The following is a 271,229-nucleotide window of genomic DNA, read 5'->3' as shown; positions in this document are numbered from 1 at the left end:
TGGCAAAATGAGACCAATATTCCAGTTCTAACCTATGTGAAAATTTCTAATTTATCGTATTTGTAAGTAAGTGGAAGAGATTTGTTTTCAATTAAAAAGAAAAAGACATTTAGAGGTTTAATGTGATCTTAATTAAGGGTGGTCTTTTTAGTATTCAAAAATGATTCTGAGAACAAACAGGAGCCTGTTTTGGGGAAAAAAAAAATAAAAGGAGTTTTCTTTTCTTTCTGAAGTACATATATACAGAAAGTACACATATGTAGCTCTCCAACCTAAATGTAGCTTCAAGTGATAGGAAAAGGTAAACACTGTATCATTGTGTATGAAATATATTATTTAAATATTCCTATTTGTGCTATTTTTCTTGTTACCCCAAGTCCATACATTTAAGCAGAACATTCATTTTACTGTAACATGAGCTTACATTTTGAGAAACACCAATAGTTTTGATATATTAATGTATTCTATTACTATAAATAGATAAAAATATAAAATTTAGAGCTTTCAAAAATAGCCAATATCGTGTTAATTTTTAAAAGCATTTGTCGTAGGTGTTCTTTAAAGCAACTTCATCTATCAGAGAGACCTCAGCCATCCAGACATGCTATTTAGTGCTCTGTTAAAAAATGTCACATATCTGCTAGTAAATGCAGACTCAGATTCATCAGTGAATGTAAGTCCTGCATTTTATCACAGCTGAGAAATCTGCTGAGATCTGTGACGCAATTTGGGGTATACCAGAAAAAGGATATTCCTAATAACTTAAGGCAGCAGCAGCTAACGCTGAACTTGTATTTCAGCTGGAATTTGCGCTCTGTGCAGCTTTAAACACTTCAATCCTCTTAAGCGTATGTTAAAGACCTTCGTGCACAGGCTGAAGTTTACTTTTATTTTCCCATTCTAGGTTGGCTTTTCTTTGAAGGTATACGTTCTACTTCCAATGCACAGAATCTTTTAGTGAATAATTATTGGCAATTCCTTCTGTTTAATTCTATTACAATTTTCCTCCATTGAATTGCTTATAGAAAGCTGTGTCAGTTGTGTTGCAGTATTCATCTTTTGCCACAAGTATGTGCAATCTGTTTGCTTTTCTGGTTCTATTTTTTGCTGCTTTTTGAATATGAGAGCTCATTTGTTTAAATAGTGTGAAAAGCCTGCTCGTGGTAAATTGTTGATGACATAGATACTTCAAGAGATGTTGAGCTGGAAGCTCAAAGAAGCTTCATTAGATGAGGTTTCTGAAGATGTGTAGACTGAGCCACCGTTTGGGCACATTCCAAGCAGTGGGTGAACAGCTTATACGTGGAATCAGAGAAAGAATCTGTAAACTGTATTCTTGCAGACTAACTACCTTTTAAAATGTAATACAATCCTAATTTAAATTTAGCTGTTAACTAGTAGGCAAAACCTGTATCAGTATGAAATTTTGCACTTCTTCAAGTGACCTCACTATATATCAGCAGCTAGTGAATCCCCATTACTTACAGCAGCATATAACGTAGGTCAAGCTATACATGCATTTAGGGGCTTCAAAATGATTTAACTGGGGACAGCTAAGAAACAATGTTTTGTGAAATAAACATTTTTTAATTCTTTCAGTCTTGTAGACAATATGCTTTTGGTAAGTCAGTTTTGAGTAGGTTAAAATTAAAATCCTTTTACAGGGCTGAGAGGTGGAATCCAGTTCTGTAACTGTTCATCAGTTAACTGTAATCTAGAAATTCGTAATGGAGCATTTATCATTGTGAGTAATCAGCTTTCTACAGCAGCTGTTTGAAGTTGGCAGCGGGTAATCAAACACCACCCCACCAAAGACACCACCATAATATTCAAGAAAACATCATGAACATGTATGTTCAGGATGAGCATACACTAGTAAAAAGACACTAGTTACAGGATTACTAGAGAGGTTGCAATTTCTATTCACAATTCCATTTGTGACATTGCAGTGTCATGGTTAAAGCCCAGCTGGTAACTCAGAACCATGCAGAAAACCTTGAATTAAAATGATAGCTTTGTATTGTCCCAGAGGGTGCACTTTTTACTTCATATTCTGAATGTTGGAATGTAAATCCATATATCTGAATAAACATGAGTAGTTTAGTGGAGTTTCATTTCACTTTTTCAAAAATAAAATAAATGCACAATGACTTGGAGACTCTCTGCTTTGATTTCTCAGTGTTTCAGTGGCTGTGTCTCATGGCGGTGTTTCCTTGGCTTAAATTAAAATAATGTATAAGAACTAAGTCTCATTTACACCTTACACCACTCAAAAGATACAAAAGGACCGTTGCATGAAAATAAGTAATTTATACGCCAGATTAAGGGCCTTTCAAACTTTTAAAGGCCCTTCAAACTTAAATGTGAAGCTTCATCTGTTATGCCTTGAGAGAATTATCGTGAAGGTCCCACCTCTAGTCAATACCTGAAAACTTTGTCCTTAGAAGTATGGATGGGAAAGTGACAGTTTAAGGTCACCACAACTATCTGGCAGTTTTGGCCATATGGCTGGCAGGGTTGTGAAATCTTGGCCAAATGAACTGAAACACTCTTGTTTGCATAAGAAGCATTTTAATTACACAAATAGCATATTATTTAGTTAAATATAGAGGACAGTCTATGTATAATAAGATAATTCTTCACAGTGCAAACCAAGGTTGGGAGAAGAGGGTCTAATGTTGTGGGCAGATAATTGGGACATAGTAACCCTTGATTTTTAATTCCTCTTCCAACATCAAATACTTCTGTGCATTTAAGTAATTTAAACTTTGTCCCTCCTGTAAAGTCATAATCATGATGATAATCAACCTTAACTATGTTAAAGGGGTGTTCAGATTAGCTAGAGTGTTTTTGTGAAAATGCTTTGAAGATGAAAAGCACTGTATCCAGGTAAAAGGTTTTATTTTTTTTGTTACAACAGAAATTGCCGTAAAGAAGTAACGGTGCTCTGTACACATAGCTGAGCTTTGAATTGCTTTGAATTGCTTTTACTAATGCTACTTCAAAGAAACAACATTCACATCGAAGAGAGGGGAGAATAAAGACTCAGTCAAGTTTACCTTCTGCATTCATTCATGCAGACCTCAATGTCAAGAGTTCCCATTGTGCTGTACTGCTTATGGACTTTGTTGTTTCTGTCCTACATATTCACAAAATTTATTTCAATAAATAGTGATGGAATATGGCACATATGTTAAGAACATTTGTGTCTTTCTAATCAGCCAAGACTTGACTCAAGGAGGAAGCCCATATTTACAATATGCTCTTACTATGAAACTACCTTTCTCTTACATGTTCCACGGAAATTTCATGTTTTCTTTTGTATACTGGAAAAAATTTGTTGGACCTCGTCCCAAAACTAATAATTTGAGATTTCAACTGACTTCAAAGAAAAATTAATGTCTGTGTATTGTATTTGGACAAATAATTTTTAAGCATAAATAAATGTCAAGGCTACTGTACGGAAGCCTCCAAACATCACATTCAGGAATATTAGAAAACCTAATGTTCCAGCTGATTATTACAATCCATACCTAGAGTTTGTTGTTTCTATAGCTTTTGTGGAGCACAAACGTCTCTGAACTCTCTAAAGCAAAAGGCTAGCCAAGGAAATTTAAGTGACCTTTATCAGTAGCTGAAGTGAAGATGGCTGTCTCTAGATTGACTGTGCTATGGGACTGTTACACTTTACATTGGTCCATCCATTTGCAAAATGAACAGTTAGCTTTTTACTAATTTGCAACAAGTGGAAGTATGTGCAAGGGATCCTTTTACCAGCACAGAAGCACCAGAAAATCCCTTTCCTAACATGACTTTTTCCTGGGGAGGAACTATCAAGAAGCTGACCTCATCAGCTTCAAAGCCATGATGTGCTCCTTTGAGCACTGAATAACCTTAATGAGGTGAAGATCGCACAGTCCACGGCAGATCAACTCTGCCAATTGCAGGTTAAAGGAGAAATTTTCAGCTTACAGGTAATTTACTGATGTAGGATTTCGGAAAGCTTCCATGCAAAGAAATGCGCACTGTATGAGGTCAGGTGTATAAAATCTTCTATGAGATAAAATAGTCAGCTCTAGAACCTTAACATTTGATGTTACCGACACAAATTACTTCAGAAAATAAAACCCATACTGCAATTAACCAGTCATACTCATCTTCCCAATTGTGGTGTACAGCCTCAAAGTCCCCATTATCTTCAACAATGCCAAAGAGAAAACGGAACCCCAGATCATGTAGGAAATTATTACAGAAGAGGAACAGTATTTCAGTTAATAGCTTCACTGGTCTGCTAGAATTAGAGGTGTGTGCTTCTCTCTAATATTGCCTCATACCAGATAGGGGTTTTCTGTATGAAATACATCTGTATCACCTGTGTATGGCAGTGCGTATAAAGTTAATCTGGGTAGGTATAGTATAAGCTGCCTTTGCATGTGGGTCTGCTGGAACTTGCTCATCTACCACATGCTGCTACTTCCAGCATGTTTTTTTTACATACACTTCAGCTTAGCTCTACGTCCATCACACAAGTATTAGAATGGGAAGCATGAAAATGTCTGGCATAAATTTTCTGTTGGTTTATGCAGAGGTATAGTTATTCAAACCCTGACTGGATTTTATTTACCCATAAATCCACTTTGACTGCGTCTTGACCTCAGGTGCCTTCCTTGGCTCTGCTCAGGCATTGCTTCTGTGTGATTTTGATGACTAAAAGTTAGGTCCTGGCGATTGTAAGCTGCACCCCAGGGCACTGGCCCAGGAGGCATGGTGACTCAGCCCTCTGACGCAGGCTGCCTCCACACTTCCTCCTCGCTGCAGGCGTGCAGGTACTCACAGCTGGCCTAATGCTTCCTTCAGTTATTACGTGCCCGACCCACACAGCCTTCCTGTGGATGGTGAGTGGCAGGAGTGGGGCCATTCACCTTGTTCATGCCTCTGCCTGCTCCCATTAACTGGGACTGTACCGTTTCTCTACCATTAGACCCCTGGTCCAGCATGTCTTCTGTGGAGATGAATAGGTACGTGGGCATTTAATACTTTGTTCTGAGGTTTGCTGGTGCTTCTAGCCAACACTTGGCTATGCTGTGCCAAAGAAAACCCACATCGCTCTTCCATGTGAATCCTTTGCAGGTTCAGCAATGCAATTTAACTCTAGCAGTGGAATAGCGCCTTTTCCTTGTGTGAGCAGCTTCTTTGCTAATGTAGTCTGTGTGGCAACACTGGTTAAGCCCTGATATGTATGTCATCTTCTAGCTCATCATCCAGCTTTAAATAGCAATTAAAAAATACGTCCATGCATGTTACTTGAAAAAGAGGAGTTTGCCATGTCTTCTTTATTTGTCTTTTTTATATTGCCATTTTCCAAAATAATAGAAAAGGCTTGAGCTACAAGGTGACAACTTAAAAAAGAGTTTAATTCAGTAACTATTTCAAAATATTTGGAATGAACCTAAAGAGTTATTTAAGCATTTATAATAGCTAAATTATAAATAAATACCTAACACTTCAGCATGTCTCATTATAGGGTGACTGACACAATGTAGTAAAAGTGGTAAAATATATCCTCTGAATAAAAGGACATAGTACTTTCCAGCTTAGCAAAGTGACAATGGTTTGAACACTGTCTACTGCTAATATGTATGGCATTCATTCTTACTGTAGTTGAGGAACATGCAATACTGTAAAAGTATTTCTCCTAAAAACACCTAAATGAGATGGGAAAGTACTTACAGATGATAGAATAAAGGCTTGATAAAGAAAGAGGTCAGGGTCTTGAAATACTGAAGACCTCAGCTGGTGCTCAGATCTCTGTGTAAGTAATCAGTTAATGGGGAGAGTTGCACATCTTGTAATGAGATCAAAGTATCCCAAATGCCGGGAGAGACATCACTGAGACCTTGTGGAGTAACTTCTGTGTTGTCTCTCCTACAAACCCGAGCAGGAGGGTAGTGCAATCACAACAAGTAGTTCTGCCGTGGTCACATGTGCACAGAGAAGAGAGAGAATTTCCCAAGACTCCTTTTCCAAGAGAATTCTCTGGGTCTCACGTGAACACAGAAATGCGTCCTGAGGCTTCACTGCATAGGCATCTGAGTCTCACCTAGACGCAGACACTAGGAACACAAGTCCTTGATTGTGATGGGGAATTACCATCAGATGCTCACATGGCAGAAAGAGCTTTCAGAAGTTGAAATTTGTCTATGAAGAAAAGTATATCTAATTTCCATTATTAGCTTTTGAGCAAGATTTAAGAGATGGCTATAAGGTAAAAATCACCATTCTTGGGATCAACATCATTTGTTCCTGGTTTTTAGCTGCTGTAATAAGGAGAATATGATTAACAAGAGTGTAACTTTGCAGGGTGTCCCTCTTCTGAAACTATGCCTTGCTGTACACTCCAGTGTACATTTGCAAGGAAAAATCTTTAATATAGATAGGCAAAAGTGCTATTAATTGTGAGGGCAGTGCTTTGCAACTGTGTAGTGTGTATTGAGATGGTCTCTGCTTCAAAAACTTACGCTTTACACAGATCCAAACAGGCAGAGAGAACACAAGACAGAAATAAGCAACTGAATTTAACTGAGCAATGAAGAAAATAAAGAAGCAGAATCCAGGTCTCTTGACTTCCAGTCTCATACTTTCGCTGAGCCAGAGTAAGTTACAGCCACCAAGCTTCCACAAGCAATGACAAGTTTTAGTGATTTAAATACTAGTTTTGAACTCATTTACAGTAAGAATTCATCTTGATGGTGCTGTGCACTCATTGTCCCTCCACCCTCCTAATAGCTCAACCATCTGCACCCCTCCCTGCTTAAGAAATGGACTTTGCCAAGGCTTCCCCAACTTTCCTCATGACAATGCATAATAACAGATTTCAGTTTTAATGATTTCAGAGAATTCTCAGACAACTGTGTAAAGCAGAAGGAAAGAAGAAGACCATTGAGTGTCTCTAGAGTTAATCATCTTGAATTAAATGAAATGGGAATAGTTTTAAGAGCCTAAAAAACACATGGAAGAGAATGAACTGTTTTACAGGTTTATGAGCCCTTTGGAATAACTTCTAAAAATGTCTTTTTCCCTGTTTTCCAGTTGAATAAGAGGAGATTTATTTAACAAGGTCATCTTCCTTTTCTAAGGAATTAATATAAATCTTTAGATGAAGAAAGGGAAGGGTTATGCTGTGGTAATTGATTTGTCCTGTTACTATAATGCATTATCAAAATTATTTGAGTTTAACAAGTTTTAGCAAAATGTTAAAAGCTGTTAGCAGTGTAAAACCCTGCAGCCATAAAGAAGCTTCTGTGTTGATACTACTGCCATAAAGAAAAACCAGAATGCTAGAGGAAACAAAGCATAGACATACTGTGGGCCCCTGTAGGGATGTTCACAGCAGGCTTGTGATTAGGATTTGTATAAAATAAAGAACTTGTGGTGCATTGAGCTTGGCTGGACGTTGGGTGTCCACCAAGCTGGTCTATCCACAGCAGGTCAGGGTGTGTTGTGGGGAGAAAATGAGGTGGAAAAAATCTCATGGGTCAAAATAAAGACTGTTTAATAAACCTAAAGTAAAGGCCGCAAGTGGAAACAAAAGAAAACAAAAGATTTATTCTCTACTTCCCACAGGCAGGACATGTGCAGCCACTTCCCAGGAAGCAGAACTTCGATATGCGTAGCAGTTGCTCTGGAAGACAAATGTAATGAATGAATGCCTCCTTTCCCCTCCTTTCACTTAGGTTTTATTACTGAGCAGACATCATATGGTCTGGAATATCCCTTTGGGCCAGCTGTCCTGGCTGTATCACCTTCTAAGATCTTTCCCACCTCCCAGCCTACTGGTGAGGGGGAATGTTGGAGAGACAGCCTTGGTGCTATGCAAGCACTGCTCAGCAGTAGCCAAAACCCTGGTGTGTTAGCAACAGCATTCTAGCTATAAATACAAAGCACAGTGCTATAAGGGCTGCTGTGGGGAAAACTAACTCCACCTCAGCCAGACCCAATACAGAACTGTACATTTTGAGACCACATGTTTGAAGAGCATGTCTTGGCACACCTGAAACAAAATGTACCACATCTTATGGATTTAGGTAGGAGCTACAAGACAAAAATATTTCTGGAGGATGAATTATGGGGTGAGGTACTTCAGCTGTTAAATGAAGAGACATCTAAAGAGGTAATTCTCAATGCCATATTTAGAAAGTACTTACAGTCACTGCCTTTGGGTGGGGCTCTAAGGAAATAATTTTCAACAAGTATGTAGGAAAACTGCTTACACTACAACAGATTGCATGATCCCATGACCTGTTTGAATTGTGGAAAGGAAGGTTGACTGGGAGAATAAAGAAAGATTGGCAGAATAACAAAATAGGTATAAATTGATGTGCGATCAGGCAGGACACAGTGCTCTCCTGTGTGGGTGTACATACTGATGGTCTGAATGTGCTGCTTACTATTGTTGTGAAAAAGGTGCTAGTTCAAAAAAATGTCAGGAAAGAAGGCGGGGATTTCAAAAGCTTTTGGCAAAGAGCTACTCAGTGGGAACAGAATAACTTCAAACCCTTTAAAAGCCAGCAGAAAGTGCTCCTTTATCTGTGCTATTATTAGCAGCTGTGTCATAGACTTTTGAGTGAAGTTAGCCTCATGATAATAGCTGTCTTTACAAGAAAATAAAGGCTAGGAAAGTTAAAAAACCCCCAAGCAACGAACTAGAATACACAACTAATATGTCTAGTTACTTTGGCCTGATTATCTAATGTATTTTTCAGCTGATACTCTTATTAGGGGAAATTCCTATTTAGTTATCTCTCTAAGTTAATAAGGAAGTGAAGAGAATGCAAACAAAGTATTCTTGTCATGGGTTAATGCTCTGCATTGTATGTGTTCAGGTGTCCTGAACCACAATAGGAGATGACAAGGCTGATGAAAACTGGTTTCCTCTGAAAGGATCTTTGCGCCATGCATAGAGGGAGAAATGAAAGAAAGAAGCTTGTGATCCTTATAGATAAATATAGCCATTTTATAGCTTTTGGCCTTTACATTTCTCTACAAAGAAGAACAAGGAGGGAGGTGAGGAGAGAAAAAATCATGTAGTGCTTCACATAGTTATTTTAGAGGATTTTTCTAGGGAGACTTTGACATACTCAACCATTTTGCCTCTGTGTGAATGTGCACCCTCTTTTCTCACCTCCTCCCATTAACTTTTGACATTACTGTTCATGTCAATCCAATTCAAGAGGGAGAGGAGTCTCAAACATATTGGTTCCTTTAAGATATGTAAAAACATGTTGGCTGGGAAGAAGAGGGAGAACCAGTTAATAATCCCCTTTTTCCAACTTCTTTTTCCAAAGGAAAAGGGTAAAACCCCATCCTTTTATTGTCAAATAGAAAATCCTCTGAAATGTACTGGAAAACAGCCTTCAATGTTTCTGCTACTTAGATGGCCACTCTTATTTTTCAGTTAGTTATATTCTGGCCAAAGAAGCAACTGGGTACCAAGACATATTTTAAAAATTCACCTATAATTGTGCGAGTGAGTTGAAGCACACTAAGCTGAAGTCAGCAGCAGTACATGCATGCTTATCGTTAAGAATAAGGATAACAGCTCTGAGAGAATGGACCTGTTGGGTCAGGTTCAGTTTTAAAGAGATGCTTCCAGTCTGTATTCATTTTGCCCTGCTCAACAGTGGTACTCTTTTTCATCTCTGCAGGATGTAATAACTGGACAACATGAAAGGAAATAGAAAGTCTGGAAATCTCATTTCTTATTGATTTAAACCAAAAGCTAAGAGACACTTGGAGAAAGATTGTGTCCTTGGGCACAAGGAATACAGATTTAACACATTTTTATTTATTTTTAACTTATTTATTTATTTAATAGCACATTTTATTCTTTTTTCGTACTTCTTTCCTTCTCTTTCATCATAAAGCTTAGATCATATATTCCTATATTCTTCTCATTCTCCTTTGTTTCCGGGCTTCTGTTTTGCCCATTTTGTTCTGTCTTCTCAGTTTGTCTGATGAATTTGAAGTTTCTGGGAAAAAAAAAAAGCGAAAAAAATTGAAAAAAAAAAGAAAAAAAGAAAGTAAAGCCCAAGAAAGTCAGAAAAAACCAAGTCTTCTTGTAACTAAGTCACTTTGCCTTATTCTACTTCTAATACAGTGGCAAATACATATGTGCAGCAAGATTTCTCCAAGAAACTATGGTACTGGATTAAGTTTTAGTCTGGATTGTTCATTGGAACAGTTTCCTGTGACTTCAACACTCAGTGTTAATGCTGTGTTGATATTTGGTCATACTGAGTCTAAACAGCTCTCTGCCTGACAGGCTTTCAGCAAACTTCCCTGGCAACATTTGACTGGCCCTTCCAGCCTGGGAAATGCTTCTTGTTATTCCAGCACGCCTTTTCTGACTAGCCTGAAGAAATGGGGTTGGCATCCCATTTAAATATGCTGCCTGTGCCTCCAGTCAGCTGTCAGTTGTACTTCAATATTCAAAACACCATTCTAAACAGAATGAGTAGCTGTCATTTGGCTAATTAATTAGTATTTGCTGATAAAAGTTTGTAAAATGTAAGAAATTATTATTACACATGAATGTGATAACATGTTGCTTTGTCATGGGCAGAAAAACTCTTCTGAAGGAAAAGTTTTTAAGGAAAACTGTACCTTGAAAGGAAATTTACTCATATATTACATTTTGTGCTTTCAGTGGGTTTTTTCTTTCACCCAAGCCTTAAAAAAATAAAAATTAGAACATCCAAGGGATAAGGTCTTGCTTAACACTTAAAAATGAGTCTTTCTGTAGTCAAGATATTTGTTGCAGAGATAGGTATAAAAGAGTCAAATGCCTCTTTTATTATAACTAGTAAACTCAATCTATTTTATAAAATTTATGTTATTTTGCTATACTAAAGCAGCTCTTCTAAAGAAGGGCTCATATTAAACATGGAAGATAACAAAATTCCAGGCAAATTTGAAGGCAACAGTTGGGCAAAATGGCTGGTTATAACATCAACCGATATTAACCTAAGCAGTTAATTGGCTCACACCTTACCTTTTTGCTGAATCTAAGATTTTTAAAGTTAAGTGGGTGCCTAACACTCATATCTAGCTAGTGGATAATTGTGGAGAAGTTAGACATGTTTGGGGTTTTGCAAACTGAATCATAAAACCATCCAGTACTAGCAGACCATAAATGAATTTAACAGGTAACTTAAATACTGAGTAGTAATGCCAACCTGACTGTATTCCTTATACTAGAATAATAGTTTATCAAACAGGCACAAACCCGAAATCCTCCAAATAAATGTAAATAGTTTCTCGTCTATTCAAACAAATACAGCACATAACTGCCATTTGTTTATGAAGCATGATTAGACTCCTAACATCTGCAGCTCAATTCACACATGCAAGGAATGAAATGATGCATTAAGGGAAATAGATGGTGTAAAGAAGTTAAAGCATGCTTCTGTCCATATAAATACTGAATAAGTGCTGCAATAGGGACTCGGTGGGAAGAGGCTTCATACTATTTCTTTAGTACATAATTTGGTCTCAAATTATAATGGAGATAGAGAGACTATTCTTAATAATAGACTAGCTTCGTGTGGGCAAAGAGCAACAATATCATGTGAAGCCTTTTGAACAAAGTCCGTCAGCTGCTTGTAGAAGGGAAAGCTGGTGTAAAGAAAAACCACACTTTTTCGCCTATGAACTGAAGTTACCGAACATTCAAGAAAAACTTATTACAACAGGAGTGATTAGCAAAATCATTCAGGATCTGCTTCTCCAAACCTTCATAATTTCTCTAAGTTGGAAGTACTTTGGTCCAAAGAATCTGCCGTGTTCAAAGTAGAAAACAAAGACAGATTTGGCTTAAGTTTTATTACACGTACACAATGCCAGAGGGCTGGCATTGATGGCATCAGGTCATGAGCATCAGCTGCTATGGTGGCCATCCTCTTTTCCAGATCACCCTGACCACATGTGACACCTTGAGGCCCCTTACCATCAATGTGAATGCTCAAGGAGAAATGTGGGCTCTTGCAGACCTTGTAGCACCTGAAGAATCCAGGGATTTGGGACCAGCCGTCATAACCATAGCAGTGTAGTGTTAACTCTTCCATGACTTCATGCTGCTAAGCTTGTTGTAGCTATCCACCGCCATCATCATAGTTATCCCATAGTTATCTTACGGTTGAATGCTGCTAAACCATAACTGTAACCACTATTGTGGTTAATTAATTGCTTGCATTAATAATTTACATATTTACATATTACAGTTATATAAACTATGACACTGGATATGCTATTAAACACCATTACATATACCTGACATAGTCACAGACTCTTTTCCTGCTGGGTAAATACTTCTGCATGCTCCTGCTGTACTGCCACCAGAGCTCCTCTTGCTACCCCTGCAACACGGTTAATTTCCAGGACAAGCTGTTAAAAACTTCTGCTTGTGCCTCTTTTACCCACCCCTAGAGGCACCTGTAAATTATATCAAATTATATCCCCGTTACTGTGTCAGTGACATTTCAGCATGCCAGAGTGGGCAAATGGTTTGTAAACAAGGTCTGCCTTTCCAGAATGCCCCAGGTGGTCTGAAAAGGGAGGTGTAAATCCATCAAACTAAAAAGAAAAAAACCAAACCAAAGCAAAAAGAGTAATAGAAGAAGGTGTGCTGTGAATACCAGGGGTGGGCCTAATGTTTTGTTTCATGGCATATTAAATTTACCGAATAATTCTAAGTAACTACAGAAAACTGTTTTGATGGAGGAGTTGCAAATACTGATATGAACACAACACACAAATGCCTTTTTTCTGCACAGATGTGTTGCTTGTTCTAATCTCTCGAAGAGAGCTCTTGATGCGTAAAGATAACTTGAAAATTTACAATAATATGCAAAATTTTCTCTGTGCCAGGTAGAAATTTTAACAGTCCCAGTGGCTTGACCAAATGACTCTTAATCCAACTATCTTCTGGGATACTTATTTGGGGGCTAATATACTGGCCTTGTAGCATAGCTCACTGAGTAACAGGCTGAGACTTTTTTACACCAATGGCTGGCAACAAAATCGTCTTTGCTGAGTTTTCCACTTGCCTGTGAGACCTTAAAACCCAAGGACAGCTGGATGAAACCAATTCCATTCCAGTACTGCACAGATCAGAAGGGAAGGGATAAGTAAAACTAACTACGAACTGCTTCATAGAACAATGCCAACATTTGAATTATTCCACAACCAAATCTCTGATCAAAATGGAGGCATGCAATTCTGGCTCCATTTTCAACACAATAATGGAGTAGCAAGGTACTGAATAACCCCTCATTCTCTGCCTTTCATAGAGAAGAGACAATTTGACATTTGGGGATGCTCTCCTCTCCTCTTCAATGATATAGGAAGGGATCACAATTTCCTGACAGTTTTGATTGCTCATGGAAAGTCTATCTCATTGCAGATATGGAAAACCCTTGACTTAGCAAGTGCAAATTTGTACTTCTCCTGGATACATAAGATGTCCTATTAACAGTTAAGTAAGTAGTCTTGACACTTCTTCAGAGAATGCTGAAGGACTCAGTGAAGCTTCATTTAGGATTCCCTGCATTCTCTTCTTGTAAACAAAACAAAAATTAAGACAAAATAATCATGCACCAGATGCTGCAGTTGTAGAAATTCCTGCCTGAAGAAATCTCACTGAGAGATAGAGGAAGCCAAAAATTAATACAAAGGATTCTAGAAAGTATGAAACAGAACATCACTCTGCCTACAGAAGGAAAAAAAAACCAAACAAGGGGTTAAGGGGGAGGGAGAAAGATTCTGAGCCTTCTGGTGCTGGATATGGTGTTTATTCCTGCCAGACAGATTAAAAAATTGAATCAAACCACAAACGTTTTAGGTATAATTACTTCCTGCAATAATTTAATCTTGCAAATATGTTTGCATGCTCAGAACTCATTTAGTCTTCCTCATGAACGCCACAACCCTTAAGAAAAGGCCTGGATCCTCACCCATGTCCAAGCTGTGTCAGCTACGGTAAGGGAAAGAAGGCTGTGCATTTCAATCATCAGCTGAAAAACAGAGGGGAACTCGATCTCTTTGTGTCTGTCTTTCCAAGGGATATCCTAGTCACCCAACCAAACACTGCCATGGCACAGCGATACCATGGCCGTATCTGCCTCATTCCAACAAACCATCAACCTCAGGGGTGTTAGGCACTGCCAGAGTAGCAAAAATGTCTAGGGCATGCTGTAAAGAGAAACTAAGCCAAAGCATTTAAAAGCAGCAGTAAGGACCTTTTGATTTGTAAGAAGGTTATTTTCAAATTGAAATGGATGAAGGTCATAAATTGAAAGCATCAGTAGTTGTATGGATCAGCTGGGTTAGAGTTAGTAACTGGAATTGAGTTAAGTGCTATATCCTGCTTATCCTGGAGATATATGTATTTCCAGTTCAGAGGGAATACAGGGCTACTTTGGAGTAAGTGATACTGATAGCATGATGACTACAGATAAATAGGGTGGGTTACAGGAGCAGAGCCCAAAATATAGACCTTCACTGGTTCAGGAAGTTTGTTCCGTAGTCCTCCTGAGAGTACCTGATGGTTGTCTGTACACACATCAATATATATGTATGTCTGTGTCAATGCATGAAGACCAAAACAACCATCTGTACACAGGGGATTATCTCTGTATGTATGGGTTCAAAAATCATGTTGTGATCAGTTGGTTTGCGCTATCATACATGACACATCCGTAGCTACTTTCTCCCTCTAAACCACCCATTCCCCAGTAACTGTGTCTCTCGTGACATTAGCTTAACAGAGAGAAGCGGCTAGAAACACTTCTGAGAGTTGTACACACTACAGTGGTGCAGCTCGTGGTTTGCTGTCTGCTGAAAGCTCCAAAGCCACTAATGTCCTCTGGCTTCTTAAAGCCTGTGGCGTATTCCATCTCTACCTTGCTGCCTGCCAGTATTTACTGGCTTTCTTGGAAGAAAGTCCTCCAGGGAGAAGTAAGATGAGTATTAGGTTTTCTGTTCTGAAGAACAGCTACAGCACTTCACCTTCACAACAAGTTCATGCACGTGCTCAGGTTGCTTCCACCTCTGTTTGCTTACCCAGCTCTCTCATCACCAGGTGCATATCCACAGTGTATAATGCTTCTGTGTGTCTGCTGGGAAACAGGTACAACATGTAGCTCTGTGAGTGCGCAAAGGGGCATGGCTTTGAGGAGGGAGGCTGGAGGTAGCCCTGACCTCTCAAATCTGTGTGAGTTTGATCTATAATGATTAAAATTAAAAAAAATGGTAGTTGTTTTTCCATGGCTTTATGTGCAGGGAAGAGTGCTAAATTCTCCAAATGGAGAGGGGAGAGGAGAGCAGGAGCTAGAAGCAGACACCACCTCTTGAACTAGGCAAGTGGCAGGCAGTATTGAGGTTGGTTCAGCCCTCTGAGGCAGTCACTCCTGTGTATCTGATGTCAGTAATCTAGATACATTGGATCTTCCAAAGCCACAAGCATCTGTGATGTCAGCACAGCTGCTGTGTACAGAAAAAATGTGAGGCAATAATGGGCTGAAAATTTCCTCTTTTCTATCCTGTGTTTATAAGCCATCTGGGTGCATGTCTGGCTGTAAAACTTATTTTGAACAGAAATTTGTTTGCACATTTCACTAGGTGCCTCCAGAAGTGTGGTTTCAGCATTATGCTGATTGCAGATAAGAGAAGCTGATGACAGGAATCAGGTCTGGGACAGAGATGTGTATCTGTTTAAAGAGGGAATACTTGGCAGTACATGAAAGGTGGAGAGGGTGAATGATGGGAAGACTTATGACTGTAAGAAAACTGTTTCTCTTCTTCCAGAAGCCCTTAGATGCCATGCTTTATGGGCTATTTAGTTCTCCAGATAGCTAACTGAAGACCCCACACACGGCCACTGCACCAGTCATATCAGCCATGAAACAGAGTCCAAGCCCCCTGGGGATCATCACCCTTGCTATAAAACTGCTGCTTTGGAGTAGTTGCCCTGTGAGCAGGACAGCTAATCAAGGGATGGTGTGGGATGCTATATCCCCTTTGCCCGTTCCTCACAACCCATCCTCTCCCAGGAGGAGAGACCCTTGGTTCTGATGGGAGTCCCATTTCCGTCCCTGGGCAGAGAAGAGTGCATGGCCGGGAGGCCCTAGTGCATTATTTGCACAGCTGCAAGTGGTGGCTGGCATCTGCAATCCAGTTTTGCTTCCAGTAGCATTCAGGTTAATCTTTCCCTCGTTAAAACACCACTGAGCATCTTCCACTTGTCATCACTGGGTTCCTGTATTGGGTTACTTCACACATATGTCCTCAAACGAGTGATTGGATGCTGTGTCTGATTAGGACCGCCTGAACAGATAGTAGTTTGTAGAATTTTATTTTATTTTATTTTATTTTATTTTATTTTATTTTATTTTATTTTATTTTATTGAGATATTCCTATTTAAACCTCAAGGTTACACAAAGACAAGACTATGCGAGGGAGACAGGGCAACCACAGACTACTGCAGGCCAGTTTCATTCTCAAAATTGAAGTCTTGTCCTGTCTCTCTCACATCTCTTTCTGTATGAGTGGCTGTTGGCGCAAGTTCAACAAGGTTTGGAGCCATCCCTCTGTCTTGGCAGGCTTTCCTCATTTTGCTTTCTTAAAGCTTACCTGCCACACAGACTCTCAGTCTATAATATTAAATTGACAGTCTCAGCATCTGGTCTTACAAATTTTGGTCACTTGTGCTGTGCAATTTCTCTTTCTCAAGGGTACAACCATTTTAGATGACGCTTTTCATTTCTTCCATTCTCCAAATTCCACACCTTCATCACAACATTGTCACCCCTGACTTTGGCAAGCAGGGGCTTAGATCAACCCTTCTAATTCCTTTTTGCTGTTGCAAAAGATCACTTTCTTAGGTATAGCAGCTTAGACAACCTCAGTCTTTGTACCACAACACTGCTTCCCTCTTCTTTTTTCTCACCAAATGCAAGTGACCTCTTGTCACTGTCAAGATTCTTCATGTTCCAGTCTCGACCTTTCTCTCTCTCTATTTGTATTGATAAGGTGATTGATACTGCAGAGTAGTTCACAGTGCCAGAGTTTGCTCCATTTTAATTTCAGGTGAACCTCTTTAGACTTTCTCTCTTGTTACCCTTTACACTCAGAGGAAATCAGCAAATCACATCAGTAACATTTACTATCACGTGTCTCACACTTGTAGCATGGTAGCTGCTTCTGCGTAATTGCCCTGCTGTGCTTTATCAGCTCTGAAAAAGGCTGTTACTGCATTTCATATTTGCACAGGGTACAGCACAACCAAGCTCTCTTAGGCTCCCTGACAATACAAACATAACTCAGAAGAGAAGGAACTCAGATCTCCTGAAGCTTTAGTCATTGGTGCTCACAACCACTGGTGCTCCTGTATTTACTGTGTAAGAAACAAAACTGAGCATTTTCACTTCTGGGCATGAGTTACTATCTTATGAATTCAGGTCTGCACCGAGACGACACATTACTCACACCATTAACCTTTAACTCCTAAGGCACTTTTCACAAGCTTAAAGCTGAGCGTGTTCTTGAAAGGTTTCAGGAATGTGCCTGTAATCTTTAAAATTGCCGTTGTAGTTTAGTTTTCATGAAACTTGTTCATAGGGAACAAATTCACATTTCCTAGACTTAATTCCAACAGTGGATGAGTTCATTTAAAATATCACTACAAAGTTTTTACATAAAAGGGTCCTTAGGACCAGTGCAAATTGAACCAAGAGAATATGTAAAAGGAAGCAAGTTACTTTTGCCATCAAGAGAAAAAAAAAAAAAAAGGCTTTTTTTCTTCTGAGTTTCAGATCTGTTTTAATAAAAGCCCTTATGTGCACATGTTGTCTCTTCATTGTGAAAAAAAGGCATGGAGGCTCCATGTGATGTAAGGCAGGAGTGAGCTGAGAACAAAAAGACTGAATCTGTCCTGTATGAATTTGGGCAAGTAATTTTACTTCCCAGCCTCTCCTTCCAGAAAATGTCAATGCTTGCAGGGCACTGTGGCCTAGAGAGAATGAATTGCTACAGAAACACCAATTAGTGCTACATTTAGTAAGTTCCTGATAAATCAGAACACCTAAGAAGACAAATAAAAATCCTGCCTATGCAGAAAAATCCTGAAGGCTATGACTTCTGTGAAGGAGCGAAGAAACACTATGGGATAAATGTCAAAAGGGTAAAGAAAATAAGTAAAAACAAGGCATGTGACCTTTTTCACATGCTGCTGTTGAAACACTTAGGAACAAACTCCAATGAACCTGTCAGATGTTTCAAAAACATTATGTCAGCCTTTTTGTGTCCCCACACACAATGCCTTGCACTCCTATGTGGTCTCTGTCCACCTCCATAATGCATCAGAAATAGCTAATCACCATTGTTACCATCTTTTGTCAACTATGACATTAGATGAGTTCAGTTCGATGCAAACAGTGAGGTCAGCATAAAGCATTCAAATGATGACAGAAGCAGCTTGCTATGCATAAAGGAGTTGGTTATTATATTGCATTTAAATTTATAGGTTTGGTTCATCTTTAGCTAAATATCTAGTTATTTAACAGCTGTAATGAGTCAGCCAGAGAGAGGATTAGTTAAAAAAAAAAAAAAAAAAAAAAAAAGTGGTGGTTAAAAATGCTTTAATCTTGAGCTACAATGGATGTGCAAGTCTGGTCAGGCCATGTCTAATAAAGGCGGTTCTCCAGTAGTACTTAGGAGTTTATCGCTGTTCATACAAAACAGGAGATGGTTTGATATAGTTAATCCTGCCATCTTCATATTAACCCTAGCAATTTCAGAGATAGTTGGGAGAGATTTTTTTCAGGGCATGGTACCATGCTTCAACATTTTCAGATAAGATAATTTTGCAAATGGGTACTGAAGTGGTTTGTCTTATGCACAGCCTTGTATACTCATCATTCTGTCATGACTCAAGGTTCTTGGGATTTTCCATGACGGCGATACCTTAATGACTTCTTTCTAGCATGTCTTCATGTCACCTCTCTTGTAAAGATAATGGAGACATTGGGGCATGAAGTCAGTGTTCCAGTTTTTGTCCATGTCCTTTACCTCTAGCTAAGAAGCATAAAGAGAAGGCAAAGCTGTAAAGCTGTCAAAATGGCTATTGGAAGATATCCCAGTTTTGTGGCTTTCCAGTTTAATGTCTCCACACCATGCTCAATTCAGTTCAGCAGCCACAGGTTTAGGCATGGAGGAGAGGCATATCCAGGCACTGCTAACACATTACTCACTGCCTTCATGTGGTCACCAATGCCACTGAGACATGTTAGAGCAGCCAGGTAACAGCAGCCCCAATTGCAATACAGAAACACAGATATGAAAATGCTGACTTTACTTCTATCCAGATTAGAGAAATAGGGTTAATAACTCTGGCCTGCCATAGTTATGATGGGTAGGTGCTAAAAGTCTCTGAGTTGTGGGGCAGGGTATGAAAATCAAGACAGCACCCAAAAAGCTGTAATGCTGAGGATCTGTGAGCCTTGAACCCCTGCAGCCCATAGTAGTATTGCCTCTGAAAAACAACTTTGAAAACTGGAAAGTCTGCAGAACTGCCCTCACACAGAATTGAAATTCCATTGTTTGTAAAAGGTTAACTCACTGAAGTACCCACAGAAAATGTGGGCTCTTAAGCATTTCAAGATTTTACTGTAGACCCTGTTTGTTTGTTTGTTTAATTTAAATTACATAATAACCCATAAAAAATAAGCCAACTTTTCTTCACAAGTATTTATAAAAATAAAGGCTGCTTAGCCAATGTTCAAGGACTTACCGAGAAGCACACTACCAACTGGAAGCTAAATAAATACAACTGAATTGCCAGTCACATTTCTGAGAAGGTGTTAAACTCAACCTGTGGCTACCCAGGCAATTTCTGAAAACCCAGAGTGTACAAGGAGTCAGTCATAAATCAGACAAAGGAACTACAAAGACAAAGCACTAAAGCAAAGAGAATATTTCTGGGAAAATACAGAAACTGCACAGTCTCTGTGCCACTTGTTATTAGCTTTTCCATTTGCTGACTAAGAAACAGGATGGTAGGAACCACCAGACAGCAAACTGGTTTGCATGTGGACATGTAAAAAAATTTTTGTAATAAAAATTGAACTTTAGTTCAAATGTGAGCCTCACTGACATTTTTTCTCTTCTGGTTAACACCACAGTGGTGTCATAAAAGGTGTCACATAAGATGTCTCAGAATTATTTATTTTCTGTAATGATAATAATCCTAGAAAACTGCAAAAAAAAAAAAAAAGAAAATTGAAACAGTCAAACAGAAAAGCAATGAATTAAACCCTGGAAACTTATGCAGCTCAAGCAAGAATTACAACTCTGTTCTTAAGTAAACTAGAAAGCCTGAGGGAAACACCTTAAAAATGGTTCTAAAAATAGGTTTATGTGGGGTTTTTTTCCACAGGAATGTATGTTTCCAGTTTACAGTTTTCCTTATTATTAAGAATTATGCACTACACTCAGCCTGATTTACAGCCTTGAATACTTTAGAAGAAGTTTTGGGATTGGTTCTTATCATGTGGTCATCCCCCACGTGGAAATCATGTGTATGTATAGTGCATATACATGATATCCATGTATACTATATATATATACACACATATATATAGTATACTATCTGGAAATTCAGGAGAGTGCTGGAAGCTGATTTAAAATTAAATATTTTCCAAAGACAAATTCTATATTTGTAACTGAAAAGATGTTTAATATATTCAACATTTTTTAACCTGTCTAACCTTTTGATGATGGAGCTTCTCAAAGACAGTAGCCATCTCCATTCACACCAGCACCCAATATGAAATAATTTTTCATTCCAACATGGTTGCAGAAATTATCTGCATCAGGAAGGAACAAGGAGAAAGTCTATCCTTAGTTTCTGCTAATTTTTAAGGCATTAATTTTGCACCTATAAATAAGGAAGGAAGAAGAGGGAAAAAAAAAAAAAAAAGTTTTGCAAAATTACATAAATACGTCCTTCAAGTAGAATATGTGCTTCTGTCATTTGATGAATGGGGGCAGAAAGAAGGGTGCACTAAAGTGCTTTGGTGTACTTTACCTAAAGATCAGCTTGCTCCTCAGAGATGCTCACAAATGCATAACCTCAAGCACACCCAATTTCAGTATATTCCAAATTAAAAGCCTTTCCTGGTTTGAGTTCATTTCTTTTTACAACTGTAAAGAAAAAGATGTTATCAACATCTTAACTGAAAAGACAGTTAAAAAAGTAATGAAAAGAAGGTACATCCTCAATTCTCATGGAAATTTCCATGATTTCTTAGAGAAGAGAACAACACTGAGCAGTTACATGCCTGAAACATTGATTCAGATCTCATGATTTAATTAGCAAATTACACCTTTGTAGAACTTTTCACAGAATGATAGAGAAAAAGAAAGTGGGTCTTTAATTAGTCATTCTAAATTATCTCGGTATCAGAATTGTTATTTAATGAACACCTCTGATTAAGTTTCTTTCATTAAATTATGGGATCTGAATCATACTATGAGACCTGTATAGACTTATGAATTTTAAGGGGTAAGGAAGTTAGTCCAATATGTGTCATCTTGACATCTAAATTATTCATCTTTTTGCTGATGTGCTTTTTAGCTGTTGGATTTTTTTATTTTAATAATAACTATTCCACTGTATGGCTACACTCCTGTTGTATTTGTCTTTAGTCTGGCTTCATAATAACAGTTAATACATAGGACCATAACTTTTAATCCCTTGGATTAACAAATTTTAAGACTAAGTGATTTTCACAGAAAAGGTTTTAAAATACTTACTTTGTTTTGGTTCACATGGTGGTTTTTTTACTGATTGTATCTGTTTTTGTTAAAGCTGCAAGTTATAGAAAAACAGAAAAATAAATTAAAATAGTTAGACAGTAAGAGCTTTTACTGTGGTGACAATTATAATGAGATAAAGATGGAGTCTGCCATAAACAAAGTAGCTGTGGCAATCTAAGCCACTTATTTCAGTGGAATTCTGGTCACAGTCACAATGCTTTATCTTTTCTGTTAAGTATTTAGACATCTTAAAAGATCTTTAAAGATCAATATTAGGCAACTTATGTCCCAGGAATTAAATGAGAAATGTTGCTACGTGGAAAATGCAGGATCTATTGCATAGCACTCTAAGGCTAAATATTAGTCATAAAGCTGAGGCATTCATAATAAATATGCATCTTGAAAAACAATTAAAAAAAAGGTCCTTGATTCATTCCTTTATTCACGCTGAGTAACTGTTTGTCAAACTGCTTTCAACTCAGATACTTTCATAATAATGCAATATACAAAAAAAACAAAGGTAAGGGAAAGAGTTCTTACTGATGAAGTTATTTAGAGAAATCAACAGGTTTTTCCTTTTTTTGGAAAGATTTAAAATTTAGCTTACATATTGTTCTCTTACTGCAACAAACGTTTCTTAGAATTACTAGAATTTACACTATTGTGTCATTAGAGTTACTAGAATAACTAGGATTTACTAGGATTCCTGAATTAAATTTACTAGAATTTACTGAATTATCTGTAGAAGATGCTCCAATGAGAGGTCAAAGAACCTCTTAATTTACAAAATAAAATGCCTACAGTATTCCAAATTCCTTTCAAGAAGCGCAAAAAATTTCCTTTATAAAGAAAAATATTTCTTCTTTAATTCGAAAATATTTTTTTTTACAAAAATAAATTGCTAATAAGCAAAGCAGTTGATTCTCCATTTATAACAACACGCTGAATGGGTTTGATCATAAGGTGAGTTTATTGCCAGTGTCGTCACTGTCACCTAGTGCCAGAACAATATCCCAGATTTTCTGTCAAGTTTGGTCCTGTATGGCCAATTAGAGCTGTGTTCTTCTAAATGCCTTTGAGTCATTCGCATGCAACGTTTAATAAGGCCAGCTTTAGGGGTAGACAAAGGAGTTACAGTGACAAGCAATTTCTTAAACCCAAGTTACTCAAGGAAACATAAATAGTTCCTGTTGAAACTATTAGCTTGATTCATCTAGTACTTTTACAGAGAAATTTGAATGGGTGGAAAGACGGAATATGTCCTATCCCCCTTGAAAACAGGCTGTTTCTGGCCTAAATTATATTCACAAAAGTTTTCCTAATGTATTGTCTATTATTTGGATTTTCTCTTTCACCATTCACAGCAGTTGCATGTTTTCACCTCTTCCTGAACATTTTTATTTGAAAGAAAAAAAGGATTTTTTGTCTAGTTCTACACAGACTATATAATAAAATATAAAAATAAAATCTATTTATTTTAATATAAAATATAATAATATAAAAATATTATAATAATATTATAATAGAAAAATATAAATTAAATTAATAAAATAGGAAATTATTCAAGTTTAATATCCATCCTATTCAAGATTAATCCATAAGAAGTTTACAATATTATAACAGAAAACCTGAAACTAAACATTACTTCAGGATTGTATCGCACCACACGTATGGTTTACTAGAGTTCACTGTATCTCCTGAGACACAAACTCTGCAGTTTGCAGCAGTGAACTGCTACACCAAACACTCAGCATTGGTTTTATCCCTCGATTAAGGCACAATGTAAGTAGAATTAGCTGCAGCACCTCAACACCTCTGTAAAAACCAAAAGCTTCCCACTTCCAGGCACAGCCCCATATGCTGGAGAGGGCACCACACCAGCCTCTGCAGATCAGGGCCACACAATACACTGCAATATGGAGCAGCAAAAAAGCAGTTTCATTATCCCGGTTTACATAAAAGAAACCAAAGACCCAGGAAAATAATGTGAGGAGTCTTTGGCAAAGAGGATCTGAGCTGGAAACACCCGAATTTGGCTAGCTTTCGGATACAACTGTCCTCACCTCCCTTTAATTACTGAAAATAAGCAACTGCCTTTTTATAACAGTGAGCAGCTGTCATCTGTACTGAACCATAGGGCAGCACCGGATCCAAACACAAGCTGCCACAATCCAACATGCAGTCAAAGTTTTCCTTCCGCTAATGGAAATTTGAAACGTCTGGGAAATGCCACCCAGACCAATCAGTACAGGCTTAAAATGGAAATTTCCCCCCGTTTTCAGTATGGAGTTAATACTGTAGCTCCACAACATGGAGCTAAATGACCCAAAAGCATGTTAGTGGTGCCATAGGACACATTAAAGTCATAAAATATCATTTTCCCTGAGTGGGTGTATTCAGCTCATTTAATAAAGATCATGAGTGACTGCACCCCTTTTTTGGCTATGACACAACTCAGGGATAGAGAAGTTTAACAGCATATTAGTCATCTGCCCAGAGGTGAAGTATTTCATAATGAACTGAAAAGCCATAAAATTGTGTATATATGTGTGTTTTAATATTACTCTGCTCCTACTAATGAGATTTATGCAAAACACCACAAAAACTGATGAGTATACGTCCATAATGTGACTGAAAGAATTGCAGGTTGTGTTAGGATGAAATGTTAAATTATTTATTAGTTGTCAAGTTTGGGTTTTTTTCTTTTAATTGCTTTCCTCGTATTTTGAAATTATTCCTGCTGGTTAGTATGAAGCTATTATCATAAAGGTCAAGAAAAGCATCACATGTTTTTGTTTCTGCTCTACTGTGTGCTTTGCCAAAATAAGAAGGCAAAGGCAGGGTTATACAAGAAAACCCCTAAAACGTCTGTAGGCAGCTAACTTTGATATTTTTTTATCTTTTAAAAAACCATCATGCAAGCTAGGTGTGCATACAAGTGAGGGGAAAGCGAGGAAGAACACAGTGATTCAGAGGACTGGCAGTGGAATAAAGAATACACGGAAAATGAGTTTTACTTGCAGGCATAAGGATGAGTGATGGCATGACTGAACTGCCTGCTCACCTTTTGAGCCCTGCCTGATACACCCGCGGCCCTGCGGTTTGCGCCATGTACGTCTCAAGCATTGGGATAGGCTGTGGGTGATGTGGAGGCAGCATGACCACTGCTGACCCTGCTGTCCACCTTGCCAACGGACCACTAAGGTGACATAGCTGGTGAGCACCATGTCATAGTTTAACCTATAAGGCAGCTAAGTACCATGCAGCCACTTACTCACTGCCCTCCTGGTGGGACGCGGAGGAGAATTGGGAAAAAGCAAACAACCCTGGGATAAGAACAGTTTAATAATTGAAATATAGTGAAATATACTACTAAATATAATACATACTACTAATATTTTACTTCTAAAAATAATAATGAAAAGGCAAATAGCAAAAAGAGAGATATAAAACTAAAAAAAAATCCCAACAAACAGCAGTGATGCACAACACAGTTGCTCACCACCCACTCCTGATAACCAGCTCATCCCCAAGCAGCGATCAGTAGCTCCCGCTCAACTCTCCCCAGTATATATACTAGGCATGATGCCATATGGTATGGAATATCCTTTTGGGTAGTATAGGTCAGGATTTTTCTGCTCCCTCCCGGCTTCTCGTGCCCCTCCAGTGGCAGAGCATGAGAGGCTGAAATGTCCTTGATCAGGGTGAGCACTTCTGAGCAACAACTAAAACATCAGTGTGCTACCAGCACTGTTCTCAGACTGAAACCAAAACACAGCTCTGAACCAGCAACTAAGAAAAAAATTAACTCTATCCCAGCCAAAACCAAGATGCACCAGAAAGCTGATTTTCCCACCATCCTGGACTTAGCATAGCTGTTTACACTTCTGTGCTGTTGACCTGATGCTGAAGAGGAATGGGAACATGCCTTTTACACCCAGCTGAGAGTTGAAATCAGCTGAGGGTCTAACAAGTCAAGAGCAGCCACCAGATCCACAGTCCTGGTTCCTTATCCTGACCTGAGAGGAATTCCTCCCATCCTATCTAAGCGTATATGGCACCACTGCTCCTCAAAAACCTCCAGAAGAACTGGTCTTGAGAGCACCACATGCCCTGATTCTTCCCATGGAAACAGCTGCTCAGTTTGGGTTTTGCTCAGGGCCCAAGGGACAAGAGATGGTACTGTTCAGCTGGAATGTGTCCCCCACCAGAGGATTACTCACAGCACCTGGGTGCCAGGCAGGAGCTGGATGGCAGGGTGCTGCCTTCAGGTCTAGTGCTCCTCCTGCAAGTACAGATCTGTGAAAGCTGCCATGTTCCCTGCTGCGGCAAACAGCAATCCCCAAGTTGGGTTGCCAGGCATGCTGGACACAAAATGTGTCCACCGCTTCACTGGGCCTTTAGCTGCATGCATATGATGCACCGACAGGGACAGGCTAACAGGATGTCTCTTGTGGCCATCAGTTCCCTGTGATCTGGGAGAGAGAAAAATGGGGAAAAGAAAAATAAGTCTTCCATTTTTGGCTAAAAGTTTTTTTAAACTCATTATAAGCACCTAAATCGCTGTCTTTCAATTTCACTTGTGTGGATTTTTATTAAATAGATCTTAGCAGGATTTTTTAACAGTAGATGTATTGTTGCCTCAGAAGCTAGTGAGGCAACCTACAGTGATTATCAAGTTTTCCTCCAACTATATGATGACAAAGTTTGTTTTTGTTGGTAGTGTTCAAATAAGAAGAGGCTAAGTCTTAGCCTGGAATAGCCTCTTGTCCATATTGGTGCACAATGTTTTGTGATGTGCAGCAGCAAATTGTTTTAAGGAAAGAACAGTAAAAGCTACAGATCTAAATGAATGTGCAAGTATGTACTGCATGCACCTCTGCACATGCTAAGAGCAAGGATGTGCTTAAATGCATTAGTGGTCTCAGATACGATGGTACAAATTACATCCTTTGTACCAAATTTGAAATCCTTAAATCAGCTCAAGTTATATATTTGATGTTTTAAGCAAAATACTATAATAATTTATTAAAATGTGTCATATACAAACAAAAAATACCCTTGCTCTCAAATCATCTCCACAAGATACCCATCTATTCTTTAATTGTTCAGAATGCACCTTTTGGCAGAACCAGGCTTGGTAAACCCTGAAAACTTTTTTTAGTTCATTTTGTAGTTTTTCAAAACCAGCTCTTCCTATCTTTGTATGCTTTTGAGTCATGCTTAACACTAATGATCTTGTAAGGCTGAATGCAAACTTTTTGCTTTTTTTCAGGTTTCGAGGTTTACATAAAACCTCTTTCAAAGCTGATAGTCTTGGTCCTGAAAAGTCTCATATATGAAATTTCAGAGTATTTGAAGTTTTGCTGTCCCTAGTGAGGGCAAAGCAAATACACACGTGAAGGAGAAAAGAGAATTCTTTGGTGTGTTGAAAATCCCTTTCTTAGTGAATATTTGTGCAGAGGTATGCTCTACACTGCTCTTTCCAGTGGAAAAATCTGTAACAGTGTAAGAAGAAATTACTTCCTTTTCATGTTAGCATGGTATTTATAGAATTCTAACCCACCTGTTGCTGTTTTAGAACAAGTACATACAGTACATGTTACCTAGTTGGAGGGAAGTTTGCTGTTCTGACTTTCAGTTATTGTTATGTAAAAACAATCTTGAAGACAACTCTGTGCAGCATCAAAGCACCGTGCTACAAAGGGTCCGATCCTGCTATCTATTGACTAACATCAGAGGTAAATCTCACTGACTTCAAGCATGACCGATACTAGCCTGTGCTTCTCTAACTACTGCTTATTAATAAGGCATTGTTTATAAGTTATGCACTCCTACTCACATAAACTTCTTTCATGTTACTGATACTTTGCAAATCTCTCAGTTGAAGCCAGCAGGGAAGTTGGCTGCCAAGATACTAGTCAGAAGGTCAGAGATAAAGTACAAGCCTCTAAATATTTTCTTTCAGAAATTAAAGTTATTTTCCTTGCATTCCCTGAAACAAAATTGTGGTTCCTGGGGCTTACACTTTGCATCTCAAAGCTCAGCTTTCTGTAATATTCATCCTGATTTATGATTTTGGGACTGATTGATTGAAATAAGCCTAGTTTTGGTTTGTTCTTTTTCTTTTTTTTTTTTTTCCCAAGCAGACATGCAATATGTGGTTCACATTTTTTTCAGTCATCTTGTGTTTTTCAATTTGTATTGTGTTGTTTTTGTTCTGTCCCAAAATAGGTCATTATATTAAGGCAGTCAAAGTATCCTTCCTTTTTTTAAAAGTTATTTCAATGCCTAAGAAAAATGTAATAATGGAGAAAGTAGAACTAATCCATTGGCATAGAAGTCTTCAGAAGGCACACAAGATAACAATCACACATGATAAAAATAATTTATTTTTAAAAAGCATATTTCAATTTCAAGTTTCCATAGAATTTCACTGAAAAATGAAATATGATGTCACAGAGGGCTATGTAAACACCATTATATGCATAGGTCCCATTATATTCATGCACAAAGAGTAATGAGAAAGCGTGAACAAGCTTCCCAAGATAGGCCAAAGATTTTACAGCAACTTTTGTGTCTTACCCCACCAACATTAACAGGAGGGAAGAAAAAGGCTTGAGCAAGCTGTCTAACTGAGATGTCGGACAGGCCCAGACATTACATACTGTGACTTCTTTTCTAACTGAAGTTACTTCTGGAATTTCTGTTAATATTTCTTAAAATTTAGGTTAAATTTAATGTTTTTTAAGCATTAGTAAGCTTTCTAGAGTCATTTTTACTCATCCAAGCAACCTGGTTTTAGTGTAGATGAGTGTTACACTCATGCACTGCAATTGTACCTTTTTTTTTTTAATAAAATGACTAGCTCATTTATCAGGTACCTTCTGGTTAAGGGAGAGGGAATATGCCTTAAAATGTTATAAATTAGAGTGGGAATATGAAGTTCATGGTATTGCATAGCCTTGCGGACAATTATGGGAGATCTGTCAAACCAAACAATACCCAGTGACTACCTTTACTCCTACACAGGAGCACTCTCTTTCACTACAACAAAGGATCTAAAATAATAAATGCTGTACTTCCTATAATATCAGAAAACAGGGAAATAAGGGAGACCTAGTGTGCAAATGAAAAAAAAAAATGCTAAGGATGTCAGGAAAGAAGAGGATGCAACTATTTTTACAAAAACATTTGTCCTCCCCTATAAGCGCATTCACATGTCTGCATTGCTGTGCGTAAGTCTGAATAATCTATACAGACAAAGAAAGCCTGTAATAAATAAAGAAAAAAATCCAACAAACCCACCATCTAAATAAAGCTCTTACAGAATCCAGTGTGCTGAATTCAGGATAAGAAGGAGGAAGAACAGAATCATATTCTCCAAATTTATAAGGACATCGGCTTACATGGAAGAAGCAAAAGAGGATCAGCCGTGGCACTTCAGAGAAAACAGCCAAAAAATCCACACCACAACCTGTTATTGGTCAAACATCACAGGCCTCATCCTACAGCTCTTAGGGACACAAAAGGTGGACCAGAACCACAAAATAATCTGGGAGCAGAACTAGACTGCCAAAGACAGGCGGGAACTATTTAATCTTGGATATGACTCTCCAAACCTGGCAGCCTGCAATGGCTCTGAGGCATACTGAGCTGTAACTTTACACACGCAGCTGAAGGCAATGTGTTCAAGCTGGGAATGGTCATTTCTGTACCAGACACTTCAAGAAGGCTCCGATGGAGTCATAGCCTGCCTGTGAAAAACAGCCTACAGCACTCTGCTTATGCTGTGGTTCCCTTTGCCACTTTAAACTCTATCCATCTGTTTGAGGCTTTAAATGCTCCGTTTTATTTTGCAAAGTGCCTCTGAGCAGCACGTAAGGCCAGAGAAGCAATAGGGAAAAAAAAGACGTTAAAAGAATCTTTCAGAGCTTCGGACACTACTACATGGGAGGACTCCAAAATGACAAGAAGTGGTTTTGTAGCCCACAAAGTCTGTAAGTCTGTCCTACTTCATGGAAAAGACACATTTGTTTTTCATAGTCATATAACATTTTATTGAGCTTTATAGGCCAGCCTTCGCTTTTGCTATTTTATATATGTTTATATATAAATCTATATGTTTGCGTGCACATATTTCTGTGCTTGTTACATACACAGAAGCTCAGACACATATAGGCCCTCCCTTTCTCCTTTCCCTATTCACACAAATGCTGATAAAATAGCTTATAAGGAAGCATCTTACCATAAACCTATTTTTATTTTATTTAAATTGGTATCTAGAAATAAGGTTGGGCAGCCAGTACCATATATATACTCTAAGAAACCTCTGCAGGGACCTCTTCCCTAAAATCAATTCAGTTCCCTCTAAATTATTTAGAGGGAATATACATATGCATGTGTGTATACATGTGTATATATACAGTCATGCATGCATGCGTGCGTGTGCTTATATGCAAAGGAGAGGGATCATTCTCATCCTCGTGATTCCCTGCTCAAGAGGAAATTCAACCCAGGAGCAATGGCCAGCACACCCACTCTACATATTTCCAAAACACTAATATTCATTTTGATGACTTACATGGGTCTTGGATAATCACATATTTTTACTGCACTTCTGTCCACCATAACCAACAAGCAAAGTGAATTTCCCATGAATCACTCTGACACTGCACATGGGCAAGGCAGCACTGGCTACCCCTGTCAGTTTACACCCTTCCAATTTCCTTCTCAGTGTGGACAGGATGTGCAATGATGCCCGGTTTCAAAATAAGCTTGTCAGACCAGTGCCCATTCTTTTGAAAGCAAATTGCCTTTGGCAATGTTACATGTTCAGATTTAGCTCTGGAGTTGAAAAAGAACATGAGAAGTGCAGCTATTTTCCCATACACTAAACAATTAATATAATCAAATGGACTCTTTCAATTCATAACAAAAAAAGAAAAAAAAAAAAAAAAGAGATTCTATTGATCTTTGGCTGATTTCTTACCTGCCAGTATTTAGGGAAAAGCTTTAATTTTCTACAACATAGCTCATCAAAAACCAAATAAATATCCTGTTATAATTCAAAAGTTAAGCCATGAATAGAACAACTGTTCACCTTTTGTCTACTCTGGTGTATTTTATAAACACTGTAAATACAAATATTGCAGCTATATACAGCATTTGCACATGCTAATATTTACAGTTTGAATTTTTCATATTTATCTTATTATAGTTTCTTTGAATTATAAGCACAGCATCAAATTGGTAGGAGGGGGAAAGGAAGAAGAGTACAGGCAACAAGAATCAGCAGTTAATTTATATCAAGCCTAAACAACTAAACTGACATTATTGCAGTAGTTGACTTCTGCTTACTTCATAGTCTTTTTTGCTAATAACAGTTGAATTATCTCTACTCTTTTGGAAGTACTGAGCTCTGCAGACTGAAGTTCTCTATCCAAACATGTCCCTCCCAGGCAACAGAATAAAACTCTTCTCAGCAGCATGCCAAGTGCGTGGGTAACCTTGGAGTTAAAGGGGATCATTGTAACAGTAGTGAGAACATTGTTGGTCTCCCTGCTAAGTTTGTTGCCCTCCTCAGGCAAAGAAGTTTCAGCAGACTGAACTATTCTCTTCATATTATAGAAGAGTTTTCATACAGTAAACATAGCTTTGGGGATGAGTAAGGAATGGTGTATGTTAACTATTTCTGTACAAACTTTGTAAAAACATGGCCAATGTAAATTCAGGTGGTAAAAGATGTCCAGATGTTTTCCAGGAATGAGTATGGTGAAGTGAGGGTAAAGGAAGAGAATTTTTTGCAACCTTTTTCTTTGTCCTGCAGTGTACAGTAACTAACACTTCCCAGAAAGCACATCTAAATGCTCATTTCAATAATTCATGTAATCCCCCCAAACCTTTTGTTTTTTGAGACTATGTTCTTTGAAGTGCAAATTGTGCTTAGGAAGAGGACATAAACCACCAGGCAGTCCAGTAGTGTAACTGAAGGAAATCATATAGGGATTACTGTGGATGACAATCTGAAAATTAGCCAGCAGGTCAAAGCTTTAGACAACAAACAAACCAAGCAACCAACCAACCCACAAGCAAAACAAATAAAACCAAACAAAAATCCCCTCCAAATTGCCATCAGTGGTGGCACTAATGAAATGTGAAAATGCATTTATTCTCTTCCAAGCCAACAGCTGCAGCTAATCCCTCCCAAGTTTCATCTCCTCCCCCAAAATATTTGCAGTATACCTCTGTGTTTTTCAAATACCCCTCTTTGTGCTCCCTTTTCTCCCTTGCGTGCCTGGGCAAGAGGAAGACAGATGTGAACTATAATGACAGAGTGGACAGGACATACATGGCAACCCCCCAGCCAGTCACGTATTTCTAGAAGGCTGGCTAAGCTCTCTGTTACCTGCCCAGCCATTGATTTTCACAAAATTGTAAAAACTATTGATCTTCATGCATTATCCTGTTAAATTTTGTTGAAACAGACCGATATATTAAGTATTTGTTCAGGAAAAATGACAAATACAGAATGGGATAGGGCACAGCATAAGCTACTTAGAAAGTATCAGGAAAAGGAACTTATCCTGTGATGTTATTCAGAGGAGTGGTATATAGCAGACTTGGTAGCTAATTATTTTAACATTCATTGCAGTTCAAGTGCTGTATCCTTTCTGGACTCTGACCTTTTAAGACAGATTAATTGCAAAGCCCTCAGAAAACAAGAATGATAACAAACTGGGGAAACACAATGTACAGAGTAGAAAGTAAGACAAGTGGATATGTTTAACTTGGATATAAAAAGACAGAGATAGGATGTTTTGTTAAGATTTTAATGAAGTGATCAGTTGTTCTCCATGTACAGGAAACAAGAGACTGACTTAATTAGCAAAACAAAAAGATCTCAATGAAATGTTAGGAAAAGAAGAAGTGCTGGTGGGAACAGTCCAACAGGCTTTCCAAGGCAGTGCACAGTCACCTGCCACAGAGGATTTTAATAGCAGTTTACACAAGCACAGTCACTTGTTGCGACTTTCAGCTTTCCATTTCTGCCACTGTATCTTAAACCTTTTTCTTTGCGGAGATTCTGGGGACGCGCTGAGGACCACGACAGTTAGAGCAGTACAGCTTAGGTTCTCCTAGATTTCTGGCATAATTTGCTAGATTTCTAAAAACCAAATCTGTGCACCAGTGATAAATCTGAGAAAATCCAGTCAAGAAAATGTGAGTCTTTCCATAGGCTTCAGATAATTTAGGTTGAGGATCTGAATGCATGAAGACCAGTATACTGTTTTCACGCATTCAGCATACGTATGTAAGTATACATATACATCTAACAGGGATAAATGCTTTTTCTTCATCCTCTTTGTTTTACCAAACCAGTGAGGCAAAATAAATCCAAACTAAGTAAAAAGGAAGTATTTCTAAAGCTTTTTCTTTCTAAGGATTCCAGTCGAAGCATTAAGCAATGAAATTTAAGCTGTGGATCCAAAGTAATGTAATCATTTCACAATAAAGATTAATAATAAGCTTTGCTTTGTGGTTATTTCCATCTTCACCTTCTCCCAAAATTTTAAAAACCTTGTTAATGACCGTAGAGACACCTCTTCATTTACAGAGAAGTGATTTTAGTCAGTCCTTCCATACTGGTCTCAAACAGTTTCTTTTTCTTCTAGTAAAATTTTGGTTCTACAAATCTGTACATTTGTGGAAAATCCTCAGTCGCCTAAGGGCTTACTGATGTCAAGTGGGACTTTCGCATGAGTAAAAATCCATGAGCAAACATTTTCAAAGATTGGGACCTAGAACTACATTCTGAATATAAGAATTGAAAGGCATATTTTTTCTTGCTGTTATACCACAGAGGTACTCATTATACTACAAAGTACTGTATAAGATTTAAGAAATGCAGAAGCTAGAATACAGCTGACATTATTTTTACAAATTGGATTGCAATACAAGTTGTGTATAATTAGTTTATAAATTCTTTATTTAATTCATGCTGATTCATCCATTCATTTTGTTACATAAATCTGTATGAAACTTTTTACTTTTAGGTTTTGGAAAAAAGAAAATACCAGAATTATGACTCCTCTGAAATATGCACTTCATATATAAATAACACATCACTTTCTTGTCCTTAATATATTAGGACTGACAATAAGTAATTTGTGACTACAGTCCCACAAACCAAGCTACAAAATGAATAATCATTCCAAACTTTGACTCAGGAGGAACTGATATGCAGGAGAAAAACATATGCACTTGCTGAAACAGCAAAGGAATAGATATGAGATCTCACATGTTTGTATTCAATATAAATTTTATTTAACATGGTACTTGAAGGGTGGATCAAAGGATCAACCAGAAGGTATAATATCCCTATTGTCTACTGAAGTCTGTCCGCGTTATTCTCTTAATACTCTTTTTAATTTTTAGGGAAGAAATCTATCTAAATCCAGTGCTTTGTAAATCCCAACTAGTAGTATATCAGTCATGTTGCTTGGCAGCTTTTGAAATTGTTCTGGTTGGGCATGTAATGTAGCTATCTTTGTACAAGGATTTCAGGTCTCAGGCACTGAAAGCCCTTACCACATGCATTTCTCTAAGCATGTGAGTAGTCCAACGGGAGTAAATACAATAACACCCATGCAAAATGTGTGGCTGGATCTGAGGCCAAGAATTACATCTATAGGAGAGGAAGAGAGGAAATTCCACAATAATGACTGAAACACAGTCAGAAGAAGCATAGGGGTGCCAAGACAGCAGCCGCTTCCTGAACCACAGCCCTGAGTTGCACCATTCAGTAATCATATTTGGTCCCAAGTCCATTACACAGAGGATCAAGGGCTGAAGAAAAACACCTCCAAAAAGACATTGCCCAATCACAGCCTTAACTTCATGTGAAGGTGCAAATGCTTGTCCCTCTTTCCCCCTCAATTAATGCATAGCTTTCATGTTCAAAAGATTTGAAAACTGGCAAATGTACGTCTGCTAAAAATTCCAGTGCCAGAAGCCATACAACTGACGCAAAGCAAAAAGCATTTCAAGTGAATCATACATCCAGGCAAGCCCAGACAGGACACTTGAGTATCAATTTGCCATCATAATGTTTATCTCTCTTTAGGAACTTCAGTGTCAACAAAACCCCTGGCAAACACAGACCAATTTCACATGCCGGGCCCAGACCTGTACTTTTTCCCGTGGTAAAATTCCCACAGGTAGCAGTGGAAATTTTACCTTAAGACCTGTGCAGCTCTGCTGTTCGTGTGAAGGTCAGAGCTGAGGCTTCCATGGAGAACAAATAGCTACACACATCTTCATACTGCTCCATGTTGTGTCCTCACTAGATAGCCTCCAATGGAGTATCTGCGGAACAGAGGGTGAAGGAAGAGTAAAAGCATTGTCTCCCTCCCCTGACGCAGTTTATATACCAGTTTATCAACCCTCCTTCCTAACCACCCCTCTACATCCACGACCAAATCATACAACAGAAATCTTGTCCAATGCTCAAAATCTATTTTCTGCCATTCTTAAATGCCAAGTGGGTAGTTTACAAACACACATGAAAAATCCACTGCTCAGCAATTAGAGTTGGAGGCAATGGTTCTATGGCCAACACGGTGAGGATAAGTTCCCTCATCTACAATAAACCAAAACTGGCAGACTGCTCCTATAGCTAAGCATCAGCAATTCAGGCTTACAGGAACATGTCAGATGGCTGCGCCTCTCCAGTCATTAGCTAAATCTGTATGCAGTTCTCCAATGAGTCAGGCTTTTCCAATAAATTCAGCTATAGGCTGAAAATGGAAGTCAGCCGATGATGAGGTGGTTTCAGGAGCACTAGTAGAAAGACTTAATTGGTAACTGCAGTGCGGAAAACATCTAAAGTTAGATGAAGCTGAGGAGGAGGAATTTCATCTGTTTGCATGCATGTTTTTCTGTATTTCTCACCACTGGATTTGTAATATCATATTCAATGGAGAAAGCTAGGTAGCCTCCACCTGCAGGATTGTCACACTGCTTCAACCAGAACTGAGCTATTTCTCTTCTAGCTCTTTTTAACTGCACATTTGGAGGCAGTTGTCCTCACTGAAGGCAGGTGTATGTGGTGGGACAGTGTTTTGAGCAGCTATAAACTGTGTAGCATGAGTTATAAGACTTACCCATAAAAACTTTGAAAATCCTCAGGTGGAATATAAAGGCAAAACCTTGCTTACAAGTAATCATTAACAGCCTTTCAGCTTTTTTCCAAAGAGGAGGCATGTCTCTGTTATTTCACTGGCCAAACTATCCTTCATTTATTATCAAAGTAAAATCTTGATTTGTATTCCTCCTAAAAGCTACCATAAAATTGTTTTGGTATCAAAACCCTCCCATTTTCCACCCCCCAAACAGTGGCAGAAAATTGATGCAGCAATGGCAAAATGTTGCCTTCCTTCTGTGAAATTATTTGGATAACGGGATTGTTTGACATGAAGCTCTTTAGGACATTCATTGCAGAAGCTGCTACCAAAATCAACAGAAGGAACTCGGACTGTTATTGAAGGTGATCCAATGTAATCAGCACATAACCTCTATTTTAATATTTATTAACATTTAAATTCAGTCATAAAAATAAAATGCATGCTTGGATTTTAAATTAAGAAATAATTGATAACTAAAATACAGTATCTTCTAGGAGAGAGTAGATACAGTAGAGTTTTAGGATGAAATAGCCATGGCACCGCAAGCAAGAACAAAGCCAGAACCAGGCACAGTGGCTCATTAAACTATCAGAAGAACTCTCACTATGATCAAGTAATGATGATGTTTCATTTTGGGCTTCAGTAATTAGGCAATATGATGGATTTTGTAGTGTTACTTCAGTTAGGAAGATGAGCTGATAATAAGAACACTTTTCAGTTTTCTGGATATTTATTTTAAAATATATATTTATATACAAAGTTTTTTCCCTGGAATCTAATGGAAATGAGCAATAGCAGTAAATTTCAGTCAACAGTGTGCTCAGAGGGCTTTGCATCGAGAGGACCATACCTACAATTGCTTCCTTTGCTGGTTTAGCTGACAAACAATTCCCTCCCTCCTGTGTTTTCACAACTAGTACCAGTTAAATCCCTAAAACTACACAATTCAGCCCTGCTGTAACTTTCCAGCCACCGCTACTCAAGTCTGCATTTAATTACTCCTTTCTCTCAGGCTGGCAGAAAGGATGCCAGGCATAGCTATTGGCTTAAACCAACTCTCCAGCTGTCTCTAGCTCACCTTCTGATGGCTGGCAGGCATTGACACTCTCCAAAGTAATAATTCCATCCCTGCAACTGCCTTTTTTTCTACTGGCAAAACACCACTAGGTCTAACGCAAGAAGTGTAGACATTCAAAATAGGTTCAGGCAGCTACATTTTATAGACTGGGATGAAAAGAAAAACAATCAGTAGGTATGACATAATTACAGGGTAACAAAACTATAAACATTGTTAAGACATTAATGTCTGGCTTTCTCATCTGGGTGTACAAATCCACAGATGTCCGACTGTTTCCATTTTAGGTTGGAAAAAACAATTTTTTTGACTGATGCCCATTAGCAGACACATATTTTTTTCATCAGTGACACAGAATAAAATATATCAGGAACATTACCAAGGGAAGCTCATCTCCCCACAGAGTAAGGAAAAAGTATAAAATAAAAATTCCCATCATAATATAAATATTTAATTTGTCTGGGTGTGAAAAGCCTCTACTGGAAGAAAAATGTTTATATGAAGTAGGAAGGGCAAAATGTTACTTCTACAATAAAATATGTCCCTGACATCCAACTTTCTGATTACTTTCTAAACTGTCAACTTTTGTTGAAAGCAAGGTCTCCATAGACAAGAGACGGAAGATCATTGTAGCTTTAATTTCCAGAGGGGCAAGAAAGTCAGCTGGTCACAGTGTGGCTAGTGAGAAGAGATTTGCTTTCATCTCTCCTGAAGAGATGATGCTTGCCCGAAGGGACCGCGTGACACAGAAGATCTGTAACTCATGGCAGGAACGGTTGGGTGAGAGGGAACTGAGCTGAAGGGATAGAACTGGGTGGGATGCAGAATTTGTTCCAGGGAAGGACTGAAGATGAGAACAAGAGAGAGAGTGCAGGAAGCAAGGATGGTTACATAATTTGGGGAGTCATCAGGTGATCATTTGCCAGATGCAGAGCTGGACCAAACCGTACCGCCAATAGAAAACTCGAAATGGTTTGCCAGTTGCTGGTTTGACTAAAGTGAGAGAACATAACCCTCTGAGAATACCAGGCATTTTATATCTGGAATGAGTCTGTGAAACTTGTTTCGATTTGCTTAATTTAAGCTTCCTCTCCAAAGAAGCAGCTCTTACACTCCTTGGAAACAGGACACAATTTTGTTCTTCGTTTACTTTTTTTCTGTACTTGAAAAAGTACAAGAAAGAAAAGCTTTGAATGAAGAAAGAAATACCAATAGCATGTAAATGGGTGGTGTCAAAGAGAGAGCTTATGTGTCTTTTTCTTGTTACAACAAATGCAAAACTGCCACAAAGCACTCCACCCCTTATTTAAAGTGAGAGTTTTTGAATATGAAAATCGCCACACCAAAAGCTGTTATGCCGCCTACAGAAGACAGACATGTTCCAAGTATGCTCCGTATCACTTATCAACAACAATTTGCCTGCAATTAACTCATGATTTTCCTGAAGTTTGAAAAGACTGTTGCATTTTTCTTTTTTTTTTTTTTGGGGGGTGGGGTGGGGATGGGAATAATCCCCAACGAAAAAACCTCCTGCAAAGTGATATTAAAACAATTGCATATATACACAGAATTGTAGGGGTCTCCACATATGCCTATTACAAATAATTTTTAATCACTCCAATAGGGAGGACAGAAGCCTCTGAATGACGGCAAGTAAGGTAAAACCAAGATGAAAAAAGCTAGCCAATAAAGCAACTATGTTTGTGGATTACCCTGTGAGGTTTAGGGAGATAATCCCATTTGGGATTCATGTGGGATGGAATGAATGTGTCTGACTGTGGAACTGTGTCCTCTGGAGTCTTCATGTTGCTTTTCTGCATAATTGCTGCTGTTGTAAAAGTTGAGAACAAAGCACTATATTTTTCAGATAATCAAATGCCCGTTTGCAGATTATCACTTTGAAAACTCATTATTTAAGAATGAGTCTGACCAGAGGACACATCCTAAATCCCTTCAATGAAGGCAGTGATCTTCTCACAAGCCATTTTACTTCAGATTTTCTTTGAAGGGGACACAGTGCTTGCTTATTTTCTAACAACAGTAAAATGACAGTTTTGGGCAATATTTGAAAAGAATATGAAAAAGTGAAAGAGTTGAAAAATTGCAATTTCCTAGGTAATGGCTAAAAAAGTCTATCTTGTCAGCTATGCACTCCTAAGTGTTACTATGAACAGGATTATAGTGCCCTTTGCTAAATTAATTCTTTGAAAAAAGAACGTCACAGTTACTTAAAAGACTCAGAACACTTTCATACCATCCCACCTTAGCAAGAAAAAGTAAACTAATTTTAAAAAATTCTACAGAGAACTCAACAACATATTTTAATAGAAATTTCTCTCTGTATATATATAAAATTATATATACAAATAGATACATAAAATTATATATAGAAAAAATAAACCTTACCTACAGTGAAAATCTTGCAGTCATATAAGAATGAAATGAGATGAAGCCCTTACTCATAATGAGAATCAGATCACAAGAGGAAAGAAGGTGAAATCTGGAAGCTAGTTCCTACTCGAAAAACCACGACTGTGAGGAAGGCTGTAAGTTTCTCTATGAATCAGCCAAACATCTGATCTCTGGGGATAATTAACTGCCTGAAAATAAATGCATCTGGAATCTTTTTGTGGAATAGGTGGTAGGAAAGAAATAGTTATCTAACAAAAGCTCAGGAACTTTTGTTAGATAACTGCTGTAAATGAGTTCACAACTCCTTAGTAAAAATCAGTGTCTACTGAACACAAAGCAAAAGTAAAAATCTTAGCAGCAGCCAGTACTTTTTGATTTACACAAATAAAAGGAAAAGAAATTGCAGAATTACTGAAATAGTAGTATCACATTTTTTTAAACAAAAGTGCTGCAAATTAAACATTTATATGCTTTTTTAGCACAGATGTAATGACCAGCTGGAGCGCAGGCTTCCTGCAATTCACAGATAATACGGATGTTTCTTCACAAACTGACAAACAACAGGAAACGCAAATCAAAGCTGAGTTCCTAACTTGTGCAATTCCTAACTTGCGCAAGTGCAGCAAAAATATAAGCGCAGTCAAATTCCCCTGGTCAAATTCCGCCAGGCAAATTTAGTGATCTAGGCTGTAAATACAGCCTAAATGATGATGATTGTAGCACTTTAATGCAAAAGCAATAGGAAATATGATGTGCATGAGACACACTACTATGTATACTGCAATACATGTTTATGTATTATAGCTTCTATAGAGTATTTAAAATTGCTTTAATTAACTCAAAATATAAGAAATGCTTAGAGATGTTTAGAAACTTAAACATCTTTCTGACACACATTGCAAGCAGAAGTTAAAAATACTCATAGAAAGAAATAGCCCTTTTATTGCAAGTTATTTAATTACTTCAAATTAAATACAAGGGCTACAGCTGCACTATGCTAATGATATGCTTTCCTCTAAAACCAAAGGCTTGAGCAACTGGGCTGTTTTATTTACCCCCTCTAGTCTACAACATAGATTTGGAATTTGAAAGCTACTCTCAAATTGATACAACATTTGCATCCTTTAGAAAAATCAGATTCCTGGCTTTGACTTTGAAACATTCAGTGTTGTCTTAAGATACCGAAACCAACTTATAGCTGCAATTGCCATATTATTTTTCCTTTAATCAGCAAGTCCCTTTAAAAAGTGTTAGGGAAATAAAAAAAAGGATTACAAAGTACTGAACTGTAAACTGTACGTTACACAATTGTATAAAAAGAAAATTAAAATAAATTCTGACCTGCCGAGAATGTAAATGCTGTGTTCTGGGGTTTGGTCCTGCTGCTAATTGATTTAAAGGAAAAGGCAACGCCTTTTTCTTGGGGTGCAACTTCAACCTATTTTCAATTCCCAGCCACAGGACATCAGTAGAAGAAGCTCTGCAAATAGACATTTTGGTACAGCACCCCTGAGGGCTGGAAATCTTTCTGAAGTACACTGAGTGCAGAGTAGTTATGGGATGCCACAACGGGTTGCTGCAATGCAGGGCTGCCTGCACCACCACTAGGACAGAGATCTGTTACCATGTCCTGTGGGACAAGGAGGATTGAATTCTACAACCTAGCACCTTCACAACAGCATGGAAGAAGGACAGGACACTACAAAGCTCTGCAGAGGGAAATACTATTTCAACAGGAACAGGATGAAAGCTAGGGCTAAGGTTTTACTGCACCAGAAAGTGTTGAAATTGAACTGCAGGACTTCAGTCTGAACATGCAGAGATCCACACTCAACTGGATGAAAATAAACTCAGTATAACATTAACTTTTTGCATTCAGAGTCCCCAGATAGAGCCATCAGTTGGAAGGGACAATCCTTAAGGGATAAGAGTGGGGAATAAAGCTTCCCTGCCACAAATGATTAAAATTAAGACAATCTATCAGAGCAGAGGTGCCAACCATAGCCCTTTCCATGTACATTTCCATTCAAAAGTACAGAGCATAAGTGCTGGGTACCGAGGAAACATTTTTCTGTGTTTCAGTCCATTAACAGCACACAACCGGAGAAAAGTCTCCCATGGCTCTCCCTACTGTGTACTTGTTCTTCAGGTGCCCCATCTGTGTTACTGCCAACTTGGACAGTCACAGGTCCTGCATCAGTTAGGGGGTTTGCTCTAACCACACCCTTTTTCAATTACAGCTAGATTGTGGTTTTATTCCTCATCAGAATGATTGTATGTAAGTGGATTTTGAAAGGCCCTGTGTTTCTCTCTGCTTTGAACAAGCTCTACTGCTGTACATAGGTGCTCAGAAGTGCTCCTGGAACCGATCATGAACCCAAAGCCGGTGTGCAGTAATGGGGCCCTTTACAGATGTCCCTGGCAGAAGAGCTGGGTTTTATTTGTGCTGTATCAGTAACTTATTGTACATCTTCTCTCCCCTCCCTTTTTGGCTGTTTATTTATTCTATGGGCTGGGATTCCTTTCTATGATGTCTGCATAGATCCTGGGAGAACCAACTGGGGCTTCCATGCATTTCTACAAAGGAGAGTAATGTACATTTTTCTGATTGATTTTTTAGAGCTAACTTACCATTTTTGTACTTACTGTCTCCTAATCTACAAACCATTATACCCATTTGCTATAACAGATGCAAATATCATTGGCAGCAAAAAGTCTGCATGTGGATCATAATTTCATCTAATTTATGAATTATCTCTCTTATGGTCCCTTCAATCCTTAGTACAATGATGAATTCCTTTTCTCCCTTTAAAAAATGAAGAAACAAAAATGCTGTCATTCCAGTAGCAGGGAAAACCAGGTATCTGTTCCACTGAGCTTCTTTTAATGTCCCTAAAAATTGCATGGTCTTTGCTGCCTCATATTGCCTCTGCTTTTTGTTTGTTTCTTTCTTAGTTTTTTCCGTAATGGCCAGCCATTGTTCAATGATAGCAGGAATCCAAGTCTAAATATTTGTTATATTAATTTTCATTCCCTTCATCTAATTAGCAGCTGTTCTGGGAAGAAAGCAAGGAGGAAATTTTACACATGCTGGAATTTTCAGAAGTGTATCTACTGTAAGAAATGACTTTTGGAGATTTCTGATTTAACTGAAGAAAAAAATTATCTCCTTTCATCCAGGAGCACTGGAAATAATGCCTCTCTGATCATCTGCTGTTTAAAAAGAAGAACATGTTATTTATATATACGTATATATATGTATATACACACACAAAGCCACAGATGGAGTATATTTCACTTCAAAAGACTCACGATTCAACCCAAAGAACAACACTGCATGTACCCATCATTCCAGAAGTGCTACCATGCACCTGAAGCCACATATCTTGTAAAGAGACAAGCACAGAGTTGACACTAGGTGTTTCATAGGGTCATAGAATCAGGAATTCCTTATGCCACCAACACTCCCCAACCTACTCTTTCTGAGCTGTGAGTACCAAAATCAGCCACACGTAGCTCCCCAAGAGCAGCACAAATCCTGATTTGGCCTTGGTGAATATGTATGGGTTGTCTCCTTAAGAGTGCTCCAAGGCCATGCTCAGAGCCAGATCAGCTATGTACTCAGCAAACCTGTCAGTGCAACCCCAAATCCAGCCAAGAACTGCTTTCCTTGAGTCTGTCTGATATGTGACAGATGGTCTTGTGTTGTCTGGAGGCCATCAGGTTTACTTAGGTAGACTGTCCATAAGTTGCCTTCAAACTGCTATGTGGAAAGGAAGACCTGGAAGACTTGCTTGTTCCCAGGCCTCTCTCAATCACCTGAGAGCATTATAATGGCAAAAACTTGACTTTGGCTGCTGAATCTCTCTTGTAGCCAAGATATTCTGTACAGTCCTTGTTCTCAGCCACGACAGTCAGACAGCTATATTGGTAAAAAACCTAGCAAGCCAGAAATAGGGCCCTGACATCCCTTAAACATCTCTATCAACATCCATTAGCAAACAACATTTAACAAATGCTGAGGCCTTCTGTAAGATTACTTCTGTTACTCTAAGCTTTCTGTTTAATACTTTCAGTCTGTCACATAACTTATTCGTTATAAAATGTTCTGGTTTTCCTACGACATGCCAGTACAACTCAACTGATACCTAAATGCTAGCTAGAGACAGAAATGTTCTGGACATGACTTACTCTTCAATGGCATGGAATTAACAAACCCATTACCTTTCCACCACTGATATGCAACTGATAGGGCAGTTACTGACTGTCAACATGTAATGTATCAACTGCTCCAGTGCAATTGCATGTGCCCTCTGACAATCTCAGAAATGAGATATTATGTAAAAAGAAACAACCCCCTCTCACCTGCGATTACTAGGAATAGACAAATGAGCTTGTCCAAAATGAGATAACCAGCATGATTACTGGTCTGAAATCTAAATCTAAAGAGATGGGTGTGCTTCAAGCCTTCTCCATCTGTCCCAGGCCACATACTTATTGCTGACAAGTCACAGATGCAGTCATTGCAAGGTTTCCTGGTATAAGTAATATCCATGAAAATTCCTGGCACACAGAATCTAATGAGTAAATCCTCAAATGAGTTTGGTTATGGTGTTGGCAAGAGGGAAAGCTGAGTGTCCTGCAGAAAGGTGTGTCAAGAAGGTCATAGGTAGCAGCATATGGACATGGGAAAGTAGGTAAGATTTTTCTCAATTTCTTCTATAGGACATAGGAAAAGCTATGACTTTTCTCAGTTTTGTTAGCTAGACCAGCTGTGAAAGGAAAAACAGTCTGGTGGGAAGCCAGAACCGTGTTGGAGGGTGGTTAGGAAAACAGCACCTTCACAGAAGTGGGGGAGGCCTATAGAAATGGCCCAGGTATGATAAGCAGCAGACTTATAAGGTGTTATGGGATGGGATGATATCATGATATCTCCAGGGGAGAAGTGTCACGATATGGATGCAATAGCTGAATGGCTATCGACTGTAGGGAAGAGAATCTGGAATTCTAGGTGATTAAAGGACGGCTTCAGAAGACAGGTTGACCTGGAAGGGACCAAGCTGGGAATTTTTCAAGATGCTTTTTTTTTTTTTATCAGAATATAGTAGTTCATTGAAAACAAATATTTTTGAGGAAAAGGACAAGTTTAAGGACTGTCAGTTCACACAATTTTCACCCAGCTTTCCAAAATATTTGGTTTAAAAGTGACTAAAAATATTTTGTTTAATTTGGAGAAAAGACTATATTGTGAGTAAAACTAAACTGAATTTCCTTAATTTCTTTAGATTTAAAATTCTTTTTTGTATAAGTGGTGAAAACCTGTATGAAGAGTTTCAGTGCTATCAAAATATCACAAATGATACAAAACATTATTAGTTTTCAACGTTAGTAAAGTAAATCTATATGTCATTCCAAGTGACACTATCAGGTTGAAGATCTTCTAAAAGAGAAGCCAGGCCCAAGTATTTTAATTTCATCACTACACGTCCACACCACTGCGCACCCAACATGCCTTTAGACTTCTGCACAGCAAAAAAATACAAATAAACCCAAATGGGAGGAAGTGGAGCCTGAAATGGCCCAATGCAGACAGGTAGGGCTTGGTAAATAAATAAAGCTATGGAGCACAATTTTTTTCAGTGGGATGAGGGGTGGGAGAAGGAGAAAAAGCCTAACTTCGAGAAGCATTATCTGAGTCATCATGCAATTAAAGTCTGTGGGCAGAGCTTGGGTCTGTTCCACCTGTTTTGCACCAGTTCCAGTGGTATTATGCAGTTCAAAACCTATCATCTCAGCTGCTCATCATACCATGCCTTTGGCGTAAGGAAATCCCCAGGAGTCAACCTTCAAACATTCCCTCCTGGGCTTTTGTGTAAGGGGCAGGGCCACTGAAAGGGAATGTGGTTTGGGATATCCACAGGGTCCAATTAGTCTTTCACTTCTGGGGTGGTCCCTTAGGGCCATAGGCAGTGGCCATTAAATTCAGTATCTCATGGCTACTTTAATTTACACTGGTTACTGTTGTCAGGTAGCACCAAAATACGGCACATAAGTATTTTGAACCAGAGACCAATCACAGGGAGAAAGCAAGCTGTACTTTGTGCCTTCAGGTAAGATAAGTTCACTGTTCATGAATGCAAAACTAATAGACTGATTCTTTTAAAACAAGCCTCTTCCTTAGATTGTAAGGAGATACGCAAAAGGAGATGTGTTTTGACTGAATCCACTTAACTCATGCCGAGTTATACAAGTGCAACACTCGGGGAAGGGATGTGAAAGACCAGAGGACACAGAAAACAAAAAGGATGAAGCTGATTTGAAAGAGTCTTGCTTAAAAACAAAGTGATGTTACACAAAGGCTGGGATGGGTCTTGTTTCAGTAAAAAGTTTGCAACAGCATCAGTGAGCGATAAAAGGAGAGGAAACAAGGAGGGCAGTTCTGTCTGGCCACCTTGAGGACTTCCTTGCAAACCCAGATTAACATCCTATCAAAAGCCTTGAAAGATAGAAGAGAGCACAATAGCATATGGTATTGTGAAGGTACCACAAAAACCAAAAGTCGGCAGGACATCTTAGAAAGGTTGCCAGTAAGCCAGAATGCTCCCTTAAGCCTAAATTTTGCCTAAAGAAAGACCTTCCATTGGCCTCCCTCACCCCCCAACAGATACTGCACAAAACAGAGTGCAAAAATTCCCCAAACCCCACACTCCACTGTTCTATAATTAGAGTTGTATTTCAGGTTTTTTTGCTGGTAGTATAACACACAGGAGCCTGCAACTTAGCGATCATGACTGCAATCAGTTAATTTTGCCCATTTCTCACCAGATATCCCAATTAACTGACAATTCATCATTCAAAAATGTTAGTCACAACATAAACTGCTTGAAAGGTATCAGTAATCATTCTGAAACTGCATGCTTTGTCCAACTGCTCAATCTACCCTGACAGTGGAGTGAATATCTGCACCAGTTAACTTAGACAAGGAAATACTAAAACTCTTAACATATTGGAAGGATAAATTTGTGTGCATGTATGTGTATATGTAATATTTATATGTATATATTCATACATGCACAGACACATAACTGAAAATACTTCACTGAAGTGTAGTGAGTTTTGAAGAGAACTTGGCACTACCAAAAGAGTCATATAAACTAACCTGAAAACTGGTTGTCAAATAATGCAAACCAAGGCAAAGAACATCATATATTATATTAAATACTTTGAGCTTACTGAGTTACTTGCTTGGACTTGCAATAGAAACCTGAAAACTGAGATATACAGTCAGTATGAAACAGCACTTAGGAGTATGTGCTTTGCCTCCTACTCCTGCATATTTTATCATTTATGTTAATTACTACTTTTAATGATGTGTAATCTTCAAAGAGGTATAACATGATCTCTGGGAGGGAGGTTGAATACAAGGAATAGACTGGGTATAGTCACAAATCAAGGGGTGGAGTAAGGAAACAACCTTGGATCTGTGGGACAAACACTCGACGTCATGAGGGGGCTAAACATGGCAGTGAGTCAGAGACAAGGCAGATTTTCTCCTAGGGGAAAGGGAGAGGAAGGTCAAGGACTGCGGTGCAGGGAGGCAATCTGGAAAGAAGAGTTTGTCTGACATGGAGAAGAAGAAAGATTTAGGAGATCTATGGATGACAGAGCAGGGACATAAGATCATTGTTGAAATGACTGAAAATTCAGATTTTGTAACCTGCAAAGTCATCCTCTGGAAGATTTTATCCCTCCCTGTCAATTGTAGGTAGCGTCTTACAGAGCACCTACTTCAAAGCTTCAGTTTGGAGCCCAAAGACAACTTGAAAGAAAATAAGTTTCCAGTATAAAACATATTCCAGAGAAATGGAGAAATCCTCCTGGATTTCATTGGTACCATGTCTCCCAGACCTATTGCTGTCTTAAAAGGAACGAAAAGGAAAATATCATCATAAGTTATTAAATGAAGACAAAGCTCTGACATTATATATTCTTATACTCTCCATAACTAGTGTAAGCACTGTCCTCTCCTAGTTTCTGAACAGATGAGAATAAACTGGAAAAGTAACTATGATCTTGTAATCAAAAGCAAAAGCCATTGGCTTTTTACTTCCACTATAATTTGGTTAAAGAGCAGGACAGCACTGGACCCTATTAAAGAACAGATTGCAACTGGCTGTATGTAGAAATACAAGAGACTACAAAGCAAACTCCTTGTCTGAACATGTTTCAGTCTTCTGAATTTATCATGGTGTGTGACGACTATGGCACAGCCTTGCTGCACTAGCTGGTGAAGTTGCATTGCAACAGGAGGACAGAGAAAGAAAGTGGATCCTCTGCATCTCCTTTGATCTTAGAAATGCTGCTTATAGCCTGATCCTGCAGGAGTTCTTGTTAGGTATCACCTCCCGCTTCTCCTGCTAAATGTATGAATACTAAGGCAGATGGATGTGAACCAGAAACACTAGGCAAATTCCCTTCTCACACTTTGGAATGACAATCTGAGATAATCCCATCTTGCTTTACAGACCCCAACTCAGAGCTGAATTTTATTGAATACTTATATTTGAATATTCTTCATCTGTTAAAATGAGGTATCTTACTGGTTTTAATTTATGTATTCAAGTGCTGTTAGATGACTCATTTGATGAATAATAGCATCAAATAATTCACTTGATGTTTAGTTGTTCCTGACTTTCAATGCTTTTGTCATTTTCCATCAATATCAGAAAACCTTATATCGTGTGGAAATGCTATCTTTAAATATTCAGGAAATCTGGGGTTCAGAGTGAGAGATATAATAAACCATCACTTTGCTTCCTGAAGAACATGCACAATAAAAAAGAAATCACACATTAACAGCCCTTGAAGGGCCTTCATACGCTCATTTACCTCATGGAAATGTATTGATGCTACTATAACTAAAATAAAACGGCTGAAGAGGACTAGGGAATTGAAGTCACATGCATAGATCCATAGCTTTCCTCGATCAGATTAGATAGCATTTGGCACCAGGGATCTCTTTTATGATAAGGAATACTACTAGTACATTTACTTGTCAAGAGCATGCAGCAAAATAGCATTGAAAAAATTTCTGTCTGGTCACAAAAATTTGGCTTTCTACAAAATAAGAAATAATTCTGCTGAAAAATGAGAATAATTGAGATAGGGCTCAGTGAAAGCAATTGCTTCAACCCCTTTGAATTTAAGAAATCTTTTAATTATACATTCACTTCTGAGCTGTTGTGTTTTCTTGGCACAAATATTCAAGAAAAGCAAATATTCAACTCCAGTGCTGAAATACTAACTATGAGTAAAATACAAGCCTGATCAGGGTCCAGCATTTCATTTATGCAATATTTGCACTCTCACATATGCCTTCAACAAGCAGGGTAACATATTAAGTAGGCCCGCTCTGCACAAGGGCAAACTTCAGAAATGCTGAATTCTGTAATCCATATGAATATTGTTACCTCAATGTCCAACTCTTTCCCTCCTTTTGTAATTTGTACAACAGCAGTTTATCACATAAGTCTTTGAGTCAGAAAGGAGGAGAAACAACATCATAGCAAGACAGTGCCCATTCTGTCTGCAGGCTGCTTGTATGGAAAAAAAAATAAAAATTTGCCTATATTTTAGTAGAGAACACAAATGTTCTGCAAACCAGATCAGCAAATCCTCCATAAGAGATAATAGTCCGCATAGGAAAAGCAGCTTGCTTTAGGTGTTAGACTGACTAGTTTATATTTTTTAAGTCTTAGCATAGCATGGGATGACTAGAAACTGCTCTCAAGCAGTGGATATCTTGGCACTAGGTGCCAAGTACCCATTTTTATGGGAAGAGAACAGTCACAAGATGGCTTTATTGTCTTCAAGTTACTAACATTATTAGGTAAGGATAGGTGACACTAATCAACAAAATCACAAGTAAACTCAAACTTACTTGTATTTTTGGAAAGCATACTGCACAACACACAGACGAAAGCTTCGTATGTGCATCTGAGTTTAAGCATAAAGGCCATATTATTGAGATTGGTTTACAGCATTAGTTTCAGTGAATTTGCCATATGCTTAAAGTGAAGGGGAAACATCAATCTGTGGGTTCTCTGTGACAACCCAGTAATTTTTCACCCTAGAGACTAATTCCTAGACAATGTTTCCCTATGTTGGTGAAGCCCTGAGTCCAGTTAAGCAAGCAACAATTTTGTCCTTGACTTTGTTAAAGTCATAGTTTGTTACATGAGCTCAAGATTTAGGGCATGAATGTAAAAACATATACTGGCTTTCACTGTAAACGTATATTTGTACCTCACATGAATTATTTTCACAAACTCTACCAAGTTATCCTTTTTATATATATTTCACATGCATTTCAGTAGAAATTTCTCCCTTCTAATCTGTTAAAAATTTTTTCTTACATTCTTGGTTTGTTTTTTTTCCTTTGAGGGAGCAAAGAAACCCCAAAGAAACAACCCAACAGCAACCAGCCCCTGTTTCTGTGATCCTTGAACTAGGACAATTTGTTAAGACTTTGTGTAAAACTGACAGCTAATGAACACAAATTTCGCAATGCCTAAGACAAGTAAAAATTTGTTTGTGGTTTAAAGCAGAATCTGATTTAAAAGCAAATATTCTTTCAGAGCATTTACATAATACAATTCAAATATTGCCACAAATACATAAAAAACCAACGAAGTCAACAATCTAGAAACTGTATATAAAAATTTAGACTTGGTGTCTAGGTAGTTAATATCCAAAATCAGAGAAGCAGAAAATAATTAACTGCAAGCAGTTTTATTATTTTTAATATTTGGAAAGGAACATTTCCAACAAAGGCAGGGTGTGTGTGTGGGGTGTGGGGTGTGGGGTGTGGAGAAATTCCAAATCCAGGAACAGAAATATTCATACAAGAGGATTAATAAAAAAGAGAAAGAGAAATCACTTAGGTCTAAGATTGCTACAGCATATTTTTGTCTTCAGGGATGAGGAACAGCTTTCTGTATTCATGCTAAGAAATAACATTTTATTTCTACATTGAATGGAAAAGTGAACATGTGTAAGAAGTAAGACAAGATATAGACTGCCATCTAGAAAAGAGTACAGCCTACTCCAAAAAGTTCATGACTGTGGTGTGGCTTATGTAACATAACCACAGCAGAGCTATTTTTGATACACAGCATTATAAACATTAGAGGGTTGAGAGCTGAAAGAACTGAAAATGATTCTAAAATTAGGTCCTGATGCAGCAGAGCACTTAAATGTGTGGGTCAGTACTCCAGAGGCAGTAGCAGTCCTATTTGCCAAAGCAGCAATATGCAGAGTTATGGACATGCTTAAAGACTTTGTTGGACAGATTTCAGTCACACACCGAAAAACTTACACCCATAAAGATAATTATTATGCCATTTATTTCTTTATACAATCCTCCTATGCAGCAGGATACCCTTTGTCAAGAAAAAAAATAACAATTACAAATAGAACCTAAACTAATCCCTATTTAAAAAATCAGTAGGGACCCTTTTTGAACTCCGAAGCATTGTGACTTGGAGGCGTAACATGATACTACTACCTTTCTACTTTCTCCCTACCTTTTCTGCTCATTTTTGAGGTGGTCAGTCCTCAGTGAGGTCCTGCTGTCGCACTGCCAAGGCTGCTGGCAGCAGGACCTGCTTCAATCAAATACCTGCCAGGAAGCCCTAAAGTCTCAGATTACTACAGCAATCCCAGTTAGGGCCTAATATGGCTCTTCATTTGGCCTGGAGCATATGAGAAGAATGAATTGGATTTCATTTAGAACAGGGTTAGCTACGAATGCTTCTATAATTACTGCCATATACTGCCATATACTGCCAATTACTTCTATAATTACTTGGTTCACACGTCAACTAGTGATCCAGCATGAACACTCATCTAGCCCAGCGAACATTTCCAGGCCTTCCTCACCAGACTCTTCCCAGCATGTTAAGGTAGATCATAAATACAGATCAAAGCACAGTGATGGGATTTTTCTTTCAAAAAAATCATGGAGATGTTATTTTTTTTTTATCTTAGTGAAGAAATATGAGGAAAACATAAAGGTACACCATGTTGATAACATTAGCAGTGTTCCTCAGGGCTCAGAACTGTGGCCAGTGTTGTTTGGTACCATCATTGATGATCTGGATAAGGGGATCGAGCGCACCCTCAGTAAATTTGCGGATGACACCAAGGTGGCTACAAGTGTTGATCTGCTGGAGGCTAGGCAGGCTCTGCAGAGGGATCTGGAGAGGCTGGATCGATGGGCTGTGGCCAGTGGCACGAGGCTTAACAAGGCAAAGTGCCAGGTCCTGCACTTGGGCCACAACAACCACAAGCAATACTGCAGGTTTGGGGAAGAGTGGTCAGAAAGCTGCTGGGTGGAAAAGGACCTGGGAGTGCTGACTGATGCCGACTGAACATGAGCCATCAGCAATAGTGTGGCCAGCAGGACCAGGACAGTGATCATTCCCCTGTACTTGACACTGGTGAGGCTGCACCTCAAATCCTGTGTTCAGTTCTGGGCCTCTCACTACAAAAGAGACATTTGAGGTGCTTGAGCGGGTCCAGAGAAGGACAGCAAAGCTGGCGAAGGGTCTGGAGCACAAGTCTGATGAGGAACGGCAGGGGGACCTGGGGTGTTTAGTCTGGAGAAGAGAAGGGTCAGGGCAGGCTTTATTGCTCTCTACAACTGCCTAAAAAGAGATTGTAGTGAGGTGGGGGTTGGTGTCGCCTCCCATGTAACAAGTGATAGGACAAGAAGTAACAGCCTCAGCGGTGGAGTCATCGCCCCTGGAAGTGTTCAAAACTGTGTAGATGAGGCCCTCAGTGTCATGGTTTAGTGGTGGGCTTGGCAGTCCTGGGGTAAAGGTTGGACTTGATGATCTGAAAGCTCTTTTCCAACCTAGCTGATGAAATGTGTTTTAGAGCACACACACATATTGCTTTTGGCACTAAGTGCAATGTATAAAATTAAGACAAATGTTTACCATTTAAATATGAATTTAATTTATGCTATTTGTTTTCTTTTGGATATCATCTTCAATAGCAAAATTATATTGGTCACATAAGTTTTCATAATTTTAATGCTAATAGATATTTAGTTTTCACTTGCCAACAATGAACAGAAGTTCTGAACTATCTGCATTTCACTATTTGCATTTCACTTGCCAACAATGAACAGAAGTTCTGAACTATTTGCATTCACTGATATGGAATTCATTTCAGGAATAAAACCCTACATGGCTTTTTCACAGACATTCCTTTTCTTTCTTTCCCAACAGAGCACCCCAGTTCTGCTACATATACTCCAATGTGAAATTTTGGTTAAAAAAACCAATGCCAAAGAGATCCATCAATAAGTAAAGTTTATGTTTAAAAGTACAACTACAACTCAAATGAAGACAACCAATCAGAAAAAGCAACCACTCTATGAAACTTTGGTGTTGTATCTCTTTCACATTGTACATTTCAAAGATTTGAGCTTCAGTAAATGATTTATACTGTATATAAAACTAAAATAAACCATAAGGACACAGAACAAACTGTAAGTATAATGAAGTCTAATTTGAATGTTTTACTGCCTTGATCTTGCAAACTTTAATTTACCAAGGCAGTTCTGCATACTTTTTCAACTCCTCACACATACAGATGTTTCACAGAAGCCTATAAAATTGCCGCCAGGAGGGCAACTCAAGATAATCACAGGATGCAGAACTTGCTTGTATGTTAGGATTTACAAAACTACATATGTACCACCACATATGCATGATCCTGTACATATACTGTATTAAGCTTCTGTTATTCTCTTCATTATAGTTTTGTAACTAATGTAACCTGTTACTACATCTCTAAAATTTGCATTTTAAGGATATGTAGAATTTCTGTTTTGTAGAGAAGCAAAGAAAGAAGAAGAAGAAGAATGCAGTTTTTCTTAACAGGTACCCTGATCTCCTCTATCATGATGGCCCGTTGCCAGCATCTAACAGATCACCAAGACAAAGAGAAGTTAATTACTGTGTGTAAACCTAAAGGGGTTTATGACTCATTTGTTCTCAACGAGGTCTTCCTTGTGCCAACTGTTAAAACAGTACAGTCATTGCATTTTTTATGATTAATACAAATTCTGGAGCTCTGCTGCCATCAGAAATTACAACACTCATCCAATGTTAAAACTTGAATACTTTTTCCAGTTGTCAGAAGATACAGTTCTATTACCTTTGGTACTTGATCCTGCAGTCTCTACTCATATGAGGGTTTTATCTGATTAATGATTTTGACACAGATGCCCTTGAGTCAAAACTGTTGCAATGTAATTGCTTTCTTCAGGGTGACAGAGAAGAGGGATTCCCAAGCATGGCCTGCACAACTTTTGCAAGCAGCTTGGAAAGGCACTTTATAAATCTTCACTGTCCCAAGTCACATGGCTGGTACATATTGCTGCCTACTCTCTAGCATAACATCCCATTCCCTATTTGGCCCTCCCTGAGGACAGTTTTGAAACCTCTGCTTTAGGCTTGTCCTCGTAATGTAGGGAAGACATTCTGAACATTGTAAACCCTTCATATGGAAGATACACGGTGAAACAACTCAACACACAAAGGAGAGAAAGGAACCACTGTGCTCTCATCATAACCAGTAGCGACTCCAAAGGTAGCCCCCCCAAAAAAACCGCTCAAACTGAAGGACAACAGCACCTACAGAAAATCCATATATTCTATGATAGTTGAACTCTTTATAAAAAGAAATAGATCTGTGGTTTTCCAGCAGGGAGAGTTCCTGGTTTTATTTTGCTATGGCTCTAGCCACTATGGGTTTCTTAGAGGTGATGTCGCACAGGTATCATTTGTCAGAGACTGGTACTTTGATATGGGAGACCTGGCATCCATGCCAAATTTGTCTGTTTCCTTTTCATAACACAAACATTCTGCTTAGCTTTCCTTTTTTCTGCCTTCATGACATTTGCACTGAAAATATTTAAGGGAAAAAGAAATTGAAGACATGGAGAAAGAATCATGAAAGCAACTGGAAATAATTTGTTTCCCACAACTATTCATGTAGTATAAGATGACCAGCTCGCATACCTTTGCCTTCATCTTACTTCACCTATCCCACCACCTTACTCCTGTCCGTAAGCTTCAAAGAGTATAACTTACATAATTAACATGTTCCACCTGGCACTGATGAATGACCACAAGGAAGGGAGGAAAGACAATAAGTTTAAGATCCCATATCTGTAAGACTTTTATGCTGCTACTGTGCAACTGTAAGATTTGTAAGATTTTCTACTACTTTTGACAGTCTAGACAGCAGTCTGTAAAACACCTATAGATACAACATGTTATTCTATATATTAAGTAACTATACATGGAGAATAAGTGATCATCAAAAAAAATGCACAAATAATTAAAGTGTTTTACAGAGAAGATCAGGACACTGCAACTGTCCCAGGAATTAAAGGGACTAAAAAAGTCATACACAACAAGCCTTGAATCAGAGCAAGAAAAATATAAACAAACAAAAAATGGTGTTGGACTTATTTTGTGGCTTAGAAAACACACTTTACCACCAAGGAATCCCTCTGTTATTCAGGACAAGTCACTCATCAAGAACACATTAAGACCAGGTTGCCAAGGTTGGAGTTCCATGTTTTTGAAGGCTATTTGCAACCCAGTTTATTTCACTCACTGCCATAGAGCATACTCCCCACAAGTTACTGAAGGTGGTAATCTGATGAAAAGCTTTAATCTGGTGAAAAGTTCTAATGTAGTCTTTGAAGAAATGTTGGTGGACAAAAATTTACAAACATTCCCATTGATTTTAATTTACAAAGATCTGAAACAGTGTTCACGTACATGGATGGTGATCTCATGATCCTTCATGATGAAGAAAAATCATTCTTATTTTTCAAACAGGAAGGATGAATGTAAAGAGAGATTAAAAGCATTACACTAGTTTTCAGCGCAGTCTGTGGTAAAACTAGAGCACTGAGAAAACCATGAGGAAGTTGAATACTGGAAGAGGGCCAAAGGGCTGAACAGGTCTGACTCCCCTGACAAACATTTGAATCAGTGGGCCAAGTGAAACCAAATGGGACGGAAGAACAGAGGCCTCAGAAATATTGTGTTCCCACAGTTTTCATAATAGGCAGTCAAGGACAAAAAAATCTGTTTGTGCCTTTCAGGGTAAGAGCTTAACCCTTAAAAGACTCATTCTTGAAGTACGAACCCACAGGAAAACAAGATTCCTGATTTCTGCTGTTCACAAAACTGCCTGGGTTTTCTGTGGCCACTGTACATTTTGGTAGGGAGCTCCCATAAATCTTTGTGCTTTGAAAAGACCTACCTACAGCTGAACATGTCAAATCCAGTTCTTCTCACATCATGAGAAGCAATGCTGATGCCAAGGTCTGAGCATCACTGTATTTAGGGTTGAGCATTCATCTTGCTGAGGATGGATTATATCTCTGCTGGTTCTGATTCTCCAGATCATGCCTTGTTGAAAATAATCTTTCAGGACCATGATTTTTCCAGGTCTGGAACATTGCTACAGAAACAATAATCCCCCAAATGATCTTATTGATGAGGCCAAAGAGAACACGATCCAAACGTAAAATCAGTGCTATAATACCTGTAATACATATAGACTCTTTCAAAATGAGAAAATAATTGTAGAATGAAAGAAAGCAAAAATACCCCAACATAGTATGGAAGCAGACTGAAAAGTATTAACATTTATTCTAAAGTTAGAAATGCAATTGGCCCACTAATCCATAGTGAATGGTCACAGATAGCCTCTTCCAAAGGGCAATTCAGATACATTACAAGGAATTTCTTACAAGGAGTCAATCACCTTTACGGACTACATAGAAATATTTTTCACACAGCAGTCCATGAATGAAAACTCATCTGCAAGTCATGGCCATGTAACACATTGTCTGAGAATATAAATGAAGAGGTTCACAAGTGGTTCAGAAAGACATCAAACCCAAAAGGCAAGCAGTTATTCCATGGAGGGAGACAGAACCCAAGAGCATGTCAGCCCTCATATGAATCATACAACTCTATTTCCACCCTAACTGCTGAGAGACATCCCCCCTCACTTAATAACTAATTCCCTAATTCCAATCCTGCATTAATCCAAAGAGTCTCTAATCCCAGCAGGGCTCAGGTTTAAGCCTTGTCTTCAACTGCTCTTTTCAGATCTAGTACTGGCACAACTGGCATGCACTTGCAAGGCGACACCTCCTTTGCTGAGGGCGATACCTCCTGAACGCAGCTCACCTGCACCCACAGCAGGACATCTGACTAAGGGATGATTAACACCCTTAAAAAGCGATAGGCTTCCACTCGAAAGTAACAGGGGTTTAAGGCAAACGTTTAAGGGCAGTGACAATATCAGAGTAATGCCTGTATTAATGCATGTTAACTAGTATATTTCACAACCCTAAATCACAGGAGATAACACTTTGCCCAGGAATTAAATGAGGTGGAAAGGGGTGGGAAATGAATTTCAATTCATTACCTTGAGGGGAGAAGACAATGTTCAGTATGTAAAGTGAATCCATGCCTTTCTTGCTTTGCACCACTTCTTTTGGCAGCATTCTTGCTCCTTTCATATTCTTTGATATGGAATAACTCTGATTCAGGCTAATTCCAATTCATCTTTGCTAGGAAACTCAGTGCATTTCTATTTGTTGCATGTCTCAGTCAGTTGCCAGGATCCAGTCTGAACCCCATAATCATCAAATAAGTAAAGGTGTCAAGATCATCTGAAACAGAGCCAAGCAAATTATCCCACAGTAAAAAAGGCAAGTAAATTGGATGACTTCCTGATCATATGGTCATCTTCTTGGTTGGCTCTGAGGACACTCATGTGCTGTTAAGATGTTGATCTTAAGACTTCAGACATTAAGACTGTGACTGACGAAAGGATGTCTAATTTCTCTCTTATTTCCCTATTGTTGGATATTCTTTTAGAATCTTGACTTTTGCAGACCTTTACCAGTTTCTCATCTACTCTGAAGCAGTTAAAACATCATAATTTCACCATAAATTACTACACTTGAAGATATTTGCTTCTCAGGAGACTATAGGTTTTCCATCTGGCAATACCAAGAACAAATTCATCCTTGTACCTTTGCTTGCAAGATTAGATGTATAGCTTTGTTTGTAAAGGTGTAAATAATAAAGGTATAATAATAAAGCAGCAAAAATATTTACAGACAGAAGTCGCATTGTGTCCATTACACAAGATGGCAGTTTCATATTTTTGTATACAGCTGTATTTAATAATATATTTATATTAATTTATAAAATCAGTTCAGAGAGATGAACAACTCTGCCCCTTCTTAGACAGGAAAAGTTGTAGAGAGGCTGACAGGAGAGCTTAGAGATAAGTTTTTGAGCATCTACCAAAAAAAAAAATGTTCAAAATGGAATGGCTCAGAATGCTGTCTTGTTCAGTCCTGGTATCATATTTTCCTGTTTCCCTCCTCTTGCCTCCTAGACTGAGGCTCAACAACCTCTTCCCAGCCATGTCGTCAACTCCTTTCCTTCATTCACTCCATCTAGCTCCTGGGGACACCTTGCACATATTACTCTGCATTTGGAATATGCAAAAAGCATGTAATTGCAGATCTCAGAGCTGAAAAGCAGAAAAGGTTTTTTGTAAGCAGAAAATACTCTTCAGCTTTAAGGAGAGTAAGTCTACTTCTCTGAGATACTGCAACCCATAAAAAGCTATTTCTTAATGGAAACTAAATATTAAAAAATGGCTGCTTCTCCTTTCCCAGTTAGAATATTACCTTTAAAAACTACACCTTTTGCTAATTTATTTCCAAAAATATTCCATTTATAGCTTGAAAAATGAGAAACTTTATAAAGGAATTATAAATACGGGAAATTACATAAAACCTTCACAGGATGCAAAAGAGCTTTTATAACCACTGTAGTAAGTCTGTAAAGTCTTAAAAGACTGTGGAGGTGAAGTCACTATAAGAACTGTGATAATCTAGGCTTCTTGTAACCTGAAGCTTGTCTCTTTGAAAGAAAAAGAAAACCAACCAAACAATCAAACAACAAAGCCGTATGCAACAGTTTCATTTAAGACGTGGTTTTGTAAAGAAATAGATTTGCCTGTAGGGTTTCTCCTACCACATGAAAAACACTGTAGCCACATGTGGCAAAGTGCTGATCTAGTATGAAGTCATTTTACTGGTTCAAATTAGTTCAGAAAATCTTGAAGCTTTCATTTTGAATGACAGGCTGCAGTCAAGATCAAGTATGATCAATCTGCACAATTGTGATTTTATACGTGGTCAAGTACCATCAATGATACGTACAGATGATATATGCACTGCACTGAGTAGTAATCCCACAGAAGTGCAGTTGTGTGCCCAAGAATATTTGGATCAACTCTAGAATGATAACAGGACTACATCCAGAGACCTTGGAACTGGGAAAAATGCTCATGAGTACTTCCAAAAGCATCCAGCTTGGTTTTATTTGATTGTGTTTCAACTGGACTTAATGACACATTGACAGGAAAACATCTCTTCCTTAGACAGTAGGTTCAGAATTTGTCATGCTTAAGAATGCTTTTAGGTGTAGGTTTAAAAAAATACAACAGCGAGGTGTATCTGGCAAACCCAGGATATGAGTCATTTTAGGTGATATTTGCAATGTTTTCTTCCTACGTAGTAATTACGTGAAAAAGAGGAAAAAAAAAGAAAGGGTGACAGAAAACGGTGGAAATACATTCCCTTAAGGTTGGGTTTTCCCTTTGTCCAGAAACACTCAGGCTAATATCCTTCATCAATTAATTAGAATAATCACAAAAAACATTAGCAAGAATGATCACAGTAAATCAATCACCAGTGAAAGGACAATTTGTTGACTAAGAATTACGTGTCTCCAAGGACCACAGCTCAAAAGTTCTCCCTGTGAGTCGCAGAACTCATTCTGCTCAATTTCAAACTTACCCGAACAGAACTATCTGTGGTTTGTATTTGTCTGGTCAGCTGAAATGCAAGCAGGAAAGAGAAACAAGGCTGAGAAATACGTGTACTGCATGTTTTAGGAACTACCAGCATTAATAATGTAACCACCTTGAAAGACACTCAGATGCCAGGCACTAGAAGGTAAGGGCAACATTTCAGTGATTTTTTTTATTATTATTATTTAATTTTTTTTTTTTAATTAGGGCATTGATAGGCATTCTATGAAACTCTAAAATACTGATATTGATATAATACGTACTTGAATGTAGGCATTACTGTTGTCTTTACGCATGTGTGGTGATGGAAAGATGCTGGACAGTGCTGGTTTTCATTTGAGCAAAATTTAACATACGTCATGGTATCACTTTCAAATCTTATATGACATGGGAAAACACATTTACTTTGAACTAATTTCTAATGATCCATTCATTTATTCACCCTTCCATGTCTTTTGTGGTGTGTTTTTCTAAAACACAGTACTATAGGCCAGTCCATGCTCACTTTTTGTCCTCTTGTAACATCCTAGCTTCCTTGCCAATGGGTCCTTATAAACATCGAACAGGTCAACTAAACAGCAGAGATTTTAAAAAATAACAGTAGGTTAATGTGAAAATTGATATAATTTGAGCAGACAGCAAATACTCTTGGTCCTGAATATTTTCTAAAAGATGATAGCAACTTCTCCTCCTTTCCCATCCATGCCAACTACAGGATGTAAGATCTATCTCCTTTACCTCCCTTAAACCATATTTACATGCAGAGGCCAGGATACTGTCCAGAAAATGTCAGATTTGTAAACACATTCAGAATGATTAAATATCATTTTTTCACCCTTCAATTCACCTCCTCCCTTTAGTTTAGAATACCCACTAGAAACATCTCCTTTTTAAGTAGGATACTATCTTTTGCGATATGGTCCAATTAAACAGTTAGCTTGTAATCTCACTTCTAACACAACGCTCCCCAGATTTAGAAAACTTTCTTCAGGGATATTCTGTGATTTAGATGTAATGTGATTCTGGTTACAAACTAAAACAGTTGCTTTTAAGACACTCTTTATTGCCGTTAGCCATCTAGGATAAATCCTACTGAATTTTACAATACAAATGACTCACTTGCACAAATAAATGCCTGTGTGTGTTGTGACGTGTACTTCATGCTTGTTCAGCTCCAGCTCCATTTGCCTTCATATCACTGGTGGCGACTTTGTATATGCACCAGCAGGGACTTTTACAATTTTACTGCTGCCTTTGAAATTACTCTGGCATTTATCTTTGAAATAACACTAATTTGTATATTTAAACCCACCGTGGATCCTTCAAATCCTTTCCTAAAAAGAATGAAGTGCTTTACATTAAACATGAACATTGTTCATGTCGGAGTATTCACATGTATGAATTTAACACTTGCAGAAGTCCTTCCATGGTCAAAGCCTTCTTAATAAAAGGGGAACAAACACCTTTTTTTTTTTTTTTTTGATTGAAACTTCAAAATAAGCCAACATTAAAGGTCTAGGAGAAATTATGTGCAACAAAAACCTGAAAATTAAAAATTTACATTAAAAAAAACCCTAAAGCCGCTCTTATTTCTGTATTGAGCAATACATGCAGAACAAAAGTTTTCAATCCAGCAGTTGATTCCTTTTCTGATGAAAAAATAACATGAAGAGAAAAACTGCACAACTATTCATGTTGCATTTTTATACATTTTTACATTCAAGTTTGGAACAGACTCAGTACACGTAAATGAAATAAATATTGCAGTACCTAGACATTCTGAAAACCACAACTTCACACCAGTCTTTAGAAAAAAATACTGACACTCTAAATACATAAAAGATTGTATTTTTCTCTGCAAAAATAGCACAAAATGAATAGCACAAAATAATGCAAATATTTTTAGAAGTTGCAAAGCTGTTTTAAAACTTCAGTAAGCAAAATAGCAAAATTTCTTTCTCTGCTAATGCAGTGCTTTTACTTGAGCAAAGTTACACCCTGATTTATCAGTTTAGCAAATGGAATTTTTCAAAACACTCCAGGCAATGTGAAAAATATTCTACATTTCAGATGTAAGTTACCTAGTTACAGTAAGTGGCACTACCAAGGACCTCTGTTCTACCTTTGAATTTCAGGACACTATCACCTTCCTCTATTAAGCCCGAGTTCGTACAATTGCTCATACAGTGTCTGCACAACACATCTAGGATTATAATGCAAGCTTTTCTCTGCTTTTTGTACTGGATGCACAAACGTGCCACCTGATCTCTTCTGTCAGGCTCTACCAGCGAAACAGCAGATAGGTTGGGTCACTATTGTAGTGCTGCCAACAGTGATAATTGGGAAATCAGTAAAGATGTAATAAAAGCTACGTTTAGTGACTCTATATGGCCTATAACCACCTCCAGTCTTAAGGGGACTTTTTTCTTATGACAGTCATGTACGTAGTAACAGCAACTCAACGCAATATGTCTTAAGTCAGTTCAAATGGGGACACCTTGTTACTCTTCATGTCCTTCTTGGACCTTAATAAATTTAGTTTTACAGAATGGGCAGATACTGGATTTTTTCAGCCTACTGAATTGATTACAATCAATTTTACACAAGATTCAGCAATCACAGCAGATGTCTGCAATGGAAAACCACAACAAGTAGCTATTCAAAGCAGGCTGAAAACTGGAACTGAGCAACCTAGAGCATTTAATTTTTAAAAATAGATAAATAGGCCAATGTAGCTTGCATCTATCAGCAGAAGATTTTCTAGCACTTTTTTTCCTAGTAGTCCAGGTGCTCAACCCTAGGGTAACTCACTGTGATAATTGCTATTCCAGCATGTATGTCAATCATTCTGCAGCTGAAGCTGGGAGAAAGCTCACCTTGTTTTCTACAGCCCCACCAAGAACGTGGTGCTTTCCAAATTTTTGCCAAAGGCAGAATCTTGAAGTATTAATTGTAAGGAAAATCTACCTTGAGGACACCACTGCCTGTAAAGTGCTTTTCTCCAGTTGCTGGTTGAAAGGAGAAGCATCTGTACCATAAAGATTATTACCTATCTGGCACAGAGGGATTTATCAAAGGGAAATAAATAAAATAGAAAAGAAAGAAAAACAGGAGGAGTTGACATCTGCCTTGCAGCAATAGAGTTAAGCCAGATGGGACTTTGATCAGAAGAATCTTGAGAAAGCATTCTGGTAAAAGCAGAGGCTACAGACTACACCAGGAACCTTGCTTTCCACACTGCTAAAGCAAGAAAAAGTTAGATTACTTGCAGGCTATAGATAGGTCAATCCAGGGCTTGCTGCTAAGATTAAGAAGAAACAAAGCAGAGCCTCACTTAATAGTACAAACAGCTAAAAATTTAAAAAATACTCAAGTTAGTCACACTTTTGCATAACAGGCACTACAAACTGCAGTTTAGTCATTGGTTTTAACTCTTTTCCACCGAGCAAACTCAGGCATAGCCTGTGATCAGACTGGAAGCATTGAGGGGAAAGAGTAGAGAAGGGCACCTCAGCACCCATTTAGGATCAGGAGTCTCAGTGGTCAGCAGTGTCTTCACTGATGTGATTTAATAGAAGCTGATCGCTCACTGATCAGTCTCAGCAGCTCCACAGTTGTCCAAATGCTTTTTATCAGATTGCTGACATGACATGAGAAGAAATGTTTCTAAAACATTTGGCCACTTAAGTCACTTTCTGACATACATTTATATGGTGAAATATTACTTTTGTTCTCTTAGCCATTTAAAACAAAATAGTAGTGTTTTAGGAGGGCAGAGGAAAGACCTGTTAGTAATCCAGTATCCTAAATCATATGACTTTGTCTCTTCTATGTGCTTTTAGCCAGAGATTCATAGTAGCAAGCCATTGGAATGCCTCTTCTGTATAGAAAAGTGAATTTCCGATGGCACAGAAATACTTGCAAACTCACCCAGGGTTCACACATGGTATTTAACTTTCCACACTTCTATTCCAAGTGGACAAGACCCATATAAGAGATTGATTTTGAGAAAATCACTGGACTTTTCCCTCAAATAAGAAGTGAGCATTTCTCAGAAGAAGCCTCTTCAGAAGTGTGGGTGGTCCAAATATCAGGTCTAGGCTTTCCAAGGGAAAAAAACCCTAATTTTTGGTTAACTACATCTCCATGCTCAAAATGGTGAAAAACTCCCTGACTACAGATTAACCATTAATGTCTTGAGCCAAATATTTATCTACAGAAGACTATAAAAGCACTGGCAGCCCTTTATTCCCTATATTGTTTCCTCTGAAGCATTAAGTCCTCCATTTGACTACACAGCTTTCTCAAAGATCTTAGAGTTCAGTTATCTATGACCCCACTTTCCCCAGCTTTTTCTAAGCAGAAAATTTCTTCGTTCATATCCCCCAAGTCCTGAGCAGCACTGTTTAGAAGTCTAACAAGTTGAGGCACTTAAATTAAATTACAAGATTCATATCACTATTAAAATATCAGATTTGACCAACTGTTTATTTGACAGCAAAGCACATAGCTTGTCCAAAAGACTTGGGAAAAGGTCTTTGTACACAGGAACTCTCAGGTATAATCACAAAGGCTTCTATAAATCCAATTCTGCTTTATGCATTATGCTAAGCCGTTAAAGGGAGTTTTCACAACATTCATGTGCTGTTACTGTAAGGTCCTTTCCTGTGGTCAGAGAGCTAAAAGGAATTTTGTTGTAAACAGAATAAAAGCCACATCTAACTCAAACTAAGGACTAAATGAAAAACCTTGATGCTAAACAATTCATCAAATTTAATACAACTTTCAGGGCAATCTAGGTAACTAAGGCACACTACCCTTAATTAAAAACACACTGAATTACTTCATTATTTCCAGTGCAAAAGTGTGTCTAGACAGCTTTGAAGTCTCTCTGTATAGTATAACCTGAAAATCATTACTGAACCATTTTGTTAGGTGCTGCATAAAAGAATTTACTGCTGAGAATTATAATAGAGAGTGAAAGCTAAACCAAACAGCAAATGCAGCTTTACTATTGATCCATTAACCTCTATTTCTAATGACCTGTATGATTTCTATAGGACACACAAATGATATTGCACTGTTTATAACTCGAAACATTTATTGACGTACAGGATAAATTCTAGCCACAAATAAAATAAATGAACAACACAGGAACCACTGATCTCCATTCATACTGGCATAAACCTGACTTGGTTTTTGTTAAATAGAAAGTAAAATGTGTCCAAGAAATACTGCGTGTATAGGTGGCTTTATCTAAGGCATTTCTTTGTTTTCCAAACTCATTCAGTATAACCTTGTAAAACATTAAGCATCTGTTGGCCCTAAGCTTTGCTTTCTCCTGCAAAAATTGTTAGGGATTGAAGCTGTTCAACATCTAGCCAAAAAGCAGCTATGATCTTTCAGCATTGGACACCATTTCATGGATTGTGTGCTAAAAGCATTTCCTAGGTGTACATATTTAGCTGTTAATAACCAAGGAACAACGATGAGAACTGTATCTCTGTGGAGTATACTTTAATCTTAACTGGTGGTTAAACTTTATGCATTTCCACAAAGACCCACAAATGCCAGCTCATAACAAAAATATTTGGAAATAACAGACCAACTTTATTAAATTTCAGGCCTGATCCTAATTTTGAAATCTGTTGGATTTCATTAGATTTGACAGCAAATTAAGTGCAAATAAAGGCTGCTGTATCAAGGTGCCCCAAGACAAAGCCTTTGTCTGGATAATGTGCACAAGCAGCTGAATCAAGTGCTCCATAACAAACCATCCAAGCTGAACCAGGTCTTTCAAAGAAAGAAATGAATCTAGGGATTAAAATAGCATCAAGAATAAGTCCTTTCTTGTACAATTTGTATTAGTAAGAAAATGCATTACTGTTGCATGGATAGGAACAAGTACTCTCTTCAAGTAATTTAAATCCCTTAGAAGTGGTATCTATCACACTTAAAATATATAGATCCTAATTCTGTAGTCTGTAAGAATATTCCTTATCATGCTTTGACAGCTCTAGAGACTCTACAAATAAGTAGTAACAGGAGAAAGATATGCAGGGCTTTATCTGTTCCTCCAACGTAGAAATCTTCCAGACACTGTTGATAAAGTGTGACACTGACATCCTTACGAATATTTCCTATGGGATGTAATATTAACAATAACCTTAAATCTCAGATAAACTTATCTCTAGAGAAAGCAGGAAGGAAACAGAAAATCCTAAACTGAAAGTCTCTCTGATAATAAGTTATCAAATATGATGTTTATTATGAAGGGCAAACACACCAAAAAATGTGCAGATAAATCTTTTCCAGAAGATTCTAAGCATAAACTCGGTATGTTAAAATAATCATGTCTAAACAAGCCTTTTCTCATAGCTACTGCAAATGAAAGCATGATTATGTTCTTCAACAATATTTGAACAACTTGTAACCATATTCGTTACCCTAAAAAGCAACAAAATCTGGGTTATAAAGGAAAAATGGTAGCAAATTAGTGTAAGGCAAGAACCGCACCATGCTTTCTGTAATAAAAAAGCTTGTGCTGTAACAAATAGAATACAAAACTGAGAATATAAACATACGTATCACCCACTTTATATAATAAAGAAGAGAAGACTTAAATAAGGTAGAAGATAGAATCTCGTCTTCATATGAATTGCAATGTTTTACAGAAGAGGAAAACCTATCCCCCTGGCAGTGTAGAAAACTTTACTACCTCTAATGGTGTCTGATAGTTCAGTATCACCAGAAGAAAGAGACAGTGAACTTTTCTACTAGTTACTGTCAGAAAGGGCTAACTAGAAAGAGCAAAAAATTGTGCATGAGACAACTCCATTCCTCCATACAGAGGAGCGTGAGAGCAGAGCCACAGTGTTAAGAGCTCGAACCGTGCACAATGTCACCAACTGAAGTCACCTTAGAGGGCTTGGCTCCATATGCTGCTTGGAAGTGCAAGTAACAGCTTGCCTGCACGGGGAACCTAGTACAAGATCAAGTAGGGTGTCCTCTGCACTTGTCAAATTGTTTCCCTATCAGTTTACTCCGGAACAGGTCTTAGTAAGGTTTAGCTCAGCCCAACATTACGGTGGGCTTAGAATAGGAAATTGATGGGTGCCCTTGTGGGCAACCAGTAGGGAAAAACTATTCTGCAGGATGAAACTAGACCACTGATCCCATTTATTCTAATTTGCAATCTCCAAGGAAAGCATCGAAGCAGCCGGCTGCCTTCCTGACACTCAATGTATCTACTGCTAAACGCAAGAGTCCTCTTTAACTCCAGACTGCCCCACTTCACTCCTTTCTCTTGCTTTTTGGCTTTGCACTCCAAAACTTGTGCAAACTTCTTTATATGTCTTTACATTTGCACAAGGAGAAAAGCTTTGAGGGGTTTTCTCCGTGGTTCTGAAGGAAACAGTTTCTGATCTTTGTCCATCAGCTCGAAGAGATTTGTAAGTAGACAACAGGAATGATGCAAAAACGCTGGAGTGAGAGGAACCATAGGAATGTCCACCGTGGTCTTTCACGATCACTCTTAATGAGGATGATTACAGACAATAAATCTGTTTCATGGCTTCTTCCCCCACTTCCAACACACAAAGGGGACCCAGAGGAGCATTGCTTGGGTCTGTAAATATCCAAAATGAAAAAGAATCTAATTTTCTTGTCACATTCTACTTTTTACAAGAAACTGCAAGCCTAGAAATATGTTAAGAAATAAATAATCAAAATTCAGTAGCAGACATCAGCAATTTATTGCAACCTCCCATGTCTGTCACAAACACATCCAGCAACTGCTTATTACAGCAAATTGTTAATACATTACAATAAATTGTGAATTACTGAATTCTTTAAATTTATTTTCTCTAATCTGCAACTCATTACACCGTAAGTGTTATTGATAATACAGAACTGCTTATTTTTCATTTTGACCCCTAACAACGGAAGACCAAGGAACGCTTTGAAGATAAAACTGAGCTAATCAACACGCAGTTAGAAATTTCCAGTGGGGCTTTAAAATAAGAAGAAGCCTAGCAGAAGGAGGCATAGCTGGGTATTTAGTTATTCTGATCAAAATGAAATCTCAGGGATCATGGATAAAAAATAAAAGGTTATTTATCATTAGTGATTGGTTAAAAATTCAAGAAAATGAGGTAAGACAGAAAATTCAGGTTTTATTTAGAAAGAGAGGATGTCACATGAACCACGAGAACTTACTAGGATAATGTTAAGTGCATGTTTGTATATTAATATTGGCTTTCATGCTTTCAGATAATACTTCTACATCCTTTTCTTTGAAATAATTTCATCTACATTGGACAGGCTTTCTTCTTAAAGAAATTCGTATGCTGTTTCACACAGGCTTTTCTCTATTTATTGACACAAGAGAAAGCCCGAGTTTGACTTCTCATCAGGACCACGTTTCAGTTAAACAATGCTCATGATGGATCAGCATACCTCTAAGTGTCCCTGAACACCTACTAAAGCAATAATAGCAAATAAAGCTACAATACCTCTCCAAATAAAAACCTTGCCACTTTAGTTCTGCTTATCTAAGAGAAAGCTGAGACTTGGCATGGAATCCTTTCATCTGTATTCAAATTAAAGCAGGTCAGTGGCAACGAATATCTAGGATGCAGTCAGACTCCAGTTTTTTCTTAAAGATTCACAGAAATTTACTTCAACTAGAATAAACGACGAGCGTCTTAACCAAGGGTCCTTTGGCTTTTGGTTCCTAAAGGTAGGACATGTTGTGGAAGGACCAAGCCATTAGATGCCCTCATCTTCCAAAATTTACAAATAAAAACAATTCTTAAAGGAAGAAGGTATGTTCACTGCAACTACCTTACTTTTATAGATAGCATATTCCAATTATCACCAAGTGATCTGTGAAGTCCAGCTACTCAGTTCTAATAGCTGCTATAAAACAAAGGTAATGCAAAATATTTTCTAGGTTACAAAATGTGCCTAGTTAAGTTTCTGCAGCATACTCAGATTTGAGATACATCTTGACGACTATTAATTTGTTGTATTCTTAGAATATCACTCACTTCTGTGTCACGCCTGGGCCACTATTTGAAACAAGTCCTGAAAGCAAGCTGGCTGATGCGTACGCACCAGATCTTCATCCAGCATTCACCTTTGTAAATGGACTCCACAGCCAACATGGTTTTGTTTTCTTCATTACTGCAGTTGGGAATCCAAAGTTTTATAATGAAAACACATAATACTGACAAAAGGAAGTCCAAAAAGAGTATTGCAGAATAAAGTGGCACTTTATTAAGTGACACTTACAGAGTGGCACTTTATTAATTGACACTTACAAAGTGGCACTAAATAGGACTATTGATTAAGAAAGTGGATACAGTTTACTTTAGCACCAGTGAAGCAAGGGCAACCATGCTATGACAACCAGTTCTGCCTTCCTTCCCACTCTAGAGTGCTTTAAAGCAGAACCAAAACCATTCAAAGAGTAAGATGTGCGTATGTGGCACACTAATAATTGTGTCTACGACCAAACCTGGGAGTGGTTACAATCCTATAGATATAATCTCTCCATTCAGTGATACAAGTTCTATGAATGTTTATTTTGGCACTCACTTGTCGAAGCCACATTGATAATTGAAAAAAAAAAAATCAAATTACTTGCTCCCACAATGGGTGTGGGCATCATGAGATCAGTAGATGCCTGTTAAAGGGATTGCAAAATACTATTGTCTTTTAGTCATGTGGAAGAGTGTGAGAAAGTGGTAGAAATTTTGACCAATTTCACTGTAAAATTTAATTCTGGTAGGTTTCATTAAGACTGAAATTCTGCTGGGCAGAAATTACCACTGCAGAAAAGTGGCCACTTTTGAAAAGTTATAAAGGCAGCATTTTCAGGAGTGCTCAGGTAGTTTGTGGCTATCCTGCATAAAATCGTACAGCAGCCTGTTATGGGGACTAAGCTAACTACTCAGCTCAATAGTGTAATTAGTCCTTGAGATGAGGCACTAACTCAGGTCTCAGAAGCCATATAATTCCATTTACCATTGTTATGTCTAGCTAATTGATCCCAGCTCTCAGAGTAATTGTCAAAAGTGCTGTGCCCCTCTATGCTCAATGGGGTCTGAAATTTGCTCATTCAGTGCCACACGGAGGATCTTTGCAACTTGTTTTAATTCACAGTTTCAACATCTCCACAGTCTCCAAAGGAAACCAAGAATAGTCATGTTGGACAGGGCTCGTGCATCTGCATCCCTTAGAACATTTGCATACCAGTGGCAGTACTAGCATGAAACTGAGCAGACTGCAAATCCTGCTCTCCAACCGCTGCATGGGTATCCAAACAGTGGCCTGTACCCCACTCTGTGCTGCAACAGCAACTTTGTTGCATCAGCATGCAGTTAGAAAGCTTAACCATAGGAGCTGCAGAGACCACAGTGTAAACACACTCATTGACCCTTCTGAAAACTCCACTTTCACTGAACTGATGGACAAGCTCATTCTGAATTGCACGCTGAAGCATATAACTGTGTCATTTATAAGCTAGGCAGCTCTCTTAAGGATGCTGGTTACAGCTGCTTTCTGCATGCAGATGCATACAATGTTCTTCTGGACTGTTAAAAAACACGAGACACAGTATATTAAGGCAATACCCTCAAAACTGCTATTGTCAGTTTTATAAACATTTGCCTCCTTTAAGACTTCGTAGAAGAACATTAACAGGTACAGCACCAATATTACCTTATAAATGGAGACCTCATTTCTCAACAAAGTTGTAGCATTGAAATCAAAACCTGTCCCTCACACGTACTGATAAAAGATCCCCACTATAATAAAAAACCCTCTTATTCTGGTCATTCTTATTACCTTATTCTAAAGTTTTCTTAAAGGCTCTAATCCAGAAAAATATATATGCATATGGATAGCTACATATATGAGTGTAGTCCAAATGAATTAAATCTGTGATTAGAAAGTACAATTTTAAAAAATAAGAACCACCACATTGCAGCACTAGTTCTGCTCTTGACCATCCAGATACTAAAATAACAAATAAAAAAAAAAAAATAATCAGTTCATATGAACTAGATCCTTTAATGTCTACCTCTATCATTAGTAACTTACTATAGTCATACTTTCTAATCTGATGCCATCCTATAATTCAAAAATCTTTCTATGCCCAACAACTCTGCCCCCTGACAGTGTAAAGTTATGAAGAGACTCTGGGCAGATGTTTATATTCTGTGCCTTTCTACATTCAAGTCTCCCATTTGTAGTTGCATATTAGAATTTAAATGTATAACTGAACTGTTCTAGAGTAATAAACTCCACAGTCTTCAGCAAAATCCTAACTCTCTGAATAGGTAGAATAAATTCATAGGAATAAATTTGTCAGAGCTAAGAAGGGTCTTCTGCCCCAGGTGTCAAAGATTTTAGGACAAGAACCACAAGCATATATAGATGAAAAATGAAGAAGAGGGAAATAAGCTGTTTTCTATTTCATGAAAATTAATAAAAAAAGAGCTGAAATTTCTTTCTAAATTCTTACCTTTTAAAGCATGATATTCTTGATACTGTAGTGCTATTGAAGTTACTAAACATTAGAGTGAAAACAAGGAGATTAAATAACCTTCCTAACTCAGTGCCTTTGAAGGGCTTTTAGAAAGTACCTTCTCGTTTGGATGCCAGTTCTGCGGCTCTCTGATCAGCAACAGGATCTCATCTAATGTTTGTTCTGTTACACACACCAGATTTTAACAAATATGCTATGCGGAAGTCTGAGTAAACACAAGCAACTAGCAAAGCTGATCCAACATCCCCATGGCTGAAGTCTGTGAGGTTACTGCTCAGGTAAATATGGTTGTAGGGCTGATTCTGGTAGCTCGGGCTGGCACATCTGCACAACAAACTGTTAAAGGAGCTTCCTCAGCCTCTGCAAGACATTTCAGGTTTGCCAATAGAGACCTTAAGCTGTTTGCAGCTATGGCCTTCTTCGCTTTCTGTACAAACACACAATACTTTAAATTGTCAGGGGTACTTGGAGACATCTGTTACGACACACTGCTTAAAGCACAGCCACCTAAGATCAGGTTATTCATGGCAAGGAAGCACGAACAAATCCGATGAAGTCCCCAGCACCAACGATAAAATTTGAACACCCCAAGGCCAATTGTCCAAACTAAAACACAGTCTATGAGACCTGAAACCTCGTTTCAGTCAGCAGCACTCCCAAGTTTTTATTCAGCTTTGATTTATTTCAGTATCCTCATTAAGAAATACATAAGGTAGGAACTAATCATTTATAAATTCACAGCTATATAAACAAGGTAAAGAAAAGAAAAGGAAACTCTAGCACAAGCATGCAATCCTAACTGCCCTGTCCTGTCTTTTAACACTGATCGGCTACAATAATAATACAGCCAGCCAAGAGTACTCTAAATGAGATGAGACAATCTGAGCTCTCAAACAACACCAACAACCTGGAGAGAAAGTAAAAGGGTAATTCTAAAGCAGTGCAAGTGAGGTAAAGCTATCTGAGACAACACTCCCCATCTGAAGAAAAAGATTCTGCCATATTTTAAAGCGTGAGCATTTTATTTCTAGTAACAAGAGCTTTTCCTCTATGACCCTTTGCAATGCTGCTAAATCAAGCAACAAAAATTGTATACATATATTGCATACATATTTAGTGTATACTTTACATACGGTCTTACATCATATACAGATATATGTAGACACTGTTGAGAATAATCCTACTCATTCATGGACACCAAATTTTGACACTGACAAAAAGGATCTGCTTTAGATGTAAGAGTGCATGACTCTCAGACTATTTTTCTTTTATTCATTCTGACAGACAAGCCTGTCAATACTTTGAAGTGAATATTATTTTGTCAGCCAAACAAGTTCTTGATACTTTTCATGTTTCATTGTCCAATGCTCAGAACATGCAAGATAGTACGTTGCTTCAAAATAAAAAAAAAATAATACTGCTTCTGTTTAAAAAAACCAACAAAAAACCCCAAAAACCAAACTATCCAGGAAATTCTAGTATGAATATAGAGAAAGTTTTCTCCATTTAATTTCTGTCTGATGGAGTCCACCCAAGAGCTGATGTCTAGGGACCTAACAGTTCGTTATTGACAATAGGCCTGGGATATCACAGAGCTGTCTTTTTCATCTACAGTCAAGAGAAGATGCCTCAGTTATTTTGAAATTACTCATTCCTATCAACAGCAATAAGAAAAATCTTGGGGGAAAAGGAAAGCTTAACATTAATCAAAATGATGAATTGACTAGTAAATGGTCATAAATTGTTTCCAGTAAGCCTAATCTATATTCAATTAAATTCAAATGGTGCTTTTGTACTAGCTTCACATTATGACAGTAGAGTATAGGAAAATACCCCTTCCCTACTTCTCTCCCCAGTACCTAGAGGTATTGTGTATCAAAGACCCTTTCCAACTATTTTTAACTGATTTGCATCTTACAGGGTGTTGTTCTCCAAAATGTTTTAACTATTCCTTGGATGCATCTGATTAGAAACTTTATATATCTCAACATGTTTCATCAGATGCAATACCTGTATTAGATAAAATTTTTACTGAGTTTTCAAAAACAGCCTTATAAATTGAATGTATAAATGTATAATAAATTTATGAGATAGACAACAAATGTAGCACATTCCAACAGCCTATGAAATTATGAGTTTGTTTATTATAGTAGCTGGTCTTCAAGCACCCCTCTCTGTACAAATTTAGTTCAGTCATAGAAAGTAAACAGCAGTTTCAAAATGCATTTTCATTGAATGCTTGCAGTTTGAACAACCTTTTCATGCCACAGTAAAACACCTCTGCTTCACCAGGAGTGGCTAATACCTGACTAGATAGAGAAAATCCTTGCCAAAAGATGGTAGTTAACTCGATGTCTTAGAGCAAGGGTTCTGAGGAAACAGATCTAAGCATAAAACCAATCAGGTAGAAATACACGACACACATGCTAAAAGTTTAGGAATGAAAAAATGACTGCTCCAATCTACCAGAGATAGCTAGAAAAGGAAAATTAACTTATGTTCATGCTTTTAATTTAAATCACACATCCTTTTTACCTCAGACTGAAAAGGGAGAGCTCTAGAAGCACACAACAGTTATTCAAACATGGTAGAGAGGTAACAGAAATTCCCCTTAAATGCTGCAAAGTATCTCACCTGTTTCTGTGCAACCACAAAACACAGAGGTAAATGCAACCCTGCAAGTTACTTCTCACAGATGTCCCCTTTCATTGCTCCTTTGAGGACAGAGATGAGAGGGAAAGTATAAGCACTGTCAGCTGTACAAATCCTGGGGATCCCCAGAAAGAAGCACCCCTATGTCTATAGGCAACCATTTAGGCAGATCCAATAGTCATGCCATCATTCTACTCCCTTCTTTCTATAACATGTGGATCCCACATAAGACAAGCTGCCATTGCTTAGCTCCATCGTCTCAGCAGATCAGTAGCAGATGTGGTGTAAAGCCTGGCTCCCTTCATTCCTTTCTGACCTTGCTGCTTCCTGCAACACCATCTGCATAAAGCTCCCAAGGAGAGTCAGCCATGAGATCCATACAAACTTAACTAGCTTTTAGCCTGTCAGACACTCACTGCATAGGTATGGAGGCGAAGGGGAGACCAGTATAGCATAGATACTATGCTCAACCCTTTAAAAGCAGACAAGACCTGATATGAGCAGAGATGGTAGTTTTGCTCTGTAACTGGTTTGGTTGAAGAGACAGGAGAATCTTCCATGATATTCTTCCCTGTAGGAAGTTTTTTCCCCATTAAACATGAACAAGACTTCCCAGATAAGTAGTGCTGACAGGCTGATGAAGTCCATGCAGTACATGATTTGGCTTAAATACTAGTATTGGGTTTTTTGCTCAAGTAAGGACTTCCATAGACATCTCCTATATTATAGTTTGCCTGACACCGGTGGAGGCCTTCTGAAACTGTCTATGTGAGTGTAACCCACAAAACAGCGTTGCTCAAGTAATGGACATCTTTTCTAAACCTGTTTCATTTCCACGCAATATAAAAAATCACTTACCTTTTAGTCTTTTCAGTCACCATTCTTATGCTGTTCCTCATCTTCAGTGGTCATCATGTACAGATACAATTTCACAGCAGTTGTGAAAAATCACACTATTCACAGAAAGGTCAAACATGGCCCACCCCATCCCAAAACTTCTGTCCCTTAGAAGAGCATGGCTGGGATCTCTGTTTTAATGAAGAAAATAGAAGAGACCTTTTTATGACATTTTTATGACACCCGAATTAGTTGTGTTCTCTGACCCTAAGCTTCCTCATTGGTGAAATGAGGCCATAATACCTACCTAATGACACTTACTGAGCACTTTGTGAGTGCAAAGAGCTAAGGCCAGTCAGTAATACAAGTGAAAGAGAAATGCTGTTGCTTCTGATTTCTAGTTTCACACTCTGGGCACTGGAACTTATAGCAACTTAATTTCCCCAAATTGCAGAAATCTGATGCTGGAATTTTACAAAGATAATGAAAACTTACGTAGATAGAGATGTTTGATTGCCAGTCCAGTACTTCAATAACTATTCATGTCAAGCAGATCTGAACAGATTTTAACAAACATGTACATATACATGTATCTTTCTTTCATGGCATACTGTGACTTATGCATCTATTATGCTCACAACATTGCAAGAATTTATCAAACTATGGTCTGAAAAAAAGAGTAAGCACAGAGCTGGAGCTTTTCTAATGAAGTAAGCCTGTGGAAATGGTAACCCACAAGCTCCTCCCTGGAACGTGTGAGGAAGCTAATACATATTCTAGTCTTGTTTTGTGGGAGAATTTCCTTTTTTAGTGGTCAACCTCATACACGCTGTTATTGCATTTGACACATCTGCAGTCTCCTGTAATGCTTCTGCAGAGGTACAATGAAATACGTATTTATGAGGGTTTTAAACTCCTTAATGAAGACCTAGCTAGTAATTGTGAAGGAGAAACACTTGCTACTATTAATATGAATAATAGCACAGCTTGTTTTGACCTCACTGAAGTCCTTCACCTTTTAAAGCAGGGTAAACCAATGAATGCTAAACACTGCAAGCCTTAGAAGAGGCAGAATACCTAATGGAGGGCATTAATCAATATGTATATTACCAGAGTAATATCAGTAGGATTTCATCTTGACTTGAAATGACACAGGTTCTCCAACTCCCCTCTGAACATAGAACCAGGAGTGAAACGAGCAGAGAAGCAGCCAGCCTGCCTGCTGGTCTTGTGTCCTGCTCTCCCAGGCCACTAATGCTGCAATTTGTCCCAGCAAGCCCAACTGGAAAGTGGCTATTTTTTTGACCTCACAGAGGTCAGAAGTACCAAACCAGGTGCTTCTCTCCTACTCTGAGCCAGCCAGCTATGCTAGAGAGGGGAAATGCATGTCCCTCTTTGGCCATCTCTCCAGAGGCAGAGCTGGTAGCTGTTCTATCCAGTGGTCTGCCCACACTGGGGAAAGCACCAATACGTGTTCAAGGCAGCTTACTGACCCACCTCAGGACCAGACAGGTCCATATGAGCCATCGCCTGGGCTGGAGTCTGGCCTCTGTTTCAAACAAGAGCTCATTCAAAGCAAAACACAGCTCTCATCGGTGCTTCTGCAAAGACCTTAAATTCCAGAATCCACAGGTTGCTAATTAAGTTTGGAGAGATTTTTGAGGAATGTATTCCCTACATGAAGGAAATACTTTCATTTTAGCAACTGCTGTTCTTTTATCCACATGGCTTCCGAGGTCTTGTGATATTTTAAAGCACTAGAATTTTTCACTATTTCAGGTATTGACTAAAAAAAGAAAGGAAAAGCTTTACTGCATTTCTTCTGCCATGAAAACTTTAATAGTCTAACTGTTAAAGTTGCTTAGCTGTTGGCAAGAGAACTGTGTTACACACATTTAAAGAGGGGGGGAAAAGCAGCAGCAAACTGCTCTGTGTTTAGTAAGTTCAATGTGAATCTATGCATTTGCGTTTTGTATTTAAAAGAAACAAGCGGAATTTACTTTGACCTTGGAGAGAACAGTGGAAGTGCTATTCCACCCTAAACCTATGTGAAATGGTATGATAAATTGCTTGCACATAAGAGAGACATCAGTGGAAAACTGATTCAATTAGCAGGTAAAAGGCTCTTCAGTTTTATTGAAAAGCAACCTTTAAGAAATCACCTGCCACTCTGCAGGCTGGCAGCAGGTTTATTTCAAGTTTTCACTGACTTAATATTGTTACAGTAATAACTAACCAATTGGAACCTTCATCATTGAGAGGAAGCTGGTATGTGCTATTCATATTTTATCTTACCGGTGAATGAATTAATTTCACAAATGTCTCTTTTACCCAAAAGGAAGGACAAAATACTATCAAAAAGCCACAGCCAAACAAGTATTTTACCAAAACAGACCACATGGTGTTCAGTAGTTTTTTCATGCTCTCTGTATTTCTGCATGCACCTCCTGATGAAGGTTGGGAGTTTGAAAGTTACTCACTTTCTCTTGAGTTCACTTCTGGCATAGATTTGAGACTCTCTGCATCTTATCAATGTCCTGTCTATACTATGCTCTTTACAGTATACTACTCTTCCCAGTAAGGAGAAAAAAGTGAGACAAAAAAAAAGTTGGTTTCCATAAACCAAGAATTCAAAACATACAATCCCCTACACCTTTTTACTAGTCAAAGGCTTTCAAAAATCCTAAGCCAGTTTTTCTTCTCCCCTCTAAATCATGGGTTAGGTTAAAAGAGCTCATAGAAGATTAAAGAAATACTGTATTTTCATTCTGAAGAAAAGTTTTCAGTAATTTTTAGTTCCCAGACATTAGTCATTTAAAAATCCTTTAATATAGGAGCACAACTGGTTAGAAAAATCGTAGAATTTTCAGGTCAAAAGAAGAAGACGCTCATAAAAAAATTTAAATAAAACTCAAATCTGATAGGATTTTTTGATTCACAGATAAAACTAATCAAACGTTCCAGACAAACTGATAATTTTAATGAAAATTTAATCACATGCTGAATTTTCTATCAAGCTTCAAGGGAAAGTCAACCCTGACCAGAGGGGATAAAACTGGGAGAGATGGCAGTGTCATGGAGCTGCTAAACTTGTTATAAGCTTTCTTTACCATTCTGGGCTGCCTTCTATCTTTCAAGCAACTGCATAAAATTAAGTCCAAGTAAATGCGTAGTATGTTGGTAAAGTAACTATTTACAAACTGCCAGAAAAGCTATTTTCCCACCTCCTTCATGTTTGCCTTGCACAGGGGACAAAAACTAGAACTTATGAATTGTGAGTGAGAACCTTACCTCTACTCTTACATTGTAAAGTTGATGGGAAGAGCCAGAACTGTGTAAATACTCCCATTCTGCCTGAGAAGACAAGACTTTAGCTGGGCCACCAAGCCCTGCTTCCTTCCTGCAAACCAGAGGTAACAGATGACATTTCAAAGAAGTGTTGCTTCAGGAGTTATATCCTCAAGTAAGAACAGTTACATGGGTGTGGAAAAGTTGCTTTAATACACTCTCAGCAAACCTGGAGACTGATCTTAAATTTCAGAGATCTAATGTTCAGGAGAAACAGACAGAAGGAACTATGCGCAGTATTTCAAGCCACACAGTGTTTATAAAGATAAAAGCTTCTGTCAGTGAACTTGTAGGTGCTTCTAAAAATAAAGTGGTTTGGATAATTACAGCTTTAAACATTAGGTGGACATACACAGCATTCAGTTTATTGTCATTTGTTGAAATCAAAAACAGGTTTTCAGCATACAAATACAATTGTTATTTTAGTATATTCCTTTCGTTCTTTCTCATTTCACCTACAGTTGTAAGTAGTCTGAAAGCTTTCAGGTTTTGCCAGATCAGGAAAAAGACATACAGAACTTAGCATAGCTTTAGTTTGTGGTTTCTTTCAAGAGACATCTTAAAAACATTTGAAAGGTGAGAAAGGGGTGCTGTCATGAGCTTCTGAAACAAATCCAGAACACAAAAAGCACTCCTGCTCAACACAAATGTCAGAATAACTATTTATGGGAAAAAACCCAAACATATATAAATTAAAAAGATGTGTGTGTGTGTATGTATATATATACCTGATTTCTGCTAAGCACTTTATAATCCCTAAAACAACACCATATCCTATAAACCAACAAGCACGTATAGCTCCAATTTTACTACAAGGTAAGGAGTAGGCTTGACTGGAATAGTCATTAGTATCACAGTGTGCATGGACAACATAAAGGGTAAAATTAATGCACGCACTACTTTCTAAACCCATGGACTCTGCAGTCAGTTCCTTGATATATCCCAATTCAAAGGGAAAAACAAAACCATGGGAAATAATAAGATCAACTTGATACACCTCATTTATAGCCTTGCGCGGTTGTCATTGCTCTTCTCTTCTGAATAATCCTATTGATATCTAAAACATACGACTACAATTTAGTCATTAAAATAATTACAATGCCACTCCTGCTAGGGTCCTGACTCTGCGATAAGCTGAATATACTCAACTGTCTTTGCAGAAGCTAACTACCCTTAAGGTTAGAAGACTGTTTGACATCAGTAAGCGTTGCAGATCAGTGCTTAGCAGTCAGCAGAGAGAGCTGGCAAGAAGATGGTCTGGTTTGGTGGCCCCTTTCTCCAGCTGTCTTTTGTGGTTGTTCCTACTCTCAATTATTAAATAAACAAATAAACAAATAAATAAAACATTTTGCCGGAGGACACCACAGTTTCATCCCTACATGTGCAACCAGGATATTTATAGAATACTCCTCTAATGTTACTTTTAAAGCAAGCAATTGCTGTGTTTCTCACAACGTTACGCTGAATTAATCGTGACTGGAAGCAGAGGAAGCCTGCTCAACACATGTGAATATTGCCCATGCCATTGAAAGATCCTGAGCTACAGCTCCCACAGTCAGAAGTGTCAGCTATAGCCTCTAACCAGACTGAACTGAGTTGTAATGCACTGACATGGGTAAAAAGTAATTCTGCATGTGCTGGGTGGTCTAACCAAACCTTGCTTGGTCATGGAGTAAGCTCGTGAGGGACTGCTTGTGTAGGGCATACTGCTTCCCTCCTTCGGTGAGTAGCAGGTGATTAGAACCGCTGTAACTTCACAATTGGTAAAAAATCTAGGGTCAGTGGTTTTGCAAGGCAAAAAGCAGGGAACTAATGTCTATCCTCACTCAGCAAAATTTCTCCTGGAAGACCACTGATCCATCTTTTGAAGAGGGCATTAAGGAAAAGCAGTCCATGTGTGGCATAGCTGAAAATCCTCTTACCAAGGCACCTGAAGATTTTATTTCATTAGCTGCTCTGTCAGTTTTGTGGGTTTACAGTTGCCAATTATTAATTTCAAAAGAATGTTTCACATCGCTGTGAGAACACTGTACAAAAGAGTATGGCACTATGGAATTAACTGAGCATAGAAGAAAATACCAAAAATTACTATGTGCAGAGATTTGATAAGAGTATAAAACAGAATTGGAATAAAGAAAAATGTAGTTGCCTAATCACTGCTCTATAATAGTATGTATTGGACGTAAATGTAGTTAAATATAGAAACTAGAATGATTTTTAATTAGCAATATGCTCATCTATGGTGTATGCCCGTGTACTTCTCAGAAGAAAAGCTTAGAGTTGACTGTCTCATATGGAAATGTTACTTTGAAGGTCACACCGGGTTTTTTTGGGTTGTTTTTTTTTTGTTTGTTTGGTTTGGTTTTTTTTTTTTTTTTTTTTTTTGCTTTTCTGTATTGCAGCTCCTAGCCCAAACTTTCCAATTGAGGCTGTGAGCAAGGGAAATCATAAGTGTTCTCTTTCCATGAGTAACAGGATACAAAACCCACCGATCCCTGCTCTACTCCACAGGTGTTCACTGTCTTTATTCTCAAGCAGCCTGATAGATTACTTAAACAATTCTACCTAACTTTTCCTTTATTTTTAACCTTGCTTTTTGCTGCTTCTTTTCAGCCTTGACAAGGAACTAGGTCCAAATATTTATCGGCGTTTCCCACCTGTACTGGCAGGTCTGATGAGCAATGTTTCTTCTATACATACAAAATCTCAGATATCTGAATTAAAACAAAATAAAACAAAATAAATAAAATAAAATAAAATAAAATAAAATAAAATAAAATATGATAAAATAAAATAAAATAAAATAAAATAATTAGGATGTGGTTGCCCTTACTACTGTAAGAACTGTAGAAAGGAGCAGTGGTGTTGATATGCATTGTAGGCTGCCGTATCTTGCTGCTTGCCCTAAAATAAACTGGAAGTGGCAAAAGCTGGTGAGCACTCAGAGATGGAAAGGTTGTGTTTAAGATGTATGTATCTGACATCCTACTTGCAGTCGACAGTGTACATACTCTTGTGCGTGTGCGTGTGCGTGTGTGTACCGGTACACGCACAGTCTGTAAGCTCACACCACGAAGCCTGCTGTCCCTAGCGCCAGCTGCTGTCGCGACAGACGGGGTGCACGCGCGGCCCCCGAAGCCCGGCCGCCTGGCGCGGTGCGGGAGACCCGCGGGCAGGGCGGGTCCCCCTCGCTGCTCCCCCGGGACCTGCCAGCGCGTTCGGGAGCGAGGGGCAGGTCTGCGGCTGGGACCCGAGAAGGGGAAACCTCTCCTGGTTGGGAGCGGACACCGGCTCTGGGAGGAGCTGCCTTCCGGGCGCGTCTCGTCCGCGGACCCTGTCTGAGCTCTGGGCTCCGTACGCTGCGCGGGAGAAGGAACACTCGGGGCGCAGCGCGCCTTCTGAGTAGAACCCGAGCAAACCGGCAACCGGCATCGGTTGGGGGGCAGGACGCGGAGGAGCCGCAGAGGGGAGCGCAGCAGGAGGGAGACTTCGGTGGCCCCTCTCCGCGCCCCCCTCCCTCAAAACGAGGCGTGTCCCCCCGCGGGCGCGGTCAGCGGCGGGGCCAGCGGCGGCAGGTATGCGCAGCGGAGCAGGAGCAGGACGGCAGCCGCCTGCCGCCCCGCACCGTACCGTACCGTACCGCACCGTACCGCACCGTACCGCACCGTACCGCACCGCACCAAGCCCGGCTCTCCCGGCCGCCGCCGCAGGTACGGAAGGGGCCGCGCTGCGTGGTCGGGGCAGGTGGCGCTGCCCGCTCGGGGCCATGCTGGGGTGTCCGGAGGGGGCCGGGGGCTGCGCGGAGCCCGCAGCCGTCGCAGGCGAGACCGGCCTCTCTTACCGCGGCCGGAGAGGGGCCGTGGCGGGCTGGGAACGGTCCCATTGGGCTGACCCCGCCGTAGTTCGGAGGGCGAGGAGCGTGTTGTCCCGCCGGAGAAGGACGGGTCTCGGCGGGCCAGTGACAGCCGGGGCCCGGGCGCCCCTTGTCAGCACCTGCGGCCGGAGGCGACGCGCACCGAGGTTTCCCTGACCCGCAGCCTTTGGAGCGGGCGCGGGGAGCCGGCAGGAAGGTGGCTCGCTGCTCGGTAACCGAGGAGTGCGGGTCTCCTGGCAGCAGCGCTCAGCAGCTCCCGCCGTGCCGGCCCAGGAGAGAAAGTACTGAGAGTCACTTTCATGATAAACAGTAATTGCGCTAACGTGAAACGGGGCTCGGGCGAGATGGAATGTGCTTAAGGAGTGAACGGCGGGATTAAAGAACAAGTTTCTCTGGCCGGAATTTATGGGTACAGGGGTAGAGCCGTAGCCAGCCCCTGCCGTGGTTCCCAGGTGTGGTTTGAGGTAAATTCCCTCATAGGCCCACTACCGCATTTTATGGCTAGCTACTCCTAAGACGTACTCTTCCATCTCATACTTACTTATGTTTAATCCTGTGCAGATCTCTGAAGTATCTTTTCCTGTAGATGCCGTCAAACATACTGCTTTTTACTCTCACATATTTAACTGGATCCTTTCATCTTACAAGTGGAGTTGAGGCCATAATGCAATATATTTCTGATGGCTGTGCTCTGACTAAGCAAAAACTTTAAGTCACTCCACAATTTTGTGCTTCTCTGATTTTCTTTCTCTGTATATACACTTCTTTTTTGTCTGTGAGCTACTTTAGTAGTATTTTTTCAGTGTGCTTTTTTTTGTTTGCAAGCCATAATTATTCTGTGCTAGCGTGTTTGAGACATTTCTGATACAGGATGCCATTGCCATCTTCACCAGATGAAATCTCCAATTTGGCAAAAGAGTGGCAGAGACTATGAACCTGCAGCCCATGGTTTGCTGAAATGTGTTCTGCATTTTTCGTGTTAAGAAGGAACCCTGAAGGCTATTGCAGTGTAATCTCATTGTCCAATTTCCCTATGGCAAACATCAGTTTAAGTCCACTTAGCTTTGGTTTTCAGAAAACTTCTTAAAACACAACAGTAGTGCTAAGGTGGAATTAAGTGTTTGCCCTGCACATGTACTCAGGGACACATAGTTTTAAGAGGGGAGTTTTCTACAGATTATTTCAGGATAGAACTTGTACTAGTGATGAATAAAATACCTTCTCAATCAATTTCTAAAAAGAAAAGATTTCCGTAACTTTTAATGCTGAGGAGCATCTGAGCATGTGTACAGTAGGATTAGGTACAAACAGGAGAAAAAAAATCATACTTCAACACCACCTCACTAGCCACAGTCTATTCTGAACAGGCATAATCTTTAATCCTTCGGTATTTGACATCTTGGCACTAAACCAGGTATCATGGTTGTGTGTAGCCATGGATTTTTTTAATGCTTCACACATCTGGTCTGGGAAGGCATAAAGAAAAGTTTAATAGAAAACTATAATGAGCCCAGTTTATGATTGAATCCTCAATTTAAATAAAACTTTGCTTCATAGGGAATGAGTTTTACACCTTTAAAGTCAGGAGTGGATTTTCGCTATCAAGTGAAATAGGTAAGTGGTGTTCTCAGGCCAGTAGTCCACTCCTTGTAGGCAATAGCATAACGGTATGTAGAAACAGAGAAATCTTTAAGTATCTTTGTAGCTGTAGAGGTTGCATACAACCTTAAACTTAAAAGGAAGTGCATTAGCACAACGATTGACCTCAGAGTTTGGACTTTGTGTGAGTAGTTGCAGCAGGGGTTTTTTGCCTTTTTTTTTTTTACTTTGAAAAGTGATCAGACTGCTTGAAATATTTGCAACACACTCTGCAGTTACAAAAGCATGTCTTGGAAAAAGCTTGGGAATAGAATCAGGATTTTTGCTTTAAGATGGTAAGGTATGAGTGTATTGGGGTGCTTGGCCACACAGCAAAGAACGAGCCAGTGTTGTACTGGGTACAGGAAGCAGCCTTGTCCCTGCTTAGTTTTGCGCAGTCCCTTGTCTTGAAGTTTCTCTTTGTTTGTGTTTGACCAAAATTATTTGAAGAAATGAAGCAAGCCGGCCTTTTTTTGTATGCTTCTGATAGCTCTAAAATCTCATATATGGAACGTTTGCTCTGGTATGTGCGATTTTAGTTTTCTTTATTTCTTAGCGCAGGAGTGTTGCATGAAGGAGCTGTGAATGGAGGGAGAAAGGACAGGGCTGAATAACAGAAAGAAATTATATTTATGAGTAAAAAAGAAATCCTTGTGTAAATCCTAATTGTTATCTTAGGGGTTCCTTTTCTTGTGTTATTTCCCTTTATCTCAGCAATCCATGTGGCTACCGCTGTGTCTCCTCAGGAAACCAGTAACTAAACAGTACTACTTCTCCTTAAAAATCAATAGGGAGGACAGTCAAGTTCTGACCAGAACAAGAAGTCACTACATCCCCTCCCATGATGTGAGAAATACCATGTCTGGAAGTGGAAGAGTTACAGGATGGTCAGAATAAAGGAACCTAAGCAAAGTTTTACTCTTGGCGAGTCAAACCCCAGTGAAGAATAATACTGTGGGTTTTGATTGTTCTTTGAGGGAGTTGAGGGAAGAAGGCAAAGGAATTTGCCTTTACAATATAGGTGAATTTAATGTCGGGCTCAGCTCAGAATAGCTCTGGCTGTCTCTTCAGCATCTTGGTCTTCCCTGGCTTGTTAGTGATGCTGCATAGTTGGCAGATGAACAGATGCTGTGAGAACTTTCCATCAGAGGAAAGGTTAGTGGTAGGAGGAATGTCTTCCTGGGAAGGAGCTGTGAAAAGTTTGAGACTAGGGCAGATGAATGAGTTCTTAAAGTTTGCCATTTGTTTTTAAGAGACACATGATGCTAAAAGATAGGATAGTGCTGTCCCACTGTACAGTCAGTAAATCTTCTTTCTTTGGATTTTGTCTTTTGCTGCCTGTTTTCAGCATTAGTAAATGTGTTGATACAAGTTTTAAAATAATATAAGTCAGATGCATTCTCTTTTAGAAGAAATTACATCTTCCTATTGTGACCAAAAAAAAAAAAAAAAGGGAAATTTACAACTTGCAAAGGCAAGAACTCCTGTTAAGAAGTAACAGCATTGGTGGCACAAGCAGACTCCATTTCTTTCTGTTCTGGATCCATGTGCATGTATTATAAGCCTGTATATCTGTTGGCAAGCTTGACATTGCTGCAAATTGACCTTTTTATTTTTTTCTCCTGTTAGAGTCCCACCATTTAATTTGGTGAAATAGTTATTCTATACTTTTTTATATTCCTCACCTGATTTATTTAGTCAGGTCCTGAATGTATTTAATTTTATTCATTGTGCATGGAAGGCCATTTAAAAAAAATATTTTAAATGTGCTTTAAGTACAAGTATTGTGTGTGATTTCTGGGTGTCTCGTAATAAACTAATTATTTCACAAAACCTGCAAATCTTGGGTAAATAGTAGGGCAAATACGGCCAGATGTTTTCTAGTTCTTGGTATCTTAGCTGGGTTTCAAATCCTTTCAGTTGTTTCTGCTGCAAAGCAGAGAGCTTCTGCTCGCATTTGTTGGTCTGTCTCTATGAATAGAAAACGAAGTGCTAACAATTACTAGGCATTCACAAAAACTTTTAAAGAAGTCAAATTCCAGCATTCCGTAGGAAATATAGACTTGAGAAGGAATTCCATTTGCCAAGAGGGCTTTCAGTGTCTGTACAGCAAGATCATTCTTTTCCTTTCCTCTGCCACTGTCCTTTATTCACATATATCCTGCAACTTCTGTAATAAGCAGAGGGAAGTCCCTTGTTTCAGGTACTACCCACTTTCTCATTTCCCAGAACATAGTCTTTTGAAAGGACTGTACAAGGTAGAAAACTTTTGAAAATATCTATGAGCATACAGCTACTAACTATTGCTAATACAAATGCAAATTTCTTTCCCAGAGTCAGTGAATTAAAAACCTAAGTTTGTATTTGGCAGTAAATAATTGCCTGTTGAGATCTGATCTGGTAAAGTACTATGCAGTAGTCATTTTCACAGACCTGGTCACCAAAATGGGCCCTGACATTCAGAGGAATTAAGCCAGTACTTCATGTAGTAAAATACAAGAAGCATTCTACTTACAAATAGTGTTTACAAATTTTTGAGATAACCAGGAGATGAAAATTACAGGAAGTAAAATATATAAGGTCGAGTTTTTAAAATGAAGCAAATGAGCAGTGAGCTATTGCTCTCTGAATGCATTTCAAAGCTTCTTTGCACAAGCCAACAAACAAATATTGGCACTTACATCTAGTAAAAAAGAAAAAAAAAAATCAAACCCGTAAGACCAGAGCCCAATGTCAATATTTATACAATTCTAAACTGATTCAACGTTGATGGTTACTAGTAAGAGGCCTTTTTTTCTTGAATGCATGATTACAGCACAAAAGGGGTGTTTAGAAATCTGTTGATGGAGATCTTAGGACCACCAAATCCTGGTTTAACTAACTGGTGCGATTTACGAAAAAAAAAAAGCTATTTCTTACTGTGACGTGTATGTAACCCACAGTTACATGTATGTGTACACAGTTACATGACAGTGTACGTGTATGTAACCCACTTCAATACATGACAAAATTAATGAGAAAGTTTTGTTCTATTTTAGTGTTTGGGTTTTTTTGTTAAATATAAAAATATTCTGAAGTGGCTCTTTTGTAAGCTTTATTCTTTTGTCTTAGAATTTAAAAATTTGGATAATGGTAACTCGCTTAATTTTGGAAGAACCAAGCAAGGACTAAGTTAATACATGTTTTCTGTAGATTTACTTATGTAGACCTAAAAAGCGAAGGTAGTGCCATGTAAGCAGGAGAACCACGTGAGATTATATTAAAAATCCACTTAGAGGTTAATATTCCCTGGCAGTAGCTATGTAGACTTTCTCCAATAGGATACTGTTTTAAGTGAACCCTTCTGTTTCTGGGTGCAGCAAGAAAAGCAGTGCGTTAACTGCTCAGACTTTATGCGAAAACATTATTCTCACAAAATTAGTTATGCTCAGATATCTGGAAAACACTGAGCATAAAAACCTTGTAATGTATATGAACAGGACAGGGGGGAAAAGAGTTTTCTTCCATTACTGTCTTGGTCTTGACATCACCCATCTCTCAGAGACCAGTTCCGTGGGTCTTCCCCAGCAATGACTGCCCAAGAACTTCTCCAGCAGAAACGATCATTTCCCCTGGAAATTCTTCTGTAGTGATGCCTGTGGATTATAAATAGGATTCAGTGTATATATGTACCAGTGCTTCTGTTCCCCAGAAGCATATTCTTTTGAGGTTACTGGATTTAATCAGTTGTACGAAGGGATTGGTTCTTTAAATTACTCTATGAAAAAGATTAATTCCTATGTGCTATCCAAACAACTTTTATTGGCTTATCGTGGTAAACTTCGCCTTTTCCTTATGATTCTGCTTCAGAGTTGCCAATTTATTAAACTGTATCTGTTTCCTTTTAAAACTTCATATTAAAGAAACAGAAAATACAAGAAAATGCACAATTCCCACAACAGTTTCTGTGTCCCCAGTGTATTGTCACCGATTCACCTACATGTCCATTAACCAGTGCTATCTATACCAGTAGTGTCTGAAATGTGGGTCATGGGATGAGTAGGGAGAAAGGCAATGCCTGCAGGAGATGTTGGGAAGCTTTCTATGTAGTGAACTGAAGAGGTCTGAGCCCAAAATTGAAAAACAAAGCTTCCATGCATTGGCCTGGAGCAGGACTAAACCATACTTAAAAATCAGAAATCCAGATCAACCTCAGTTAATTTGCAAATTTCTTTCCAATAAAGATGTTCTTGACACAGTAGAAAGCTTAATCAGTGTTTCTTAGACCTACTTAGGAACATGCTGCTCACAGCAAGCTATTTTAAGAACATTTTAAATTGCAAGAACACGTTTGCAAGACACCTGCCCCTGTAAGAAGTTACCCAGGAATAGTAATTAACACCTTTCTTTAAAATGCATCAGAGAATTTCAGATAGATAAGGTCAGGAACAGTAAAACAAAACAGCAGAAAACACAGAATAATTGATTTCATAACTAGATTAATTAAAAAAAAAGTTGGTTGCAAAATCACTAATGAATAATATCTTGTTTTCAAATCTCCAACTCCTTATAAGACAGGTAGATGTCTGCACCATTTTTGCATTTGTTTGTAACAGGGTGCAGTTCTGGAAGTCGCAGTCTGTGAACTAGAAAGGATGACAACAATTATTTATATGGTGGGTAATACAAACATGTTTCACAAATGTTATGGCTACTATGAATCAATTGTAATGCGAAGGTAACTTGATGCATATTGTATACCTGTGTGAGGATTACACTGCAGTTACCTTCCTGACAGCTTCAGTGCTTTATGGTGTTCAGGAATCAGTTTCTGGTTTCTACACTGAGTGGAACAAATGGGCTGAATTAATTTGGTCAGCTGTGAGCCACAGAACACTTTATACCTCATGTTGATGTACCTGGTTTATATTTCCAGATTTAGTCATTCGTTTGGGGAGGAGCAAGTCAATAACTAATGTCATTACAGGCATGCATATCTTTTATATATGCCTTACCAAGTAGTCCAAGTGAAACCCACAAGGCAGAAATAGTTCAAGGCTTAAACATTCTTAACAAATCACTGTGTTCTGTTTATTGGCTCTATACGTCTTTTGTTAGTTATCATAGCCTACTGATGAGAGAGTGGGTTTGTTACACCCTTAAATTTATAGTTCAGACCCAGCTGAGCCCTTAGTTCCGCAGTGATAAATCACAGTGCAGTTAAATACAGTTTTACACACCAAAGCCATTGTCAAGTATCTTACCATAGCCCATGGCCATTCAGCATGTGCATCCTACACCATCACATCCAAAGTGGGGATTTCGTTTTTAGGACAGCGGTATAGTAACAAAGTTGTTTGGATGAACAGAACAGTATGGGTAACACTTGCATGTTGTTACAGCACATTTGAATTTTTCTGTTGTGCCTTGAGAACTGCTTCATCTTAGTCTATTTAAACAAATAAAGGAAGTAGCCAAGGCTGTTTCTTTGCCAGTAGAGAACATACAAGTATGTAGTTGGCTTACATTTTCACAAAACAGCATTTACCATTGTCACTCCACTTAAGAGTGTTACCTGTGATTTATATCAAACTTTGTTCTGAGCTGAAAAGAAAGACAATTATCCTGTCAAGCAGTGTGTAGAGAAGCTGCCTATTAAATCCTCTTCACTGTGGAAGTAGATACTAGCAGTATACAAGATACTCCTAAAAGAAAATTCCACCATTTTCATTATTAAATTACTATTAAAATGAGTCTTCCAGGTGCAAAGCTAAATTTAACATGAGCTTACAGAATGCCCTGTTCCTATTGAAAGATTGTAGAATTTCCCATCATCACTAACCTCAATTGTAGCAACTTATTTAAGACGTGTTTTGTTGTATCTGGCTACACATTAGCTAACTGAATCTGAGCTAGAAAAAAATACTCAGAGAATCTGAGCTATTTCACGTTTCTTTTTTTTTTTTTTAATTTTTTAAATTTTTTTTTCAGTGGCAACCTATTATTTCCCTTTACAGCCCAGAAGGCTGAGTTGTCAGCTGCTAAATGATTTTGGGTTTTGGAGTTTTCACATCCAGTAAGAAAGTCAGATGTCCACATAACACCGATTCAGAATTCAAATACAGGGTTGAGAAACCTAAGGACATATTCCACATATTCCGTAACCACATATTCCAAAACTCTTCCTACTGTATCAATTTCTTAATTTTAAAGTCAGGAAGAAGTTTGACACAGTTGTGATAAACATCTTTACCAGATTTAGTGATGGCAGTCATCACTGTGTTTGATCTTAAATAATTATTGATTTAATTTTTCAGAAAAATATTTGATGCCTACTTTCCTGCTTAGTCATGTGACTTACTTTACTGGTATCTCCTGTAAGTTTGTAGTTAAATTTTGGATGACAGGTATGATAGCTTTCTAGCTGAACAAAATTAAATATCTGAAAGAGTAGTATTACTTTTAACTATTAAATGTCGACAGAATGAATGCACCTTATAGATAAAGTTGAAAAGTTATTTCAGGAGCTTCATCATCACCTGCAGTTACAACTCACTTGTTATTTGGACAGCTTTAGTCCAAGTATTTTTTAGTGCAAGGGCTGACATTAAAGTCACAGGGATTTCTTTTATAAATAAAGACTAAGGGAGTATTGGCATGTCTGTAGCGTTGGATATTTTGGCTAGTTATATGTGATGCTCTCTGGTTCTAGATAATTCCATTGAAATTATTTTTCTTTCCATCTAACTCAAAAGCACTGTGGTTCGACGTTGTTCTTCATGTTGCAGACTTCATTACTGGAACATGCCAAGCGTATAGCTTAATTCAAATACTGATTAAAAGCGTATTTTATTTATATCTGCATATCCCTCTACCAAACATTCTATGGGAACCCAGTCTGCAGGAGAGCTGCCACGTCTTTGGCCTCAGCCTCCCTATAACTTGACTGTTCACCAGTCCTGTAGGATTAAGTGTGTGACTCCTCAGCAGTGGCGTGTGTGTTTTGGGTTGGTCTCCTTGAAGTGTTTATTTCCTTAAAAATGTGCTTATTCTGCATTTAATTCGAAAAAATACTTTAGCCAATGCAATAAATGAAAATTAATTAAGATACAATTAAGCCAATTTATGACAGACTCTTATCTTTAGAAATTTCAGGCTATTATTCTGAGGAAATTAGGCATAGTCTATAATTAGTGAGAAAATATACTGAAATGGGTAATGCATGTCAGAGGCTGCCAAAATACTTGTTTTTAAAACAAAGATCCTTCAGGGAATGTCCCAAACTCCCAGTTTTATGGAGATTCAGAATTTGTTTGCAGACCTTTACATTACCAGGCCTGCATAATTACAGGGATTAAACTGTACCCGTAAGGCTGCCGTTTTCTCCAGATGCTTTCTCTCACACACACGCTGTGAATGCCAGTGCAGCTACTGGTTCTGATAGTGGGAGCAATATCACAGAAGAAGCTCCAGGCAGCTGCCAGCACTTTAAATTTTGGTTGTCTAAACCTGCTCAGAGCAGGTCTGTACACAATAAGCAGGTGATGCTGGGGTTTGGAAGGCATCTTGGTGTTCTCCACTGCAAGGTTCACAGTGAATCCCTTTCTCTCCCTTTCTTTTTCCCCTCCTAAAAGCATAGTCTGCAGTGTTGATGTAGAGTTTTGACTTTTTTTCAAGATTCTTTTATACCTACATCTTTGCCTTTGTGAGGTGCTGATTCTTGATCTGATTCAACCACTTTTCACAGAATCATCACAAAATCATGGCATGGTTTGGGTTGGAAGGGACCTTAAAGCTCATCTAGTTGCAACCCCCTGCCATGGGCAGAGACACCTTCCACTAGACCAGGTTGCTCAGAGCCCTGTTCAGCCTGGCCTTGAACGCTGCCAGGGATGGGACAGCCACAACTGGGCAACCTGTGCCAGGGCCCCACCACTTTCATAGTGAAGAACTTCTTAATGTCCAATCTAATCTTTCAGTTTAAAGTTATCACCCCTTGTCCTGTCACTACATGCCCTTGTGAAAAATCTCTCTCCAGGTTTCTTGTAGGCCCCTTTAGGTTCTAAAGGTCTCCCTGGAGCCTTCTCTTTTCCAGGCTGAACAAGCCCAGCTTTCTTAGCATGTCTTCACAGGAGAGACACTCCAGCCCTCTGATCTCTGATCATCTTTGTGGCCCTCCTCTGGACATGCTCCTACATGTCCGTGTCCTTCTTGTGTTGGGGGCCCCAGAGCTGAACACGGTACTGCAGGTGGGGTCTCATGAGAGAGGAGTAAAGGGGTAGGATCACCTCCTTCGACCTGCTGGTCACGCTTCTTTTGGTGCAGCCCAGGACAGGGTTGGTTTCTGGGCTGCGAGAGCACACTGAAGCCAGCTCATGTTGAGCTTCTCATGAACCAATACCCCCAAATCCTTCTCTGCAGGGCTGCTCCCAATCCAGTCTTCGCCCAGCCTTAGCTGTGCCTGGGATTGCTCCGACACCTTGCTGTTCGTGTTGTTAAACTTCATGAGGTTGGCATTGGCCCGTCTCTCAAGTGTGTCCAGGTCCCTCTGGATGGCATCCCTTCCCTCCAGCCTATCAACTGCACCACACAGCTTAATCTCATCAGCAAACTTGCTGAGGGTGCACTCGATCCCACGGTACATGTTGCCAACAAAGATGTTGAACAGGATCAGTCCCAACACCGACCTCTGAGGGACACCACTGGTTACCCATCTCCAACTGGACATTGAGCCGTTGACCACAACTCTTTGCATGCGGCCACCCAGCCAATTCTTTATCCACCAAGTGGTCCATCCATCAAATTCATGTCTCTCCAGTTTAGAGAGAAGGATATTGTGTGGGACAGTGTCATATTCTTTACACAATTTCTGGTAGATGACATCAGTTGTTCTTCCCTTAGCCGCCAATGCTGTAGCCCCATCCTAGAAGGCCATCAAATTGGTCAGGCAGGATTTGCCCTTAGTGAAGGCATGTTGGTTGTCACCAGCCACCTCCCTCTTTTCCATGTGTCTTAGCTTAGTTTCCAGGAGGATCTGCTCCATGACCTTGCCAGGCACTGAGGTGAGACTAACGAACCTGTCTTTCCCTGGGTCTTTCTTTTTTTCCCTTTTTAGAAATGGGGATTATGTTTCCCCTTTTCCAGTCAGTGGGAACTTCACCAGACTGCCACAACTTCTCAGATATGATGGGTAATGGCTTAGCAAGTTCATCCACCAATTACCTCAGGACTCTTGGATGAATCTCATCAGGTCCCATAGACTTGTGCACCGTCAGCTTCTTTAGATGGTCTCGACCCTGACCTTCTACAGCGGGCAGTTCTTCATTCTCCTAGTCCCTGCTTTCGCTTCTGTGACTTGGACATGTGGCTGGATCACTTGCTGGTGAAGACCAAGGCAATAAAGTCGTTGAGTACTTCAGCCTTCTCCGTGTCTTGGGTAACCAGCGCTCCTGTTTCCTTCTGGAGCGGGCTCACATTTTCGCTCATTTTCCTTTGTCACTGACATACCTATAGAAGCTTTTCTTGTTGCCCATGATGTCCCTGGCCAGATTTAATTCTATCAGGGCTTTAGCTTTCCTAACCTGATCCCTGGCTGGTTAGACAGTTTCTTTGTATTCTTCCCAGGCTACTTGTCCTTGCTTCTACCCTCTGTAGGCTTGAGCTTGAGTTTGTGCAGGAGCATCTTGTTCATGCATACAGGCCTACCGGCATTTTTGCCTGACTTCCTTTTTGTCAGTATGCATTGCCTCTGATCTTGAGGAGGTGATCCTTAAATATTAACCAGTTTTCTTGGACCCCTATTCCCTCCAGGGCTTTATCTCATGGTACCCAAATGAAGCGATCCTGCCCCTCTACTCTGCTCTCGTGAGACCCCACTTGGAGTACTGCATACAGTTCTGGTGTCCTCAACATAGAAGGACATGGAGCTGTTGGAGCAAGTCCAGAGGAGGCCATGAGGATGATCAGGGGGCTGGAGCACGTCCCGTATGAAGATAGGCTGAGAAAGTTGGGGCTGTTCAGCCTGGAGAAGAGAAGGCTGCATGGAGACCTCATAGCAGCCTTCCAGTATCTGAAGGGGGCCCACAAGGATGCAGGAGGGACTATTCAGCAAGGACTGTAGTGATAGAACAAGGGGTTATGGGTTCAAACTCAAACAGGGGAGATTTATGTTGGGTATAAGAAAGAAATTCTTTACTGTAAGAGTGGTGAGGCACTGGAACAGGCTGCCCGAGGAATTCTAGAATTCTACGATTCTACCATACCAAGCAGATCACTAAAGAGGCCAAAGTCTGCTCTACTGACATCCAGGGTAGTGAGCTTGCTGTGCGTCCTCCTCACCACCCCAGGGATCTTGAACTCACTATTTCATGGTCACTGCAGCCAAGGCTGTCCTTGAGCTTCATGTTCCCCACCAGCCCCATCTTGTTTGTGAGAACAAGATCCAGCAGAGCCCTCTCTCCTTATTGGCTCCTCTATCAGTTGGAGAAGGAAATGATCATCAAGGCATCCCAGGAACCTCATGGATGGCTTATGCTTTTCTGAGTTGTCACCCCAATAGATAATGAGAGTGGCTGAAGTCCCCCATGAGGACAAGGGCTTGTGCATGTGGGGCTGCTCCTATCTGTCTATAGAGGGCCTCATCCACTCAGTCTTCCTGGTCAGGCAACCTGTAGCAGACCCCCACTGTAATGTTCCCTGTCCTTGCCCTCTCTTTAATCCTGACCCACAAGCTCTCGGTCAGCTCCTCCTCCATCCGCGGGCACAGCTCCATGCAGTCCAGCTGGTCACTGACTTGGAGGGCAGCACCCCCTCTTCATCTCCCTTGCCTGTCCTTTCTAAAAAGCCTCTATCCTTCTATTCCAACACTCCAGTCATAGGAGCCATTCAACCGTGTCTCTGTGATGCCAATAAGATCATAGTCCTGCAAGTGTATGCATGTCTCTTGCTTATTCCCCATGCTATGTGCATTTGCATAGGGGCATTTAAGCTGGGCCTCTGACTATGAAGCTGACTTACTGGCTGGAGTGGCAGGAACTCCTTTGTTCTGCTCTTCAGGTGTTTTCCTGCTGACCTGCGATCCCTCTCCACGCCCTGGGCATCTCTTGCTGACACTGGCATCAAACTGGTAGAGGTGGGATAGATTGAGGTTTCCCCTCCCCTGGCAACTTCAGTTTAAAGCCTCTTTGCCTGCTCCCCTGTTGCAGCATGTTTGGAAACAGTGAAGAGAAGTCAGAGTGGGAGAGGCTTTAATGCATCAAATGAAGTTAGCCTGTAGCCTGTTTGCTTTCCCCTCTCATATTCTTATCCAGCCGTACTGAAGAGAAGATGTGTACTGCTACTGAACTTTTTAACAGCAAGAACAGATGAAGTTGGCAAGTTGTTCACAAAAATGCACTATCTGCATTCCCCCATCACAACTCTGCTTTTATTAGTTATATTTAAATTTTCTACCTAATCAGAAAATGGTTTGCTTTGTGCATCTGGTAGCATCTAATGTATTGCCAGGTAGTTAACCTGTTCATCTCATCAGCTAGTAGAGTCTGTGGAGAAATCTACAAAATACACAAAAGACATTAATTATGTTAGACTATTCATAGCTTCCTTTATTCTTTCACAATAAGCTTTGCCTAAATTAAGCTGTGGCAGCAATGGTACTTTATCAGCAGATGGTCAGAACTGCCCTGTCCTGCAAGTTACTCGTAGTAGTTCTGAAAGCTTTACACAGCTCTGCTTTCAGTTTCAGAGATTGATTTTTCAAATAAGATGTTAACTCACTTCTGCAAAGCATAGTCTTCCCAGTAGTTTGAACTGTTTAGATTTTGGGTTATGACAGCATGCCAAATCCAGACTCTTTGGGTTAGTGACTGTCCTGGGTTCAGCTGTTTTTCTCCTTCCTAGTAGCAGGCACAGTGCTCTGTTTTGGCTTCAGTCTGAGAACAATGCTGATAACACACAGATGCTTTAGTTGTTGCTCAGTAGCACTTAACCCTGATCAAGGACTTTTCAGTCTCATTCTCTGCCAGCAAGGAGGAGCACAAGAAGCTGGGAGGGAGCAGAGACAGCACCCCAGACCCAATACCACAGCACGTCATGCCCGGTATATAAACTGGGGGGAGTCACCTGGAAGGCCCAGATCGCTGGTTGGATCAGGCTGGGTATCGGTCAGCGGACGGTGAGCAATTGTATTGTGCTGCACTGCTAGTTATTGTGGGGTTTTTTTCCCCTTCCTTTTGTAATTTTATATTCTCTCCCCTTCTTATTTCCCTTAGTAGTAGTAGTAGTTTTATATTATACCTTAGTTACTGGACTGTTCTTATCTCAACCCATGGGTTTTACATTCTTACAATTCTCCTTCCCATCCCTCCAGGAGCAGGGTTGGCAGGGGTGGAATGAGTGACTGACGTTGTGCTGCTGAGTTACCGGCTATGCTTAAACCATACAGCTAGGATATGGAGCTTTGAAGTAATACCTCCCTTGGCCTAAGCCCAAACTATGCTGCAGTTCATACACTCTTCTCCTAACAGGGTGTGAACTGTTAGGAGAAAGCCTAACAACAGGCTTTCTTAGGACAGAGGAGATTGTATGATTGACAGGTCAGAGAACATCAGTGATAATGCACCCTGATCTTGTCTGCTGACATTGCTGTTTAGTTTAATTCTTGTTTATTATAGGTCATGTCAGAGGATGAAAACCCTCTACTGACATGAGTGCACTTACACACAAACATTCTGCAGAATCAGATTCCAAATATAGGCAGTTTTCAATTCAAAAAAGTCTGGGAAAAGTCGTTAGCTTAAGCAAATGCAGGGATATTGCTGAAGTGCTAACAACCACACTCGTTTACAAGAGAATTGTAAGGTAAGAAAAGTTGTGTATGAACATACCTGCTTAAAACATTTCTGTATAAACTATCTTTTAAAGGCAGAAAGGCTTAGCAAATGCAAAATAGGCAAACAAACTTGTTTTTTCTGTATATCCACAATTTTTAAGAAATAAGCATTTTGAACTTAGAAAGTGTTTCCCAATTTGAAGAATTAAAACTTTTTCACATCCAGAGATACAGCAACCCGAATAGAAAAGTCTAGTGGAATTCACTGATAATATTTACAAATGGTGGATTTAAGAGCTTTTTCTTAAACTGGATTTTAAAATTTTTCTGAAGTGACTCTTTAAAATATAGTGTCATTCACATCTTCAATCTTGCACTGTTTTCTTACAAGAGAATAATTGGTGGAAAACCAGACTTTCAGTTGGGTAAGACGACGATAGTTTGCATGCTAATTATAATGTTAATTAAAGACAGAAGTGTTAAGAAGAACAGAAGATGCTCTCTTGTAATATTTTGAAATGCGACAATGTTTAGTTCCATAATGGTTTCTATTCTGTTTATGTAATATGGAAAGTATGCCTTTCTGTATTCACTCCTGGTTTTGGACAGTTCTGTGTTGTATGTTGTTAAGTGATCACTGATGGTGTAGTTAACACCTGAAGAAGGAGGCTACATTGTGCAATAGTCACAGCTTTGGAACAGTTTTACCTGAGCACAGCTTCTTCAAAGAGTACTCACAAAGCGTTATGCTACCGGCGTGTCTGGTGACCACGAATGCACTTGTCTTTTGTTAAAGATGTTGTAGCCAGTGTAAATAAATAACTTTTCCTTTGCTTTTCTCACCCCCCAAAATCCAGTAGTGGGGGAAGAGGGAGGGAAGAAAAGAAAAGCCCCAGTGCTGATATAACCTTAAGGTGCCAGGTTTGAATACAGAGCTTGGAAATGAGAATCAAAGGTGCAGTTCACAATTCCCATGGCTGACAGCATTGTCTGTTCAGCAACAAGTGTGTTTGATGTTGCAAATGACTGACCTAGTCAACGTGATCTAGATACAGTTATCAAATGTCCTTAAGCTTATTAGACTCTTACATTTCAGTCTTGCCAGTTTGGCTACTGTACAGCACCAGGTACATGGTAACAGAAATATATTAGAATATCTTTCCCCTCACCCCCTGCCCCTCTTCTATTCAAAATAAATTAAAAACCCACAAACCAACTACCAAACAGCCAAAGTGTGACACTGTGGGCAAAGTAAATCGCATGAGACTGTCTCCAGTTCTGTAATGACTGCCACTTTCCTCCTGAAAATCTGTCTCCTTGGCAAATCTGCTGCCCAAAAAACCCTCTGCAAATATTTGTGCAAAAGAAATAGATTACGAGAAGGTGGCAGTGTGATTTCTAAGTATGAATGAAGCTGCTGATACATTTTTATAACAGCAAATGTTTGTGTTTTAAATCTTGTGGTTTGTGGTTTTTTCTGATTTTTTTTTTTTTTTTTTTTTTGTTTAGGTGAGTCTGGGACAAAGAGACTGACCAAATCCAGAAAATGAGTATTTAGAATGAAGTCGCTTGAGAATATGCATCTGCTACGGTATATAGGATACATCTCTAGACCGACCATCCTCCCTCTGGGATTTTGTTGATGTATTGGTAAGTCCTGAATACATTATCGCTTTGTGAAAAACAGTTAAGCAAACACTGATTCTCCTCTGCAACTGTTGTACACACAGAATTAAAAACTGGGCCCATTGTCAGGGCTTTTTTTTAGATCTCATAGCCTAAGGGATAAAAACTAAATCACATTAGAGTTACTGTACACTGTACTATTTGATTGATATTCAGATGTTTTACATAACAGTATAAAGCTTCTACCTGAATTTTGGTTTTCTATTTCAGGTCAAACAAATCACAGTAAAAGATTACACAATTCCCACAGATGCTTTTTCAAGAAGTTGTTCTATGCAGAGCTGGAGGGCAGGCAAGATGTTGGCATAGCTGTTGACCTAAAAACCTGCTATGCCAACATATTGTCATCTTTCCTGTCTGCTTGCGGCAGAGGGAAATTCGACGTTGTAATAGGCATTTGGAGCAGTGTTGGTCTTTATAGATAACTGGAAATGCCATTTCTCTGGCCCTACTTTTGAGTCAAGTGTTTATTATGTGCATAAATACCACAGGAGGGACAGAATGTGTGAGTTGTTTTTGTTACTAAAACGACAGTGCTGGGGAGGCTGTTAGTGGACAGGATAAGAACTGAATGTTTTACTTCCTGACCTGTACATGTTTGAAAAGAGATTATGAGTTGTCAGTTAGCAGCCTGCTTAGCAGGAATTCTGTTTACATATTTTTTCCCAAATTCTGGTTATATACTCCTTCCCTATGTACTTTTAATGTTTGTACTTTCTGTTAAGAGCCATTTAGTAAAGGGTTTTGAGCAATGAGAATACAGTGGTAGTCAAAAAATGAATGAGCACCCAGTAAAGAAATGTTGTAGCTGCATTCCACAGACGTCTTTCCAATACATAAATAAGAATGAAAGAACAGTAAAACTTTATCTTGAGGAAAGTCTCATGATTGCTATAGAGGGAACCTCAAGAAAATGGAAGTTACATGAATGAGGAAATTGCTACATGTGCTTATTATACATAAGATATTACTTCACAAAATTAGAATTTTGCTTTGAGAATCTAGAATTAGAGTCTTGATCAGGAACAGTAGTGCTACTTAAAAAAACAAACATAATGAAACAGAACTTGATTCCACGTTCCGTACACTGGCAGTAGACTTTTACACTCAGAACTCTTCCTGCCACTCAAATATTGAGTTTGATCTGCATATGGAGAAATTAAAAAAAAAAAAAAAAAAAAAAAAAAAGGATAAATCTGTTATGACTAGGTTGGTATTTTATTATAAAAAAATAAAATTCTGACCTTTTTGGTAGTTTTGCTAATGATTAAAAGCTTAAACTTTATAGATTTAAAACATAAATTAATTTTTCCAGCTTTCATCAAAACCACTTTTAGAAAACACTTTTTCTGTGCTTTCCACAACAGCTATGGCTTAGAAAGGTAGCACACTCATCAGGCACAGTGCTGCTACTCCTGTCTTAAGCTAGGGGATGCCTATCTGTATGTCTGGCAATTGCACATTTTCAGGGAATGTATTTCCTTGCTAATGAGTTTCTAGGCAATACCTTTTAGTTTTTGATCCTAATAAGCAGTGGATGTAGAATTCAATACAAGGAAAGCCCAGTTTTTGAGTAACCATCTAAATAACAGGTCCTGGGTCTTGCAAAATTGAAGTTTCTGTCTGTAGGATAGTTTGCATGTCCTAAGACAGTTTTTGTCACAATTCTTAACTACTTTTCCTCTCCTTCCTCTCCTCTAAACTCACAGGATTTCAAAAGCTGTTTGTATTTTTTTAAATTTATGTTTGCTAAACATGTGACACAGGAATGGTTTACGTATTTTTTGTCTCAACTTAGGCACAGATAATGGTCTTTAAAACTCATAGCACCACTTAAGAAAGTATTTGCTTTTTTTCCCCTTCCTTTGTGTTCATTAAGAAGGAAGTTATTTTACATTTGTATGCTAATATTTCATAGATGCTTCATGGCAGCTTTTTCATTTTGAGCTGTGTTTATTATTATGTTGCTGAATTGTATAGTCTGTATTATGCTAGAGCGGTGACCCTCAGAATAGTCTTGCAGTTGTGGGCAAGCAGCCTTCTTTCATCCCGAAACTGTTTCAGAGCCTTAAGTCTGTTGTGTGTCACCTCATGAACCAACTGAATTAGAATAGGTCTCAAAAAACCCCAGCCAAACCCAAAACCCCAGAAAATCACAACTCCAAACTTAAAAGGAAAAAATTAATGTAGTTCCATTTGAGAATTCTCAAGTGTTTAGTAACAAGCTAAAGAAAGACACATGATCTTTTTTCTTTTAAAATTTGGAGTCCGCATTTTAAAAAAACACTCAATGGATTGAGTACTCTTTTTCTGACCCTTCTCCCAAATAAATGTCACTGTCATGATGCAAACATGTTACCCCGATCTCGTAACTTCAAGATGTTAAAGAAGATGATTCCAGGTAAAACAACCCAGGCAAGACATACTTGGTTCTGTACTGACATGCATACTATTGCTTTCTTACACACTTCACTCTGAAAAATAAGGCATTTCAGCAGCAGATGGTGAAGAAGTTTTGATGTGGGTATTGGCTGAACTGACTAATGCCTTAACCCATTAACTAGACAGAATGTAGCAGCATTCATTACAAATAATAGCATGTTATAGGATGCTTCTGATGATAATCTGACATTATATAATATTATAAATTCCCAGAGTTTATGAGAAGAGGATCTGTTTAAGTATATATTTTAGTGTGTTAGGCATTTCGTTTTGTCTGCTGCTTTAAACTGCATTTCCTTCAAGTAATAATGGACTGAAAACTGAAATTCACATGCTGTGAACCATTCAGAATTTTTTGAGGTTTGATGGACTGGGCTAAGAAGTTAAAATTTTTTAAACATTATGAAAAGTTTTGTTGTAGCGTTAATGAAAAATTGCATTTCAGCTGCACTGAAACTTTTTGTTTGAGCTCCAGCTGTACACAGTGCAGTGTTTCAGTAATACACCTGGAGAGCATAAACAATACTATGCCTTATCCGCAACAAACTACATAGAAATAGCATCTTTTGTGAAGAGAGATTAATTACAGCAAAATCTTATCATTTCAGTAGGAAACCACTGCACCGTAGAAATAGTATGTGTACTATAGATACTGTAAATCATATCTACTATATTATAAGAAACATTCTCAATAAGTGCGCTTCAAGTAAAGGATAACTTGTTTATTTGTTTTGTGTGTGTATATGTTTAAAATTTACATTAAGGGTGGTCTGATAGTTCAGAAGAATGATAAACAGTGCCGAAAAGAGCTGAACAAGAATGAAGAAAATGATCCGTATCTTTCTTGCCAAATACAAGACTGGGCAGAATTAAAAGAAAGGCAAAGGCAAGGCCTGGGGTGAGATTCTGACCTTGCTGGTTGTCAGCATAACTGCTGTTCTATCCCTGTTTAGGATGAAGACACAGCTGTGTAATTAAGTTTGCTGTTAATGAAGTCTGATTTAGAACTTCTCTTTTATGAACTACAATCCTTAAAAATGCTTCACTTACCATGATACTCCTTGTTACTACTGCGTATGTACTCTGCTCCCCCTTTGACACAGCAGTAGGGGGAACTTGGAGGCCTCTTTGTGTTGGCAGAGGACAGAATTTGTCCAGGAGGCAGCTGGCAAATGCAACATGTAAGCACTCCACCAGGAAGACCAATGAGTGACCTTCATTAGTCATCAAGATTCAGCAGCAGTTGGCAAGCTTTCCTGTGATCATGGAAATACACTGTAAATATAGCACAAAGGTTCAAGAAAATAGGAAAATAGCATTTGAGGGGAGGAGGAAAAGGTAATGAAAAACTAGTAACCCAAAATATCTTCAGAAGTAAGGGGAGAGGAAGCAAAAAGACCTTGCATCTCCAGTGATCCCCTATCCTCTGGGCTGGATTTGGCACTTAGAATCTTCATCTGATTTCACATGACTACATGCTTTATATGTCATTGAATTTTACTCTTCCCTGCTACCTGAGAATTGCTACCAGAAGTGAGACATGCAGGGAGACAAGAAGTCACAGAGCAAAGGTTTCTGTTGTTTCATGCTTTTGCGATCATGGCACAAGTGAAAACAAACTGACTGTTTCAGTCTGTTGACTTCCCTGAAGAGTAGCTGTCAAAATTGTTCTGGGAGACAAAAGCTTATCCTCATCCAGATCAACTGCTAAACTTCGTTTCTGGAAGGAGATTATAACTTCTCTCACAGCACACACAGACCTACTGTGTAAGTCAAAACAAGCAATGGTCCTCAAATGAAGCACTGTATTGAAAGGCATTTGTCAACCATTGTTTCTTTCTTACCTTTTGATTTTTTTTCAGTAAATGACAAAGATTTTTCTGGCCTGCCATAACAAGTGCAATTGGATGTATAGAGGATGACAAGGTGAAGTTATACCTTGAATAGATAGATCAATTTGAATCTAGGTTGGCTGTTCATAACACTTTCTTAAAATATCTTTCATAATCAGGTAATTTCTTAGATTGTTTCCAAGAGCATACCCATGCTAGTACTTGAAGAATACTCAGTTTTTGATAGCTCATGGGAAACATTGACAAATGTTCCCTAGTATTACATATTTTGGATGTACTTAGAAGCAGTTTCATTCTGCCAGCTCTGTAGAGTGTATCTGATCTTTTAATTATTCGGGGATAAATTGCATTAATTCTGATGGTTTCTACACTATTAACTGATTATTAAGATTACTTACTTATGTAAGTCATAGGAGCTCACTTTTTATGCTCACTGTTACATTTGTGTTCTTTTAGAGCTGAGAAGTTTTCCAGTGCTGAAATACATGCCTAATGGGAGAGTAAGAAAAAGGAAAATGGACATAACTAAGTAGGAAATTGAATGAAACTGTCTACTTATTGCCATTCAAGGAGGAAGAAGTAGACCTACTTGGGAAAGACAAGGCAAGAAAGCCAAGCAGTTTGCTTAAGAACCAGAAGGAAGTGAAGGAAAGTTGGCATGTTCAGGAGGAAAACTATTTCAAAGCTCTTCCCTCCTTTTCCATCAGCTGATGAAACTTGCCTGTATCTGCTGCTGACCTGTGTACATGTGTGAATACAGAAAGGTTTGTTGATTGATTCATAGGTAGTTAAGCATGTGTGTTTGTGCACAGTAGCAATTCTGAAATATCTTGGTAAGGATCTACCTAGATATTTTTAAACTAACACAGCACCAAGTCATTCTTTAGTTAACTTTCCCACCTCAAAATCAGTCAAACCAAAATAAAAAATCACAAACATCTTTCATTCCCTTACACAGCAAAAGGAGTAGCTACAATTCCTGTGAATAAAGTCAAGATTTCTTACACCCCTGTTTTACAGTCAAAACCACAGTAAATGTGTTCATATAATTCATAAGAAATTATCATTAAGAGCACAAGGAATTGCTCATGTCTATCTCTAAATGGCTGTTCTCAAAGTATGCATCTGGACTATTTCGAATTAAGGTGGTACCTCTTCAGGCAACTGGGTTTACTGAAGTAACCATCAGGTGGATGGTTGCTGGTCTGGGCTCCTGGCTACTCACTTATGCAGATACCCCACTTTCAGGCATAATATACATAATGCAGCAAATTGAAGTGATCATTTCTTTACCAGTTGCTAAGCTATTCTCCAGCAATGTCCCAACAAACACCGCACACTCCACTGCTTTCATCTTCTGCTGAATTTATAGAATAGGGTGCAAGAATTCATCTGTATGTATATTTAATAGTGCTTGGATTAGCACATTCACATAATGGGGTGAGAAAGCAGGTCAAAAGGGAGAAGAAAAGCCCATCCAGAATTTGAGTGCCACGAAAGGTCTCCAGAGTCACTTCTGAGCAGGGGTGACTGCAAAAGCCTTGTCTAGGAGAAGTCTGCAGCTGCTTTATGCAAATGTCCAGGCCCACTGTAATGGTGCTAGAAGATCACATCATTTTTTAGTACTTGTCTTTGACTTTAGACAGGGTAAAGAAAGGATGAAGAAAGATGTGAACAATAAAAACATAATAGCCATAACTTCAGTGACTCAGTACCTAACTTCAGGAAGCTTATTTGAGTAACCGTTATTACTTTGATTGTGTCTCTCAGTTCCCGGCTCTTCAGTGAAGCGTATTTCCCTCTAGCTTTTTCCATTACAAACCCGGAACAAAGCTACTTCCAAAAGCAAAGTCTCCCCGCAGGAACCAGCACCCTCTTGTGTTCACGGTGCACGCAGGCCAAACCCTGCGCTGGGTAACTGTAGGTAACTCCGGAGCCTCACTCACTGCTGCGTTCACCTTCACCTGCACCAAATCTGATGCACAGCAGGAACCTGAAGGTTTACACATGCTCCTCCAATAGCTGGCTATTGCAGTAATTATGTACATCACATGTTAATTTGCACAAACACCATTAGAAATCTTCAATCTGAACAACTTTTGCCCAGTATTTCTTTGGAGCTACCAATACATTTCCAGGAAGCATGAAAGTTTCTCAAAAAAGAGTTTACACCATGTCTTCAATGGAAGGCAGAAAATCCTCAATAGGCTCTTAAGATCTCCAACACTTTACTCTCTTAAGGATTTATGAGATGTAATTTGCGCAAAAAATACTGCAATAGCAATAAAGTTACATAGGTAGCTCCAAAGCAGAACAAATTCACAGTCTGGCTAGGGTACCAGTGTCTAAATAAAAGCATAATTAATGCAACTACCAGTGGATCAATTCTCTTACTTCAAAACTGAAGAGGGCTGCCAGCCCCTAAACTGTGCATAAGTTAAACATCTTTTTCTGTTTGGATTACTTCATACAGAAAATCTGAATCTCAGATAGTTTTGTAAACTGTTCTCTGCAGAAACTACTCAACAGCTATGGAGCTGAACAGAGAACTGCATAGTTGTAGCTTTTCAGAATCCTCCAATCGTCCTACAAAATTATGTATCATATGCTGTTCTTACTGCACAACAGTGAATCTCCATGAATTCTCCAGTACGATCACCATTTTCTGTTTTATATTATGGATTTCTCTATGAATGAAGAAGACAGTCCAAGTATTTTACACATGAATACAATCATATTTTATCAGGCTTTTATTAATGCTTATCTGCATAGATTTCTGTCATCTTTGCTACCTGAGTCTTGAATATCTTTTCCACTTAAGGATATTAGTAAAGCTAGGTAAATTTAATTCCAATTTAAATTCACAAGGTGTCAGAAATAAAAAGATGTATACAATTTTGTAGTAGGTGAGTTGGATACATGTAAAATATATTCTGAGGTATATGAGAAGTAACAATAGCACTGAATGCACTCATGAAAATATATTTAAAGAAAAAAAAATACTTCTGGCCACAATAATTAATTCAGTACCAGGATATGCTACAAATAAATGAGCTAATCCATCTTTAATTCAGCATTTTAAGAGAACTTAGAATCGCCATCTTTTGCCTACAAAAAGCAGTTTGAGTAACGTAACACCCAGACGGTACTGGTCTGTTCTTCAGGTGAGTTTAATTTTTTTTAAAGATCTGTGCTCTAATGCAGAAAAATATCTCCCCCTGCTGGACTCTGTAAAGATGACTGTTAATTTCATGAATAAAAATGAGAGACGAGTTTATAATTGAACTAGAGATTGTACAGCATCCTCCATGGATATAGTCCGCATTGTCTGTTGCTGTCGGGGTTTGAGTAGCTGTTGTGCTTGTCACTGGGGTTGGTGTAGCTACTGTATTTGAAGTTGGAGTAGCTGTGTTGTCTGTTGTGGTCAGGGTCTGAGTAGCTGCTGTGCTTGTAGTTGGCATAGCTGCGTTGTCTGTTGCTTTGCCATCAGATCCAGAGACATTTTTTTCCCTTTGAAGGTGCTGGATAGTGTTGAGCAGGGCTCTGTAGGCGTAGGCCAAGCCCCAGCACGTTGCCAAGATTTGTCCCTCTCTGGTACAGCCAGGACGACAGCACACCTCGTTTAAGTGTTTTACTAGTTTTTCCGGATGTTGCACTTGTTCAGTGGTGAAGTTCCAAAGCACTGGAGGGGCCCACTGGGCTAGATACTTGCCCATACTATCCCACACACCCTGCCACTCATGACTGTCCAGCCTCAGGGAAAATCTGTTGGTGGTCCTCCTGTATCGTCGTCTAACCCTAGACCAGATTTGAACCCAATACTGCTTAACTTTCAAGATTAAACGAATTAGGATGTTCCCAAGGCGGGATGGCCGTGGGTAAAACACACTCCGTATGTTTGCCAACATGCTGATCCCCAGCACAATCAGCAGGCAGGTTTCAAGGGTATTCAAAGGCCATCTGAAACCTTCAGAACTCTCAACTGCTGTTGCAAATAGTCTGGTGGGGGAACGGGGGTGAAAGAGAATGCCTCCTTCATAAGTTGACCCCCCCGAGGAGAAAAAAAAAGATATGCAATTGCTAAAATATTTCATTATATACCTCCCAATGTATAGAAGTGATGGCCACGCTGGAAGCACAAACCAGACCAGTTTCATGATCAATGAGTCTATTGTATTACAAGTCATTACCATGAAGTACAGTGAAACAAGAACCTTAGCCCAGGCCCCCCAGCCGATAAACACTGAAACAGCAAATAGTGGCTGTAAGTAAGGTACAACATGCTGAAACTCTGAGATCAAGCGCAACAAGTCTGAGAGCCAAATAATCACCATTGTGACGAGTAGTAACAATGAATGCTTATCACAAATAGGATTAGACACGCTCTGGTCAGATCTGTCGTTATCTCAACCCTTCGCGCCCCACGTTGGGCACCACAAAGAAACTGTCGTGGTTTGAGCCCAGCCGGTAACTCAGAACCACACAGCCGCTCGCTCACTCCCCCCCTTCTTCCTCCCCCCGCTCCCGGAGGGATGGGGAGGAGAATCGAAAGAATGTAACTCCCACGGGTTGAGATAAGAGCAATCCCGCAACTAAGGTATAATACAAAACCACTACTGCTACCACCAATGATAATAATGATTAGTGAAATAACAAGGGGAGAGGATACAATTGCTCACCACCCGCCGACCGATACCCAGCCCGACCCGAGCAGTGATCAGGCCTTCTGGGTAACTCCCCCCGGTTTATATACTGGGCATGACGTGCTGTGGTATGGAATACCCCTTTGGCCAGTTTGGGCCAGGTGTCCTGTCTCTGTTTCCTCCCGGCTTCCCCTCCTCCCTGGCAAAGCATGAGACTGAGAAAGTCCTTGGTTGGAATAAACATTACTTAGCAACAGCTAAAAACATCGGTGTTATCAGCGTTGTTCCCAGGCTGAAAGTTAAAAAACACAGCACTGCACCAGCTACTAAGCAGGAGAAAAATGACTGCTATAGCTGAACCCAGGACATTGAACTGGAGATTGTACAGCATCCTCCATGGATATAGTGCACAAAAAGTGACATCCCTCCAGTTTGTCAATGTCTGTCCTATTTGGAGGGCTCAAAGCAGACACGATATGCAGGTGAAGTCTGACATATACCAATCAGAGAGGCATAATCCCTCCTCTTGCTCTCTGGACTGAGCCTTACTCACACCACCCCAGGTGTTGCTGGCCCTTGTTGCTGCCTCGGCACAAGACTGTTCCTGCTCAGCTCACTGGCCACTGGGGCTATGGCCCCATCCATGGGACATCCATGGCATAGTCCCATCAAACCCATGTTGGGGCCTGCCAATGGAGGGCAGAAGAGTTACCCAGACCCTAAGCTCACATCTATGCTCCCCACCTCTCTCAGGGTGAATCCTGTGTCTGCCCTGGGCAGTTACTTCTCAACATTGAAACTAGTAGCTGAAAGGAGGAGAACCACGTCTCACAGAGGAGCAAGCATCTGCCTTCATTTCACAGTTAACCTCACAGTAGAGACTGGAGATTTATTCTCTCGTTGCAGGAGGGTGACCTCGCACATTTTTTGCCTCAGTTTTGCATCAAGACATTCCTTCATACATGACTTCATTTCATTGTGGTGTTTGTGGACCTGACAAACCTGTCCTTTTTCCATTTCCATGACCACATCTGCCCTTGAGTCTGGGAGGAGTTAGAGCAGAGAGGATGGTCTATTGAGAAATGCATCTGTCAGACACTCTGTATCTGTTTTGTGGTCACCACACTCTTCTGAACATAGCTCTAAAAAGCAAAAGCATGCGCAGTGAAGTGACTTCTGAGAAGTAATAAAACCAGGAGCAAAACTCACCTTAATCCTTGTAGCAGTTTTCCTTTAGGTCCTGTTCTGATGCCCTGTTCTCTGTAATGTCTGCTGCACTGATGGGAAATGGTTTGGAAAATAACACCTCAGCCATATATCAAGAAGTCAGAGACTAGACCATCAGATTTCAGCATACCTTGAAAAATAAACAGTTCTGGATAGAGCTAACTCTGATAGCACAAGTGCAAAACAGGACACTAACAGCATTACCACTGTCACGTTTTACCAGGAGGGCATTTTTCGTCATTGCATGTTTGTCCTAAGAGGTTATGGCAAAACACAGACTGGAGGATGAGCTGGGTTGAGCAAGCGATGTTCCGTTTCCAGCTCTACCAAAAACGCCCTTGAGCTAAGAGCATTACACTCAGAGCCTGTGGGTAATGTGCATGTGAAGGACAGAACACCTGCTGTGTATTTTATTTTGTTAATTTTGCGACTGAACTTTTGGGAAGTCTTCCAGTAGGAAAGGACTGCCATGGTGTAGGATCTTGAGCACTCAGAAGCAATTTAGCTTTTCAAAGATGCAGTAACACATTAAGGAAAAGGGATCAGCAGCCCCAGCCTGTGATTATCTTCTGTCCATCTCCATACCTGTTGAACTGTCTGTGGGCACTGTACCGCTCCTCAACTGAGGGGTATAGAAGGCAAGTGACCTGCTTCCCAAATAGTTCCGTGCAGTTGTTAATGAGGAACTCCACCTGCCCACATAAGTACACTGGTTTCAATTCAAGGACAGAAAATGCATCAGCCTTTCTGACTCCTGACCCTTTCTTATATGCAGAAAGCTGCATCCATGTCGTCACTCTTATGAAAAGCTCCTCCCCAAGCATTCAAGAGAGGAGACAGCAAGGTACCTCTCAATGGGAATGCTCTGATTGGTCCAGGTTGGTGTAACTGGTTGGTAAATTCAATGTATCTTGTCTTTTACCTCCATCAGCACTTCCAGCAGGAGCAGGTTCTTGCTCAGCATGTTTGGTCCAGTGCAGATGGCAAGATTGCTGGAGTCCGTCCTGCTTGTTGGTAAATTTTGCCTGATGTGGTGCTGCAAGAGACAGCAACTGCTTGAGGATTAGGAGATTGGCTCTAAACAATTTGTCAGTGACCTTAAGGGAATATGAACATAATGTAACACCACAGTGGTTGCTACTACTTTACACTGCAACTGCTGGCCACTCCTTACAACAGTCATTTTGTGGAGCAATCTCAGGTCCCTTAAAGAAGTGTCCTGATTAAAGAAATGGTCTTCTGTGCTGTTTTTCAACTAAATCTTACTCCACAGCAGCAAGAAGCACCTGTCAGAACCAAGGTGATTTTAGAGGGAAACCATCAGTTTGCAGGGAAGTCTCAGGTGTACAGGTGGCACTACTTGCAAAACCTGCTCCTTTAGTTCTTCCAATCTCTCCTCCTCACTCAGCTTCTCTGAGGGTCATATCCAGTCCTCGACAGAGGTCAGCCAGCAAAACCTAAAAGGGCACGTTTCAGGATAAAAGTCCTGCAATGCCAAGATCTTCAGGTAACACTTTGAATGCTCCCTCTGATACCACAGGAAACATCCCAGTGACTCTGGCTTGAAGGAAGCAGGTTGGTTTCAACAACACTGACAGAGCAGGCTGGGATATGGGCCAAGCAAACTCACACTAGCCTGCTAACAGGACTCCCCATTCTTCTCTGCCCTCTGCTGTCCCCTAAACGTCAGTGTGCCTCCATGAGGAGAACACTCAGGAAGACCATGAAGTGAGTTTCTCACGGGCATGCCAAAAATGAGAGGCAGAACAGGAGGAACAGAAAAGGAGGCAGAGAAGAAAAACATCCAACTTGGAATTGTAAATCTGAGAAACAGAGTTTGGCTGCACTGTAGCTTTAGCGTGGGTTCCTGGCTAGTCAGTCACTGAAGTGGAAGCTGCAGTGTAGCAGAGAGATCTTGCAGCCCCAGATCAGAAGAATTCACCTTAGTAACCAGCACCAGCAAGTGCACAGTTTGGCTTTCCCAGTCAACATCCCCTCCTGTGTCTAGGGCCTCCTTCAGCTCCCAGTGTGCTTTCTTGCTGGCAGCTGGTCCAAATATCCCCTCAGCTGATGGCCCTTTCACAGACAATATGTCCAAGAGTTCCTGTGGGAAATATGGGAGAACAGGGTCATTCATGAAGATAGGCCCTGGGGCATGTAGTACTGTCTCTTGGAGACAGAAGCAAGTTTGGACAGGGACATGCACCCTGCTTTCACTGTGATGGGATCTAGATGTTGCCCCAGGCAGATCACATTGGGAGAAGGCTCACCGCTCACCGCCGGCATAGATGTCATTTTATGTTGGTGAACTCCTTTCACTGCCATGAAGACACTCCTACTTCCTTCCTAGAGAGAAACAGGGCACAGGTCATGTCTTCATAGAATCGTAGAATGGTTTGGGTTGGAAAGAACTTTAAGATCATCTGGTTCCAATCTTCCTGCCGTGGGCAGGGGCGCCTCACGCTGGACAATGTCACCCAAGGCTCTGTCCAACCTGGCCTTGAATGCTGCCAGAAGTGGAGCATTTACCACTTCTTTGGGCAACCTGTTCCAGTGCCTCCCCACCTTCACAGTAAAGAACTTCTTCCTTATATGTAGAAAGGGTCCCCAAGCCCCTGCTTGCCACAGCACAGGGGCACCTTGTCACTCAAGAGCAAACAGGAGTGAGACTTAAGGCAGAGCAGCATCACTGCAGCAAGGGCTGTGTGCTTCCCAAGCAAAGGTGAGCTGGGAGCCAAGGTGGACCCCACCACAGGCAGTGCCCTCACCAATGGGGCACAGCTGAATGCTGGTAACATGGTCCATCACCAGTCCCAGGGGAGGCGAGTGATGAACCAGGTCCAGAATCCATCTGGGGAGTGCAGTGAGAGGAGATGGGGCTGGAGGCAAACTACAACATCTGGACGAGGGGTCTGTGTGGAGGACAAGATGCTTACAGCATAGGTTTGAGCTGTCTCCAGGAGACAGGCCTGGGGTCTGAAGCCCATCCATGAGCTGAAATGGGGCTCACACAGGTAGGCTGAGGAATGGGGTGTGAGAGGGGATGTGTGTTGGGTTTGTGCGATGGCCCCAGGTAAGACTGCTCAGGTCCCTGAGCATGTTTTTGTGCACGCTCCTTTCCCAGCAAGAGATGATACCCACCTTGCAGAGATCTAGGCTTGAAGATGGCTTGTAAGGGGTCACAGATCTTCTAGCCAGGCAAAGTAAAGGTGTGTGCTCCAGCTTGCTTTAATAATACTAATAAAAAAATAATCCAATCCCCCCAAATCCCATTCATCACAGTTCAGCTAACAGACTCATTTAGACAAGACGGCTGCTTGCTGAGAATTTGTTCCATTTCAATACTGCCACCTCTATTCATCTGCAGATATATTTTGCCCAGCTCCAGCCTGTGGGGCATCCACCACCAACACAAAGGCGTAAAGCTCCCACTACTTCTGTTAAACTGAAACTTCACAAGGTATAGCAGCTGAGTGGATGCAACATCATGTAATTCCATGCAAATTACAAATGGGTAGAAAGCCTGAAAACATCCACAGACACGTTATATCAGTGTTGATTGGTATGTAACTGTTTCCCCTGGTAGCTCAACGAGTGAGGTATTGAAAGAAAGGGAAAAAGAAACCAAACAACTAAACCAAGCAAACAAAATAATATCACCACAAAACAACAACAACAAACAAATGAAGAAACCAAACCCCAAGCAGCAGCAAAATCCACCCCAGCAGAAAATGTCATGGGATTTTTCCAGGGAGTGTGAAATGTGCTGTGTCCATGCAACATTATCTCCAAACTCTGACTTCTGATGTGAATCTCAGTTGTCCTCTCAGTACTTTCCCCATCTTGTACCCCAGAGTCTGCCACCCAAAGGAGTATGCTTTCCTGATGCTTGTTAATGAAGAGCAGTGCCTGCTTTGCCTCCACCAGGGATACCAAGTCTGAACTGTGTGGAAGCCTGGAGGAGACTTGGCTGCAGATGAGCAATGCAAGTTGATCGTCTTTGTCTTTGAGTTTCTGAGTAGGTGTTTTCTGGGAAGAGATTCAGCAAGCCCTAGAAGAAGCTGGACCAGAAGAAGGTGATTCACACTCTGTGCTAGAAGGTAGAACATGGGCAAAGCCCACAGAATGCAAGAATTAAAAAACAGTACAATCCAGTTAGGCCTCTTTGTCCCACTGCTTGCCATTCAATTAGCTCATTTAATTGGGGTTAGACTAGTGACAGGGCTGGGTTTCGTGCCTGGGTTCCCTTTCCAGCTAGAAGATCCAATCAAAAAGAAAATTAAGATCTTGAAATGCTGGAGTTGCCAGCAGGCAAACAGATTTACCATGGATGAGTCCTAATGGGCTGACACTTGAGGCAGCTGGGGTTTTTTTATGTCACACTCAATAAACACATTATTTCTGAACCATAGGATTGAGTCCAAACTTCCTTGCAGTCCGTTCTCTGGTGTTTAAACCCAAGATTAACCCTCAAAAGCTTTGGTGCTTGTTTTGGGCACTCAGCTAAGTTGTATGTAGGGCCCACTTTGGAAGTGTTAGTATGCTCCTGTGCCCCCTCACTGATGTTAACTAAGACAACCTCACTTTCTGGTCTCATAGGTGCCCCAATCCAGCCACAGGGCTCCATTAGCCTTTCTGCAGACTCTAAAGTCAGCAGAGGCACAGGATAGCCCAAGAAGGGTTTATTCCTGAATAGTAAGGGTTTATTCCTGCATAGTCTTTCCACAACAGGTCAGAACCATGGCAATAGGCATTTGGTATGTCTGCGAGCTGCTCTGGAAGGGTCCCCCTTCCTGCTGTCTTCAAGACGGCCCTGCTGTTTCATCCAGCAATCTATTGGCACTGTGTCCTTAATGTTGATCTTATCAATGACCTTGTACTCTGGATCAATACCCATAGGAAACTGGCTAGGAGTTGCTCTGTCCCTTCTCTCTTTTTGGTGGTAAGAAAGCGATAGCCGCAGAACCCAGACCCTTTGCAAAGAAGATGTGAAGCTGAGACTGCATAGTCCTCAGCTGTGTGGTAAGATCCAACTCTCCCGCTTGGGCCAAGAGAGACTGTTCTGATGCCTGGGGCTATTTTTGCCCAGATGCATTTCATGGATTGAACTGCATGGTTCACTTTGGACCATCACCCAGGTCATTAATGAAGATGTTAAACAGTATTGAAGCCAATGTTGCCCCTGGTGTACACCACTGACAACTGGCCTCCAGCTGTCCATCTCCCACAGCACACATGGACACATCCTGTCAGGCACTGGGGTGCATCCTGCAGGGGCTGGTACCATTAGGAGCTGCCCCTGGTGTGGCCAGATCCATCCCACCCCCTAGAGAGGGAGCAGGGCAGGCACAGGTTTTCCTCCTCACCTGCTTTTTTCAATCTGTAGGGTAGAAATATCTGTAATGTAATGTAAAAGATCATGAGCATAAATAATGTGATAAGAGCCCTCAGGCTGATGCACACAGTATCACAGAGAATATTCTCACAATGACAGCATTACGCGAGTGAACCATAAATCCCTGTTTCCTTAAGTTTTAAATTTAGAACTCGAATCTTTATTTAAACCACATTTGTAATTCTGAGCACTGTGACCAGGCAAAATGAGAACCGTAAAATAGCCACACAAGCTTAAGAATTTTTGATGTATTTTAGTCCCGTATTTCACGTTTCAGTCCAATTTTATGTAAATAAACCATCAGTAAAAATGCTGTGTGTTGAGGCAATCTACACAGAACTCAGCTCGTTGAGATGGCAGTGATACCTGGGGCTGGACTCAGTGCTGAGGGGACCACTGAACAGCCTGGCTGCCTGAAAGCATCCAGCACCTAAATCTAAGTCCTTTTCAGCATGTGTGTATGGGAACCAAGCCCAGATGCTCAAAAAATGATTTCATTATTCCACAAGAGATCAAAAGTAAAATCCTCTACAGTGTCTCTGGGAAATACCATAAAGACACAGAGAAGCACAGGTTCCGGTTTACAAAACTTAACGCGTACCTCCCTGCTTGTGAATGCACCACCACACCTCTCCCCCGCAGGCCAGCACCAACCCACGGGCACAAAAACTGCAGTCACAGCTAGTGGCCACCTCTGCCTGGAAAATCCCATTGCTGCATCCCTGCTCACTTCGTATCCTTTTCTCTTAGTAAAGTCCTCCCTGAACAGTGTTCCCACCGTTTGCATTAAGGTGCTGCCCTACTTTAACACCCCCCTTCTGCCCCCCAGCCCCAAAACACACAGCTCCCCCCTGACCAGTTCTGCTTTGCCCGCACACGGCAACCCCAGTCCTCTGGCCCCATCTGCTCCACCAGCTTTCACACTCTCTCTGCATGCTTCCAGCTGCTGTTTATTTTCTTTTTCTCTCAGGGATAAGAAGAGCTCATCCCTGTCCTGGAAAATAATAATAATAGCAATAATAGTAATAATGGTAATAATAGCAATAATAATAACAACAACAATAATAACAACAACAGTAACAAAAGTAATAATAGTAATAATGATAACAAAACAGTGTGATGTCTCTTTTTGCAGTCAGTTTTTCTGTACCTATTTCAGCCAGGCTTCCTCCTGTTTACTCGTCATTCAGGAGTAAAGCAAGTGCCTTACAGAATTCTCTTTTCTCTCACAAATCTCTAGGTTTCTCACTTAAATTTGTGCTTTATCTAGCACCAAATATGAAACCTGTTTGGAGGAGTGCTTTTTCCCCATGTCTACTTTGGCACACGCAGACCCTCATCTCCCAGCTGGTAGAAATAAGCACAGATTGTGGCACGCACAAGACACACATAGGAATTGTGGCCAAGGGAGAGGCAAGAAGTTCTTTCAGAGGTCCATCTTTTATGAGAATAAAACGCAAAGCAGCAAAAATGATCCAGCCCATGGTGGTTGCCCCCCTGCATTGCTTCCCCAGCCCAGGTCCTGCAGCTGAGATGGACCCTGCCCTCTCCCAAGGGAAAACCTGAGGTCCAAAGTGTCTCTGTTCCTCACAGTCCCTCTGGGCACAAGTAGGACAGGGAGCAGCCTTCAGCCGAGCCATCACCAGAAGACATGAACCCCAGTTTCCAGCCCTGTCCTGAGCTGGCTGGCAGCCCAGCTAAAGCACGCGGTGATGCAGGCAGTTGCAGTAATTTTGGAGTAACCCTCAGCGTGTCCCTCTGAGTGCTGGGGTTTCCCGTGCATGAAATTGAAACTTCTTCCAAAACACTGTCATCAGAACAGTGGCTTTATTAACGGAGACAAAGGCTTAAAACACATTATGAGTTTGCTAAAACACAGTGTATTTATGGAGGACAGACATCGTTCTGCATGTCAGTTCATTGTAGAAACGTGAGCAATTTGGTCTAGATGATTAGGATATCCCCTAGTAGTTTGCAACGGATCCAGACAGCTTTCTCTCCGTGGTAGCTCCGGTAAAGCAACCGATTCCCGCCGGCACCCCGCAGCCAGGCTCCCGCCGGTCCCCAAACGCCGCTCCCCCAGGGGTGTGCCGAGCTGGGACCTTTCGGCCGGGTCAGGGCTCTCCGCACACACCCTCCCCCCGCCACCACCCGGGGGATCCCCAGGCCCCGGCCCCTCCGCCGGCCCCACGGGAAGGATCCGGGCGCCCCGGGCCACGGCATGGCGCCAGCCCCGCTCCCGGGCACGGCTCGGCTCTGCACCGCACCGGTACGACCCTGCAGCTCCCGGTACCGGCACCTCTACTCGGCAAGGCACGGGCTGGGTGTTTCCTGGACGGACAAAGTCAGACGATGAAGGAGGGGAAGGAGGGGAAGGGAGAGAGAAGGAGAGAAAGAAAACAGCTCCATGGATTTCGGATGTCACGGGCGGCGTTACACAGGCGACGCGGGGGCTTCTCGCTGCGTTTCGAGGGCGGACAAGCCGGCCCGGGTCGGCACATTGGGGCGAGGAGACTTCGGTGCCTGCGCTCCCGGCGGCTCGTTCCGGGGGGCCCCGCTCACAGGCACTTGAGGAGAAAGGAATTGCACGACGTCCCCCGGGGGCAGTCGCACAGCTTCCCGATGCGGGCCCCCTTCCTCACGGCGCACTGCTCCCCGGCGTCACACTGCGGGAAGCGACAGGCGCTGAGGGGGACCCGTCCCGTCCCGTCCCTTCCCGTCCCTTCCAACTCCGGCGCGGCACTCACCATGGGCACCTGCCCGAACTTCTTCTCGTAGTGCGGGACCCGCTTGCTCTTCAGCTTCTCCAGCACCTCCTGCAGCGCCTCGATCTGGCGAGAGACCCCACAGCCCCCGTCAGGCCGCGCCCGCCCGGCCGGCGCCCCCCGCCCCGGCCCCGGCCCCCCGCCCCACCAGCTCCTTCTCCCGGGAAGAGCCGCCGCCGCCGCCGGGGGACCCCAGGTCGCGGGCTCGGCGCGGTGGGGTCGGCCCCTGCCCGCGGGCACTCAGCAGCAGCGCGGCCGCCACGGCGCAGAGCGCTAGCGCCCGGCAGCTCTCCATGGTGCTGCCGTCTCGACGGCCGCTGCCGCCGCCTCATTTATAGTGCCGTGCCCGCCCCGCCGTGCGTCAGCGCCCCCGCCGCGTGCCGCGCCCCGAATCCGCACGGATCGGATCGGATCGGACTGGACCTGACCGGCTGGGCTCGGCACGGCAAGGCTCGGCGCCTCCCTCTCCCAAGGGCCCAAGTGTTTGTCCCCCAAAGCCCCTGCCCCGTCAGAAGTCGTTCCCCAAGGAGAAAGCGGGCTGCTGCCCAGCACCCGGTGGCTTGGGCCAGGTCGGTCCCATGTTGTGTGGGAAGAGTGGGAAGCTCTTCTCTCACCAGTGGTGGTCGGGAAGGAGGAGGGAGAGGGAGGCTAGTGGACACCCAGAGAAGCAAGTGGAATTTGGGCCGTCAGGGAGACCAGGCTTGGAAACCAAATCAAGGACCTGAGACGAGGGACAGTCAGTAGCCCATGGGCTAAGGAACAGCATGGTGTGATGGGAGGAAAAGCCAGGGTGGGAGGGTTAACCTGAAGATGGGGGGAAGATAAAAGATGGTGAGCAACCAGCTGATGAGAGTGGGGGGCTTGAATGAGGACAGGTAGGACTGCCAACAGGGTGGGAAGGCTCAGGGCCACTGAAAGCAAGGTAAGAAGCAACATCAAAAGCCCCAGAATGAAAGTAATTGCTGGTGCTTGGAGGAGAACTGTGCATTGGTGCTTGATAATACCACATTACTGAGCCGGTGCTCAGTGAGCACCATCCATCGTGTGTGTGAAACAAGGCCACCTCCTTCTGGGGGGACGAAAAGCACAGTCACCAAAAGGAGACCCAGCATCTCCATTTAGACCTTCCTGCTAGCGCTTGGCTCTACAAGCTCGGTGGCCTCATGTTCATCCACACTGCAGCCAAAAAGCTCCCTGGCAGGTCCATAGCTGCCCAAGCCGCATGGGTAGGGACAGGTGGAAGGCAGGAACAGCTTCTTGCATGAAGAAGAGCAGTGCCATGCCAAGGAGAGCATGCACAGTAAGGGGCAGTTCTCACTCCTATCCAGGGTCATGTCTCCAGGGCAAGGCTGGGGCAGAACAGGGGCAAGCTGAGCAGCAGCTTTGCTTGGCATGAGACGTTGGTCCTCTGGCATGACAGCTATGGGGACAAGGAAGCAGTGATCAGGGTCTGCCTGCAGGAGGGCTCTGCTCCCAGCTCTGCAGTGCCACAGAGATGATTCTGACCTCAGCCAGCGGCAGCAGAAGCTGGGCTGGGACACCCTGCATGAAGGGAGCATCCTCTGGAGAAGGAGGAATATGGAAAACCTCATTAACTAAACTGTCCTAGCTGGCTGTAGGGGAGCTAGAAACTGCCTGAAAAGGCAAATCAATGTGAGCCAAAAAAAACCCCAATGGTTGTTCAAAGAAAATTGAACAGGCCCAGGGACGTGTTTTTCCAAACAGGAAGGCAGTGTTTAAAGGGACAAGAGGAGTGTGGTTTAACAAGCAAATTTCAGCAGCATCATTTTGTTTGAGGCAATAAAGAGACTCTGGTCTCTCCAGCTATCATGTTGCTTGTCTCCAGAGCTGCATGTTCACCTCTTGCTGTTACCTCCTCCCACATGCTCCTATTGATCATCACATCCAGCAAAGGTCTCCTCCGTAATTGCTGTTCAGAGCAAGGATCTTCCACGTGTTTGCATGAATCCTCCAGTCTTGCTTTGCCACAGGGAAGGCTGAGATGTCAGACATCAGCGGATCCCACATCCTAAGCTGGAGGAAGAATACAGCTATGTGAAGTATTGGAAATGATGGGCTTGCCAAAGAAAGCTTCTTAGAGCAGAGAAATAACAGGCGAAGAAAAATGCAACACTTCACACAGAAGGCAGATATATGGCCTGCTCAACTTTGAAAGCAGCATCTGTGGAGCCTAACCAAAAATTCAAGCCATATTTTATAGTTTTAGGATTACTCATGCAGTGCTGAAACACTACAGAGATGTTCAGAAAACACCACCATTTCCTTTCCAACTTGCACTTCCAGTACAAACCTGAATTTGTTAGTTTCCCCAGAAAAATTACTGTTGAATGTGGAGGCAATTATAAAATTGTATGTCCAAAAGTCATTGTGTCTGTCTGGCCACAGACACACACAGACCTATATGTTTCTGTGCCTTCTACTGTCTGTATCACACTGTCTCTGCAAACGTCACTGTTCCCTGCTCAGCCCTTCTTGTAGACTTTGTCTCCAGCACAAGGTCACAAAAAAAAAAAAAGCCATAGGACACAGAATAGCTGAATTATTAAATACGAGTGTCAGAAGTGACCTTGTCAATGAGCAGAACAGGGGAAAGGTATAAAAATGCACAATCACTGTTCACAGTGACAAAAAGGTGGGTACGTTTTGGCAACATCAGTAGCCAGTTGTAAAACAACTGGCTATGAAACTAGGGGAGTCCGTGGCACTACAGGGCTCAGCTCCAGGTAATCCACACAAAATGCCATCAGACCTCAGAGACAGCTCTGTTGTAGATATGCATTAGTTTAAACTTCTCCAAGTTAACTTATTTTCTCTGTAATGAATGTTACTGCAGATGACGCACAAACAGGACACAGCCAATGTGCATTAGTAAGTGTGTTATCAAACAGGTAGTTTTTCAAGTTGTACATGGTATATGTTTTTTCATAATCACACCCATCCCTTGTGACCAATTAATTGAATGTAATTCTAAAAGTGGGGAAATAATAATGGAAGTGTCTGTTGACACTGGTATCAGAATAATGGAGTATCCATTGAGCAGTTCTGATGCATTTATGTGTTCTACTTTTGGCTTGACGTAGACACAGAGTTGGATGGGTTTTATAACTACTAGACCATAGAGATTAGTGTGAAGCATTTGTTCAAGTGCTCTACTGAATCAGAGCCATGAAAGTGGACATCTGGCTTTAAATGGGTGCTTTAAGGCTTTGCTGAAAAGCAGTGGGATTTTAGAAGTGCTTTGTTGAATTGCCTTAATTTATCAACCTCAGTTTAAAAAGGAAAAAAAAAAAAGTTAATATATTGTACCATTGCTGGTTTTCTGAATCAAGACATTTCTTTGGCTGGAATTGGGAACAGCAAGGAAAATTTGAGATAAATCAGGGTCCTGCCACATTTGAAGAAATAATAGAGTCCAGAGGCATACTTGAAAGATAACAATTGTTTCAGCAGAAGATACCAATTCATCTGGATGAGTAACAGATTGGAAAAGGCCATCTAAATAAAAGATGGGTTCTCACAAGAACAGCAAATACACAAATGCTAACACAAACACTGAGGCTACAAATTCCCCATTAAACTAACCCCAAAATGGGGCAAAGAGGGGTGGGAACAGGCACCCAGTGGCTTCTTAGAAATTACATTTATGGCCTCTCCATTTGTGCAGGCAGAGCTATCACAGAAGCTGTCCTCTAGCCACATCTCATTCCAGCCTTGGAAGCAGACATGCAAGCCTCACAATGATTGTGTACCAGAGGCTCTGCCCTTGACACTTGTTATACAAACTGCCACCGATTACAGTCTCTGACCACACTGTAGCTCCCAGCGGTTCCCAGCACCTTTGTTGTTGCCATGAAAATAAAAAGGAAAATGGCAGCGGGTAGGTTTTTGTGATTCACCCTGCATTCACTATCTCAGCCCAGGTAATTTGAGAAGCACCCTTGGTTACTTCAATAGTCCTTGGGGACATGACATGGGCAGCTTAGACCGCCTCATTTACAGCTATCCACTTCCTTCTAAAGGGGTGCTTGAAAACACCACTGAGGTCACCGTATCTGTTTTAAACGCCTTGAATTCAAATGTTGGCATCTCTTAAACAGGCCATGTCCATCTACCAAAGAGCTGGAACTGGGTAAACTCTTGACCTTGCTGTCACTCTGAGGAGGCAGTGGAGGAAGGAGGCATACAGCTGAGAAGAGCAATCCCCAAGGAGAAACCAGACAGGGAACAGAAAGGTCCTCTAAAAGCCTAGAGCACCGAGTTCAAGGTCCTGGTCCACCACAGCTTGTGTGCTTGATATGGCAAAGCCACCTTGTTCTTCAACTGCCATCTGAGAAGACAGTGTCATCCTAAGTATTATTCTTTCCAGTAATTAAAGAGATTAATGGTTGAGCTGCTCCAACACTACAGTGAATAGGTGATATCTACCTGAGACAGGCAGGACAAGTCTCAAAATAGTCACCCACAGCTCTTATGTTGCTTCTACCATCAGGAATCTTATGCCCTTGCAGCAGCAGCTACCTTTTATTTAGGTTTATTTCACACTGGTTTCATTAAACATCAAAAGGAGATCCTACTGGTAGAGCGATGGCAATGAGAAGTGAGAATGACTGTGTACTGGAGTCCATATCAAAAAAACCTAAAAGGTAGCTGCCACTGCAAGGGCTACAGACAGCATAAATATATCATCATCACCAAACGTGGCACAAGCACGGAGTCCAACTCTTCCCTCTTGGTGGGTCCACAGACCCATAAGTTTTCCAGCAGACCCGTGGGTGGCACGAGGCCATTTCTGCCATCAGAGTGCCACCGCATGCAGAGTGCATTGCGTACAGCCGGTGCCTACACACAAAGCACAGCATGCTAACCTGCAAAAGCTTCTCCAAAATAGTCTGCTATGCAGTGGGGGAGCAATAACCACTAGTGACTCCTTGAATTGTTCATCTGCAGGGAAGGAGGTCTGGCTCTGTAACTCCCCTAACCAGAACAGGCTGACAGGACGCTAACTAAGCCCATGTGGATGAATTTTGTTTGTTTAACAAGTTTCCAAAGGTAAGTATTAAGGCAGAACATTCTTATTTATTCAGAGACATGTTTTGACGTGGCTTGCACACATATTTAGAGGAAACAATTTTGATAACTGCAAATAACTGTCCTTTTAGACATAACAAGCGATAGGGAGTTATCTTTGTCAGAAGCACGAATCCTCCGAAATCCATCTACTTCCATTATCTGTATCCCAGGATTATCTGTTAACTGTCTCCAACTCAGAATGAGTTCATTACCAGTCTCATTGAAACATTATATTCAAAGAAAAATACTCCAAAGAGACCAATTTTCTTAGCAGAAAAAGGCAGTACTCCTTATGGCTTTGGAAGTAACACTCGGGGGGAAAGTGACGCCCCACAATTTAGAGCAGAAAGACAACAGGTGCCTGAACTGATTACTCAGCCATAGCAGGAGAAAATATGGAGCATTTCTTCTTATTGGAAGCGATTAATAGCAATCATTTCAGAGTCTGAAAACTTTTTCCTCCCTGGCTACATTTTTTATATATATATATATACATATTTAAAAGTGGGTTATTTTTAAAGGCATTTCAGAAGTCTGGCAACCATAAATAATGTCACTGCACTTCAGGGATAAAGAAATCCTAGGCCATACCCATTTATGAATTCGAGTAGTAAGACAAGAATCAGTGGCACAAAAGCACAGCTCTGTGCTTAGTTGCCTTTTACTGGAGTATTTTAAAGTCTTACTCTCTGCTAAAAACATATTTTATATACTGAGACCATATGAGGACAACAGTGAGATTACATGTGTGCAGACCTAGAGAAGTAATCTTTCTAGTGGTGCAGAACACACCAGGTTTTGGACATATTTCTTCTCTGCAAAATGAGAGAGAAAACCAGTCTTTAAGTGCAATGCAGATGCATACCAGAGACCCCACAGCTCAACATATCCTCTTCATCAGGGACTGTAGTGACAGGACAAGGGGTAACGTGTTTAAACTTAAACAGGGGAGTTCAGGCTGGATGTAAGGACTAAGTTTTTCACTGTGAGGGTGGTGAGGCACTAGAACAGGTTGCCCAAGGAAGTGATAAATGCTCCATCCCTGGCAGTGTTCAAGGCCAGGTTGGACAGAGCCTTGGGCGACATGGTCTAGTGTGAGGCGTTCCTGCCTATGGCAGGTGGGTTGGAACTGGATGATCTTAAGGCCCTTTCCAATCCAAGCCAATCTACGATTCTATGTCGGGCTTTCTGTACTCTGCACTGAAAATCCCCATTCTGAAGAATTATTTTGTTTTCACTTCTGCATTTGTGACACAGCTGCAAGGACTGGTAGTTAGCTGACCTTCCTTCCCCCTCCCGGGTACAGGGGAACTCCTCTGCCATGCAAGTTCACGAAGGCTACACTAGTATGTTATCCAAGATGATTATTCCTGTTAGCAATCTTTCCTCTCCCCACAGGCCAGAACAGGATACATTGTACAGTAACTCTTCTTGGATTTGATTCTCAGTATTTCTGCCAATGGCTATCCAGGCACTTGAAGGGCAAAGCTAGATAAAATCATCTTCCAAGTCCAGCTAGCACAGTATTTGCCTCCTTATTCCAGGCACACTGCATGCCAAGCATGTAGGTTCTACATTATGCAGTATTTCTAAAGAGAACAAATGAAATGCCAGGCACCGAATTCTTCAAAAACATTACACTGCAACAAACTACAATAAATACAAAAGATTAACCAAAGCACTCCACCATCCCAATATTACTAAAGTCAGTGGGAGTCAGCCATGTGCTCTGGGTGAAACACTGATCAATGTGGGGAGAATGCTTTGTCTTCATGGAACTAAAACTGCCAGAAGAATCACACAGCAAGAAGCTGAAACATCTTTGCAGCCAACCCGTCCCAAGAAATGCTCTCAGCGCCCTGCAGCTCGCACAGACACCAGTACTCTCCCCGGCTCTTCCAGAAAACACTATGCATCCGTCAGGTTCTGTTGTTATTTTGACTTCAGGGAACCACACAGAAGAGCAATGTTTTTTGGATGAAAGCCAGAGAAAGGCCAAAATGCCAACAACTGCATGAAATCTGTAATTTCATGCTGTGTTGAACTCCCTGGCTGCCCTTACAACACTTCTTTTGCAAAAATTATTTATTAGCATGGTTTTAAATGAGATGCTTTTTGTTGAATTGTAAAAATATTTTCCATTTATAGGAGACATACAAAGAAGAATTAGAAGAAATAAAGGAGCTGATAAGCACCAAATGCGTAGCTTATTTTGCAGATTTATTTATATAAGAGATAGCATCAGTGGTTTCTTGTAAAACATTAAACATAATGCTACAAGTTGCAGCTTGTTCATGCACAGTGTTACACAAGTGCTGTGACTGATCTCAAATTACTATCAAAACACTGAAGCACTGTGTGATGATTACTCAGTGTAAAGAAATAATTCAAATATTTCCATTAAAAACAGCATTGTATAAATCTTTATTTTTAAATCACGTCAACATTGTGGTTAGTTTGCCCTCCAGTCCCAATTAAAATATACATAGGTAATTCTGATGAGCGTACATTTAAGTTCACATCCTGAAAACCCCAAATTCTGTCTTCTTCGTAGGTGCATTTAATGCTGCACTGAGGCTAAGGCCCAAAACCAGTCTTGTGTCAGCTGGATCAATAATTCCATCATCCCATAATCTAGAAATAAACAAATAAATCAAGCAATAATTATTAAAGGATATTAACATACACAGCACATAGGTTTTCACGTACATGAAGCTGGAAATGGCTATACTAAAGAGAGTGGACTAAAAAGCTAAATTATACTTGAAGCGATGGAGTTAATTAATCTTAACCATCAATGCAATGGACTGGTATGTGTTACTCTGTGGAATTTGTCTTCTAGAAGAAATTTTGGACAAAAGAAGAACGTCATGTCTACATATTTTAAATTAGATTATTCATACTTCCTTTTAGTATGAAGTCATCACCTTAGAAAAAAAGAGACCCTCTTTGTTTTTTAATATTTACATGGAAAATGACCTTTTATCAATTACCTATCTTCTTCTAGTAAGAATGCCAGTATTTTAAGGACTATATTACATCATTTTTTACATTACTCAGGTTAGTTCAGCTGCCAGATGAGGATGATACACTTTTATTCTTTCATCATTAAAAGACCAGAGCAAATTCCAAGTATTTCCAGTACTTGCAGTATTTATTTTTTCTGAAGTCCACTTCTAAACAACTACCCTCCTTAACCCAGCCCTGAAAGCAACTAAATTATGAACGGGTAATTACCAAATTCCCAAGTCCCCAAAATCAAACAGACTTGCATACAGTCTCTTTGATATTATCTAAAAATTAAAGTACTTGTGGCATCAGTTCTTGGTGACAGCTCTACCCTACCCAAAATAAAATCCATGTCAAAACTCCCAGCAGGCCACAAAACTGTAAATACTGTACAACTACTACCTCCTGAGCATGGTACTTAAACAAGATACCACACTGCTCACTGCAACCCACTCTCACTGAAATAAGCATGCATTGTAATCAGGGTCTGCAAAACATGCACAGTATCTTTGGTTAAGGCAGTGATGCTCCTCCTCCATCCCATTTGCATTCTTTTTTGAACTTACTTCAGTGTTGGCTAATGTTTAATTGTTTGTCTGTGGAAAATTTAAAAATACAAGAAAGGGTCATGAATAGGGAGCTAAGACTGACTCCACCAAGCATGGCCATTCCTTCCTAACTGAAGTTTCCAGCTGCAAATTGACTACTGTTTGAAGATTAACTGAAAAAATCTATTCGACAGGAAATTACATATTTTGCACTCTCCTCTCAATACTAAATATGCCAACCTCATCCTCAAAAGAAAAAAGACTGCAAACTGTACATAAATACATGCTGCTAAGTTCAAGGCAGCAGCAGACACTTTCCATCTTTGCTTTGTTTCGCCATTTGCTGTGAAAACTAATACTCATCAAATCAGATAAAAATATTAAAGAGACTGACAATGTATGCTTTTTATTTTACAACAAATACACGTATCTATCCTAGGATGCACAAAGTGGAATTGCAGTAAAAGACACCTGTAACAAGATGAGGTGTCAGCCTAGGAGCCTGCTCCCCAACTAGCAGCGAGAGTAAAGCTTACCCAACTGAGAAAGAACATTCTAGTGTATCTTATCATGGTGCAGCTCCCAGGGTAGAGAAGACTTGTTACCCTAAGTAGAGCACAAGAGCAAAGCTCAAGTACAAAAGAAGAATGGGGTTTGGAAGACTTCACTGTTAACTGGTCAAAACTATGCTTTATGATGGAAGAAATTTTATACCACAGTAGCTGTGACAATAACTGACCTCACAGGTCTCTACCAGCATAGAAAGAAAAAAGTCTGGTAAAAAAAACCCAAACAACTTCTTTCAAGAGAAAAAAAATGCTATAAACCCAAATTACAAATATAAGGAAACTAGTTCTATCTTCTCTGTTCTCATTTCAGGATTCTCACTTATCTCCTTCTAGTGGGCTAGTAAGCTATGCACTGGAATATTCTAACAGCCACACTTGCGTCTGCACAGAAGTGGTACTATCAGCAAATTTTGTTGCAGAAGATACAGAAGAATTGTCTGTATCATATTCTGGATAAGTGCACTGTATAGGCTCCTGCAGTCTGGTTCCCGTGAATAACTCTTTTCCTAATGTTAGATAGCTTTAAATTATAAGTAATAACGCCTTAAAATATTTTGCCATATTTCAACAGCACTCCATGGAAAAGAGACTCAGAGTAAGTGCTTCTTACCATACAGCAAAACCAGTTAGAAGCTCTTGTTCAAAATAACCAAAGGGACGTGTATAAATTGATTTTACTAAGACTTACTTAAGAGCTGCTTAAATTCTCTTGATTTCCCCCAAGATGGCGTTATACCTATTCATATAATTTAGCATGATAGAGTAGCCAAGATAGAGTATTTCTACTATACTTCCAACATCATCAAGTATGCATTACCAGAGTTTAATACATTTATTTTTTTTTCCTCCTTCTTATATTTTAATCTTGATTTAGTTTTGATGAATGTCCTCAACATAAAAAGGACATGGAGCTGTTGGAGCAAGTCCAGAGGAGGGCCATGAGGATGATAAGGCGGCTGGAGAACCTCCCATATGAAGACAGGCTGAGAAAGTTGGGGCTGTTCAGCCTGGAGAAGAGAAGCTGTGTGGAGACCTCATAGCAGCCTTCCAGTATCTGAAGGGGGCCTATAAGGATGCTGGGGAGGGACTCTTCCTTAGGGACTGTAGTCATAGGACACGGGGGAACGGGTTTAAACTAAACCAGGGGAAGTTCAGGTTAGATATAAGGAAGAAGTTCTTCACTGTGAGAGTGGTGAGGCACTGGAACAGGTTGCCCAAAGAAGGAGTAAATGCTCCATCCCTGGTGGTGCTCAAGGCCAGGCTGGACAGAATGTTGGGCAACATGGTCTAGTATGAGGTGTCCCTGCCCATGGCAGCAGGTTGGAACTAGGTGATCTTAAGGTCATTTCCAACCCAAACCATTCTGTGATTCTATGATTCTATGAATATTGTCAGATTAATCTGCCAAAGGGATGGAGAAGATCCCTGTTAATAGTGAAAAGCAAAGTAGTCTGGTAAGGTCAAACCAACCACAAACCCTTTGTTTTCGTAGGACTGTCAAAAAAACAACTCTAAGAACAATCTCAAGTATAGTAATTTCTATTTTTAAGCAAATTGGGTTTTTTATTACAGGTTTGTTTGCTCTGCATATCAACTTTTTATTGAATACCTGTAATTAACTTTTTTATTTATGAAACACATTGAAACTGAATGAAGGAATTGACACTGTGTTAGTAAGTCTGCTAAGGGCCTGGAGAGGGCAGGGATGAATTGAATAAAAAAGAATCACCTGCAGTACCTTCCAAGCTGCAGCTTCATAGTGACTACCACTGTAATAAACACTTCCAAACATGAAGCACATTTTAATGGCAGAGTTGTTTTTGTAACAACACAATTAACTTATATCGACAACCACAAAGATTTTATGTTGCACAGAAGTCAAGCTGCTTTCATATGGTCACCCCTGGCTTCTGCTCCTCTTTGTTTAAAGGAAACTACATTCTCTACTGGGAAGTAACATTAATAATTAAACTATCTATTAAAACCCCACTGCTAGAACATGAGTCACAACTACACTCATAAAATATGTGCAACTGAGACACTGCAAGTAAAAGAAATAAAGTTCCCAAAAGTGAAATGCTCATGTAATTTGTTAAGATGCAAATTTTACATTGCACTGAAATCCTTTTAGAAACCTGTAAGCAGATTAATGTAACTCATTAAAAAGGGTACTGCCTAATGACTCCTGTTAATTAAGACTGCTCATGGTGAAAGGTTCTAATCAAATAATTGATTGAAGTTTGATTAGAAAACACAACTGCAGGGAACACGAATGACATCCTGTACGTATAACAAGTTATAATTTATAAGCAAAATTTTAGAAGCAGAGTAAATAGGGAAATTTGCTTATATTTTAAACATCACTAGGGCATTTTCCTTCCTTCTCATTACTATTGCTAAAATTTTGATGCAAAGCCTAATGAAGTCAACTGGAAGAGTCACATCATTCTCAATGGACGTGAAGGTGAGGCAGACTAGTCCCGTATCTGAGGAGAGAGGAAGCATGATGGAGCCTCCAAACGGGCTGCATCCAAGAAGCAATACAGACAGCAGTCTTTCTGCCCAGCTATCATTCATTCCTCTCATAATGCAAAGCTGTTTGTTGCAGTGTTCTTGTTGGAGGGATCCAATTAGCTCTGATAAAATCAAGGCTATCCAGATTCAGTTTCAAGACAGCACCCTGACATTTGGTCGACGATCAGCTGTCCCTTTTACCATGCCTGGAGCCAGACAGGAAGTATCCTTTAGAGGAAAGGTAACAGGTTACCTCGTCTCCCTGACCTATGGCAAATACTTGCCAAAAAGCAGCTAATGTTGGCTGACAAATGGTTTGGCTCCAAGGTGCCAGGTGGCTAAATCCCTCCTTCATGTACATTTCTTGCTGCAAAGGCAAATCCTACTTCATTTCATTGTCCCTGCTTGGGCAGCCTACTCCACAGTAATGAAAACTTCTGAGCTATCAGTCTGAGCTCTTGCTTAGGAATTAGCAACAAACGAAGGAACAAGCCACACATGTCATAATATTGGCAGGAAGGCATGATATCAGGGCAGAAAACATAAGAGTATCTTATCATATACCTAATTATCCCTAGTAGACAGCAGAGAGCAATTAAGAGCTCCTAGACAATGCAGACTGCACCTCCATGGATTGAAGAGACAGAAAACAGCCTGGAGTGCCTTGACCTGAGCCAGCCTTGTCACAAGCACTCTTCAGTGAAAAGGGGCATTTCGCTTTCCCTGCTTTTACCCAGATGAACTTCAGCAGGATTTCAGCTCTGGCATTTGACTTCATGTCTCACTTGGGCTTATTAGCTTGAGAACAGCATCACGTGAACACAACCATGTGCAACCCAGACCCACACTAGTTCTCAGCTAGCTCACATCTGTGCATGTTAAGTTTTCTTTCCAAGCTACAGGCACATTAAGAAGTACATAATTACCCTGCTTTTTTAAATGAAGGACAGGATGTCTAGTATTAATTAGCATTTCCTAACCCGTAGGCTAGGCAACCTTAGGCTATTTCCTGAGATGCCTTCTAGATTTGCAACCTAAATTCACAAAACAGCCAGATATTCTGGAAACATAAACTGGTAGAAATTGCTCAGTAGAGACTACGAAGCTGGTGTTAAATACTCAAGTTTCTTGTCTAAAAATCACTGTACATTATTAAAAATTTAGAATCTTATTTTTTTTTTTATTCGAACCTTAATCTTACATGTAAAACTTCTTTTCTGCAGATTAATAACTTACTGTGGTAAATACTGACAATGGTCTGTTGGTTTCAGGGAGAGGACAAGTTTTTATATCACTGATATTGTAAATAAATCGTATGATAAATATAGCCAATTATTTTCATTTATGAGTACAAAGAGACTATGACTGTGTTTCCAGTGAACATATTAAAAAAAGCAAATGTAAAAAAAGAAATAAATCAAACCATTCAGATTATCTCATCTTCTCCTCCATGCTACGGATTAATTTTAAAAACAGAAAGTTTGACTTATTTTTCAAATGTTAATATATCAGTGGAAAATTCTTCTCCTTAAAATCCAGCCACAAAAGATGACAATATGCGTTTTCATTTTTCCTTCTTGCCTCAGGGCACAAGGCTTTGTGACACAGGTACTAGGCTTAATCTTTAAGGGTTAATAAGAGCACAGAAGTTTTTAACAGCTGAAATCACCTTTCAATTTGGGGAAACCTCTATGAAATTTAAATCAATTAAAGAGATTTACAAAAAAAAAAAAAAAAAATCTAAACCAGCGTTCTACCAGAATCTCCATGTCAATAACAATTCAGGATTTCACAGAAGTATCCTCACTTACTACAGGTAAAAACCCAAACACATAGTAACTCAGTAGCAGTGGGGATTGTACACATGCATAAAGCCTCAAGAAGTTGAGAATATCTACAACTCTGCAACACTACCACATAGGCAGAAGCAGAGACCAAACACTGATGAAACTAAAACCTTCCCTAAATCCATGATCCACATGCTACACAACAGCACCACTGAAATCTGCCTAGATGAAACCATAAACCCTGTGCTACATATGCTACTCAGATAGGGCAAAATGGCAAGAGCTTCCCTTTGATGAAGACACTAATTTGATTAAACATTAAAATGAATATAGATCTCCCAGGTACAATTATTTCAGTTAATTACACTACGCCAACAGAAACCAGCGTAAAAGCTTCCAATAATTTTATATCTTCCTTTAGATCATGATAAACAACTCATAAAGGAGCTCACTGATGCTATGCTGCTGCTGCATCAAATATGTCATACACAAGATTAAGCAGGTTACCAGGTTACGCAAAAAGGTGCTCAAACTCCTTCTCTTATTGGCATCTTTATGACACTGGCAGCGCATCGTGCACCCACCTGTTCACATAATTTCTGCCCATGATGCCGACATCAAAATTTATCAAATCCCAACCACTCTGTATTTAGTTTGTTTCCAGACTTTCCTGCCTGCAGGTAAGAAAACTGCAAGTAACTTTAATTCAGCTACACAAAACCAGACAGACTGACAGTTGTATAAGAGTAACATTCTTTCTGCAAAATGAGAAGCCACAGAGGCACACTAAAGCTGTGTTATTACATGCTACTCTCTTCCATCAGCAGCAGCTCAGAGCCTGTGCAGAATTGGCTTTTGGATACCACGATCAGAAGAATGCGCTGGAAGACTAGTACAGACAGGATGAAACTAATGTAGAGTTACAATCAGAGGCCAAGAAAGCCTCCAAGCCAGTTTCCAGAGGATGGCAGGACGCCACGTTGCTTCATTAGCCTCACTAGTTCCTGGGTTTTTACTAATATTCTATTAAGCTGAGAACAAAATGCTGCAAACAACTTCCCAACAAACATAAATATGCTGCACATATTCAGCTAATGCCCTATACAAATTGCTATCATCCAATACAGTCACCTACCAAGATCATGACCTGAGATTTGCAAATGGTTTCAGGTCTTCCTGGAGCTTCTGCTTTACCACTGGCCTCTTCTACTTGCAGAATCCCACTAAAATGAATTTTTCCTAACGCGCATGCAGCCACTCATTACACTGTTCAACGGGCTTTTGAATAGTGACCAGATACTACTTTGGGAAGAATGATACAACTTATCCAGAATAAAATATTTAGAATATAAACTCTATGCTACCATATCATTACTTACAGAACCAGCAGAATAATTCCTACAAGTGCACGCCTTCTTCTGAAACAGTACAGAAAGAGAGACTACAAAGTCTTTAAGAGCAAACATTGATTTGAAGCTTGTTCTGCTGTGCTCCTGTATATCAAACACAATTTTTGTTCCAGATTGCTCTCTTCTTCTGTTCTTCAACACCAAGATTTAGATGTCATTGTTATGTCATGTGATTACAATTAAGATTTGGAAAAGTAATTTATATGTTACCTTGCACTGGAATAATAAGGGTTTCCTTCCTCCTCAAACCTCCTAATGATTGGCTCCTTCAAAGCTGCTTCTTCTGCCTCAGATAACTAAAAAACCAGGCAAATAAACAAACACAGATATTCTTTAATATTTTCTTCCACAATGACAGCATAACTTTGTATGAAGCATCAAACTCCAAGAAACTGCCTAAATCATCTCCCCCAAGTTTATCCCCCTTTTTACACAATGTTATCAATGTCGTGTATTTGACAATGAAATTAAAACACCACTTTTCAAAACCTGTTGGTAAGAAAAGGAGTGCAAAAATATACTTAACTGAATGTAAGAATAACTGGGGAGTAGCATCTGAAAAATTCCTGAAAAAATTACTGTATTCAATAAACCCTGTTCTGAGTTGCCTTTGTCCAGATCTTTGAGTAAAACAAGTCTATGATATTCTAACACTGGGTTTCTCTATGATTCACCACTGTAATTCAGAAAATTTTCAAGTTTCTAAAACACTTTACTGACATTAACTACAATCATTTTTCTCAAACTTCCTTCTTTCTGGGTTTCATTCTGTCCATCTTAGGGATTCGGGAAATTAAGACAGAGAGAGATGAAGATGAATATATTCCACCATGGAAAGCTCAAGTAACATGTAGAAAAAAGATGCTGAGATAACACGTATGTACCACTTCCTTATTCTGAATAAGTAAAATACAAGCCAGTTTAAGACAACACAATAAAATCACCTATGGGATCAAGGCAAGGGTATAAACATAAACTATGTAAATTAAAAAACACAGCAGAAAAAACTGTACAGAGAAACTAGAAAAGATTATTAAACAAAATACAGTAATTTTCAATTAAAATGTTGAAATGAGTCAAAACCTTTTCCAAACCTCTACAGACTTCTCCTGTCGTAAGTTTCATAACTGTCAGTCACTGAATAATTCGAAGTTGTGCTTTCTGTAAAACTGCCTAATTCAAAAGTAAATGCAAAGACACTTCGTTCTCACATATTCCTCTGCATTCTCCCAAACCAGGGAGGATCCCTGGCTGCTCAGCAGAACTAATAATCTGGTGCACAAAGTATAAAAGTTGATGATATGAGAAATACTCCTCCTTTTAAGCAAAGATGAGAAACATCTTTGCAAATTTACAAGATGTAAACAATAACATTTCACAAATGTTTCACGTTTGTCAGTGCACTAGGTGGCATTGGGAGAATGACAGTTCATTGGTGTCTCACTCTGTCACATCCTTTCCTAGCTCATGAAGTGAGCAACTCCAGTGAAAGCGTAAATGATAATGACATTACTGCAAATGAAAAAGAAAGATGTACCTGTTTTCCCTCCCTTGCTTTTTGGTCCTTAGCTATTGTAGCTAGAACAGTTGCAGCTTGTTCCCCTCCCATCACAGATACGCGAGCATTTGGCCACACATACAGAAATCTTGGACTGAAAAAATACATATTAAATACCAAAATAAGACATCGCCTTATTTCATAGTAAAGAAATAATTCTGACTCAGCCAAGAATTCATTTTTATGCATGACAATCTTACAGTGTATTGGTTTTTGAAGAATGCAAATTAACTTCAACCCTTGCAGCATTAGGTTTGCAAATATGAAAGTTCTGATTATCTCCTATATCCAAGCACGTTAAAAATTTATTTCTCTTTCTTGAGACTCTTCATTTAACACTACCACCACCCCATCACTGTTCCAGAATTTTTCTCTTTAAAAGTATCACCAATGACTTAAATAGTAACAGGGACCTTGAAAAATGAAAAGAACATTTATGTGAGTCTTGTCCAAAGGGTTAAAAAAAAAAAAAAAAAAAAAAAATCCTTACAGGTTCTGCCAACATTACTCATAAAAACAGGCTCACTGAAGTGAGCAATGATTTTTTACACAAGTGGGTACTCTTCACATGAATACAGAATAAAGGACCAAGCCAAACTACCTAGTGACTGTTCAGGATTATACAATTCTTCCTCTTAGAGAAAATGTGCAAGAAGCACGTCAACACATTTACATGTTAGAAGATCTCCTGCATCATCTAATTCAAGGTTAAACATGAGCCTATAAATCTCTACATGTTAGTCAGGTTGTTTTTTACTTATGACCATATTAATGAAAATTGTTTTGCTTTCCATATAGCATGACTTCTGCAAGTACCAGAACGGTACTTCCAGGATATGTTCTCTTAACTCAAGTCTTATCTCCTGTCATAATTGGAAGTAACACTTACCTATATGCTCTTCCACACATACCATAGTTTCCAGCTCCATAAGAACCACCAATAATTATTGTTATTTTAGGTACACTGGCACAAGCTACAGCAGTTACCATCTTGGCACCATCTTTTGCTATCCCTTCAGCTTCATATTCTCTGCCAACCATGAAACCTAAAGAATTACAACATGAAAGAAAGGCTCAGTAACTTTGTATTAATATGCTATATGTCATATTGTGTGCTTTATAGCACGTGCAGAAAAAATGAAGAACAAATAGTAATGCAAGGCCTTCACCAGCTGCCGACAAGCTGATTTCAGAACAGGCTGAAGATGCAGATGCAACAAAGCACACAAGATGCTTTATAAAAGTTATAGCCTCAACAGTTAACAGCAAAGCCTACACCACAGTGAAACTTTAAAATACTGAGCTTACTCACCTGTAATATTCTGCAAAAACACAATGGGAATATTTCTCTGGCAACACAACTGGATAAAATGTGTACCCTGTGGAGAGAAAGGAAAAAAAACCAAACCAAAAAATCAAAAAAGAGTAAGCCATTAAAGTTGGGTAAGTGAAGCTATCTCTACCAGCACTCTGAAGACTGTGCCAAGTCTCCTTCCACTGAAGTCTACAAGAGTATTTACATAATGAAGTACTGCGTCATACAAAGTCAACTGCAAAACATATGTTCACTCCAGAAGAACATGCCAAAAATGTGCGAGTCCAAGGGTGAAGCAGAAATTATATCCTTAAAATGCATTACTGCTGATACTGAAAAGCTCAACTGTTTTGACTCAGCTAATATGTAGTTAAACCACAGGCAGCTTCACAGTGTGGCATTTGACACGGAGCTCTGTAGGACTGTGTCACAGAAATTCAGACAACTACTGAGAAAAAAAACCTCCTCAATTTCATGCATTATTTTATTACATCAATAAATCAAGTAAAATTACTTCCTTTCTCCAAATCTCTCTCACGGCCTCCTTTTTCCTATAGATTTTCAATACCGATTTCCTCACCCTTAGTTTGAGGAGCTTGCTAGAACAAAACTACCATATATAATTGCTATTACAAAAAATTCAACTGACAGTCATTTCTTGAAAAAATAAAGAACTAAACCAAACAACACAGAACATAGAACATAGAAAGGTAAGCTCTGCTATATCCAGAAACTCTTTATCACCACCAATCCCCCAAACTCAACTTGTAAAGCACTGTTAACTGTACAATATTCTATCAAAAATGTCCTTTAATTAACAAAACGGGTATTTTAGTTCACAGATTTGGTAAGACTGCACGTTTTCACTCAGTCTAAGCCAGGAGCTGCTGCAGCAAAGTATAAAAATTAAACCTCTGGTAACCAATGAACTGAGTACTGGAATCCACGTTTGAAATTCTCCAGTAATAAATTACAGTATTTCACAGTTTACAGGTTAGGAATTATAACTAGTAGGGTAATTTATGCAATCATCATGGATTTCTCTTGTAATGGCTATAAATTTCAGGATTACTATTTCATTTGTGTTGGTGTCACACAAATTCAAATGCTGTTTTTCTAACTATATTTTCCTGTTGATCTATCTTTGACCTTTCCTACTGACTTCATACCATAAAAATCTACAGAATACTATTTCTAAAATACAGTCAACTATTTTTACAGCCTATTAAGCTATCTCATGTTTACATGAAAAACAGGGAGCCAGTTCACGTTCGTATTTTAAAAACTTCCTCATTTCAACAGCAAGTTGTACACCGAAGTCTTATTCTTCAGTGGCAAAAAAGCTAATACTCTATTTATTTACCTTTTTTGCCGAGTCTGAGAAAAGAACTCCATTGTTTCCAATAATTCCTACTGGATAACCAAATATTCTTGCAAATCCTGAAAGAGAAAGAGAAATTTGTTTTCAAATATAAGAAAGATAAATAAGTTTTCAAATATATTTATTTTACCATAGTGTATAAAGAGAACACTTTCTCTTGGTAACAGAAACTACTACTCTTTTGAAGAAAAGAAAAATGTTATTAAGAATATCAATGGGTGAGCAAAACAGAATGAATCCAACTGTAAAATCAGTGGGAACATATATAGAATAATTATAATATATGTCTAAATACCTGTAATTAATGTATCTCCATACAAGGCTTTGAATTCATCAAATTTACTTCCGTCTACAATTCTAGCAATGACCTTAAGAAAAAGTAGAAAAATAAAATTAAATTCAAAATCCTTCATAGTTTTTAATTTGTTTAGAAGGAACGACCATGCTAACATATAACTTACAATAAATGCTTTCCACTTAGAGAACATCAAACAGCCAACCATATAAACAGTTTGGATGGCAGGCAAAGCCCATTTACTTTTTAAAGTGTGATTTATCTACATGTTCATAAAAAATGGAATTTCACAATTAAGAATATTCCAAGAGAACAAATAAATAATACAGAAACAAAGTTTCCATATTAGTTAAATTTTAAAGGAAAACTGCTACTTCTGCTTATAATAAACATTCATCAATAGACTGACATCTATAAAGAAAAAAAATACACAGCCATAAGCCACTTTCTTAGAGAAAAGTTTATTTTCAGCTTTTTTTAAATTTGTGACATACAAAAATGATGATGATCTGTTCTGAGGTTCCTCTGAGAGGCAAAGGAGCCATTTCATATAAATACAGATCCATCGATAGCAAGCTATTACAACTTTTGAGAGTGTAGTATAAGACTCAATAAAAGTGTTTACCTTTCTTTACCTTAATGCAAAGCAAATCCTAGTAATTTCTGATGAAATATTTTAAGAAAGGTACATACTAAGACACTTCCTAAAACTACTACTTAGGTAGTAGTGAAAAAGGCTCTGAATATGGGATCTATGCAATATATGCGAAAAGATATAGTCTCAGATGAAGGCACTCAGGCAAATAATTACACTACACCTGCAGTAGCGTCCAATAGTCTCCATATGTGTTTGGGGGAGCACTGAATTGTTTGTCTTCCTTATACTCCATAAATCTTTAAATATTTGGTCTTTACTTTCACAGGATTAACAGAAAAAGAAAGGTATCGTACCACTCAGCAAGACTACAGAATGTACTGTCAAGGCAAAGTTCCCTGTTTCCTGGCAGCTTTTTCAGAATGTTAACAATCTTTCATTCTTGCTCATCCTTCTTAAAAGTATAACCAAAAAAAGCATTCTAGTTTCAACATGTCATTGCCATTGCAATGGATTTGCTGGGGGAACCCCAAGCCAAAAATGAAAACAAACAAGCAAACAAGTACCCAAATCAGATTTCCGTAGATGACGATATAAAGAGTGATTTCCTGCAAGAAAACTGAGTGCATGCATGTACGGTCACCTGGATCTTGCCTTTATATTCATACCTCTTTGACATCGAAGTTTCTTTTTAGCTGGTCACCAACTATTCCATATATTTCATCAGCAGGAAATAAAGGCTCTTCTGATGGTTCTATAGTCACCTGTAGCAATTTAACAAAACAATTTACACCACAAAGGAATTGTTAGTCCAAATTATGGCTTAAAATAACCCAAACAACAATTATTTTGCCAACAGCTTTGAGCACATTCTTCTCCTCACCAACCACACCAAAATGCCTGTTCTGGCTTGTCCTCATTTTGCAAAGAGATCAAGTTTCTTAAACTAAAGCTTGATAACATTTTCTCACTTACTGTTACCTTTTTTTCTGCTCCTGTGTATACCTCTGTACGTGCTGCACTCCTTCCATGTTACCAAAAATTAAGCATGTCCTCCCATTTGCTTACTTACCCCCTGTGCCCTACTAGGCAGGTAGTATTCTAAGAAACTGATAAAGATTTTTGCCAGGCAACTGAATATAATATCTTGCCTTCCTTCAGCTGCTGAGGTTTAATCTTCAACTCACCCTTTCACATCTCCTGACAAAATAAGGCAATTTTTCCCCGATATGCTATCCACCCTCTTTTCTACAAGGAATTTTTTAATCAATAGAATACAATGACATGATTTAGGTCTATTCCCTCAGTTTTATACCTTTAACAGTCATAGAAAATGTTATTCAAAAAGATGCTTTAGCAGGCATTTAATTTTAAGTCCATAGGAATGATCATGTAGGCTTAAAATTAAATTAAACATCTTGCAAGACCGGGTTAATTTTAAAGCACAATTCTGTGATTCTTCAGCACTGTTCTAGTTACTTCACTCCTGCATGTAATCCCAGTGATTTTACTGGGAATAATGCTGCAGGAATGTAATTGCAAAACCGAAACACTAGAGAAATCTTTAAGGACAAGAACCACACCTCCCATTTTTAAAGCGTATAAAGTCAGAGACAAAAAACGTGTTGTATAAACCCGGCGAAATACAGCATTCCTAATTTAAACAGTGCAGTGTTTCAGACCCTATACACTTACGTCTACTTTCTTTTGGAGATTTAAATTTCTTACAGCTTTCCTTGCTAGATGAAGTGCATGACTGTCATCCAAAGCATAGTGATCTGTTACACCAGATTTTCTGTATGTAAATAACAACAGCAATAGGAAGACTTATAAAAAATAATAATCTGACAATGAAAATCTGAGCTTTAAAAACTTCTAAGACTTACAAAGTTTTATATTTATCTTCAAAATATAGATTCTACAATACAGCTCTCCATGTTTTGATATGAAATTACTTTCAAAATAAAGCTCATGACTGAATTTTTGTTTGGAACAGCACATTTCAGTTATCAGACATCACATAAAATACCAACTTTAAGAAGTAAAAAAATCGAAATGACAATATAAAAGATGACAAACACAGTACAAATGGGAATTAAAATTAATTTTAAATTATAAAGAAAACATGTTTACAAAAAAGTATGAACTTCCCTTATAAAGAATTCTTTGTTCACTTCAGTGAAGCAAAAAATAAGCATTTTTTGTACAGTAATACCTAACTTCATTTACTATTCATTTTAGAACTAGAAAGTGCACAGAATTCTTTATTTTGACAAGTATTCTTTTACAAAACACACAGGCTATTTTGATCTTGTTTGTAGTAAAGTTCTAATTGACAGTAAGAAAGATACAATCTGCAAAATGCATTAATCTTTCTCCATGTGTATTATCCTTCTAACACTCAGTATTAAACAGTACAGAAAAGTTTACCATATTATGTGTGATGTGGCAGTATATTAGATATGTAAGTATTTTAAAGGAGTAAATGAAGGCAACAAGATCCTAACTAGAGTAACATAAGGTAACTATGCTACTCTTATAATAAAATGATTCATCAGCGCCAGATAAGGACAAAGGAAATGTCAATTTTCAAATTTAAATATAGTTTTTAGAAGATCTAAATATAACAAAATAAAACAAAACAAAAATAATAAAAAACCCTATGAAGGTCTGAAGGATGAAGAAATTAACTCTGGAAAAATATTCCTTTAGACCTGCAGTGAAGATCTGCCCCTCCAAGATCTTCTGCTGATACCTCTTCACCTGTTGCTGCTTTAACCTACCACAAGAAAAGGAAAATGTGCTTTAGAGTCTACACCTGCCTTGCATTAATATTTATACTTGCTTAGTTAAAGCAATAAAAAAGATCCTTGAACATGCATTTTCACAAAATTTTTTTAGCACTTAGCAAACAACTTCAAACGTGATCCTTTCCTGCATTGTTTCGAACAAGCAATACCTCAGTTGAGACTTAGTGTTCTTTGACTGCTATCTCTACACAAACTCTTCTGTGAATTTTAACTTACTTATGTAAGCATTAACCATAAACCAATCATTAGCAGTTTTTATTTTCTCAATCTTCCATTAAAGACACAACAATGTAGTGAGAATATTTTTCTTTTAAAAAGCGTATTAGTGGCATAAAACTGTTTGGATCAAGTGTAATGATTCCATAAAAACACCTGGAATGCACAAGTAAATCCTAGATCTGTCAAATCTTAGACCTGACAGGATAATCCAAGAGTGAGTGAACTCCTTCCTAAAACAAAGCAGTATTATTTACTGCGTGTTTCCAAAAAAAAGCACAGTTCTTGGCACTTTGTCACTCTACTATAAATGCTCAAAAAGGATTCCTTGTAAGCTGGTGAAACCATTATTCATCACACAGAGTACAGAGGTAGTGTCAGAGACAAGAGAAGAGAAAACTATCATAATTTCTAAAACATATTTCAGTTTCCAAGTGTTCAGCCTAAAACTGAAGCACACTAAAGTTATAAATATCTATATACACACACACTTCCAAACTGTCAAGTCTGTAAAATTAAGTACAGGTATTTCTTCTTTGTTTTTAAATTTGAATGGCTACTCATGTAATATGAAGGTGTGACATTCTGATACTAATTAATTAAAGTTTAAGTCAGAGACAGAATTACTTGAGTCTTCATCAATCAACAAAGAGGAGAACATACTTCTAAGTGAAATAAGGAAAAATCTCTTCACCAAAAGGGTGTCAAGCACTGGAACAGACTGCCCAGGGAAGTAGTTGAGTCACCATCCCCAGAGGTGTTTAAAAGACATACAGATGTGGCACACATGGCTTAGTGTGGACTTGGCAGTGCTAGGTTTATAGTTGAACTTGGTGATCTTAAGGGTGTATTCCAACATGAACGATTCTGTGATTCTATTCTATGATTCTATTAAATAGTTCTATACATCTCTCAATGCATCTGACACAGTATGCAGTTATAACATATTGTGATTCTGTGACTACTGCAGAACTTTGAACAAACCTGAATAGGTTTCTATTAGCACCAAAATCTAGATACTCATTTTAAGAAACTTTACAAAACCTACCTTTTCATCTTCCACAGAAGTGAAGTTTTCCTTACCCAAATCACAAAATCAGAGTTGTGAAGTCTGTCAGCCAGCCTGAGAGATTGTCTAGTTTAACTCTCCTGCTCAAAGCAGGGTCAACAAGAGGAGGTCGCTCATGATCAGGTACAGTTGAGTTTTTTAGTATCTTTAGGGATAGAGACTCCGTAACTTCTCTGGGCAGCTTGGTTCAGCAAGACCACCCTTGCAGTAAAAAAAGCGTTTTCTTACATCTAAACAGAATTTCCTGTATTTCGGTTTGTGACCTGTAGCCTCCTGACCTGCCACTGGACACCAACGATAAGTCAGGATTGCTATCTTTACTCCCCACTGCTAGGTATTCAGACACATGGACAAATTTCCCCTGAGCTATCTCTTCAACAGACTGAGAAGTCTCAGCTCTCTCAGCCTCTCTTCATACAACAGAAGCTTTAGTCATTCCATCATCTTCAGGACCTTCACTGACTCACTCGAGTATGTCCATGTCTTTCTTGGTCTGGGAGCCCAGAGTTGGACCTAGCACAGCAAATCTGTCTTACCAGTGCTGAGTGGATGGAAAGGATCACTACCCTTCACCTGCTGAAAACACTCTCCCTATTGTATGCCCAGGATGTTGCTGGCTGCCTTTGCTGCAAGGACACATTGCTGACTCACATTCAACTTCGTGTCCACTGGGACCTACAGTGCCTTTTCTGACAAGCATCTTCCCAACTGGCTGGTCCCCAGCCTGATATGGTACCCATGATTATTCCTTCCAAGGAACATCTGCCTGCTGCGTTTAACTTCAAAAGGTTCCACTCAGCCCCTTTCTCTAGTCCGTTGAAGTCCCTCTGAAAGGCAGCATAATTATCTGTTCTCTTAACCACTTCTCACAGATTTTAGCATCTGCAAATTTGCTGATGGTGAACTTCGGACCATTGTCCCGGTCATCAGTGAAGATGTTTTAAACAGTACTGGTCCCAGTACTGACCTCTGGGGTACACGACTAACAAGCAGCTTGAGCCCAGCATTTCAGCCAGTTCTCAGACCACCTCACTGCCCATTTACCTAGTTCATACTTCATCAGTTTGTTGAGGATGTTACAGAAGACACTGTCAAAAGCTTTGTCAAAGTCATGATAAACAACATCCAATGATTTCTCTGATTCTACTGAGCCAGTTATCTCAGCATAAAGGGCTACCAGTTTGGTCAGGCCTGATTTCTTTATTATAAATCCATGCTGACTACTCACACTCACCTCCTTGTCCACAGTTTTTGGAAATAGCTTCCAGGATTACTTGCTTCATCATCTTTCCAGGTACTGCAGTGCAATAGAGCATTCTACCAACTAGTTTAAATAGTGTAAACTTTCTTAAAGATAATTAAATTTTAACAGACTGCAAATACAGTCTTTATAAAATATGTGAGCATTTTTAAAGAAACCCCTGCTTAAGCTACTTCAGCTAGCAATCATCAGGAGAAATGAACACAAACTTTAGATAAAGTGTGCATGTCCCACAATAGATCAGGCTGACATGTAAAAGAGTCCCCTGCACATAAACACACGTGAATTTGACAAACCTATCCCTTTTTAACAGAATTTCCTTCACTGCTGAGCACAGACAGTAGCAAATTTTATCTGGGGAATAGAGACTCAGAAGCTTCTGGAATGGAAGGAAGAAGCCTACAGGTCAACAGCATCCTGAGCTACTAAGACAAGGGTGAGGATACAAATTGTTCAGCTTGGGTTGTGCAGAAGAATGGCCCTACATATTACTACTACTGTGACACTTGTCTTACCACTGAGATCTAGCTGTTCATGAAGTCATTACTCCTCACCTTTCTAAAAGGAAGGCCAAAGAAACTTGCACTTTAGACTTTGGACTGTACCTACAATTCACTTTTTTTTTAGCATACACATCCCAAGACTAATTATAACTAACATCATGGAATTTCTTCTGCTTCCTTAGGATGTTTTGGTTTACGCAGGCAAGTGATAAAATTCAATCCAATTTTCTCCATATAGGAAAGACATTTTGGGAAACAGAGCATACACAATAATGGCTACAATATCTGCTACAACATGGAATGGAAGTTTCTATGGGAATCTGAAGTAATTTTGATCGTTAGAGAAAGGCAAGCAAAATATTTTCAGGGAGAATATGAAAACCTCTACCAAACAGAAGAGCTGACAGGTAGCGATATTGAAGTTTGATCTATACGCACAAAGATAAGGATCATTACATCTGCAGGTTGCTAAGGAACAAATTAAATTGGAAGATAGGTGTGAAATCTTCCTCTGGAAGTAGTGAAAAATTCTCGTCCTTTCTAACTTCACAACAGCCTTGCAGTCACTGGCTTGCCTAGCCAAGTCCTCTCTTTGAGAACTGACTCAGACCACCTTTTTTCAGCTGCTTACCCTGGCAAAAGTGCTACATCCCAGTGATAGCATGTATGACCTAAAGTCCCTTGTCATGTTAAATGATTACCATCCTCTTAAAACAACAGAGTCTGGTTCCTTTTGTTCAGCTTCTTGGGCAGTACTGGGTATTGGCTGTCTTATTTTCAACCTGCTTAATGCTGGAGCCTGAAAGAAACCAGCTTTAAGGAGGCTCTCCAGGACACATTATTCAGTGTAGCTAAGGGGTCTCCGAAGGTCTGATGAACCTTTCCAGCTCTAACGTAGCTCCAAGCAGAATCAAAGTGCCCAGCACTCCCCAGCACTCTTGCTAATGAAAATGCCATTGCAGAAGAAGCAAGTTTGGTCAGCTCACTGAGCTTCTGCAACAAATTACTCTGAACCTGGGCAAGCCCCAGAGGCAGTACTACCATTTTGAATACCGCTGGCTCTAAGCTAATGAACTGTACAGGGCCCAGAAAGGGCTCAGATCTTCCTGCTACCTTCCTGCTAAGGGCAGTTATTTGTAACACAATAACCAAGCTACTAACAGTCTGATGTAAAAGTTAATTTCTTTCATTGTACTTACTTCCTTATATCAACAAAAAGATGTATGAATCACCCAATGTTACTCACTCAACTAATACTACTCTCAACTAGTATCTTCATTCATATTTATGCCACCTTCACTAAGAAACTCCTAATATCTAAATTACAGTGAAAAGTGCTTAATTTTGAGGGAGGATTTATCTTTGTTTACCTATAACCACAAGCTGAAAGAGACCAATACAATATACAAAAGAACAGAGACCTAGATAGGACGTTTGAAATGATTGCTGCTAACGAAATTCTAACGGGCAGAGAAATTCTAGAATTCTAAATTGTAATAAGCAGTAAATAAATTAGTGTTAAATTATATTCTTGGTATTAATTATTTCATCTGCTTTTGCTGATTACTTTGTTGTTGTCAACTTGTAAAGCCTCCACTGAAATAAGAAAATACTTCAATATAAACACCTTATTATGGTAGACAACAAAGTATTTTTGTACTTAGAGGTGTGTGTCCCCTGCTGCTGCTTTTCGTACGTCAGGTACATTCTGAATTTAATTCTGCTTTGGAACAGTAATTACCATTTACCAGCCATAGAAAACTATGTCTGCATAAATGACGAGTTAGTTTTGGGGTTTTTTTTAAGCTGCACAAGAATTTAAAATCCACCTATGCACTGAACTTTGGAAGGAAAAAAGGGTATAATATGCTAAATCCACTTTTAGCATCAAGATGACATTTTAGCATCCAGATGACACAGTGGGGAAAGAAATAGCTGAACTAAAGGAAAAGAATGAAAAGCAAAAACATACTGTGAAAATATGAGCAGTGCTATAAAAGTAAATGCTAAAGGACACCACAGGGTAAGTTCTCCATGCTTTTAAAAGGAAATTACCACAATCATGCCTTAGGAAAAGTCCATCAGTGGTTGCCTTCCCACAGACCTGCTACGTTTTCCTGGAAGAAGTGACTTCCAGCAGACTTTGCCTCCTCTGTTACTAGAGGAATTGAGTGGAGAAGTATCTTCATTAACGATGCTGTTATAAAGTGATTTCTCCATTTAGGCCTGCTCAAGTTGGAAGGACTTTTTAGAGATTTGATTTGCATTTGGCTTTGCCACAGGAAGCAACCCTAAAAGCTCCTGAAAGTCCGTAACTATAACTGAGCCAACATGCTGCCTCAGACCAGTTTTTTCGATGAGACAAATATTTGACTGTTTAAGAAAAGCAAGTTTATCCAGTCAGACTTCATATAGACTAGATTAGTTGTGCTGGGTGCTGCCCTACCTATTAGCTCTAGCAGTAACATAACACCACTGGAAATTCTTTTCTTCTCATAAAGCTTGTGTTAGGTAAAGTAATCTTTTTCAGCAAAGTTTATTGTTTGTGTCACTATAAAACTGAGCCTACACTAGAATATACACTGGTACAGCTGTAAAAATAAAACCAAACAAAAACCTCCACTCGAGACTCCCTTTGCTATTGGAGCCAACCTTCTGGAATTTTAAAGCTGTTTTATGCTGCAATATTTTGCACAGTCATAAATATCACTGGAAGTTTCACAATAAAGCAAGTCTTAATTCACAGGAGCTCGTCAGATCAGTTTCCTTAGAAACAATTTATTTACTAAGAAAATAAGGAAGTTATGACAATCTCCACCATATGTGAACCTCTTTCGCCTGTAAACCGACATAAAATATAGCAGATCAGTCCTGCTTCTGAAGTTCTCTGATCCTGACTCTGAGATACAATATACATGCTTGTAATTTTTATTTATTTCACAACAAACCTAGAGAGTACGTAACTGAATATAGAAAGCATTTTTGTAATTCAAAATGTGCATGGCAATCTAAAGGCAGTACTACAAAAACACCTCAACAAAGTCTGATTTATATATACAACTCTAACAGACAGAAGAGATTTAATTAAGTACATAAACATTCAGATATATTTAAAAAATGCAAATCAATCTACACAATATCTAGAAATACTTCACCAAGAAAGGTCTCAATAGTTTAAGCTGTACTATTGTCTGCAGCACAGTTTTTTCAGGGGCTATACTTCAGTATATTTACCAGTGGTGGCCCTCCCAGGAATATTGTTCCCTGTTTGCCAACAATAATACTTTCATCAGCCATCGCAGGTACGTATGCTCCTCCTGCTGTACAGGATCCCATTACTACTGCTATCTATTGGGAAAAAAAAAACCCAAGTTAATGAATTGTTCAACCCTTAAAAACAGCAAATGCACATGATACTATTATATATTGTACTGATCTTAATACAGTTTCTGGGTCGGCATTGCAAGATTATTTCTGCCTGACAGAGCAAACTTCTTATTTATATTTAAGCTTTCTTAAAAAATAGGGAATATATCTTGTTTTCAACAGTCTCTTAAACTATGATTTTCAGGCTGCCCTCCAGGAAAATTCATATATGAAGTACCCTGAACCACACATGTGAAATGTTTGAAGAGGCACATATTCTACCATGAAACTTGTTTTTACTGATGCATGGTAAAAGGTTGAAATGTAAGGGTTGAAACCTAAAGGCTGCTCCTGGTATTTATGCCTAAGTCAGAGCCAGAGTTTCAGTTGCTGTTTACTGGCCTAATTTCACCAACGTTAACATCCTTTGAAGAAAATTCCTCACATCTACTAGTATGTAACTTCAGTTCTTCAATGAATAAACTAATTAAGTCTGTCCCTTCAAGGTGTGTTGAGTATCTCATTATGGGCTTTAGCATGAATAATCTCTGCTTTATCCCTTTGCCTAATTTTGAGATGAACATCTAGCCAATGAACATTTGTTACCAGTAATATTTTAGTGACACTTTCACAAAACTGACTTGACACCAGATATGGTGAAAACTGTAGCAGTGTATGATCATGAAGTTCCTCACTTAACTTTGCCTTCAGGGAAGCTCCTCCAAAGACCCTTTCAAAACAGCTTGTAAAGTGGAAGAAATTGAATACTTGTATGGTAAAGGCAGACAATAAGAAATGCTTTCTTGCACAACCACAACTACAACTCTCCCCAAAAATAATGTTATTTTATGTTGACTTTGGAAATATTTCTAAAGCGACATCTAATAGTGTTCTGTGTTAAATGATAACTTAATGTTTGCTCTTAAAAGAAAGAAATACAGAAATACACACAGAAATAAATATTTCAAATCACATTACCTGTATCTAAAGTAGGAGCAGATGAACTATGCCAACCTGCTATGATCAAACTGAACAGCTTTTTCAGTATCTTAACCTATATTCAGAGTCACATGATTGATCTGCAGTAGTTGTGTTGTGCATTTAATAAGTACCTCCTAGTAAATACGGGTAACATAAGCCCCTGAAAAATGGAGAAACTTGGGGGAAAAGTGAATTTTATTTTTTCCCCAGGATTCGTATTTTTTTCCTACTCTTAATTTTACCATGTTCATGCTGAAAAATGCGCCTGCATTTAAACTTTAACTTAGGTGTCACTTTTTCTAATATATAAATTAGAACATGTATATACTGAAAAAAAACCCCAAATCTACCTGTCAAATAGCACAACCTTGAATTCCCAACTAATGTTCTACTTCCTGACTTCCTTGAATTACTGCATAGGAAATTACTGAGGAGCGCCATAAAAATCAACAGTTCTGAATGCACACACGGTATTTCATACCCACTGATCAGTTCCCCATTGTATCCATGCAGCATATGAGTGTGAGATTGCTTAGGAAACAGCTAATGAGAAGCTAATCACAGCTTTCTGATTCATAGCCACACAAACATCAATGCAATTTAAAGCTGCAGGAGGAGTATAATATACTAGTCACAGGTAAAAGTGGAGGGAGAAATTAAAAGCACCATAGGCAATGGGGAAAAAAAAAAAGAAAAAATCAAGCACTTTAAAGGTAATATTGAGAAGGGCCGATGAACTGATGGAACAGACCTTCAGGCAGGACACAACACAGAACAGCAGGTAGAAAACTAACCACATCCACGATCCCATGTCAGAAGAATTAACCAAAAGGAAAATCAGAGGGAGCATAATTTCCTAACACCATTTCCAAATGAAACATCCTCCCAGACAGGGAAGATGATCCTAGCTACACAGTCTGATAGCACACAATCAGTATTGGATTTACAAATGTTGTTAGTGCCTTTTTAAAATGAGACAAAGGATAGAAACCTCTCCCAAACAAAATACACCCGTATTACATCCTTTAAATGAAGGAAGCACTTCCATAAAACATTTTTCCAGTCTTCCATAAATATTTTAAGAAAGTTACCTTATCATACCATAAAAGAATTGTGTTTTGTTGAAAGCCAAATCTTTCCTACACTTAGCTTTTATTGTATAGAAGTATGATGCTACTCCTAATAAAACACTATATGGTAAACAATAAAAACAAATTTAACTTTATAAGGAACTTCCTGAATTATATTCCTGAATACCTTGAAGTCATTTCAAGATATTCAGGAAAACACCAGCATGACTTTAGGGCCAGGCATTTCTAGAAAGGTCCTGCCTAACGTCAGTAATTTCATCCTTGCAAACTGGTTTTACATATCCCTCTTCGATATAACATCTAAAAATCACTACTCCCATACCAGATCATGATTGCACTCTCTAGCAAAACTGCTTACTGAAGCTTCTCCTAAGAAGATAATTCAGCAAAACAGCTCTGTGACTGTCTCCTTTGACACTTGCTGTTCCACAAAAATATCTCGACAAATTTTATTCACACATATAAATCTAGAGCACAACCTAGACCTGTCAGTGACTCTACATGATGGCCAGCTTGCAAGCTGTCTTTTTTCCTAAATATTTTTGTTCTAACTAAACAGTGCTTTTTCCCTGGAGATCTAGCTTATTAGTACAATTGCTCCACTTTCACTGCGGGAAACAAAAGAACGCACAACTTAAATTATGTCAGACTTTATGAAGAGATTTAGTGTGTTGTTGGAATTTTCAGCCTTGGATTTCTCTGGAGGCAATAGATTTCAGGATTCTTTGGTAGAGAAAAAGATGGTTGAAAATATAAAATCTGACTTGTTCCCAAAATATGCCAAAAAGTACCAAGGTAATAAATGTAGATTCCTCAGAAATCATGCATAGCTATGTAAGAAGGAGTCGGAATACGCTATCCTTGACCAGTGCATCTGCTTCACACTGAAGGGAAATACTAGCTTCTACTTCTTCCTTTGGACTAGGAGATTCAAACAAGCATAGCTTCTCACAGAGGATAAATAAAAATGGTCCCAGCCCAACTATGCCTCTCAATGACATGTTGGTAAGAATGAAGAGAATAAAGTCCTGTTTCCACTTTACATTAGTGATGATTTCAACAGTCAAGTATGTCATGGAAGTGGAAACACTTCCACAACAGCCCTCAAATGAAACAGCAAGTTAACTAAACTTTTACTCTCCTTGAGGTTCCACCACCTATTTCTAAGCCTAATGTTCTAAACATTTTTTCTTCTCAAATGTAATATCCTGAAAATTTCCTTCACTTTCTTTCATCCTGCCACTATAAAGTGATAAGCATTGATTTAACAACTACACCTAGGAGCAGGCTCTTGAAATTAAGATAATTCAGTGAAATCACCAGCTCACTGTTCAGCAGTCAAAAAAATATCACAAATGTTAGGAACTACTGGCAATGGAATAACAGAATAACGTATCATTATGCTATTTTATATATACCCATCATTAGTTGACATATTGAGCAGTGCAGTCTGACTCCTTCATCTCAAAAAAGATATAACGAGACTTGACAAAAGATAAACAAAGACTGTCATAGGTATTGAACACTTTCTGTAGGAGTAACAACTAAGCAAGCTTGAATTCTTTAGCTTGCAAGGGGGAGTACAAGGCTATGTATGAGAGAGCTATGCAACCATATGAAGAGGATGGGAGCTGACCGACTAGATAGCAACTCTGTATGAATGACCTGACTGCTCTCCTGAAGCGTTTTCTTTATTTGGAGGAGGTTATCTTCAAAGACAAGTCTCCTCCACCCTCGCTGGCAGCCTCTCACAGGGTCCTGCTGACAATTCCCTTAACGAGCCCAAGACTACTCTCCTGAAGACCAGGGTCTTCATCCTGCTACCTGCCTTCCTCACCTCCATTGAGACCTTATACTCTGCCCTTCATTTTCACTGCAGAAAAAGCTATCATTAGCAGTCACATCCTCAAAAGATCCACATTCTTCATGACTAATAGATTCAGAAAAGCACTTCCCCTAGCACTCCACCTGCGTCAAAGAACTGACCCCAATGCACTCCTGAAACACCCATGACACAAAACCACTTCTAAATCCAGGAACTATGACTAACAGTAATTCTATGCATTGTTAATACATTAGAAAATAACCTCATTCTTAGGGCAGTTTTATCTTACAGCACATCAATATATAAAATGGATACATAAACATATGCATACCCATATCAGTAGAATGTATGTCTCATTTACTAGCCATCATCAAAGGGGTTCTCATCTTTATAGTGCTGATGAAGAATAACAACTGTTGCAAGAGATCTCCTAATACTTCTTCATATGGCCCTACCTATCATGTTGTCAAGCCTCCTTCCCTCCCACTCCAAGAAAGAAGCAGGTAGGTCATGTCACTAACACTAAGGCAAAGAAAGAAGATCGTTTCTTTAAAACTATAAATGACTTCTTGTGGACAGTTACTGTGTCTACAGTGCCTCCAGTCTCCAGACTGGGTCATCAGGTCAGCACAACACAGCGCTGTCAAAAACAAAGCATGAAACCAGATAAAGACAGCAAGCATAAAAATTAATTAGTACATTTCATTCTGAAGTAAAAGCAAATTACCTGAGGGATTCCTAGTGAGGACATGACTGCTTGATTATAGAAAATACGGCCAAAATGATCTCGATCTGGAAATACTTCAGCTTGCCGAGGTAAATTTGCTCCTCCTGAATCAACTGGAGTAAACGAAAAGATATTAACATGTCTTTGAACAGTGTTATCTAAGTTTTTAATAAAGTATCTGCACGTTACAAAATACACAGCAATTACTATCACTATCACTATCTCCGTGAATCTAGGTATATTAGGATATTCTTAAGAAAAAAAAAATAGTAAGACCCACACACATGAATAACATCCATTCTAATGGAAAATAAATTCAGGTATGCTGAGAGATGCAATCGTACCTCCCTATACAACCTTCTAAACTCATCTTACTGCAAAACACTTAAACTAAGAACATTTTCAATGTACAACTTTAACTCAATTATTCTATTGCAATTCTCTCACAAGTTCCAGAAAGGGCAACACGTGAGCTCAAGAGGCATAGCATGTGTACTTTCATGCCTTGATTATATGGACATACCAAAGATCTTATACTATCTCTAGGAACCTTTGTTTATTATGTGATCTGCCCTCAGATCTCATGATCTGCACTCTGGCTTACAGGTCCCCAACTGCAGCTACCTTTCCACTCCCAAATAAGGGAATTACATCCTGTTGTAAGACTCTGAAAAAGGGCAGAAGACTAGAAGGAAATGCAGAGGGAGGACAAGTATCTATGAGAACTCTGGCTCCTGGCAATGAATTTTCACCTATGAGCAGCAGCCCACATGCACATTCTCGTGTTACATGACTGCAGCCAGTAATGCCCTACATTCAGGTTTACCATGAAGCAGGGTTTTCATTCTTAGCCCTGCCCTTGCAACCACTCTCCCAAATCAGCATCAAGACAAATTCCAACCTGGCCAACACACCAGTATTGTGAAATGGGCCATCCCTTAACAGAAAAGAAGATGCCCACATCAGAATTAACACCTAGGCAGCTACCATGGAGGGAAAAGGCAGTTCAAATGGCATGAAAATTACATGGTCAACAAAGCACTCTCTCTTGATTGCACGACAAACGGGAAAGGAGTCAGAAAAAGGTGATATAGTGGCACAGTTGCATTTGTATATTATGAACCCAGCCCTACAGCAGTGCAGAACATAGCATTGAGAAGCTGTGGGTACCCTCCAGTTAAGACTTGCCACCAATCTGCAGAGGTCACACAGTACTGGCAAAAATGCATTTGAGTATGTGTGTCTAAAATTCATACCTCGTTAGTCAAATCTAGGGACACATCAGTCTCCAAAATCTTTATTTAAACAAGTAGCATCTTATCTAGACAACTCCAGCTCCCCTTAACAAAGGACGTTTGCTATTTCTGCAATGGGACTTGACTTACCCAAATATAGGCAAGGGAGATGATTTTGCATTGCAATTTCTTGAGCTCGTAAATGTTTCTTAACAGTGATGGGATAATAGGTACCACCTTTGACAGTTGCATCATTAGCAACAATCAAGCATTCCACCCTAAAAATAAAACAACTTTATGAGAGAGAAGAATATTTCTAATGGGTAAGTAAGTCTGTTGGTTAAGAACCGCAACACATCATGGACTCTCAAAGTCCTGATGCTCAAAAAGAGTCCTCCTCGCCTGCACTCCACCAAATGAACACTGTAACTGCAGTCTCAGCGCTATGATGTCCTGTTTCACAGTCCCTTAACTCCCTAAAATAAAGCTGTATAGCATCGTATTTAATTTCAGCATCAGTTTTGGAGGAACTTTTAGTGAGCAAAACTAATTCTTAGTTTGGAATATTGCCCTATTTTTTAAAAATGGCCATAGTGATTCAGTGATCTGCTAATCTCTTTCCTTCATTGGACACCAGAAACGCTGTATGTGTTCTGCTTTAATATGGGATACACTAACTAAAAAAAATACATAAAATCACTTCCTTTTAGCTAAGACTGAATAAATTAAGATACCAACATTGATGATTTTTTCTGAGTCAGAACTGAAAGACTAAAAAATGCTAATAGCTTAATACTGTAAACTGAACAGAATTATACCTTCTTCCTTTTCATATCATCAATAATGTAGATCACTGGAATCTCTCACCCAGATACTCGTCCAATGCCTGTGATAATGCCTCCTGCTGGTACCTCTTCATTACCATACAACTGGTAACCTGCAAACTGGGAGAACTCCAAGAATGGAGACCTGAATGATGACAAATAGAACACAATTTTAAAAAGGAATTGGCCATATTTGTCACTGAATCTCATTTAAAAGGTTAAATTTTTAAAAAATATATTTATTTTTTTTAAAGAGGTGACTATTTTGAAGAAGACTGTAAAATCTCAACTGTGTAATTTGCCAGTGTTTATGGAAATTAAAGAAAAAATGAGCCTATTGGAGTATTTACCCTCAAAAGAGAACCTGAAATGTTTTTAAAAAAACAAAGTACCTACCCAGGATCAATAAGCCTGTCAATTCTCTCTCTGGGTAACAGTTTTCCTCTTGATGTATGAAGCTTACGAGCTTTTTCTCCACCTCCTGTGATACAATAGTAAATTGTTAGATTTACAAAGGACACAGATAAATCACCACTTACATTAAAACTTCGAATGGAAGCACCGATGAGTTCCCAGTTTTGAAGTATGGACCTTAACAACAAATTTAATAAATAATGGTTTCCATTTCAAACAGATTTAAGATATTGATAAAAAGGCTTGCTTTTCAGAATCTACGCAATTTTCCCCCTCATTTTTGATAGTAGTCTTGAGGTACATATTTTAATAAACAGCTGTCTGAAACTTTCCCCCACTGCTTGGCAACAAACCGAAGGGCTGAAAACACAAACACACAGACAAAAGCACAGCAGTAAGAACTACTTACTATTCCCCCAAATTGGTTCAAAATAGCTATGCTGATTCCAGTCTTGAAAGACCCAACACAATCTGGATTCATTTCCTTAGATCACTCCAAAACTGTAAGAAGAGCTCAGACACACAGCATTTAATATCAAGTGTATCTTTGCTTCATTTCAACCCTTTACTCGAGGTCATCCTAAATCATATCTTTTGCTCTCTAGAGCTTTCTGTCATTCAATACCTAAGATTTGTTGACACACTTCAGCCTCTTTACAACAGCTTATACAAATATTGTCTCTTTATGTAGACAGATCACTGATCCACCTCATCAGTCTAAAATTGTCTCCTCTGTCCAAAATAAAAAAGTGCTATTTTGCTCACATTTCTCCTGAGACTTCAATATTTCTTTGTCATCTAAGCATCACTGAAACAGAGCTTTTAAGCCTACCTTTCAAGCCTGTTCTCTCATCTCCTTCCTTGATCACTACACACAATTTCCTACCCGTTAGGCATGCCAGAAACCCCACAATTTATTTCTGATTGAGCCTGTTCGTTAGGCCTGTGTATCCAGCCTAAGCCGAAATCTTGAGAATTCTTTCTGTACAAGTTTCTTAAGATACAACCTCTCATATCCACCTACAGAGCTAATACTCTCATCCAAATTCTCAGCATCCCACATCATCGTAACTACAATATTTTCTCTGACCTCCATCTTGCCTTTCTCATTTACACCCACAGTGATGCTGCAAAAATTATTTCCCATCCTGTGACTTCCCTTATCTCCGTACACTCCCCCTCTTTACAAACAAGTCATAAATGCTTGCCCTCCAGGCCTTGTAACCATTCTATTGAGTATTTCTCAACCAAGACAAAGACCTTTGCTTTACCCTACGCTGACGTCTATTCTGTAGACTGAGAAGCAGCACCCGTGGCAATGGAACAAATTTGGAGGCATTTAATTTGAAATCCTTTCTTTAATTCCTCCTTTACAGTAATGTCTATAAGAACTTCACTGTGACTGCTGATGTGCTATGATTGCTGTTAGTCACAGAGACTAAAAGTATCTCAAGTCGCTTCTTGTGCTTGTTATCAGAAATCCATCTGTTGTAATTTATCATAGCCTGTAAATTCTGTGATGGCAGGGGCCATCTTCCTGTTGTACAGCTGAGGATTACTCAGTAAAATGGGATATGGGTTCACAAAAGCCTTATCCACTGAAACAGACAACAAAGAATGAAGCATTCATTACATTCCTTACAAAGACCTCAAGGAAGAGCTCACCCTCTGAAAGACAGCTCTTACTAAGAAAAAAGGTGTTGCACTTATCCTTCAAATGTATTCAACGTAAGTACCTAATTCTTCTCATACTTAAATGATGGGCAAAGCAATCTCAATCGACGTCACCCAAAATGGTGTATTAACATCGGAGCTCCCTAAGATGAAGGAAAGATGAGGGCCATGTTCTTGTCCTATTATCATGTAACAGGCAAGAACAGGAAAACAGCAGTGAAGATGGCCATGATCATTATCTCATGAGCCACACAGGGAACTGCTGAAGTCTCTATGCCCATGAAAGACAGAGGTAGTCCAAGTGTTTCAGCATCTCCTCAGGATATGCTGTAGCTTTGCTGCACAGCAAGCAAAAAAACTAAGCACAAAATCTTAACTGTGCTTTACTCCAAAACCATAAAAGAAACTGCATTATATAAAAAACCATATACGAAGAGACAAACAGTATTATGATGGAAACAAGAAGGGAAGAATTAAAGTTGCGTGTTCAACCTCTTGCAGCAAAGTTAAGCATTTATAAACCATTTTAAATTTATCGTCCACATTAATTACAGTAAACCATAATTAATTCAGGTAGTCTTAAAAGTTAAAAGGATGAAACAGATTTCAATCTTTTAAACTATTACAGACTTGCTTTTGTTTGCCAGCAAAAATACAGCTAGGGTCTTTGAAAAGACCCTGACACAAAAGACAGTAAAAAATGTTTCTGTAAATACACTAGCAACAGAAGGAGGGCTAAGGAGAATCTCCCTCCTTTACTGGATGCGGGTGGAAACACAATGACAAAGGATAAGGAAAAGGCTTAGATACTTAATGCCTCAGCCTTTATCAGTAAGACCTGTTCTTTCCTGGGTACCCAGCATCCCGAGCTGGAAGACCGGGACAGGGAGCAAAATGAAAACCTCCCATAATCCAAGGGGAAATGGTCAGTTACCTGCTACACCACTGAGACACACACAAGCCTATGGGGCTGGATGAGATGCACCTAAGGGTACAGAGGGAGTTGGTGTAAGTGCTCACCAAGCCACTCAATCATTTCTCAACAGTCCAGGAGCTCCCAGTGGACTGGAAGTTATCAAATGTGACACCCATCTACAACAAGGGCCAGAAGGAAGATCTGAGGAACTACCGGCCTGTCAGCCTGACGTTGGCTCTGGGGAAGGTTATGGAGCAGATCCTCTTCAGCGCCTTCATGCAGCATGTATAGGACAACCTAGTGATCAGGCCCAGACAGCATGGGTTTATGAAAGGCAGGTCCTGCTTGACTGACCTGACGTCTTTCTGTGACAAGGCGACCAGCTGAGTGGATGAGGGAAACGCTGCAGATGTTGTTTACCTGGACTTTAGTAAAGCCTTTGACACTACTTCCCACATTTCTCTGGAGAAACTGGCTGCTCATGGCTTGGATGCATGTATTCTTTGCTGGGTAAAAAACGGGCTGGAGAGCCAGGCCCAAAGTGTTGTGGTGAATGGAGTTAAATCCAGCTGGTTGCCAGTCACAAGCGGTATTCCCAGGGCTCAGTAATGGGGCCAGTTCTGTTTAATATCTTTATCAATGATCTGGATGAGGAGATCAAGTGTATCCTCAGTAATGTGCAGATGACACCAAGTTGGGGGTGTCGCTTTGAGAGTAGGCAGGCTCTACAGGGGGATCTGGAGAGGCTGGATCGATGGGCTGTGGCCAGTGATATGAGGCTCAACCAGGCAAAGTGCTGGGTCCCGCACTTGGGCCACAACAACCCTGTACAACACTACAGGTTTGGGGCAGAGGCTGGAAAGCTGCTCAGCAGAAAAGGACCTGGGGGTGCTGACTGATGCCGACTGATGGCTGAACATGGGCACAGCTTGTTCCCAGGTGACCAAGAAGGCCAACAGCATCCTGGCCTGTATGAGCAATAGTGTGGCCAGCAGGACCAGGGCAGTGATCAACCCCCTGTACTGGGCACTGGTGAGGCTGCACCTCTAATCCTGTGTTCAGTTCTGGACCCTCACTACAAGAGAGACATTGAGGTGCTGGAGAGGGTTCAGCGAAGGGCAACGAAGCTGGTGAAGGGTCTGGAGCAGAAGTCTGACAAGGAACGGCTGAGGGAACTGGGGTGTTTAGCCTAGAGAAGGGTCAGGGGGGACCTTACTGCTCTCTACAACTACCTGAAAGGAGATTGTAGTGAGGTGGGGGTCAGTCTCTTCTCCCAAGTAGCAAGCAATAGAATGAGAAGAAATGGCCCCAAGTTGCCCCAGGGGAGGCTTAGATTGGATATTTGGAAAAATCTCTTCACCAAAAGGGTTGTCAAGCACCGGAACAGGCTGCTCAGGGAAGTGGCTGAGTCACATCCCTGGAGGCATTTAAAAGACTTGCAGATGTTCTGCTTAGGGACATGGTTTAGCTATGGACTTGGCAATGCCAGGTTAACAGCTAGACTCGATGATCTTAGAGGTTTTTTCCAACCTAAATGACTCTATAATTCTATGAAAATCCTCTTTGCACATGAAGAGACTAACACGAAACTTGAACAGAATCACATCAGCCAAACCAATTTGTCACAAAAGCAGGTAGCAGTGGATGAAGCAAGGAAGCAGGTGAAGTGCTTATCAGTAAAAGCCTTTTATTAATAACCCTGCCTATTTTTAAAAATTATTGTCATTAGAGGCATACGTTCCATTAAGATTTTAACCATTAAAAATTAACCAATTCTAAATATCCAGTTTTCACTACCTTCCCGCTTACTTTTTGCCTCTCTGACAACGAAATTAATCTTCCATTTGACTAAATCAGCCTTGCTTTTATTTATGTCTGCTTCCTGTAATTTATGGATTTGCTTGCATTAGAATATTGCTCTGATATTCAACTGGCAGGCAAAAAAGTACGTTAAAACACTTGACATTGTTGTAAACAAAGAAGTGCTAGTGGTATGGACATTTTTCTTAGCTAGCCTGAGTTACTTAAAAAAAAAATCCCAACAAACCAACAACTAAATTTTGAACCAAATTAGCTTGGACATACACCTTTTTTCAGATGTCAAGAGGTGGTAAATCTAGATTTAAATAGATAGCTAAAATTTCGGTATGACTACTATAATCCAGCAAGTATGTGGTATCTGAATGAACATACATCTATAAGGGGGGGGAAAAACCAAAGAACAAAACTGGGTTTTGGACTAAACTAAACAAGTGTTTAGAACAAGTGTTCTAAAATCTACCATACTTACCTAAACTGATTTTTTCTGCTTGCTGTTGGAGTTCAGTTACCAGTGCTTTCATTCGTTCATAGTTTTCCTAAGTGGAGAACAAACCAGCATTTTTAATCAAGAACGACAGTACTGGTTTTCAATAAACAAGCACAGAAGGTATAAGATTTATTTCTCTTCCAAATTTCATTTTATCTTATTAAAAACTGGCTCTGTATTGTCTTTAAAGTAATAACATTTCTACCTATGTATTGTCTTTCCTCATGCATCCCAAAGCATTTAAGAAAAATACTAAAAAACTCTGAGCATGTTAGGATTGTAAAAGACTAGTTCCAAATTTAATAAATAAAATCAGAATTATCTATTAAAGTGCTATTTTTCAGGTTTTGTTAATTATCACAGGTTAGTTTTTTTAATCTAATTTTGTAAAAAGCATCATGTGGATTAAATTAAGCGCTGCTAATTTATGTCTTATTATATATCTTTATGTCTTATTTTGTGTTTTATACCAAAAGATGAATGACATAGACCAAACAGAATTTGGTTAACATTTTTACATTCTTGTCGCTTAGTTAGAACATAGAGATAAAGCTTTTAAAAAACAGAAAAGTCTGGTCTTCTTAGTTTTGGATATGACTGATCCAGTACTGAGCTCACAATTTCTATCAGAAGCTCTGTGTGCTTATTACCGCAGTTGTTTACCATTTCTTACAAATTAAAAGGTATTAGTCAAGCTCAATTTGTTGTTTTGGGTTTTTTTCCCCAGACATTAATAGCTGCATTACCTCTCTGAAAAGTGCAATTCCATATGCAGTTATGTAGTAACTGCTGCTTAAAAAAAAAAAAATAAAATCATACTGCCTTATCTAATTCTCATTTAGAAGATGTTACAGTCTACTTTGACAGAAAAAATAAAAATATAGTGACTCTTTATATTCAGACTCAAACACTCAGAATTAAGATTTCCCCTAGAAGCAAAAGTGTTGCAGTTAAGTTTGTTCAGCTCTGTGCTGGCCACTGAAATGCACCGAGATGCAAAGCAGGAAGGAATAAAAATACATACACAGACACTTTGCATTCAAGCCAGCTTCACCACTGTTGCAGCATCCCCAAAACCAAGAACAAAACAAGACATGTCGTGTTAATTTCACTCTGCTGCTCCTAGGAGAGACTACAGACAGCAACTGCAGCCACACAACCACCAGCAGCACTGAAGGAACCAAAACCTACTTTTAATCCTTTACAAAAGACAGTGTTTACAAGTTAACTGTTTTCCCTGTGAAAAGTCTGTGAAACAGCCACTGTAATTCCACACTTTTAAAAATCTGCAGTTGTCACAACACCCACTTCTACTGTATGTGTTCACCTTGTCCAGCCAGCTCATTTCGCAGCATTACCCATGTATTTTCCCTGATTCTCTTTGTCCAGCCAGCCTGTTTTCTCTACATACACTCACCTTTTGCACACAGTACTGAGCTTAAAAACTCACCTTTAACAAAGAAAAAAACAAACAAACAAACCAACAAAAAAAAAAAAAAACAAAAACACAAAACCAAAAAAACCTCCCGAACCATCTAAAAATGGCAAAGCAAATTAAAAGAGACACAGCGATCACAATCACAGGCTTATTAGCTTCTGAATTAACAAATCATGGTAGCTACTTTAGCTACTCTACATGAAAAACTGTGAAAAGACGATTTAGATAATCTATAAGAAAGCACAGTGTATTCAAATATTGCAGTTGTTTAAATTCACTTAATTTCTATCTTTATCTTTCATGCCTTTAACCAGAACACAGCATCGTTATACTTTACAAAGGAAAAGATGCCCTGAAATCTTACTGTAGGTTTTGAATATGCACAGAAAATCAAGCATGCTAGTTCTACCACGTATTTGTGTGCTTTTCACTAATTAATGACAAAAAGACCAGTGAAGTGATGTGAGCTGTTCTGGAAACTTGCCCTTGCACCAGGAAGTTCTATAAGATCCTGCTGTTAACCCGAGGGCTTCTAGAAATGTTAAAGAAAAATCAAGAGGCAAAACCTACAGACTAATCCTACAGTTATCACATGAGCTAACTGAATTACTGCTACATAAACTAAGTGGCTGCAAAATCTAATTCCTGGAATATTTACACAGATTTTCCAGAATTCAGACTCACTCACTTTTAGATTACATTTTTATTTGTCTGGCTTGAAAGACAGTTTACACTATGAAGGCAAACGTGCCTAGCTGAATTCACAGCCAGAAAAGCAAACATTAGCTAACGAAGACAAGACCTTCATCACCTATGGTTATGCCTTCATGTGTTTGCACCTTTATTCTCTGTTCTACTTTTGTTTCAGATGGTGAAGTGCCTCACAGCAGGGACCTCAGTTCTTTTTGTCTGTAAAGCACCACGTGTTTACAGCGCTCTGTACATTATTTCTATCAAATTCTAACACCATTAGCTACTTTAAAAAGCCTTGCTTTTGAGACTGAAAGATACACGCTCACAAACGCAAATCTAGCGACAGCTTAGCTGAGCAAACACATTTATTAAAATACTACTTTCTGGGGGTTTCGATATGCTGAATATAAATATACACACATACATATATATACATATATACACACCCACTTCACGTGCACAAGCTTTGTATGTGTGAATATATAAACACATACTGAAATTTCACAGAAGTTTCAGTCACCTAACTTGTGTTCCCAAGTTTAGTTTCTGCAAAACCAAACACAGAAGCAAAGGAACTATTTCAGTCAGAAAGTGTTGCTTCACGTGCTGTTTGATATTTGACTTGGAACAAACGTGAAAAGAAACACATGCCCTCCTGCCAGTTCTGATCCACACCAAAGCTGTGTTTTTCTCAGCCCAAACTGTAACACAATTCTTATCTTGAATATGATGATAATATAAATACGATGCAGTTGATATGCTGCGCTGCATCAGAAGTGTGACCAGCAGGTCGAGGGAGGGGATTCTCCCCCTCTACTCTGCTGTTGTGCGACCCCCTGCAGCACCGCATCCAGCTCTGGGGCCCCCAACACAAGAGGAACATGGAGCTGTTGGAATGAGTCCAGAGGAGGCCACAAGGATGATCGGAGGGCTGGAGCATCTCTGCTATGAAGACAGGCTGATAGAGTTGGGCTTGTTTGGCCTGAAGAAGAGAAGGCTCCAGGGAGACCTTAGAGCAGCCTTCCAGTGCCTAAAGGGGCTGACAAGAAACCTGAAAAGGGACTTTTGACAAGGGCCTGTAGTGACAGGACAAGGGAGAATGGCTTTAAATTGAAAGAGGAGAGACTTAGATTAGATATAAGGAAGAAGTTCTTTACTGTGAGGGTGGTGAGGCACTGGCACAGGTTGCCCAGAGAAGCTGTGGCTGCCCCATCCCTGGCAGTGCTCAAGACCAGGCTGGACAGGGCTTGGAGCAACCTGGTCTAGTGGAAGGTGGACTCTACCAGGTTGCTCTACCTCGTGGCAGGGGGTCGCAACTAGATGAGCTTTAAGGCCCCTTCCAACCCAAGCCATTCTATGTGATTCTGTGTTAGTAATATCGCATAAAAAAATAAAACAATTTATACCAGATACAAGCACTGTTCTCTTCATAAAGACAATTGGAATTCCACCTATCCCTCTTGCTCCAAAGATGATCCTTCCTGCTGCTGCTGGCATTCCGATTTAAAAACAAAACGTGTAAAAACATCCATAACGAGGCAGCTGACGGTACAAACCCATGTTATTTTTACATGGCACCTCTACGCCCTGCATGAATTAAATACACAGACCTTGGCACTGAAGGCGCCGGGCAGGGGCCGCAGCACGGTAAAACCCGGCCGTGCAGGGCGACCCGGGGCTGACCGCAGACGGTGTGCGGCACGACCGCGGTGACACCAGCTGTAACGCCACTGCCGCACTCACACCACGGCCTCGCCGAGTCCGTGTCCTCGCGGCCCACTCGCCGCCGAGTTCCGCAGCCCCTCGCAGCCCGCGCCTCACGGGTGAGGCCTCCCCTCAGCAGGCGGCGGGCTCGTCACACGAGGGCGCGGAAGCGGGTTGCGGCCGAGCCGCGGGCCGGGGCAGGCCGGCAGCGTCCGCTCCCAGCCCGGCCGCCTTGGCAGCGGGAGGGCCAGACGCTGAGTCCCGCGGGTGCCGGGGGTCGACACCGCTGCCCGCCCCTGGCTTCCCGCCGCAGCCTCCCCTCCGCGGCCTGCGGCCCAGCAGGCGGCGGGGGGGGCCCGGGCCAGCCTACCTGGTAGAGCGCGGAGCCCGCGTCGGGGGGTGACCCCACCGCTGCCACCGCCTCACCGCGGTAGCCGCGGGCGGGCGGGGCGCTGCACAGCAGCTGCCAGCGGCACAGCAGCCGCCGGGGACCCAGAAGCATGGCGGCGAGGCGAGGCGAGGCGAGGCGAGCCGGCAATCCCAGGCCCGCCGCCGCCACTCCCCCCGCCGCAGCCAATGGGCAGAGCGGGGCCCCGAGGCCGGGCCGGGCCGGGCCGGGCCGTGGCGTCCTTGCCCGCAGTGCCCAGTCCTGCTGGTCGTGGGGTGGCTGTGAGTGTGAGAACCAAGCTCGTACAAGGCAAAAGCCTTTCCCTTTGCCGGTCGGCGACAGGGCACCGCAACCTCCCCCTCGGCCCCGGGTGCAAGACAACGCTGAAGAACTCCCATTGGCAGACTTTTGTTCCCAGACGGGATTACACACTTGTGCGCAACCCTGGAGAGCCCTGGCCCTTTTGTCATTACCTGCAGCACGGCTGAGATGCTACAGTAAGAGTGGCAGAGCATTTATTTTTTATTCTTCCTCGTGTGAAAGCTTTGCTGTTTTCCAGCATTCCAGTTTTATTTTGTATGTACAGAGAGAAAACACTGTGAAGTCAGATACCAAGTAAATTAGGCTAAAACATACCCAAAACCAGAGACACCCACCACACAGCCTCTGTTCAAATGTACTTAGTCTGTTACCACCGTGTGCTCCCCAGCGCTGCAGTCAGAGCTTCAGCCATCCATTTAGCCCACACTTTCGTTAACTTACTATACCTATGAGCATTTGAAAACTGCAAATGCTATTCCAACAACTGGAAACAGAGGCAATATAAAATAATTTATTCACATAATTCACACAGAGAATATGACTACTTTCTTTGAAACAGAAAGGTTATAAGCAATGATAACAGGGTATTGGACAACTCTAAGCAAAGCAGTCTAATGCCACAGCTTCGTAGAAATGCTAAACTAATAGGGATTGAGATTTCAACCTTTTCTTACCTCCTTCACCGTTATAAAACTTTCATACACAACTAGAACACAAAGTCATCTCACCTCTATTCAAATTAAATTTGTTCTGAAAAAAAAAAAAAAAACAAACCAACAAACAAGCCCTCTAACGAAGTGCATGTGACTTACTGCAGGGAAAAAAAAGTGTGTAGTCCCAATTAACAGGTAGATAAGGCACCTTAAATTTTAGTAATGAAATAGCTGGGTTGCTTTTTATCTTGTAATAAGGATGCAAGCTAAAATGTACACAACTAAATGTGGAATGGTTACCACCTCAGAGTATTTAGGGCAATTATTTTACAGTAACTCCCCACAAATCTGTTTTAGTTTCTTATAAGTGCAAGTGATTTAAACATGCCACATGTATCTGGAATCTAACACTTGCATACATAAAATAGTATCTGCAAGATATACAATACATGGCCCTTTATGTATAGATCAATCTATTTCATAATGTTTACAAGTAAGACAATATTTAGATAAACATTTCAAGTTAAATGGATTAGGCAAAGCACAAGATACTATCTGAACAGAAACTGTTGGTGATGGGTGGTTTTGGGCTCTTCTGGGCGGTGAGGGGGGTTGACAACATGCTTTCAAGTAAGTTACTTTACACTGGGACTGTTAGTCCCTTTTCCATCACCTCAAGAAGATACTGCTGCTAGACACATTTGATTGACAGAGGCCTGCTAATGTAGCAATTTGCAGTAACAATAGTTTTTCTGTGTATTTTTCCTCATTGACAAAATTTCAAAGGTTCCTTCAGAAGCCTTGCTTTCTGAAAAGGCAAGCAGTCTCAAAAGTATTTAAACTACTTATATGAAAATCTCTGCCAGTAAATGATTATCCAGTCCAAAGCTGAAAATAGGTTTCTTTGTTATGCTCCTTGAGAGCACAGTAATACCATTTAAACATCAGTTTAATAATAAATCATTTGTTTTGCAAAAGTACCTGCTGGTATGAAGTAACAGGAGAAAAATGTAGGCTACTTAATTCTCCACACTCATTTTTGTGTAAGAAGGAGTTTCAGAATAAGTACTGAATCTGTGGGTGACCATCTGACTTTGAGACTGCATGAACCTTGTTGCCTCAACAGGACAATCTTCTTGATGAGGCAAGTAAAAAATCATAAAGCTAGATCAGCATTTTTATAGTGAGTTACAGTACAAGCAGACATGCAACACGAGGAAAACCATTCAAATTCTACTCCTTCAAAGTAGCAACTCCTTCAAAGCAACCACATTGTGTAATCATAGTTTAAATCCTACCTCTTTGCACTACTTTGCACAAGGGAAACCAAGGAAGTCAGCAGATATACAAACACCTACACATAAAACCAAGGAAAAGAAATGGTATTTATCCCCTTGTTTTCAGATTTAGAAGGAAATTAGCATTTATACTAGGAAACATTAACCTCTTCCTTCCGCTCTAATAGGACAGCAGCAAACATTAACATTGCGTAGCATTTTTAATAAATTGTGTTTTTCCAGTTGTTCTCAATACATTTTTAAGGAACTAAGCGTATCTGGCTTTTCAGTTAGGATCTTTTAATTCACGTGGTTAAAAACCCGTATAAAAATACATGATTTGAAGATGCTAATAAAAATACCTGCAGTGCTGAACGTATCTATGTATTTACTACACTACTTCCAGTATTTGCACCTTGATCTATGGAGATTACACTATAGATAAACAGTTCATTCCTCCTTCTAACACACTAACATCACATACTTCACAAAAAGAAGTAAAGAACTTGTACAGCCAGTACCACAAGCTTTAGCATTAAAATTCAAAGGGATACTTGTCACAAAAATTACACATTTTTTCATTGCACTTTTCTTCAAGATAGTCATGCATCCATTATCAGCATCTAACGTGAAACTACAAGCGAGCAGGTGCTGCTCTGGTACAATGACATCAATGTAGAGCTTTAGATTATGTCAACATCTTAGAAGTATCCAGGTTGCTTCAGAAGAAATACCTTTCATCTCTATGGAATTAAAAATAGCTTGGCTGACATTAAGTGTGGCATAATCAACATAAGAACTCTGAAAAAATACTCTTTTCTTGTTGCATTATATTCTCAGATCCTAGGTTTTTATAAAGCTGACTTGCTATTCTGAATCATCCACTTCCATAAAGATGTCACTGAAAAAATACTCAGAGATTCTGGTTGGCTCTTCTTCCTTCTCTTGATCTTTAGCACAAAGCGGTGGCTTCTCAGATGGCTTGTTACTTGGAACCTAATACAAAGAGAAAAAGCTCCTCTTAACAGTCTTAATCTGTTTGTGTGTATGTATGTATATATGTATACACACACACACACACACTTATATGCACTTGAGCTTCCAATTTAGATAGGAAGGTTAGCCAAAAATTCAGTGTTTACTGAATACAGGAAACATGTATTCATACCTGCAGAGAAAAAACAACTCACTTCCCTTGTAAGTTTCCAAGACAAGCACAAGTCAGGATTTATTCACTGGGACAAGGATCTCGAAATATGAACACTACCTACCACCTACCCACTCCTGAAATAACTAATTCACTGTTCTTCACATCTCAAAAATGCAAGGGCATTCAAAGGTAAACACATACCATAACTGCAGCATCAGCAGCTATATTCTCATAGTCCACAGATGATGATGTACTTGTAGAGGGAAGAGAACAAGATTCCTTGTCGTCCTTAGGAGATGGAGTGCGGTTTTTTATGTTTCGCTTTGGAGTCACAAGCCGAGGTTTTGGGATCTTCCCTCTATTCCTTTTGGAATTTTCTGCAGTTTCAGAACTACTTTTTGTGCAAATTAAAGATAAAAATCCCAATGGTTTTCTTCCATGCCTGCTCAAAAAAAAAATAAATGTCAGGATGTAATAGGATTGCTCCATGAATGGAAGATATATATATTATTACAAGAGTCCAACTCATTACACAGGAAACAAACGGATACCTCTGACACCCATGAAAAAATCTGAAAAAAAAAAACCAAAAACCCAACCCAAAAAGTCATTCTGAGAAAGGCTTTTGGATTACTGAATATTCTGGAACAAGATTTTATTGAAGAGTTGCAGAGACACTCAACAATCTCCAACCCTGAGAACAGGAACGTACTATTTGCTACTAAAGCAGACTGTGTAACAAGCTACCACATCTTCAGAAAGAAGTTACAAAAGAAATTGAGACATACTCCTAAAGAACAAACAGAAAAGAGCATCCTTCATGTAATCAATGGAAAAAGAAACCTGATTCCCAAGGATGGGGCCAGAGCAGACTGCCTACTGCAGCCCATTAACAGCATCATACCTAGTACTAGCACACTTACGGGTACACAGAGTATCAGCTTTTTATGTTGTTAAGAGTTTACAACTGTCGTGGTTTGAGCCCAGCCGGTAACTCGGAACCACACAGCCGCTCGCTCACTCCCCCCCTTCTTCCTCCCCCCGCTCCCGGAGGGATGGGGAGGAGAATCAAAAGAATGTAACTCACACGGGTTGAGATAAGAGCAGTCCCGCAACTAAGGTATAATACAAAACCACTACTGCTACCACCAGTGATAATAATGATTAGTGAAATAACAAGGGGAGAGGATACAATTGCTCACCACCCGCCGACCGATACCCAGCCCGACCCAAGCAGTGATCTGGGCCTTCCGGGTAACTCCCCCCGGTTTATATACTGGGCATGACGTGCTGTGGTATGGAATACCCCTCTGGCTAGTTTTGGTCAGGTGTCCTGTCTCTGCTTCCTCTCGGCTTCCCCTCCTCCCTGGCAAAGCATGAGACTGAGAAAGTCCTTGGTCGGAGTAAACATCACTTAGCAACAGCTAAAAACATCAGTGTTATCAGCGTTGTTCCCAGGCTGAAAGTTAAAAAACACAGCACTGCACCAGCTACTAAGAAGGAGAAAAATGACTGCTATAGCTGAACCCAGGACAACAACTTAGTAAACTTAAAGGCAAGGATTCTGGTGTCAGTGCGTTGTCACCCCAATTGCTGTGGAAGTCCCAGTACAAATAACCAGTTTTGGTACTCACACAAGCATAATGAAAGAGTAAACGATAGCATCAGAAGAGACCAATGGAGCACCACAATCAAATTCACTGAGCAATAAAGAGCAGGAACACTTAAGCATTATAGAAAGATATATTAAAAACATCCACAATCAGATGGTTAGACAAAAGGAGTATTTTCTGAGCTGTCAATATTCAAACTCCTTTGGGGATACGACACATCTTAAGTTAGTCCTAAAAATCCTGTGTGCTGAGTACCATACCAGTAACAAATCTTATTAGCAGAAAGACAAAAATCAAAACAAGTAGATGGGTATATATATCACAACGTTAGCCTGAGCTTAGGAAAACAACAATTATTCTAAATCTGCATCATAGCCAACTGATGTCTGCCTCACAAGAGGCATCTGTCAGTGTCTAAAGTAGACATACCATACCTCAGTAGTGTCCCTCGGTCAATCTGCTCACTTAATGAATAATTCAAATTTCAAAGCAGACAATTTGCTTCTTTCTAATTTGCTGAAGAGGATAGATATTGTAACTCTAGCCATATAGGTCATAAACAATGGTACTGCCCTTCTTGTAACACTAAGTGGAAAAAGGATATAAAAACCTCAATACAGAAAAATGGTCCTTTTTTATAGAAAAGGCCAACAAAACATTGCATAAATACCTGAGTAATGGAGTTTTTGAAGATGATGCTAGGCTTCCAGTATGTTCCAACTGTCCAGATTCATGCACATCCCCCTGCTTCCCTTGTCCACTTATTTCTGCTTTTCTGTTAGAGGACAATCTAGACACTACTTCCTCTTTGTGTTTGGATGCTGAATTCTCAAGTGGTGCTTTCCCCAAGTTCTCCAAAGTCTCAAGCTGGCTCCTGTCAGCCAGTGGTGACATAGATTCAGACACCAACAGAGAGGCAGGTACCTTTTCTTTTGCTGACGCCTCTGTCTTTTGAAAAGGATTCCCTGTAAAAGTAGTCGAGAGTCATTTAAAGACTTCGGTTACTTAACCTCATGGCTAACACAACAGCCCAAAAGATGCGTGTGGTGTTAAGAAGGCTTGTACCATTACAAGAGAAGGGATGATTTTTGGTTTGTTGTTTTGGTTTTGGGTTGTTTGGGGTTTTTTTGTAGTTTTATTTTCTGAAGTCCCCACTAAGGATTAAAAGTTCATGGTCTACTTTTAAAGTCTGCAAGATCTTACAGATGTTATTGGGAAAAAGCTGGAAAAGCTGGTAGAAATGTGGTTTTACAGCGCGCGCACACACACACACATCCTTTTCAGCACACAACTGGACTTAATCATGTCATCTAGCTGTTTAAGCTTCTACAGTTACACCTTAAAGTCTTTCTCAGGGCCAAAAAGCAGTTTGCCAAACACTTCACAGGCTCATTGAAGACTGTATTGTCAGTAATACAGCTTTCCCTCTGATTCTTCAGAGGCAGACAAGGTTTTCAAACAGTTACATTTTGTGCATTTTTTTTTTTAAAAATACAAAGTAAAATAAAAAAGGAATTATTTTGCTTAAAAAATTAGTACAGTTAAAGTATCAGTTAATGCCTGTTCTTATTAGCGCTCTCCAACACGTGGAAATATTAGCTTAAGAGAAGATATGTTTAGCCCCAAAAGCCTCCCAAATTTCACAAACAGACTAGCTACAGCAATGTTTTTAGAACCACTATTAACTTAACAGTTATATAATCCAACACATCCATAGCAACAAGTTCATAGCAAAAAACATGGAATGGTGGTATTAGGGTAAATTTGTTTCTATTTTCATGTTAGATAGCCTCAGACAGGACTATTTAGCACAACAACAGCAGCATTAAACTGTGATGTATTAAGCATTTATGTTCATTATACTTTGTTTTACAAGTTTAAATATACCTACCTGAAGTTATCCTTGAAGCATTTGTGGATTTAATTGAGTAACTCTGTATTTTGAAAAGAGAAAAGTTATTTGTCTTTTTTTCTCAATATATAAGAGAAAATGAAAGCTGATACAGACATATCATGCATGTACAGTTCTAAGAACAGGAGTGATACAGAAGACACATCTTCAGTACAGTATCATTCATCACTTAACTAATTTCCTTTTCAAGGTGTTATGACAAATGACTCAAGACAAGGATGTCAAGGTGAAAGATCAATAAAGAGGCTTGTTATCCAGTCCTTCCTAGAAAAGCTCTCTGAATCATGTAGGGAATTATAACTCATTCCTTCACCCAGATATACTACACAATCTTAGCTACTCACAAAAAGCAGTGGTAGTCACTGCCATAAGATTGGTCATATTCTAAAAGCACAGAGGGAAGCTGGAAACGTGCTCCTAGTTTTTATTTGCAGCTTGTTCTTTTAAACTAATACTTGTGATGTTAAAAACGAGATAGGAATATATCTAACAACTTCCTCATGAAGTAACAGACACCATAAGGAATCACAACATCGTTCAGTGAACCTAGACAGTCTGCCAGTCATCCTATAAACATCCAAAGTTCCCCATCCTGCAGAGACATTGTTGGAAAGGCTGTAGTGAATGAACCAAGACAGATACATAACCAGTCTGCCTACTAGGAAGCCTAATAATAAAACCCGAGAGCTTATAGATTCTCAAGAAAAAATGATACAAAATTAACAGCCCCCAAACTGTTGTGGAGTGCAAAATAAAAAGCAATCTGTGAGTGCTGATTTTCTTTAAGTTGTACAGGCAGCACATTTTCACAGAAGTGACGCCACTAAACAAAAAACATAATTAAGATGCTCTATTACATTTTATGCATCTACGCTATGCATAAAGACTCATTTACCAAATTATGATCTCACCTCATAAGTGGTTTCCAAGTCATCTTCCACTACAACAGTAGAGAGAATTTTCTTGGCAAGAGGAAAATTATTCTCTTCAAGGTCAGCAGCTGACCTTTTTTGCGTTGTCCGCAAATTTGGGACAGGCTCTACTGATGCACCCTCTAGTTGTTCAGTTTCCATACTGCTGTTTAAAGGTGCAGTAAATTCATCAGCTGCAGTTTTTGACGATCCAATGCTGTATATATAAGAAGTCATTACTGTGACTGTACAAAAGCCCAAATTTACTTTGCATAACATTTCTGTATGGAAATTACACATGGATCTGTGGTGATAGTCTTTCTTGCTTAATATCTAATATTAATTTCAAATGTACTATTTACTACCAAGAAACATTTTTCTGTGTTATTTTGAGTTAGAAAACTGAGTTTTTGTAGTCATAATTCAATCTAATTACTTTTAGAAACTGTTCTATTTGAATTGTACTTGATATTTTCATATAATGTAAAAATAAGATAAGTGATAAACTGCCCTAGGAGATCCTACAATACAGTATTATTTATATGCACAGTTGAATCTTTACCCCCATGCTCCCACACCGCCCTCCACTCCCCCGTATGGTCTCAAAAGACAGCAAGTCATCTAGGGGAGCAGCAGACTAGGGAGATAGGGTAAAGCAGAAGGGAACAGTGAGACAGAAGATGTACCCTAACCCTGCCTATTAGCAATTCTGTCTACTAACAGTAGTTCCACAGGAGTTAGAATTCTTAACATCGTGTAGCCAAAATTCATTGTGTTGCCAAAATTCGTTGTGTAGCCAAAATTCACTCAAAGACCTGTCCTTTTAATAACTAAGGGAATGACATCAACATTTGATGTCACATGGCAAGGTCCTCCACAATGATGTGGAACTGCATCACACCTCTAGCTATGATATGAGCACTTAATATAGTAATAGCGTTTTTTACAACTTTGCAACACTTGTTATTCTTCAGAATGTCTTTTTCCCGTGATGTTCGGTTTTTCCTCCCAAACTGACCAGGAGATTTAGTTCAACTGTAATGTTGAAATTGCAATTTTGTCATATTGCATTGAAGAATACTCCTTGCAAAAGAAAATCAAACCCTTTGTATTGCAGTTCTGCAAACCAGTTATTATTCTGTTGAGTAATTAATTTGTTTGCTTTTTCAGCTCTTCTGCCCTTTGAGCATGGCACAAACTCAAGAGAATATCTGAATTTATGACCACTGTTTATCATGTTCTCCAGAAGACCATCTACACTAAAAATCTGGAAGAGCAATTAATAAATACCTACTTTACAAAACTGTTACAGTAGTGTAAAAGTGCACATGCTTAGACATTTCATTTCAGTTTCTTTTCATTCTAAGTATCCATGGCAGAATAGATTCGGATGGGACAAATGATTTCTGCTAAAAGGGAAGACTTGCTCTAAAGGGTAAATCAGAATTAAGATTGACACCAAAATCCCAGCTAACTAAAACACTAACTTTAAACTGCTGATGACATCTTTCTCAAATCTGATTAGAGCCCTTTACACTTCCTTTTTTCTGCCAAAATTATTTCCTCTTGCCTTTCTTCTTCTGAGAATAATGCACATTTAGGAAACAAACAAGGTTCACAAAAAATATTTCACTTTATTCAAGAATAAAGCATTTACCTCTCCACTTCAGTCACACTTGTTTCCCTTGCATTTATTGGGGTGATAAGTATTGGGGCTGGTAGTAAGGGTTCTGAAGTTTGTTCCAGCAAAACAGATGCATCAAACTCTTTTGAATCAGCTGGGATTTCCACCAATGTTAAAATGAATGTCTGTTCCTCCTCTGGACATCTATGATCATTGTTCACTACTATCATTTTTTCAGGGAAATAAAGAAATAACAAAAATCTGTTACTCAAGTTTGAAATTACACTTTTCTCTTCATGCCCTCCCTACCCCGAGTAATTAAGTTTTAGGCACTCCTTTCTCTATGGAAAAAGGCAGTGGGATATTCTTGAGACAATATGCTTCCTTTCTTCTTAGATGAGATACACACTGTCACCCCCTGGAGCCTATTCATTGCAGCGGAATCCTGATTACTGTTCAGAATGAAGAATATTAAAAATGCCTAGTAGGAGTGGAGCTTTTTTAATGGGTGCTCTGGCAATAAAGAACAATTTGCAGTTTAATTAAACTTGGGTAATGGTGGTCAAATGGCCCTCTGTCTTTAATTGCAACTGTCAGGTATTGTTACTTCTTTAAATGGCAGGAGTCTGCTGTTTTGGTGGTAAACAAAAGGCTTTTTCCCCTTACTGCAGGCTTGCAGAAGAGGACCTGAGAAGTATAGTCTTGAATTTAATAAATGAAGAATATAAATGATTTAGTCAACAGACGCTGGACTACTGCCATCCATTAGAATGAATTTAAGGTGAGAATATTTGTAAAGTTTTCAAAAGATAGAAAACAGTGCTGCACCATTACTTAAGACAGATTCCATTCTTGATATAAAGCTGCTGTTATTTCAACCTCAACTCAACTTTGGTTCTTCATCTAATTAAAGATGATTTAAGATGCTCTGTCGCAAGATCCTTGCAGTAACAGAGCATAACAACAGACGTCTAAGAAGTATTAGGCCCATCCTTCACACATGCTCAGGAGTTACAACTTCAGACTGCAGTTGCTACGTAAAGTATGTATTCTGGGCTTTTGACACAGTGATATTCCCATACCTCAGACAAGTACTGGTTCCAAAACACCTCCATTTCAATTTGGTCTAGGGAAAAGAAGCCATCACCTTCATATCTTTCATCACATCTAATCAGTTAGGCATTAATCTGCTGACTCACTACAGCTAAAAGGAGGAAAGTCTGGTTGCCATCTTCTTTTTTCTTCCCCAATTCTTCTTCCTCCCCTGCTCCACACTTGCACAGTCCATCCCTAGTACTCACACAACTCTGACACTTGACAACTCCATAAGCCATTATAGCTCACTAAACCAGTGGAAAACGACACAGGTTCTCTCACTCTGTGACATCCAACTTTTGATGGATAAGTGAATCAGAGGCTCATAAAGGCTCTAACAACTGCTAAATCTAGCACAAGTTAAGCAGCAGGAGCTCACAGCAGGGAGGAGAGAACAAGAAGTTTCCCTTTCACTGATATTTAAACTTAATGAAGTGCTATTCAAAAAGTTCACAAGTCTGGTTTGTGTTAACAAAATTTAGTAAGAGGCTAGGGAGGAGAATGCACTGTCCTGCGGGTCATTGTTTTTGTTAATGAAATAAATTTTTTAATCATGTAAATGAGAATGGTTTGGTTTATTTTTTCTTTGTATAACTGCAAGATACACCACTGTGGGCTTTTGCTAACTTAGAATATTAGCACATTATACCTGAAGTCTCTTCTGTTCTGCTTATGCATTGTTGTTGATCATCCTGAGCGCAAGCTTCATTCTAGAAATAACATAGTTGAAATAAAATGTTAATAAACCTGAGAAATAATTCTAGAAAACAGGAAAGAAACAAAGCATGTCAAATGCTGAAGAGCCAAAATATCTAATGACATCATCATAATTACATTTGTCAGCTTTTACTTCTAACTATGCTAGGTTGAAGGATATTAGCCTGACAAGGACAAGAAACACTTGGGCAATATAAAAATTTATATGCAGCTCATCGTCTGTACTGATGGTTTGTCAAAATAAATTTATACTTCCTACAGCACAACTCTGACAGAGATGACTCACACAATAAATTGCTCAGTGGCACTCAGAAAATAAATGCCACCAACCATTACAAAACCACTAAGTGCCAAAGAAAAACACCAAGCTCTGCAACTCATCCATTCCTTCCTTCCTTTGATAAAACCAGATATACTCTACTGCAAGTAGCCTCTTCTCACACTCTCTGCTAGTCCTGTAAGACCCAAATCATTCTTGTACCTTGCTCTACCATAACATCAGCCTTGACACATCGATAGGTTGCACAGGTTGCAACAGAGGTCACACTGAATGAATACAAGTCCTAGGTAACTTCTTCCATCAAAACTCTTTAAAAAATTGCCCAAAGTTTTGCTAACATTTCTTTAGCACTTATTGCTGAAATGCTATAAACTGAGGCTTGCAAAGATTAAAGTTGTCTGAAAAATTAAGTTTGGTTATGTCTTTGCAAATAAAGAAAGTTTAATTCACGAGCTGAAGTACCAGGTCGTTAAAATGGGAGAGTACATTTGCATGTAAAACCTCTTCCTCTACAGGATTTCAGAAAACTGGACACTTCTAGACTTAATTAAAGTAATTAAGTAAATTAATTGTAATTAAATGGGGTTCTTTACCTGAGTAAAGTTGATTGTGCATATATTGTGCTCTGGAGGATAAGGATTTTGCTCAGAAAGTCCATCCACAGAACTTTGATTTGGACAATTCTCTAGTCCAAGGTGAGATTTTTCAGGTGTTTGTGATGTAGTTCTTAATTCTCCTGACTTTTCACAAGCAGCTCTCATCTCTTTTTGTGTTCTGTAAGGTATGTATCTAGTTAATTGGAAATCAGTTTGAGATGGTCTGTGCATGGGATAAATTCTGTACAATTACATATTTAATATGAAGCTCATGTAGTTACAGAGAAACGGGTCACCTATTTAAATACTAGATCATTCTACTGAACAGAATGCATAATGTTCAAACAAGTCTAAATAAACTATTTCAGGAAAAAGCCTCCCTAACATCGCTAATTGAGATCTTATTAGAAAAAGCATGACCAAGCAGGAAGCCTTACAAGCTCATTAACATTTCTAAATTGATCAACTCCTTAACATTTCCTTTCAGATGCAGTTTCATGGGAGACAATCAAGCAGCAAAGTGATTACTAAGTTCTGAAACAGCAAACAGAAGTTAATATTTTTGCCTCTAAGAGCTGTACGACAAGAGAGAAAACCCTTAAAATAACAGTCTATACTGTACACTTATGTGCATAAACACACACAATATCTGTAAGCACAATATCTGGATGTCTGTTTCCCCCACAGAGACATACTACATATGCCCTTCAGCTACATATTTTTCAGAGACTTCAGGAATAAAGCCAATATCCACTGATGATTCTTCCTACCTCTCAGTTTTGTCTGCTTGCTTGTTAAGTTCCATACTTCTAGTTGCAAAGTCATGAAAAACTGAAGAATCATCTGCAGCTGGCCTGAGCTGTTCTAGTTCCACCTTCTGCATTTCTGCAGTACCTCTCAGGGTTGTAGACTCTAGGATACATAAGGATGAAAATTCAATTAGTATTTTTTTGTGTGCATGTGTATATATATATACACCCACATATATATTTATATTTATATATTTTTATATATAAGCTCTTGTATATTAAAATGTCTATATATATAGATGCGTATATATAAACACACTACAAAATTACTAACCCCAGGATAAGAAGTAGGCTTACCACTTTGAATTTGCTCTAGTTGTTCCACAAGTACATTTGTATTAAGTGACTTCTGACTTATGTTTTCATTGGACCTCAATACTCCAAAGGCTGGCTCAGGCTCCAAGAGCCTGCCTTGCGTCAGTCTCACACTATTCACCGTAGGCAAAGAGCTACCACTGCATGTAAAAAGGAAAAATGCCATCAATACAGTTCTTGATTTTTGACAGTTAGTGCAGAGAAGAGATAAGAGAGACGGAGTAGATGAGACAATGAAGAGCTGAAATACAGGCTGCAGAGGAGACAGAAGACTATTTGACAGAACGAAAAAGAAAGAGTATCTGGGAATTGAAAAAGTCAGGTATATTGTCAACTAGGATGTTCCCTACCTACAGAAAAAGCAAGTAATTGAGATACTTAAAAAACATGAGAAGATCAGAAATGTAACGCCAATCAGACAGTAGAAAGTTCTGGTTATAGTATAATAAAAGAACCACTGGATTTAAAATAGTTTATCTTTGATTATTATTTTTCAGAGGAGTATAATCTGATAGTTTGTTACAGCAATCAACAAGTTAAACAGTCTTTTAAATAGTACATGATCACCAGCAGTTTTTTTTCTGAAAAGATGTTCGATCAAGCTGTTTCAACATTCACAAATGCTTGAGCAAAGTTAAAAAAAAAAGGCATGAAAAAATGATAGAAGATCAACCAGTTCCTTGCCATCTCTGCTCTAAATCTTTGATATACATCCCACAGCAGCAGTGACACATAAGCGAGTTCCCTTGGCCTGATTAGCTGTACTTTGGGAAAATGAGCTTGGTAATTAACAATGATCCATACCAACTAAGTTTGAATATTCTTTTCTCCCCACCAGGGTAAAGTTAACTTCAGGAGTAAAGAACAAGTTCTACATCCCCGAAATTATACACCAATGTCTCAAAAAAGTTGTAAGAAAGAGACAAGAAGGGTTTTTCAGATTATATACTGAATTACATATAACAAGAAACCTTTGCTAAAGCAAGGCTGCTTGCAATTCAATAAAAATAAACCTAGCAGAAGTAAGCAGTGTCAGAAGACTTCTATCCCTAAAGAAAATGAAGTAGTAATTTAACCTGGTATTTGTAGCATTTTTCTCAAAATATTCTTCGACGTCTGTTCTTGTGCCAGTTCTTTGATCCTCTACATTAATGTTGTTTCCATCCTCAGAAGGGACCAATTCCTTGGTAGAAGTGTCTGAAGAAAGTAAATGCTGACTAGAAGTTCTATCTTGTCTGGAGCAGGCAGGGCTACTGGCCACGTCCAACTCATCTTGAGTGGGTAACACGTGTGTCCATTCTGGTTAGAACAAGAAACAGGACAGAAAAGCATAATTTAAAAGACTCAGGTTTGGCACATACATAAAGCTGTTTCACAGGTATTCAACTTCAAATCTCGTTTAACAAAGTCTGCATTCTGCAGGGATGCAAATTCAAATCCCAGGTAAATACAGTCCTAAGGCCACACTTTTGATAGGCAGAAACTAGCATTCAACCAATGAATGCAGATCAAATCTAAATAGAAGACTATAGAAAAAGAAGAGATTAAACTCAGGTAATTTCAGGTGGTAGCTAGTTAGACAGAAAAAGCTATCTTTGAGGTTCAAGGCCTGAAAAGATGACTGATAGTTATGGTCATTGAAGCCTGATTCCTTTCTTTTGCCCAATTTAGATGACCAGCTTAATTCAAACATGTCCTTCCTAAACCAGGTCTCAGAAACATTTTTCTAGCAAAGTGCCTTACTTTTTCCAGCCAAGCTGCATTGCCTAGTCTCAATATGCATTACAATTCAGTAGGGCTAAAAGCCTCTTGACCTTGCTATGCAGCAACACATGGAAGAGCTATATAGCCACTGCTCCGTCCCTTCTTAGGTGGGCTCAAAGTACAATCAAGGCTTTGTCCCATAAATCAGATCATACCTTCAGTGCTTGTTTTTAACTGGAACATTGGATCACCCATTGCAAGTAAAGTCATAGCAGCTTCGGTGCTTCCATCATTAATTCCTGCAAAATTGTTCACACATGTTAAAAGTCACAAGCACATTAACCACAAATCCATTTATTTGTTTGACACTATCATCAATATAGTGATGTATATATTTTTTTTAATTGTTGCCATTCATGGATCAAGATGCTTGGAGAGAGACAGCAATTCTCATCCACTAAATTAGAACTATTGTAAAAAACCTGATCAGCAGCATTATTCCCTTTAATAGTGTACTGGGTACATGTGGTAAGGTGTTGGCAGCATGGGGGCTGCTCTGGACACAGCTGGTTCCAACTGACCCCGTCGCAAGAGACAACCAAGCCTGCCAGCCAAGACAGTGGCACCTTTGGAAACACATTTAAGAAAGGGGAAGATGTTGCACAGCAGTGAAAAGTGAGGGGAAAAGTGTCAGAAACAGCCCTGTGAATAAGCCTTGTGGTTCAAGCCCAGCCGGTAACTCAGCACCACGTAGCTGCTCACTCACCCTCTCTTCCTTCCCCCCTCTCTCTGGGCAGGATGTGGACGAGAATCGAAAGAATGTAAGCCCCACAGATTGAGATAAGAACAGTCCAGTAACTAAGGTACAATACAAAACTACTAATGCTACTACTACTAAGGGAAATAAAGGGAGACAATATAAAACTAAAAAGGGAAAGGAAAAAATACCATAAACACAAGTGATGCACAATACAATTGCTCACCACCTGCCGACAAGTGCCCAGCCCAATCCAAGCAGCGATCTGGGCCTTCCACGTGATTCCACCCAGTTTATATACTGGGCATGATGTGCTGTGGTATGGAATACTCCTTTGGCTAGTTTGGGTCAGGTGTCCTGTCCCTGCTCCCTCCCAGATTCTTGTGCCCCTCCTCACTAGCAGAGCACAAGACTGAAAAGTCCTAGATCAGGGTAAGCGCTGCTCAGCAGTAACTAAAATGTTGGTGTGTTATCAGCACCGTTCTCAGACTGAAGCCAAATCACAGCCCTGCGCCAGCTACTAGGAAGGAGAAAAATAACTGTTACAGCTGAACCCAGGACAATAAAGAAGGAGCGGGAGGGGGTGCCCCATGGGTGGGAGCAGAGATTCTCCTGCTATCTGTGGAGGAGACCTTGCTGGAGGAGGTAGCTATTCCCTGAAGCAACTGCACCCTATAGAGGACCCACGATGGAGCTGACTATCTTGAAGGACTCCACTCCGTAGCAAGGACCCCACACTGGAGCAGGGGAAGAGCATGAGGAGGAAGAAGCAGCAGAGATTGTTAGGAACTGACTGTAACCCTCATTCCCCTTTCTGCTGCGCTTCTTGGGGGAAAAGAGGCAGAGAAGTGGGAAATGAAGGTGTGAAGTTGAGCCTAAGAATGCAGGAAGAGAAAGTTGCTTTTTAGTTTTCATCTGTTTCTCACAATCCTATACTATTTCGATTTGCAACAGATTAAATTAGTTTTCCCGAAGTTAGTCGTTTTGGTAAGTGGTCTCCTTGTCTTTATCTCAGCCCAGGATATTTTTCATTTTATTCTTCTCCCCTCATCCTGTTGAGGAAGAGGAGTGGGAGAGCAGGTGGGTGGGAATCAGTAACAGTTTAATCACTGAAATGCCTAACCTATGGTGTAGATCCCAATTTTTATCCCAATTTAGACTCCCAACTCCTAATTCACTATCCAGCGTACATCCCTTTGCCTACTACTAACTGTTCATATTCAAAAAGACATTTCCATCTTCCAAAGCTATTGTACTGAAATGAATTGAAAGAACGAAGTAGGCTTCCCCTCCTTCAAGTAAGACGGTAGGCCCATGCAATCTCCAGTGCTTTCTAGGAAGATGTATTGAGAATGTATTTAAAATGTGAAAGCTATTCTAAAAATCAGTAGATCCATAAGAGTTTGTAAAATCCCACATGGAAAGAATATTTGCTTCTAGAAGACTCTGATCACAGTCTGTCACACATGCTATTTTACAGATTTAGGATATTAAGGTCAGAGACCACAGAGATGACAAAGCTACAAAACTGCCCAATCTTTGTATTACTCAGTCACATATTAACCAAGCGGCAAGCAAGCAACTTGTGGACAACTACCACAGCACAGGAAAGAGGTAGATGGCAAAAGGCAATTCTGACCCCAGGAAACACAACCTGGCAATGCTTGGTCTCCCTACTTGACAGAGAACAGCAAGAAAATAGTTTAAATCTCCTCCAAAATATACAAGCATCTAGTATCTCATGAGCAGGTATTTTTAATAAGATATATAAACCTCAAAACTTGAGCAAGAGTAACTACATATTGGTAACAAGTTAATGGGAAAGATACTAACAATATTGTTTCATACCTACCTTTGTCCACCTCTGGATTTTCATGTATGGTTGTTTCCTTAAATAAAAGAAAAACCGTATCAAGGTTCTATATAAGATGAATGCACAATTTTAATTACGCACTTAAATTACAGGTAAATTCTCTGTCCAAAGTTTACCCTGGCTTTGAATGGGTATTTTAAAGGCTAACAATATTCACTCACACAGTTTTTCCATAGCTGTGTCCTTATATCTGTATGGGACAAGTTAAGAGTCTATTAAGCTATACTGTTACAAGCAGAGAAGGCAATCAGGCACAGGCACTTTATATGTACTATGAAACAACAACAAAAAAACCAACCAAAAAACATTCTTACTGCCATTGAGGTGCTTACTTTTCCCTCCCTTTGTGCCACTGGCTGGACAGATGCATGAGAGAGACTTTCAGCATCAGTAGCCACCTGCACATCTGGTATATTCACAGGTATTTCCAGCTGTAAAAATAAATTTAAAAGTATTTCAGTTCCTCAGCCTAAAAGAAAATCTGTCAAATGCAAGTTTTTATAAACCACATATAATTAGCAGATCTTAAACATTTAGTGGGATCCTTGCCAAAAATCAAGTCTTACACTACATACCTTCTGATTTAAGAAGGCAGCAGTTGTATGAACTGGAGGCAGAACTGGTAGTGCTGCTTGTTAGTAACTGGAAACATCAGACAACCTAAGACCTTGGGTTTAGTTGCTTATTATTCCACCAAACTAAGCTATGCAGCTGAGATCTTTCATGACGGCAGTTTACTTCAAATGGGTTTTGCTAGTTTTCATGTTTTTTCTGCTTTTTAAGTCTTCAGGAAGGAAAAATAGCTCAGCCTTTTTCCAAAGACAGACTAGGGAATACACACCTTCCCACCCACCCCCGTTATTTTACCTGTATTTTTTTATTATTCTTCTTCTTTAACACTGTCTTTTCACTGAGAGCTTCAGACATTTGATATTTTCAGAAACAAGGAATTGAAATTTGGCATAAAGGTTATGATATTTCTAATGAGGTTCTTAGGAAAACATTGCTCAATCTGAACAGCTTTCAAAGGCGTGCACTTTTTACAGATACTTTCCACTGATCTATTTAAACTTGACAACAGCTGAGTCCTCAGATATCTAACCATATTCCTTCCTTACTAGTACTCCTGGCTCCTATGTGTTAAATAAGGAAACACACAGGGTAGATATTCCACATCTTTGAAATGAAGGGATTCATCGAAACTTTCTGTGGAGTAACTTTACTGTCCATTATTGTTCTAGAGTCACCCTTGGTGTTTTGACTGAGCTTTAAAATCTTTTGCTCTTTCACCAAGAGAAAGAAACAGTGTGATAAATTCACTAGACCAAAAAAAAAATAAAATCCAGATTTCGATGAGAAGAGACGAAAAAATCTCGCTAGTAAGCAAAAAGAACTGGAGTGAGTGGAAAGAAGTAGTATGAAGACCTAAGGCATGAATTGAACAGGTCATATAAACAGATTTGGAGCAAAGCAAAAAGAAAAAAAAAAGCTGTGAAGACACATCACTAAGGCTAGAAAGGCCAAAAAAAGCAAAGATAGGGAAAAAGAGTAGAAAAATGTCTAAACCTCTGAACACAATCCCCCTCAAGGGCCGTGAACAGAGTCCTAAACCTCAACAGTTCCCTGATAACAAGAAGTATGCCAATTCCTCTCTAGTGACTGGTCTTAGCAGATGTGATACCAAGTCTGTCTACAGTCTAACAATCTTGAGTTCTATTCTAGTCTAAGAACATAATTAAAACCTGGGCCTGCACTCTAGGCTTAAAGTTTCCAACTCTGCAAACTGTCCACAAAGAGTAAAAACCTGTACATTTTGATAACTGGACCTCAGACTGATGTAGTATTCTGCTCAAAACTATGTGCCAGGTAACATCCCTGCTACTCTCTGTGCCATTCTTAACAACTTGAACTAAACTGGGATAATAACCAATTATTCTGAGATTCTATTGGAATAAAAGCTTTTTAAACAATCAAAACAAAAGTACACATGCAGGACACAGCTACATGATACCTCCTCCATGGTTTCCTCTATCTGAACAGGAATAGGTTTTGGAGATCGAAGACCTATAGGAACAAACACTGGAGCTTTGTTTACTTCTTCTGGTGCAAAGCATTCATCTTCATCATCAGGCTCAAAGTCATCTGCCTCCTCCTCCTCCTCTTGAGAAGCCCGGAGGGTCACCAAGGTTATCTTTGAACTTTTGTGCTCCTTCCCATATTTCTTTCTATGTACAGTTTTCAGACTTTTGCCTCTAGTAACACTCAGTTTAACTTCTTGCCTTTGATTCCCCTTCTCACTGCAATCAGCTCCACATTCAGAGGAAGAAGAGGCAGCAGTTCTTAGCTCAGAGACATGTTTTGGCAGCACTATCTGTTTTGATGGCCTCCTGGACTGCTTTCTAAAGTAAAGGACAAAAGCATGTTTAAAAGACAACAAAGTCCAACACATTTCAAACAAAGGGGTACTACAAACCAAAACAGACTCAATGAATAAAAAGGCATCACTGTGACCAACAATACAATCTATTTACTTCCTAATGTAAAGTGACAAAAATGCATCCACACACCCTTTAATCAGAAATCCTAATTTCTTCATGTATGCACATGATACTAATTGTAAATCTGTATTAAGCAGTCTCAGAGCTTTGGAAAGCTGCACAATTAAATTTACAAGATACAGAATTCTTTGATTAGACAAGCATGAATTAATTTTCATTTTGAGGGATGTGTAAGTCAAATGCTTTTTATCTCATGGGAACGTTTCCAGTTCTCTTTTGCTAAAGCTGTACTAGGAGCCCCAAACTGCCACACTTCAGGTGACCAGACTAACGTCTAGAAACTAGGACTGTTAGATAACTAATTATCTGCTCCAGTTTGTCAGACAGCAATCTCTTCCCTCATCAGCTGCTGTTTCCCTCCTCAAAAGTAATTCCAAACTTCCACCAAAAAACATCCTCCCTGGTAAACAGTTGTGGAGGGGAAACAAATAGCAGCAGAGGACATTTCCACAGTTTGTTTAGATTAATCCCACAATCCCTGTGCCCCGAATACTGGTACTAGAAAGTCTTCCCCTTTAAAACCAGGAATTCCTGTTGAAATCACAGGTGGACCTGGGATGGGTTGGTAGGAGTACTGGCTGTGTCCATTTTATAAGAGTGCACGCACGGTAAGAGACATAGGGAAATCTGCATGCATCTGAATGAAAGACAATGACTGACATCCTCATGTAACACGCTGCAAAATAATGGCTGATACTTACATTTTTAAAACAAAAGCCAAAACCAATAAATTGAGCTTACAAGCAAAAATTAGTTGTTTTACCTTGTGAGATTGTCTGATTTTTTTTCCTTTGAGGCAGAAAGCTGAGAATCTTCTTGTTCTACTTGACTTTCACTCTCTGATGATAACTCTGGAGACTGGAGTCTACTATCCTGCTTCATTCTTTTAAAAGATGCTTCTCCAACCGAGTCTGTAAAATTGTGTTTTCTTGTATTTTCCAAGAATGATGCAGCTTCCACTGTGTTACTAGATTTTAGCTGAATGGAGGAGACAATTACTGCCATATTAAGTGCCAAACATTTTAAACTGTTTTTGAGGACAAAAAGATTAAAAGAACTAAATTTAAGGTTCTTGAAAACATGCCCAGCTGTCATTTCTGATAGCTTAGGACGTTTTTCCCCATTTTCTTCAATTTTGGGCTCTATAGCAGAAGCGTCATTAGATGGTATTATCTATAATGCCAGAGCTGCTGTTTGTTAACAGATCAAGGCCATGCTCTGCTCATCAAGAGCAGCAACTCTTCAGAAGCTGGAAAGATGAATAATTTTCTAAAACTACTTATTAAAGAATAATCTGAAGGAAAATAAAAAATATTTTCTGCCCTGGGAACAAATTCGGAAGAAAAAACTACAACAGTTTACAGAGCAGCATTTAAATATTAATCAAAGCACACACACAGAAACATATCCCAGAACACAAAAATCGTCAGCAAGTACAGTCCTGCCAATTACAGCTACTGGGCTAAAATATTATGGTAACTGTGAGATTTTAGTCATCCATCTAGAAAATAAGGAACACCGGATAAACTTGATTTAAGTATTGCAAAGTTAAGACAGAGAAGGAACTAATCTGGGCTAGGTTAGACCTGTTGAGCAAACTTAAGCAGAGGAAGATCTGAACTTTGTTCACATACACTTCAACTTGTAAGTATACTTATATGCATTTTAGGTAGTATCTAATGTTAGACAGCTGCCTTAATTTCTGTTGTTCAATTAATAACAGTTATTAAATTAACTGGTAACAGTGTAGGCATGTATTTATGATAATGCAGACTTCTGACCATATAAACTCTAAAACTGAAGACAACAGTGTACATTAAATATTTCCACAGTTTTTCAGATTCTAAGTCCATTTATTCAGCATCATTTCCAACAGTGAATTTAAAAAAAAAAAAAAAAAAAAAATCACATTAAATTTTCACAGTCATACATACACTGGATTTCTGAACCACCTGTGGTTCTTAGAACTTAAACACAAGAATTGAGAGATAAATTGGCTCAAAACACAAGATCAGCACTTACCATTGATACACTTGGTTTTTCTAAAATCAAACACTCTTCTGCATTTCTGTTATCAGAGTTGTCGTCTTCTCTGTTTTCACTTTCTTCAGGATAACCTCTTTTTCTAGTAACTCTCATTAGGTTTGGCCTTGAGCACCAAGGGGATTCATTCACTTGATACAAAGGTTTTGTATCACTCTGTTTACCTTCTTCTCCAGAACTTAGTTTATTGTTGGACCTACAAAAATATTTTTCAAATTTTACTTCTCAGGAACTACAAAACATACACTCTACAAGCTTGGCTTGCTACCAAATATTAGTACTTCCACCTAAAAATGAACTCATGTTCTGCACATTTATTTGTTTAGGTGGTGAAGTTAAAAAGAAAAGGGAAGAAAAAAAACAATGTGAAAAGCAGATAACTTGCTTTTCTACAGTACTGGGCCTTTCTGATTATTTTGGAAAAATGTTTTTGAAGGAAAACAACATTAAGAAGTCGTACTACTGCTTTTAAACAGGATTAAATTCTTACATCTGCTCAAGCACATGCAGATCAGCAACACAGAAATCTTGGGCTTTTAAACTCTCATCTCAGGAAATGGCAAGAAGGAGGATCCAGGTAACTACAGATCAGTCCCTGGGAAAGTGATGGAACAGCTAATCCTGGAAACCACTTTCAGACACACAAAAAATTAGGTCAGAATAGTCAGCATAGATTTACAATGCGGAAGACATGCTTAACCAACCTGATAACATTTTATGATTAAATGACTGGCTCAATAGATGAAGGAAGAGCAGTAGATAGTGGCTACTTTGGCTTCAGGAAGGCTTCAACACTATCTCCGCATACATCCTCATAGGGGACTGTTGTGGCTTAAGCCCAGCCAGTAACTCAGAACCACGCAGCCACTCGCTTGCTTCCCCCTCTTTTTCCCTCCCCGCAGCTCCCAGAGGGATGGGGAGGAAAGAATGTAAATCCCATGGGTTGAGATAATAACTAAAGTATAATACAGTATAAGACTGTATAATAAAGTATAATACAGTATAATACAGTAACTAAAGTATAATACAAACCCACTACTACTACCACCAATAATAATAATAATGATAAGGGAAATAACAAGGGGGGAGAATGTAAGACTGAAAGAGGAAAACAAAAAGAAAACAATAACCAGCAGTGTTGCACAATACAATTGCTCACCACCCGCCGACGGATACCCAGCCCGATCCAAGCAGCGATCTGGGCCTTCCGGGTGACTCCCCCAGTTTATATGCTGGGCATGATGTGCTGTGGTATGGAATATTCCTTTGGCTACTTTGGATCAGGTGTCCTGTCTCTGCTTCCTCCCAGCTTCCTGTGCCCCTCCTCACTGGCAGAGCATGAAACTGAAAAGTCCTTGATCAGGCTAAGCATCACTTAGCAACAACTAAAAACACCGGTTCTTATCAGCATTGTTCTCAGACTAAAGTCAAAAACACAGCACTGCACCAGCTACTAAGAAGGAGAAAAATAACTGCTACAGCTGAACCCAGGACAGAGACATGATGAAGTATGAGCTGGATGCATCCCATACTGGGCTGGAGCAGACAAGGAGGTGCACTGAAACTGCCTGAATGGCCAGGCTTAGAGGTCTGCGATCAGTGGCCCACAGGCTAGTTGGAGGCCAGTAACTAAGAGTGTACCCTATGGGTCAGTACTGCGTCCAATCCCTATCCTGTTCAATATCTTCATTAATGATATGGATGATGGGGCAGAGTGTACCCCCAGCAAATTTGCAGATTACAAAGAACTGGGAGTAGTTGCTGATACACCAGAAGGTTGTGCTGCCATCCAGAAGGACCTGGAGAGGCTGGAGAAATGGGCTGGCTGGAATCTCATGAAGTTCAACAAGGGAAAGTGCAAAGTCCCGCACCTGGGGAGGAACAACCCCAGGCACCAGGACATGATGGGGGCCACCCAGATGAAAAGCAGCAGGGCAGAGAAAAAACCTGAGCATCTGGTGCACACCAAGTAGTGAACATGAGCCAGCAATGTGCCCTGGATGCAAAAAAGACTAATGGTATCCTGGGCTGCATTAAGAGAAGCATTGTCAGCAGACTGAGGCAGGTGATCTTTACCCCACATGCAGTACTGGTGAGGCCACATCTGCCCTACTTTGACCAGTTCTAGGCTCCCTGGTATGAGACATGGAAATACTAGAGATGACCTGTCAAAGGCCCATAAAGATGCTGAAGGGCCTGAAGCATCTCTCCCATGATGAAAGGCTGAAAGAGTGGGGACAGTTCAGCCTGGAGAAAGAGAAGGCTCACGGGGACCTCTTCAATAGCTATATAAAAACCTAAATGGAGGGTGCAAAGAGGACGGAACCGGGCTCTTTCAGTGGTGCCCAGTGACAGGACCAGAGGCAATAGGCACAAACTTGAAACACAAGAGGATCCTTCTGAACAGTGGAAAATACAGTGGAAAATACTTTTGAGCACTGGCACAGTTACACAGAGAGACTGTGGAGTTTCCATCTTTGGCAATAATCAAAAGGCATCTGGGCAAGGTATTGGGCAATCAGCTGTAGGTGACCCTGTGTGAGCAGATGATCTCTGGAGGACCCTTCTATCCTCAAGCATTCTGTGAAATTCTGCCATCACAGAAGCCAAGAGGATTGTACAGCAAGGCCCTTTTTTTGTTAGCACAAAGACTCTGGGATATGATTTCGATGTAAGTTATGGAAGAGATTTTACACAGAGGCTCAGAGACAGAAACTGGAAGCTAATTTCAGAAAACAGCAAAAGTAAATTGATTTGAGGCTGCTCTGTATCTGCTGAGGTTGAACAAAATGTAGCTTATAACATAATCCAGAACCATTACATTTAAATGTCACTATCTGCCTCATATGGCACGTACATAAAAAGTATCCCCTCCACCAAAGAACTAGGACACTGCACATTGTTGCATGAATTTTTCTTTCTGGAAAGAAAAGTGAAGACTCAGAATACATCTCAGACAGCAAACTATTTCATGTTACTCTACCTACCACTTCGCAATTAAAGTGATTGCAAAAGGCACTGCTCAGTCTTCCTTTCAACGGTCCACATTTCTAGTGCATTGTACCCTAAGAATTGTACCCTGTCTGAGAAATTCAGATAGCTAAACTCTGATTATTTGCTTCTACTCTCTCCTGCAAAGTACCTTCTAAAAAGGAAAACAGCCTTGGGAAGTCTGTTAAAAATTCTTATATTACCTAAGGATGCCACCTAGTGACCTTCACAGAGTATCTAGTACAGCTCAGAATCTACACTTCAAAAAGCCAATGCTGCATGAAAACAACTGGGCAAATAAAAAAAGCTCTTTAAAAACTGTGTATTTTGCCAACAAGAAACTTTACCTTTCTGTGGCATCCTGAATGCTTCCTTTTGTATTTTCAGATAGCTGTTGTTCTGCCTTATTGTGGTGGTTAGGTGATTTTTCAGAGGAAGAGAGTGTTTGTGACTTCCTACTTTTCAGATTTATGTCTAGGTTGTCATCCTTGCCTAAACTCCCCACAGATAATGGTACTTCCATGTCATCCTTTCAGTTGAGGAGAGGGGGAAATAAACAAATAAACAAAAAACCAAACAGAATTAGCACAATATATATCACCTGTAAAATAAAGCATTGCAAGTTGTGATCAAGACCTTAACCTGAGACAAAATTTCACTTAAAAACTTCCATGAGCAACAACCAAGGAGTTCAGAAGAAACCCAGCAACACAAATATGACATGTAGGTAACCTCATGTATCATGAACATGACTGAAATTTCAAAGTTTAAGTGAGATCTTTAGATTTGATAACAGAAGTCTACATATTAACAATGTGTCACTAACAATTTTTGAAGACTTCATATTAGAGTGCAAATATTAAACAAGCATGTATTCTTATTAGTCTAAAATTAATTTATGCACTTAAACAGCTTATTTGGATGTCCTAAAAACAGCTGCTGCAGAACCAAGCATCAGAAAGTATAGTCAGAAACATCCGAACAGGATTCTCACTTTTGAGGAAGGAAGTTCCTCAGATTCTTCTACCACAGGCAGGTTTTCTCCTTTATTTGCTTCTTCCTCAACTGGAGCAGCAAGTGTTTGTGCCACTGGAGATTCTTTTTCCCTATGTGCTCTTTTTAGGTTCGGCCTAATTCTTGGAGATACTTTCCTTACGAATTGTCCTGATCCCAGAGCACCCAGCTTGCCTTCTTGGGAAGTGGATTTTTCAGCACTAGTGAATTTAAAGCAAACAAACAAAACAAAACAAAATTGTGTCACTTGATTTTGGTTCGGAGAGGAAAAAAGCAATTCTGAATTGATTATGTTTGAATCAACAGTTATACAAAAGGGTTAGAGACTGATACACTGTTTTGTTTAAAATTGAGACAATTATCTTTTCAAATACATATTTCTTATTTTGGGCATTTATCATTAACATGCAAGGATGAATAAAAAGATTTCTTTGTCAAGGCATTCTTAATAAAGCAAACAGTCGTGTTGCTAACCACACCAACATCAAAGTATCTGCAGTCTAATAAATGCTTAAGAGCTTGTTTTAACAAGAACAGCAGTAAAATAGAAGAGCACATTGGGACCAACAAAAGACAGATCTCTGACATTTTGCACAATTTTAACCTGCTACATGTTACTGGTCCAAAAGACCTAGGAGCTCATGCAGATCATGTACCAAGATAAACAATGACAGGTAGTTCAGCTCAACTAAAAGTGTGCTCTGAAAACATGGGAAGAAGCTGCCTATAGGCACTGAAAATTAAACACTGGGGAAAAACAGGTAACAAGGAACAAAAGAACTGACATATGCAAAGGTGTCTCATGCACCAGACAAAGGTTTTTCAAGGGCGGTTTTGCTGAACTCTAGCCTCACCTGCTTTGTTCACACAGTATGTTTTCAGAAATACAGGGCAGCTGAGGCATCTCTTGCTGTTCCTGTTCCTCTTTGCTCAATACATCTGCTTGACACAATACAGCTTCATTTTTAACCTTTGATTTGCAATTGAAAAAAAAAAAAAACCATGAAGAAAAAACAAGCAAGCAAGTTACTAAACCGAACTTGTATAAGAACATACAAACTAGGGATCTCTGTACTGTTTTACCAATCTGAACCAAGAAAAGAATCACCTTTTATTTATTGAAAGTAATCTGCCTAAGCATGTAATTCAATTTACAGACAAGCATGAACAGAAGTCTTAGTCCTGGGCTACCTAGAATTAGGCTCTTAAATGCTATATGCACCTAAGCATTATGGGTTCTATTTAGCACAGTTCTATTTAGCATTCAATCAACTCTATGGAAACAAAACCCTTTGGCAAATGGAAAAACCCTTTAAAACTGGACACTGCAGAGCACAGCACAGACACATGCAAGCCACTATAACCTCATATTCGTAAGGCCTTTTATTTGTGTATTTGCCACACTAGTTCCACAAATAAGCCACTCAAACACATCCCTCAGCACTCCAGGTCCATGACAGCTTTATTAGTACAGAGGAGTACCAGACCTGCTATGGCTCTACAGATTTGCACAGCACAGAGCAGATGTACATGCATGGTCCACAGGTCTAGAATAGCTAAAGCTGAAATGCAAACAACTATCTCAGCTAGGGGTTAGCTGACACTGTGGCACCGAGAGGGAGATTACAGATGCAGTGTACTTGTGCTCCTCTCTGGGAACATGGCACACAAGTACTCCAAGCTAGGTCTACATAGGTGCAAGAACAAAACAGATATAACCACTCAAAAAAAAAAAAGAAGAGTCACTCTTAGAAAGCTTAGTTATGTTTGAGATCTAAGGCAAGTCTATGCAGTCATGCCTACACCTCTGGCATGATTCATGAGCAACCCAAAAGGGTTACAGAGATTTCATCATACTGGCATGGCTTTCAAGGATTTCAGTACCTTTTACAGTGCCTAGTAAAGTGTCTGTGGGGATACATGTAGGTGAATGACTCAGTTTACCTGTGTAAAGTAGAGGAGTGTCAGGGACTGTTGTGGTGAAGCCAAAGCTTACCAAATTAATAAGACGTAAAAAAAAATCTAACCAAAAAAACCAACAACCACCAGGAAAATAGTTATCCTATACCTTCTCTTGATATTCTATACTAGATTCCTCAATACAGATTTGATTCATCCAACCAACCAGGAAAGATAAACAAAGAAGGTAATATTTTTGTATTGCAATATAAAACACATCTTTATTCTAGTGTTTACCTTAAATGTTGCATAATCCTTTTCTCTATAATGCAATCACATCAAAATCAGATCTTCATATTCCAGAAGACATTAATAGCATAAGTTGTAGACTTCACTGATTTCATCATATTGGATGGCTTTCAAGGATTAATACCTTTTACAGTGCCTAGTAAAGTGTCTGTTGAGGTACCTGCAATACCTCAACATACCAGGGCTTGGGGATTTTTTTTTCATCTAGTATAGCGTCTCTGCTTCATGGAATGCAATTTAGATGTTCTAATTTAACTTCATAAAATAGAACACGCAACTTGGAACCATTCTTTTGAACACAAAGCACTTATTAAGACTTACGATGAGAGTACTGGCAGACTCATCTTCTTGCAATACTGACTGCTCTGCTTCAGGATTCTTCTCCATCTTCTTTTCTGATATTTGTAACTCTTTCCTTACAACAGCTCTTACCAAGTTTGGCTTGTACCTCTGGAATCTGCGCCGCACTAATTGGGCAGGTTGAAGAGGTGTTTGTTTACGTTCTCCAGTGCTATTTTTGCTATCAGTGCAAAGTCAGACAGAAAAAAAATAAATCCGCAACTTAATACAAAAGCACATCATTAACAAACACAGGTCCATTATACTTAAATATAAAAAACAACTGAGTTTTTAAAAGAAACCATGTAAAAGTAAAGTTTAGCTGAGTTTAAGTTACAAACACAAAACTTGGTTTCACCATATATTTCTGTCTGGGGTTCAGCTGCGGCAGTTATTTTTCTCCTCAGTAGCTGGCACAGAGCTGTGTTTTTGACTTTAGTCTGAGAACAGTGCTGATAACGCACCAATGTTTTAGTTGTTACTCAGTAGTGCTTACTCCGAACAAGGACTTTTCAGTCCCATGCTCTGCCAGTGAGGAGGGGCACAAGAAGCCGGGAGGGAGCAGAGACAGAACACTTGACCCAAACTAGCCAAAGGGGTATTCCATACCACAGCATGTCATGCCCAGTATAGAAACTGGGGGGAGTCACCCGGAAAGGTAGATCACTGCTTGGATCAGGCTGAGTCTCGGTTGGCAGGTGGTGAGAAACTGTATTGTGCTGCACTGCTGTTTATTGGGTTTTTTTCCTTTCCCCTTTTAGTTTTATAGTCTCCCCCTTTGTTATTTCCTTTATCATTATTATTATTGGTGGTAGCAGTAGTGGTTTTGTATTATACCTTAGTTACTGGACTGTTCTTATCTCAACCCATGGAGTTTATGTTCTTTCAATTCTCCTACCCATCCCTCTAGGAGCCAGGGGGAAAGAAGTGGGGGAGTGAGCATGCAGCTGCATGGTGCTGAGTTACTGGCTGGGCTTAGATCACAACAATTTCAAAGCACTGGTCTCCTATCTACTTCCACAACAGAATTAATGAACTTACTGGAGGCATTAACTTCCTGCCTATTACTATAAAGCCAAAGCAATTTTCACATGGTTTCTCTGATAGCAAACTAGTGTTCCTCTGCTTACATGAAATGAATCTAGTGTTTCAGATTATGAAAGAGCTGTAAAATGAATGCTCATTAATTTAGTGTTTAGCGTAGAAGTAACTGGAATTTTAGTATCACTAGTGTCAAATCTATGAGAACTAAGATTTCATTCAGTGTTTTTATTAGATTTTCTTTGCCAGTTGGCAATCCATTGACACGATTTCCTTTTAAAAAATACTTTCATTGTATAAGTCAAGAAACAAAAGTAGCTAAGCCCTTACTCTGCGTTAGTGGCTGAGGTGTCATCTTGGCTAATTTTGGGTAGACAAGACTTGAGTTCGCCATCCTCTGATCTTGAAAATTTCTTTGGTGACTTACAGCTTGGGCTCTCAGAAACCTCCTGAGAGCCAACAGACTTCTCCTTTCCTAAGAGTTCCGATGGTTGCAGGACTTGATGGTTTCCTGCATTCTGAAAGAAGTAAACACAAGAACCAGGGAAAAGTCATGCTACTAAACCAAAAGGAGACATTATGATGTCCTAAGTCCAGTACAATTAGTACAAAGTCCAGTACTAATCACTCTCTGAAGTGTTCCCTGGAAAAAACCCTCTAACTTCTCACTAATAATTTCCTAGTCTTTCCAGGATAAACACAAAATTTGTTCATTTAAAACAAAATAGCTTGAAATCTAGATTTCTTCTTTGCCATGTTCTATTAATACTTTTCTTTTTTCCTTGTCAACTCTACAAGGCCACCTCAAGTCAGAAAGACATTTGGACACATAACAAGAGATACAGAATGAATATAATCTTTTTCTCCTCGCACACAACCAAGTAGAAAGTATAGTTTTCATGTGGAAAAATTTAGCTTTTGAAAAAATTGATTAAAAAAATATTAACTTTGTATTTCTTAAATCATCAGTATTTAATTTCACAAACCCAAAAGTTCAAATATAACTAAAATAGGGAAAAAAGATAAAAAGTGCCTTACATCTGTATCAGGAAGGATGCTACATTCACTGTCACACTGTGTCAAACTTCCTTCCTCGTTAGTATCTTCCTGTGATACACCTGTATTATTTACATCCAGCACTTTCTTTCTACTAGTTGTCATTCTTAAATTTGGCTTTGGTCTCTGGAATCGACTCTTTAGTAGCCAAGCTGTTGATACAACAGCTTTCTCCTCTTCCTTCCGAGGACCAGACTCCCTAGAAAAACAAACAAAAAGAACAACTGAAGGCATAGGACAACAGTGGTTCTCCAAGTCATGAATGACATGCTTGTATCTATTTCTCTTCAATACAGTAGCCAAGTATAAAAAACCTTATCTTCCTTAAAGGAATAATAAAGTTAATTATATTGTGAAAAAAGACCCAATAAAAGCACTTTGAACACTGTCAAAAACCTGTGTATCTTACAAATAGGTGAGCAAAGGCAAGTTAAAAAAAGATGCCATTTCAGAACAACTTGGTGCATGCTTTGAGAGTATAAACATTTTAAAAATGCCTTTGTCTAATCATGTTTAAAACTACGCAGTAGATTTACAGCACAGCTGTGGGTTTTGTTTTGAGGTTTTTTTAAAGGACAATTTAATAAAAAACCAAACCCTTTACATAAACACATTGGGATGCACTGCTAGGACCAACATGGAGAAGATAACTACGGAACTGAACATTAGGCTCACAGTCTAAAGATCAAATTAATATCCAAGGGCATACATATTTAGTGCTTTTGAACTCTTGGGGTTTTGTTTGGTTTAGTATTGTCTTGATTAAACATCTCATTATACATATAGAACTTGTTTTTAATGCTGAAGTTGAATGTAGAAGTCAAGAATACCTAGGGATATCGGTGGTTTTGAACCATTTCTCTCCATTTAAAAAATAACCTTACCTTGTATTGAAATCTGGAACCTGTTTCAAGATATCTGACAATCCCTTATCATTTTCACAGCTTTCTGCTTCAGAGGACTTTTCCTGTATTGAGTTCATCTCAGAATCTGTAGAAACATCCCCTTCTAAAGTCACATTGCCTGGCTGAGTGTCTTCATGAACTGTCACATCCTAGAAGGAAAAAGTTTCACTCTAAGATGAAAGAGTTGCTCAACCTCTCTTTTAGAAGAGCAAGTGGAAATGGAAAAAGTTTATTTTAGTATCTCTTACAAAAACACTCAAAAAGATGCCTCTTGCTTCCTGTGCATCCAACTAGATATTTTAAAAGTAAAAATTTCTTATTTTTTTATTAACTTTCTATCTGAAGTGGTCTCTTTTCCAAGAGACCTCTTTTCTCTGCACTTCTCTTTTCCGATCTGGTATCACAAATAACACAACCAAGTGAGATATAATCCATCTATCCATGTAAAATAAAACCCAAGTGCAAGCATGATGGAATTTTATGACAATTCAGTTTATTCTGAAAGGATAAACAAATCATGATAAGGCTATGCTTACAAATTGTGTCGTATGTACCCAGATCTTTGATACTATAGGCTTCTACTTAGGACTTATCAAAACAGTGCCTAAGCAACTGGTCAGGAAACTTACATTTTCAAGGCATGGATCACTGATTTCATCCTTATGGTGTATCACACCTTTTTCTAATTCTCCACCTTCAGTTTTCTCCTCTTCAGGAGCTTTTTCAGCTGTCAGGTCTTTTTGTCTTACAACACTTCTTCCTAGATTTGGTTTCGGTCTCTGCAATCTGCCTCTCTTTAGAGGTGTTGGTTTCAGCACACTCTGTTTGCCATCTTGTTGTAAACCAGCTGTTCCATTAGACCTGCAGAAATATGTAAGATCCACAATTACATACCACATATGCAACTGAGAGGAGACTTGGTGATTTTTTTTTTTTTTAATTTTAAACAACATACACTTATCTAAAACAGAGCTATGCATTACTAACTTCATGAAACAGTAAGGTTAGAAGTATATCTGCTAGAGACTGAAAAAGTACCTGACAAGTTTAAATTTATGTTTGCCCTGTTCTTTTTCTTTTCCCACTGGAGACAGGATACCACACTAGACAGCCCTTTTTCTGACCCATAATGGCTCTTCTTGTATTCCTATCTGGTCTAGAGGCAGATGGACCTAATTTAATGAAGGGTTAAAAAATCACAAACATTCAGAAAATACATATATAGCTTCAAAATCTTACTAATGTAAAAATATTAGCTACAAACTAGCCATTTTTTTAATCCCTCTCAAAACAATCTGTCCTGTAAAACATTTCTCCTGTTACACTACAGCTGCCATTTCTCCACTGAAAAGAAATATAGGAAACACTTCTTAACATGTGCATTAAAATGCTCATATGTTGAAATTTTTCCTACTGTTTAAATACCTAGCCACTGAAATTGATGCTTTTCACTATTAAAGCCAGTAGAGAAGACTTGCTTTAGCTTTCAAGGGACTTTTTTCTCCATTTATCATGACTAACACCTCATTTAAAAGCAATGCTTTTTTATTTTTTTAAACCAAAAATATTTAATCTATTTGTTTCATGCATTAAAAAGATTCCTATTCTTCCCTCAATTTTTGTTTTATTCCTGAAGTTCCTTCAGAAACTTCTGTAATTACAATAGTATGTAATACTACCAGAAGTGAAAGAGATAGCAAATTGTTGGAGAGTAGCATATCTTGTCATTTTTCACACACTTACTGAGGCACTGTCTCCAGGACTTTACCACCTTTTTCTGCAGCTTCTTCACTGGTAGCATCAGACCTATTACTTTGGTCAGTGTTCTAAATAGAAATATAACATTAAGACATTAACTTTCTTACATTTATAAAGTATAGCATTACCTAACAGACCAGGCAACTGTCTGTAACAGGATACAAAGTGGATTGCTTGTGACGGACACAGACAATTACAGGGGTACTTTTTACACAGTCAGAAAGGTGCAGTAAAATCTATATCAAACAACTAAAGCTGTATTTGCTGCAGGACCTGAAAGATTATTGGTATCTACTGTTTGAGTGACAAGCTCCAGCTTAGCTGAGGCCTCTAAACAGTACCACACACTCACTGCAGGTTAAGTAAGTGGCTGATTCCTGGTCGCACTCAGGGGAAAAAAATTAAAAAGATACATTGCTGTTTTATCCAGCAGCTTTTTAGCTAACACATTACCTCCAGCTAATTTACTCTATTAAATACCTTTTCAGTTTCCTCCTTAGGCTGTGGATGAGACACTGTATCATTTCCTGCATCTTTTTCAGGCTCTTCTTTCTTTCCAGATGCTCTTGTAATATTAGGCTTAAATCTCTGTCGACATCCTCTAACTATTGCCTTTGCAATTACATTTTTTTCAGGTTCTCTGCGCAAAGGATCCACAACAGTGACATTTACTCCATAATATTCAAGTCTATGTAATATTCAATGACTTCCACAGCTTTCTTTAGTGTAAATGGGCTGTCTTTGGAAGGATTTGCACAAACTTATGCAAGTTTCCTCACAAAAAAGCCAAACCTTCTTTAGACTTACAGAGTGTGGAAACACAATTTACCTACCTATTAAAAAAATATGAAGTTATCACACAGGGGAGGAATATAACTAGACTGCATATCACAGGTGTTTCTGCAAGTGTCAGAAGCAGAGCTATTACCTGGCAACTGAGGCTGGGAGGAAGCCAAACGCATAGTTATCACTTCTCCCTCTACCCCCTCCCAAATTTCAAGCACAGTTGGTACTCCGTAAAGTAATGCTTTCCTCAGCTTCCCAAAAAAATAAGCATATGCCTTCTACCACGGTACCACTTGACACCATCCAACAAAATTCCGAAGTCAAATTTAAGATTTGTATTAAAACTTCACAATTATTGTTGTCTTTTTGTAAAAGCGCTATGTAGAATAAATCAACAATTGTGGTTAGTTCATTCTAGAAGACTGGAAAAGCGATCTCAATACTTACTCAGATTTAGTATCCAAAGCTGTGTTCTCTACTTCTGTGGCTTCATTCCTCTTTCTTCTACTGTCTTCCTCAGAGCACTGGAATTGAGGCAAGGAATATTACACTTGGACAAGTGTGCAGATACCTCAGAAGCAGTTCTCAGAATACTACTTATTAGATTGTAGCTGGTCCACAATACCAGCACTGATGAAAACTGATACAGCATCAAGAGCATAGCATATTAAGCAATGCTCCTCCTTCTCACCTTTTCATCAGCGTCCACAAGGTTCGAAGATGAAGTCTCGGCCTCCATTTTCTTTTGTGTTGATGCTTCTCTCTTTACAGATGATCTCACTAAATTGGGTTTAGGTCTTTGCAAACGCCTTCTGCCTACTGGCATTTCAGTTTTCCTTAGGATATAAAAAGAGGTGGTACATATTATTACCAAAGAGAAACTCAAAGTTTTATATGATCCAAGATGTACTTCAAGAACACCACAGACTGCATAGGTAATGCAGCAATAACCTTAAAAAAATTACATTACATCTTTCTGATATTAGAAGATATGCTACTTAATGCAAAGAGTGTCAAATAAACTTTGCTGGCTTTCAGTGAAATCTACTTTAAAACGTCTGAATGAAGCTTTACTGTTGCTGTTGTAGAGGGGCTAGCTTTTTTCTAAGCTTACTTAAGTCCTCCTCCTTGTTCCCACATAAAATTTTAAATCTCGGTCAAAGCATTGCTACTCAAAAGTTATCATGATCTACCATCCAGTCCAGCATACTATGGTCAATTAGAATTGTACCCAAATTAAGTAAATACAGGTTAAGCTCAAGTAAATTCAAGGAAAAATAATTTTACTTACATGATTTCAGACTGAGAATCGCTTTCTGATGTACTCTGCTTTTCATCTGGTCTATGTAAGTCATGCATGTCTTTGTTCTGAATAAGGAAAAAAAAAAATGGAAAGGAACTGATAAATGTAGACTCTTTCCTGTAATGTAAAAAAAAGCAGAAAAAAGAACATGATTCACAGAATGGTTGAGGTTGGAAGGGTCCTCCAGAGATCATCTGCTCACACAGGGCCACATACAGCTGGTTGCCCAATACCCTGCCCAGACGCCTTTTGATTATTGCCAAAGATGGAGGCTCCACAGTCTCTCTGTGTAACTGTGCCGGTGCTCAATTACAGTGGAAAAGTATTTTCTAATGTTCAGAAGGATCCTCTTGTGTTTCAAGTTTGTGCCCATTGCCTCTGGTCCTGTCACTGGGCACCACTGAAAGAGCCCGGTTCCGTCCTCTTTGCACCCTCCATTTAGGTTTTTATATAGCTATTGAAGAGGTCCCCGTGAGCCTTCTCTTTCTCCAGGCTGAACTGTCCCCACTCTTTCAACCTTTCACCACAGGAGAGATGCCATCAGTCTTTTTTGCATCCAGGGCACATTGCTGGCTCATGTTCATTACTTGGTGTGCACCAGATGCTCAGGTTTCTTCTCTACTCTGCTGCTTTTCATCTGGGTGGCCCCCATCATGTCCTGGTGCCTGGGGTTGTTCCTCCCCAGGTGCGGGACTTTGCACTTTCCCTTGTTGAACTTCATGAGATTCCAGCCAGCCCATTTCTCCAGCCTCTCCAGGTCCTTCTGGATGGCAGCACAACCTTCTGGTGTAACAGCAACTACTCCCAGCTCTTTGTAATCTGCAAATTTGCTGGGGATACGCTCTGCCCCATCATCCAGATCATGACAGAGGAATATTTGGCATTATAAACAACAATAGCTTTGAAAAGATAACCAGGAACATCATAAAGATGAACAGAAATGTAACAATGGAAGTATAGTTCATATCAAACTACCAGCCATCATCTTAAAACAATCCAAAGAATACACTTTTTAAAATAAGTAAATAATTAAAGGAATGAACTCTCATCTCTAGTACACAATTCACCACAAAGGTACAGATTAATGCAGTAAAGCAGCTAGACAAACTCACAAGCAGGAAGTGTATCAAGGGCTTGAAAAGAAGCCAGATGCAATCTCAGAAGGTTCCTAAGCTGCTGGACCCAATTAGACTGTACTCAAAGGAAGATCATTCAGTCTTGGTCCACTTTCTTAGATCTTTCCTGAAACACCTCAAGGCAGCCAGTACCAGTGGACAACAGTTTACACAGGTTTCCATCCTGAGGCAGCATGAACAACTGAATTGCTCATCCTTCTCAAACCAGTTTCCAACACTGTGCTAGTAAGTGTAGGCATCTTGCTCTGAAGTTCTACTGTTGATATCATAGTGCTTCACTTGTGAATAATTAAACTATTCAGCTGTTTAAATTGTCTATGAGATAAGCCAAGCATGCACAGATACTCTCTGAATAAATGTAGTGCAACAGACAACCCAATAAAGCCAACCAAATTAGTAGTATTTAAATTTTGGTGATGTTCTCAGACTCGTTGCCTTTTTTCCGCCTAGTGCCTAAAACCATCACAAAACCAGCCAAAAAAACCAAAAGGGCTTTGATTTACAAAGACACTTTAATGGTTAAGAGGAATTGCTTAAGAAGTAAGAACTACATAAAAAAAAATTATACCTTTGTTTCTCTAGTTTCTTCAGCTTGTCTTTCTTTGCTTGTGATCTTTGAAACTGGTAAGTCTGAAATCTGACTTTCCTGTGATATATCATCTCTAGTATCCAGGGTACTCAGTTTAGCAGGTTCCATTTCTAGTATAACATCATTGCTATCCTCAAAGCTGAAGTCAATAAAAGCACACAAAACCATATTAGTGTATTTTAATTAAAAAAGCATTATTCTTTACAGAAAGGTCAAGTTCCACAAAAATTATGCAAATTTGACATTAATAACGTGTTTCAGAGTATCTGAGAAGCTTTTGTGATATTTGCAGGATATGAGCTTTAAAGCAACTTTTGTAATACTATTACAAGAAGATGTTAAAATCCCATCTGATTATTAGAACAGACTTCGATATAAACTGTATGCAGAAACCTTTTTTTCCCCTGATTTTCTGTAACAATCTATATTGAGTTCAAAGACAAATCTGTTCTTTCATATGATTCCAATGAGGTATTAAAGCACATAAAATTTTCTGGGAATCTGTATGAATTAAAAAATAGTACAATATAGCTAAATACAACAATTAACACATTAAATTCTGAAGCAGCAGTAACAGTTTCATAATGACTTTTTAGATTTACCACTTCCTTATATAACAAGTTTAGTAAACATTCAACAAGTGAATAAACGTAACTCTTTCTAGTAAAGGAATGTCCAAAACTGAAAACAAAAGCTTGCCCCCCACCCAGGTTCTGCACAAATAAAGTCCAAGCAACATACCTTTCCCACAAGAAACACCTTATTAAAAACAGATATAAATTCCAAGTGTATAGCAACACTATTTAGCAACATTACCAAGCAGTGCTTTAAAAGAAATATTAGGAGTTAGGATAAGGCAATAGCCTCCATGAACACTCAAAAAAGTGAAGCAGTTTTGGATGGGATTTTAGTATTAACGTACATTAATTTTACAAAGGCAGCCCATCAGGGCAGAAAATACATTGAGAGTGTAAATTAAAAACAGTTTACGAAACCCCAAGGATGGTCCTCAAAAACTAAAAAACCCTGCCCATTCTGTGCCAGTTAATATGACAACAAGCATGAATAAAACCAATATTATAACTTTGAACTCTTCTTATTTTGCCTAAGCTTTTAAGATTTTAAAACATTACCTAAGATTTTAAACATTACCTGCATAAATTGACATCACTTTCTCTCTCGATTGTGTCATCCACTGGTAAAAAGGACTCTGATCTCTCTTCCTCTGTAACAGCAGCCTCATCTTGTTTTCCTTCCATAACACTGTCCAATTTGTCTCTACAGGTAGTATGATCATCTTTGTTTGCATCACATACCACACTTTTTTCTGTTACTGAATAAAAATTAAATCAATTTGGACATTCTGGGCAAATCTTAGAATTCCAGTTCTCAAATCCTAGCTACAGTGAAGCAAGACTTAGTTTAAGAGAAAAAAATCCCAGCAGAAAATGCCTAAGTATTAAGATTTAAGAGAACTGTTCTCAGCTAAAATAAAGTATGTTTAGACTTAGTATGAAAGCTGATTTTGAAAGGCATTGTTCCACAACATCCCAACATACATAAGTGATATAAATCAAAACTCGAGTTCTCATTTTTTAAGTTTGCAATGTCTTTATATAAAATTTATATTTGAATATTTGAAAGTGAGCATTTTTGCCTCTTACTTTTCTTAGAGGACCTTCCTTCTTCAGCAATTTTTGGAGGGACAGCCATTTCTTCTGGAAGATTCTCCCCTTCCTGTTCAAGATCATCTTTTTTCTTCTTCTTTCTCTTCTTTTTTGCTAACACTGGCTCTAATGAAACCTGTTCTTCTGCCTGTTCAGAAATGCCCAAAGCGTCCTCATTTTCTTTCTCAGCCGCCACAGCATCTGCTTCTGTTTCTGCACCAGAAATTCCGGCTTCCTGAGAATCATCTTGATCATTAGCAGCTTCTGTGCTGGCAGCTTTTGCTATTGAAACAAAATAGTTCCCGGTTAACAGACTGGTGAAGTATTAGGCAACATAAATGGCAAAGATATCTCCACTAGCAACATCCTGTTAATTCATACATCACTGCAAATATACTGCCAGGAAAATGAGCAGGACATAAGAAGTCACTCACTGACTCACCAGAAAAGATTCAGCATAGATTAACTTCAACACTAAACACATTCTGCAGATGGGACAACACTTCACCAGGGTAGTCAATATATGATATAAAGCCAATTTAGTAGATGTTCTTGTTCCTATACTTTTTGGCAGGTTGCATAGCCACCAGGAAAAGTAGGTATTGCTATTCCTGAAAAGAATTCTATCTCTTCAGAAAGAAGTAATGATAGTTGCAGAAAGTATGCCACGAAAAAGCAATTTTAATCATTTAAATTTTTAATCAATAAATGTATAGTAGTTAGTAATTTCTTCTTTACGTAAGAAAGCTAAATTTTATCTAGTTAATAATTCACAAATTTTCTTCTGGGTTTAACAAGTTTCTAAAATTCTCCTCCCTCTCCTTTTCAGGATATTTTATCTTGATCTTGTACTTATGCAGAACTTTAACCACCAAGAACCTTTCCCTATTCTTACACAAGGAACATCAACCACCAAGAACCTTTCCCTATTCTTACACAAACTTGTTCCCCTGTAATTACAAAATCCAAAATGCAAGAGAAGTAGAAAGGCATACTCACATTCCTTTACACATAAAGTACCTTTAATCTACCACTGAAGTCTACAAACAGAATTTCTATATGTGGCTCTAAGTCCTAATAGGTGGAACATTGTACTTAATCAAATCTGAGATCAAGAAAAGCAGCAACTATGTCAACTTTAACATCAAAAAAGCAATGTAGCTTCCTAGCTAGCATCCCCTTTAAAAAGGTTGTTCACTTGTTTGTTCCACAATACTACTTAGGAAGAAAATGGGTCCTTGTGGAACAAACAAATGAACAACCCCACAGAATTAGCATGGAATTTATGAAATGGTGTCACTATAACTGTCTCTAATTTAAGCACATCTCTGAAAGGTCCCTTCAAAGGTACTGAGGTAATAAAAACACTATATGGTGATCAACAGTAATTAAACATAATCTTTACCCTTTATTTTGAACAGACCAGAAAACTAAAACAATTCTTATAAGACTTCTTGAAAAGAATCACACCATTCGGACTTAGGGAGTCAAACTATAATTAAAGGAGAAACAGAGCCCTCAAAAGAAGAGTTTTAAAGGTAAGAAAAATTTAAATTAAAAGTCACAAAAGAGCTTGCCAAAAATACAGTTTTAGCCCAAGGATTCTAAAAGTGAATTTGTTAGCAACTCATGGAGATACTTATCAACTGTTAAATTAGAATATCCTGTTTAGAATATCAGTGCTTCAGACTGTGGAAGAGCACTAATTTCAGGGTGGTTTCAAATTCCTGTCCAGAGAAAACTCATCTCAGGAAAGGGGCTGCTACCAGTTATTATCATCCCACACATCAGTAAACTACATCTGAAAAAGTTATGCTATGAAGCCAGGATCCTCTTGCCCTGTCTGCAACAAGGAATGAAAAGATTCCCTACATGATTTTTCCCCTGCTAGCAACACATTACTGACCACTGCTCTGTAAATGCTACCTTAAGCATTCTTTTGACGTACCTTTTGGCTTCTTCCGAGGCCTTGGTGGCTTCTTTTCCCTTGGCTTCTGGCTTTTAACGGTCTTATGCTTCCTCTTTTCCTCATCTGCTAAGACCTTCTCAAGCAGCTGGGCAAAGAATTCAAAGTCAAAAGGCCGCTTTTCTTCTATAAGATTAAAGCAAATAGAAAATATTTCAAAGTTGATAATTTTTGCAAGTTTTTGCTTTGTAAAATAATCAGTGGTACATGTTATGATCCTAGAAAGCAAAGGTTATATAAATTTAAGCAGAAAACTCTTTCTTAAAATTATTTCTGTATCACTTGAGCAGGGACTAGAGTTGACATATATATAGATTATGGTAGCTTGGTTTTGAAAACAAATAGTAATAACGTTACAGTACTTAGCAGTTTAGAAAATTGAAGAACTGATGATACAATAGACGAATCGTACTATAATGTCAAATAATGTATTAACATGCTGCTCTAGGACTTATCTATGAAAAAAGATAACCACAATTTAATGACTCATTGTAGGGTGGGGTACATTTACTTTACTTACTGAAAGCTTTGTCTATCCTCCATCCATTAGCTTTTTCCTCACGTTTGAACTTGTTCTAAAAGTAAAGTATAATTGTCCTTTTTAGTAACATTATATTGTACAAAATAGCAGATCAAGATAAGCCTTCAATACAACAAATTTTCTACCAACCGAAGTTGTTAGAATTCACAAGCACACTCACAGAACACAAGTTTGAAATTAATTTTAGATATAAAATCTGTCACCAATAGGTAACACCAGTCATAATTTTTTTCTATTATTTTCAACATTTTTGTCCTTACTTCACATCTAAGCAGGGTTTGAAATATCAACGAGTTTCCCAGCTGGATACCATGAAAGAGGCCACACAGGCAACCCTCACCAAGCATCCAATTATGCTTATCAGCATTCTTCAATTAAAAGAAAATAGAGACAAACTGTGTCTAGGTATGCTAGATTTACTGAATATGTTGACTGGAATTCAACCCAGAATATTAATGTTTCAGATACTTAATATCTCTTGGGAACAGGTATTAAAGAAAGCATTGCTATAGATCCAATTAACATCGAAATTATCAACACAAGTAGAGGAAGCACAGGAATAGCAAATGAGAAAAAGAAAAGTGAAAACGAACATTTACTTGCTTTACTGACTGATTCAATTTTTACCTTAATTTCTGCTCTGGCTCTATGAGGAAACAGCCGTCCAATCAAGGAGAAGTCTGTTCCTACCATACTGATTGCTAAAAAGAACATGTCTGTTTCTGGAGTGGGGGTGGAGAAAAAGAAAGAAAAAGGATTCACATACTTAGGTATTTAGTTTACTATTCCTCTTGTTACCTAAAATAAAACCACCAAACTTAATGCAACAAGTTCAATAACGTTAAGGATATCTACTGTTGCTACAAGTTCAGCTCAGCTGGAATATGTGTATTTCACCTAAGTACCTCTAATAATATAAGTACATCTAACAACATTGCTGAGTGACCTTTTAACAAAAAGAACTGTCAAATCTGTTATAAAACTGCAGAACATGAAAAGAGAATCCAGAATCCAAAATTACACTTTCGATAAGGCAGACTAGCATTTTCACAGTGTCTAAACATCCATGACAGAAGGAAATCAGAGAGAGTCTTCAGGTCACAAGGCATTGGATTTTTTAAAAATGCCAGTTTTCACAGTAAGCATCAGAGTTCTGCTTATTCTAAGAGTTTGGAGGGTTGAGACTACATCACACAAACAGATCCATTTACTCCACTAGAAATAAAAATTGTTGAGTACAAAGCATAGACAGAAAACTAAGATTTTTTTGCAGACTCAAAACTTGAAACCAAAATATGCTCACCTTTATTTGACCATGGTTTTGTGTAAAAACTTCTCCTGAAGCTGGAATATGTAGTTGTAGAGCCACGTTCAAAGATAGGGTCATTTTCTTCTACAACACAGGGACCTTTCGTTCGTAGAACTTCTACAGTTAAACTGGAAAAGCAAACACACAAAAAGACTTATCTGAAAATAATGCTAATAAGACATAGTAGATGTCTACAGGCCAGCCACAAGTCAGAGTTTGTACTGTGTAATCAGGTTTAATAATTACATTAACATGCATTTTAATGAGACAATGCAGCAAAAAATCATTATCCTAACCCAGCCTGTACACATACATATGATTTTTGTAAGATACAGTATAGAGAGGCACAATTAAATAACTTAAATAAAAGAAAAATACTGTATTTTTAACATTCAAGAAAATTATTTTGCTAAACCACAAGAGCCTCTCCATATCCTTTTTGAATACTTTCAAATTCTTTTACCAGGACTGCTCTAACCTTGGCCTAAATCTCATGCTAATAATACATTTGGGGAACTCAATAATTTGATAATCATTACTTTTAAAAAGCCATATTCTAAGCAAGGTTACTGAAAACAGGTTAATAAATATATATTTATATAAATATATAAAGCAGCAACATGCAAGATGCAAAGCTGGAGCAAGTCATACTGACAGCCAAATAACAGTAAGCAGACATACATACTGTGAGAAACAAAGAAAGTTAACTAAAAAGAAGACATTTGGAAGTTTGACGATTATTCAGTATTTGTTCACTGTAACAAAATATGACATCTTCCTCTCTATCTCCTTCTCCAAAAGTATTTCTTATAGAGAAAGTCTGCCACAACTGCTGTTCATATTTTGCCAAGTGTTTGTACTGTTTCATAAGTTAGGACAGCTCAACCCTCGACAGAAATACACTCACATTTGTCTCCGTCCAAAGTAACTGTTCTGTATTCATAAAATAAGCAGAAATGTACTGTATATTGTGCATGAGTCAGGCACAGAATTTGTTACCTTTCTTCATCCAGAATAATTGAACCATCTTCTGCTACTTTCACACGAGGAACTAGAAGTGGACCATCCTGACTCTCCTCCCCATTCTCTGCTTCATCCTCCTCCTCCTCATCTTCCTGATCAGGAGCACTTTTCTCTTCCTGTCTAAAATTTTAATAGATGAAGCAAAAATACTAGTTTTGTTAGTGTTCTGAATTGCTTCTCTGTATGCCAGACATTTAACAATTTAATGAACTACCCAGCAGTTCAAACCATCATCAGTACGTAAAGGCTAGAATCTGCTTTTCACTCTATTGTAAAATAGACAAATCCAAAAACATAATGTTGAAAGCAAAATGCTCTTTAACCACCCTCCCCTCCCAAATTACAATTTGTTATAAATATGGGCTGTGATATTGAAACAGTAAAAAAAAAAACCCCACAAAGAAAACCCCTACACTTAGTATCACCACAGAAACATGGGGGTTTTTTAACAGCATCAGAAAACTTTTTGACTATAAGCATTTCCATCACCACTTACTCTTTCATTTGATTCAGTGCAGAACTTTGTTCTGTTCTCTTTTCTTCTGCCAGTGAAGACCTAGAATTTTATAAAAAGGTAGAGATGAATGTTTGCACAGATAGATTTCTGCTTCGTTCCACAAAACATGCTTTATTGGGTAACCGACAAAGAAACACAAAGGTTTTTTTCAACTCACTGTACAACATCTAGACTTAAGTCTAACTGAAAACCACCACTGCTCAATGAACTTTGTGGGGGTTTTTTGTATAATCAAGGACAAAAAAAGATATTTCAAGCAGCAATCCACTCTAAAGGTACAGAGAATGTGAGAGCATCTAGTTCATTACCTGGTTAATGATTTTTCAGTGTAAAAAAAACCAAAACAAAACAAGAGAAGTGATAAATATCACACAGAAGGACACAAACATTAACAAGCAGGTGGTAACAGACAATACCAGAAAACTCATCTGCTACTGAGAGGAAGAACAGGGCTTAGATAGCTGTACTTCTGTTTATGTGACTTTTTTTGTAGATACAGCAGAAAGGCCCGGCTCTGCCTGTGGCAGTCTGTGCAAACCAGCTATGTTAGCATTCCCTGTGTATATGCAGTTCTGGGATTCTCACTCAGCCTTGCTACTAGCAAAACCTGTAAAGGGAACAGTAGCAGCTTATCCATGAAGCTGGAATGGAGAGACCTCAGGGGTCTTACTGTGCATTTTGCACTTCAGCACCTGGGATGGCGAAATGCTTAGCTTCCTGTAGTCCACTAGGTTGGGCAGGCAGTCATAACATCCCTAGAAGCCATAACTAAAAGTTTAACAGCAGCTAATAAAACAAAACAAAAACGAAACAAAACAAAAAACCAACCAAACGAAAAGAAAATCAAACAAACAAAAAAACCCCAACAAAACACAAAACAAAACAAACAAAAAAACCACAAAAATTATTTCTATTATTCTGCATTTGTACAGAGACAAATCAACACTGGGGACAGGTTCATGTTTTCATTTCAATAAGTACGCTAACCTGTATGCTATTTCTGTATGAAGACTGAGTAGATGTGCAAATCCCTAAAAGCTTTGTTACCATTGCAACAATACTGCTTCTAATACTCCAGATTTAAGAATTTTCATTTTCACATTTATTAAATCGGTAGAAAAAAGAAAAATCATTTAACCTAAGGAAAGAGAAAACCAGCCATACTTACTTCATAGGATTGTTTTCTGGTAGATAGTATATCAAGTCTCTCATGGTCATTTTAGAACGATCTGGTGGAGAACGTCCCTCAATTACTGGAGGCCTGTGTTTCAACTGTTTCCACACAAAAAGAGAAAAACACCCTTACATTCACACGGAAAGTACTTTATATTTCACAAATTAATTCTTTTATTTGTTTACAGAGCACCCCATTCAGGGAGGTTTGCTGTTCCCCACCTTCCCTCCAACAACTGAAATAAGTTTATCTTAAAAGCATCCCTTTGTGAGAGAGGACCCCACAGAACTTAAGTAACTTACCCTCTCAAGAGAAATTCAATACTTGGCACAAGTGAAAAGTTATTAAAAATTACAGAATTTGGTCAACAATCAAGTTGGAAAGATATGAGGAACCCCAAATACCAAGCTTTTTAAGCATACTTTCCAGTTGTATTACTAACTGTGAAACTTAAAACCACAGGTCTCGTGCCAAAAACGCTTATGGGGCTAATCAAAAGATATACAATTCCTGTATTATGAGGGAACACAGTGCTACTATTGCTTATAAACAGACTAAATCCATACAGTTATGAGAACACAGACTATTAGCAGTAAGCAACTGATGATCATCAGGAAACAGCTCTGCAAAGAGATAACGTATGTTAGGTGCATCACACATTTGCCCTTCACAGATCAGCACTACTGAACACAGAGGCCTACCATCCGCTCTTTCTTCAGCTCTTCTTTAAGCATTTCTCTTAACTTCCGAGCTTTGAGGATCCTTTCACGGTCAGAACATACTCGTTTCTCTTTTACAGGAGCAGGATTCATAGGTAGCTTTTCCTCTTGTGTTCCTGATCTTTCCTGTGTTGGTCTCTCCTTGAGTGGGGAGGGTACAATCTTCTGCAAGGTATCATCATTTTTTTGAACAGTAACATCCACAGTTTGCTCTTTATTTGCTGATTTTTCTAGCGGGGAAAACTGTGGCACTTGTGGTACAGGTATTTTCCTTTCGGGCAGGATAAGAGACTTTAAAGAGCTTTCAACATTACTCTCCTCCGATGGAGAGGAATCCTTCTGAAGTGAAGCACTGCCTTCAGGAGCCTGTGATGCTTGCCTCAGAGGTTTTGATGCTAAACGCTGAGCAGATGAAGGCCCAGCTCTGGGTTTCAGATTGGGCACAGTGGAAATACGTTTTCTTCTCTGCATAGGCATCTCTGCAGGTTTACTAGCTTCTCCAGCACCATTCGAGCTATCAGCCTTGTCATCACTGGAAAATTTAAAAGAGTATTCTGAAATACTTTACAGCGACAGATTCGTAACTCTTACTTTCAGTATACGTTTATGCACCAGTCAGTATGAATGTAGTGCTAGAGAGGAAAATAGAGTTATACAGAAGCCGCCACACTAGAACCAACCTGTAGCTGGTACTTCCTCATAAACTAATCAGCTACAAGAACTGCTATGTTATTTTCTAATATTAATTATTAATGTTACTGTTACAAGCTAGTTGCCTAGTAATGCTAAACTCGCATGTTCTTTTTCCCCCACCCTGTTTTTTGAAAGGCTCTCTACTCTCAGCTGTGAATGCCAAACATCATAGTACATACTAAGAATATTCCAATAAAGCTATACACAATAAGTAATCTGATGACTTTTATAACTATCTATTTGAACATTCTATCTTATTTGTAAATACATGATACATAAACTATGAATTCCAAAAAAAGCCTTCAGCAGTCACACTGGCTGCTGCTACGCTACTGCTTATGCTTAATACACCAAAAGTAGCCTTTTAAAGGCAAAAACATTCAGCTTTCCTGGAAAGCTTTCTTAAGTATTCTTCCATCCCTTATGCAGAAATCATTTTCAAAGTGCAAGCAAAATTGCCAACTGCTACAATCTTCCTAAATCTGCAGACTCCTGCAGCGTTTGGCTCTTTGGCTGTTGCTTACAGTAAGGCAGCACAAAATCATAACTGAGTCATAAAGAGTTCTTTTTAATTTTACATTGGAACTATGCCTTGTACCTAAGGACAACCACACCCACGGTTCACTTAGCCATCATCAAAGAGAGTCAGAAGGAAATGCCTTGGAAGGAACAGAGGAGCATAAACCTGCAGAGAAACTTTCCCAGATCCTCTCCAGCTACTGTCTACTACTCAGGCAAATGCTGCAGATGATGTTTTTTGTATTTAACAGCCTCTCTTAAATAGCTGAATCAATTTGTCCTATACTGTGATTTCATACACATTTTTAGTGAACAGAACATCCCTCAGCAAGGAGTTCAGCAGCCTTACTACCTGGTGCCTGTCTTGAACGAGATCCTTTCAGGTTCCATTCAACCTCTGGCTTTTGTACAACAAGAGACAGTGGAAAGCAATTCTTATTTCATCTTCTCCACACCACCTGTGTTTTGCTGAGTTTTAAATCAGAGTGCCACACCAGATTTCTGTATAGTTAAATACAATTTAGCAGATATACAAAGATACAGCAAATAACTGTATTTAAAAAAAAAATAAGATCTTACACTCAGAGAATTTTCACTTTCCTGATAATCAACAAAACACATTAGCCATTTAGAAAACAAAACAAAGTAACTTATACTGCAAACACAGGTTTGAGCAGCTATGAAGGAACACCTTAGGGTGGAACAATAAATATGCAAGATATTTTCACATTTGACTTTACTTTTCTTGCAGACTGCACATCAAACACATTGTGCAGTATGTCACCAATTACTGCATTCAGGAAACCAAATTGTGTGACCCTCAAATCCACTCTTCGTTAATCTTCAGACACAGCCAGGTGGTCAATCTTTAAAATGCACTATCTAGAGACAGCTCCCCAAAAAACTAATACTGCCTACTCTGCGATAAACCCCTAGGCCTGCTTTCTCCTATTTGGTTGCTATATGCCTTCAAAAGCAACCAAAAACTAAGAACCAGCTATACAGTGCAGTTTAGGGTGACCAAAGGGAAGTAAGAAGGCAGTAGCTCTCACCTGGGCATTTTCTACTTGCTCCCAGGACTAAAAGTTCCCCTGAGACTCTCACAGCAGTTTTATGCTGGATATTACTTTCTTCTCCCAGCTGACCTCTGAAACCCACCACAGCATTCCAATGTGCCTCTTCTTGTAAGTGTATCATTTTTCCAAACCTGCACTTCGCCATAGCTCCTTCCCAGCCACATCCCATACATTTCTCTGCACTGGCAAGCTGAAGAGGTTTGTACGCTATGTTCAGCATGAACAACTTCCATCACAAACTGTCTTAAGTTCCTTAGAACTGCTGTACTTTTTCTTTAAAACAGCAGGATGTGGTTTTGTGGATTTGTACACTTGGGTATTTTCCACATTTATTGAGTAAACTATTTTGCAAGCTTGTTACTTATATGGCGAAGGTCTATTTTTCAAGCCATGTGAACAGATCCCTTAGAATATTCTCCCTTTCAGAACAGCATGGATGTCTAGTTTTGGAACTTACAAGTAAGTTACAATGAAACATACAAGTCTTTAATAAATTTGCTGCATCAGCAACAGTACCACACAACTGAAACATAACAATTACAACTTCATTTAGGAAAAAAGTATTGGATAACAAAAGATCCAGTAGCCTGATCTCTGCAGCACATAAATTTTATAAATAAAAATTTAAAGAAAAACATCCTTATACATCCTTACAGCACAAGTTTAAGCACAAAAGATGTAAAATACGTTTAAGTATAAAAGATGTAAAATACGAGTTGAATTAAACACAGCATGTGTCTACTAAAGATATGCCATGCTAGCTAGCCTGATACCAGAGTTTTTAGTCACAGAAGACTGTAAGAAGACCTTGTGTGATACCATTCAGGATGACTTTCAACCAAAATAATAGAAGTATTCATGCAGGATGCAAAACCAACTAGATAAAAGAAGTGAGGTTATTCTGGAGAGCAACTACCAGACTGGGGAAATGTCCTGAAGAACTGGTCTGTACTGCTTTTGATGGTGATAGAGTTAACTTTTTTCACAGTACATTTCAGCTGTTGCTGAGCAGTGCCTACACAGAGCAAGGCCTTTTCTCACATTGCCCCACCAGCGAGCAGGCTGGGGGTGCACAAGCAGTTGGGAGGGGACACAGCCAGGACAGCTGACCCCAACTGACCTAAGGGATATCCCACACCATATGGTGTCATGAGCAGTGCTGGAAGCTGGGGAAGAAAAAAGGGGAGATATTTGGAGTGATGGCTTTGTCTTCCCAAGTAACTACTACATGCATGAAGCCCTGCTTTCCTCAAAATGGCAAGAGGTGAATGAATTCCTGATTTTGCTTTGTTTATACAAGAGGCCTTCGCCTTACCTATTAAACTGCCTTCATCTCAACCCATAAGTTTTTGCACATTTGCCTTTTGATTCTCTGCCCATCCCACCAAGCAAGTACTAGTGTATAGGCCTTTAGGCTTTTAGGGTGTTAGCCCTAAACAGGGCAGTCCTGAAGGACTGACTTATCCTAGGACCAACTTTACCATGCATTTCAACTTCAATAAAAAGCACTAAAAAATTAAACCAACGAGGAAAAGGCAGAGACTTCTCCCTTGCTAACACATGAAGAAGTGAAGGCAAAACAGGAAGCACTGTAAGGACGCAAAATCAAAGTCATTCAGTTATGAAATTTTTTTTGCTGTACACAGCAAACTGGAGCTCCCAGCTACTGCACTGCCATTAAAAATGAGTACTGGAAAACACTAGGCCCCTCCTTCGCAGTCTTAACTTATATATTATTTCAAGCACCTGCAGTGGAACTGCAGTAAAGAAGCGCAGGTTTTGCTTAGGTTGCAAATGCGTCAGACACCCAGAAGTTGTTGTCCGATTGCCGTCACCAGGCACCAAACAGGGCGCAGTGCTGCACTTCTATTTCAGGAGGTTTTCAAGGCGAGACAACTCCAAACCAAAGCCGGGGTTACCCGGAGGTGATAAGTCGCGACAACGAGCGCTACCGGAGAGACAGCCACTGCCACATCCCAAGGGACTTCTGAAGGGCACCGGGGCCGGGTCCCCCACCTCTCCAGACCCGTCCCGCTCCCGGGGATCCGCGGACGGGCTACGGCAGCGACCCAAACCAGACCCTGCCGACGAACCGCGCGGCGCGGCGCGGCCCAACCCCACCCCTCGAGCTACCGCGGGCTTCGGCGGCACTCACCTCTCGACCCGCGGTGCGGCCGGCGGGGGCTCGGCCACGGCTTCCGCCGCAGCCTCCGCTCTGACAGCCGCCGCGGAGCCCGAGCCCTGAGGCTCCGTGTCCGCCGCGCTGCTGGTCGCGCTGCCGGCGGCGCTGCTGGCGGCGCTCCTGCCCCCGGGCCGCACGTTGGGCCGCACATTGAGCCGGGCCCGGCGGAACATGGCGGTGGCGGCGGCTCCGTCCGAGCGCTCGGCGGAGGCGTCAGCGACGCGCGGCCCGGTACCGCCGTGAGCTCCGCCGCCTCACGGCATGTCACCCGCCTCGCGCCCAGCGCGCCCGCAGCGTCATCAGCGCGCGGCGGCAGGAAGCAGAGGGGCGGGAGACCGCGGCGGGCCGGAGGCGGCCGTGCTGGCGGGGCCTGGGCGGAGCGAGGCCGGTTGTCCCGTTAGAAACGCCTCGCGAGCAGCTTTCCGGGCGTTGGTTGTGCCCGCTATGGCCCGTTTGAAACGAACAAGGCGGCTGCCTGCTGCTGAGAACGGTCTTTCTGTGGGAGGGCTTGGGCGGTGCTGATCAAAGAGGGCTCTCCCTCGTTTGCACTCGGTGTTTAGGGCCAAGAGAGGCAGGGGCTGCCAGAGAAAGCAGCAGAGGGGCGGCGTGGGGGTTCTTCGGTTTGGTTCGGTTTGTGTGCTTTTGTTGTCGTTTTTAACTTTCTGTGGTGATTTTAACTGACAACGATCTACTGCAGCGATTCCTTTGTCCACCTTGAAACCGAATAAAGTATTTCATTGTGTATAGAGACATAGTCGTGGACAAGGCTTCAGGGACTCTTGGCACTGGTAAGGCTGCACCTCGAATCCTGTGCTCAGTTCTGGGCCCTTCACTACAAGAGAGACATTGAGGTGCTGGAGCGGGTCCAGAGAAGGGCAACAAACCTGGTGAAGGGTCTGGAGCACAAGCCTGATGAGGAATGGCTGAGGGAACTGCGGTGTTTAGTCTGGAGAAGAGAAGGGTCAGGAGGGACCTTACTGCTCTCTACAACTGCCTGAAAGAGGTTGTAGTGAGGTGGGGTCGGTCTCTTCTCCCAAGTAACAAGTGATAGGACAAGAGGTAACAGCCTCAAGCTGCGCCAGGGGAGGTTTAGATTGGATATTAGGAACAATTTCTTCACTGGGAGGGTGGTCAGGCATTGGAACAGGCTGCCCAGGGCAGTGGTGGAGTCACTGTCACTGAAGTGTTAAAACCCGGTGTAGGTGAGGCCCTCAGTGACATGGTTAGTGGTGGGCTTGGCAGTGCTGGGGTAACGTTTGAACTTGATGATATGAAAGGGCTTTTCCACCCTAGTTGACTCTATAAGGAGGGCATGCAACAAGAGGACCTGATGCCTTCTCTCAAACCAGTGTAGGCCTTACTGCATCGATCAGGCCTGGGAAACAGGTAAACAGCTACGAACGTAAACAGCTGGAGGAGCCCCTCAGGGTCCTAAATTATGCCAAGCAAGAACACGTAATTAATTGGCAGGACTCAACACGCATTGCAATGTCCTGAACTAACGGATTTCCGTGAAGGGGTAAAACGACTGGGGGTATTTTCGGTCCCAAGCCCCGCGCTGTCACGCCAGGCCGCTCCCCGCAACCCGGCCGGGCGGCGCAACCGCGGCCCTCCCCCGCCGCCGGCCACGCCCCCCCGCCGATTGGCCAAGCCGCAGGGCGGTGAATCGCCTCCCGCGCGCCGCGATGACGTCGGGGAGCAGCGACGCTTTATAAGGGGCGGCGGGCGGGTAGGCAGAAGGTTCTGGCAGTTGCGGCGGTGTGAGTGTGTGCCGGTCGGTGGTAGCGGCGCTGCGCGGCCCGAGCGTCTCGCGATGACCCGTGAGTGCAGGACGGCTGCGCTGGGCCCCGCCGGGGAGCGGGGCGGGCGGTGGGGCCTTAGCGGAGGAGCGCGGCCTGGGCGCCGCGCCGAGGGCAGCTCTGCGATTGGTCCGGGGTCGGGAGGTCGGCCGCGGTGTGGTGTCGGGCCTCATGGCCGTAGCCTTCCCGCGGCGAGTGCGTGGCGGCTGGCGCCGAGGCTGCCCACATCCTACTGCCGTCCTAGGCTTGGAGCAAGCGGCTTCTCACCCCGGACCCTGGCGTGGCTGTGTTGGGGGCGGGGGGATGGAGGTACGCTAGAACAACAGTAATTTCAGCCCTGGATACCGTCCAGTCTGCACCTAAAGAGCTTTCGTGTCACTGCCGAATATGTAATACTACGTTGCTTAAATGGTGGTGGTGCTGGAGGTTGTTATTGAAAAGGCAACAGGACTTATTAATCATCACCTTATTCAAAAGTAACGTTGATACATCTGATTTAAAATGGCGGAGAACTGTGAACCAAACGTAGAATGTTCTGGTTCCCCTAACTGGTGGGGTGGCTGACCTGGCTTCTGTGTTACTGTACTTGGCAATACAGAAACTGCCTGTGTTTAACTGAGGAGGTGCTTTTACTTTCACAGCTAAAATGCCACTGTACTGGTGGAAGTGCAGATAAAGACCTGGGTCAGAAACAGTTTGTGTACACATCAAACCTTGAATGTGAGGAAGAGGCAGGTTTATGGCTTCTGTTGATATTTTTCCCCCTGTTCTGCATGATACTAAAATATACATGGCTGAATGCTAAAAAGAGGCACAGCATCCCACACCTGAGCATAGCAGGATGATAACATTTAACTTCTGGAAGACCTACTTCAGTACAGTATCTGCATTACTAGAGGTGTAGGAGTTGTGGTGTACTACCATACAGTCTAGCCTTAGCTTTAATATGTGTTTCTGGAGTTCAGCTCTTTGCTGTTAATCAGACCGGGATTAGACCCTGTGATTTCAAGTGGACTTTTAGTAAAATAACAATTAAGTGCTTATTAACAACTAATTATTGTGCCTCTGCATTCATAAATTCATAGTACTTGTTGCACTGCCAAATTTCAGGGTACCTGAAAATGAATAAATTTGTGAAGATGGGGGTGACTTGATGAATTAGAGAGGTTTTATGTCACTAGTCTTCCATTATTGCTTTTTTCTTTTATCAAACAGTTCTATTTACTTTTGCTTTCTGTTTTTGGGACACAGTGGCAGGCACTGTTCTTCTGCTTTAAGTTCTAACATATGATTAGTGATTTGCTGCTCAGAAAAAAACTCTAGGGATGATGACCTCAGTAGCCAATTTTTCCTGCTATTCTCTTTCACCTCCTTACAGTAGAGATGATTACTGCTTGTTCCAGTGCTATTCAGAGGTCTTCTGCTTATTCTTCAAGACCAGCTGAATCTTGGAGTTGGAGAAGCACGGACAGGTTGAACTAAGGCGTATGTCTTGCAGAAGCAGGCATGGATGGGGATGCTCAAGCATAGGTATAAGCAGGAAGAGTGTACTGGCCTTTATGTGGCAGATCATGCTTGAATTTCACATTACAGGAAGTTGAATTACGTTCTGTCAGGACTGGACCAAACTTCATGGAAGATTTAGGTTGATGATACAGAGTGTAGAAAATGGTGCCATCTCCCTTGGAGCTAAGGATACTCTTTCAGCATCCCAGGTGGAGTACTGGGGCCAAACAGTTCTTGGCAATGTTTACTTGGAAGCAGGGGTGATACCAGTAATCCTCTTTTCAAACAGATGTTTGGCTCTGGATGCCTTGTGTGCATACTATGTTGTTCTACTTTTCCACCTCCTCTGTTTTGCAAATGACAGCCAAGCTTTTCAGTGATGCCATTCCATTTGGTTCTGAAGTTTATAGTCTTACCATGTCGTCCTGGGTTCAGCTGTAACAATTTTTCTCTTTCCTAGTAGCTGGCACAGGGCTGTGTTTTGGCTTCAGTCTGAGAACAGTGCTGATAACTCACCAATGTTTTAGTTGTTGCTGAGCAGCGCTTACCCTGATCAAGGGCTTTTAAGTCTCATGCTCTGCCACTGAGGAGGGGCACAAGAATCTGGGAGTGAGCAGAGACAGGACACCTGACCCAAACTGGCCAAAGGGGTATTCCATACCACAGCACGTCATGCCCAGTATAGAATCTGGGGGGAGTCACCTGGAAGGGCAGATCGCTGCTCGGGTCGGGCTGGGTATGGGTCAGTGAATGGTGAGCAATTGTATTGTGCAGCACTGCTGTTTATTGGGGGTTTTTTCCTTCCCTTTTAAGGTTTATATTTTCTCCCCTTATTTCCCGTAGTAATTATATGTATACTTTAATTATTGGACTATTCTTGTCTTTACCCATGGGGTTTACATTGTTTTAATTCTCCTCTCCATCCCACCTGGAGGAAGAGGGGGGAAGGAGGAGGTGAGTGAGCATCTGTGTGGTGCTGAGTTACTAGCTAGGCTTAAACTGTGATGTGTATGGGGTAACTGCAGACACTAGGCACAATCCTTCCTTAGAAAGGAAGGAGGTATATGAGGTTTAAAGGTGGAGGATAACTGCTATGCAAATTCTGGCTATAGCAGTGTGGTTTGACTGCCTGCCCCCATTTTTTCATGATAAAGAAGATACTTCATTTCTTTAAGCACCAGCAAAGAGCTGTTTCATTGCAGTTAACTTGTTTATAGACATTCCTGCCTCCTGAACACCACAAAACTGAAGAACCATTTATAGCCTGGAATGTATCATCTGCTCATGAGTCATCAAGTTCTAATCAACTCAATTGTTACCAGAGATAGCGAGCTGATTTAGTTTCTGAACAAATAGTGGTCCTACATGGAATCTGGGGACAGGATCTCACTCAATGGTAGTGAGAAGGATGGAGCAGGAGTTTTCTTAGCTTTTTCAAAAGATAGTGCTTGATGTCCTGTCACAGGTGAGGATTATCTTCCAAGGCAGGAGCAGCCCTTGGTCAGCAGCTGTTGTAATATGCTGTTTTCATTTGGGCTTCTGGTGCCATACAGTACATGTACAGGTGTGAAGAATGCACAGAACACCTGCTTCTGCGGGGTTGCTCTTGCCTATGTGTTGACATGATAGGTACCTTTATTGGCTCACAAATGGGGTGAATACAAAGCAGTGAATTGTATCAACAGGTTGCTGTTTAAAATTGACCTCGTCCTAAACTGTTTCCATATACTTGAAATTACAGGCACATGAAGATTGGAGAGACCCATCTTTGAGATTGAAAGATGGCATACATAGTCTTAAGACTGGAGAGAAAAAGAGGAACAACAGAAATTATGGGGAGGTGGAGCTTTCATTTTTGAGCATAGGAAAATGTAATCGTGTTTGTTCAACAGCGTAAGTTACTGTTGTCATTTTGCCCAGGTTATTGATGGAATTGTCTGGTTTTGGTCTTTCATGAGAAACTGCATTGCGTCACTGGAAGGAATGTTGGAATGGATCTTGGTGATCTCTTAGACATAACCTATAGAAATGTAATTGTGTGAACTAACAAGCTTTTATCTTCCTGTTCTGCACTGGAAGGGGGAGACTGGTGGAAGATGCTGCCAACTACAGAAGATACTGCCATACCAGCTGTACGGATAGAGCCACACCTTACCATTTTTATAATAGACTTCTTCACAGGCAAACTGTGTGTAAATAAAGTGGTAGTACCTGTATAAACTGTGTATTATCTCACAGGTGGGAACCAGCGTGAACTTGCCCGCCAAAAGAACCTGAAGAAGACCCAGGAGATCCATAAAGGGAAAAGGAAAGAGGATAGCTTGTCTGCTTCTCAGAGAAAACAGAGGTGAGATGTAGTAAAGTTGAGGGGAAAATGGGTCAGAAAGAATCCAGTCTTAGCTGAAACAGCATTTAAGTACTTTGATTTGCAGTTCATTCACATGTCACAGCATAAACTGTGAATTGGGGTTTTACTGCATCTGTTGTTAAATACTTTTTTTTTTTATGAACTGTAAAGCTTTTCTTTCTTTTGGGCAGCATTTTGCCTGGAATGAACAGGGAAAGGTTGTGTAATACTTTCTTGAAGATGTTTGATCCATTGTGTCCTTTACTTCTAAAACCAAAAGATCTAAAACCAAAAGAATTATATAAGGTCTACTAATAACTTGTTACCTCATGGGGTACTGTACTGTACTGAAAGGGAAAAAAATCCCAGGGGTGTGTAAACAGTGTGCTCAGGGCTGAGAAGTTTTTCCCATTCTTAAAATGGGTATTGCTAAAGGGCAAAAACAAGATGGAGGAGACCTTGCTTAGAAACACAGTGAGCCAGGATCTGAAATCCAACTTTCTGTCTTCACAGAGACTCTGAAATCATGCAGCAAAAACAAAAAGCAGCTAATGAAAGGAAGTCTCTGCAGGCAGGAGCAAAATGAGCTGCTTGGAGGGAGTGCACCAGTGAAGAGGAGGGCCTGGAAGATCATTCACAGAAGTGTCCAGCCATTAAATGATTAAAATCTCATCTTGTGGAGTTGCTCAGCTACCATTAGTTAGAGTATTTTCTGGTTAGTGTAGGCTTAGTTCTCTGGAGTGCTCTTTGAAAAGTCACTACACTCTCTGCATGCATATAAATAGAAGTAACCAAGCAATAGTACTTTACTCCAGCTTTTGCTGTGTTTGTTGGTCTCACTTACTGTTTCCAGTAACAATGAACTTCTGTATTTACAGTTAGACCAGATTTTCTTGTCTTAATTCTTGAAGTACAGCTTAACCTTACAGAGGTCGGACTGTAAATTTCATCCTAAATTATTTTTGCAATAAAATGTTGCATGAAATACTGTCTGATCTGAAGTGGTCATGCTTGATAATCAGTTGATTTCTAAGAAGTTACCAAGAACAAAAAGCACTGATGGAATTGTGGAGAAATGCAATATAAGTATAAATAGAAGTATAAATAAAACTTGTAATATAAGAAATGCATATTATAAGCAATATAATATGCAGTGGTAAGTCTGCACTATAGAAAACAATGTTGTGTTGCAGACTTCATCAGTGTATGTAACTGAACCTACTGCTGATACTTCAGAGAAGCTGCAGCCTTGAAGTTAACAAGTTGCAAATTAAATGGATCTTGAAGTCGCCATGTCACTAAGATGATATAAAACTGCTGCATAATCTAGCCTCAAGCACTAAACTTGGTGTGGGAGCACACAGTGCTCACTTCACAGGCAGGCTGAGTTGTGTACTGGCTGAGGTAAAGTGCAACCTCTCTGGGAGCACAGAAGTGGATGCCTTAGCTTCTGCGTGGCTCCCACTGCAGTATGGTTTGAAGGAACATGTGCGCTGTGGGTTCAGCTCTAACAGTTAATTTTACTCCTTCCTAGTAGCTGGCACAGTGCTGTGTTTTGGCTTCAGTCTGAGAACAATGATAATACACCAGTGTTTTAGTTACTGCTGAGCAGTGCTTACCCTGATCAAGGACTTTTTAGTCTCTCATGCTCTGCCAGTGAGGAGGGGCACAGGAAGCTGGGAGGGAGCAGAGACAGGACACCTGACCCAAACTGGCCAAAGGGGTACTCCATACCACAGCATGTCATGCCCAGTATATAAACTGGTGCCAGTTACCCGGAAGGCCCAGATTGCTGCTCAGGTCAGGCTGAGGATCAGTTGGAAGATGGTGAGTAATTGTATTGTGCATCAGTTGTGTTTATTAGGGGTTTTTTTTTTTCTTTTCCCTTTTTAGTTTTACACTCTCTCCCCTTGATATTTCCCTTACTATCAGTAGCAGTAGTAGTTTTATATTATACTTTAGTTACTGAACTGTTATTATGTTTTTACATCCTTTAAATTCTCCTCCCCATCCCGCCAGGAGGAGGGTAGGAGGGAGGTGAGCGAGCGCTTGCGTGGGGCTGAGTTACCGGCTGGGGTTAAACCACGACAACGTCGCTGAGTCTGGCAGCTGGTGGGAAACCAGCGGGTTCCTTCGCCTGCTCCGAGCTGCCGCCGCCGCGCTCCCGCCCTTGGGTGTGCCGGGCTGTGTGCAGCAGGTGGCCCGCCCCGCTCCGCTCGGCGCCGCGGGACGCGCCGAGGCCGACGCCGCCGCAGGTCGCTGGGAGGGGCCCCCCGCTCCGCGCCGCCACGGCGCGCAGGAAGTGACGAGCAGTAGCGTGGTCAGCGCCTGGCCATGGCGGAGCGGGTGCTGTTCAGGCGCGGCACCGGGCAGGTGGGCGCCGCGCGGGCCGGGGCGGGTCCGGAGGGCGGGAGCGGGGCTGGGAGCGCGATAAAGCGGTCTGTGGCCTCTGCAGAGCGATGATTCGGATGTGTGGGACGACGCGGCCCTCATCAAGGCGTATGATAAGGCGGTGGCCTCCTTCAAGGTAAGGGGGGCGGCCCGGGCGCAGCGGGCCCGGGCTGGCGGATGGTCGCTTATCGTGTTCCTCCTTTCTGTTCCCGAAGAACGCCTTAAAGAACGGGGAGTGCTCGGAGCTTTCGGACAGACAGGAGCAGCGCCAGGACGTAAAGAGAAGGAACAATAAAAAGAACAAAAGCAGAAGGAGGACCAACATGGTGCCTTCTAAACAGGTCACCTCGTCTGTAAATGCGAGCGTTGCTTCTGCTGTCGTGCTGTTCTGTGGTACTCACAAGTACCTTCTGTGTAACTTTGAGAGTCGTGTTTCAGGGTAGGGGTGATAATGTTCAAACACTTATCTGTAGGTTACACTGAGCAATTTCACTAATACAAAGGAAAAACCCCCTGGGTGGGAGTCATCTTCCTGGTGGCTGGAACGAAAAGCAGTTTAGGAAAAGGCATCTTTCCGGTCCTTGAGGTAGGTATTTACTTGCCTCTTTTGCTTCTATTGCAGTGGAAAGTTGGTGACAGCTGTAATGCCGTTTGGTCTGAGGATGGTAATGTGTACCTAGCAACTATTGCCTCCATCAATCACAAGAGAGGCACGTGTGTTGTTACTTACACGGGATATGGAAACCAGGAGGAGCAGAACCTGGCTGATCTACTTCCTCCAGCCAACGATGAAACAGTAAATGGGATGGGGAGTTCTGGGGAGGTGAGGGATGCTTTTTTGCTCTTCTGAAAAGAGAAAGTGGGAGAATCAACTTTCTAAGTATTTCTGGTACCACTGCGGTGCTCGGAGTGAGAATCGATACTCGATTCCATTGTGAACGGACACAAGGTGATGGAGGGAATGAAAACATCCCCTTACTTCTTGAACTCAGCATGGAAGAAGGGGAGGGGACAACAAGAAATTCACGAGTGAAAGATAACAGATAAAATGGTGAGCAGATGAGATTCTGAGGTTATAAGATCTTTCCTGAGGAGGACTGGGAGGACTACAGAGAGAGAAGGGTGGAATGGGGCTTCCCAAGCTTTTTTGCACTAAAATTGCTTGCTGTAGTGCAAGCAGTCCTCTTTAGTGCATCTCATGAGAATGTCTTTGTCTTCTAGAATGAGAATGAGACTCCATATTCAACAGATGAAAGTGAAAAATCTTCTCAGTCACCTGGAAACAAAAACAGCTTCATGAAAGGAAGATTCTTCCCTGAAAACCTACATTTTCCTGTACCACCAGGAGTCCCAGGCCTGGGAAGGGTAACCTCAGCCTTAATAATTCATATACCACTGTTAGGCCTGGTATTATTACTATAGATTCTGAGACAAAAGGATGAGATTCGTTATTGTCTAGAAACCAAATAACAGCATTTTGAGAATGGATATACAGATATGTGTGTTGGTGCTGTCGGTATGTCACTTCACAATAATGTAGCTACTTTTGCAGTGCTGCTATTTAGTGAGAAAAGCCTTCTCCCTAGCTAACACCTGCTTTACAAGTGCTTTGTAACTTTAAAGAGGGATGTTGTTCCCTGGGCTGTGATAGTGCTGTTAATAACAGCACTGTTGATGTTTTAAGATTGCATTTTTTCTAGACATTGGTATGTCTCAACACACAGGACATTGAAAGCAGCAAAAGTGATGTCCAGATGTAATAGGAGCTCTCAGCTTCAGCTTGTTTACCTAATTATGAGGGCTGTGGTATTGTTACACTTTTCAGTTTTCCTGTTGTGTAAGAGTCTAAATGATAGTGCACTCAAACACAGTATTGTGTTTTCTAAATGTTACTGTTTATGCAAGATTTTTTTTTTTTTATAAGGTTTTCTTCTGTCTTTTTTTCTTTAACATCAATAGATTTGTAACTAAGCTCATTTTAAAGATATTCACAAGCGTAATGGAGTTTAGTCAGCATGTGCCCCCAGCCACACAGGAGCACAGAAATTTCCTGTTTGCCTATGGGCAAACATCTTTTTCATTTGAGAGTGTAACCACTGACTTCTGTTTAGAAAACTTTCTTAAATGCTTGTATTGACCAGGACCGTGTTTCAGCAGTGTTTACTGCAGTGACACGTGTAATGTTAAGTTTTTTACTTTTCCAGTCATGGAGTGCTCCACAGAAGTAGCTACTCTGTGTAGTCACTGTAGTTTCATTAAATTGCTGGGATGGGGTTGGATGTATCTTTAGTTTAAGGTACATGAATTGCTCAAAAAATTCTCTTAAATAGAATTGTAATGCCTGAAATCTCTTTTCAATCTGCAATATTTAATTCTTTCACTGTAGTCTGGATCAAAATTCAGGGCACCTCCATCGTTTTTATCTTGCTGGCCCCCACCCTTCCCAGCAGGACTACCGGTAAGTCACAGGAGAATGAGGAAGAAAGTGCCGGAGAATAAAAATGATTGTGTGCAGTCATCTTACAGGAATCCTGTTTCTCCCAGGCTTTGAATTTACTTTTTTTTGTTTGCTTGATTCTTTGAGAAAAGATGATCTTATTTGACTCCTTTTCAGAGAATGCATTGAGTATATGCTCGTGTGTTTCAGTTTTATATTTTGCTCTTTGATCTAGAATTGATTGCTGTTTAACGTGGGATATGCCCTACTGAAACACAGTCATTTGCTTTTTGATTTTTTAGTTGGTTCCTCCTCCACCACCTCTGGGGCTGGACTCTCATGAGGATGATGAAGCATTGGGGAGCATGTTGATAGCCTGGTATATGAGCGGTTACCACACTGGGTATTACCTGGTACGTGCTACTTTTGTCTTGGAGTGTCTCTGTAATTTTTCTTTTGTGTTGCTGCTGCTGTTTTCAGCAAGAAGTTAGACTGCTTTTTAGATCTCTTATTCTAACTCATAATAGCTGTATTTAACGGTATTTTATATTGTGTAAGTATTCTTGTGCTTGAGTGTGAGTCACTTGAGCCAGCATATATGCATAGGTGATGTTTTAGTTCTTTGTTTTGCTGGATTGGTCCCATTAGGTACTTTTATAGCCATTCTGAAACAACTGGTTCTGTCTTTGTAGACAGGTGGACTAAATCTGAATATGTTTATTATTCGGTGATCTTCTACGTATTTGTCAGTGGTAACATCACATTTAGGATCAGATTTGGCATCCAACCCAAACTATTCTATGATTCTGTTCTATGAATTTTGCAGAGTATTCATCAGTAGTTGTTTCAGGTGGCTGTGAAGGTGCAGCAGGAGCTGTCAGCATAGTTATGGAAAATATGTGGCATGGAGTATTGATTTCTATTTCCTTTGTACACTTAAGAAGAAAATACAGGAGGAATTAAACTCTTTGCATTGGGGAAGTTGGGAGATTTGGTGCCGTAGGGTATCTTCAAAAGACTAGGTTTGGAATTTGTTTTTTCAGATTATATGTAGTTGTGGATTGAAATTACACTGCGAAGCCACTAATTATAAAGAAGACATGTAGTTTGGCTTTTGTCCTTTTAAAACCACCCATTCTGATTTCCCCAAAGAGTACAGAGCTATTCTTGATTTGTAAAGGGCTAAAAGAATATTGTAAAAAAGTGTGTTGTTCTGTGGCTAAAGCTTTTATTTCCACGTTAGTAAAACCAAGATTTTGCTAAATTGTCTCCTGTAGGGTTTAAAACAAAGTCGAATGGAAGCAGCGCTGGAACGACAAGCACATGCAAAATAACTGAATATCCATCACTGTTTTGAAGAGTTGTAAGTATCGTCCTTTTGTGCTAAATGAAGATACAGTGTGGCTTGACCAATCTGTTTGAAACTACAGTTCGTCTTACAAGCTCTCAACAAGTCCTCAATTCTGTGAAAAAACTGTGAGCCTTGAGACTTCCATCCACTCTTACATCTCTACAAAGACCACTTCAGCCAGTATTAATCCCTTCTTTGCTTGGCAGCCATGGAATAGCAACCGTCTTGGCTAGAATGGAGGAGAGTATTTTATTTCTCTGATGAGAGGTTTTAACTACAGCATGTCTCTACATCAGGATTAACAGCGCGGCTTACTTGCATTACTAAGGGTTAACCTTATTTGTTTATGGGCTACTTTGAAAATAAAATGTAAAGTGAAATGCAGTTTTCTCATCTATGCGCACATCTTCAGAAGCAACTCCTTCCTCCATACAGTTAGGATTGCAGGATGTGTAGCTGAACTTTTTTTCAGGACAAGATCAACATTTCAGTTTGATATTGTGAAGCGATTCTGTTCTCTCTACGTCAGTGATTGTGCTTTTATTTGAAATCCTGTGTTTAGAATTCTCCAGTATATTGTTCAGTTCTTTATAGAGCAAAACTATATTGTCTTGGGGACTTCTTTTTTTGAAGGCAGTATCTAATTTCTGTGCAGTTGAGTAATTCTTTTTTTTGCTAACAAGCTGAAAAGCTCTTATGTACTAATTTTTGCTTCTTTCTTAAAGACAGGTACAAATCTTTCCCACTGAGAGGTGTATTCGCTTATTCGCAGGTGGTTGATGGTGAAGATCAGACTTTTTTCAAGAAGTTAACATTTTCTTAACATTGGGCTGTCTCTGATAACAAGTGAACAAATAACTTGAGACTAGAAATTGTGTGCATTGAAATGACCTATTTCTTAAAGACCTCTAGTCAAATGTATTTAGAGAGCACTGTAGCAATAAACTATTTTTTACTTCTATGAAACAATTCTCTGTCTTTTTACCACATGATAGATTTTAAGTCTTTTAACCCCATGTGATAGATTTCATTTATCTGTCATTTTAACAGCTCTTGTATTCCCTGGGCTTCTTATGTGAATGACACCACCAGAACTAGTGATTACAGTATACTCTTTTAGGAGACAGCTGTAGCAGCGGTATATGCTACAGTGGCCACTGGTAGCAGTGGCCTGGAAAACAGTATACCATGATGTTGAAAGATATCTTTACAGGTCTGTTCTGAATCCTCAATGTGACAGCTGGATTCAGAAAGGCTTATTATATCAGCTTTTTGTTTGTTTGTTTGTTTCAAATGCTTGTGAATAAATTTTTACTTTTCAAACTTTGATTTTAGGGATTTGTTTTGGTTTGGGGTGGTTTTTATTTTTAGTTTCTGTAGACAGCTGTCTGTCAGATGAACAGCAGAAGTACACCAGCAGATTTTGCTGTGTGGCCTTTTCTCAAGTGCCATAACTAAAAGCAAGTTAGAAAAAGCAGACTGTGCGAAGGTAATGTTAAGTATGGACCAAATAGATTTCAGCCCTTAAAATCTTAACTCGTAGAACAGAGGCTGCAGCCAAAAAATCTAGATGGTAGTATAGTTAATGCCTTAATGCTCCTCTTTCTCTTCCTCTCCTCCCTGTAACCTTCCATCCCAGTTTTGCTGTGTGCCTGGGAAAAATCCAAGGCCCAACTCTGATAAGACACTGATGCATAACCTTGGCACAGGCTGCTGCAGCCAGCCATGAGATAGTCAGCAGAGACAGAGGGAAGATGCAGGCAGAGCAAGCAGGGTGGCCATAGCAGACACCCTTCGTTTGCCTGAGTGGGGTGCTAGGCATGCTAATGCTCACCCTCAGAGCTCATAACATCTCATCCACCTTTTGCATGAGTTAGCAAATAACTGCTTTGTCCTTCTCAGTGTATATGCTCATGGTGCCTGAACAACCCAGCCCAAGAGAGGAGCTATGAACATCTCCCACAGCAACATGTTGTGCACAAAACCTCTCCACTAGCTTCCTGCAGTCCCAAAAACTTGGACTTGGCGTTTTCACTCTCACCAGCTCCTCTGCAGCAGTTCTGTGGCCATGGCCAGCATGCTGCGTTGGCGTAATTTGCTACCACCAGAACAATACACTGCCATTTGCCAGCAAAGGATGATTGCTGCTCATTACTGTAAAGCTGATTGCCAGCAGCTGTCCCGCAGAGATGCTTTTGCCACACCTTGGGTCAACACCTGCAGGCAGGCAGCCACTCTTTGGGCATAGATGGTTGAACACTGCAGGTACCTGAGCCGTAGGACTCAGAACCACCTTTACAAGAGGCAGAAGGGAGCTGCAGTAAGTAAGCCACCATTTGTTTTATTGCAGTATTTTAAAATGTCAATTGTTTCCAATGTAAGTAAGTAGTGACTAGCAGGAATTGCATGCTCCTTAATGAAAGGGAATGTAATTTTTATTAACTAAAATACCGTCAGTACTTCTCTCCAATAAAGTGGGTTTACTGACTGGTATTTACACTAGCCTTCTCAAATACAGCTTATCTTGTAGGAGTAATAACACGTTGTTGCTAGCACTGCGGTAAGGCAACTGTAGGAAATACTTCACTACATCATGGTTCAGAATGCAGCAAACGTGTCTACAGTTCAGCTCCATATAGTTGAATTCTGCTCCCCCACCTCCACAGGGCTTTGTTTTCTCAAATAATTGAGTCAACATTTACCAAACAAATTCATTCTTAAGAAAGTGACTCTAAACCCAGAATTTCCAACCAGTTTTTTTTTTGCTGGCTATAAAAACTACATTCCCTTCTCACAGGAAAATGTGTGCTCCACAATTTAGTTGCTTTCGAATCCCAAGGCAGAAAGTGCTACAAAAATTATAAAAGTCTTCAAGTTCTATTATATTTTGCAGAATTACTGTGATGAGTTGACCCTGGCTGGAGGCCAAGTGCCCACCAAAGCAGCTCTATTGCTCCCCTCCTCAGCTGGACAAGGGGAAAAAAACACAAAGGCTCCTGAGTCAAGGTAAGGACAGGGAGAGATCATCCAGCAATTACTGCCGTGGGCAAACCAGACTTGACTTAGGGAAATTTAGTTTAATTTATTACAAACAAACCAAAGCAGGATAATGAGGAATAAACCCACATTTTAAAAACACCTTCCCCCCACCCTTCTCTTCTTCCTGGGCTCAACTTCACTCCCAAATTTCTCTAACTTCTCCCCCTTAGGGGCACGGGGAATGGGGTTTGCGGTCAGTTCATCACACGTTGTTTCTGCCGCTCCTTCCTTCTCAGGGGACTCCTCACACTCTTCCCTGGCTTCCGCATGGGGTCCCTTCCATGGGGTGCATCCTTCAGGCACAGACTGCTCCAGCGTGGGAACCTGTGAGGTCACAAGTCCTCCAGCAAATCTGCTCCAGTGTGGGCTCCTCTCTCCATGGCTCCACTGCTCCTCCCAGAAGCCTGCTGTAGCACGGGCTGCCCATAGGGTCACAGCCTCCTTTGGGCATCTCCCTGCGCTGGTGTGGGGTCCTGCATGGGCTGCTGGGTGATATCTGTTCCACCATGGACCTCCATGGGCTGCTGGGGGATATGTGGTCTGCCATGGACCTCCATGGGCTCCAGGGGGATATCTGCTCCGCCATGGACCTCCATGGGCTGCAGGGGCACAGCTGCCTCACCATGATCTGCACCATGGGCTGCAGGGGAATTTCTGCTCCAGCACCTGGAGCACTTCTTCCCTCCTCCTGCACTGACCTTGGTGTCTGCAGGGCTGTTGCTCTCACAGGTCTTCTCTCTTTGGCTGAAATTGCTCCTGTGCAGCAACTTTTCCTCCTTCTTAACTATATTACCCCAGAGGTGCTACCACTGTCGCTGATGGGCTCGTCCTTGGCCAGTGGCAGGTCCATCTTGGAGCCATATGGCATTGGATCTATGGGACATGGGGGAAGCTTCTAGCAGCTTCTCACAGAAGCCACTCCTGTAGCTCCCCTGCTACTAAAACCTTGCCACACAGACCCAATAGAACTTTCACGAGCTGCATTATGGGCACCAAATGTATTTTTCCTAAATATGGAAATGTGATTCTCATGCAAAGAAAACTAAACCACTCTCGTTCCTTCATCCAGGAACCAGCTCAATCCAGTAATGCTTCAGATCTACTACTTCATGGTATTTTTTCATCCATAAACTACATCACAATTGAGAATTAAAACTGTTCCTCATATATGGCCTCCTGGTCTGTCTCATGCAGTAAGTAAGCTTTTCAGGAGTTGAGGTTATGCAAAACTAAACCCAGACATTTCTTTTACTCATATTTTAACTAATGTATTTTCAACACTTCCAGTGTTGAAATTAGTTATGACCGTTAATACAGATGGTACTTTATTCCTGCAAGGCAAGCATAAAGTGGAAAGCAAGCAAGGGCACTCACCTCTCTGAAATACCCTTCCCTCCACATGGCAGTGTGTTCTCTACTCTCACTGTGCCTTTCAGCCTCAAACTTGTGCCACAGCTGTCTTCAACCCCACCACAGGATGGTTTTGTCTTTTTGTCTCTTCCCTCAACACTTTATGTCCAAACTCATATATTATGCAATGTCTTCAGGAAGTATAAGAATTCCTCACAGGCCTGCTAATAACTTCACTGACTGACTAAACTTGTAGCAGATCCATTAAGTAAGAAAATGCAAGAACAAGAATTAAGCTAGTTGTGGCTTCTCACAAGCAAAGGAGACTCGAGATTCAGTGAATCCCAAAGAGCACAGATGAAAGAAGCATTTCCTCCATGCTTTGTATTTACAAAGGCCACAGCTAAAATTCTTGGTGCGTCAGAGAAATGTTGCCCCAACAGTGATTTTTCAGGACCTAGTTTGAACTACGCACCCTATCCCATGAGAAGTACAAGCCAAATTATTACTCAGACCACAAGCACATAACAGGATACGGCCACAACTCCTACTCAGCTTCTACTTCCAAGTATGTTATTTTGGTATCTAGTGAGAGAAAAACCTAGAACAGATTTGAAGTGTTTTGACCAATCCTTTTTTTCCATTAGGAAATGCTGACTGTGAAGATGAAAATATTATCAGAAAATAATGTTAACAAGATATTATCACCACTATCAGAATATGTAAGAAATAGATGCTTTCTAAGAAACTAAAGCACACCAAACCCCATGAATATGACCCTTTTTTGCTAGATTTTATGACACCTTTACAGTAACGGGCCGTCCAATCACCTGGTAGCACAAAGGGTTTATAAGGATTGGCACAATAAAATACAGATGCCGAAACAGACATTTTCCTGCCAACACGATAGAACTACTGCAGCATGCAGGCATAAATAGTAGAAAAAGCACAGGAGCTATGTTAACAACTGGGAATTTGCATACTTGAAGGACTTGAAAGCTGCCTATCAAAAGTAGCATGGATTGTTTGTAAGCGGTGAGCATGAAAACTCAAGGCAAAGGTTTGCTTTTTTCATTTGTGCTTTTAAGAGTCAGTGGTTAGATTACTGCTGTTCCAGATCTGACAATGAAGGTCACAATTTAAAAAATCAAGTCAGACACGAGTGACTGAGTTATTCAGGGTGTATTACAGAGGTCACAAGACGACTACAGAAAAACAGATGTGACATGCTGCTTTAGACACTGCACCACCACCACCTCCTCTCACCGAGGTGTGGCATTCTCACAAGTCAATTCACAACAATGTAACAATGAGATGTTACAGTCTCACAAGTTCAAATTGCAATGACACTTTGAACACGCACTGTCCAAAATGGCAAAGAGCATCTTGCATTTGTCTCAATTTCCATTCCTCAATGTGGGGATAAGGACACATGCCTCCATTTCTTCCCCCACCTTGTCTGTTGCTCTGGGGGTTTAGCCAAGGAGAGAAGATGACTTGCAGTTGTGGCAATTCATTCTAGCCTCAGAATCAAAATAACATCACTGTCTTCAATCCTGTGACCATCAAAAAATGATTTGTAAAAACTCAAGTCTTAGACCTTTGCAAATTCATTGCCTTTCAGTAACCTTACACTCCCACAAGAAAGTGAGACTTACTTACACCACACAACAATGGACACAGCAGTCACAGAATTCAGTTGGCTTTGATCAGTACCATTAAAACCCAAAATATCTTTTCAGCACATTTGTAACAGCTGTATTTGAATTGCCTTTCTGAAGGCCAAGGTGAATAGCCACACTACTTGGAATTAATATTTGAAATGTCTCTCAACTAATTACTTAAAAACATCTTTATTAAGTACTCTAAAAAAATAATAATAATTTTGATCTACAGAACTGCATCAACCACTAAAACCTGGAGCTTACAACAATGGATATATAAAATATATTTGCAGGGCTTCTTTCTGAACATATAATGAAACATAGATGATTTGCCACATTATCATAAAACCAGTTTCATCACTTCCACATTTACAAATATACATGTTACTCAGAGTAACAGTCAGAAAACCAGAGCTTTTTGGACAAGAACAAAGAAAATAAATCAGACAGATACACATAATTCAAGAATATATTAAGAGTAGCAAAATCATTAATACATTAGTAAAAAAGTTTGCTCCCAAGCCAGTGTTCATCCTTCTGTAATCATCTATGTCCTCCTTGCTTTGAGGTGCCTCACTGAAAGCCATGGCTGAATAAGCAAACCAGATTTATGCAGGAATTACACTGATATGACATCATGCAGACATGGGAGCAGAGTGCCCATGAACACAGCCAGGACAGCAGTGCAGACAATCATGAATAAACAGATCGCAATCCACGCAAAATACATTCTGACACACTTTACATACGTAAACCTGTGTGGAAAAGACAGAAAAGCAAGTCAAATTTAGATGAAAGAAAAAAAAAGTAGTACTGCAGTAGGTCAAAAGTTGTGTCATCAAGACACTGTAAATAGACTATACTCCTAACATCACAGAAACCCAGCTGAATTAAAGTTTCTAACAGCAAGTATGTCCAAAGGGCTGAGCTGGAAACACTGTAGGTGCCTCCAAATGGCTGAGTGGAAGCTTATTTATGCCACTGTCTAGGAAATCCCCTCCCATACCTTTATAGTCTTTGCAGTCTAAAAGGTGTGACTCTGTAACAGAGAACTCAAGTTAACCATGAGATAAACTTCCACACATATTTTTCTCATCTTCAGGAGATTATATTAAAGGATCATCTCTACTTCTGACACTCCTCAATGAAACTTCCAATGCAGTTCAACATACTTACATTTTGATCTTTCATTTCTCCCTGGCAGCCTTGACAACACCTAAAAGCAAAATTGCGTATTTTAACTGAAAAAAAAGGTCATGATCGTGTGAAACAGTGTTTAAAAAACATCTCATACATAGTAACAACTCATGGCAATTATTTCATCTATTCAACTGAACACACAGGATAACTGTTTATAGGAACTACAAATATTTCTTATTGTAGGTGCCTCAAACCATCCAAACATTCTATACTGTTTCCACAGCAAAGAAGCTACTGCCAGCTATTCTTAGTTTCATGACCAAAAAAATTACAGGGTCCACAAGTACACTCATTATCACAAACATGATTTGCATACCGTTCCCCCTGATACTCTTCCAAGGGAACTTCCTGAAAGGCATCCAAAGGAAACAAATGATGGTAAGACCGAGCCAGATGAGGTGCAGAAACTAATGTGAGACCTGCAAATAAAGAGACATCAAAATTGTTACGAGACGACTTACTGAAAAGCTTTTCTGTATTAAACAAACCAGAGGGGGAAAAAAAAAAACCCAAACCATATTTTTAAATTATTCAGTGGTTCAGAACTTTTAAGAATTAAAAACCATAGAAGTGTTTCTTAGTTTCCATAATCCAAACCTGTAATCCTTTCCAGAGTTAAATCCAAATATGAAGAACAAGCCCAAATTTCTAATTAAAAGGCTTAGCTCAATATTTAGAAGTACATTTACAATGTACAGTTGTAAAGTTAGCAAGTTTTTCATCCTCATGCCATAACCAAAATGCAACCATAGAGGAGTCATCTGTTTAAATCTAAATGCACAACTCCTTTTTGGAAACAACAGTTCTGCTGTTTCATGTCGCCAGCTAAAATGACGCCCAACTACAAAGCTCTACTTGAACCTGCTATAATACCATGCCACAGCTCTGCTTCAGCTAACACAGGTCTACTGGTTTTGGCTGGGGTAGAGTTAATTTTCTTCATAGCGGCTAGTCTAGGCTCTATTTTGGATTTGTGCTGGAAACAGTGTTGATAATTTGGGGATGTTTTCCTTATTGCTGAGCAGTGCTGACATTCCTCACCCCACCCCACCACTGAGCAGGCTGGGGGTGCACAAAGAGCTGGGAGGGACACAGCCAGGACAGCTGACCCCAACTGATCCAAGTGATATGCCATATGGTGTCATGCTCACCATATGGTGTCTTCCCCAGCATATAAAGCTGGGGAAGAAGAAAGAAGCAGGAGGACACTCGCAGTTATGGCATCCGTCTTCCCAAGTAACAGTCAAGACATGATGGAGCCCTGCTTTCCTGGAGATGGCTGCTGATGGGAAGTAGTAGGTTAATTCCTTACTTTGCTTAGCTTGTGCACATGCTTTTTTGCTCTACCTATTAAGCTGTCTTTATCTCAACCCATGAGTTTTTCATTTTTACTCTTCTGATTTTCTGCCCCATCCCCCTGGCAGTCAGTGAGTGAGTGGCTGATGGGGGTTAGTTGACAGCTGGGGTTAAACCATGACAACAGCTTAGCTGGGATATGGGCTGGCACAAACTACTTCATCACCCACATGCAGCGTAAACTTCTGAGCTCTTGTTCTACTGACAGCTACAGCTGTGGGGAACCTGTTGTTGATACATAGGATTTCTCCAGTTACACTACTGCTTTGCTGAAATGAAACTCATGCTGATATGAAAACCTTCACATGAAACTAGGACAAGGTGACCTAAACGAAAGTTATTTCATCGTCTTGCCAAATACACACATCTTGGTAATACCTACAATTTAGTCATATGCCTGTAGAAGGTAACAGGAGGGCAGCTGTCGCTCACAGTATATTAATACTCTAAAAAATGCTAATCCTCCCTCCTACCCTCATTAAGGCAGGGCAGGGGCACCACTGGTTGCATTAACATTTGCAAGACCAAAGGGCTTCTGTTTACAACCCTACAGCTTTTCATGTGTCACTGTGCAGCCTGACCTTGGGTTCAATTTTGAAACCTCTCACCCACATACTCACAGAGGTGAGAGGAGACTTCTGTCCTTCAAAGACTATCTTCATGGCCTTGCACTGAGGAGTCGGAAACATTGGTGTGTCTGTTAAAGAAGTCCCTTGTACGATGCTGACATCTCAGGACACAAGAATGCAGACTTCTTAAAGCAGAGCTGGCTTTTAATTCCTAAGTGTAGTTGAATTTTCCTAACCCATAACTCTCTCAACATTAATTCATAATTCATCTGCTCACCTCTTCTTGCTACTCACCACAGATTTTGCATTCCACAGGAAGTTCACAGTATTTGGCTCTGCACTGGGGACAGAAATATCCACCCAGAGTAAGACCTGGCTCACTGTTGTTTTCCAATTGCCTAGAGAGAGACAATTTAATATCTAAGAAGTAACATCATAGTACAAATACCACATAGTTCTCACAACAAATACTTCAAAAAGTTTCCGTATCTTCCATGCAACAGTTCCATGTGTATAGAAGTTTCAGAAAGCAACTGATAACGGTAAGGTATCAGTAACCATGTTTTCCCACAGAAGAAGAACAGATTTTCCCACATGAAGGAGCTCATGCATCTTTAAAAAATAAAGTTATGAAAGATAACAGCATTAGCATGTCTCCTTAAACAAACAAATAGTCTGTATTGACTTTTAAGATGGTACTTATTCTTACAAACAGCCGATACTTCTGAAAATTCAGACTCTCCTACCATCCCTGAAAACTATGATTCCTTTCATTGAGAAGAGCACCAGTACACTAATCATATGAAGCCTCTATTTTAAACTTCCCTCTAAAGTCACATTAGAAAATAGATAAAAAATACTTTATTCCAGATAATACCCTTCATCCTCATCATTATCTTTATAGTGACAAAAACAGTCGAATTAAGAAATGCAAGTAAAAACTGGTAGTAATCACTTCAATACCTTGTAGCACCGTTGTGTTTTAATCACTGCACAACACTACTAAAAGCCATTTACTACCTTAAAAAAAGATTTTAAAAAGCATATTTAACAGAGGTAACTATAGCTACATACTGGATGTACAAATGGAAATAAAATTTCTACTGAGAAGTCACAAGTTGTTACTTACTATTTTTTCGTATTATTTTGCAATATTTTCACTGACAAGCAGATTTTCTAAATATGACTGATTATTATTGAATTGTAATCAGCTAACTGAATTCTAATTCTACTTACACCATGCTAAAGGATGGCTTTGCATCTTGATCAGATAGAGAAGCAATAGCATGCTGAGGAAAACCTGAAGAGAAAAGCATCCCATATTACCAATTTTAAACATGCAACTAATCTTTCTGTTTCTTACTTCAATGGAGAAGTTCAAATATTATTCTAAACATTAACGCCTATATCTTTTGCTTATCATCACAGAAGTAATACACTCTTTACTAGGCATCAAATTCTTCTCTACCTACATCCACCAACAAATCCCTCATTGTATTCTCTTCAACTGAAAAAAATCTTTTCATAGGCTTCATATTAACTGAAGCTTACTGGAACCCCATTTCTTATGAACAGCTAAAAAGAAAATGATGTGCAATGGTAGGAAAGCAGAAAGAGCACTACATGAACGTTTACTTGAACAATGGTTTCTAATTGAGGGGAAAATCATTTTATGTGCAGACACCAAATGTATATTCACCTTCCAAGTGCAGCATATGACAGATGAGACTATAGCACTTTACGGATGCTGTAAAAGATACCATTCTTTCTACCACCTATTTTTTACAGCTCATGTCAAGTGGGCAGTCAGTTTCCAACTGCTGCTCAGGCTTTACCTGTAACAAATATTTTTAGTATTTAAACCTACACATGAAAATACATACATTCTTATCTGTGAAAATGGGTGGATGAGAGTGAGTAATCAGTGCTCTCATTTGTGGCATTAGAGTTCCTATTCTGGTTTAACTCCAGGCTTAGATTTATTGAGAAATACGTCCTAAGAAAAGGCACCTAATCCATTTGCTGAAAGAACACCACAAAAGTGGTCCTAACAAACATGTATAACATGGCCAAAGAAATCTCTCTTAGAGTCAATAAAGCTTGTAATAGTTGCCGTCTGCAGGGAAAAAAAAAACCCAGAAGGAGAAACAAAATAATTTTTCATCCTTAATTTCTAAGTATTACACTTACACTAATTAGTGAATAAGCAATATAATTCTACTTCATTTTTTCAAACTGAACTTGAATAATTTGCCTTATTTAGTTCTTAACTTTATTTAAAAGCTGACTACTTTGCAGGAACAATATCAAGAAAATTGATGTTTATTTAGCAAAATAAATATTAAATTAAAAAAAAAAACAAAACAAAAAACAATTTCCAATGTCTTTATTATGCTTCTAACTATTTTTACGGCTTTAACACAGATGAAGCGAAGAAAGAAAAGGATAAGACTTGCAAATCTTGTGCTAGGATTTTAACAAAACCATATCCTACCCATTCGAATAAGGGAGCACTCAGAACTTGAACTGGCAGGTGGAGGACTAACATGATGCATCAGCAGTTCCTTATAATGACTTTCATCTAAAATAACGTGGTATGTTCCTGTCACAAAGAAAGAAATGTCTTACTCTCAGATTACCAGCAGGTAAGAATACAAACATACTTTCTAGATGACAGAAAATAACTTAAGTAAAAAAAAAAAAAAAAGTTAGCTAACCCTGTTCCTAAAAACTAATCCTGTTAATGATACTGAAAATGACAAGTTTTTAGATTAACAACACAAGAACGTTTAATTAGATATGAAAGCCCATAGCTTTTTCTGCAATGTTACACTGTAGTAATGTTACTGTAAGAGTTACCACTGTAGTAATTGATATTAACAATATCAATAGTTCCACATCACAGAGCTTTATATGAGCAACACTAGGTTTTAAAATATATATATTTCTTCTCTCTAGAGATGCAGGTACCAACTGATAATTTCATTGAGTACTGTGTGTTTTGTAGATTTGAGAAAACCTTAAATTTTCTGCCAGCACAACAGAATATTCATCCTTAAATACCAAAATGCCTTAAGGAATATATGACAAATTAGTTACCTAATGTTTATTTAGAACTTGTATTAGTAGTATAACTACTGAACTTCAGATACATACCACCAGTTTCTCGGGCAAGTACTGTACAAACTCGAACCTCAGCACTTAGGCCGATGACAGACACTCTGATCTTAACTGCTTTTAAACACTTCAAATGGAAAAAGAAGGAATACTCAAATTTATGTGCAGAATACAAAACAGTAAAAGGTTAAAAGTTTTAAATGAAAATTAATCAGCAATGACTCTGGAACTGTCTTAGTCTAAGGTAGTAGTCAAACTGGACATTCAATGTAGTAGTTAAACTTCACTTCTGTACCTTAATCAGATCATAGATGTTGGCTGGATCACATGTCGTCAGGCTGCTGAAGACTACCAAAACCTCTCTGCTTGTATGTGCTGGCATGTGCCTAAAGAAAGTATATAGTTAATTTACTTATGAACAGTAATCTACTTGTATGTTAAAGTTTCCAAGGACTTTTAAGATACTTAAGTCAGAAGGTGACATGATATGAAGTCCTATCCTATAAAAGACTGTAGTAAGACCCTTCTCTGAGCACCAGAATTTCATCTTCCAAAAGCCAAACCTTTGCAGTATCTAAAATACAGTATTTGATTGTGTAGTTGTTACCTGACTGTTTGCTCGAATGCTTAAGTTATCACAGTACCTTATCTGTATTCTCACAGGTAAAACTCATCTTCAAACTAGCAACAATGCAGTAAGTCTTCCTGACTTCTTAAAATAAAAATCTCAAATCACTTTATAGGTGTAAATCCATTACTTTTAACTAGTTTTTTAGTTCTTAATGCAACTCGCTTCCAACTAGTCATTCAAATAATTTTTTATGTCATTTACTACTAGCTTTATTCTGCCAATGTTTCTAGCTATAATTACTTGTTAAGTCTTCCACATGTTTATCCTAACTCAATACCACACATAGCAAAAAAGTTTTTTATATCTATCCTACCTGAAAATTCACCTTTCTAAAGTTTGCCAAAACTCCCACCAGATTATTGTGATTCAGTGCTGCTTCTTTTCCTGTTCTCTTATCATCATTAACCCTAACTGCTCCCTCTCATGCCTTAGCCTTCTTGTAAAAAATAACTGCAGGGTCTTCCCTCAGCATATTCATACACAATGTAAAACCACCTACTTAGTTTTAAAATATTGTTGCTTTTTATAAGCAATACACCTCTAAATAGAAGCATCTTGGATTGGAAAATTAACTTCTGCAAAACTAGCATATTTAACTCCTTAACAGCTTGTATTTTAAAAAGACATAAAGCTGCCTTTCAGAGACTCAGGTCAGCACAATGTACGATGCTACTTGTCTCTGCCCCTCCAAAAATTCACAGTCAGCATTATACTGATTATGGAAAACAAAGAAAACAAAAATCCTGCATGTATATACTAACTTTAAAGTCTGCATAGCCAAATTTAGGGAATTATACAGAGACGGCTCTCCACTGCAGTTCATATCCACTGCTTTCTTCAGAGCAGTTAAGTGCTTTTTTGTGTTACCTGTAAGTGAAAAACACAATGTACCTGAAATTACAAGTTAAAATAATTGAAATATTTAAACTATATATTTAACGAAGTGTACTTGTACAATAAGAGTTTTCAAACTGAGACTTGTAACTGTTTCACTTAGAAATTAACCTCTGTAGAAAACAGTAAACCAACATATTAACAAGAAGACATTTACCCTGCAAGCACTCTCTTATTAGAAACTATAAGAAGTCAGGAAGAATAAAATCCCTGTTACATAACATTGAGCGCCTGAGTGTGAAGAGTCTCACAAAGCGTTTCAGCAGAAACAGAGTTTAGTTTCCTCTGTTATCTCCAAAATATTGTTCAAAGATTGATGGATCCTCAAATTCCTCAATAAGGTTGCTCCAGTTTTACAAGTGAATGAAGAGAAAAAAAATAGGACTTAATCTCTGAAGCCACAGGGCTTGCTAGTGACAGAAGGCAGGAACCAAGAAACCTTGCTTATTAACATCTAATCCAATTTCACACAACACACAGATGTCATAAGACACAAAATTAACAAACAAGGTGAGAAATCAATTATAGGAGAAACAAAATGTATTTTAGTTGCAATCTGTGTAAGGCTTGATCATGAACATGTACACGACGACAATTCTAGATCAAAACAGATTAAAATAAAGACTCCAGTGTCAGATAAGTGACTTTTTTTAAATTAAAAATGTTACATCAACACTACTTCACCTTCAGCAGTGTCAGCCAGGTAGAACTTAGAACATCAGTGCAACTGATGAAAACATCTCCAATTTAAAAAGAATATATACTACCTCCCTACCTGAAAGTTCTGTCATTTTTTCAGCTCTTTTACTCTTGGTTACAATTAAGCCAAGCTGGAGAAGGAAAGAAAAAAAGGGCAAAACATCTTAGTAAGTTTAAAAATAACTTGATTTACATTTTTGGTATATTTTTCCTAATAATTCTTTATGGATCAAAATTACTTAACTACATGAGTTTTCTTGTAAGTGTAACAACAGCAGCACAACACTATGCATCAGTTAACACATACTCCTGTATTTCCAGTACTTTTGCAACAAGATACAAACAGAAATCTTCTAAAATTCTGAATATTTGAAAAAAATCTAATCAAGTCTTCTGTGTTAGAATTTATGCTTAAGAAAAAGAGGACAGACGGGTTCTTATTTTCATTAGTTCAGGCAGAACTTCACCAGACTGATAACGAAGGGATGGTAAGGAACACATCAATTGAAAACAGTTTCCTGGATAGTGTTAAAACTAGAATCAATTTCAAAATAGTTTTCAGTTACTTGTTTCTTGCATGGTTGTACGTACCTGACTAATAGGATTTTGGTCAAAGTACTCTTCAACAAAATACTCCAATAGCTATAAAGAAAAGGTAAGACAATTAAAAACTACATACAGTTTTGTTCCACATGCTTTAAGTAACACAGTACTTGCAATCATTATCATTAAAAAAAAAAAATTGGAAAAAAAGGGAGGAGAGAGGAATGAGCCCTCCCTTCCATCCTGCTCTTATTTTATTTACTTCATATGTTAAAGTTCTAGATTACTGTTGGTTCGAGTGGAGGTTTACTATACACCAAAAGCACTAATCTGTACAAAAATCATCAAACCCCAGGATTTCAATGTATAGTGTTGTCAAGAGAAGACCATATAGTACAAGATGTACGGTTCAAGTACTCCACAGTCTGAAGGAGCAATCCAATTCAACTGTCTAACATCCACTCAAACCAGAATTCATCAAAACACAACTCTAAGGAAAAAAGAAAAAATCTAGATGTGTAATGAACGCGCGTTTGTTCTTTTCATCCCTTATTAGATGCAACACTTGGGCTTAATTTCCACATACTTTTCATAATACATCTCTACAAACTGTTTTTACTGTACTGAAGTGCTCGTGCAAGGCGAACTTATCAAACTGATGTCACACAAACTTTACTATTCAAAAACCAGGTAAATTACAGACTAGCAACAGAAACGAGAAAAAAAGGTAGGAACAAGAAAGATGAGCCTATGCACGTATGATATGCAAGTCATAGGAAACTCTAATTCTTTTAAATGCAAAACGGAACTGGTTTACAGAGAAGCAGTGGATTAATAAGACAAACCTTTTGAATACAGAAATACCTTCAAAGTGCAAGTAAGCCTGTTCGGTTTTAAATCTTGGTCTTCCATAGTTCTTGATCCATCAATAACCATGTAAAGGTGACGCATCTGCATTTTCACCATAAGTGATAATCACTCACAGAGCACATATTTAAATGAACTGTTCACTACAATTACTTAAAAAAAGCAACTACTTCCTCCCTTTAACAGCGAAAATTCAGTATATTGAGCTATGCAATTAGCACTGCCAATGAGCAAAGAATTAAAAAAAAAGTAAAATAAAGGCTTGTGGAAAACGTAAGCTTTGGTCTCAAGCACATTTAGTCAGCATAAGTGTATTTCAGATTAGACATACCACCTCTAATCAATCAAGCAGTTCTGGGCTCAGGACAGACAAGGGTTAAGACGTTTACATACCATTCCAAGTCGAACTTGTCCATGGTGTTCATAGAGTCTAATAAAATGAACAGTTCAAGTAAGATGCAAACGAATTAATGGTTCCTAAAACAAAAGTCTAGAAGACATCCAATAATAGACTTCCAGCAAACATGAAGCAATTACAAACACAGACACTCATTTACACCAAAAAATCAGACAATTCAATTACAAACAGATTTCATGCCTCTCTGAAAACAAACAAAAACTATTTCTTACTACCACATTTAAAAATTCATCCACATTTGACTATTTTAACATCTGAAATAAAACAAAATCAGATTTTACGTAGCAATTTTTCTGGCAATTTGAAACACAAATCTGGTGTTGTGATACCAAAACCCAGCTCGAAGCATGACTTGTATGTTAAGAAAACTTTTAAGGATTTTCTCTAAGCAGGAGAGATTGCAGTGGTAGTGCTTTGCACCATGTTTCATCAGATCAAGACCTCACTTCATGAGCTAGCATATATCTGGGCTACCCAGCCTGTATACACTCAGTCTTAACATTATAAGCAAAAATAAATTTTACTGTCTTTTCAGGCACAATTAGTAAGTAGCTGGCAAGCAGCATGCATCTGGAGCTCTGAAGGGGTAAGGACACCAAAATGCATGAAAAATGCATGGCAGGGGTGCCAGTGGGCTCACTCAACTTAGAGGAGCCAATTTGAGAATTAAGCCTTTATAACTGACCAAACCAATAACATTAGCAGGCTCCTGGCAACAGACAGAATCATAGAATCAACTAGATACGTTGGAAAAGACCTTTAAGATCATCAATTTCAACTATTACCCCAGGACTGCCAAGACCACCACTAAAGCATGTTACTGAGGGCCTCATCTACACGGTTTTTGAACGCTTCCAGGGATGGTAACTCCACCACTTCCCTGGGCAGCCTGTTCCAATGCCTGATCACCCTTTTGGTGAAAAAATTGTTCCTAATATCCAATCTAAACCTCCCCTGGTGCAGCTTGAGGCTGCTACGTCTTGACCTATTGCTTGTTACTGGGGAGAAGAGACCGATCCCACCTCACTACAACCGCTTTCAGGTAGCTGTAGAGAGCAATAAGGTCCTCCTTGACCCTTCTCTTCTGCAGACTAAACACCCCAGGTTCCTCAGCCGTTCCTCATCACACTTGCACTCCAGGGCCTTCACCAGCTCCACTGCCCTTCTCTGGACCCGCTCCAGCACTTCAATGTCTCTCTTGTAGTGAGGGGCCCAGAACTGAACAGACGATTCGAGGTGCAGCCTCACCAGTGCCCAGTACAGGGGGATGATCACTGCCCTGGCCCTGCTGGCCACGCTATTGCTCATACAGGCCAGGATGCTGTTGGCCTTCTTGGCTGCCTGGGCACAAGCTGCTCATGTTCAGGTGTCTGTTGACCAACATCTCTAGATCATCATACCTCTTCCTCTTTGCCTTGAAGAGGATACTCTCGATGGTCGGTTTCAGCGACCCGGATTCATCTTCTTTAAGAATTTCCCTAGGCAGAGCAGACTGTCAGTGAGCAGAAAGGAGGCGTCCCTCGCCTTTTACCTCAGTAACAGGGTGAGGAGGGAAAGGGAAAGCCTACCAAGTTCTCTCGTAGCCTCCTTCCCAGCGCTTTGTCCGTTCAGGTTCCTCTTCCATCTCCGCAGCCCCGCTCTGCGCCGCGAGGGCACCGCCGCCCGCACCGCCTGAAGGGAAGCCCTGTTACGGTGCCGCACAGCGGGTGAAGGCGCTGTGAGGCAGGACGGGCCCCAGCCCGGCCGCCGGGAGGGGCGAGAAGCACCGGACCCGCAATCCCCCGCCAACGCCGCCAGGCCCAGCCGCCGCGTCGACCCGGAAGCGCCGCTACCCGCCCCCTTCCGCCTCGGTGCGCAGCCTGCCCTCCGGCTGCCGCCCGCGCCGCTGAGCCATCGTTCCGGGCAGGATCGGCGGCGGCCGCAGCACGACGCGGCCTCGCAGGAGAGGGCGAGGCCAGGCCCGGCGGCTGTTGCCGGTCCTAGCGGGTGTGACTGGCCGGAGCTTCACAGTGCGGCGCGGCCACCCAGCCTCACCCCGGGCGGGAAGCGGGCCCGCGGCGGGAGTGCGTCTGCCCGGCGTCAACGGCGGCTGTGGCTGCCGCGGCAGTGAAGCACAGGGTATTTGTTACAGCAGCATCGAAATACTCCGGTGAAGTCATTAACGCTACAACGCGTCGTGAGGCCCAGCAGTCGTGGAGCCTGCGGTGGGTTTGTCAGGTCAACCCGGCCCTCGCTCATCCCTCAGGGGCCAGGTAACAGGATTAAGGCACTATCTGGGTTTTACATGGTATTTTTGTAAATAACTGAAATAATTTCAGTAATTAATAGAAGAATCAAGGAGCCTGGGAAAAGGCCATTATTTATTTATACTAGAATTATAGAATAGTTTGGGTTGGAAGGGATCTCCAAAGATCATCTAGTCCAACCCCCCAACCCTCCTGCGATGGGCAGGGATACCTTCACTAGATCATGTTGCCCAGAAACACGTCCAGCCTGGCCGTGAATGTCTCACTGTACCATTGAATTTTAATGCTCATCGCTTACTTCGTGAAAATAACTGCCTGCTACCCTGTTAGCAAAAGCACCTCTTTCACACTGTTCTAAAGTACAGAACTTGGAATGCATTCATTGCTGCATTTATTGTTACCTTCAGAGAAGATACCTGAAACATTTGGAATAGCGATTATCTCCATGTGCAGGCAGAAAATGGGTTGTGCTTTTCACACTGAAAACGCACTGTTGTATTTATAGTTGTTAACTAATCACCTTTCACAACTGCTGTAATAAAGATTATAAAATTATATTTAACTATGTAGCTTTCTTCTATCACCCTTACTTTGGTATGCCCAGAAATTGACAAACAATTCTGCAATACCATGCCAGTGGATGCCAAACAGAGTACAACATGGTCCCTACGTCTAGGAGTTTACAATAGCAGCTAGGTCGCCTTGTGAAACCTAGAGAATTATTTGCTTAAATACAAATAAAAAAGCTATTTCAGTTGAGCAGGTTAATGTCAGAGTACTTCAGAGGACAACATGGTGACCAAAAGTTGCCACAGGATGGATTGGCCTTTCTGAGAGTGAGGCGGCAGGGAAAAAACAAATTCAAGTGGGCAGTGGAACAGAGGGACACATCTGTTAGCAGAACAAACTCGCTAATGGAAAAAGAGGATCAGAACTATGGAACATTCAGAACTACCAAGATCTGAAATCTGCTGTGAAAAAGAAAGAAAATATTTACATACGGTTTACACATGCCTATAGATAATTTTTATGTATCTCCAGAATACTACACACACTGGTAGAAAATTACTGTAACTACTCAATTATAGGTAGACAGGAAGAAACCAAATGACATCTACAAAGTGCACATTTTTTAGGAATAGTAGGGAATAGGTAATCTTTCAGGATGAAAGAATGCATACATCATAGCCATTTTACATGTGGTAATTCCAAAAGGTCTTTAAGCAATACTACAGTGCAGGTTCTAGAACTGTATGAATCTCTCACACTATTTTGTTAGAGTGAAAATTGCATGCAGCTTTAGAAGCTTGCACACAAGCAAAAAGAAAATGCAGTTATGCAGAAGTGTGTTATGTGCAGAAAGAGTTTGAGATCTTTTCAAATTAACATCAAAACACAAAAAGGAGTAACAAATTAATTTCAGGTATTTTGATGTTACGTGATTATGTTTTCCTTCTACCTAAAGTAATTCCAAGCAGCGCTGATCCAGCTCATGTCACCAAGAGTTTCCATTTCATGAGCATCACAGTGAGGATTAGCTCAATGAAACTAGAGGTAGCTTTAACCAGTGTATCTGCAGAGCAGTCATAACTTTCCTGGATACAGTGGAAGTGTGCCAAGACTAGGTTTGACCTCTTGAATTACAGGAAAGTTGCCGAGCATCCATTTCTAAGGGGTGTCACTCTGCATCCAAGTAAGACTATAAATGAGGAAGCAAACATTTAAATAGTAATAACATTTCCTTGAATAGGAGTGGGGGAAAACTTACTGCTTTTGTATCCTTCAGCTTGCTGCATTTATCAGGAGCAATTTATAGCTATAGGGGAAACAGAGAAGAAGTGAATTGGTTTTCAGTTAAACCATACCTGGGAAAAATCCAAGATATTGTGAAGGAAGGTATTAAAAACTACTGAAAATGGAAAAACGGGAATTCTTATGTTTAAGAAGTCAAGATTTCCTTCTAGGAACTGAAATAGAAGTTGTAGTTTGAGCTACTCCCATTAGATAACGTCATCCTTTCTCAGGAAGGAAAAAGCCCAATTTATAAAATGGAAATGGAAGAACGGCTGCAAGCTAACAATTTTAATAGGAGAAATGAGACTCCTTCTAGATAAGGGATATTTTATTATTGTCAGGTCCAAGAATTTCAATGCTGGACAGGAATGCAGGATATACAATCATTTTGTAGATTATGACTGTTCAACTGGCTCAAATCCCACCACTGTTTTGAGATTAATAAATACTGGATAGCTGCTTCTACAATTTCAAATCAATTAGGTTTTTCATTGCCACAAGTTTTTTAGTTGAATCACTGTTACGGACATTGGTCCACCATACTATGCAATACAAACTTTTGGTTACATTTGTTAGGCACTGCTTTATCTGCCCTGCAAAAATGTACAGATTAGGTAAGGGTATGTTGCCACAGTTACCTTGATCAAGGATATCCAGATGTTTATCAAGAAAAAAAAAAAAAGACCATTTATTGGTTATTCAAGTCCAGTTTGAAAACTATTATACTCCTGGAAACTCAAAGTCTCTTAGGCATTTCCTTTGCACATCCCTGGAGCCAGGTGGGCATTTTCTCAGAGGAAGACTGAAGGATAAAAAGTTCTTATATACACTATGTGTGTGAGGACAGGCTGTCATTGTAAGTGGACGCTGTATACTCATTGATGTAGGGCAATATTACTTGATAAGATTTAAATAAGTGTTAACTGCCTTTTGGAGAAACCCAGTCACACAAGTAAGACAACATAGCAGACTGTTTACATGTACATGCAGATTAACAAAGCTGAGACTGAGAAACTGAGGTGATAATCATCTAATAACTTTAGTTTGGTCTGAAGTATACCTTCTTTAAGTATATCAAGAGGCCACTTTCCCCTGATAGTTAAGTTACAATTAGTTAGGATTTCCGCCTAATTTGTGTCTTGCATTTGACTGGCTTTAACTCCCAGCCATTAATTCTTACTCCATTGATCTCAGTTTCTCCGAGAGAGAAAAATGTTTCTTAGACTAGTGCTTTTTAATCTGGCATGTTCGGAGCACCGTTGACAAGACCCTTTTCAGTCCTCCATTGATAGGTCAGAACAAAACCAGCTTACCGATTGTATGCACCAGAAGTGCCTGCTTAGCGGTGTCAAAGTTCCTAACAGCTTCAGGACTGAGCAAGTAATTTACTCTAATGGGTTGCCCTGCTGGACTTTTTAAGCTGCAAAGGTAAATACCTTCTCCTGGGGCTCCATGCGCTGCACTAATCCTATCTGAAACCCAAAAGGCTGGCAGGAGGGAGTATTCCTACATATCTTCTCTCCCCAGCTTTTGGAAAATAGACCTTTGGCACTTTACTGGGAAATGTGGAGTAATCTACATACAGCTGTCTCCCTCTCCCCTTGGTTTATTTCCGTGTTCCAGCCACAGGCATGGCATCCCTTTCTCCCATCCCATTTGTTGGAAGCTTTGCAGGAAAGAAGCATGATGGTTCTGCAGAGGCTATGCAGGCACTGTCTCAGGGGCCAGGAGCCAGTTCCTCAGAGACTGAAACTCGGACCAGTGACAGAGGAAGGCTGGAGCTGGGTGCTAGTGTCCTACTACAGGAAGGCCTGTTAAAGGTGCGGACTGACTCTTCCAAAGAAAACTCCGGTCAGCTTCTTTTTAGCACTTTCTAAACATCAGAATGATCCTTAAACTTGGATTAATCTTCTTCTGTTACTGATGCAATGCCCAGAACTCCCACTGAGGAAAAAAAAAAAAAAAAAAGAGAAATGTGCGTGTACAGCAAGAGGTCATTTAGATTGCAGGGATTTGGACAAGGACCTCTTGTGCAAAGAACAGCTTAACAAGTATACAGCACAGTAGGTACAGAACCCTTGGCCCAGCTCCTGTATAAGGTAGAATCTGAGAGAGGCACCTGAAGAGAAGGAGAACAAGGGATAGCACTGACTACCATCTGATTTTAGGCTGAGGAAATACTGAGACACCTTCCAGGTAGATGAGACTGAAGACTTTCCAATGAAGGAGTTGCCAAGTTTTCAAATTCTCTCAGCAGTCCCATGGTGTCTTGTGTTATTTACTTAATCCACTAAAACTCTTGTAATAAAGTGGCTGATAAAATTGGAATGTCAATTTTATAAATATGAAAGTGTGTTTGTAGCCACCAGGATTGCAGTGTGAATGGTAAGGGCTCAAAAATCAGATGCGATATAACTGTCAGAGCAAGGTATATTAGTGCATTTGCAGCACTGAAAAAGAGAGAAGAACTATCTCTGTTGCTGGAGGGAGGCTCTTCATCAGGGACTGTAGCGATAGGACAAGGGGTAATGGGTTCAAACTTAAACAGGGGAAGTTCAGGTTAGATATAAGGAAGAAGTTCTTTACTGTGAGGGTGGTGAGGCACTGGAATGGGTTGCCCAAAGAAGTGGTAAATGCTCCATCCCTGGCAGTGTTCAAGGCCAGGTTGGACAGAGCCTTGGGTGACCTTTGGTATAGTGTGAGGCGCCCCTGCCCATGGCAGGGAGATTGGAACTAGATGATCTTAAGGTCCTTTCCAACCTCAACCATTCTATGATTCTATGTCTTTCCTTTAAATTAAGGCAAAAGCGAAACCCCCCTTTTTTTTTTTCGTTATTAAAAAAAAAGATTGCTAAGAAAAATTTGAAATAACCTTCATCAGAGCACCTTTTTCTAACACAATGCCTTTATAAGCAATAGAATAACACAGCTACACTGGTGACAGGTTTTTTTCATATTAAAATGTATTTCCAAACAGGTAAATGGCAATTGTAGAAAACTGTACAAAGAAACTATCACTGCTTCTAACAATTTTAGTAAGTAAAAAAAGTAAACAAAGATGTGAAAAAAGATACAAAGAAAGTTTATAGGCTTATGAAAACATTTGCATGTACAAATCTATCCCCAAGATAAAGTATAAAAATGTATATTGAATTTATGCAGATACACTCTGGAAAGCACGTCTATTAAAACATTTGTCCTGGCTTTATAAAGGCTACTAATAATTTATATTCTGGATGAGAATTAATTTTGCAGCACTTGCTCTCTGAACGCCAAGTTCACAAAAAGCTGCTGCTTAGACAAAAAGTTCTGTTACTTGCTGATGAAGAATAAAGTGTTTTACCTTTAAATCCATGGTTTCCTACTAGGATGACCTAGAAGAATACTAGCCTATAGCAACACTAATGGAACACGAACACAGGTCTCATCCTGGACTTCTGTTGCTTTAGGGCCATGTGTAAATTTGTTGCATTACATTGAAAGAGGGGAATTAAAAAAAACAACCCCCAAACCAACTAAACAAACAACCTCCCCCCGCCCAACAACAAAAAAACCCCAACACTCCACAAAACCCTCCAAAACCAAAACCCAAAACCAAACAACAAAAAAACAACCAACAAAACCCCAGCACAACCTACCCCTACCCACCCCGCTCTGTAAATAGGAAGTGATTTTGCATCTCTTGGGCGAAATACCACATAATTTTTGACATACAGTAGAGCATTTGGAAACACAATACAAAGTCTTATTAAACTAATTTTTGACTTGCCAAAATTATTCACTATGATTAAGCACTCCACTAAACCCCAGCAATCTGGGTCGGGGCAATCCCAGGCACAGCTACAAGTTGGGCAGAAAAGAGATTCAGAGCAGCCCTGCAGAGAAGGACTTGGGGGTGTTGGTCGATGAGAAGCTTAACATGAGCCGGCAGTGTGCGCTTCCAGCCCAGAAAGCCAACCGTATCCTGGGCTGCATCAAAAGAAGCGTGACCAGCAGGTCAAAGGAGGTGATCCTGCCCCTCTACTCTGCTCTCGTGAGACCCCACTTGGAGTACTGTGTGCAGTTCTGGTGTCCTCAACATAAGAAGGACATGGAGCTGTTGGAGCAAGTCCAGAGGAGGGCCACAAGTTTGATAAGAGGGCTGGAGCACCTCCCGTATGAAGACAGGCTGAGAAAGTTGGGGCTGTTCAGCCTGGAGAAGAGAAGGCTGCGTGGAGACCTCATAGCAGCCTTCCAGTATCTGAAGGGGGCCTACAAGGATGCTGGGGAGGGACTCTTCATCAGGGACTGTAGCAATAGGACAAGGGATAATGGGTTCAAACTTAAACAGGGGAACTATAGGTTAGAGATAAGGAAGAAGTTCTTTACAGTGAGGGTGGTGAAGCACTGGAATGGGTTGCCCAGGGAGGTTGTGAATGCTCCATCCCTGGCAGTGTTCAAGGCCAGGCTGGACAGAGCCTTGGGTGACATGGTTTAGTGCGAGGTGTCCCTGCCCATGGCAGGTGGGTTGGAACTAGATAATCTTAAGGTCCTTTCCAGCCCTAACTATTCTACGATTCTATTCTGTGATTCTAAGAAAGAACAGCTCAATGCTTTTTGCTATCATTAAGATGTCACCTATAAATAGAATCTGAAACTGTTGACAGCATCTCTGTGCACACTTTTGACATCGTATTTAGAACTGCCTTCTCCAGTGGGCTTTGCAAGTTTGCAAGTACAGTATTTTCAAACAAAGTATTCATATTTAAGAGGCCAGGCTTTGTACTGTCTAGTAAGAACAGAATGTTAGCACAGGTTTTCTAAACTTATCAGATAACTTCACTACATTGATTTAAAATTGGATCTGCATACAAAACCTACCAGCAATGTACAACATTCAGGTAAGTGACACAGTGATTAAGTAATCCCCATAACTGTTCTGAGAGCAAATAAATAGTTTAAAATACACATATTGATTTAAAGCAGAAAATAGCATCCACAAAGTGAAGGCATAGCTAAGTTTTTACATTCCAATTCATAACTTTATCATAGTCCTGAATTCGTTGTTTTATGTGAGAAAGCTTATTCTTTAGGTATTCACAACGCTCCTTTTTCTCCAGAAATGCAGGATCCTGCCAAAAATACAAAATATTTACATTAATACATTACACTTTCAGACTGTTCCAAGAATAGTGTATTATCAATTATGTTCCTGATTAAGGACAGTATATAAATATTCTCCAAAATCACACTTATTCCGTGGCCACTATTTCCTATTTTCTGCTTCCCTTTCCTTTTTGAAAGGCTGGAAAAAGAGGTTCTGCTTTTATATGCCGTAGTTACTTAGTACACAGAGTGGTTTTTAAACAGACATATGAAAATGTAACTTACACTCTACTACATAATATAGATTTTACAGGTATGTCATGGTATGTCTAATAAATCCCTCTCCCCCCACCCCAACCCCCCCAAAAAAAGCAATGAAGTTTAACAAACTTAGACTTAAAAGTCAAATTTTGAGGGGGGGGGAGGAGGTGGGGGGAAGGGCTGTAGGGTATTTGTAATGCATTATGTTTTTAATGGAACAGAGGTACATGTGTACTGCCTGCATTTAAAAATGACAAAGTAAACCTCTTGGATAACACTGAAAATTACTTTTTGAGAGTCTAAGTTCCAAGCCACAAAAATACAAAACTTTTCAAGGGTAAGACTGTGTTTTCTGTTGTTAGCTTATCTGCTGGCTGTGTTAGCCAGTGAATATAAATGAGCTGGATCCCTCAAAATAACTAGGCTTCATAATGCAGAATGTTAAGAGATGAGACATACTTTCAGGAGATGAAGATGCTTAACTGTTGGTTTGGGTTTTTTTCCTCCCCACATCTGGCTAATGGAATAATTATTCGCAAAACAGGCTGATGGCATGAGTGGAGAGACTTGTGTCCTAATTTTGCCAGAGATAAAATATATAAAGCCCTGTAACCGCTACGTGAGTTGTACCAAGTATCAGACATGTTGGCTATTTACATTCTCTTTGCTGTTCATTAGATTTACTAGCAATGTAAAGCTGAAAACACTCACATTTTTCTTCTTCTTGTATTCTTGCAGAACTTTTGATATCCTTTCCTGTTCCTAATGAGAGAGACCACACACTTTTACTTTTAAACATCTTGAGTTTGCTCCATATCTTCATGTAAATTCTACAAAATACTTGTCAGAAATAAAATTCTGATCTGATCAATCCATCCTAGTTGTAACATTTTAGTCGTAAATTTTGCATTTGAGAAACAGTGAAAATACATTAACTGTAACTTAGTCAAATGTGAAAGTTCCTAACATGGAAAAACCAAACCAAACCAAACCTGAATACCAGAAAAACATGTATGCGACTTAATTCCAACTTGGTATACTTGACTGATGACCAAACAAGAAATAAAATATATGGGGAAACTGTCTCTCTCTCCAAGTCACTGCCAGTACGACAAGACACTGTGCCCTAGCTAAAGACAGTCAGAAATTGCCTAACACCACACCTGATTTCCGTGAGCCCATTTCACAGGTACTTACATGTATACTTTCAGGATGGTGAGGAAGCTGTCTCAGCAATGCATCCAGCTCATCAAATTTTTTTAATACAGCATGAACTTCCACCGACAGTTCTTTATACTCAGCAAACTGATCATTGAATACTGCTTTGTACCTGTCTCGCATTTCATTTGTTTGAATGGCTGGGTATTTCCTTTAAAAAAAGAAAAAGTTTTCAAGGACTAGTTTTAGAGCTAGGACTTCAGCAAACACATGGACCGCTCACCTTGATAGTGTATTTCTGTACTGTTTGCTAATGTCATAACCTGCTAAAATCTGCATATGTAAAGCATTAGAATCACAGAATGACAGAATGGTTTAGGTCGAAACAGATGAATGGAGGTTATATGGTTCAGCCCCCTTGCTCAAGCACAGCCACCTAGACCAGGTTGCCCAGGACTGTGGCCAGAGAGACTCCATAATCTTTCTGGGCAACCTGTGCTAACACTCACAGTGAAAAAGATTTTCCCAATATTCAGGTGGAACCTCCTGTGTTTCAGTTTGTACCTTGGTCTATGGCAGATAGCATAAAAATTAATTTATGCTCTCGTATTTCACCATGGAAAGACCTACCTTTTAAAAGGGAGCATGTTAATAGATTTCGCACTCAGGAAATATAGGAGAAGTCAAATTTCAGACAAGTAATTTCCCCATGTATTGTACTTTTTTCTGAATTGTCTGTGTGGTGGTCATCTGTTCCTTTGGCAGTTATTACACTTGCCATATTATAACTTTCTGCTTTAATATCTGACGTGGGGTTTTTTTTAATTTAAGTTTCTCTATTTACATTACTGGTTTTGTGCCATTGATACCAGCCCCCCATAATGTCTATTTAAACATTAGCTTCACAAAGAATTATGAGCTCACATAGTGCAGGCATGGCTGACAAACCATAAATGTATACATGAGAAATGGTGAGTAAAAAGCATCATTGAAGTATTCTCCATTAGGTCTGTTCATCAAAGTCACTTACGCTAAGTAGTCTGGCATCACTATAGGTTTAGGAATGTGGCCTGCAGGTATATGACCATTAAGTAGTTCCGGTTTTCTTTCCACTGATTTAAGCTGCCGGTACGTGACCTCTTCTCTTGGTCTGTCATCACTTTCATACTGCTAAAAAAAAAAAACAAACCACGAACAAAAAACCAAACCAAAACCGCTTCTTAATTAAGTTGGTTTTACTTAAAATGTAATATACGTAAACCACAAAATACCCAACATAACTGAAGATAGACATACAACTATTGAGCAGGAAATTGTAGGTATTTCTTACAACCCTTATAGTAATTAGAAAATTAGTAAAGAGCTACAGTAATGTTTCTCACTTAGTCTCCATCTTCGATTTGTCCAAGCAGTGGTACCAGTGACAGAAAAGAAAGGGGCTTGAAACGATTTGTCTTGTATGTCTTAAAAGAATAATTTGAGGAAGTTTCCTTGGCTATCCAATTTGTGAATGAACAGGAGTCACCCAGTTCTCTGGGGTTCCCTTTTCCCCTTGTTTCCTATTCTACAATTTATCCCTTTATCCAGAAATAAAAGCAGGTGAAGTCCTGCTGGAACACATAAAAAACCATCATAATCTGGTACTGAAGCAACAGAGAAAACAGTGATAGGAAATTCACAGTATCTAACATGAGACATTTAAAGCTGAAATAAACACACCATAAATCTTCTGGGAGTCATCAACACCTGCTGTTAAGATCCTATATGATCTTTGCAGTGTATACAACTTTGTGTGGCAGAAGCATTAACATTGCTGATGCTTCAAAACCAGCAAGGAGGTCTTTGGAGCAGCCTCAGAGTCACAGGACCAAGCTGAACTCACAGAGCACCTAACCACTATGCTTCCACTGGCTCTTCTCAAGTTAAGCAGACAGCCAGGAAGAAAGGGAGTCTCTAAAACCCACAACACATTGGATGACCTGCTGTTTTAGCCAGTCAAGCTAAACTCTGTGATCTATGCTACAGAACTCATCACTTCATAAAAAAGGGTAAGAGCACATACAGAAGCAGTCATCAGATTTGCTATATAATATACAGTACATTATATAACCTAAGCTAACTAGTACTATCTTCCTTACAAGGTTCTTCTGAATCTTCTAGGTAGGAGAATGTCATCTGGACTACGTTAAAGAATTAAACCTACTAATAAGTAAATAAATAGATAGGTCAATCAAAATAGTCACGAGAAAAAGAATAACCATTTGAGAATACTAGAAAACAGAAAAATAAATTCCTTCTTCCTACCTTCTTTTCTGGGAAAGAGGACTGTGTTTTCATCTGACAAAAAAAAAATGGAAAGAATTCTTAAGTTTTATTTTCAGCAAAAATAGTATGCAAACCCACAGACTTTTAATATCTAAACTTTTTCAAAATCATGCTGTTCAGAAAATTACATTTATAATTAGGTATGAAAAAATTTAGTATAAGGAGTATTTCCAGAGCAACTGATTTAAAGACTGCTTAAGAACTGTGGAACAAAAACAACCACCCAAAACTCAGAACAATGACAGGAGGTCCCAGAGCATAGCTATAAGAACAGCTTGCAGGAATTACTCAATCCACTTCCCAGGCTCCTTTGTTATTTCACATTCCAGCCTGTATTAACTCACTGACACTCTACAGCCTCTTTGCTTAGAAAACAACAGTGTACAAAGCGGTAGATCAACCAGCAGCTGTTTTGCACAGCACTCTCCAAAGCCTGACCTGTATTATAAAAGTATTTCCTTTAGAAATAGAAGTAACTGGAACAAAAGAACAGGGACAGTGAAAGGGAAAAGTGGCTGAACGCCTTCTGTGTAATTCCAGCAATCACCTCCTCCCCTCAGGATGTACCAAAATTGGTTAAAGACCTTTCATCAGAGATGCAATGTACTTTTCAAACGGGGAGTTGCAGTTTTATGCAAGATGACGGAATGGAAACCAATTTCTAAATGAAAACACTACAGGCACAGAGCAGAGGAAATGTGACTCTAAACTTGCTCTCTCCTACTGGAGTTACCTAAATGCGATTCACATACATTTATTTTTATACTATATTAAGCTTTATTATTTTTTAAATGGGTTTTTTTTTGTGGTGTTTTCATGTGAAGGAGGTTTAACACCAGTGACTTTGAATTCTCTAGTTGGGAGTGCTACGTCTCTGCTATTACAGTTTATCATTAACCAGGCGAGTATCGAATGATTGCAGTAAGGGCAAGGCCAGCAGCAGTGCAGAATACTTGATGTGAAAAAGATGAAGGTGATTGAAATCTGAGATACCAAAACCCAGCCAACTCCATCAATGCTATTATTTTCTGATAGCTATTGTAAGGTAAGCTGAAAAGATGTGAAGAAGTACCTTGGAGTTTTGCTTGCGAAGTAAAAGTAAGTATTTCATGGGCTTATGGTCACTCACACTAGCACTTACTGTGCTGAAAGTGCAGTTTTCAAATACATGTTAGGTAGCTTTAAGCCTAACCCTGCTGGTCAGCTGAACAAGCACATTGCTCATTTCTTCCTTTGTTTGGAAAATACACACCAGGAAGCAGTTCATCAGCTGAGGCAGGAAGAGAGCTGAGTATTACAAAGAGAACAGAGCCAGCTCCTTACCAAAGTGAATTAAAACAGGAGAAGTAAAAGAGTCCAAGAATTTGGATCAGACATCTTAAAAATGCCTTTCATTTGGCGAGTTTAAATACTGTTAAGACTAGTGGAAGCTCACCTTCTGTGGACCTGCTGCAAAGAAGACACCTGGTCTACGGCACAGAAAGATCTTACAACTGCTCCCTATCACACCATACCCCGTACATACAAAACGATAACTAATCACTTACCTCCTGTTCCATTAATTCCCTCTGCCTCCTAGCTGCTTCATGCCTCCATAACTTGAGAGAAACCACGGCGCTAATTAGATAGATGATCACCGTGACAAATAAGAAGATGATTGCTGCTGTCTGACCTCCCTCAACACGGCAAAAAGACGCATTTATCGGCGTCTTAAACAGCTGGTAATAGCAGAGCCCACCTCTGTTGATATCATTTACGTACACTATGGCAGCCGACATGTACAGAAAGAACAAGGCCAAGTTAATTCCGAACTCAGTCAGAGGCCACCAGTTGGAATCGAGGAGGATGGTCCGGTAGTACATGGACATGCCCAGCACCAGCAGCACTATCGTGACTATCCACGCCATTCCCGCCACCACCAGCACGAAGGGCGTTTTGGGTCCGCTGTAGGAGTAGCCTCCGTAGGTGCTGCCAGCCCCGTAGCCGTAGGGCTGCGAGTACCCGAACATGTTGTACCACTCATTATCCTTGTGCACATAGGCCGTGACACAGGCGAAGACGGCGGCACCCAGCAGGAGCTCGGCCACGCAGAGGATCCTGAGCAGGCCGGCCCAGGACTTCATGTAGCCGTACCGCTGGTGGTAGGCCTCCACCCGCTCGCTGTACGTCTGCCCGGTGCGCCGCTCCAGCGACCCGAAGGGCTCCGCGGGCAGCATGGCTTCGACCTCCTTCCGCGACGTGTAGCTCCCGCCCGACCCTCCGTACGGATCCTTGTAGGAGCCGGGCACCGACTTGCGCTCCGGCGGCAGACGGGCAGGGGAGGCCGGCGGCGAGCACTCGACCCCGTCCGACACATACCTGATGTCGGAGGCCGTGCTGTCCCAGCTGGAGTCGTTGTGGCGTCTCCCTCTGAAAAAGTTCTTCCACGAGTCCGGGATGAACCGCCGCACCGGCTTGAGCTCGGCCGGCGCGGGGCTGCCCTCCCCGGGGCCGAAGGGAGGCTGCAGGGGAAGCGGCGGCGGCAACGAGGCGGCGGCTCCCGGCTCCGCGTCCCGGGGGAGCGAGATGTCAGGGCTGGCTCCACGGGGCATCAGGGACCCGCCGGGCCGCCCGCTCTCCGAGCCGGTGCTCCTCGACATGGCTGGCGCTCGGCCCGGTGTCAGGCACTGCCCGGCGCCGCTCGGCCGCCTCTCATTCACCCGACGGGAGGAAGCTGCCGTGGGGTCCAAAGGGCGGCCGGCGGCGGGCGGAGGAAAAGGACGATCCCACCAGAGAGTGTGCAGGAAGCCCAGCCCGGAAACGCCCAACCTCACGACCCGCCCGGCCGCCCCGGTACCGGTACCGGTACCTGCTCCTGCTCCTGCTCCTGCTCCTGCTCCTGCACTGCCCCGCCCCGCCCCGCCCCGCTCCGCCCCGCCCCGCTCCGCTCCGGCGGCCTCACCTGCGGCGGACGGGCCGCCTCGGCGCGCGGACACGGGAGCGGCGGCTTCCGGCCGCCCAGTCCCGGAGAAGAGCTGCGGCCCCTGCCGAGCCTGCACCGGGGCAGCGGCCGCGGTCCCGCCCGCGGCAGCGCTGCTGCGGGTCGGCGGCGAGCGGCGCCGGGCCCCGCGGGGTCACGGAGCGCGGTGACTCCTGACAGGCAGCGGCTGGCGTGTAGCCATCCCGGCCACAGGGAAACCGAGGCGTTGACAGGCTGCTCGGACGGAGGTAAAACACCTCCTCGTGTCATTGATCGAACCTCCTGCGGAGACAGGCTGAGAGAGCTGGGCTTGTTCTGCCTGGAGAAGAGAAGGCTCCGGGGAGACCTTAGAGCAGCCTTGCAGTGCCCAAAGGAGGTCTACAAGAAGGCTAGAGAGGAGCTTTCTACAAGGGCATGTGATGACAGGACAAGGGGGAATGGCTTTAAACTGACAGAGGGAAGGTTTAGATTAGATATGATGAAGAAGCTCTTCACTGTGAGGATGGTGAGGCCCTGGCACAGGTTGCCCAGAGAAGCTGTGGCTGCCCCATCCCTGGCAGTGTTCAAGGCCGGGTTGTACAGGGCTTGGAGCAAGCTGGTCTAGTGGAAGGTGTCCCTGCCCGTGGCAGGGGTAGGAACTAGATGAGCTTTAAGGTCCCTTCCAACACAAACCATCCTGTGATACCTCCCTAGCTTAACTCCAGCCAGGTGTATGAACACAAACAGTTCTGATTTTACCTCATCCTTTTACTTTCCATTCATAAGAAATACTGTATTTAAATTAGACCACTAGAGCCTGCAATGCCATTCAGGGTATTTCACACAGTCTGTCTCAAAGTGTGTGCATGTGGGGGGATGATCCTCACCAACTATCCCAAGTGACGTGGAGAGGGTCCTATGACACTGCCTGTGTGTGTTTCACCAGGCTGAAACCCCTGGGATGTGGTAGGGGAGACACAGGAGAGGACTTTGCTTCCATGGAGGGATCCTCCCCACCTGAGCCACAGGAACATGACAAATTCATAAAGAGGGAGAAGAACATGTAACGCTCCTGATGCAGCACATGGTGCAAGAGGGTTGCAGCAGCCCTTGGGGCTCCTGCTGCTGTTTTGTGCAGAGTTGCTGACACTGCCAGCCTAGTAAGCTCAGTGTTCCCCTCTCCCAGTTGCACTGCTTTACCAGTGATCATAGTTACAGTAGTGTGTATATAGCAATAAAAGTTGTAATTTGTCATGAGAAAGGATTTTTGTTTGTGGGGGTTATTCAGTGTCCCCACCTGGCACTGAGCTCCCGAGCCAGGCACCTTCATGTGGTGTGCTGGACTGACCATCCCCACAGACATTCCATTCCTGTTCTTCCTTTTTCCAGTCTGCAGTCACTGATGGTGACTGATGGTTTGGGAGAGGCACCTGCCATGAGCTGGAGTGGTCTTGGGAAGGAATTAGGAGTATGGAAACAGGGACACCCCACAGACTGTCATTGCTGCTCCAATGCACATGTGCAGCTAGTGAAGGTCGGTGCCTGTGCACAGAAGACACATAGGCAAATGGGAGGGTTGGGAAGGGTGTAAGCCATGCTGGGGCAGGCTCTGCTGGCACCTGATATAAACAGCAAAGGACAGGAGGACATTGCATCGCTCCCATCACAGTTTAGCACTTGGTGACATCACCACCACCACCACTTGGTGACGTCACGGCAGGCATCCTGCCCACCAGTCACACCGCATCAGGTGGAACAGGGGAGTTCAGGTTGGAGATGAGGAGCAACCTTCACCCCATGAGGACAGTCTGGCAGTGGGGCAGGTTGCCCAGGTTGTGCCATTTCTGTGCTTGAAGGGTTTCAAGCCCAGCTGGACAAAGCCTTGAGCACCCTGGTCTGGCCCCAGGGCCAACCCCACTTTGGGCAGAAGGTTGGATCAGAGACCTCCCTGTTACCCTAGGGGATGGCTGTCACTTCTGTTACCCTGCCAGTACAGGTTCATAATTTGCTGGGTGAGCATGGGGCACAGAACACAGAACCAAGGTTGCATTCCAAACAGCAGAGAGACTGTTCAGAGAGGAGAGCTGTACTGTGGAGGAGTTTCCTCAGCATCCTTGTTTCAAGTTAAACCAAGGTCAGGTGGATCCTAGTACTGCAAAAGAACACTGCTCTGGAGCCAGTGTACAGTTGCTCCTGTTAACTTGTGTGCTGACAGAAATGCTCATCCTGTGTTCATGGATTCACACCCTCAAATGGCAGCATTTGAAATGAGTTCCTAACATTGTCTCCCCAAAGTCCATTTGTACTCTTACCAGCAGTGAAGTTTCATCCTTTTTGTGAGGAAGGCATACACAAGTCATTTCTCCAATGATTTTACAACTGGGTGTATATGTCTCTGCGTGGTCATGTCTGTGAAGAGGACAGTGGGGAAAGACAGTGTGTACAAACTTGTTGCAATGTTGAGAACAGATTAACACGCTTGCCCAGAGAGCCTGTAAAGTAGCATGGGAATGGCAACACTGTTCTCAAACAAAAGGCAATGAGTATAACTTCCCAGGAATCCTGTAAAGATGAATTCATATTTACAGTGGGACACCCCTCCAAGTCCTCTGTGGCTGAGAGCTTTCCTAAGCAAAAAAATTCTTTGTATTGAAAGAATACAAGGCTGGTAGAACTTTTTCTCTACGTAGTTGTTCACTTGCCTTTTGAACTTGTGGAATCTTTGTCTACAAAGTCTTCAACATAATTCCTCATTTCTCTGGGAATCTTGAGTACAATGAGGAGCAGTACACTAGATGAGGATGAGTCCTCTCTCTCACTGAGCTATTGCTGCTTTTCTGAGAGTAAATAATTCATTTTTCCTTGCTTCACTTTCCTCATCACTAAACCAGATGTAAATACAGTGTCCTTCATAATGCGGATTGATGGATGAAAGGTGATGTGAAAGTGGATCAAATTCTTGTTATTACAAGGAGACGGCTCTATAAGAGCTCATGTTAGCTGAGTGGGATAAAGGAGCTAAATTTGAGAGTGACCAGAAGCAGGAGTAATTTGAACTGCAAAGCTGGCACCTGGCAGGCGAATTTCTTCCTTATTATCAGGTTTGAATTCTAGGCTGCTAAAATCTGTCACCATGGATCGCCACTAAGGACTACAGGAAGAAGAGCTGAAGTTGGGTGGAAAGCAAGTTTTATTTTGAGCATCTGTAGAACTGTTATTAGAAATGCTTAATACGTGTTTGCCCCATTTAAACAACTCTATCTATGAACCTGATTACACAGGAATCAGTAAAACCAACCCTGTGAAATGCTGTAAATGAGCCCTTTGCTTTGAATTAGTGAATATCTCAGTTCTGTCACTGCATTTAGTGAAACAAGGGAGTTAGCAGGGACTCCTTCCAAAACCAGATGTGGCTGTTCTTTTCATGGAAATTCCTTCCCCAAGCTCACTGAGGAACTTGAGACATAAGGATTTGTGCTTCCCTGAAACACTGCCTTGTTTGCAACATGGGAAAAAAATAACCTTTCTTGCTTCAAAACGATGTCAAAAGAGGTAATATTTGCCATGTGGAAATGAATACCCGTTCAGATGCACCTGTTTCCTTTTCCATCTGATACTACCATCTGGGTGTCCAAGCCTGGATGATTAATAGATTGTGAAGAGCTGTCTCTGAAGAATAGCCACAGGCAGGTTGAAAGCTTCTGAGTAAGAATTAGCAACTGAGGCAACAAAGGGCTGGTGTTTACCACGGGCCTCCCAACCAAGGGGAGCCTATTGATGAAGCCTTCTTACTTCAGCTGCAGGAGTCATTGTCACCACTCTCATCCTGCTGGCGGACTTCAGCCACCCCAACATCTGCTGGACATGTAGCATGGTAAGTTGTAGACAAACCAGGAAACTCCTAGAGTGCATTGAGGGCAAGTTCTTAAGCCATGTAATAGACAGCCCTACCGAGGGGATGCGATACTGGACCTGATGGTCACCAATGCAAGTGAGCTGCTCAGAGTCGCAAGATTGGAAGCAGCCAGGGCTGCAGTGATCATGCACTGGCAGAGTTTGCAGTGCTGAGGGACAGGCGAAGAGTACAAGTCAGGACCCTGAATTTTAGGAAGGCAAAATTCCAGCTGTTCAAGGAGTTGGTCAGTGGGAATCCCTTAGAAACTTGCCGCTGAATTGCAGGGCCAGGCTTTAAAAATGTGTTTCAGTAATTGTCTGTCTTTTTTTTTGTAAAATTATGAGCTTTCAGTGGAGAAGTGCTTTAGACCACAACTCATCTTAAGCTACTTACAAATTCTGGGTGCCAAGCACCTAAAAAGCCCCTAGACAACTACTTGACCATAACAGTTAACACAACACTGAATGAGGAGAACTTACCCATGCTTCTAGACAAAAGCTCTTTTTAATCCAAGTACGGTAAATATTCTTGAAAATTTCTGAATGTACAGCAACGGACACAGGGGAAACAAACAGGCAGAAAAAGCAATTTGGAACATGCCCACAGAAAGCAATGATGCCCACTCTATCCGTTTTTAAAAACTTCACTGGTATGTGCTAAGATTCAGCAACAAGCTACACAACATAAAATATCTCCAATCACACATTTAGTTACTACATTACATTTCAAGTTTACATCTCATTATTAGACAGCGCTAATTGGACGCACCTTTCTAGTGCACCCCATATTAACTTTATATCCCCAGAATTAACATGAAAACATGCAGTAGGTCCCAAATCAGTCCTGGCATCTGTAGTCAAATACTCTGAATTCCACTTCAATAGGAACAGATTTCTGAGTATTACTGCCTGAGCTGCTAACGTGCTAAGCAAAGGGGCAGTAACCATGCTATGTTGCTGAAAGTAGAGTTCTCCCAGTAACCTGAAAGCACAGCCAATTATGAACAGCAGTGAGCCAGCATACTTTGTGATGTACGACAGAAGCAACAGAAGTAATGATTAAGTGCCAGGTGGTAGGTTCGCTGTAATGTGTTAAAATACAAGTTGACTACTCAAATCTTCAAGCTTTTTTTAAGAATAATGCTCCCACTCCCACATGCAAACAAAACAATCAGACCACATTCATATATTAATTTTTATTTTCCCATATAATATTCACAGGGTCTGCTTTTTGTCTTACTCAAACTAAACTTTTTTTTTTTTTTTTACCTCCGAACTAAAGAAATGACATTACAGGACATGAAAAGAAGTTCTGTAAACATAAAACATCCAAGGAGTAGCTGAAACCCAGGGCCTTTAGCAATTAAGAAATAGTTATATCCCCTTTAATGCAGGCTGCTTACTTGTGCATCACACCATTAACCAAACTATTCTCTTCATATATTAAAAAGGTACAGCTTTAAACAAAAGTCACAATGCATTTCTTCACCCACTGCATGTTAGCATGTGTTTTACTATATCCTATTCAGTCACTTATTTTAAAAACTATATACAGCTATGTTTAAACGTGTATTTGTGCCATGTTTTTAATAACACAAATATAAAGGCATTTTTAAGCTATTGCTGCATCTTCTGCAGCAGGGTATCAGAGGATTGGTTCGGACACCTAACTAACTTCAATCCAAAAGCCAAGAGTCCACTAAACTTCTGCAGTGGGAGTAATTTTACGCTGAACGGTCCCACTTTACACATTCAAACATTATGAAAGAAGACGTGTATGTGATGTCCAACCGTTATCTGTTATACCCCCGTTTACCAATTCTGACAGAACTCAGTGGGAAAAAACCCAACATGTTTCAATCTTTAAAACAAATGATTTTGTTGTGATTAAAGCTACACAAGTGATATTCAAACTCCAGAAGATAACAGTGGACACTATCAAAATTATATCATATTTTCAGCCAACACTTGCACTCAAAATGCACCACTTGCTTCATTATTGTGTGCAATGCAACACAAAAAGTACTGAATATCAGCTGCTGAAACAGGAATAAAGCATATAGGTACAATCAAGAATAGTGCGTGCAGGCACAGATTTGTATCGTGAGAAGAAAGCACTGATTTTTTAGTTTTTTGATCTTTGTAAGCCTAACTATTTCTGGGAAGCTTGCATCCCAAAATAGGACTGCAGTATTTAGAATTCAGTACAGGATAGGAAGACATTACATACAATCCTGCATTTTACATACATTAAGCTTTTTAATACCCCCAGGACCTTTAAGTAATTTTTGAGCTGTTTGAGTTTTTTCTCACTTCCAAAAGAGCAGTCATTCGGTTCACAATAGAGAGTAGGTGCCCTTTTGTTTATTTTTTTCAGCCATCACAAGATTTTAAACTCAAGTCATCTTAGATCAATTCTCAGACTGCTCAAGTGTCACCTGTACATGTAATTCCACATTTTTACTAGAAACAATACAGGCAATTGATAAGGGTTTAGCATCTTTTCTTGGGTTGCTGAAAACTTGTTTAAGAAGCATCTTTTGATTTAGCCAGTAATGTATGACAAATTTTTTTGGCCTTTGTTTAGTTTGTGTGCACTTAAGAGTTGGCTGGTCTTCTTAATCCTCCAGAGCCATTTGAAGGAGTTTAGCCTTGTTATGACCAGCTCAATTCAAGCTACTCATATGTACATGCATCTACTACCTTCCACATCCAAATAAAACAAGACTTTACAGTACATAAGCTACTGAAGACATGAGCAGTGGAAACAAGGCAACTATAACTACGAAAAAGATAACCTGAAACATTTAAAACATTTCCTGACCACTAGCAAAAAAGAGTGCCAAATAGATACACAAGGCCATCATGTATCAGTGCACCACACACAGGAAAGTAAAATTTACAGCACTTGTGCAATGCAGTATCAATATCAAATTGGCCTTTTAATAAGAAAACAATTTAGTGAAAAGCTTTATATGTGCCTAACACATAATATAACCTCGTCCAGTGCTGGTGCTGTGCTGCTTACCAAACCAAGCTACTTATGGCATTAAAATCCAAAAAGCAGCAGCAGCATGTCTCAGTACAGAAACTGTACAGTTTCAGTGACAAAGTTACAAGATTCCCTATTTTACCGCATGTTTTTAAATAAACTTGGAGATTCAGATTTTTGAATACAGGAAGTGGATTTCCTGAGTAGTCTCAGTTTATAATTTAGTAAAACAAACATTTTAATGAACTTGTTCTAATATAGAAGAACGCATGTTTAAGCAAACATACGCAAGTATACAATTTAGCAAGTTTTGAAGATGGAGTTAGCAGGCTCATGGAGAATTTGCACCATGATGAAGTGTCAAGCTTGCAACAATTTTACAAATAAGCAAGGGGTACCACTGGATTATTTTTTCTAACAGCAAATCAAAACAGTGCACTACAGTTCATCACATTTGCTTTTGTATAATCCAATACAATCAGCCTGAAGATTAAAATAAAGCAGAATTTTCATATATATTGTCTCTCAGATCAGATACTAGACTGCTGGGTTATTTTAAAGTGTTATACTCCAGATGGCTCATCTTACTGGTAAAAATCAAACTTGTGAGGGTGGTCACTGCCAGGTATTTAATACAGGAATCAGAATACACTTAAGTGGCGAAAAATATTTCAAATCATGTGTCCCTTTCATTATCTTTTTGGGTCTGTCTTGTGATTTTTAAGGGATGAGGAGTAGACGCATTTCAATGCTGCATATATTCAGATCCTTTGTACCTACAATTAATTGGAGAACTGTTAATTTCAACAGATAAGTAGCACACAATGACCTGAAGCATTACCACTACCAGTTATGATCCAACACGGGTTGTTGTGGTTCTTTTATCTGAGAAGAAGCTTTTGAGGAGAAATACCTGCCCAACACTAACGACAAGAAGAATGATTGCTTCCCCTATTGACCAGTAGGCCACCCTTGTGTTTAAATCCTCTGCTCTGCTGCGGCCCTGCGCTTCCCTCAAGCGGAAGTGAGTCTGATAATCGATGACAGACTTCAAAGCTTCATGAATTGAAACACACGCAGACTCCATCTAGAAAAACAAACAAATACACACCACAGAATTAAGAACCCTTCTAGTGCTCTTTCTGTGAAGTTTTGTGGTTTGTTCTTTAAAATTAGGATTCATGTAACTTTGCAAGCTAGGGATTAACTCACTCCATTGTCAGACTGAAATACTGTAAATGCAGTAAAATTTAACTTGCATTGATCAAACTCTATACACAGGAATGCGACAGACTTAAATATAGAAGTGTGCATAACTGCAGATCTAATAAAAAGCAATGACTAATAGGCTCTTAGAATTAAACAAATCTTATATTCATGTATATTTGGGCTCAAATGAACATCAGAAACACTTCCGAAAAATGTCAGTGATCCCCCCCAGTTAATTCCACAGGAAATACCACGAAAGCTAGCAGCTGCTTTTAAGACACATAGTATGTATTAAATGCTCCTGCGTTTCGTAAGTATGCCATTCTTCACTGCATAACTCTAATTCTCACTTGAGTTATACCACATCCTAAAATTTATGTTCCTGAACTCAACATGTTTTGGCAAGAGACACTCCTTAGTCATGTACACAAAAAGTGATTAAAGAAAGGACAATTCTGTTACCTTTCAGTGTTCCCAAATGCTTCATAACATAATCACACACAAATACTTAAGAAATTACCCAACTTGTTATTTTTCATAAAAAGTATTACCAGCTTTCCAAGCCCTAGATCATTTTTCACACACACTTCTACTTTCAGTTTATCTTCAGTAAGTACAAGTCAGTACTTCTCATTGTGTTTTGATCACCAAGAGATTAACCGATAGATCTTCAAAACACTTAATTTCTAGTCACAATTATTTTTTCTGTCTTATGGCTAAAAACCAGTATTTCCTGAAGATCAAATATCACAAACTATTATAAAAAGAAATGTTTAACACCTGATAGGACCACTTTCAGTTACTTGTATCTGTGCCTTACCATCTTTTCAAGTTGATGACTTTCAAGACAGGTGTCTGAACAAGTCTAAGATACTTGCTTCATACATAGTGTCTTATAAAGAACAAATATATACAAGCCAGCTAAATATGGCTGATTTTGTTTATTTTGCTATATCTCAATTTTAAAAATGCCAGTTACATGAGAGGTCAGCTTAAGTCCCCCTCCTGAAACACTCTACTATTTTAAATATAAAAGCAATTCTCAAATTTTCTCCAAAGTTTGGAAACTTTTAAAACCCTGATGCACTGAGATTTGTGAAATCTACACTTCAAGAAGCACACAACCATGGCAATAAATGGAAGTTACCTTAAAATAGATTTAAAAAAAAAGGAGGTGGCCTAGAGTTTAAGTTTCTACCCTAATTTTCTCTTAAGCACTTGGTGCTTCCTTCTCAGCTCTTATGGAACACATACGCGTCCCATAAATCTTATCTTCAGAAAGAAAGCTTATTTGTAGTTATTCAGATTACTTTAGAAGCTCCAATCCACCGATTTTCAAAAGTGATATAGGTATCTAATGCAGCTGAACTTGAAAAAACCCCAAACCATTGCCTCCACCTAATAGCTGCAGTCAAACTTAACAGTTTTACCTGGGTAAGTGCAGTTACTCTGTTCTCACTAGGAAACAGTGGTGGATCTTCTCCAACCTGGAAATCAAAGTACACAGTTTTGTGTGTGAAAGTAGAGAATTCGTTGCTGAAGCAGAACTTATACGTTCCATTTCTGGATGCAGTAAATGTGAAGCTATCATATTGTTTCTTCATCTCTTTGTACAACACAATGCCATCAGGATCTTCCAACCGACAGTCAACATCATAATGACCTCCAGTGATCACCTGGAAACAAAAACCAAGAAATAGTCTTTTTAACAAAGCGCACATTTATACATTTCTTCGAAGTATGATTTGTCAACTGGCACTGCAAAATTTTTTGCCTTACATGTTTTAAAATATAATGCATTAATTTGAAAATCTTTCAAAGCAAGCTTGCAAAATTATTTTCTTACATAAGACACACAGAACATAATTCAAAACACTTTAGGTTCAGCATGTTATGTCAACCTATTTCCAAACTGTTTACACAAGCAACTTTAATTACTTTGTTATAAATAATTCTACAACAGCAAAGGCTACAGCAGATGTAACTTGATGGGGCAGTAAACACATCACTGTAACAAATAAACCGCTTGCTGTATCCACAAGTCCTCAATGGAATTGGTTCAGCTGGCTGAATATTGCTAATGTGCAGTAAGACAGTTCCTTTCTGCATGGTCAAGAGTGTAACTACCCTACTATTAGCTCAAGCTGCTTTAGGGCGCAGGAATGGTGTTCAACCAGTAGGACAGGTATTTCAACCTGCCAGTCTTCCTGTGCAGGTGAATGGAGCAATGTTCTGCTGCCTCCCTCCTGCCCAGATAGCCACAGCAGTTCTTCCCAAAACAGCACATCCGGATAACACCTACAAGTGACTCCAAACTTCACTTGATTGTCTCAAGGTTTTTTCAGGCCTTGATTATTGTTGCTCTACAGCATGTTCTTCTGTAGGCTACATATCCCACCTCTACAGAAGGACTAATCACTACGTTAGGTATTCATAACTCACATTCTGATGACTCCTGGGCTGCCAGTTTTCCACTTAATCCTTGATCCACACTTTTTGCTTTTCAGATAAAGCATGCTGAAGGACTTGAGAGACTTATAGCTAAAGGTATGTCCCTTTTATATGTGTGCAGAAATCACTGAAATATTTTACTGTCTGAGTATCTGCACTTTAGTTCACATAGCATTATTTAAACTCACATCAGTTTATTTAAGTATCAAGTTACTAAAATTGTAACGTTAATGGTACAACTGAAATAACAAGAGATCTGAGCAGTAGCTGCTCTGCAAACAGGAAGTTTTAAAAATACTCAGTTGGCAAGCAGTATCTTCATAGTCCTTCCAAAAATGTGCTTTGTATCCAAAACAGGATACAAAGAGAGAGAAAAAAAAAAAAGGTGTCTGGATCTCTAGATGTCTCTCCCTGGATGTCTGCATCTAGCTAGGTTTTTCAAACAGAAATGCTTACCTGGTTGGAAGGAAAAGCAAAAATAAGATCTTCTACAATGAAAATATGGATCATTTTTGAAGTTTGATCTCAAATTTGACAGGGGTGTGCTTTTTACCAATCATGAAAGTCACTCACATTTGGTTATATCAGGCATCCCAAAAGGGCCAGTTTACTTACACATGGTAAAGATTTGCCAGAGCTTTAAAGTTACCCTAAAATTCCTTCTTACAGAGGTTGCTTGAGCCTCCTCTCTGCCAAAGGATGAGCACAGAGCACTTCAGTCTACCAGCAGCTGGTCAAACCCAGACAAGGCTACTCCTGTTCTTATTATGTCTGCTGTGACAACCGCAGGCTTATCTGTCCAGCAAACTCCGGTGATATCCACTTAAAAACAGGGGTGAAAGCACTACACAGAAAAGACTTTATGAAAGTAATAGGCAGGGGCAAGAACCATTTGTGTGGAGAAAATAGTATCTTAGAACATGTAGGACAGAGTAACAAAAACAGATACTTGGCATAAACATTCCCCAAGATACTAAAGACAGGAGTGCAGCTGGGAAAGAAAAAACCCCACAGGACTTCAACTAGAAAAGTTGGACCATAAAAAGTACACAGTTCTTTCAAAAGCCCCCAAAGATAACTGTGATTCCCAGCATCAAGAACAATTTTCCTCTCATGCTGCTGCTGTACTGTCAGTGAGATCATCAGCTGAAGTGACAGACTGAAAGGTTCCAACCCTGCTGGTACACTCAAAGGCACCAAAATTGTCAGAGCTGTTTGCTTGATAATTCTTGAAGCTGAACAGTATGCTCTATCGTGATGGCTGCATGTTCAAACTGTTAAGAGGCTGAAAAAAAGTCAGAAAAACCTGCCCAGCATCACTTAGTACGTGCATGCTAACCACAGTCTTCAACAAGATGTTGGTTCACATCACAGAACGGTTTGGGCTGGAAGGGCTGTCCACGTTTTATTTTGTGTTAGACTCCTGCCTTGCTTTATGCCTGCGACATTTTGCTGGTACTGCATACCTATCTTACTGTTTGCTATGAGACCCCAGTTTGAACCATACTCTGAAATGAGAAGCATTAGCTCCTTATGTACCGTGCTCATCAGGCAAATGCTTCACAACCCACAAGGAAATGATACACATATAGCACATGCTGTGGGGTGGATGGGTACTGGGGTATTCGAGGATAAAGGGGATAAAAAGGTTGGGTTTTGTTTTGGGGTTTTTTTTTTAGTCAAGAACATTCTGTGTGCTTCTTCTCCATCCAAAGAGTGAAATTCTGTACACAGCTTCCTTGTACCTTCCTATCTGGAGCAGTCCCAGGCTCCATTTCCTGCCCCAGCTTCCCTTCCCTTTTTTGTCTTTTGGATTTTGCTTTTTTTTTTTAGCCAGTCCCAAACCTCATGAGGACAAGGGGGAATGGCTTTAAAATGAAAGAGAGAAAATTTAAATTAGATATAAGGAAGAAGTTCTTTACTGTGAGGGTGGTGAGGCACTGGCACAGGTTGCCCAGAGAAGCTGTGGCTGCCCCACCTCTGGCAGTGCTCAAGGCCAGGCTGGACAGGGCTTGGAGCAGCCTGGTCTAGTGGAAGGTGTCGTGCCCATGGCAGGCGGTTGGAACTAGATGAGCTTTAAGATCCTTTCTAACCAAAACCTTTCTATGACTCTGTGACTCCGCGGCATGCTGTTGGCCAGGTATGCTCTAGGCACGCTGCTCACACGGGACCCCGCAAGACCGCGGTCGGGGGTACGGCTGCCCGGTTTGGAGGGCCCGCGCTCTGACCGCCGCTCTCGCCCCGCCGCGGCGCACACGGCAGCGGGCAGCGTTTGCTGCGCCGGCTCCACCTGCTGCCGCCGTGCAGGCCCCTCTCCCCGCCACAGCGCACCCGAGCACCGCACGAACGGGGAAGCCGAGAGGCTCCGGTCCGGGTCCGGGCCCGGCCCCGCCAGCGCGGCGCGGGGCGGGGCGGCGCTTCCCGGGGACGGCGGCCCCTGCCGCCCGGCTACCTGGAACTCGAGGGTGCACTTGGTGCCCTGGGCGATCTCCTCGTAGAAGCACTGCTTGGCATTGTCGGGCAGCTCGAACGTGATCTCGGAGGCCCGCGCCGCGCAGGCCGCCAGCGCTAACAGAAACAAGAGCGGCAGGCGGGCCCGCGGCCCCGCGGCCCGGGAGCCCCACAGCAGCATCGCCGGCGCGGGGAGAGGAAAGCGGGGAACGCGGAGCGAGCCGGGGCAAAATGCGGCCCGGCGGCAAGCGGCGGCGTGGCGCGGCGGAGCTGCCGAGCGAGCAGGCGCTGCTCCCGGAACCACTCGCGCTCCGGGACCGTTTCCGGGTGAGCCCCCCCGCCGCTCCACGGGAGGGGCTGCAGAGGGGCGTGCGGGGCGGTCGTGGCGCGCCCCCCGCCGGCGGGAGGGCCGGGTGCCCGTTGGGTCCCGAGAGGCGGGATCTGGAGCCGGAATAGCCCGCACACAAGTAAGAGGCAACCGCAGTGCTCTGTGCCTTACAGGAATTGAATGCGCAGGATCGAATCTGGAGAGTTCTGCTTCACAGGTCGTTAAAGATTCGTCGCTCCAGAGATCAAAATTCATCACTCTGCTCACGCTGACTGCGGGAATGCTGGCTTTAAGTTCTCCCCCAGTAAATAGTTATTTTTACAAAGTAGAGCAGATTCCAAAGAGGAAACAACGGTAACCTCCATCCGTATATTCATTTTAAGTTCCGGGGTAAATCAGGCCGAGTAGGAAAAAGGAAGCTCGGCTCCCGTCTCCCACGCAGAATGAACGTGTCAAGGGGTAGGCCTGGCCTCCCGTTTCACTCCCCTGAAAAGACGTAACTGCATGAAGTGCCAAAAGCAGCACCGCCCAGGAATGTGGCTTCAGTCCTTCAGCCTCAGCTTGAGTTGGCTTGTGGACCCTGTGAATTTGATTCACAGTGCTGCATAAGAACCCTGGGCACCTGAGGACTCTGAATTGTACAGGACAGAGGTACCCAAAACTCATCCGTTGAAGGCTCTGATAGTTTTGCAGGTGTGGATTAACGTGAGATGGCAGACGCTTTACCAAGTACCCACCCCATGTTACCCACCTACAGTTAACCCTCAGACCTTTGCTGTTTTCATTCAAACACTGGGTTTATTTCAGATGGCAGTTAAGTGCTGGCTAATAGTTGAAGTAGCTCAAAAGCAGATTACAGATCTGTGCCACACGAGGCAGCTTCAACCATTTTGCTTAAACCAGTGACCACAGGCTTGTACGACCTGTATACCTATGCAGTGTTCTCAATCATCTTCTCCTTCATGTGGCAAGAAATGCATTTCAGGAAGACTCAGTCCATGATTTTTCACAGCAGTTTAAGTGATCCTGTACAGATTAACGTTTTTCCTAGTTTATGCTTTCCAGCTGCTTTCTTTAAGCCTCACTAAAAAGGCAAAATCAAGAAATTACCTGAAAAATGAGAACTGGTAACCTGCCACCAAATAACCAGCCAAATAAAATGGAAGGGGAGAGATGCATCATAAAACCAAGACAATCCCGCAAAGCAGGCAAGAAATGTGTCTGGTGACACCTGCAGAATAAACAAAGCACAGAACATTTCCTGATCCCCTAAATAAGTCATCAAGAGCAGATGAGATCACTTTATTTTCTTTTGGATCAGGGACACAGAGTATAAAACATCAACTGAATGAAGAGGAAAGAAGGCAAACTGCCCGCAAGGAGCTTTTAAGCCCAGTCATGTTGGCCTTGGT

At 40.1% G+C, this 271,229-nt stretch overlaps 8 protein-coding genes across 21 annotated transcripts; 2 read left to right on the top strand and 6 right to left on the bottom strand.

Moving 5' to 3' along the window:
• Positions 1-115,320: 115,320 nt before the first annotated feature.
• Positions 115,321-116,585, bottom strand: CARTPT (CART prepropeptide). Its single transcript, XM_030469980.1, has 3 exons — positions 116,422-116,585; positions 116,256-116,339; positions 115,321-116,174 (listed from the first exon to the last, which is right to left on the bottom strand). Exons 1-3 carry the CDS (start codon positions 116,566-116,568, stop codon positions 116,067-116,069), a joined length of 339 nt encoding a protein of 112 aa, XP_030325840.1. The 5' UTR covers positions 116,569-116,585; the 3' UTR covers positions 115,321-116,066.
• Positions 116,586-123,563: 6,978 nt separating this feature from the next.
• Positions 123,564-161,959, bottom strand: MCCC2 (methylcrotonoyl-CoA carboxylase 2). Its single transcript, XM_030469979.1, has 17 exons — positions 161,770-161,959; positions 157,547-157,613; positions 152,649-152,733; positions 152,296-152,397; positions 151,579-151,706; positions 150,194-150,306; positions 145,438-145,551; positions 139,059-139,123; positions 138,040-138,139; positions 137,013-137,108; positions 135,750-135,822; positions 135,437-135,513; positions 134,071-134,137; positions 133,648-133,804; positions 132,738-132,852; positions 131,411-131,496; positions 123,564-123,998 (listed from the first exon to the last, which is right to left on the bottom strand). Exons 1-17 carry the CDS (start codon positions 161,899-161,901, stop codon positions 123,881-123,883), a joined length of 1,695 nt encoding a protein of 564 aa, XP_030325839.1. The 5' UTR covers positions 161,902-161,959; the 3' UTR covers positions 123,564-123,880.
• Positions 161,960-162,605: 646 nt separating this feature from the next.
• On the bottom strand, positions 162,606-212,844 carry BDP1 (B double prime 1, subunit of RNA polymerase III transcription initiation factor IIIB). Of its 4 annotated transcripts, none has more exons than XM_030469974.1 (42): positions 212,481-212,844; positions 208,020-208,569; positions 207,313-207,416; positions 206,124-206,183; positions 205,604-205,747; positions 204,599-204,732; positions 203,923-204,017; positions 203,275-203,329; positions 202,737-202,880; positions 200,786-201,070; positions 200,274-200,454; positions 199,101-199,260; positions 197,385-197,461; positions 196,785-196,929; positions 196,541-196,617; positions 195,788-195,947; positions 195,293-195,375; positions 194,179-194,410; positions 193,529-193,698; positions 192,627-192,843; positions 191,919-192,106; positions 190,530-190,728; positions 188,855-188,970; positions 187,981-188,200; positions 187,334-187,515; positions 183,975-184,191; positions 182,716-182,930; positions 181,406-181,793; positions 179,709-179,825; positions 179,374-179,410; positions 176,980-177,063; positions 176,137-176,359; positions 175,043-175,200; positions 174,707-174,848; positions 173,934-174,129; positions 172,993-173,053; positions 171,282-171,471; positions 169,625-169,841; positions 168,693-168,735; positions 167,472-167,766; positions 165,390-165,630; positions 162,606-165,034 (listed from the first exon to the last, which is right to left on the bottom strand). In XM_030469974.1, the coding sequence occupies exons 1-42, from the start codon at positions 212,678-212,680 to the stop codon at positions 164,906-164,908; spliced, it is 7,131 nt and encodes a 2,376-aa protein (XP_030325834.1). In that variant the 5' UTR covers positions 212,681-212,844; the 3' UTR covers positions 162,606-164,905. The 4 variants fall into 4 exon arrangements, with proteins under 4 accessions (XP_030325834.1, XP_030325838.1, XP_030325835.1 ...); XM_030469978.1 differs by having other exon boundaries at positions 173,934-174,114; XM_030469975.1 differs by having other exon boundaries at positions 179,727-179,825; positions 200,786-201,072; positions 202,736-202,880; positions 212,481-212,802.
• Positions 212,845-214,153: 1,309 nt separating this feature from the next.
• On the top strand, positions 214,154-219,148 carry LOC115600703 (small EDRK-rich factor 1-like). The gene is made up of 3 exons (XM_030469973.1): positions 214,154-214,327; positions 218,051-218,159; positions 218,673-219,148. The coding sequence occupies exons 1-3, from the start codon at positions 214,321-214,323 to the stop codon at positions 218,743-218,745; spliced, it is 189 nt and encodes a 62-aa protein (XP_030325833.1). The 5' UTR covers positions 214,154-214,320; the 3' UTR covers positions 218,746-219,148.
• Positions 219,149-220,311: 1,163 nt separating this feature from the next.
• On the top strand, positions 220,312-225,661 carry LOC115600702 (survival of motor neuron protein-like). Of its 4 annotated transcripts, XM_030469970.1 has the most exons (9): positions 220,312-220,532; positions 220,615-220,686; positions 220,766-220,891; positions 221,173-221,346; positions 221,772-221,915; positions 222,937-223,008; positions 223,290-223,400; positions 224,265-224,350; positions 225,064-225,304. In XM_030469970.1, exons 1-8 carry the CDS (start codon positions 220,494-220,496, stop codon positions 224,319-224,321), a joined length of 795 nt encoding a protein of 264 aa, XP_030325830.1. In that variant the 5' UTR covers positions 220,312-220,493; the 3' UTR covers positions 224,322-224,350; positions 225,064-225,304. The 4 variants fall into 4 exon arrangements, with proteins under 4 accessions (XP_030325830.1, XP_030325829.1, XP_030325832.1 ...); XM_030469969.1 differs by having other exon boundaries at positions 220,359-220,532; positions 224,265-225,661; XM_030469972.1 differs by lacking the exon at positions 222,937-223,008 and having other exon boundaries at positions 220,359-220,532.
• Positions 225,662-229,890: 4,229 nt separating this feature from the next.
• Positions 229,891-242,511, bottom strand: LOC115600701 (general transcription factor IIH subunit 2). Of its 6 annotated transcripts, XR_003989115.1 has the most exons (17): positions 242,254-242,511; positions 242,086-242,163; positions 240,661-240,697; positions 240,265-240,351; positions 239,449-239,499; positions 238,934-238,988; positions 238,026-238,131; positions 236,929-237,019; positions 236,673-236,760; positions 236,011-236,118; positions 234,753-234,816; positions 233,811-233,914; positions 233,568-233,677; positions 232,743-232,870; positions 231,908-232,010; positions 231,568-231,607; positions 229,891-231,146 (listed from the first exon to the last, which is right to left on the bottom strand). XR_003989115.1 is itself a non-coding variant. In XM_030469965.1 (15 exons), the coding sequence occupies exons 1-15, from the start codon at positions 242,307-242,309 to the stop codon at positions 231,027-231,029; spliced, it is 1,188 nt and encodes a 395-aa protein (XP_030325825.1). In that variant the 5' UTR covers positions 242,310-242,511; the 3' UTR covers positions 229,891-231,026. The 6 variants fall into 6 exon arrangements, 3 of the variants coding, with proteins under 3 accessions (XP_030325825.1, XP_030325826.1, XP_030325828.1); XR_003989116.1 differs by lacking the exon at positions 233,568-233,677 and having other exon boundaries at positions 232,743-232,873; XR_003989117.1 differs by lacking the exon at positions 233,568-233,677.
• Positions 242,512-247,595: 5,084 nt separating this feature from the next.
• Positions 247,596-256,403, bottom strand: MARVELD2 (MARVEL domain containing 2). Of its 3 annotated transcripts, none has more exons than XM_030469962.1 (6): positions 255,102-256,403; positions 253,534-253,566; positions 252,260-252,399; positions 251,269-251,440; positions 250,783-250,833; positions 247,596-249,836 (listed from the first exon to the last, which is right to left on the bottom strand). In XM_030469962.1, exons 1-6 carry the CDS (start codon positions 256,191-256,193, stop codon positions 249,720-249,722), a joined length of 1,605 nt encoding a protein of 534 aa, XP_030325822.1. In that variant the 5' UTR covers positions 256,194-256,403; the 3' UTR covers positions 247,596-249,719. The 3 variants fall into 3 exon arrangements, with proteins under 3 accessions (XP_030325822.1, XP_030325823.1, XP_030325824.1); XM_030469963.1 differs by having other exon boundaries at positions 252,260-252,396; positions 255,102-256,391; XM_030469964.1 differs by lacking the exon at positions 253,534-253,566 and having other exon boundaries at positions 252,260-252,396.
• Positions 256,404-260,872: 4,469 nt separating this feature from the next.
• On the bottom strand, positions 260,873-269,810 carry LOC115600699 (transmembrane emp24 domain-containing protein 7). Its single transcript, XM_030469961.1, has 3 exons — positions 269,491-269,810; positions 266,018-266,263; positions 260,873-264,465 (listed from the first exon to the last, which is right to left on the bottom strand). Exons 1-3 carry the CDS (start codon positions 269,668-269,670, stop codon positions 264,229-264,231), a joined length of 663 nt encoding a protein of 220 aa, XP_030325821.1. The 5' UTR covers positions 269,671-269,810; the 3' UTR covers positions 260,873-264,228.
• Between the last annotated feature and the right edge of the window lie 1,419 nt (positions 269,811-271,229).

The sequence above is a fragment of the Strigops habroptila genome, chromosome Z (assembly GCF_004027225.2).
Source record: "Strigops habroptila isolate Jane chromosome Z, bStrHab1.2.pri, whole genome shotgun sequence".
Taxonomy (NCBI): domain Eukaryota; kingdom Metazoa; phylum Chordata; class Aves; order Psittaciformes; family Psittacidae; genus Strigops; species Strigops habroptila.
The sequence above is the reverse complement of the archived record's forward strand: the minus strand, read 5'-3'. Positions and strand labels throughout refer to the sequence as shown.

Excerpts from the sequence above, each read along its gene's own strand:
- LOC115600699 (XM_030469961.1), bottom strand. The coding sequence starts at position 269,670 with ATGCTGCTGTGGGGCTCCCGGGCCGCGGGGCCGCGGGCCCGCCTGCCG. Across the intron at positions 266,264-269,490 it reads AGTGCACCCTCGAGTTCCAG|GTGATCACTGGAGGTCATTA; the intron begins GTAGCCGGGCGG and ends TTTTGTTTCCAG. Across the intron at positions 264,466-266,017 it reads GAGTAACTGCACTTACCCAG|ATGGAGTCTGCGTGTGTTTC; the intron begins GTAAAACTGTTA and ends TTGTTTTTCTAG.
- LOC115600702 (XM_030469969.1), top strand. The coding sequence starts at position 220,494 with ATGGCGGAGCGGGTGCTGTTCAGGCGCGGCACCGGGCAG. Across the intron at positions 220,687-220,765 it reads AGGCGGTGGCCTCCTTCAAG|AACGCCTTAAAGAACGGGGA; the intron begins GTAAGGGGGGCG and ends CTGTTCCCGAAG. Across the intron at positions 220,892-221,172 it reads ACATGGTGCCTTCTAAACAG|TGGAAAGTTGGTGACAGCTG; the intron begins GTCACCTCGTCT and ends CTTCTATTGCAG.
- BDP1 (XM_030469974.1), bottom strand. The coding sequence starts at position 212,680 with ATGTTCCGCCGGGCCCGGCTCAATGTGCGGCCCAACGTGCGGCCCGGG. Across the intron at positions 192,107-192,626 it reads GCATCCTTCCTGATACAGAT|AATGCAGGAAACCATCAAGT; the intron begins GTAAGGCACTTT and ends TACTTCTTTCAG. Across the intron at positions 171,472-172,992 it reads CAGAACAGAAGAGACTTCAG|TAGTGAACAATGATCATAGA; the intron begins GTATAATGTGCT and ends AAAAAATGATAG.
- LOC115600701 (XM_030469965.1), bottom strand. The coding sequence starts at position 242,309 with ATGGAAGAGGAACCTGAACGGACAAAGCGCTGGGAAGGAGGCTACGAG. Across the intron at positions 240,698-242,085 it reads TTCAAGGCAAAGAGGAAGAG|ACTCTATGAACACCATGGAC; the intron begins GTATGATGATCT and ends TCATTTTATTAG. Across the intron at positions 238,989-239,448 it reads ACCAAAATCCTATTAGTCAG|CTTGGCTTAATTGTAACCAA; the intron begins GTACGTACAACC and ends TTCCTTCTCCAG.
- LOC115600703 (XM_030469973.1), top strand. Across the intron at positions 218,160-218,672 it reads GCTTCTCAGAGAAAACAGAG|AGACTCTGAAATCATGCAGC; the intron begins GTGAGATGTAGT and ends CTGTCTTCACAG.
- MCCC2 (XM_030469979.1), bottom strand. The coding sequence starts at position 161,901 with ATGCTTCTGGGTCCCCGGCGGCTGCTGTGCCGCTGGCAGCTGCTGTGC. Across the intron at positions 150,307-151,578 it reads TCTCCCTTGCCTATATTTGG|TTGATTCAGGAGGAGCAAAT; the intron begins GTAAGTCAAGTC and ends CGTTTACTCCAG. Across the intron at positions 132,853-133,647 it reads ATGTGTGGAAGAGCATATAG|TCCAAGATTTCTGTATGTGT; the intron begins GTAAGTGTTACT and ends GTATTTTTTCAG.
- CARTPT (XM_030469980.1), bottom strand. The coding sequence starts at position 116,568 with ATGGAGAGCTGCCGGGCGCTAGCGCTCTGCGCCGTGGCGGCCGCGCTG. Across the intron at positions 116,340-116,421 it reads CTTCCCGGGAGAAGGAGCTG|ATCGAGGCGCTGCAGGAGGT; the intron begins GTGGGGCGGGGG and ends GTCTCTCGCCAG. Across the intron at positions 116,175-116,255 it reads AGTTCGGGCAGGTGCCCATG|TGTGACGCCGGGGAGCAGTG; the intron begins GTGAGTGCCGCG and ends CGCTTCCCGCAG.
- MARVELD2 (XM_030469962.1), bottom strand. The coding sequence starts at position 256,193 with ATGTCGAGGAGCACCGGCTCGGAGAGCGGGCGGCCCGGCGGGTCCCTG. Across the intron at positions 250,834-251,268 it reads ACCATCCTGAAAGTATACAT|GAACAGGAAAGGATATCAAA; the intron begins GTAAGTACCTGT and ends CTCTCTCATTAG. Across the intron at positions 249,837-250,782 it reads AATACAAGAAGAAGAAAAAT|GATCCTGCATTTCTGGAGAA; the intron begins GTGAGTGTTTTC and ends TATTTTTGGCAG.